Below are 218,115 nucleotides of genomic sequence, written 5' to 3' on the forward strand. Positions count from 1 at the left end.
TCATTATTTGCATATGATATGTTATCTACATAGAAAATTTAAGGGAAGCTACAATTATTACAACTAGGAAAAGGTTCAGAAGTTTGTTGAACATATGGTTAATAAATAGTGATCTATTAAAGTAATAAATTAGATAATGTTATCAGAAAAATCAATTTATCACAGCAATAAATTCCAAAGTATTAGCAATAAATTCCACTAGAAACAAATAAAAGATGTGTAATACCTTAAAGAAGAAAAATCATAAAATTTATCAATGGGCATAAAAGGACCTAGATAAATGGACATATGATAATTATATTCAAAACTTTAAAGATAAAAAATATTTCCAAATTAATCCATAAATACAATATAACTCCAATTATAATTCCCGCAGGACTCTGAGGAACTTTATAAACTGACTGAAAACCCTAAAGTAAGGCCCAGAACAGGCAAGATGAATCCCAAAAGAACATGAAGGAAAGTTATTAGAGCCATAACTTCCCCATTGGCCTGCCCTGAGTGTGACAGCGTGCAGCGCTCCAACCCCCTGATCCACCCTGCTCTGTGTGTGACAGGGGGCGGTGCCCCAACTCCCCTATCGGCCCTACTCTGTGAGTGATGGGGGGAAGCTCCTCAACCCCCTGATCGGCCCTGCTCTGTGCGTGACAGGGGGGAGCTCCCAAACCCCCTGATTGACCCTGCTCTGTGTGTGACAGGGTACGGAGCCCCAACCCCGATGGGTCCTGCTCTGTGAGTGACAGGGGCAGCGCCCCAACCCCCTGATCGACCCTGCTCTGTGAGTGACAGGGGGCAGCGCCCCAACCCCCTGATTGGCCCTGCTCTGTGTGTGACAGGGGGCAGCGCCCCAACCCCCTGATTGGCCCTGCTCTGTGAGTGACAGGGGGCAGTGCCCCAACCCCCTGATTCGCCTGCTCTGTGCGTGACGGGGTGGCGCCGCAACTGCCCCATTGACCCTGCCTTGAGTGTGATGGGGTGGTGCCCCAACCCCCCAATCGGCTGTACCCTGAGCGTGACTAGGGGTGGCATCGCAACCTCCGGATTCTTCCTGCTCTGTGCATGACAGGGGGCGGTGCCCCAACTCCCCAATTGGCCCTGCTCTGAGCCTGATCAGGGGCTTCACCTAGGGATTGGGCCTGCCCTCTGCCACCCGGGAGCAGGCCTAAGCCAGCAGGTTGTTATCTCCTGAGGGGTCCCAGACTGCGAGAGGGCACAGGCCGGGCTGGGGGATCCCCTCCTCCCCCCGAGTGCACAAATTTTTGTGTACCGGGCCTCTAGTATATATATATATGTATGTATGTATAAGCTGTAGCTGGTTTGCCTCAGTGGATAGAGTGTCAGTCTGTGGACCCATGGTTCCCAGGTTCGATTCCAGTTTAGGGCATGTACTTTGGTTGCAGGCTCCTCCTTGGCTGGTCTCTGGTCAGAGTGTGTTCAGGAGGCAACCAATCGGTAATGTTTCTCTCACATCAATATTTCTCTCTGTCTTTCCCTCTCTCTTTCACTTTCTCTAAAAATCAATGGAAAAATATCCTTGGGTGAGGATTTAAAAAATATATTTGGATCCCCAGGAGTAGGTGTTCAGGAGGCAGCCAATCCATGATTCTCTGTCATCATTGATGTTTCTATCTCTCTCTCACTCTCCCTTTCTCTCTTAAATCAATAAAAATATATTTTAAAAAATTAAATTAAATTTATTGCAGTGATATTGTTTAATGCCATTATATAAGTTTCAGGTGTACAATTCCGTAATTATCATCTGTATATTGCATAGTGTGCTGACCATCCAAAGTCTAATCTTTCACCACCATACTGAGTGGGGCAAAAGTAGGTTTACAGTTGTTAGTACGAGAAACAGTTTATTCTTGTATTATTTATTAATTACTGTATTATTTTTCAAAAAATAACTGTAAACCTACTTTTGCCCCACCCAGTATATTCGCCCCCCTTTGCCCTCTTCATTCTCTCCTCATGCCCCTTCCCTTCTAGTAACAACCACACTGTTGTCTGTGTCTATGAGTTTGTTTCTGACTTGACTCGGAACTCACTCAATGCCAATAGCTTTATCCTCAGGGAATTTATCAAAACCAATCAGTTGCAATTGTTTATTATTGCAGTGACTGTGGCAGCAATAAATGTTGGGGCAAGTAAAAGGCTGAATCAAAAACTTAAAAGGGAAATCTGGAAAATGAGATGTCCACGAAGAACTCAGAAAAGCATATTTTAGAAATCTTGAAGGCCTTGCATGTATGCAGAGTTGTGCATATGCCCAGAAGATACTGAGAAGGCCCTAATTCTGAGGCTCTACAGAACCAGATGTGAAGGCAGAGTTGAAAAACCCCTGCAAGAAAATTAAAGCCCCAGCACACACATACAGCTACTCAGCAAAGGCTAGGACACTTTTCTGTTGAAAGAATTAAGCAGTGGTTCTCAACCTTCTGGCCCTTTAAATACAGTTCCTCATGTTGTGACCCAACTATAAAATTATTTTCGTTGCTACTTTATAACTGTAATGTTGCTACTGTTATGAATCGTAATATAAATATCTGATATGCAGGATGGTCTTAGGCGACTCCTGTGAAAGGGTCGTTTGAATGCCAAAGGGGTCGCGACCCACAGGTTGAGAATCACTGAATTAAAGGATGCCTCTATCTAATATTTGCTTACTATTAAAGTAACTGGGTAGGTATTTTGGTGGCTACGCATGACAAAGAATTCAGATATTACAGAAATAGCACAGATGTCCTAGCTGGCTTGGCTCAGTGGATAGTGAAGGGTCCTGGATTCGATTCCAGTCAAGGGCACATACGGGTACCTTGGTTGCAGGCTGGATCTCAGGCCCTGGTCAGGGCATGTGCGGGAGGCAACCAATGATTGTATATCTCTCTCTCTGTTTCTCACCCTCCCGTCACTCTTTCTAAAATCAATGTAATATGAACTGCCAACCCTCGCTGGTTTGCTCAATGGTTGGAGTGTCAGCCTGCGGAACAAAGAGTTGCAGGTTCGATTCCCAGTCAAGGGCATGTGCCTCAGTTCCAATTTGATGCTTAGCTCTGGTCGGGGCATGTTTGGAAGGCAACCAACCTATGTGTCTCTCATCTCAATGTTTCTCTCTCGCTCTCCCTGCTCGTCCCTTCCTTCCACTCTCTAAAAATCAATGGAAAAAATATCCTCCGGTGAGGATTTAAAAAAATATGTACCGCCAAACCAAATTGATACTTCCAAAGTGATTGTGCCCTTTTATACTTGTATACTCATACTAGAGGCCCGGTGCACAAAAATTTGTGCACTCGGGGGCGGGGGGCCCCTCAGCCCGGCCTGTGCCCTCTCGCAGTCTGGGACCCCTCAGGAGATAACGACCTGCTGGCTTAGGCCTGCTCCCGGGTGGCAGAGGGCAGGCCCAATCCCTAGGTGCAGCCCCTGGTCGGGCTCAGAGCAAGGCCGATTGGGGAGTTGGGGCGCTGCCCCATCATGCACAGAGCAGGGCGGATTGGGAGGTTGCGATGCCACCCTCAGTCATGCTCAGGGTAGGGCCCATTGGGGGGTTGAGGCACCGCCCCCTGTCACACTCAAGGCAGGGTCGTTGGGGAGGTTGCAGCGCCACCCCCTGTCACGCACAGAGCAGGGCCGATCACGGCGTTGGGGCGCTGTCCCCTGTCACTCACAGAGCAGGGCTGATCAGGGGGTTGGGGCGCTGCCCCCTGTCACTCACAGAGCAGGGCCCATCAGGGGGGTTGGGGCTCCGTACCCTGTCACACACAGAGCAGGGTAGATCAGGGGGTTGGGGAGCTCCCCCCTGTCACTCACAGAGTAGGGCCGATAGGGGAGTTGGGGCACCGCCCCCTGTCACACACAGAGCAGGACGGATCAGGGGGTTGGGGCGCTGCACCCTGTCACAGTCAGGGCAGGGCCAATGGGGAGATTATGGCTCTACCCTGTCACACACAGAGCAAGGCCAGTGGAGAGGGGTTGGGTCGCCACCCTCTATCACCCACAGAGCAGGGCCGATCAGGGGGTTGGGGTGCCACCACTGTCACACTCACGGCAGGGCCGATGGAGAGGTTATGGCTCTACCCTGTCACACACAGAGCAGGGCCCGTGCGGGGGGGGAGGGGGGGGAGGGTCGGGGCGCTGCACCCTGTCACACACAGAGCAGGGCTGATCAGGGGGTTGGTGCGCTGCACCCTGTCACACACAGAGCTGCAGGGCAATCAGGGGGTTGGGGAGCTCCCCCCATCAGGCACAGAGCAGGGCTGATCAGGGGGTTGGGGCACCTTCCCCTGTCATGAACAGAGCAGGGCAGATAGGGAGGTTATGGCCCCGCCCCCTGTCACACACAGAGCCGCAGGGCGATCAGGGGGTTTAGGCGCTGCCCCCTGTCACGCTGATCCTGGTGCCGGGAGCCTCGCTGCTCCGCTGATCACGTTGCCAGGAGGCATATTACCCTTTTACTATATAGAATAGAGGCCTGGTGCATGGGTAGGGGCTGGATGGTTTGCCCTGAAAGGTGTCCTGGATCAGGGTGTAGGTCCCCACTGGGGTGCCTGGCCAGTCTGGGTGAGGGGCTGAAGGCTGTTTTCTGGAAGCGGGTGACTGAAGCTCCCAACCGCTCCTTTTTTTCTTTTTTTTTTTTTATTCTGGGCCAGCTTTAGCTCTGAGGCCTTGCTGCTGAAAACATCGATACAATGTTGCGGTCAGGCTGGCTGAAGCCTGGCTGAATGAAAGCCGGTTTCTGGGGTTTTGTTTAGCTTCTTATTTGCAACATAGTACCATAGTTGCTTAGAGTTGCAGCTGAGAGGCCGGCAGCGGCAGGCGGGGAACGTTGGAGTCTGCCATCACTGGAGCAAGCAAGCCTCCCTGCTTGCTTCAGTGCATGGCTGCCGGCCGCCATCTTGGCTGACAGTTAATTTGCATAAGGATTTGCTCATTAGCCAATGGGAAGGGTAGCAGTTGTACGCTAATTACCATGTTTCTCTTTTATTAGTGTAGATATATACCCTACTCTGTGTGTGTGTGTGTGTGTGTGTGTGTGTGTGTGTGTGTTAGATGCAATACATTCTTCTCAACACTAGATATTGTCTGCCTTTTTTGGGATGTGGAGTGGGGTGTCTGGCCTCTTTCACTTAGCAAAATGCATTTGTGATTCATCCATGACTTTGTGTTTATATATAGTTCATTACATTTTATACCTGAATAGTACTCTATTGTTTGGGTATACCGGTTTGTTTATTTTTTTTTATTTTTTTTAAAGTTTTATATTCTTTTTTTTAAAAAATATATTTTATTGATTTTTTACAGAGAGGAAGGGAGAGAGATAGAGAGTTAGAAACAACGATGAGAGAGAAACATCGACCAGCTGCCTCCTGCACATCTCCTACTGGGGATGTGCCCGCAACCCAGGTACATGCCCTTGACCGGAATCGAACCTGGGACCTTTCAGTCTGCAGGCCGACGCTCTATCCACTGAGCCAAACTGGTTTCGGCACCGGTTTGTTTATAGAGTTAAAGGACACATGCATTGTTCCCAGCTTTTTGCGATTATGAGTAAAGTTATTATAAACCTTTATATAATGGACATTGTATGGATATAAATTTTCACATCTCCTGGTAAATATTTAGGAACAGGATGCTGGGTTATATATTAGGTGTATGTTTGGCTTAATAAGACATTAATAAACGTTTCCACTGGGGCTGTAGCAGTTTGTAGCCAGTAATGTTTTTGAGGGTAATTTTTCACATTTCAGTAGCACTTGCTATTATTGGGATTTACATTTTAGCCATTCTAATGGATACCCAATGTAGTCTTTTTAATTTTGCACTGCATCCTTAGAGTGTACTGTTATCTTATTATGGTTTTAATTTGCATATCCTTGATGAGTAATGAGTTGAATGCCTTTTCATATATTTCTTGGCCTCTTGTGAAGTACAGTTGTCTTCTTTTGTCCATTTTTTATTCAATTTTTATCTTTTAATTGATTTGGAGGAGCTTGTTAAGTGTATGTGTTACGGCTTATCTTTTTATTTATTTTTTTAATTGGTTTGAGAGATAGAGAGAGAGAAACATCATTTGGCTGCCTCCCACACATGCCAGACCTGGGATCAAACTTGCAACCTGGGTACGTGCCCTGAGCAGGAATTGAACCAGCCACCTTTTGGAGTATGGGCCACTGTTCCAACCAATTGAGCCACACTGGCCAGGGTTCTTTTTACTTAGTGTCCTTTAATGAACAAAATGTTTTAATTTTAATAATGGCTATAGTAGGCTGAGTATTCTTCCTCCAAATATGTCCATGTCCTTATTCCTGGAAACCGTGAGTATATTACTTTACATGGCAAAAGGGACGTTGTAGATGTAATCAAGATAAGGATTTTGCGATGGGGAGATTATCCTGGGTTATCTAGGTGAAACCTATGCAATCATAGGGTCCTTATAAGAGGGAAGGATGATGGTCAGCGTCAGAGAAAAGGAGATGTGGTGATAGAAGCAGAGTCAGAGAGAGATTCGAGATGCCCTGCTGTTGACTTGAAGATGGAAGAAGGGATTCCTTGAACTAAGGAATGCACATAGGCTCTACAAGCTGAAGAAGGCAAGGAAATGCATTCTCCTTAGCACCTCCAGAGGGAACAAGGCCCTATCAGATAGGCTATCTGCACGTTAATTTTAGCCAACCAAAACTTCGGATTTCCAGATCTGTAAGCTAATAAATTAGTTTTGTCTTGTTGCTAAATTTGTTATCGTAGCAACAGGAAAAAATGAGTTATATTTTCATTTTATTAAAGAGCAATTTATCAATTTTTTCCTTTTTTTTTTGTTAGTACTTATTGTATTTTAGTGAAGAAACTTTTGTCTGCCCAAGCTTGTGAACTTACTGTATGCTTTCCTACAGAAACTTTATTGCTTTACATTTTATATTTAGACCTATGATATATCCTGAATAAATTTTAGGAGTATGGGGTGAGGTAGGTTCCATGTTCAAAGTTCTGCAGTTTCACAGCCTCCTCGGGAAATGTTTTCTTCTCTGGAATCACCCTGGGGCGCCCCCTTCCGGCGCTTTTAGGGAACTCCGCACTTCCCCTCCCCCCCCTCCCCGCCCCCAATGGCCCCCGTTCTCTTTTCCAAGGCTCTCTAGGACGCATGCGCTTTCGATGGGGAGGCTGTGGGAAACTACAATTCCCAGAAGGTCATGTCAAAGGGGAAAAAAAAAAATCCCGTGGTGGGGGAGGAGGAGGGGAAGGCTGAAGGCTCGCGAGAGAACGAGCTGGAGGCGTCGCGCGAAGTGGGTGGAGGGGGTGGAGACGGCAAGGAGGAAGCGGAGGAGGTGCAGTCCCACAATACTGGGCGGGAGGGCGGGCGGGCGAGCGGCTTGTATCCGGGCGGCGAGGTGCTCGGAGTCTCCGCGGACCCTGCCGCCTGTCTCTTTAACGCGAGAGGAAGCGATGCGGAGGGGTGGAAAATGGCAGAGCTGCAGATGTTACTAGAGGAGGAGATCCCGTCCGGCAAGAGGGCGCTGATAGAGAGTTACCAGAACCTGACCCGGGTGGCGGACTACTGTGAGAACAACTACATACAGGTGAGGCGCGGGCGGGCGGGCCGAGGACCCGCCGCCGCCGCCGGGCGCCCAGCCCACACTGGGCGGGGTGGGAAGCTGCCCCGACCTCCGCGGCCGCCGCGGTCCCCGCCGCAAGCCCCCGTCGGGGCGAGTGGCCGGGCTGAGGGAGTCGCGCTGCGATACAGGAAGTGGCTGAGGTGGTGGAAACCCCAGAGCAGGGGAGAGAGAAAATGGGCGAGGGCGTGGGGAACCCGCCGCGGCCCGGAGCCCCGCCGCGGGCTCGGCCCCCGGAGTCGCGCTGGCCCTCGGCAGGCAGCCTGCCCGTCTCGGGGCTCGTGGCCGGAGCCCCAGCTGCAGCCTCGTTGCCTCCGCTCGGAGCGGGGTCCCGGACGGCGTGAGCGGGGAGAGGAAAAGGCCGGGAGGAGGCGCGGGGAGGAGCAGCAGCAGCAGCAGCAGCGAGAGGAGAAGCGGGGTGTGTGTCGGGGGAGGGGAGGGTGCCGTGGGGGCGATTATGTCAGTGCCACCCAGAGGGTGTGTCTTTCATTTATTTATTAAAAAAAAAAAAATTGGTCATGAGTCACAATTACACAGACCTCCCCGCGGAGAGGAGGAAGCGAGTGGGAAACGAGGGAGGGCGTCTAGGAGAAGTTCATCTCAAAATTCCTTTAAATTGAAGGGTTGCGTCTCCGCCTGCCCGTCCGTCTTCACGGCGGGCTTCCCCCCTGGTTTTCACTTCCGCCCCCACCATCATGTGTGTCCAGAGGGTGTTAGGGCTCTTCGTTATTAGAAGACACAAGTGATCTTTGCGTGGAAAGTGTCTTAACTACTCCCTTCCCCAGAAGTTCTTGAACGCTTGGCTTCTTAAATAACTTAAAGTAGGAGGGTGTAGTCGCCGCTTGCTGATTTCCTGAAGGTTTCTCTCTTTCCAACTTAAGTCAATGTATATGATATGCCTCCAAATTGATTGCCGTACCTATGCGGTTTTAGAATCATAGGGTATTAGTTATTGTAGATTTATTAGGAAAAGTTGGAGGCCTTAACTGTGACAGATACTTGTTTTTATTTTAATGATTGAAAGTGAATTATGGTGTGGTAGATTGGTTTGTAGATCTTTTCATAAACCAACAGATTGTGGTTGAAGTAAAAAAAAAAAAAAAGGTAGCAGAATACTTTGTATCAATATAATGGCACCCAAAATTCGCTTGTTAGTGATAAGGCATGACCAAAATATGCTTTGAAAGATTAGGATTATTGCAGTTCAGAGCTAAAGTATTTATAGAAAGCCTCCCACGGGATGATCATTTTTAAGAACCAGTAGTTTCTATGTTGGCAAATGCTTTTCCTCCCCCTATTTTTAGAAGAAGATTCTGTTTTCAGAATATTTTGGATATTTCTCAGTTTCCATATTAGTAACATGGTATCTTCAGTAGCACTATTGGGAGTTTATCTCACAATTTTTTAAAAAAACTTTTACTTGAGGAATTTTACTGATAAACTTGTTGAGTGGCTGCCACATCTACTGTATTTCTTGTTTTTACAAACTTTATATTTAGCCCTTTTAAAATACTCTAAAATCTAGTAGAAGTGTGGATATAGTTTTCAAATAGAAAAGTGATCTTACAGTTTATTGATATTGCAATAACTTTTATTCAACTTGACATGAAAAGCCTTCAAATTGAGGTGAATCTCAGTTTGCTGCAGGTTTTCAGGATTTTGATGGAGTCAAAGGGAGAGGACAGGAAGTTAAATTGCCCTCATTCCAGAAGTAATCTCGTTATAGAAGTCAGAAGATAAGTACTTCACAAAGGTGGCTTTTTTTGTTTGTTTGTTTTGTTTTGCATGTTGGGAAATCTGACAAGTATATGGTGTGGCAACTACTAAGTATTGGCAAATGCAAGCATGTTTTAACCTGTCTGGTGACTATTCTTTCCCAGGTAGTTGTCTGCTGTAAAGCTTTTTCCTCCCCCCCTACCTGACCGCTTTCCTTTTCCCCTCCTGCTACCATCATGTAACTTGGAAGCACTTTTTGACTTATTGGTAATATCCCTAATTAAGATAAGCCATATTATTTCTCATGTAGCTTCTTTTAAACATGTTAGTACTCTTAGTACCATGGTACCAAGAGCCACCATCAGTGGCTCCAATTTTCTTTTCTGTGGTCCTAACCTTTACATCAGTGAGGTATTTTGATCTTACTGGGGGAAAGAGATGTGTTTATCTTAGTAGCCTTTAAACTTTGGACTGCATGATGCATTAGGTGCCATCCTGAGGCTCAGATAGGCTTAGAAGATGATGAAGACTTCATGGAAGTTAATGTGGTAGCTGATTTGTGAGCTCTTGTACTGCTAACTTTGGTGCTGAGTATCGGGAACTAAGAGAACTAAAAATACCCATTTGAAAGTCTTTTTTTGAGATCTTTCTGTATCCTTTGTATACCTGGTTGGGTTATAATCAACACCCTACATAAATATATCTCCTCTCAGGGCAAGTATGTGGTTCTTATGTTTTGAGGATTTTCTTAAGGTTAGTTAAATTATTGCCTAGGTGATTTTTATCCTGAGAATTCAGTTTTCATTTTGTTGTTTTCCTACAGTTTGGAAGTACTGTCCAGTTACACCAAAGTATTTATTTAAAAAAGTAGATTATTAATTTCAGAGAGGAAGGGAGAGAGAGATATATAGAAACATCAATGATGAGAGAGAATCATTGATCGGCTGCCTCTTGCATGCCCCCCACCGGGGATCGGGGATCGGGGATGGGGATCGAGCCCACAACCCAGGCATGTGCCCCTGACCGAAATAGAATCTGGGACCCTTCAGTTCGAATTCTGACGCTCCATCCACTGAGCCAAACCAGCTAAGGCTAGACTAAGGTGTTTAGTTGACAAGTTCTTTTGGCTCTAGTGTGGTTGAGTCCTTGAGTTCATTAGTTTTTTTGTTTCCTATTTTTAAAAAAAAATATATTTTATTGATTCTTTACAGAGAGGAAGGGAGAGAGACAGACAGTTAGAAACATCGATCAGCTGCCTCCTGCACATCTCCCACTGGGGACTCGCCCGAAACCCAGGCACATGCCCCTGACCGGAATCGAACCCGGGACCCCCCAGTCCGCAGGCCGACGCTCCATCCACTGAGCCAAACCGACTTCGGCTTTGTTTCCTATTGACTTTAATTATTAAATTGTATTATTAATAGCAAAACTTTTCCAAAAAGTACATTCTATCAAGCAGGACAGGATTTTTGAAATTGTTTCAGGGAAATAATATTTAAAATAGAAAGTGTTTTTTATACAGAGACAAAGAAAAATCTTTGCCTTTTTTCCATCTTTTGACCAGTTTGAATATTTTTTAGTAGATTATGTCAAGGATAGTTACTCTTCAACTTGAACATACTTATTTGCTCTACTTTAGGGTCTACACTGCCTTTATCATGGGAACTATTTTGGGGGAACAGGAAGTGAGCTAAGCTAAAACGAGTAGAGACTGCTTAAGAAAGGTTTCTCAGAATGCAAATTGCTATGTTGGGTAAAGACAGAAACATCTTAAGTTAATTTAAAATTTTGGCTAGGATTTCCTTCAATAAAAGAGTTTTATTTGGGTTAACAAGTATATCCTAAAGTTTGGGATTGTAAAAGGGATCTCATCAGTGAGCTACTTAGTAGTTTATTTCTTCCTCCTATGACACTAGTTTATGCTAATTTGCTCATTGTGCACACTTGATCTTGGAGGACAGGTATTTTTGAGCAGGAGCAGTTTGGGATAGGTAAAAGCTAAAATTTCTGGTACTGAGCAATTTATGCCAATTTATAAATGAAGTCAATTATTAAAATACTTATTTATCATGAGCAATTTAAGGTTCAGAGAAATTCAATACTTAGTCTAAAGTTCCATATCTCATAAGAGATAATGCCTGGAATTAAATCCAGATTTTCTGATTGTATATTCTAAGTTCTATTTAATGACTACTGAGTTAGGGTGCTTACTTCAGGATAGGGGATAAAAAAAAGATGGTAACAGAGAAGGGATGAGGATACTATACATACTTGCTTCTATTTATTGAGTACTTATTTTGTCATAGATGCTGCTGGTTGATTTGTATTATCTTTACTCCTTGTAAAACCTCTCTATGATAGGCAATATTCTCTTAAAGATCTGGAAATTAGGACTCAAAAAAGTTAAATGAATTTTGTTTGATCAGATAGTTAGTAATTGGCAGCCAGGATTTCTGCCCAACTCTGACAGGTTCCACAGGTTCCACAGCTGTGCTCTTTCTATATCACACTGCCTTCAGCTGTAAATGAGTCTAGAACTCAGACTATGTTTAGAAATGTCATGGAATAGACTCTTGTTGGGCATGTCTGGGAACCTGAAAACTATTTTACCATTGTTTCTTCTGAATTCCAAGTGGCAAATATAAGAACTGGTATGTGTGTAATTTGGGGATGGTTGCTTTGGTACTTGAAGTGTTGAATTATAGGAATCATAGGCTAATTTTTCCCTGAGCTCAGTGGATCCTTTTTCTTTCTGTGTATCCTTACCTGTTTTTTCTATTCTGATTCAGCTTTACTTTGATTAGAAAATTTGTAAAACAATTAGTAGAAGTTAACAAAACAAAATGTTTTGGAACATTTTGCTTTCTACACAAACTAGATTCAGGTAAAGATAGTCAAAGTGACTGAGGAGATTAGGACAGATTGGAAATGGTAGAATTTTTACATTTGCACTTTATTTAATTTTTTAATCCTCATCCGAGGATATTTTTCCATTGATTTTTAGAGAGAGTGGAAGAGAGAGGGAAAGACAGAATTATTGATGTGAAAGAAACACATTGGTTGCGGGCTGGAAAGGAACTGCAACCTAGGTACATGCCTTAACCCAATGGTTGGCAAACTCATTAGTCAGCAGAGCCAAATATCAACAGTACAACGATTGAAATTTCTTTTGAGAGCCAAATTTTTTAAACTTAAACTATATAGGTAGGTACATTGTTATTAACTTAATTAGGATACTCCTATGGCTTAGGGAGAGCCACACTCAAGGGGCCAAAGAGCCACATGTGGCTCGCGAGCTGCAGTTTGCCGACCACTGCCCTAACCTAAAGACTCCCTTGGAATCCTGTATATTTCCTCTGTAACACTTATTACACCTGTTTGACATTTGATGCTGGTCTCTAAGAAAGCAAGTCTAGGCTTTTCTTGTTTTTCTGTATCTCCAGTGCCTGACTAGCACATAAAGCTCTCAAAAGTTTACATGAACTGTATAAGCAGTCTGGAAACTTTTGGTTCTGTTCCTCATTCTATATTTTCACCAGCCTTTAACTGTATTTTATCCTCTATAAAAGGATGAGTTTGAATTAGATTATGTCCAAAGTGACAATTCTGATGATATTTAGTAGAGTTTGTTTCTCACTTCCAGCCCTGCAATTCCCATGTTTTCATTAGTTTATTTTTTAGTTCTTCAGTTTCCTCTGGAAAAAAAAAAAAAAAATCTCTGATTCTCTTCAACAAATGGTGTTGGGAAAATTTGACAGGCACATGCAAACAGATGAAACTAGACCGCCAACTTATACCATACACAAGAATAAACTCAAAATGGATAAAAGACTTGAGTGTAAGCTGTGAAACCATAAAAATCCGAGAAGACAACATAGGCAGCAAAATCTCAAGACATCGTGTGGAACAGAATTTTCGCTGATACATCTAGGGCAAGAGAAACAGGAAAAAATAAACAATTGGTATTGCATTGAACTAAAAAGCTTCTGCACAGCAAAAAAAAACCATCATCTAAATGAAAACGGGACCTGGCAGTGTTGCTCAGTGGTTAGAGTGCCAACCTGCGCATGAAGGGTCTGGGGTTCAATTCCCGTACAAGGGCACATATCTTGATTTCGGGTCGCTCCCTACCCCCCACCCCCATCGAGGTGCCTGGGTGAGGCAACCAGTTGATGTTCTCTGTGGGAACCATGCCAGTGTCCCCAGATAGTCAAGGCGAATGGGAGCATAGAGGCCTTGTTATCAATACACCAGAATGGCCAAGGCCACCCTGAGCCTGAGAATCATTATCAGACTCTGAGCCTGGGAACACTTATTAGCCTTTGATGCTGGTCTCTGGGAATCCTAACTGAATTGCACAGAAGTGCCTTTCTGTAGCAAACGGCTGATGGCAAAGTGCCTCTTTTGTTAGAGCTTGTTTGAGCATGTATATAAGCTGTCACTGACCAGGGGAGAGAGCAGCTGGGCAGAGAGCTCCAAGCAGAGACTTAAGCACAGAGAATGTAGCTCCTATGTGTGTGGGAGAGGGTAGAGAGCTCAGAAGGAGCTGAGAGCTGGTACTGCCATGATACAAGGCTGAGAACTCAGAGAGAGTTCAGATATAGCTGCTAGGTTAAGCAGCCAGTGTGCTGGGAGAGAGAAGCTCAGAGGTAGTTACTATGTGAGGCTACAGAGACCAGCCAGTGTGCTGGGCAGGGGAGACAGGAGAAGCTGCCGAGCTGGAGAGCTCAGGTACCGCTATGATGTAAGGTGGTGAGTCTAGGGGACAGTGTGCGGCTGCTCAGATAATAGCTGTGGGTACAGAGATTAATGCTACTTTTGTGGGGAAGATGTTAACCAGCTGGTGTCTGACTGCCTGCTTGTATGGACTTTGCTGTGGAGAATTGTTTTGTCTGACAGCTATATGGCCACTGACTTCTGCAATAGAGACTCATTCTTATACACCCACAACCTCTCATGGCTTCTCTGTCTGCCCCACTGCCGAGAATTAACCTGTTTTTGATACTTGTTGGACTAAGTTCCCAACAGTTAGTACAGTGGTCAGGGTTCGAGAAGGACCTGCCCTGGCGTAGTCGGGAAGAATTGAGAAGAATACATGGACTCAGAAAAACTCAGAGCAGCAGGGCTGAGCAGTGTTCCTGCGGTCTCTGACAGTTTCTCTCACATCAATTGTTTCTCTTTCTTTTTGCCCCCCCCCCCCGCCCCCCCCCCCCCCCCCCCAACGAAAAGAAATGGGAAAAACAGAAAAATATCCTCAGGTGAGGAATAACAACAACAACAACAAATGAAAAGTGGACCCTAGGAGAACATATTTTCCAATGATACATCTGATATAGGATTAACTTTCCAAAATATGTAAAGAACTCATACAACTAAAAGGAAGTCAATCCAATTAAAAATGGGCAAAGGACCTGAATAGATACTTCTCCAAAGAGGACATACAGATGACCAATAAACATATGAAAAAATGCTCAATGTCACTAATTGCCAGAGAGATGCAAATTAAAACTGCGATGAGGTATCACCTCACACTGGACAGAATGACTACCATCAGTAAATCAACAACAAGTGCTGGTAAGGATGTGGAGAAAAGGTACACTAGTATTCTACTGGTGGGAATGCAGACGGGTGCAGCCATTATGGAAAACAGTATGGAGTTTCCTCCCCCAAAATTTAAAATGCAACTGCCCTTTGACCCAGCAATCCCACTTCTAGGAATATATCCTAAGAACTCTGAAACACCAATCAGAAAGAATATATGCACCCCTATGTTCATAGCAGCACAAATTATAATAGCTAAGATCTGGAAACAGCCCAAGTGCCCATCAGTAGATGAGTGGATAAAAAAGCTGTGGTACATCTGTACCATGGAATTCTATGCAGCTATAATAGGTGTATCAGTTAATAATGCGGATTTTGTAATTAAATAAAACACGACAATTTCAAGAGAAACATCAAAAGTGCTTTATTCAAAGTAATGTCCATCGCTAGCTACACATATCCCCCATCTTTCAGGTAATTTGTGGATATTGTCCCAATAGAACTTTTCTTATTTTGAGGCAAACCATTCAGAGACCCAATTTTCCACTTTGTACGTTTTGAAGTGCTGCTCAGAAAGTGCGTGTACCATCAATCATAACAAGTGGTAATCTGAAGGAGCAAGGTCTTTGTGAATACGGCCGGTGGGTTAATACTTCCCAGGCAAGATCTTTTTTTTTTTTTTTTTAATTTATTGATTTCAGAGAAGAGGGGAGAGGTAGAGAGATCGAAAGAGGTAGAGAGAATCATTGATTAGCTGCCTCCTGCACGCCCCCTACTGGGGATCGAGCCCACAACCTGGGTATGTGCCCTTGGCCGGAATCGAACCTGGGACCCTTCAGTCGGCTGGCTGACGCTCTGTCCACTGAGCCAAACCTGGCTAGAGCCAGGCAAGATCTTTTTTTTTTTTTTTAATGTTTTTTTATTGATTTTTTACAGAGAGGAAGGGAGAGGGATAGAGAGTTAGAAACATTAATGAGAGAGAAACATTGATCAGCTGCCTCCTGCACGCCCCCTACTGGGTATGTGCCCACAACCAAGGTACATGCCCTTGACTGGAATCAAACCTGGGACCTTTGAGTCCGCAGGTTGATGCTCTATCCACTGAGCCAAACCGGTTAAGGCCAGGCAAGATCTTTTAACATGTCTTTAACTGGTTTTGAAGTGTGTGATGGTGTGTTATCATGAAGCAAAATTACTTTGCTGTGTCTTCTGGAACATTCTGGTTGTTTCACAATCAAAGTGTGGTTAAAATTGATTGTTTTCTGTAGCGATTAGTGTTAACCATTTCACCTGGTTTTAGAAACTCGTAATACACCACACCTTCCTGATCCCACCAAATGCAGAACATTGTCTTCCTTCCAAAGCGATTTGGTCTTTGCAGTCCATGTTGATGGTTGACCCGGATCAACCCATGATTTTGTGCATTTGGGATTCTCAAAATAAACCCACTTTTCATCTCCAGTCACCATTCGATGCAAAACAGACTTTCTTTCGTGCCGTTGAAGCAACATTTTACTAATGACTTTGCGGTTTTCCATTTGTCTTTCGTTCAGTTGATGTGGCACCCATTTTCCTTCCTTTAAAATCTTTCCCATTGATTGTAAACGATCGGAAATTGTTTGCTGAGCAACGTTTAATCATTCTGCAAGTTGTTTTTGAGTTTGGCACGCATCTTCATCCAATAATTGTTGGTCTTCAAACTATTTCGGTTGACCTGGATGTTCTTTGTCTTTCACATCGAAATCATCACTTTTAAAGCGTTTAAACCAGCATTCACAAGTATCTTGAGATGGAGCATGTTCACCATAAGCTTCCTGAAGTATACGATAACCTTTTCTTTAAAATAAAGTAATGAATTAAAACTTCCGCAAATGCTCTTTTTTTGGCACGAAATTTGACATTTTTAAGTGTAAAAATATCTATGATGTTTTTTTTTTATATTTTATTGATTTTTTACAGAGAGGAAGGGAGAGAGATAGAGAGCTAGAAACATTGATCAGCTGCCTCCTGCACATCTCCTACTGGGGATGTGCCCGCAACCCAGGTACATGCCCCTGACCGGAATCGAACCCGGGACCGTCCAGTCCGCAGGCCGATGCTCTATCCACTGAGCCAAACCGGTTTCGGAAAAATATCTATGATGTTAACACCTTCTGAAAATTTGACATATGAAGTTTTTAAAAACATATATATTTTATTGATTTTTTACAGAGAGGAAGGGAGAGGGATAGAGAGCTAGAAACATCGATGAGAGAGAAACATCGATCAGCTGCCTCCTGCACACTCCCCACTGGGGATGTGCCCGCAACCAAGGTACATGCCCTTGACTGGAATTGAACCTGGGGCCCTAGAGTCTGCAGGCCGACTCTCTATCCACTGAGCCAAACCAGTCAGGGCGACATATGAAGTTTTGAAGCTTGTTGTCAATACAACAAAATAGCATCCATATCAAATTGCATATATATATATCAACATATGTATAATTCCATCTATTGAAAAAAATCCGCATCATTAACTGGGACACCTAGTAAAAAAGAAGGATCTCTTACCCTTTTAAACAGCCTGGAGGAACCTGGAGAGTATTATGCTAAGCGAAATAAGCCAGTCAGGGAAAGACAAGTATCACATGATCTCACTCATATGTGGAATCTAATGAACAAAATAAACTGACCAACAAAAACGGGTGAGGTATGGAGGCATGGGGCAGATTGACAAATCTCAAGGGAGGGAGGAACAGGAAGAGATTAGTCAAAGAACTTACATACTTATGCATAGCCCATGGACACAGACAATAATGTGGTGAAGGCCTGAGGTGGGGCAGGGGATGGGGGGAGGCAAAGGGGGGGCATGTGGGGACCCTCTGTAATACTGTCAGCAATAAAAATGTATATATTTAAAAAACCTCTGATTTATACCTGTCTATTCCTTTTGTTGTAGTTATGAACTATGCTTCCTACTAAATATTCTTAAAATCTTTATATTAAAATCAATTTTTCTAAGTCTTATTGAAAAGAGAAGATATAGGTGGTGGTGTGTTAAATTAGAATGTCTGTCTTTATCCCTTGAGTAATCTACACTAATAAAAGAGAAACATGGTAATTAGCGTACGACCGCTACCCTTTTCATTGGCTAATCAGTGAGTATATGCAAATTAACTGTCAGCCAAGATGGCGGCCAGCAGCCAGGCAGCTGGAAGTGAGCATGACGCTTGCTTGCTTCAGTAACAGAGGACTCCAACATTCCCCGCCTGCCTTGCCGGCCTCTGAGTTGCAACTCTAAGCAACTATGTACTATGTTGCAAATAAGAAGCTAAACAAAACACCAGAAACCAGCTTTCATTCAGCCGGGCTTTAGCAACATTGTATCGATGTTTTCAGCAGTGAGGCCTCAGAGCTAAAGCTGGCACAGAATAAAAAAAAAAAGAAAACAAGGAGTGGTTGGAAGCTTCAGTCACTTGCTTCAGCCCTCAGCCCCTCACCCAGACTGGCCAGGCACCCCAGTGGAGACCTCCACCCTGATCCAGGACACCCTTCAGGGCAAACCAGCCAGCCCCCACCCATGCACCAGGCCTCTGTTCTATATAGTAAAAGGGTAATATGCCTCCTGGCACTGGGATCAGCGGAGCAGCGAGGCTCCCAGCACCAGGATCAGCGTGACGGGGCAGCGCCCAAACCCCCTGATTGCCCTGTGGCTCTGTGTGTGACAGGGGGAGGGGCCACAACCTCCCTATCTGCCCTGCTCTGTGCCTGATAGGGGGGAGCTCCCCAATCCCCTGATTGCCCTGCGGCTCTATGTTTGACAGGGTGCAGCGCACCAACCCCCTGATCGGCCCTGCTCTGTGTGTGACAGGGTGCGGCGCCCCAACCCGCCCCCCCCACGGGCCCTGCTCTGTGTGTGACAGGGTAGAGCCATAACCTCCCCATTGGCCCTGCCCTGAGTGTGACAGGGTGCAGCGCCCCAACCCCCTGATCGGCCCTGTTCTGTGTGTGACAGGGGGTGGCACCACAACCTCCCCATCGACCCTGCCTTGAGTGTGACAGGGGGCGGTGCCCCAACCCCCCAATCAGCCCTACCCTGAGTGTGACTGAGGGTGGCATCGCAACCTCCCGATCCGCCCTGCTCTGTGCATGATGGGGCAGCGCCCCAACTCCCCAATCGGCCGTGCTCTGAGCCTGACCAGGGGCTGCACTTAGGAATTGGGCCTGCCCTCTGCCACCCAGGAGCAGGCCTAAGCCAGCAGGTCGTTATCTCCCGAGGGGTCCCAGACTGCGAGAGGGCACAGGCCGGGCTGGGGGACCTCCCCCCCCAGTGCACAAATTTTTGTGCACCAGGCCTCTAGTTTTCTATAATATAGATCAACAGTACTGAAGCTTATGATCTCGGGACTCTTTTATTTATTTATTTTTTATTATTATTATTTTTTTACACTTGCAGCATTTGTTTGGTGGTGGTGTCGCGTTGGTTACAGTGTTAATAAAGTCATGAATTAAAAATCCACTAGATATTGGTAAGGAATGGCTCTAAATACTTTTTGTCTTCTGTTTTTATTAAATGTCTAAAAAATGCAGAATCTCGTCAGGACTCTTTTTTTTTTTTTTTTTTTGGGCATAGAAAGGGAGTGGACTGACTATTCTGGGGGTGCGGGAAGGGGTGTGGGGGGTGCGGGAAGAGACTGGACAAAAATTATACACCTATGGATGAGGACAGTGGGGGCGGGGGTAAGGGCAGAGGATGGGGTGGGAACTGGATGGAGGGGAGCTATGAGGGGAAAAAAGAGGAACAACTGTAATAATCTGAATAATAAAGACCTAAAAAAATAAATAAAAAACACACCAAAAATAAAAAGATTAAATGAAATAAAGTGCTCACACCAATGTCTGACACCTAAGTGTCCACAGATGTAAGTTGTTATTATGAAAATATCAATATGAATAAACCTCAAAAATAGTACTGATTGAAAACGGGAAATTGCATATTTGAATATTCATATCAGAACATGACAACAATTGAGTATACTTATTCAGAGATGTATTTATAAATTATTAATATATAAAAATTAACAGTGAATTTAGAAAATCCATTACTACTGGCTCTAACAGTAAAGTGCTCACACCAGTGTCTGGCACATAAAGATCCACAGATGTAAGTTATTATTATGAAAACCAGAAGCCTGGTGCATGAAATTCGTGCACTGGGGGGGGGGGGGGGGGGTGGTCCCTCAGCCAGGCCTGTGCCCTCTCACAGTCCAGGACCCTCAGGGGATGTCTGACTAATGGTTTAGGAGTGGGCCTGAGCTGGCAGTCGGACACCCTTAGCGCTGCTGTGGAGGTGGGAGAGGCTCCTGCCACCGCTGCTGCACTCGCCAGCTGTGAGCCCAGCTTCTGGCTGAGCGAGCGCAATTACCACCAGAGGGCAGCTCCTGCGTTGAGCGTCTGCCCCCTGGGGGTCAGTGTGCATCATAGCGACCGGTTGTTCTGCCAATCGGTCGATTTGCATAATAGCCTTTTATTATATAGGATATCAACATGAATAAACCTCAAAAACAAGACTGATTGAAAAAAGGAAATTAAATACTTGATTATTAATATTAGAACACAAAACAATAGAGTATATTTATTCAGAGATGTATTATCTATTATTAAAACAAAAATTCAGTGAATTCAGAAAATCCGTTATTGCTGGGGGGGGGAGGTGATTCAATAGGAAAAAAGATGTCCGGGCAGCTCTGTAATTTACTTCTTTCTTTATACATATATTTTTCATTGATTTTAGAGGAAGGGGAGGGGGAGGGGAAGGGGGGGGAGAGAGAGAGAAAGAGAGAGATATCAATGATGAGAGAGAATCACCGGCTGTTTCCTTCACGCCCCTACTGTGGATTGAGCCTGCAACCCCGGCATGTGCCCTGACCTCCTGGCTCACAGGTCGAGGCCGGGCTGTAATCTATTTCTTTAGATGGCTGAGTACCGAGATATTCCCTCTGGTTTGATATAATTCATTTTTTTAAAAAAAGTTTAAAGGCCTAGTTCCCCCTGAACGCAGCACTCCAAATTTCTTTATCTCAACGACCCTGAAAACTTTGGGGCCATTCTGCTCTCTCCGAGTACACGGGCGCTACGCACTTGGTGAACGAGGCCTGGGAAGCTGGCGCGTCTGGAGGACGCTGCCTCTCAGTTAAATGTGCCCGTGTTCGCGGGGTGCCCCGCCCGCGCCCTCCTCCGCACACCTTCCACCGGCCGGGGCCCAAGGCTGAAAGACAGCGGCCCGCCTCCATGAGGGGACCGCCGGACGGCGCCCTCAGCCCACCCAGAACGTCTCCCTTCGCGGCAGAAGCCAGGCCGCGGCCCGGTCCTCAGCACCCCCCATCTTTCCCTTCCCGGCGGAGCTCGAAACGAGCCCCTCCTCCCGGGCTCCCCTGCTCCCCTCCCGCTGGATTCCCCTCAGCAGACTCCCCGTTCTCACCCAAGGAGAATTTGTTTTTTTTCTTTCGCCCCACGCCCTGCCGCACGATCAGGATAAGCCCAGCGCTGCCACACCGCTCGCCCTCTCCGTCGGGTACTACTTCCGGGCGAGCCTTCGCCCCGCCTCTTCTGAGAAACGCCACTTCCTACCCGAAAACGGTTGGAGAAACCCTGAGCCCACGCGCCTCAACCGCCATGTTCAGGACTCTTTTATATGCTTCAAAAATATTGAGGATGCCAGAGAACTTTTCTTTTCCTTTTTTTTTTAAAACTATTTTTTAAAAATATATTTATTGATTTCAGAGAGGAAGAGGGGAGAGAGAGATAGAAACATGAATGATGAGAGAGAATCATTGATCGGCTGTCTCCTGCACCCCCCCCCACTGGGGATCTAGCCACAACCCAGGCATGTGCCCTTGGCCGGAATTGAACCTGGGACCCTTCAGTCTGCAGGCTGACCTCTATCCATTGAGCCAAGCCGGCTAGGGCCAGAGAACTTTTCTTTAGGTGGGTTATATCTATCAGTATTAACTATATCAAATATTAAAATGGAGAAGTTTAAAACATTTTTTAGTTCATTTAAAATAACATGTAGCATCTGGCTGGTATGGTTCAGTGGTTGCGCATTGACCCATGCACCAAGAGGTCACTAGTTCAGTTTCTAGTCAGGGCACATACCTGGGTTACGGGCTTAATCCCCATACAGCAGGCAGCCAATCAATGTTGTTTTTCTCTCATCGATGTTTTTATCTCTCCCTCTCCCTCTAAAAAATCAATAAAAACATATTAAAAAATAAAAACAAAACAAAAATAAAATACGTGTAGTCCTGGCCAGTTGGTTGGAACGTCCTCTGTGCACCTGAAGATTGCGGGTTTGATTCCTGGTCAGGGCACATTAATATATTTTTTGAGAAATAACCATAGATTTCCAAAACAAAAACAGTTGAATGAGAAGAATGGCATTGTTTTACATTATTGCAAATTTGTTTAGTGACTGGCTAATAGAAGAAAGCTAGATTCTCATATCTGCTTCTGCATTTAACCTGTTGTGATTTTTTATTTTGGATGAGAATCTTTGGCTTCATACAATTATATAGTTGGAAAGGAAAGTATTTTCCATAGCCTGTGCATTAAATTGTGAATAATTTTCTTTGATACTACAACACAACTTGTCAGATAGTAGTTTCTTAAAGATTGGTCGCAATGTGGACTTTTTTGAAACCATATCAATAAACATTCTGTACTGCAGTACATTAAAAGTTGTTGCATGGGTCATTCAGAAAATATTTGTTCACTGAGTGATGCAGATTTGAATATTGGCACATTTCATTATATGATACTAGAGGCCTGGTGCACAAAAATTGGTGTACTCGGGCGGCGGGTGTCCCTCAGCCCAGCCTGCGTCCTCTTGCAGTCCTGGACCTTTCGGGGGATGTCCATCTGCCAGCTTAGGCCCACTCCCCAGGGGATCAGGCCTAAGTTGGCAGTCAGACATCCCTCTGGCAGCCTGGGAGCCCTCGGGGGATATCCGGGGAGCGGGCCTAAGCTGCAGTTGGACATCCTTAGCGCTGCTGAGGAGGCAGGAGAGGCTCCCACCACCACTGCTGCGCTCACAGCCCTCAACTCGGCTTGTGTCTAAGCGGAGCTCCCCCTGTGGGAGTGCACCGACCACCAGGGGGCAGCTCCTGCGTTGAGCGTCTCCCCCCTGGTGGGTCAGTGCACATCATAGCAACTGGTCGTTCCCGGGCCCGTTAGGGTCAATTTGTATATTACCCTTTTATTATATAGGATGAAAAAAATCATATTTATTAATATCACCACAGATGTTATGAGTCATAATTGAACAGCTTCCCAAGCTCACCTTGATGGATACAAGTTTTCCAAAATTCAAATTTTTCTTGAAAGCTCGAATTGTACTCTTGGCAACAAATCTTTCCAATTATTTTCCTTCAAGTAATGGGCTCAATTAGTACATTTTTAGGAAAATGTTTGCCAAATATCCAATCTGAATAATCAGTTTGTCATTTCTTTTTTGAAGAATAATGAAGTCATTTTTTGGCATTCTATGGCTTGCTTATTTATTTTTATTAATCCTCAACTGAGGATATTTTTTCATTGATTTTTAGGGAGAGTAGAAGAGAGGGAAAGACAGAGAGAAACATTGATGTGAGAGAAACACATTGATTGGTTGCCTCCTGCACGAGCCCCGACCAGGGCCCAGGCCGGGGAGGAGCCCTGCAATCAAGGTATAATATGTGCCCTTGATGGGAATTAAACCCGGGACCCTTGAGCTCTATCCACTGAGCCAGATCAGCTCCAGTGGTTGGCAAACTGTGGCTTGCGAGCCACATGCGACTCTTTGGCCCCTTGAGTGTGGCTCTTCCACAAAATACCAACTTCTGCGCAAGGGCCACGAAATTTCAATCGCACTGTACATGTGCGCCCGCACGTGGTATTTTGTGGAAGAGCCACACTCAAGGAGCCAAAGAGCCACATGTGGCTCGCGAGCTGCAGTTTGCCAACCACTGAGCTAGGCCGTTCTATGGCTTATTTAGCTTGCAAATAAATTGTACAAGTGCTTTTCCCTAAAGGCAACCATCACACTTAGAATGCAGCAGAATTTCTTTGTGTAGACTTCCCATTATGTCACACAGAGCCTTAAAAGGCATCTTAAGGGTCAAGATTGAATAAGATTAGTACTTTTTTCTGCTTTAGTAAGAACATTTAAAAAATACGTTTTTATTGATTTTAGAGAGAGAGGGAGAAAGAGAGAGAAATGTATACGAGATAGAAATGTATTCAGGTCCAATGGTGAGTGAAAGCCCAGTGATTTTAAACATTAATAGACCTTCGTGCGTTAGAGTGTAGTGAACAAAGAAGGGAAGAGTCATTTGTGAGGCGTTAGATAGGAACTAGGTCAAAGAAGGCTTTATTACTATAAAGCAGTGGTTCTCAACCTTCCTAATGCCGCGACCCTTTAAAACAGTTCCTCATGTTGTGGTGACCCCCAATTTCATTGTTACAAATTGAACATAGTTAAAGCATAGTGATTAATCACAAAAACAATATGTAATTATATATGTTTTCCGATGGTCTTAGGCAACCCCTGTGAAAGGGTCGTTCGACCGCCAAAGGGGTCGAAATCCACAGGTTGAGAACCGCTGCTTTATAGGCTATGTTAAGGATGTTGGTCTCTTTTCTGAGGCTGATAAGAAAACATTGAAAGTTTTAAGCAACGTGTTTATTATTGGTGGAAGTGTCGATCTTGGCATGAAGTAAGGGAAAGAATTTTTATTTTTGTTAATCCTCACCTGAGGATATTTTTCCATTGATTTTTAGAGAGAGCTGGAAGGGAGGGGAAAAAAAGAGAGGAACATCTATGTATCTGATTGGTTTCCCCTCGCATGCGCCTTGACCAGGGCTGGGGATTGAGCTTGTAACCAAGTATGTGCTCTTAACCAGAATTGAACCCAGGACTTCCTAGTTTATAAGTCAGTGCTCAACCACTGAGCCATGTTGGTTGGGCTATTTGTTTATTTTGCTCACCAGAGTTTTGTAATATTTCTTAAATAGGTCTTGTACATACTTTGGTAGATGGTTTTCTTTTTAATGCTGTTGTATTCCTTTCAGTGGTTCTCAACCTTCCTAATGCCGCGACTCTTTAATACAGTTCCTCATGTTGTGGTGACCCCCAATTTCATTTTTACAAATTGAACATAATTAAAGCATAGTGATTAATCACAAAAACAATATGTAATTATATATGTGCTTTCCGATGGTCTTAGGCGACCCCTGTGAAAGGGTTGAGACCCACAAATTGAGAACTGCTGCTAACTGGTATTTAGATTTCTTCTTGGTTAAATTATTTGGTTTGGATTCAGTATGTGGTAATTTATTAATAAAGTATTTTCCCTCTTGTTTCTTTCTTTTTTTTTAAAAATATATTTTATTGATTTTTTTTAATTGATATTTTACAGAGAGGAAGGGAGAGAGATAGAGAGTTAGAAACATCGATGAGAGAGAAACATCGATCAGCTGCCTTCTGCACACCTATTGGAGATGTGCCCGCAACCAAAGTACATGCCCTTGACCGGAATCAAACCTGGGACCCTTCAGTCCGCAGGCCAACGCTCTATCCGCTGAGCCAAACTGGTTAGGGCCCTCTTGTTTCTTTCTACTTTATAACTATGTGTATGAACAGAATATCACTCTGTTCACATCTCAGATTTTTTAAAAATATATATTTTTATTGATTTTAGAGAGAAAGGGAGAAGGAGAGAGATTGAAACATTGGTGGTGAGAGAGAATCACCGATCTGCACGCCCCATACTGGGGATCGAGCCCACAACCCAGGCATGTGCCCCTGACTAGAATCAAACCCAGGGCCCTTCAGTCCCTAGGCCAGCAGTTCTCAACCTGTGGGTCACGACCCCGTTGGGGGTCGAATGACCCTTTCACAGGGGTCGCCTAAGAACATCGGAAAACACATATATAATTACATATTGTTTTTGTGATTAATCACTATGCTTTATTTATGTTCAATTTGTAACAATGAAATTGGGGGTCATCACAACATGAGGAACTGTGTTAAAGGGTCGTGGCATTAGGAAGGTTGAGAACCACTGCCCTTGGCCAATGCTCTATCCACTGAATCAAACCAGCTAGGGCTCAGGTGTTTTTTTTTTAAAGAGCTGTGAGAATGACTCTGCATCTTAGATTATTTTGGAATAGCTGTAATTTAGAATTTCAATAAAAATTTATTAATTGATTCTTATACTTTTGTGAGTCCTTTACTTTCATGTAACAGATTAAGAAATTAGGAAAATGTAGTTTATCAGAAAGTATCATACTGGCTCCAATTGTTTTGTTTGCAAAATATGGTTAATGAATCACTAGGATTGAGACAGCTAAGACTGATTTTGTGAGACTATATTGTAAGCTGTGTGAGGAAGTCAATGGTAGGACAAGATACTTTTGTTGGTATTTATAGGACTTTTTTTCTTTTTTTAGCAGAAGTACTTTGTTTTCCTCAAGTCAGTTAATTAAGGGTTATGCTCATTGTGAAAGTATTAATTACCACTTTACCTTGCAGTTTGTGAAACGAAGCATTATACTGCATTCCTTAAGTAATTTCCTGGCAAAGCACACTTATTTGGGTTTGAATTAAGGATGTGAGTTTGTTACTTTGGTGAGGAATACCATAAAAAAGTGTTACATATTTAAGTTTTGTTTTATTTATAGAATCTGTCCGTAGAGTATTAGTTGTTTTGTAGATCAAAAACATTCTTGTAGAGCATCTTCCCGATATGCCAAAATTTCGGGTTCAATTTCCAGTCAGGGCACATATGAGAATCAACCAATGAATGCATAAACAAATGGAACAACAAATTGATGTTTCTCTCTCTTCTCTCTCAAATCAATTAATACATTAAAAAAAAAGTAATTTACAGAAACATTCTCAGCTATCCTGAGAAAGCTGTCTCTATTGTCTTTCCCTTTTGGTTAATTGCAAATTCATGTGGTACATTTAACACACCTTACTAAATAACCCTTTTCTACCATGCAGTTCCTAGTTTCCTTGCCACAATTTACTACACAACTTAACTCCCCCTTTCTTTTGTCTAATCACTTCTCCCCAATTTGTTGCCCTTATGTTAAGATGGTGTTGAGTTACTCCAGTTTTCCCACATATATGCATGTTGTATATATAAATAAAACTTTTTTTCTGTTAAAAAAATTCATGTGATACACCAATTAGATAATGATGACTTGGAGTGGTTTATCTTAGGGAAAATACTTTAGTAGCTTCACTCTGACACATTAGAACTATACTTTGTTCACTCTTAGGATTATAGACTGGGATGAAGTGTGGCATGGTGGAAATACCATGCCTTTCTTTTGGGCAAGGTACTTGAGCTCACCATCCCCGCCCCCCCCACCCCCAGTGTTAAAGTGGGAATTTTTAACATAAAGTTGCCTTTCTTGTGTGTGGTACAGAGTACATATTAAAACAGAATTCCTGTCTCCATTCTTGTCTTCTCTGTATTTTCCAAACCACTTTATAAAACTGCAGCTGAAGTGATCTTTCTAGAGCCAAAAACTGGCCTTGTCTTATCTTCCTAAAAATGCTTCAGTGGTTCCCCTTTAGCCTCAGGAAGTCTAAATTCCCCAAGGGCCTATAGGATTTCTCTAGCCTTGTGTTGTATTTCCCTATTGGGCCTGCTGCCTACTTAAGCTTGTTCACCTCCAAGCTAATGTTCTTGTTCATTTCATTTTGCTTTTGCTCTTTGCCCTTCCCTTTACTGACACCCAAGCTGCTTCTGTTGTTAAGAACATTACTAGTAGGTGAAATAAAATTCCTATTGCTTAAGTGCATATGACAAGATTAAGAGCTTTGTAAAGATCATTGGACTAGGATTCAGATCTGGGTTCTAGTCCTAGCTTCTTTACTTACTAGTTAGAGTATTCTTGGACAAATTAGTATCTCTAAGCTTGATATGTGCCTTTATCTGTGAAACCAGGATGTTTGCTTAGTTTACTCTGTGAAAATATTTTGAGAACTAAATAGTTATATATAACAGTTAAAAGTATTACTGTCGCTGCAGCCAATTAAGCCGACCATGCTCTTTTCCCCATGGAGGCCTGGTGTGCAATGGCTGCAAACAGCAGCATCCTTGGTAGTGTACGCAACCTGTTGCTTAGTATGGGTTGCCTTAAGGGACCTTGGATACAGACCTTTCTGGTGGACACTCATGTCTGAACTCATCCTGTCCCCAATCTAGGCTCCAAACAGGTATACGGGGTGCCTTTGGAAAGCCCCAAGGCACAGTGGCCAGAGTCCACATTGGCCAAGTCATCATGTCCATCCACACCAAGCTGCAGAACAAGGAGCACGTGAGGATGAGTTTGAAGATATGGTGGCCGAGAAGCGCCTCATCCCAGATGGCTGTGGGGTCAAATACATCCCTAATCGTGGTCCCCTGGACAAATTGCGAGCCCTGCACTCGTGAGAGTCTCGGTGCTGCCCCCACCTTACACCCACCAATAAATCAATCTTTCAGCCCTAAGAAAAAAAAACAAAAAAAAGTATTACTGTCAAGCCCTGGCTGGTATTTCTCAGTGGTTAGAGTGTTGGCCCAACCACCCAAGGATTGCAGGTTTGATTCCTGGCCCAGGTGGGGGCATGTGCCTGAGGTAACCAGTCAGAGTGTCTCTCACATTGATGTTTCCCTCCCTCTCTCCCTTCCTCTTTTCCACACTCTATGAAAATCAATGGAAAGCCCTAATGGTTTGGCTCACTGGATAGAGCGTCACCTTATGGACTGAAGGGTCCCAGTTTCGATTCTGGTCAAGGGCACATGTCCAGGTTGCATGCTCTATCCCCAGTAGGGGGTGTGCAGGAGGCAGCCGATCAATGATTCTCTCTCATCATTGTTGTTTCTCTCTCTCCCTTCCTCTCTGAAATCAGTAAAAATATATTTTAAAGAAATCAATGGAAAAAATATCCTCCAGTGAGGATTAACAAAAACAATAACAAAAAAGTATTACTTTCAGTATTCTATTTTGGGTATTTATAAGAAGGGTGTATTTCTTAATGTTTGAGGAAAAATATTAAGCTGTAGATTGAATTATGCCTCCCGCTATTTATATGTTGAAACCCTAACTGCCCATGTTACTGTATTGGAGATAGGGCTTTTAAGGAGGTGATCAAGGGTTAACTAAAGTCATAGGGTAGAGCATCCCTTAGAACTGGTGCCCTTACAAAAGAAGACGAGACATCAGATATCAATTTTTGTTCGCAATGTGAGAGGACACAGCAAGCTAGAAAGAGATCTCTCATAAGAAACAATCCAAAAAAAAAAGAAACAATCCTAATGTTGAATTTTCTAGTTTCTAGAATTTCTGTTGTTTAAATCTCTGTCTGGTATTTTTGTTAATGCCAGTCTGAACAGACTAATATAGATTAAAATATAATTGCCATGTGGGAAGGGCAAACTAGACTGATTTCTCAGATAACATTTTAATGAGTAACACAGTCAGCTGTAAATTAATGGATTACTTTAGAAAATAGCCTTAATTATTTGAGTTACCCTAATAAATTTTTTTTGTCTATTTGACTAGGAGTATTACTACAGATTGTTACTTTTAAGTTTAATCAAGACTCTTTTTTTGAAACTTATTCTTTCTTTTCCTCATATAAAAGTTAAATTATTTAGAATGTATTTGTAGGTAATAAAACTCAATTGGATTTAAATATTAGAGAACATTATTTTCTATCACAAGAAACTCTAAAGTAGGATTGCCCAGGGTTGGCTAATTCTTTTTAGAAAAAAATATTTTTATTGATTTCAGAGAGGAAGGGAGAGGGAGAGAGAGATAGAAACATCAATGATGAGAGAGAATCATTAATTGGCTGCCTCCCGCACGCCCCCTACTGGGGATCAAGCCCACAACCCAGACGTGTGCCTTTGACTGAAATCAACCTGGGACCCTTCAGTCTACAGGCCAATGTTCTATCCACTGAGCCAAACTGGCTAATTCTTTAGCTCAGTGTCATCAAGGATTCTTTTGTTTTCCTCCTCATATTGGCAGGATGGTAGAGGGGTTTTATTAGCCTTATTCTTAATGTCTGCAAGATAGTTGCAGAAAAAATGTTACGTGTTTATCTGGAAATGTCACAAAATGAGAGCACAAATCATTTAAAATCCAACTATTAACATGCTGATTTATCTGGTGAGTTAGTTTGTATAGGTACTTAATTATACCAAAAAAAATTAGAATCTGCTGTATATACAGATATATATTCTGTTGGTTTTTTCTCCATTAAGATTATATGAAGAGAATTTGCTTAGTTAAAATCATTTTTTCTGATTATTGAAAAAACTCGATACAGAAAAACATAAATATTAAATCACCCATATTTGACCACCCAGAGATAACTACTAATATATTGATAAATTTTCTTTTAGATGTTTTTTGTTTGTGTGTACATTCTGCACATTTCTTTTTTAAAAAAAGCAGGTGTATAATTATTTTATAACCTCTTATTATTGAATATTTTATATACCTTGTGGTTCATACTCATGCTTCTTTTCTTCACTCTCAGCCCACACCTGTGGCCTTAAGAGGAGTTCCAGTTGACTGAGGCAGAAAAAACTTAATCCTAGTTTACAAATTGTTCTACATCATATGCTGGTACCATCTGAAGATGGATGTCTGTAGCACTGTCTCCATACGCAGTGGTGACTCAGAAGTGCAGTGTTGAAAGGACATTCTTCCAGTGGGTAGAACTTGGAGCAGTGTTTCTAGTTGTTCATTTTGCCTGGAAAGAGAGATAATTAGAGATGTAGATCCCTTCTGATTTGTGGCTGTAGCTAATTGTTTGGGTAATTCAGTATGGACTTGGAAGGAACATAATTGGAAGTATGTAGATACCTTTTTGAACTAACACTAATATTTGTATTTGGTGTGCATGCCCATCAAAGAGCAACCTCAGCAAAGAAGGACCTTAATAATCAGGTGGATGTCACCTCTGGATTTCATCCTCTCTCCTCATCTATCTCTATCCAGTGGGCTCATGAAAAAAGGACCTACCTCATGGTGGCAGGTATGGAGGTTGTACATATGCTCAGCAAAATGGACTTCCGCTCACCAACACCAACCTGGCTACCTTTACTGCTGAATGACCACTTTGCCAATAGCACAGAGCCAATTTTAACCCCCTGAGATTGCACCATTTTTCTAGGGACAAGCTAGATATCTGGTGGCGGGTGGCTTTTATTGAACTACCTTCATAATGGAAAGGACAACACTTTGTTCTCCCTGAAATAACTACCTACTCTGGGTATGGATTTGCCTTCCCTCCCTGCTCTGTTTCTGTCAAAACTATTTGTGACTTTCAGAATGCCTCAATTATGTCATGGTATTTCATATCACATTATTTCTGACCAGGCAGTTCATTTCGTAGCAAGTGGAATACGGCATTGGGCTCATGTTTGTGGAATCCTGTTCTTACCATGTTCCCCATTGCCACTTTTTGGTGCACAGGATGATCCTCCATCCAACTGAATCATAAAGGCCATGGCTCTGGGTTTTTTTTCCTGTTATAAACAAAGATGGTATGGCCATTCTTGAACATATAGTTTCTTTGATTAGGTCTTTTATTTCTTTGGAGTAAATTCCTAGAAGTGAAGACTATATCTATTTTAAAGAACTGTGATACATACTGTCTAATTGCACCCTTCAGCATTATGTGAAAGTGCTTGTCCAAGCTACACTCTTGATCATCATGGATCTTTCAGTTTAATTCTATTTTTTTTTATGAACTTTATTTCTTTTTATTTATTTTTTAAAAATTTCTTTATTGATTAAGCTATTACATATTAGTTTAATTCTTTTAAGATAATAAGGGAAGATAATTTATTAAATGGAAGTTAATGGGAGGAAGTGAATGCCTTGAACTGAGTATGAAATACTTAAGCTTGTAACTAATTTTGTGTTTAAATTTAGTTGCTCTTTCTAAAATTGGGTTTTTACAAGTTTTGCATTAAGCCTGTTTTTAAAATTATTAGTCTTGTAGTATGGTGCAGGATGGTAAAGAAGTTTGTCTGGGATAAGTGTCATTGACAAAGGTTATAATTATGATAAAACTTAAAATTTCAGAGTCTAATTATCTAGTTATTAGAGATGCCTTATGAATATAAATTGACTTGTAAAGGTTTAAAAACATTTTTATATTAGGGTTGAATTTGGAATTTTATATAATGGGTATATTAGCTATTGATTGTTTGTGTTCTTTAATTAAAGAAAAGACTGTGTTACAACTCCACTTCCTGTCCATTAAAGAAAAAACTGACACAGCCTTGGCCAGGTAGCTCAGTTGGTTAGAGCATTGTCCTGATATGCCAAGTTTGTAGATTCAATCCCCAGTCTCAGGGCACATACAATGAATGCATAAATAAGTGGAACAACACATAGATGTTTCTCTCCATTTCTGTCTCCCCTCTCCCCCCATCCCCTTTCTCTTTTAATAAAAAACAAACACAAAACTGTGACATAGAGAGTCGACCAAGATGGCGGCGTAGGTAAACACCGGAGACCGCTGCCGCAAACAACCATTTCAAAAATACAACTAAAAGACTGAACGGACATCACCCAGAACCACAGGAAGGCTGGCTGAAGAGAGACTCTACAACTAGAAGGAAAGAGAACAGCAAATCGAGGCTCAGAGGCGGCGCAGTGTGGAAAATACAAAGGTACCGAGGTGCGCGCGAAAGCGGGCTGGTGGCTGAGGGCGCGGTTGTCGTTTTCTGTAGGGAGTGAGTCTCAGACTCTGGGCTCCAGATCCGGGCGAGTCTCTAGGGACCCAGACTCAAACGGGAGAAGCGGGATTATCCGGCATCAGTTGGAACCTGAGGGCAGCTTTCTCTCCGAGGTTTGCAGCGGCTGCCGGGGTTCTGAGAAGCAGAGCCTCTGGGAACGGGACTGAGCGTGGCCATAACTGCTCCCTCCGCCCGCCCTGTTGATCCCGCCCCGCCCAAAGCCTGCAGCACAGCCATTTGCCGATCGCCTCAGGCAAAGGCTGGATTAGCGCCTCCCCAGAAGACAGACGTTTTCCGCACAGCTGATTCCTATAGCCAGTCGGCCTGAGGGTCAAATCCCCCTAGTGTTAACTACAACAATTAAGGCTTGGCTAGAACAAGACTGCGCACAGAGACCACAAGGGGGTGCACCAAGAAAGCATAAAAGATGCGGAGACAAAAAAACATGACAGAAATGGAGGATATGGAGCTAAGAATCGCAATTTTGAGGGCTTGCCATAAATTTGTGCAGAACCTCACGAAAACTAATGAGACCCTCGATGCTACGATAAAGAAATTAGAAAGTAAGCATACACGGACTGAAATAAAGAATATTATACCCAATAGCAGACCAGAGGAGTACAATAATCAAACCAAAGATTCGACAAAAAACACCCAATTGGAAAAGCAAAATGAAAAAAGAATCCGAAAGTGTGAAGATAGTGTAAGGAGCCTCTGGGACAGCTTTAAGCGGTCTAATATCAGAGTCATTGGAGTGCCAGAAGATGAGAGACAGCAAGATATTGAAAACCTATTTCAAGAAATAATGGCAGAAAACTTCCCCCACCTGGTGAAAGAAATGGACTTACAGGTCCAAGAAGCGCAGAGAACCCCAAACAAAAGGAATCCAAAGAGGACCACACCAAGACACATCATCATTAAAATGCCAAGAGCAAAAGACAAAGAGAAAATCTTAAAAGCAGCAAGAGAAAGAGGCTCAATTACCTACAAGGGAATACCCATACGACTGTCAGCTGATTTCTCAACAGAAACTTTGCAGGCCAGAAGGGAATGGCAAGAAATTTTCAAAGTGCTGAATACCAAGAACCTACAACCAAGATTACTTTATCCAGCAAAGCTATCATTCAGAATTGAAGGTCAGATAAAGAGCTTCACAGATAAGGAAAAGCTAAAGGAGTTCATCACCGCCAAACCAGTATTATATGAAATGATGAAAGGTATCCTTTAAGAAGAGGAAGAAGAAGAAAAAGGTAAAGATACAAATTATGAACAACAAACATGCATCTATCAACAAATGAATCTAAGAATCAAGTGAATAAATAACCTGATGTACAGAATGAACTGGTGATTATAATAGAATCAGGGACATAGAAAGGGAATAGACTGACTATTCTTGGGGGAAAAAGGGGTGTGGGAGATGCGGGAAGTGACTGGACAAAAATCATGCACCTATGGATGAACACAGTGGGTGGGGAGTGAGGGTGTAGGGTGGGGTGGGAGCTGGAAGGAGGGGAGTTATGGGGGGAAAAAAGAGGAACAAATGTAATAATCTGAACAATAAAGATTTAATTTAAAAAAAAAAAAAAAAAAAAAAAAAAAACTGTGACATAGCAGGCAGCAGAGACATCCCTTAGATTTTGTCTGAAATGAAAGGGTTCATGCTAAGTGGGAGGTGGTAAGGAGGAGCTGTGCTGAAGCTCACAATGACTAGGTTTCAACCTGAGTTGTTAAGAAAAAAAATAGTATTCTTTTTGCTGGATATTTGCCATAACCTGGTGGGGTTTCTTTTTATTTAGTTTTCACTTTTATTGGAATAGGAATTGTGTTGAAGAAAATTAAGTCATTTTAATATTAGCTATTACTAGAGGCCTGTTGCACGAAAAGATTCTTGCAGTAGGCCTTCCCTTCCCCTGTTTGCCTGCACCCATTTTCCTTTGTCACCAGGGACCCAGGCCTTCGCTCCGGCTGGAGCCGCCTTCAAAGCCTTCGCTCCACCAATTCGGCCTACATATGCAAATTAACCGCCATCTTTGTACTCTGATGGAGAGGAAATGTGGTTAAAGGTAGATACATGTATGAGAGAGATTGCTATTGCTTATGGCTAGTAATTTCCACTTTAGATAGTAAAAAGGAAGAGATTACTTTGCTTGTATAGTCAGTCACCTTGAGGGATAAGAAAAGGACTTACAGGAGTTGATATTACTTGAAAAGGTTCTTTACTCCAGCTAGCAGATCCTGACTCAGTGAAGCTTGGTTTCCACAGGTAGATAAGGGAGGAAGAACAGAGAGCTGGTTTTATGTATAGACTTTCATAAAATTCAATTATCTAAGGAATTTCCTGTTTAGTTGTCGGCAACATTGTTTATTTTGAGTTTAGTTCCTTTAAATAGTTAACATTTTCATTTAGAGCTAAATATATTTATTTCCATTGTAATCAAACTTCATCATTGGCATAAGAGGAGTGGCAAATGGATTTCATATCATGTTTAACCTCCTAGTGATTAGTTAAGAGTGTTTAGACTGCTATAATTGATTAACAATGTTTGTTTTAGCTGCTTGGAGAAATTCTGGCTAATTGTCTAGCTTGTAATCCACTTTGTATGATTCTTGGACCATACAAAGGCTGCTTGGTAGTTATACAGTAAAAGTATGAAAGAGTGAGGGAGACCAACTATTGGATACTAAACTTATAAACCTAAAATAAGTGATAACAACCATCCCTGTGCAGATTAACTTTTGACTTTTAGTAGAGGACATTAACTGTGACTATACTATACTCTCCAGTAAGGTAGTCACAATTCACATATGACTGTTGAGCATCCTATCTAATAAAGAGGCAATATGCAAATTAACCCTCACACCATCACAAGATGGCTGCCTATGACCAGGCCGTTAGGGGGGTTAGTGAGGGACAACCAAACAACTGATCAAGCAGGCTGCATGGGGTGACCAGGCCGGCAGGGGGCTTAGTGAGGGACGACCAAATGACTGAACAAGCAGGCTGCATGGGGAGACCAGGCCAGCAGGGGGGAGCAGTTGGGGGTGACCAGGCCGGCAGGGGGGGCAGTTAGGGGTGACTAGGCCAGGGGGGAGGAAGTTGGAGGTGACCAGGCTGGCAGAAGGGGATAGTTGGGGGCGACCAGGCCAGCAGGAAGGGCTGTAAGGGGTGACCAGGCCGGCGGAGGGGGGTGGGGAGTTAGGAGCAACCAGGCCAGGAGGGAAGGGGCAGTTGAGGGCGACCTAGTTGGCAGCGGGGGGCAGCAGTTAGGGGTGACAAGGCCAGCGGGGGGGGGGGGGGGGCAGTTAGGGGCTACCAGACTGGCACGCATAGGCAGTGTGGGGCTATCAGGTTGGCAGGGGGGAGGGCACTTAGGGGCGACCAGGCAGGCAGGCAGGCAGGTGAGCGATTAGGAGCCAGCGGTCCAGGATTGTGAGAGGAGGCCCGATCCCCGGATCGGATGTAAACCAGCAGTCGGATATCCCCCAAGGGGTCCCGGATTGGAGATGGTGCAGGCTGGGCTGAGGGGATCCCAACCCCCTTGCATGAATTTCGTGCACTGAGCCTCTAGTTTTACAGTATGCCTAGTTTGACTGAGAAAATGAACTTAAATTTTATTTAACTATATTTTAAATTTAAATGTGAAATAGAAGCAGTGTAAAATACTATTTTCTGTTAAACATAACTTTATTGTTTTTGTAGGACTACATTTTATATTAACTATTGCATCAGACATGCATGAGAGGTTTTTATTTCTAGGCCTGTAAGTATCACCCATTTCTGCTATCATCCCATTGAGAACACGTAGCAATTAGGGAAGCTGGGAATTAAAGAGTAAGTTTATGTTCTGGTGGAAGGGAGAATACATTTTAGTACAAAGCTAACAGGTTGTCCTCTACTCATGAAGAAAAAAAAATTGTGCAATGTGTAGCCAATACACTGAAAACAAGGAAACAGATAGGTGAAGCTCTAGAATACAATGAATAACTGAAAATACCCAAGTTTCACCCAAGATTAAAGATTACCAAGTCTAGATTGTTAAGCAAACTAATAATAGATATTACTTCCTTAGCCTCATGAAGGGCATGTGCAGAAAAACCTACATTTGATGTTTTAATGACAAAAGATTGAATGTATTCCCTCTAATGTTAGGAACAACTACTTCTATTTAACACTAGAGGTCCTGTGCACGAAATTCGTGCACTTGGGGAGGGGGAGGGGTTCCCCAGGCTGGCCTGTGCCCTCACAGTGTGGGAGCCCTGTGATTGATCTCCCCAAAGAGGTAGGCCCCGCCCAACCATCTGGGGCTCCTCGATGGATTACCCCAAAGAGGTAGGCTGGAGTCGCTGGGACCTGCCTCCGTGCCGCACATGCAGTGTCAAGTCCCTGCCCACCCATGTGCGCCCGCTGCTCATGCAACCTCCTGGTGATTGATTGTTACAGCATGAGGGCATCATGGCGTGAGGGCGTGATGCTCACATAGGATTTTATTAGTATAAATTGAACTGGAGTTTCTAGCCAGTGCAATAGACCAAGAAAAAGAAACCAGGTATACAGATTGGAAAGTAAGAGGTAAAATTGTGTTTATTTACAAGCAGCATGACTTTTTAGGGAAGACTGTTGTAATTGATTTAACTACTGATTGGTATCTACAAAAAGAAGCTACAGTTAATAAGGGAATTCAGCACTGTTGTAGGATTGAAAGATCAATATTCAAAAGTGAGTTGTATTTCTATATGTAATGAATAATTGGCAATTGAAATTATAAAAACAATCTTCATGATACAGTCAAAAATTGTGAAATATAACAAAATGTCTGCAACTGGTACATAAAAACTATAAAGCTTTGTTGAAAAATTTAAGAGACTAGAGTTATTAAATCTAGTAGTTTTAAATGTATGCAGCAGTGAAAAAGAAGAATCTCTTACCCTTTGAGACAGCATGGAGGGACCTGGAGAGTATCAGTCAGTCAGAGAAAGACAAGTATCACATGATCTCACTTGTGTGGAATCCAAGTAAAAAATTAATCTAATGAAAGGAGTGGATCCAGAGACATGGAAGCATGGAACAGAGTGCAGAATCTCAGAGGGAAGGTTGAGGGGGAGGGTGGGCAGGTGGGAGGTAATCAGCCAAAGACCTTTTTGCATATATGTATGGTCTGTGGACACAGACAATGGGGCATGGGGGGGTTGGGGGGGGCAGGCTTGGTCTATTGCACTGTGTAATGCTTTCAACAATAAAGAATTATTTAAGCCGAAACCGGTTTGGCTCAGTGGATAGAGCGTTGGCCTGCGGACTGAAAGGTCCCAGGTTCGATTCCGGTCAAGGGCATGTACCTGGGTTGCAGGCACATCCCCAGTAGGAGATGTGCAGGAGGCAGCTGATCGATGTTTCTCTCTCATCGATGTTTCTAACTCTCTATCTCTCTCCCTTCCTCTCTGTAAAAAATCAATAAAATATATTAAAAAAAAAAAAAAGAATTATTTAAAAAAGTAAAATAATCAGCTATTTCCATACTTTTCTAGGACTCAGAAATTTGATTAAAGGAACAGTATATCAATGTTTGTTTCTAATAACATTTATAAGTTAAAAAATAAATAAAGGATACATGAGTAATAGGAGAGGGTTACTTTGTTCATGGGTTGGAAGATTTAATATTGTTTTTTTTTTTTTTTTAAATTAAATCTTTATTGTTCAGATTATTACATTTGTTCCTCTTTTTTCCCCCCATAACTCCCCTCCTTCCAGCTCCCACCCCACCCTCCACCCTCACTCCCCACCCACTGTGTTCATCCATAGGTGCATGATTTTTGTCCAGTCACTTCCCGCATCTCCCACACCCCTTTTCCCCCCAAGAATAGTCAGTCTATTCCCTTTCTATGTCCCTGATTCTATTATAATCACCAGTTCATTCTGTACATCAGGTTATTTATTCACTTGATTCTTAGATTCATTTGTTGATAGATGCATGTTTGTTGTTCATAATTTGTATCTTTACCTTTTTCTTCTTCTTCCTCTTCTTAAAGGATACCTTTCAGCATTTCATATAATACTGGTTTGGCGGTGATGAACTCCTTTAGCTTTTCCTTATCTGTGAAGCTCTTTATCTGACCTTCAATTCTGAATGATAGCTTTGCTGGATAAAGTAATCTTGGTTGTAGGTTCTTGGTATTCAGCACTTTGAATATTTCTTGCCATTCCCTTCTGGCCTGCAAAGTTTCTGTTGAGAAATCAGCTGACAGTCGTATGGGTATTCCCTTGTAGGTAATTGAGCCTCTTTCTCTTGCTGCTTTTAAGATTTTCTCTTTGTCTTTTGCTCTTGGCATTTTAATGATGATGTGTCTTGGTGTGGTCCTCTTTGGATTCCTTTTGTTTGGGGTTCTCTGCGCTTCTTGGACCTGTAAGTCCATTTCTTTCTCCAGATGGGGGAAGTTTTCTGCCATTATTTCTTGAAATAGGTTTTCAATATCTTGCTGTCTCTCATCTTCTGGCACTCCAATAATTCTGATATTAGACCGCTTAAAGCTGTCCCAGAGGCTCCTTACACTATCTTCACACTTTTGGATTCTTTTTTCATTTTGCTTTTCCAATTGGGTGTTTTTTGTCGAATCTTTGGTTTGATTATTGTACTCCTCTGGTCTGCTATTGGGTATAATATTCTTTATTTCAGTCCGTGTATGCTTACTTTCTAATTTCTTTATCGTAGCATCGAGGGTCTCATTAGTTTTCGTGAGGCTCTGCACAAATTTATGGCAAGCCCTCAAAATTGCGATTCTTAGCTCCATATCCTCCATTTCTGTCATGTTTTTTTGTCTCCGCATCTTTTATGCTTTCTTGGTGCACCCCCTTGTGGTCTCTGTGCGCAGTCTTGTTCTAGCCAAGCCTTAATTGTTGTAGTTAACACTAGAGGGATTTGACCCCCAGGCCGACTGGCTATAGGAATCAGCTGTATGGAAAACGTCTGCCTTCTGGGGAGGCGCTAATCCAGCCTTTGCCTGAGGCGATCGGCAAATGGCTGTGCGCAGGGTTTGGGCGGGGCGGGATCAACAGGGCGGGCGGAGGGAGCAGTTATGGCCACGCTCAGTCCCGTTCCCAGAGGCTCTGCTTCTCAGAACCCCGGCAGCCGCTGCAAACCTCGGAGAGAAAGCTGCCCTCAGGTTCCAACTGATGCCGGATAATCCCGCTTCTCCCGTTTGTGTCTGGGTCCCTAGAGACTCGCCCGGATCTGGAGCCCAGAGTCTGAGACTCACTCCCGACAGAAAACGACAACCGCGCCCTCAGCCACCAGCCCGCTTTGCGCGCGCACCTCGGTACCTTTGTATTTTCCACACTGCGCCGCCTCTGAGCCTCGATTTGCTGTTCTCTTTCCTTCTAGTTGTAGAGTCTCTCTTCAGCCAGCCTTCCTGTGGTTCTGGGTGATGTCCGTTCAGTCTTTTAGTTGTATTTTTGAAATGGTTGTTTGCGGCAGCGGTCTCTGGTGTTTACCTACGCCGCCATCTTGGTCTCCCCATTATGCTGTTTTGAAGTCCTTTTCTGCTAAATCCAACATCTTAGCCCCCTCAGAGAGCATTTCGATCAGCAAGTGTTTTTTCCCCGGTGTATACATGCACACTTATAAGGCACACTTTCCTATTTCTTTGCCTTCGCAAACTCATTCCTCCGCGCCGTGAGGATGTTCACGGCTCGTGCTTCCCTTTTCTCCACAGGCCACGAGCCCTTTCGATTTAATATTGTTAAGATGAAAGTTTTCCTTCCTCAAGTTGATATATAGGTTCAATACAGTCTCAGTCAAAATTTCATCGGGCTCCTTTGTGGAAATTGACAAGCTGATTATAAAGTTTATCCAGAGCAATCTTGAAAAAGAAAAACAAATCTGGGGAACTGACTTAAAGAATTACGAAAGCTGTAGTAATCAATACAGTGTAGTGCTGTATGAGACTTAGCAGATATATCAATGGAACCCAAAAGTGCTCCAAAATAGACCCACACCCATGCAGCCAATTGATTTCCCAGTGAAGAGATAGTTCATTGAAGAAAAGATAATCTTTTCAACAAATGATGGCAGAACACTTGAGTATTTATATGCAAGGAAAGAATTTTGACCATCATCCTAACTTATACCTTATGCAATAAATTAATATGAAATACATCATAGATAAAAGTGCAAGAGCAAAAATTATAAAACTTCTAGGAGAAAGCATGACAGAAAGATTTTAGTGACCTTGATTGAATTTGGAAAATAATTTTTAAAGTAGGACACAAAAATTATAAAATATAAAAGAAAAAAAATGATAAATTAGACGTCATCAACAGAAAAACATTTTCTTTTCAAAAGACTACAGACTGAGAAATATTTGCAAAACCTGACAAAAGATTTGCATAAGGAACTCAATAGGAAGGCAAACAACTTAGTTAAAAAATGGGCAAAAGATTTGAACAGAAACTTTATCAAAGAAGAATTGGATGGTACAAAGGTTTTGAAAAGATACTCAACATTATGATTTGAAGGAGAAATGGAAATGAAAACCAAAATGAGATATCATTATGTACCTACTAGAATGGTTAAAATTAAAAAGACTGACCATAGCAAATGTTGCCAAGGATGTGGAGAAACTAGAACTTACATACATTGCTGGTGGGAATGCCAAATGGGACCACTATCTGGGAAAATAGTTTGGCAGTTTCTTACAATGTTAATTTAAACATGTACAATATTTAACTTACTATGGACTTAGCAGTTCTACTTCTAGATATTTACCTAGGTATCGCCCAAGAGAAATGAAAACATGTCCACAGAAAACTTGAACTCAAATATTCATAGCAGCTTTATTCAGAGTAGCCCCAAACTGGAAGCAGCCCACATGTTTATCAGCTGATGAGTGTATAAGCAAATTGTGCTAAACACATACAATGGAATATTACTTAGTAATAATAAGGATGAATTTTGAGAGCAATATGCTAAGTGAAAGAAGCCAAGCACAGAGCACTATATACTTTTGATTCCATTTATATGATACTCTAGAATAGGCAAAACTGTAGTGTAGAAAGTAAATTAGTGGTTTTCCAAGGTCCACAGGATGGGGAATTGATTGTAAAGGACATGAGGGAAAAGTTCTTTATCATGCTTATGCTGGCGGTTACACTACTGTATGTATTTGTTAAAACACATCGAATTGAATACTTAAATTTTCTTTTTAAGTATTAAGTATATATTTTCTTTAAATATATCCCCTACCTCAGTAGTACATATGGATGAAGTTATTTTCTCTCAAGTAATTGATACTTCATACCCGTGTTTAGTACTTGTAAATAAATATGTAGACACTTACTATAGAGATGATTTTATGTGCAAATAATGTATAGACATTCTATCCATTTGATTTTCCAAAAACAATTACCTTTTTAAAAGAAAAGCACACCACGGGTTTTAAAAGGCTTTGGATTCCTCTGCTTCTACATTGTTGAGCTGGAAAAATAAAGCTTGTTTTACTAGGAAACTCAAGTTAGAATTTTCTCCAAAGTGGAAATGATAGAGCATAGTGCCATTTTAGAAACAGACTGTTCAGCTTTCACCCCAGCATCCACAATTGCCAGGTTAAAATAGTCAAACCAGGTCAAAATAATCCAAGAGAATTGGGCTTCAATGTATGAGGCCACTATGTTCCTTCTAAGATGTTAATAAACCAAAACATGAAATACTGAAATCAAAACAAAGGATATGAGTACTTAAGGCTAATTATCATACTGATTGTTAGTTCCTTGTTATATCCCTCATTCTATAATGTTAGTAAAGGGAATATTTTGACTGCAAAGAAAATTTTATTTATATATCACTAGCCATAAATTTTTGTCATTAGTTATTACATAAATGCTGCCTAGTGCCATTATCCAAGTGGCATAATACTTTTATGTCCATAATTTACTTCTGTATATACAGAATTTTCATGATTTACATAAGTACATCTATCAGTGAAGGTTTAATATTGAAATACAATCTAGCATCTGTAATATCTGATATTTTGCAGATAGCAATGTAGGAGATGTATTTTTTTAAGTGTTAAATACTCTTTATTTGGTATTTATACATAAGCCACTAAAATGCCTTTCATTCAGTAAAAGGCAACAGTTTAGATGCAGGGAATTTTAATTAAATTGGTATTGTTGGGACCAAAGAGATAAAATGGTCACTGCCAGCTTATGTGCAGCCCTTGCCTTTTAACAGGCTAATGAACACAGCTTGAAACAAGCGAGTCTTGCAGGTCTAAGAGACAGTGAAGGGACATCCTTAGAATTTAAACATATTAATACAAGTTATATAAATCTATAAACCAATCTCCTATAGGTTTTGAGATGGCACTCACCACCTCTATGAAAAGTTGAACAGTACCAGTCAAGTCCAATCATATTTTTAGAAGGAGAACCAAATACCATCAAAGCTTAAAAAGCTGACCATATTCATTTTTTAAAAATATATATATTTTATTGATTTTTTACAGAGAGGAAGGGAGAGGGATAGAGAGTTAGAAACATCAATGAGAGAGAAACATCGATCAGCTGCCTCCTGCACGCTCCCTACTGGGGATGTGCCCACAACCAAGGTACATGCCCTTGACCGGAATCGAACCTGGGACCCTTGAGTCTGCAGGCTGACGCTCTGTCCACTGAGCCAAACTGGTTAGGGCCTGACCATATTCATTTAACCACAAGCCAAACTTGTTTAAATCAGGACTGCCCCGAAGAAATGCTCTATCAGTCATTCATGATGTGAATTCTGGTGTATGAGGTTAGTTTAAATATGGTACACATAAAGAAAGTCATGAGACATTTGTAGTAAACAAGGCAGTGGCCAACATTTACTCATTGGTAGCTTTTTTTGAGATAAGCTATAAAGTCTACCCTTTCTGAAGTCTTCTTTTTTAAATTTTATTTATTTATTGTTAATCCTCACCTGAGGATATTTTCCATTGATTATTTTAGAGAGTGGAAGGAAGGAGGAGAGACAGAGAGAAACATCTATGTGAGAGAGACACATTGATCGGTTGCCTCCTGCTCATGTCCCAGCTGGGGCTGAGGATTGAGCCTGCAACTGATGCATTTGCCCTTGACTGTAATCAAACCCAGGACCCTTCAGTCTGTGGGCCAGCACTCTATCCACTGAGCCAAACCAGCTAGGGCTCTGCACTCTTCATAGTGCTAGTGAAGATCATTTTTGTTTCAGGGAAGTACTTCTTGGGATTCTCCAAATATTCCATCAGTGTAACATCTCCCCAGGTAGTACCTTTGTTCTTGTTGGCATCTGTGTAAGAAAATCTAGGGGCCTGAACTGTCTTTCGCCCAAATAGACTGTGGAGATTGCCCAGTCTTGTGCTTGCCTCCCTTTTCCACAGTATGCCACTGGGTACACTTCTGAACAAAAATCTTGGCCTTCTCAAGCTCACCCATTTTTAAATTGCTCTTTGGTCGCACGCAAGGAGACTCGCAACATCCTGCTCTCTTGGAGTTGTATTTTTTAAAAAAATATTTTTATTGATTTCAGAGAGGAAGGGAAAGAGAGAGAGAGTGATAGAAACATCAGTGATGAGAGAGAACTGTTGATTGGCTGCCTCCTGCACACCTCCTATTGGGGATCGAGCCTGCAATCCCGGGCATGTGCCCTTGACTAGAATTGAATCCGGGACCCTTCAGTCCGCAGGCCGATGCTCTATCCACTGAGCCAAACCAGCTAGGGCCTTGGAGTTGTATTTTTAACCATTTTTCCATTTGAGTCATCTTAGGTAAAAATAAATAATTTAGACTTCCTAAGTTTCTAAAGGAGATTTCCCAGCGTGCTTATAGATTTGGTTAGACAGTAAGATTGTCAGAAACAACTTCCATGTCCACATCCTCTTGTAATTTCTGTAACATTTTATCTTCCAGCTGCTTTCCTTTGCATGCAAAGGGGGCCCGGATGAGATCAGTGTTTTGCTTGCTTCTTTGATGTCCTGAACTTTCTGTAGTTCTTTATTTTTCTCCAACATGTTCATTATACATTTAGTTTGGCGTTTCTTTTTGATCTCTTCGACTCTTCATTGCATCAGCCGTTTCATTCCACAGCTTTCACTGGTATTTGACAGGTTCATTTCTACATTTTTCAAATTCAAATTAATTATTCACTGTAAGCTCTTTACCAGCTGTTTTCTGGAATGCTTCAGTCCACCTGACCTTGTGAGGGTTGAGTTTCTTTGTACAATTTTTATGACACTTGGATTTACAAAAACTGAACACCTTGCAATTTTTTCGGAAAATATCATGCTGTGGCAGGGGCATATGGGCCCCAAACAGAAAATAATACTTCTTGATATACATGTTGAACTCGCGTAGATACCCATCACTCAAATACCAAATTTGAAAGGAATCCATACTTAATTGTTTTGTATTGTATGTATTTCATACTTTAATAAGATGGTTCCTAGCATCCTCTAAAACTGACCAATGACTTTTTGTTTTTTTAAATTTTCTAATATTGCTACAAACTCTTAGAAATACTTTATGTATAATTCCGTTATCGTTATCCTCATTGATGTTTACTAATACATTGTCCCATCTTTGGCTCCATAGCAGCTTATTCCAGTTGATTCCTGAGTCCCTAGGGTCTACATGACCCTAGAGTAGTCCTTGGTTCTTCTACATTCTTTGTGATATACATGTTCCAAGTGCGTATTGTACATTTCTTGTCCTGGACCTGAAGCCATCTAGGAGTTTTGGTTCCTTGCTTTGGAGAGTGATATGAGACAATTTGAATAATAAGTGGTGCTTGCGTGGCTGCTAGATAGTTATTGTTTTTAGGCCTTTTTTTTTTCTCTCCTCCCCTCCAGCTTTACTGAGGTATAATTAACCAATAAAATTGTAAGATATTTAAAGTCTATGTCATGATCATTTGATATAGACATACATTATGGAAGGATTTCTCCAATCTGGTTAATTAACACATCACCTCACATATTTATATTTTTTTTTGTGTGAAAACAATTAAGTTCCATTCAGTAAATTTCAGTGATGTAGTATTATCAACTATAGTTATCATGTTTTATACATTTAGGCCTTTTCATTGGATAGAGCTAGGGTATTGATACATGATACAATATGATAAAATACAAATTGGTTTCAAACTAATACTTTCAGTTTAAATCCAGAACTACAGATTTTTTCCTTAACTTTGTCTGACATCAGAATTTCTTTTGAACCATGCCAGAAATCTCAGTTCTCAATGAGAAACATAATTAATGACTTCCTTTATGCCACATTACACAAACAACAGTCTCAGAATAATAATTTCAGAACTACCGTCAGCAGTAAAGTGATTGAAAACCGTTTCAGTTTTTTTTTTCTCATTCATTATTTTTATCCTAAGGATAAATCCCATTAAGAGAATATAATCAGCCTTGGCCAATGGTTCTCAGTGGTTAGAGTGTCGGCCGGAAAACCGAAGGGTCTTGGGTTGGTTCTCAGTCAAGAGCATGTACCTGGGTTGCAGGCTGGATCCTGCACTCCACCATGTGCAGGAGGCAACCAGTCATTCTCTCTCGCTCTCGCTCTCTTGCCCTTGCTCTCTTTCTCCCCCTCCCTCCCACTCTCTAAAAATAAATGGAGCCCTGGCTGGTTTGGCTCAGTGGATAAAGCATCAGCCTGCAGACTGAAGGGTCCCCAGTTCGATTCCTGTCAAGGGCACATGCCAAGGTTGTGGGCTTGATCCCCATTAGGGGGTGTGCGGGAGGTAGCCGATCAGTGATTCTCTCTCATCATTAATGTTTCTATCTCTCCCTCTCCCTTCCTCTCTGAAATTTAAAAAAAAAATTATACACACACACGCACACACACACACTAAAAATAAATGGAAAAAATATTCTCAGGTGCGGATTAACAACAAAAAAGATATACAATTTCAATTTCAATTACTACAAATAAATAATAATAAAAAAGAACATACAATCAGCCTTGGCAGGTGTGGTTCAGGTGGTTGGGCATCGTCCAGTGCACCAAAAGGTTGCTGGTTGGATTCCAGGTCAGGGCACATGCTCAGCTCTGGTAGGGGGCATGCAGGAGGCAGTTGATCAATGTTATGCTCTCACATCAGTCTCTTCCCCTCTCTCTAAAAAACATATACAATCAAATGAATGTGCTTTAAAGTAACTTTTAGAATGTTTCCTTTCTGGTTAAGTCACTAGTTTGAATTACATGAGGCTCCTTGATTAATTTTACATTTAATTTTGGTGAATTTCTTTTTTAAAATTTAATTTTATTTCATCATTGTGTAAATTATTACATAATTTCTAAAACAAATCTACAAATCAAAGTAATGTTTAAAGAATTTTATCCATGTTTCTTTCAACTAACCCACTCAACCATCCTATATAATAAAAGCATAGTATGCAAATTGTCCCCTCAACTGGGAGTTGTCTGGGAGTTTGATCAGGGGGTGGGGTTGGCGGAGAAGGGGGGGGCGGGTGGAAAGGGAGGAAGGCCCTGGCTGCAGCAGCGGCAGGTGGCCAGGGGAAGGGAGGGAGTACCTGGGCAGCAGCTGGCAGCCACTAGGGCCTCTAGTATGTAATAAAAAGTGTTGCCTTGGCTAGTGTGTCTCAGTGGTTACAGTGCTGGCGTGTGCACTGAAGGTTCCATTCCTAGTCAAGGGCACATACCTTAGTTGTGGGTTTGCTTCCTACCCCCGTTCTGGGAGTGCAAAAGGCAACCAATTAGTGTGTCTCTCACATCAATGTCTCTCTCCCTTTCTCTCCTCTCTGCCTCCTTCTCACTGTTTTCTCCCTCCCCCCTCTTTTCTACTCTCTCTGAAAAGCAATGGAAAAAAATGTCCTTGGATGAGGATTAACAACAAAAAACAAACAAATGTTATGATTTACTCAAGCATATATTTTTCTAACTTCCGTTCTAGTGAAATAATAGCATTCTATAAACATATTTTTCCATCTCGTTTTTTTCACCTTAGCAGTATTCTTGGGATCATGGTGTAGTGGTAATAAAGATATTCCTTAACATTACTTATTATAGTAGTCACTACAGGAAATACTCTCCAAGACCCCCTCAGATGATATCCGAAACTGGGGATAGTACCAAATCATTTATTTTTATATATATATATATATATATATATATATATATATATATATATAAATAAAATAGTTTTTCCTATATTTCATATCTATGATAAAGTTTAATTTAGAAAATAGTTATAGCAAGATATTAACAACAATAACTAATAAAATAGAACAATTTAACAATACACTATAATAAAAGTTATGGCAACATGGTCTCTATTCATGTCTTCCATGCAAAATTTAATGCCTTTTCCATCTTAACATAGTACATCATGTACTGTGGCTATAAATTTTATAGTTTGAGGTGCTATAGCAAAACTAACATGAATTTCATTTTCCTTAACAATTTCACGGATGAAAATTCATTCTTACTAGATTTTAGCAGCCTCAGTATACAATTGTTTATTAAGTCAAGAACTTTTACCTTTTCACTTAAAGGAAGCACTTTATGGCTTCTCTTTGGTATATCTGAATTGCGAACATCATTATTGCTCTTTGGGACCATTAAGTAAAATAAGGGTTACTTGAACACAAGTAACTGTTTGTAAACTGTTTGTTAGACTTCTGTTCCATTTTTTTTCTATTGATTCTTGACCTTTCTTCATTTTTAGATGATATAAATTAATGCTATCTAACCCTTTGTGATATAGTAGTAAGTTGCTACCTCCCACCCCCTTCCCCAAAGACAAGTTTATTACTCATCTTTAAACTTCACTCTGAGCTTTGCTTTGAACTTTGCATACCACCTTACTCTGAGGTATAGGAGTTTGGGAAGAACTGGCGGGTAGAGAATTGGGTAATAAGAGTCACAGTAGTTTTTATGGAGATCAGAGACTTGATCATAATGGATAACAGGGAGGTTGGATTTCCAGTGGTAATTAATGTAAACAGGAATATAAGGTGGAATGGATTTAGTCCATATCATTGTTAATGGGTGTTGGTGATTTTTTTTTGGTTACAATTTGTTAAGTGGAACCTCAGGATGTCATCAGATGGTGAGCCAAGGTTCAATAAAAGACTGAAGGGGAAGTGAAATAGAGAAGTTTATTACTGACAGGTCCCGGAGGAGGTACACAGTATTCCTCGAGGATACACATGGAGAAGCCAATGCAGGGGTGCACAGAGAGTGAGCAGCAGGACCTGGGCAGATGCCTTTATTAGAGTCTGTGGGTGGAGTGCTTTGGGGTTCCTAGGCTAAGGCTGGATTGGTCAGTTCAAACCAAAAAGAGTGGGTTTTTTATAATCTCTAATGGGGATGGGGTCTTATCTAAGGGGAACTAAAGAGGAGGGAGCTGGGAGGCAGGGGATACTTTATCATGAAGGGTTTTGGGGGAGTCGTATCAATCACATGTATATATTTACTTGTGATTCTTGAGGGCTATTATCTAGGGCATGTACTTGCTAGAGGAGCTATACTGTCAGTTCAAGAGCCCTTCGGGCCAGTTACCAAGGCAGCAATATTATGGAATAGTTTAAATTCTCAACAAGGGTTGGTGAGCTTGGGCAGACTTAAGGTTCTAAAGATGTAATGTGATAAATTTGTGGTTCAGGAGCTTTAAGCAACTTAGCACCACCTGTTACAGTGTGCCTCTGATGTCAATTGCTTGGTGGCTCCTTTAGTGGACCTCGGTGGATGGGCTACTCAGGAGGGAGTAGTTCACATCGGGCTGATAGAGATTTCTGCTATGGCTTTACAAGTGTCAGACTATCATCAGAATGGCCCATTTTTTTTTTAAATATATTTTATTGATTTTTCACAGAGAGGAAGGGAAAGGGATATAGAGTTAGAAACATCGATCAGCTGCCTCCTGCACATCCCCCACCGGGGATGTGCCCGCAACCCAGGCACATGCCCTTGACCGGAATTGAACCTGGGACCCTACAGTCCGCAGGCCGACGCTCTATCCACTGAGCCAAACCGGTTTCGGCTGGCCCTTTTTTTTTTTTTTATTCAATTGGGTTTTTCTATTACAAAGAACTATAACTCTGCCTTTCTATAGAATATGTGTTTAATGAATGTTAACATAAGTATTGGTTGTTTTTGTTCTTATTTCAGGCTACAGACAAGAGAAAAGCTTTAGAAGAGACCAAAGCCTATACAACCCAATCCCTAGCTAGTGTTGCTTATCAAATAAATGCATTGGCCAACAATGTACTCCAGTTGCTGGACATCCAAGCCTCTCAGCTTCGGAGAATGGAGTCTTCCATCAATCATATCTCACAGGTAACATCTTATAAATAGTTTTAAGCAACCGGCAGCATATGTCAAAGGAGTAGATAGCCTGGATATATGGATTCCTTACTCATTTTCTTACCGACTAACTATAGTTATTATCACTTTCAGTTTTAGCTTTGAGGTCACTAAACCAACTCTTCTTTTTTAAAAGTTTTTGTTTGTGTGGTAAAATATACACAACATAAGATTTATCATTTCAACCATTTTTAAGTGTATAGTTCATTAGCATTAGGTATATTTACATTGTTGGGCAACCGTCACCACTTACCCTATTTCTCTTATAAGATCTTTCTTGAAGTAAAATAAATTGCACACAATTAAAGCATAGTTTTATAAAATTTGATACATACATTATCCATGAGACCATCAGTACATTCAAGATAATGAACATCCTCCCCAAATTTCTTCATACTCCTTTGTTATCCCTCTTCATTTTCTATACCCTGTCCTCACGCTTTCTGTCACTATGGATTAGTTTACATTTTCTGAAATTTTATATAAATGAAATCAAATATTATATACTATTTGTTTGTCAGGCTACTTTCAATCAGCATAATTATTTTGAGATTCATTCATGTTGTATATAAAAATAGTTCACTCCTTTGTACTGCTGAGTATGATTCCATTGTTCCACATTTTGTTTATCCATTTATGGTTCTTTTTTATTTTGGAATATATATTTTATTTTATTTATTTTTTAAAAAAAATATATTTTATTGATTTTTTACAGAGAGGAAGGGAGAGAGATAGAGAGTTAGAAACATCGATGAGAGAGAAACATCGACCAGCTGCCTCCTGCACATCTCCCACTGGGGATATGCCCGCAACCAAGGTACATGCCCCCTGGAATATATATTTTATTTTTATTTTTTAAAAATTTGTGCTTGTGCCATGCACTTTTTTTCTCTCTCTTTCAAATCATTTTAATAATGCGGCAGTCAAAATACGAAAAGCAGACTCAAACTTGTTTTTTTTTAAGGGGGGGTGCTACCATGATTGCTTCACACAAGCATGATCTAAGGTAATGATGACACCGATTCCAAAGAGCAAGAGTGGTAAGAAGGCCTCAAGGCTCACAGACTGAAAAGCTTGGTTTCGGAAAAGTCTCAGAGGGGTCGCAGGTGGCAGGAGAGACATGAAATTTAAGGGACCTTCACAGTACAGGGCGCGGTTGCTGGGTCATCAGTACCTTGAAACGTTTCCTGATTGGTGTCGAGAGTATTTGTCGTCTGGGGAGAACCAAGCAGGATGGGCCGAGCAGGTCTGTTGTCCAATAGGATCAAACTTCTTCAGGGTATAAACCCGGTCTCCCTGTTCATTGAGTTAGTACTGGAGAAGCATGATCTCGCTGAAGCAGGAGGTCCCAATTCCGTCTGCATTTCTTGGTCTCCTGAGGGCCTCACGTGGTCGCCTGCCATGCACTTTTTAAAAAATATATATTTTTATTGTGTCGAACTTAGGACCTTGAATCGAACCTAGGACCCTTCAGTCCGCAGGCTGAAGCTCTATCCACTGAGCCAAACTGGCTAGGGCCGGAATATATTTTTATTGACTTCAGCGAGGAAGGGAAAGGGAGAGATAGAAACATCAATAATGAGAGAAAATCATAGATTGGCTGCCTCCTACAAGCCCCCTACTGCTAGGGATGGCCCACCACTGGGGCCTGTGCCCTGATTGGGAATTGAACAATGACCTCCTGGTTCATAGGTCGATGCTTAACCACTGAGCAACCCAGGCCGCGCTATCTGTTTACATGTTGATGGACATCTGGATTGTTTTCAGGTTTTGCCTATTACAAATAAAACTGTGAATATGTGTATAAGTCTTTATATGGTCATGTGTTTTTATTTCTCTTGGGTAAATTAGCTTCTTCTGAGTGGAATGGCTAGGTCACATGGTAGATGCCTGTTTAACATTATAACCAGATTTATAGCCAAATTGTTTTCCAAAATGATTATACCATTTTACCTTCCCATCAACACTAATGAGAGTTTTAATTGCTTCACATTCTCACCAGTGCTTGCTGTGGTCAATTTTTAAAATTTTAGCCATTCCAATAGTTATGTAGTAGTGTCTTATTGTAGTTTTAATCTCCCTTTCCCTAGTGATTAATGATGTCGAATATCTTTTCATGTGGTTTCTGTAGATTTCAATATTTAAGCCTTGCATTTCTTTTGTCAGATATATTCCAAAGTATATCATATTTGTCACGCTATTTGGTATTTATTTTAAATCTTAACTTGATTTTTTTCTTGCTTATATATACAGAAATACAGTTGATATTGATAAACTTTGTGTGCTTGTTAAAGTCACTTAATAGTTATAGTATTTATTATATAGATTCCATTGGATTTTCTACATAGAATATCATGTTTATAAATAAAAAGTTTTACTTTTTTCCATTTTCTATTTTTCTCGCTTTTTACTTTTATTTATTTTTGTCTTACTGCACTAGTTTGAAGCTTCAAGACCATGTTGAATAGGAGTAGTGAAAGTGGTCATTTTAGTAGAAATGTTGTTGCTATTTTAGTAGAAAGCAGTCTTTTACTATGAGTATGATTGTAGTCTATATGTTTTTCAGAAATACGCTGTATGAAGTTGTTTTCTAGTGCTAGTTTGCTGAGAGTTCTTGTCAAAAATGGGTAATGGATTTTATAAAAAACTTTTTATTTGTCTGTTGAAATGATCATGTATATATTTTTTGGTCTGTTAATATGGTGAATTACATTTTTTTTCTTTTAAATGTTAAATTGCCCTTGCTTTCCTGGGATAAACTACTTGATTGTGATGTATTATCCATTTTATAGATTTTTAGACTTATATTGCTAAAATTTTGTTTCTATGCTCCTGAGAGTTTGTAGTTTTCTTGTAATATCTGGTTTTGGTGTCAGTATAAATGTGGTCTTACAGAATATATTGGACAATATTCCCTTATCTTCAATTTTATGGAAAAAAAAAAAGTGTAGAATTGATATTTGTTCTTCTTTAAACGTTTGGCAGAATTTACCAGTGAAGCCTTCTGGAGCTGGAGTTTCCTTGGCAGGGAGGTTTTTAACTATATATTTAATTACTTTAATAGTTATAAGGCTCTTCTGTTTATCTGTTTCATATTGATTGATCTTTGTATTTTTCCAAGATTATTTGGCCATTTCCCCTAAGTTGTCATTTATTTGCAAAAAGCTGTTAATAATATTCTCTTCTCCTTTTAAAAACTGTGGAAGCTGTAGTGATGTTACAAGACTAATTATAAAAAAAATTTTTTTTAATCCTCACCCGAAGATATTTTTCCGTTGATTTCTTGGAGTGGAAGAGAAAGGGAAAGACAGAGAAATACTGATGTGAGAGAAACACATTGATTAATTGCCTCTTGCGCGTGCCCTGTCAGGGCCAGGCTGGGGAGGATCCTGCAGCTGAAGTATGTACCCTTGACTGGAATTGAACCTGGGACCTTTTGACCTGCAGGCCAACCCTCTATCCACTGAGCCAAACTGGCTAGGGCTCATTACTAATTTTTGATCTTGGTAATTGGTGTCCTCTCTCTCTCTCTTTGTTCTTTAATCTTTACTTGTGGATATTTTTCCCATTGGTTTTCAGAGAGAGTAGAAGGGAGGGAAGGTTGGGGTGGAAGAGAGAAAGCAATTGACAGATTGGTTCTTGTCATCTTTATGATATGGATTAAAATTGTATTTTTAAAGAATATTATAAAGTTGTATAATATTCTTTTTTATTGAATTTATTGGGGGTGACATTGGTTAATGCAATTATATAGGTTTCAGGTATACAATTATATAATACATTAGCTGTATATTGTATTATATGTTTACCACCCAAGTCAAGTCTCCTTCCATTACCATTTATCCCCCCTTTATTCTCTTTGTATAACAATCTTAAAATCATAGGGAGAATGTAAAAATATGAGTTTCCTGCCAAAATCCTATTATGGAATGGTATTTCTTACCTTCAACCTTGCTATGTTAAGACTGATATGCCACCTAAATAGTTGCTAACTTTTCTCTATTTTTCTTGTGAATATGAAGGCCCTCTAAATCAAATGATTTAAGGCAAATTTCCTTTCCTCCTTTAATGAAGCCTTTTGCTTTCATTATAGTTATTAAAAAGGTAAGTTATTGCCCTAACCCAGTGGTCGGCAAACTGCAGCTCGCGAGCCATATGCGGCTCTTTGGCCCCTCGAGTGTGGCTCTTCCACAAAATACCACATGCGGGCGCGCATGTACAGTGCGATTGAAACTTTGTGGCCCATGCGCAGAAGTTGGTATTTTGTGGAAGAGCCACACTCAAGGGGCCAAAGAGCCACATGTGGCTCGCAAGCTGCAGTTTGCCGACCAGTGCCCTAACTGGTTTGGCTCAGTGGATAGAGCGTCGGCCTGCGGACTGAAGGGTCCCAGATTTGATTCTGGTCAAGGGCATGTACCTGGGTTGCGGGCACATCCCCAGTAGGGCGTGTGCAGGAGGCAGCTGAATCGATGTTACTCTCTCATCGATGTTTCTCACTATCCCTCTCTCTTCCTCTCTGTAAAAAAATAAAAAATATATATATTTTTAAAAAGATAAGTTATAGAGGAACAAGCTATAATAAGGTGTACTAATAGAGAATACTAGAGGCCTGGTGAACAAATTCATGCATGGGTGTGGTCCGGTGGGCCTGCCCAGATTGGGGTTGGGGTTGATCAGGGAAGGGGCTGGGGACAGTTGGCCGGCCGGCCCTGCCCCCGATCAGGGTGGGATGGGGCCGATTGGGGGCAGAGCTGGCCAGTGGGAGGGGTTGCAGGCCTTTGGCCAGCTGGTCTCGCCCCCTGGTTGAACTCCTGGTCGAGGGAACAATTTTCATATTAGCCTTTTCTTAAATAGGACAGATTTTTTTCTGAATGTAAATTCATACTACAGAGCATATAAGTGTTTATTTGGGGAAGTTAAGGGGCTAAACATTGTCTTGGCACCAAGCCATATCTTGTTATTATCTAAAATATAATTCTTTTACTGTATGGATAAACATTTGTTTCAAAATTAGTTATTCTTCCAGGGCCTCATAGCACCAGGACTCATAGCACCTACCACAATGCCTGGTGCTTTCAGGTTACATGAGGGAATTTTGAATTTTAATATGTTTTAAACATCTGAAAATTTTGAACTTAGGAAAAAATACTCTAAAGTATAGCTTTGATCCTCTCCTTCTTTTTCCTTCCCATTATTAAAATATACATATATTAACTAACATGATTTATATTATTAAAATATCTATGTATATATATTTACTTTAAATTCAATTTTAAAAATGTATTAATCTTGCCTCTAAGGCTATTATTTATTTGTATGGTCATGCCATCAGATGACTTACATATTTTATGTTTATTTGAATAATTAATCTAGTGCAGGGACCAATAAACTGATTCCTGTGGGCTAAATCCAGCCCCCACTTTTTTTTTTTTTGCAAAATAAAGTTTTATTGGATTATGGCACCATTCCTTTGTTTACATAGTGCTATTGCTGCTTTTACCACTACAGTGATATAGTTTAGTTATGACAGAGACCATATGGCCTGCAAAGCCTAAAATGTTTACCCTTTGGCTCTGTGCAAAACAAGTTTGCCAACCCCTCATGTAGTGTTATACAAACATTTATTTAAAAAAAAATTAAGTGTTCTTGGGATTTGATACCAACTTCTCCAACTACTTTTAGTAAGTGACTTTTTTTCTTTTGAGATAATTTTTCTGGAAGTTGATTTGCTGACATTTCTGAAGAAGCCAGCAATTGTGAGGAATGGGCTTGTACAGATTACATAATGATACAAATTCTGCAAGTTTATGGCTTCATTCCTTCTATATATTCAGCAGGTAGAGGTTAGTTCAGCCGTGGGCAAACTACGGCCCGCGGGCCGGATCCGGCCCGTTTGAAATGAATAAAACTAAAAAAAAAAAAAAAAAGACCGTACCCTTTTATGTAATGATGTTTACTTTGAATTTATATTAGTTCACACAAACACTCCATCCATGCTTTTGTTCCGGCCCTCTGGTCCAGTTTAAGAACCCATTGTGGTCCTCGAGTCAAAAAGTTTGCCCACCCCTGGGTTAGCTTGTGTAAGAAATGATGGCAGAAGCACCCCTAGAGGTTTTGGTATTTTGACACTAGCTGGTATACTGCAGTACTATTCTGACACTAACCACCTGGAATCAAGACTGCCTTCATGCCCTAACCGGTTTGGCTGAGTGGATAGAGCATTGGCCTGTGGACTGGAAGGGTCCCAGGTTCGATTCCGGTCAAGGGCATGTACCTTGGTTGCGGGTACATCCCCGGTGGGGGGTGTGCAGGAGGCAGCTGATCGATGTTTCTCTCTCATCGATGTTTCTAACTCTCTATCCCTCTCCCTTCCTCTCTGTAAAAAATCAATAAAATATATTAAAAATAAATAAATAAAATGCACTTAAAAAAAAAAAAAGACTGCCCTCACCTTAGATGCCAGTGGCGAAGTGGATTGTGAATGTTCCCCGTGTCCCGCGTGGTTCAGGGTTCAGGATCTGGAGGAGGGGCCGCACGAAAATGAAAGAGACAAGACAAGAAATAATAATTTGGAAATATTGGGGGCCAGGCGGGCAAGCCCAATGCAAGAGAAAGGACTTCCACTGGTGCCCAGGCCTCGCCAGCCTTTTATTCAATATTGGATACACATCTAGCTCTTAGGCAGGTAATTGCGGTAACAGACAGACTATCTTAAAGGTCAGTAAATATTAGAAAGATTTACTCTGAGACTGTTTGATCAGGAAATAACTTGAGCCACCATTGTCTGGACTAGAGAATCGGTGCATAACTCTGGCCCTTGCCACGGTTCAAGGTTTACCAGCGTTCCGGGATCCTTGTTTGCTCTTCTCTGATAGTGAAGACAATGAGTGGCTTCCTGCAGTGGATCCTCAATTCTACCCACAGTTTTGACCTTCTGGCCACTAATCCCACACTCCCTCAAGTTTGATAATTTACTAGGATGATTCACAGAATTCAAGAAAACACTGTCCTTATGATTACAGTTTCATTTTAAAGGATACAGATCAGGACCAACCAAATGAAGAAACACATAGGGTGAAGTCTGGGATGGTCCTGAACAGAGGTTTTGTCCTTCTTTCTGTGAAATCAGAGTACATCAACCCCCCCCCCCCCCCCCCCCCCCCCCAAACACACACACAGCACATCATTGTGTTCACCAACCGGGAAGCTCACTACACTTTGGTGTCCAGAGTTTTTATCTGATGTAGTCATTTTTGATCAATTCATTGGCCACATTATTCGACTCAGTCTTGCCTGGCTGGATAGCTCAATTGGTTGTAGTGTGTTCCCAATATGCCAAGGTTGTGGGTTCCATCCCTGGTCAGGGCACATACAAAAATCAACCGATGAATGCATCAGTAAGTGAAACAACAAATCCCCATTTCTCTCTCTCTTTCTCCCTTCCTCTCTCTCTAAAATCAATACTACTACTACTACTACTACTACTGCTAATAAACTCAATCTCTAGTCCTCTCCCACCCAGAGGTTGGGCTGACTCAAAGCCTGGACCCTCTCATTACATGGTTGGTCTTTCTGGTGACCAGTCCCCATCCTGACCTATCTTGTTAGCATATAAGACACCCTTATCACTGGGGAAATTCTAAGGATTAAAAGCTCCCTCCTAGGAACCAGGGACAAAGTCCAGGCAATTTTTTAAAATATACAATAGATACCAAATTTTGAGGTTTTATGACCTGAAATAATAAGAACCGAGGGATAATAATGTATTGGTTTAGTGATTGAGTCTGTGATTTAATTCTGTTCATATTGAAGTTTGTATAAAAGTCATACTGGAGGATTGCTTTGTCAATTTGTTTTATAAACAGTTTTGCTGTCATAGAACATTAGGTCAAAGATGTAGTTTGTTTTTCAAAACAGCTTTTCATATGCTGATACTTGAAGTGCTGTGTATTTGTATAAGTATATTTCTCAAATTGATAATTTTATAGAAGAATATTTAATTTAGATAACTAAAATTTGCTTTTGAAAAATTGTTTATTGATTTGAGAGAGAGAGAGAGAGAGAGAAGCATCAATTGTTGTTCCACTTATTTATTGGTTGCTTCTTGTATGTGCCCTGACTAGATATCAAACCCACAACCTTGGCATATTGGACAGTGCTCTAACCAAGTGAACTACCTGGCCAGGGCCTGAAATATCCTATTTTAATCATATTAATAGAAATCTTCCTAACATATGTGCCTTTTAAAAATATTTACAATTAGGCTATTTTATAATAAAATTTAGAAAGTTTTATTATTTAAATATGTTTTTATAGATTTCAGAAAAAGGGAGGGAGGGAGGGAGAGGGAGAGATAGAAACATCAGGTAGTCCCACTTCCCCACTTCTCCCTGCCCCCCCCCCCCCCCCATGATAGAATTTACAGTTTTTCTAATCATAAAAAAATATCTGGGAAGTGCAGATTTGAGTTAGTAATGAAATGATTAACGAACCTGATTTTGAGGTGAATAACCTCAAAACTTGTTTTCTTCTCATGGTTCTATTCTTTCTTCCTTCCTTTCCTTCCTTTTCTTCCTTTCCTTCCTTTTCTTCCTTCCCTTTCTTCTCTTCCTTCCCTTCTTTCCCTTCCTTCCCTCCTTCCTTCCTTCTTTCCTTACCTACCTACTTACTTGAGGCCCGGTGCACAGATTTGTGCACCAGTGGTGTCCCTCGGCCTGGCCCACACCCTCTCGCAGTCTGGGACCCCTTGGGGGATGTCGGACTGCTGGTTTCAACCCGATTCCCTCAGGCCAGGCCAAGGGACCCCACCAGTGCACGAATATGTGCACCTGGCTTCTAGTATGCATATAAGATCTTTGGTTAATCTCTTCCCGCTCTCCTCAATCCCACCTTCCCTCTGAGATTAATCAGTCTGTTCCATGTTTCCATGCCTGTGCATTGAGCATCTGCCTCCTGGTGGTCAGTGCATGTCATAGGTACTGGTCAAACAGTCAGCCGGTGGCTTAAGCTTTTATATATATAGATTATTTTTGTTAATCCTTACCTGAGGATATTTTTCCATTGATTTTTAGAGACAGTGGGAAGGAGAGAGACACAGAGAGGGAAACGTTGATGTGAGACAGACACATCCATTGGTTGCCTCCTGCACATGTCCATACTAGGGCCAGGAATCGAGCTTGCAACTGAGGTACATATCCTTGATCAGAATCAAACCCGGGACCCTTCAGTCTACTCACCGATAGTCTATCCACTGAACCAAACTGGCTAGGGCCTAGTCTCACTTTTTAGGGCTGATCACATTGGGGTCTGCAGTAATAAGATTGATTTGGGAAAGATGGGTATGAAATCTTTTAAGTTTTTACATTTTCTTTTCCTTCCTGTCTGCACCACAGATATCCCAGAATATTCTTTGTTGATTATTTGTGTCTCGTTGCATTTCCGAGATCAGTACTGTTTTCTCACAATGATTTCTGGTTTGTGAAGAAAGAAAAGGAAGGTAAATCAAGAGTTCATGAATATTATAAGTTGGTGAAATGTCAAGTAGGTTTATATTGAGTCTAAGATTTTTCTTTTATTTATTTATTTATTTAAAATATATTTTATTGATTTTTTATAGAGAGGAAGAGAGAGGGATAGAGAGTTAGAAACATTGATGAGAGAGAAACATCGATCATCTGCCTCCTGCACACCCTCTACTGGGGATTTGCCCGCAACCAAGGTACATGCCCTTGACCGGAATCGAACCTGGGACCCTTGAGTCCGCAGGCCGATGCTCTATCCACTGATCCAAACTGGTCAGGGCTCTTTTTATTTTTTAAATGACAGTTGATGGTAGTATTTTTGTTTGTTAAATTTTGTTACTGGCCAATAAAATTGTTAACAGTAATTTTTCTTCCTCCCTCCCTGTCTTTTTATCTTTCAGTTTCTTCTCTCTTTTCATCTCTTTTTAAGCATTTAATGACCTGTGAAATTCAGTTACAGTAACTCAAGCTGTTCCATATCTGTCATCTTTTTTCGAACAGATGCATACATGCCAATCCACCATCCCATCTCTGAATGAACAAAGAATGAAAGAGACTTGTATCATCCAGCTTAGAGGACCCACCCATGCATGAATTCATGCACCGGGCCTCTAGTGTAATATAAAGTTACTAGAGTTTTCTTATATTCCTTGTGCTGTACATTAATATCTCCATGACTTATTTATTGTATAACTGGAAGTTTGTACCTCATAAACCCCTTCATCTATTTTGTGACACCTCCCCCCCCCACACACAATGTTTTTATTTTAAGAATAATTGTCTGACAGTCTGCAGGTGTTTTGTGTTTTAGATTCTATTCTGATTAGTTAATATCCCCAAATATGATCATTTCTTGTAAGAAGAATTATAGGACAAAAAAATACTCCTATGATGAATGTGAAAGAAATGAGCTTCAGAAAGGGCTATTATTGAGTATAGTCCAAATCCTATCAAAGTGTTGGACATGATTTTTTTCCTGATAATATTGATTTGCACCCCTTGTTACATGCTAATAAAGCTATGAAATCTTAAATGAACGAAGTAACAACTCTTAATTTCTAAGATTGCTTATATGAGGTGTATTTATTATCCACTATAAGCTTTAACTGGTTTAGTGTCATTTAGTAAACTCAGACTTAAGCACTGGAATGCAGATTGGGGAACAGAGAATCCTATATAAAAAAAGGCTAATATGCAAATCGACCGAACAGCAGAACGACTGGTCGCTATGATGTGCACTGACCACCAGGGGGCAGATGCTCAATGCAGGAGCTGCTCCCTGGTGGTCAGTGCGCTCCCACAGGGGGAGCGCTGCTCAGCCAGAAGCCAGGCTCATGGCTGGCAGGCTCAGTGGCGGTGGTGGGAACCTTTCCTGCCTCCGTGGCAGCACTAAGGATGTCCAGCTGCTGGCTTAGATGAGGAGCAGGTCTAAGCCGGCAGTCAGACATACCCTGAGGGCTCCCGAACTGTGAGAGGTCGTAGGCCAGGCTGAGGGACCCCTCCCAAATGCACAAATTTCATGCACCTGACCTCTAGTCTATTTATAGAAAAGGCTAATATGCTAAGTTTCTGACAGTCTGGGTAATGATGTCAAGAAGCAACACCTGGCTTCCTCTCCCTAGCGACTACTAGCCTCAGGTGGAAACACTTTACACTGTAACCAAATGTTTGTGAAGCGTTTTCCCGTGCCTTACCTCATTTGATCCTCAGACATCTGGAGTAGGTAGATAGGAGACGCGATGGAATCCTATTTTCTTTTCATTAGCCAGAAAATGGAGATTTAGAAGGCTTAGAAACTTGACTCAAATGAAAAGAAGTAAGAAATGGTGGACCTTGAACATGACTTCAGGTTTTCTCACTGTGCAGAACAAAGTCAAACACTGCTGCAGTTAAATATTTTACCCTTTGTTCTCCCTGTGTGATTTATAATAATGTGCTTTGTGTTGATTTTTCTGCTATGTTGCTGACAATTACCTGAAAGAGAAGTTGGGGTGCTTCACTGGACTGGAAAAAGTTTAGCTACATCAGAAAGCAGGTCTAATTAAGCAAGTTTGTTCTATATCTATAAAAGGCTAAGTTGACTTGCGCATGCACAATACTTTTAAAGCTCTCACTGGCGCCAATCTCACGCATGTGTTTCCATCTGTCATTGTCGATCGTGAATTTGGTTGTTTTGTTGACATTCTGAAGCTGAAAGAAAGTGGCAGCGTTGCACGGAAGTAACAATGTTGATTAAATATGATCATAATAGTGATTCGGGTAGATATAATTATCCCTGTGTAACCAAAGTTGCCGTCATATTCAGAAACAAAGATGGAGGACCTCCTTTTGAAAGGGACTTGCTCATTCATTGTAAACCAGACCCTAATAATCCGACTGCCACTAAAATGAAACACATCAGCCCTAGCCGGTTTGGCTCAGTGGATCAGCCTGTGGACTCGAGGGGTCCCAGGTTCGATTCCGGTCAAGGGCATGTACCTTGGTTGCGGGCACAATCCCCATTGGGGGGTGTGCAGGAGGCAGCTGATCGATGTTTCTCTCTCATCGATGTTTCTAACTCTCCATCCTCTCCCTTTCTGTAAAAAAATCAATAAAATATATTTAAAAAAATAAAATGAAACACATCAGTATCCTGTTTCCTACATTAGATGCAATGATGTATCCTATTCTTTTCCCACATGCTGAGAAAGGCTGGGGAACGGATATTGCATTAAGACTCAGAGACAACAGTGTAATTGACAATAATACTAGATTCAACATGATGCCGAAAAAGAAAATTTTTCCACCGAATTTCTTAAAAGTATTGCTCCTTTGGGAATGCCAGGTCACAAATTAGAATTGAAAGTAGGTGCAATCATCATGCGACTGAGAAATCTTAATAGTAAATGGGATCTTTGTAATGGTACTAGATTTATTATCAAAAGATAGCGTCCTAACATAATCGAAGCTGAAGTATTAACAGAATCTGCGGAGGAGAGGTTGTTCTGATTCCAAGAACTGATTTGTCCCCATCTGACACTGACCTCAGTGTTGCAATAAGTTTAATCAATTTATCAGTCATTGTTTTGATCAATATTGTTTTTATCTCATCTTTTTGTTGTTTTGATGTTTTTGTTGTTTTTATGTAATGTCTTGTTATATCATGTTATTATTTATTAATTAATTTATATATTATTTTCATGTACATTTTACTAATTTTCTCTTATCTCTAACACATCTATTATAGAGAAAGGGTGAATAGCGTTATTAAGATATTTCTTCAAATTAATTTCCTTTCAATAGGCACAAATTCATGCACCAGGCCACTAGCAATATAATAAAAGCTATTATTTCGTTTTGTTTTTCTGCATGCAAGACACTTAAAAAGCCTTTATACATATTAACTCATTTAATCCTCATAATAACATTGTGAAGTTGATTTAATGTTTTGTTTGTTTTAAAATCTCATCTGTTTTGTAATAAAAATTAGGGCATAGAGTGGTTTAAGTAACTTGCCTAAGGTCATACAGCTAGTAAATGGTAGGTAGTCTTTTAAATCTCTGCAATCTGGTTCCTGAGCCATTATAATACCTGACATTTTTACAGAATTTAAAATATAGTATCTTTTTTTATTTAAAAATGTTTTAAATTATTTTTAGTAGAGGGAGGAAGGGAGAGAGAGAGAGAGAGAGAGAGAAACATTGATTGGCTGCCTCCTGCATACTCCCTATTTGGGATCCGGGCCGGTGCCCTGACTGGGAATTGAACCGTAACCTTGTGGCTCATAGGTTGACACTCAGCCATGAGCTACACTGGTCAGGCTATACTATCTACACTAATAAAAGAGAAACATGGTAATTAGCATACGACCGCTACCCTTCCCATTGGCTAATCAGCATATCCTTATGCAAATTAACTGTCAGCCAAGATGGCGGCCGGCAGCCAGGCAGCTGGAAGCGAACATGAGGCTTGCTTGCTCCAGTGACTGCGGACTCCAAAGTTCCCCGCCTGACTTGCCGGCCTCTGAGCTGCAACTCTAAGAAACTTTGTAACAAATATAGAAGCTAAACAAAACCCCAGAAACCAGCTTTCATCCGGCTGGGATCTCAGAGCTGGAGTTATACATTGTTTCGATTATAGAACGGCAAACAAACCAGATACCTGCTTTCAGCAGCGGAAGCCTCAGAGCTAGAGCCAGAGCTAAAGCTGGCCCAGGATTAAAAAAAAGTAAAAGAAAAAAGGAGCGGTTGGGAGCTTCAGTCAACTGCCAGACTGAAAGCAGCCCTCAGCTCCTCACCCAGACTGGCCAGGCACCCCACTGGGGACCCCCACCCTGAAGGGTGTGTGACCAGCTGCAAACAGCCATCATCACCTCATCCAGGTTGGCCAGGCACCCCAGTGGGGACCCCCACCATGATCCAGGACACCCTTCAGGGCAAACCAGCCGGCCCCCAGGCCTCTATCCTATATAGTAAAAGGGTAATATGCCTCCCAGCACCGGGATCAGCGGAACCGTGAGGCCTACTGGCAGAGGATCAGCGTGACAGGGGGCAGCGCCCAAACCCCCTGATCGCCCTGCGGCTCTGTGTGTGACGGGGCGGGGCCACAACCTCCCTATCCGCCCTGCTCTGTTCGTGACAGGGTGCGACGCCCCAACACCCCCCCCCCCCCCCCTCACAGGCCCTGCTCTGTTTGTAACAGGGTAGAGCCATAACCTCCCCATCAGCCCTGCCCTGAGTGTGACAGTGGCGGTGCCCCAACCCCCTGATCGGCCCTGCTGTGTGTGTGACAGGGGGCGGTGCCCTAACTCCCCTATCGGCCCTACTCTGTGAGTGACGGGGGAGCTCCTCAACCCCCTGATCGGCCCTGCTCTGTGCATGACGGGGGAGCTCCCCAACCCCCTGATGGGCCCTGCTCTGTGCGTGACAGGGGGGAGCTCCTCAACCCCCTGATCGGCCCTGCTCTGTGCATGACGGGGGAGCTCCCCAACCCCCTGATTGGCCCTGCTCTGTGCGTGATAGGGTACAGAGCCCCAATCCCCCTGATGGGCCCTGCTCTGTGCGTGACAGGGGGCAGCGCCCCAACCCCCGGATTGGCCCTGCTCTGTGCGTGACAGGGCCCCAACCCCCTGATTGGCCCTGCTCTGTGCGTGACGGGGTGGTGCTGCAACCTCCCAATTCGCCCTGCTCTGTGCATGACAGGGGGCGGCACCCCAACTCCCCAATCAGCCCTGCTCTGAGCCTGACCAGGGGCTGCACCTAGGGATTGGGCCTGCCCTCTGCCACCCAGGAGCAGGCCTAAGCCAGCAGGTCGTTATCTCCTGAGGGGTCCCAGACTGTGAGAGGGCACAGGCCGGGCTGAGGGATCCCCCCTTACCCCCCGAGTGCACAAATTTTTGTGCACCGGGCCTCTAGTCCTATATAATAAAAGAGAAACATGCAAATTAAGCCATGCCCACCGGCCAATGAGGAGTGGCATGCAAATTAACTCACCAAAGATGGGTTAATTTGCATACACAGGTACTGGGCAGCCTGGGGCGGGGCAGGTATTTCCCAGCATTGCCATAGCACAATGGCAATTTGTGTGCACATGGGCACCGGGGAGCCAGGTGTGGGGCTGGAGCTCGCAGGCGCTGGGAAAACTCCCGCTGGGCTGGCATGTTCGCACAGGCGCCAGGAGCAGGGGTTAGGGCCGCGCGCATGGACACCGAGGGGTGGGGCGGCGCACACCGACACCGGGGAAGCTCCTGCCTGGTTGGCGTGTATAGGCACCGGGGACCCTGGGTTGGGCCGCGCTGACCGTGGAAGCCAGCGGCGGAGCCTGGAGCTTCCTCCGAGTCGCCATGGTGATGCAGGGGAAGCTCCTGCCCTACTGGAGTGTGTGTGCAGGCGCTGGTGGAGGTTCTCGCTCTGTGGCCACTTGCGCGGCGCGCCGGCACCAAAAGGCCTGTGTCCCTGGGACAGGCGTCTTCGGGAGTCAGGCCACCCTGAGCCTGTAGGTCTGTGCCTAGGCCCGGAGCGGCTGGGGTCCCGGAACGTGACAGAGGGTGCATGTCAGGCTGAGGGGACTCTCCTCCCTTCTCCCCCCCTCCCCCGCATGAATTTCATGCACCGGGTCCCTAGTCTTTTTAATAAGAGAGAGACACTCATGAAATATTAAAACAAAAATTATTCTTAGAAAGGAATAGTAGGTTGGGGAATAAGTACAATTCATGACCTGATATTTAAAAGATAAATTGTGATTTAATGTTCTCTTAAAACTTCATATTTACCTTAGATCCTACTTTGGATAAAAAATGGTTATACATAAATTAAGCACAAATTTTTTTTTTCTTTGAGATGTATGTATAGTTATCATCTGGAGTATTCTTATATTCTTAAGAGGTGACAGAAAAGTGTCTTTGGATGGTACTAAAAAATTTCATATGGGTCAAAGTGTTGGTGACAGATCCAATTTTTCCCAGTATTAAATATATATTTCAGAATATATATACACTGATGCCAGTGTTTTATATTATGTTTTCCACCAAAGTCTTATTTTGTAGCTCATCTTTTCTAAATAGAACTATTTTGTAGTGTTTATATAGGTCATTCTGAATCAAGTTAACTTCACAGTTGATTGGGACCTTGTTTCAAGCTTATTGAACAAAGCTCTGTAACTCCACATTTTGGGCATAGGGCCATTTCCAGAGCCTGATCCAAATACGCAGTAACAGACAAAGATTGTCTCTTTCTTGGCTAAAGGCTTTCTCTGTTTGGCTTGTCTCAGGACTCTTACACTTTTTCTACTTGTTTCATACTCCTCTCCTTTTTCTATTCAGATCAGAAGTGTTTCAGTTTTTATTCTGTAGTTCTTATTTTAGCAAACATTTATTGTGCTTTTAAACTCATATAAGGTTCTTTGCTGGAAACCTATAATTCCCGCTCTGAATTGGTAGAGGCATTTGTGAGGCTAGTCAGCCTTCCAATATGATATAGAAAATATGTGCAATATTAAATAGTTTTGCTGTGTCATACTTCTTTCTTGCCTGCTTTTTTTGTCTTTTGATAATTAAGAAAGGATTTTTCTGGAGGATTTTTAAAAGAAGAATGTCCCCTCTGCCCACCCCCAGATTGATAAGGGAAAAGTAAGAGAGCATAATTAAAATAACATTTTTGTACAATAGTTTTAAATAACCATATTTTAAAAGATAACTTGAAAATATTATTTCTTTATGAGATTTAACTTTTTATTTTAACATTTGTTTTAAGAACATATATTTCTTTTTTAAAAAAATATATATTTTATTGATTTTTTACAGAGAGGAAGGGAGAGGGATAGAGAGTTAGAAACATCAATCAGCTGCCTCCTGCACACCTCCCACCGGGGATGCGCCCTCAACCAAGGTACATGCTTCTGGCCGGAATTGAACCCGGAACCGTTCAGTCCTTAGGCCGATGGTCTATCCACCGAGCCAAACTGGTTAGGGCGGAACAGATATTTCTTAATAGAATAACTTGGAATATTTTAATTATTCCTTTAGAACCATATTCCGTTTCTAATTTCATATTGAAAATGGCTGCTCTGTCCTTAAAAAGAAATTGTGAGTTTGGTTTTCAATTTTCTTAGTCTTTCTTTAATAACTCTTTTATTGATTTTTTTAAAAAAGTCATGTGTGGCCGAAACCGATTTGGCTCAGTGGATAGAGCGTTGGCCTGCGGACTGAAGGGTCCCGGGTTCGATTTCAGTCAGGGGCATGTACCTGGGTTGTGGGCACATCCCCAGTAGGAGATGTGCAGGGGGCAGCTAATCGATGTTTTTCTCTCATCGATGTTTCTTACTCTATCTCTCTCCCTTCCTCTCTGTAAAAAATCAATAAAAAAAAAAAAAAGTCATGTGTGATACTGCCAGTCTTTTTTTTTTTTTAAATATATTTCTTTATTGATTTCAGAGAGGATGGGAGAGGGGAGAGAAACATCAATGATGAGAGAGAATCATTGATCGGCTGCCTCCTGCACGCCCCCTACTGGGGATTGAGCCCGCAGCCCAGGCCTGTGCCCTTGGCTGGAATCGAACCTGGGACCCTTCGCTCCGCAGGCTGACGCTCTATCCACTGAGCCAAGCTGGCTAGGGCTCTTTTATTGATTTTTATCTTGCCTGTATACCATAGACAGAGGGGGAGAAAGAGAGAGAGAGAGAGAGAGAGGAGAGAATGGAAAAAACATTAATTTGTTGCTTCACTTATTTATGCATTCATTGGTTGCTTCTTAGAGAGAGAGAGAGAGAGAGAGAGAGAGGGAAAGAAAAAGAGAAAGAGGGAGGGAGAGAGAGGAGAGAATGGAAAAAACATTAATTTGTTGCTTCACTTATTTATGCATTCATTGGTTGCTTCTTGTATGTGGCCTGACTGGGGATCGATCCTGTAACCTTGGCATATCAGGATGCTGTAACCAATTGAGCTTTCTGGCCAGGGTTGTCTTTAATAACTTCTTTAAAAAAATCTTAATTGTTCAGAGTATTACAGATGTCCCCCCCCCCCCCCCATTGTCCCCCTCCACTGGTTCCCGCTCCTCCCCAGGACTTCACCACCCTATTGTCTGTGTCCATAGGTAATGCATATATACATGTAAATTCTTTGTTTACCCCCCTCCCCCCCCATTGAGAGGCATTGTAGATCAGTTTGGGAAGACTTGGCACCAGTAATACTACATTGGATGGGAGTGGGGCAATGAGAGAGATGTATGGTTGTGAGTAGGTAGCGGTGTGTTGTACCTGGCTATGAAAGCCACACAATTTTTTATTTAGGCTAATCTTTCAGATTCCCATTTCATTTTTGTTTTTCCAATTTCTTCCCTTATTTATTATTGGATGGGGGAAGAATTTCATTTTATTGTCATTTGATGTTTGGGCTCTAAACAGAAACACTGTCCTATATTAAGCCGAGTTTTTGGATTTTGTGAGCTTTGAAATATGTATAAGGTCTTCAGGAACATACCTGCGCCATAAAAGGTGATTCCCCCTAAACATGTTCATTTTATCCATTACTTCCAGATCTATCTCATATACATTCTCGTTTGACTTTATCACTTCTCCTTTAGTTGCTGCTGAATCAGCAAGCATGATCTTCATTGATCAGATTTTGCCTTTGGGTTTCTATCTTTTCTTTAGTTTGTCTTACCTTGGAATTATTGAGTTTCAAGCTTCTAGAACCTTAATGCTCAGTAGATTGGCTCTGAGGAGACCTCCAAAATGCTATTATTGCTAGTGGCAAAAACGGAGATTTAAACATAATGCACATTTTTTAAAAATTTATTTTTAAAAATAAAAATTATATATACTAAAGATGTACAGTATCATGATTTAATATACATTACATAGTGAAATAACTACTGTAAAACTAATTAACATATCTTCTTATATAGTTAACTTTTTGGTGATGAGACCACCTGCAATTTACTCTCTCAGCAAATTTTTGCTATATTAAATACTGTCATCATGCTGTACATTAGATCTCTAGACTTATTCATCCTCCATAACTGCAACTTTGTAGCCTTTGCCCAACTCTGGTAACCACCTTCTACTCTGCTTCTGTGTGTTTGAACTTCTTTAGATTTTCCATTTCTCCCAGCTCTGCACCCCTGGTAACCACCTTTTATTTTCCTTCTGTGTTTTCTACTTTTTTAGATTCCACATATAAGTGAGATCATCCAATGTATGTTTTCTTTCTGTGTCTGGCTTAGTTCACTTAATATAATATCCTCCAGATTCCACATTCATATATTTCTAATACACAATGTGATATGTCTGTTTTTGTATTAACATTGAGAAATACTTTACCTTAATTGCCGGTTTGAGATTGGATAGTTTGAAATAAGATTCATAATTGGTTAATTTTTTTAGTGTTTTCGTATTAAGCAATATTATAGATTCTAATAGTACCCTATCCCCATGTTATATAAGCAAAATGGAATCTTAGTGAACTTAAAAACTTGTATAAAATTTCAGAACTAGTAAGTCAAAGAGCCTAGATTTTCTGATTGCATGTTTGTGTGTTGTTTTTTACACCAGTGGTTTTCTGCTGTGCTTCATAGGTCCAGGGATTGCTACAGGATGATCACCTGGGCTTTCTAGTCCCTCTCAACTAGGGTAACTCTTAAGTTTTATCTCCAGTATATTAGAATTGAAAATAAATTTTCTTTATATTGATCTGCTTCTTTTGCTCTCTATAGGTGAAGCAAAAGTGTGAAAGTAAGGGCATTCAAGTATGTGAAGGAATGATCTTCCTGAAAAAGCTAACTTTGTCTTGGTGAACAAAGTTTGTATGCATGCTGTTGTTATATAAATGTTCCAGTCCTGTTCCCCTCCTCCTATCTACTTTATTCACTTGCTCTGCCATATGGAGGGTTGTGTGTTGCCTGATGGATTGTGATTTGGATTTTCATGATTGATTCCTAATTGGGAGACCAGAGAGGGTGTAGACTCGGGTAAATTTTTCAAGTAATTTTTTTTCCTTTTTATTTTTTAAAATGTGTTTTATTGATTTTAGAGAGAGGAAGGGAGAGAAAGAAACATTGATGCAAGAGAGAAACATCAATTTGCCTCCTACTGAGGATAGAGTCCATAGCCAGCAATCTGGGCATGTGCCCTGACTGGAAATCGAACCAGTGACCTCTTGGTGCATGGGACAATGCTCAACCAACTGACCCAACACTGGCCAGGGTTCTTTTTATTCAATTTATTGGTGTGACACTGGTTAACAAAACTATACAGGTTTCAGATGCACAATTCTACAACATACCATCTATACAATGTATTGAGTGTTCACCGCCCCAAGTCTCTGTACATCACCATTTATACCCCATATACCCTCCTCTACTCCTCTCCCTCACCTCCCTCTGGCAATCATCACACTGTTGTACATATCCGTCAGTGTCTGTCTGTCTGTCTGTCTCTCTCTCTTTCTCCTCTATTCTTCCACCCTCCTACCCAGTCAAGTAATTTGAAATAGTGTCCGGAATAGTTCTACAATGATTGAAGTAAATAGGAAGGCCGAACACATGATTTTAAGGAGAATTATGGACAAAACGATGTATGAGAAAAATGTGGAACAAACTTGAGCCATTTTGAATTTTTTTCCCCATGAAGATAGGAACCATGTGGGATGTTCTTTTAATAGGTTTTAAGCCAGTAAGAGATCTTTAAAATTTTTCATTTTGTTTTCTCAAATTTACTGGTATTTGTTTTTTTAAAAGAAAATTAAATGTATTGGGGTAACATTGGTTAATCAGATTACATAGGGTTCAAGTGTACAAATCCATGATACTTCATTTGTATATTACATTATCTGCCCACCAGTCGAAGTCAAACCCTATTTTGTCAGTATATATTTGACCTCCTTTACCTTTTACTACTCCCTCACCCCCTTTCCTTCTGGTAACCACCATACTGTTTTTTTGTGTCTATGAGATTTTGTTTGCTTTTCTTATTTGTTCATTTGTTGCTTTCAGTTTTATATTCCACATATGAATGAAATCACATGGTTCTTAACTTTTTCTGTCTGATTTATTTTGCTTAGAATTATATTTTCAGGGTCTATCCATGTTGTCACAAGTGGCAGTATTTTACCTTTTCTTATGGCTGGGTAGTATTCCACTATATATATGTACCACATCTTGTTTATCTAATCATCTATTGGAGGAAATTTTGGTTGTTTTCATGTCTTGGCCACATGAATAATTCTGCAGTGAACATAGGGGTGCATATATCTTTGCAAACTGTTTTTATAAAGATCACTATGCTTATATCATGGAGAACAGATTGGAAAGAGGCTAGATTGGATGCAAATGATCACTTAGAATGCTACTGTAGTAGCTAGGTTGAGCAATGATAGTAAATTGACTGGGATTAAAGTGTTGGAAGCAGAAGGAAACAAATTTCTATTTTGTATGTATATGTTTTCTCTTAAAAAATAGAGATATAACAATAGACAACACTGTTAATTTCAGGTATACAACATAATCTAATAATAAAAGCATAATATGCTAATTAGACCAGATGTCCTTCCGGATAACCTTCCAGTCGAAGCCGGGGTGGCAGGGGCTGAGGCAGAGGTGGCAGAGGCCCCCTGCCACAGCGGCAGGCGGAGGCTGAGCCCCTTGCATCAATTTTGTGCATCGGACCTCTAGTGATCCAATATTTGTATATAGTGTTAAGTGATCACCACAAAAAGTCTAGTCAACATCTGTCCCCATTCATAATTATAAAATTTCTTTTTCTTGTGATGAGAACTCTTAAAATTTACTCTCTTAGCAATATTCAAATATGCAATATAGACATTTATTTTATAACTGGAAGTTTGTACCTTTTGAACCCTTAGCCCTCCCTTCTGGCAACCACCAACCTGTTCTGTTTGTGAGCTTATTTTTGTTCTTATTAGTTTGTTTTTCAGATTCCACATATAAGTGGCATCATACAGTATTTGTCACAGTATTTGTCTTTCTTTGTTTGACTTACTTCACTTAGCTTAATGCCCTCAAGGTCCATTCTTATTTTGAGCATAGTGGCTGCAATTTTTCTCCTTTCACAGCCAATGTACCGTATTTTAACGTGTATAAGGCACTATTTTTTTCTAAAATCGTTAGACTGAAAATCAAGGGGCGTCTTATACATAGAAGTCAGCCGAGGACGGAGCCCATGGGTGTGTAGCTGCCCATACCTTGTCAAATAGGCTTCCTCCAATCACGAGCCTTATTGTTACTGATGTCAGCTGATGCTGTAATTGGAGGTGGAGGTGGAGAATGCTCAGATGCAACAGGGACCAGAGCATTCTGAGCCCTTAAAGATGTCAAAAAATAAAAAAGATAAATACCAGTAAGCGATTGTCTTACTCTGCAAAATTCAAAGTGAATGTAATCAGCTATGCAGAAGAACATGGAAATAGAGCTGCAGAGAGACAGTTTGAACCTCCTCCCACTGAGTGTATGATCAGACAGTGGAGAAATCAGGAAGAACAACTCCTTGAGAAGCCAAAAAAGAAGAAGGCCTTAAGAGGGAAACCAGCAAAATGTTTAAAATATTGATTTCTTAATTTTGGGTTGGAAAATTGGAGGGCGTCTTATACATGGGGGCATGTTATACATGGAAAAAATACAGTAGTTACCTTTCTCTATGGGGGATAGAACCTTATGTGTTTCTCCCTCTCTCCAACAGACAAATCTTAGTACTAGTTGTTCACAGGGCAGACCTGCTGAGGCTGATTGTCAACTTGATAGAGGGTTGAAGTAAGTGGGGCTACTCTCTTTGAACCTACTACTTACTGGTCCTTAGCCTGAAACTGCCTCCTCAATCCAGCCTCATTAACAGGCAGTGAATTAGAAGACCATTCATTGCTTGGTTGACCATACAAATTTGGTCACCATGTTGACTCACAATTCCCATGGACTTCTCTCAATTCCTATTAACTAGCCTCTCATTCTATTTCTAAAATGATTTTTCTCCGTCAGATTCCATTGTCATTGCCAAAATTATCAAACCTTGTGAAGGGTTTGAGATTTCACTCTTCATGCAAGCTAACCAGTTAGCCTGCCACTGTATCATGGACACTATTAAAGGACACGAGAGTCTTGGATTACAAAAAGGATGTCATAATTCATGGCAGCAGCATTAGCCAGATTGTCAGCATTGGTGCCAGATAACCAGCCCCAGTTTTCATAGAATTCTATAAAGAGAGCTAATTGATGCCTGCCCTCTGAATTAGGTGTATTAAAACAAAGGAACTCTCAGCTTAGGGGACCAGATATTTTATAATGGGCAATAAGCCTTCCTTACCTTTGCTGTGTGTATGTAGACACTGTATCTTCTAAGGCATTTACTATATAAGCTAGAGGCCCAGTGCATGACATTCATGCACAGGTATAGGCACGGGTAGGGTCTCTAGCTGCTGCCGGCCACTGGCTGGGGCCTCCTTCCTCGGCTGTGGGCTGCCGGCCGGGGACTCCCTTCTCCAGCTGTGAGCTGCTGGCCGGGGCCTTCCTTCCTTCCGTGCTGCCCCGTGGTGTTCAGCGCATGTCGTAGCAAGCGATTGAACTCCCGGTTGGTCAAACTCCTGAGGGGACACTTTGCATATTAGACTTTTCTATATATAGACTAGAGGCCCGGTGTACAAAATTTGTGCACTCGGGGGGGTCCCTCAGCCCGGCCTATGCCCTCTTGCAGTCTGGGACCCCTCGGAGGATGTCCACCTGCTGGCTTAGGCCCGCTCCCTGGGGGATCGGGCCCAAGCTGGCAGTCAGACATCCCTCTGGCAGCCCGGCAGCCCTTGGGGGATGTCCACTTGCCAGCGGGGAGCAGGCCTAAGCTGAATTCGGACATCCTTGGTGCTGCTGAGGAGGCGGGAGAGGCTCCCACCATGACCACTGTACTGGCAGCCATCAGCCTGGCTTGTGGCTGAGCAGAGCTCCCCCTGTGGGAGCACACTGACCACCAGGGGGCAGCTCCTGCATTGGCATCTGCCCCCTGGTGGTCAGTGTGTGTCATAGTGACCATTCATTCCCAGTAGTTCTGCTATTAGGGTCAGTTTGCATATTACCCTTTTATTATATAGGATAGAGGCCTGGTGCACGGGTGGGGGCCGGCTGGTTTGCCCTGAAGGGTGTCCCGGATCAGGGTGGGGGTCCTGCTGGGGTGCCTGGCCAGCCTAGGTGAGGGGCTGATGGCTGTTTACAGGCTGGTCAACCCCCCGCCCCCCGTGGCGACCCTCACCCTATGGAGATTTGGCCAGCCTGGGTTAGGGGCTAATGGCTGTTTTCAGGCTGGTCACACCCCCTTTACAGTGGGGGGTCCCCACTGGGGTGCGTGGCCAGTCTGGGTGAGGGGCTGAGGGCTGTTTTCAGGCTGGCCAAGCCCCTGGTGACAGAAGCTCCCAGCCTCTCCTTTTTTTCTTCTTTTTCTGGGATTTATTTACCTTCTATAATTGAAACTTTGTAGCCTTGAGAGGAGCTCAGAGCCGGCCAGGGCGGGCAGGAGGGAAGCCTCCTGCTCACTCCAGCTCCATGGCCACGGCCAGCTGAAAGCAGGTATCTGGGGTTTATTTATCTTCTATAATTGAAACTTTGTTACTTTGAGTGGAGCTCAGAGCCGGCTGCGGCAGCTGAGAAGCTTGTCTTCCTGCATCATTGGGGCAACCAAGCCTCCTGCTTGCTCCAGCTCCGTGGCTGCTGGCCGCCATCTTGGTTGGGTTAATTTGCATATAATTGCTCTGATTGGCTGGTGGGCGTGGCTTAAGGCGTAGTGAAGGTACAGTCAATTTGCATGTTTGTCTTTTATTAGTTTAGATATCCAGAGCAAAGGCACTCGGGTGTCTTTCCTTGTAAGATGTGCAAAAGTGCTGGACACCCAAGGGGAGTTGTCTCCATGTACCTTATTTTGGAGTTGTGAAAACGTTTTTGATAGAGGTTTTTTCCCATTCCATTAAAAAAATTATGGTAAAGCCCTCGCTGGTTTGGCTCACTGGGTAGAGTGTCGGCCTGTAGACTGAAGAGTCCAAGGTTTAATTCCAGTTCAATGCCTGGTTTGCAGGGTTGGTCTCCAGTGGGGGGCATACAGAAGGCAGCTGATCAATGATTATCATCATTGATGTTTCTATCTCTCCCTCTCCCTTCCTCTCTGAAATCAATTTAAAAAGAAAGAAAAGAAATATATCTCAAAAAATTATGGTGAAATGAAATCTTAAATGAACATTAATATTAAACTTGTGGGGTTTTTTCCTAACCATACCCCCATCCCTTTTTTTTTTTTTCAGTTCAGTTTGTGTCCTTGCTTTTTCTTACCTAGATTACCATAATTGCCTAACTGGTCTCACTAGTCAGTAGTCTTCTTCTGTCTGTCATCAATACCTGTGCCAGAGGGATCTTTTAAAATGCAGATCTGATGATGTTACTCAATTTAAATTTTATTGGTTTCTTATTACTATTAGGACAAATTTAAATTGTTGAGCAGTTGTGCAATTTTTCTTATGCTAACTACTATCCAGTTTTTAAGTGTTGACAAGTAAACTTAAAAATAATTTTAAGGCCATAAAAGCCAATATTAGCTAGGCTGTGACATCTGCTCTTAGTTTCTCTTATACTATTGTCTGCAATATGCAGTTCTTTCTGCCTTGAATAATTTCCATTTTGCCTATTCATCCTGAAAAACCTACCTCCTCTATAAAGCCTTTAAGTCAGTGGTTCTCCACCTTCCTAATGTCGCGACCCTTTATTACAGTTCCTCATGTTGTGGTGACCCCCAACCATAAAATTATTTTCGTTGCTACTTCATAACTGTAATTTTGCTACTGTTATGAATCGTAATGTAAATATCTGATATGCAGGATGTATTTTCATTGTTACAAATTGAACATAATTCAAGCATAGTGATTAATCACAAAAACAATATGTAATTATATATGTGTTTTCCGATGGTCTTAGGTGACCCCTGTGAAAGGGTCGTTCGACCCCCAAAGGGGTTGCGACCCACAGGTTGAGAACCGCTACTTTAAGTGAACCCATCTCAATTTAGTTTGGTACCTTGCTCTGAACACCTTTAATTTTTTTCTTTTGTTAATCCTCAGCTGAGGATATTTTTTTTCCATTGCTTTTCAGAGAGAGGGAGGGAAGGCAAGAAAGAGAAAGAGAAACATTGATGTGAGAGAGACACATCTATTGGATGCCTCCCACTTGTGCTGGACCTGGGGGTGGGCAGTGAACCAGCAACTCGGATACATACTCTTGGCTAAGAATCAATCCTGCTACCCCTTGCTGTGCTGGCTGAGACTCTAACCACGGACCTACACCAGCCAGGGCTGAACACCTTTAATTTCTAATAAACTGCATGTGTCACTACTGCACTTATCTCATTGTGTTCTAATTATTGATTTACTTTTTTTTTGCATCCTCACTACATAAAGTGTAAGCTACTTTGAGTATGACTCCAGTCCTTTCACACAAGCACCAAATCTTCAGGAAAGAAAATTGCTTTGGAATCAAATCCATTAAATTCATTTTTTAAATTACTTTTAAGCTATTCCCTGTTTTGAACCTTGAGGATATTAATTTGCTTAATTTTGAAGGGAAAAATATAGTATTCACTGGAAAATAGATGTGATACAGTTATATGGTCCAACCTGTTTATGATCCAAGATATATGGGCGTATTTATTATTTACTATACTATGCCTAATAATAATCTCTTGCATTGTTTATATTAAAATACAGACGGTGGACATTCATAAAGAGAAAGTGGCTCGAAGGGAGATTGGTATTTTGACAACAAATAAGAATACATCAAGAACTCATAAAATAATAGCACCTGCAAATATGGAGCGCCCTGTAAGGTATATTCGGAAACCTATTGACTATACAGTTCTGGATGATGTGGGCCATGGTGTCAAGGTAAGCATTTTTATTGCATTAACTTAAAATAACTTATTTACCCAGTAAATATTTTGGATAGCAAAATGCTGATAAAGATTATTTTCTTGAAGAATTAGTAGACTGTCTTAGTAACTAGCATTACAATTTTCATCGAACACTTATTTAATATTAGCCAGGTATTATACCAAAATGGGGCAGAATTTTGGGATAGGCTATATTCAAGAAGCTGTTAAAACTTGAAGTGGCTATTCATTCATTGAGGTATTTTAATCTTAGACTATATTATAAACTAGCAGCCTGGTGCATGAAATTCGTAGACGGTGAGGGGTGGGGGGTGGTCCCTCAGCCCGGCCTGCACCATCTCCAATCCGGGACCCCTCGGGTGATATCCGACTGCTGGTTTGACAAAAATTCAAATATTTTGTCAAAAACTGGCAGTTGGACGTCCCTCTCGCAATCCGGGACTGCTGGCTCCTAACCGCTCGCCTGTCTGCCTGTCTAATCGCCCCTAACCGCCTCTGCCTGCCAGCCTCATGCCCCTAACTGCTCCCTGCCAGCCTGATCGCCCCTAACTGCCCTTCCCTGCTGACCTGATCGCCCCTAACTGCCTTCCCCTGCCAGCTTGATTGCCTCTAACCACCACTGCCCTGCTGTGTGGGTCCTGGGTATGGGTATCAGGCTCCCTCCTCCCTCCTGTCAGAGTCTGGAGCGTGCCGTGGGATCCAGAGTCCAGTCCCTGCCCACCCGAGTGCGCCTCAAAATCCCGTGAGACCCAGACCAGGCTGGCCCCACCCCCATTGGGTGAGACCCAGACCCGGCTGACCCCACCCCCGTCAAGCCCCACCGGCATGTCAAAGTCCCCGGCCGGCGCTGGGAGGAGACGCAGCGTCAGTCATGTTCTCGGTCAGCATCAGGCAGGGACGCAGGCTCCTGCTGATCAGTCATTACAGCGTGAGGGCATGACGTCCATTTGCATATTAGCATTTTATCATTATAGATTTGTTGTGAATACCATATCTTGTTTTCTCTCTGTTTTTTAAAAAAATATATTTTTATTGATTTCAGAGAGGAAGGGAGAGGGAGAAGGAGAGAGAGAGAGAGAAACATTAATGATGAGAGAGAACCATTGATAGGCTGCCTTCTGCACCCCTCTACTGGAGATCGAGCGTGCAATCCGGGCGTGTGTCCTTGACTGGAAGCGAACCTGGGATCTTTCAGTCCACAGGGTGATGCTCTATCCACTGAGCCAAACTAGCTAGGGCTTGTTTTCTCTTTTTTTAAAATATATTTTTACTGATTTCAGAGAGTAAGGGAGAGGGAGAGAATGATAGAAACATCGATGGGAGAGAACATCAGTTGGTTGCCTCCTACATGTCCTTCACCAGGGATTGAGCCTACAACCCAGGCATGTGCTCAGACCGAGAATCTAACCAGTAACCTCTCGGTGCAGGGGTCGATGCTCAACCATTGGGCCACACCTGCTGGTTTAAATTCAGTTATTTTAGACTAGATTTTTAAGATATTTTTAGACTAGATTGATCTATAGGATTTGGATTTTGAGAGGCTGGAAGAAGTTTTTTGTATTATTTAACTTGTCTTTGGATTAAAATTTATATATATCTTACACATGTATATGTGCAAGTGCACACACACACTCACTCATTTATTCACTCACTTGTTCCGCTTTTGCCCAATCTTGATTTTTCTTCCTACCAAAGCAGTATACACTCATGAATAAAGTTTTATCATCCTCTTAGAATATCTTCTATTGTCCCTTCAGTAATAATTGTTTAATACACAATACTTAGCAGAGTATAAGATGAAACCACATTTTACAAGGAATGGGTGAGAATATTCAACTATTTTATATATGTATAAATGGGAAGTGTAAACACAGCATGATCTATACTGAAAGTATACAGATGTGAGTTTTGGCAGTCTACTTTTTTGTAATACAGGTATTTTAGACTCGGGGGTTTTTTAAACTTTAAAAATATTATGGTAAAATATAATCACATAAAATTTACCACTTGAAGTGTACAGTTCTGTGGCATTAAGCACATTCATATTGTTATGCAGACTTTTTAAAAATGTATTTTTTTCTTTTTAAATTACAGTTTACATACCACATAATATTAGTTTTAGTTATACATCTCAATGATTATATAACTTACTAAGTGATCATCCGGATAAATCTCATACTCATCTGACACCATGTATAGTTATTAGATTATTATTGATTGTATTTCCTATGCCCTACTTTACATCTCCGTGACTAATTGTTACTACCAATTTGTACTTCTTAATCCCTTCACCTTTTTCACCCATCTCCCCAACCCTCCTCCTATCTGGCAACCCTCAAAATGTTTTCTGAGTCTGTTCTGCTTGTTTGTTTAATTTATTTTTAGATTAAATTGTTGATAGGTATGTATTTGTTGTCATTTTATTCTTCATATTTTTTATATTTTTCCCCCTTCTTAAATAAGACCCTCTAATATTTCATGTAATAATGGCTTGGTGGTGATGAGCCCCTTTAGCTTTGTCTTGTCTGGAAAGCTCTTTATCTGTCCTTTCATTCTAATTGATACCTTTGCTGGGTAGAGCAATCATGGTTGTAGGTCCTTGTTTTTCATTACTTTGAATATATTTTGCGAATACCTTCTGGCCTGTCGTTTCTGTTGGGAAATCAGCTGACAGTCTTTTGGGAGCTCCCTTGTTGGTAACTAACTGCTTTTCTCTTATTGCTTTTTGTTGTTGTTAATCCTCACCAAAGGATATTTTTTCCATTGATTTTTATTTAGAAAGAGTGGAAGAGAGGAGGGGAAAGAGTGAGAGGAAAAAACATCAGTGTGAGAGAGACACATTGATTGGTTGCTTCCTGTACATGTCCTGACCTGGGTTGGGGATCAAACCTGAAATCCAGTTACTGCAAACCAGGTAAGGGCCTTTGAATGGGAATTGAATCCGTAACCCATAGGTGTATGGGCCAGTGTTCAAACTACTGAGCACACCAACTAGGGCTCTCTTGCTTTTTTTTTTTTTTTTGTTAATTCTCATCTGAGGCTGTTTTTCACTGATTTTTATTTTTTAAGAGAGAGTGGAAGGGAGAGGGTCGGGGGAGAGAAACATCAATGTGAGAGAGACACATTGATGGGTCTCCTCCCACACACACCCCAGTCAGGGCCAGGGATTGAACCTGCAACCCAGGTACATGCCCTTGACTGGGAATCAAACCTACAATCCTTCTGTGTATGGGCCAAAGCTTTAACCACTGAGTTACACTCGCCAGGGCTCTTGATACTTTTAAAATTCTCTCTTTGTCTTTAACCTTTTGCATTTTAATTATGATGAATCTTGGTATAAGTGTCTTTGGGTTCATCTTGTTTGGGATTCTCTGTGCTTCCTGGAGTTGTATGTCTATTTCCTTCACCATGTTAGGGAAGTTTTCTGTCATTTTTTCAAATAGGTTTTCAATTCCTTGCTCTTTCTCTTCTCCTTTTAGCACCCCCATGATAAGAATGTTGATATGCTTAAAGTTATCCCAGAGGCTCCTTAGATTATCCTTATATTTTTGGATTCTTTTTTTTTCTCTTCTGATTGGGTGTTTTTCGCTTCCTTCTATTCCAAATTGCTGTTTTGATTCTTAGCTTCATCTACTCTACTGTTGATTTCCTGTAAATTATTCTTCATTTTCGTTAGTGTATCCTTCATTTCTGCCTGGTTCTTTTTTTTTTTTTTTAATATATTTTATTGGTTTTTTTTTACAGAGAGGAAGGGAGAGAGATAGAGAGTTAGAAACATCGATGAGAGAGAAACATCGATCAGCTGCTTCCTGCACACCCCCTACTGGGGATATGCCCGCAACCAAGGTACATGCCCCTGACCGGAATCGAACCCGGGACCTTTTAGTCCGCAGGCCGACGCTCTATCCACTGAGCCAAACCGGTTTCGGCTGCCTGGTTCTTTTCTATGGTTTCCATGTATGTTTTTTTTTTTTTTTTTTTTAAAATATATTTTATTGATTTTTTACAGAGAGGAAGGGAGAGAGATAGAGAGTCAGAAACATCGATGAGAGAGAAACATCGACCAGCTGCCTCCTGCACATCTCCCACTGGGGATGTGCCCGCAACCCAGGTACGTGCCCTTGACCGGAATCGAACCTGGGACCTTTCAGTCCGCAGGCCGACGCTCTATCCACTGAGCCAAACCGGTTTCGGCTGCCTGGTTCTTTTCTATGGTTTCCATGTATGTTTTTATGCTGATGAAGTCCTCTCTAAGTTTATCTACTCTTCCCCTAGGTTCTTTGACATCCTTATGAGTAATGTTTTGAACTCTGCATCTAGTAGATTGCTTGAATCCATTTTGTTTAGTTCTTTTTCTGGAATTTTGTTCTGTTCTTCCATATGGGACATATTTCTTTGTCTCCTAATTTTTGCAGCCTCCAGTCTAATGTAGCAGGTATTCTGTAGGGTCCAGTGGCACAGCCTCCCTGTTTAGCTGAGCTGGGCACTCTAGGAGTGCCCCTTATGTGGGCTTTGGTATACCCTCCTGTTGTTGTTGAGTCTTAATTGCTGTTGACACATCAAGGGGAAGGATTTATTCCAAGGTTGATCGGTTGCAAGGACTGGTTGCAAGGACTGGCTGCATCGCGGAGTATCAGCTATGCAGGGTCCCACCCCACAGAGCAGGATTTCATCAGGTCTTTGGTGTCTGCTGAGTCCACCTCTTGTGTGTGTGGCTCGTGGAGGTGATTGGGTGGTGCTTCAACCTGGTCTGAAGCTGTCCAGTGGGTGTGCTTGTTCTGGGGACTACCTGGAGGTATAGGACAAGGTCAGTCACTATTTGTGTTTTGCCTAGGGCAGCGGTTCTCAACCTGTATGTTGCGACCCCTTTGGGGGTCGAATGACCCTTTCACATGGGTTGCCTAAGACCATTGGAAAACACATATATAATTACATATTGTTTTTGTGATTAATCACTATGCTTGAATTATGTTCAATTTGTAACAATGAAAATACATCCTGCATATCAGATATTTACATTACGATTCATAACAGTAGCAAAATTACAGTTATGAAGTAGCAACGAAAATAATTTTATGGTTGGGGGTCACCACAACATGAGGAACTGTAATAAAGGGTCGCAGCATTAGGAAGGTTGAGAACCACTGGCCTAGGGCCATCCAAAATAAGCTACAAAGCAATCTGCAGATGGCTGGTATTTATGCTGAGCTTTGAGGTGAGATGCCCAGGAGAGACCAAGCTATGATCCAAGCCGGGTGCCACTATTGCTGCGCCTGGTACTACTTAGTGAGAGGTGCAGGGCATGCAGAGGCCAGATGCTGCTTGTTTGAGGGATTATTGGAAAGTCTGACACAGGAGCCAAGACTGGCTATTGCTATGTAAAAGCCAGGGAAACAGCTTGGGTGGGCCTGCAAGTTGGGTGGGGTGGGGTGGGGTCTTAGGGCAGGGCATACCCTTTTAGACAGTTGGATGGAGACTTGGATATGTCATTTGTTGGCTCATCAATGGCCTCTGCCAGCACTCCTGTCAGGGAGAAAGCTGCCCCTCCAGCTCTCGCCCTGATGCCATACAGTTCAGTTCCTCTCCATATGTCCCTGATACATTTCAGGCTGCTGTCCCAATGCTGGAACTCAGAGTCCAAGTAAGTCTGTGTGTTCCTTTTTAAGAGGAACATCTGGGTCTCCAGTAGCCCTCTATTTCAGCCACAGTGCTTGCTGTTTGTTTGTTTTTAAAGAGAGAGGAAGGGAGAGGGAGAGAGGGAGAGAGGGAGAGAGGGAGAGAGGGAGAGAGGGAGAGAGAGAGAGAGAGAGAGAGAGAGAGGGAGAGACACATTGATGTGAGAGCAGAACTTCAAGAAGCTGCCTTATGCATGCCCACCACCAGGAATTGAGCCCACCACCAAGGCATGTGCCCTGACTGAGAATTGAACCAGCAACTTTTTGGTGCATGGTCAATGTCCAACCAGCTGAGCCACACCAGCCAGGGCTACTCCCAATTTTTAACCACCACATGTGGTTGTGATACCAGCCTATTCTGAGTATTCACCCCTCCTACCAGTCTCGAAAGTGGTTTCTTCTTTATATCATTAGTTGTAGGACTTCCCTTCAGCTAGATTTTAGGCGGGTCTGAATGATGATTGTTCTGTAGTTTAGATGTAATTTTGATGTGGATATGGGAAGATTCAAGTACCACATTTATCTACTCTGCCATCTTGACAGGAATCCTTAAAATCTATTTTTGACTGGGGTAGGAGGATGAGTGGTCTGTCAGAATAGTGTATCTTAGAAGCTTTTATGTGGCATATTTGTTCATATTTTGTTTGTGTGTTATACAAATGCAAACATTTATTTTTTTCACTAATAGTGTATTGCTGATTTTTTTTATTTCTCCACTTTTCTGATTTTTTAAAAAAGATCATTGTGCCCTGGACAGTTTGCTTAGTGGTTAGAGCATCAGCCTGTGGACCGAAGGGTCTCGGGTTTGATTCCTGGTCATGGGCACATAGCAGGCTTGCAGGTTCAATCCCTGGCTTTCAGTCAGGGTGCATGCAGGAGGCAACCAATCAATGTGTCTCTCTCACATCATTGTTTCTCTATCTCCCTCCCCTACTCTTTCCCTCTCTCCTTCCCTCCAACTTTCCCTTCCACTCTCTAAAAATCAATGGAAAAAATATCCTCAGGTGAGGATTAGAAAAAAAAAAGTCGTTGCTTACTTAATTATTTCTAACACAAGAGGCCCGGTGCACAAAAATTTGTGCACTGGTGGGAGGGGGGTGTACCTCAGCCCCACTTGTGCCCTCTCATTGTCTGGGACCCCGCGGGAGATAACGACCTGCTGGCTTAGGCCCGCTCCCGGGTGGCAGAGGGCAGGCCCAATCCCTAGGTGCAGCCCCTGGTTGGGTTCAGAGCAGGGCCGATTGGGGAGTTGGGGCGCCGCCCCCTGTCATGCACAGAGCAGGGCGGATCGGGAGGTTGCGATGCCACCCCCAGTCACGCTCAGGGTAGGACCGATTGGAGGGTTGGGGCGCCGCCCCCTGTCACATTCAAGGCAGGGTCGATGGGGAGGTTGCGGCGCCACCCCCTGTCACGCACAGAGCAGGGCCCATCAGGGAGGTTGGGGCTCCGTACCCTGTCACACACAGAGCAGGGCCGATCAGGGGGTTGGGGAGCTTCCCCCTGTCATGCACAGAGTAGGGCCGATAGGGGAGTTGGGGCACCTCCCCCTGTCACACACAGAGCAGGGCGGATCAGGGGGTTGGGGCGCCGCCCCCTGTCACCCACAGAGCAGGGCCGATCAGGGGGTTGGGGCACTCCCACCTGTCACACTCAGGGCAGGGCCGATTGGGAAGTTGTGGCTCCACCCTGTCACACACAGAGCAGGGCCCATGGGGGGGTTGGGGCGCCGCACCCTGTCACACACAGAGCAGGACCAATCAGGGGGTTGGGGAGCTCCCTCCTATCAGGCACAGAGCAGGGCCGATCAGGGGGTTGGGGCGCCTTTCCCTGTCACGAACAGAGCAGGGCGGATAGGGAGGTTGTGGCCCCGCCCCCTGTCACACACAGAGCCACAGGGCGATCAGGGGGTTTGGGTGCTGCCCCCTGTCACGCTGCTCCAGGGGCCAGGAGGCCTTGTGCCTCCGCTGATCCCAGTGCTGGGAGGCCTCGTGGCTCTGTTTGACACAGGCAGTGAGTCCTTGCTGCTCCGCTGATCCCGGTGCTGGGAGACCTCGCGGCTCCGCCTCACACTGGGGCAGTGAGGCCTCGCTGCTCTGCTGATCCCAGTGCCAGGAGGCCTCGCTACTCCGCTGATCCCGGTGCCGGGAGGCATATTACCCTTTTACTATATAGGATAGAGGCCTGGTGCACGGTTGGGGGCTGGCTGGTTTGCCCTGAAGTGTGTCCTGGATCAGGGTGGGGGTCCCGCTTGGGTCCCTGGCCAGCCTGGATGAGGGCCGTTTTCAGGCTGGTGGGTGACTGAAGCTCCCAACCTCTCCTTTTTTTTTTTTTTTTTTTTATTCTGGGCTTTATTTACCTTCTATGGCTGTCACTGGAACTGAGAGCCGGCTTTAGCTCTTAGGCTCGGCTCCAGCTCTGAGACCTCGGCTGCTGAAAGCAGGTATCTGGTTTGTTTGGCTTCTATAATTGAAACACTGTTGCAACTCCAGCTCGGCCTGCTGGCTGAAAGCATGGGGTTTGTTTAGCGTCTATAATTGCAACATTGTTTCTTAGAGTGCAAGCTCAGAGCCCAGCAGCGACAGGCGGGGAACCTTGGCTTCCTCCTTCACTGGAGCAAGCAAGCCTCCTGTTCACTTCAGCTGCCTGGCTGCTGGCCGCCATCTTGGTTGGCAGTTAATTTGCATATCGCCCTGATTAGCCAATGGGAAGCGTGTCAGAGGTACGGTTAATTACAATGTTTGTCTATTATTAGATAGGATATCTTATATCCAAGGATAATGTTATTCAGCTTTAATTTCTAAATCCAGGTGTATGTACTGGCTAGGTAGAATTCCAGACATTGTTTTCAGAGAAAAATGAGCAATATCATTCTAAAGACGGGTACATTCCTTTTTAGGATAATATCCTTAATGTTGTCTTTAGGATCACCTAAAAAATGTTAGATATATATTTAGAACAGCACATATTATGGAAAGACCTTGAAACCCCTAAAATCTATAAAAAGTTAGATTCTACAACATGACAGTGTTCTTAAGTGGCATAGCACTTATAGTGATGCCTTAGGACTGTACACATTATTTCATACTAGAGGCCTAATGCACGAAATTTGTGCAAGGGGCTTGGCCCTCGCAGCCGAGGTGGCTTGCCTTGGCCCTCTCCGTCTTGTCTTCCTCTGGAAGGTCGTTCAGCTGTCTGATGTAATTATCCTATTATGCTTTTATTATTATAGATTATTCATATATGTACATGTGTTCATATTAATACATATGTATGTGTTATTTGATATATAGACTAGATGCCCAGTGCACGAAATTTGTGCAAGAGTAGGCTAGCCTTCCCCTGGCTGCCAGCACCGGCTTCACTCTGGCACCTGGGACCTGGGCTTCACTTGCAGCCCCAGCTTCATCCTGAAGGTCGTATGAAAGGACGTCTGGAAGGATGTCCGGTCTAATTAGCATATTACGCTTTTATTATTATAGACTAGTCATGTTTCATAGAAGTAGCCTTTAAGATCAAAGCAGCTTCGCACAGCCTGTGTAGCTCAGTGGTTGAGTGTCGATCTATTAACTCATGGTTTGATTCCCTGTCAGAGCACATGCCTGGGTTGTGGGCTTTTGTGGGATGTGAGGAGGCAGCTGATCTATGATTCTCTCATTATTGATGCTTCTATGTCTTTCTCCCTCTCTCTTCCTCTCTGAAATAAATAAAAATATATTAAAAAAATAAAGTTAAAAAAAGATCAAAGCAGCTTTTCTTCAGTTTTGAATTCGGGCTAAACTGGTTCAGAAGGTATTGGCCTGCTTAAATTTGGATCCATCAAGTTACAAACAGGAGGGTTTCCAGACTCTATTTCGTAGTTAAAATCTGGCTAAGGTATTAACCTGCATAGTGATTTTGTTTTTAGACTTGGAGGTGTTTCGTCATTTTTCTGAATTTGAAGCAACCTGTTATTTTGAATTGTAATATTTTCAGTTTACCACTTTAAAAAATACTATACTATACTACTTTTCAAATAATGAATACTCATATTTATGCATTTGTTATCCAGTAAAGTCTTAGGTCTTGTACACTGATGTATTAAAATAGCCTTACATATTATGTGTTATGGTATTTGTTTTCAAATCGAAGTTTATCATCTGTGATTTATTTGGAATAGTTCCATAGGATAAAATACAGAACTAAGAAATTATTGGGTCTGTATGAGATTGGCATAAATAAGTGGTAGTTTCCTTATGTGAATATATTCTTCTTTTGAAAAATATGTGATACACATTAATATTTCCCAGCTGCTAATGGATATCTTTTTCTTTACAAAATATTTGAAGTAATGGCTGGGTAAAAACTTATTAACAGGAAATGAATAACTGTAAACATAAACCTGTCCTATTAGGTATAACATATTTAGAATTAATTTCTACTTTTTCCCCCCCTTTTTTGCCAACGTAAAGTGGCTAAAAGCCAAGGTAAGAGATATTATTTATCATTTGATACACAGTTTTACCTCTATATTGATAGAGGCTGCAGAGCCACTAAAATTTGAAAACTCTTCCTTCATCTGCCTGCTTTTTCCCCATAGGATTTATATAGATTAAATATACTCAAACTCAATACAAGTAGCTACATTTAGCTTGGATGTGTTAATATATCAAAGATATATTGACATCTGCGTTTATATAGGAACATTAATTTTGCTAACATGAATTGCTCTGCTTATTTTTTGATAGTTGCCTTGCTTTTATTGAAGGTTTCCCAGACATCATATATGACTTTGTTTCTTAGTTTTTAGGATAAAGATGATTTTTTAGATGAATATTTTAGCAAATTGACACTGAGATCTATAGCTTAAACTCATGCACACATTTTTAAAAATTTTAGGAAACTACATATTTGAATGCAGATAAGTTTGATCTCGGTGAACATGTTTAACAATAAAATAATATATAAAATCCAATAATTTCACCTGTATTTTGCCATAGATTGGTATGAATAATAGAAAAAGCCAAGTGCAATTGGTTTCTTGACTTTTTAAAATGTAGAAACAAAGTCTGTTGTTAAAACTGTCTGGGAATCCTTACTTCACATTCTGATATTAAAAAGAATAACTTCGTATCAAAACACCAAGAGAACAATTTGATATAAAAATAAAAGCTTTTTTCCTGCATTATAGCATGGAAATAACCAGCCTGCAAGAACTGGCACACTGTCGAGAACAAATCCTCCTACTCAGAAACCACCAAGTCCTCCCATGTCAGGCCGGGGAACGTTGGGGTAAGAATCCAAGTAAATTTTACTAGAAAATTCATATAGTAAAGGAAAAGATGATTCTGTGACTTAAGTAAATGTAGGGGTTCTTGCTATGGACCCCTCTCAGTGTGACACTACCTTTTACAAATTCATTTTGGTGCTTATTTCCATGAGCAGAATCCAAAATGAATCTACTTGTTTTATAATATTCTCTTCTATGGAAGTCTGTACTAGACAAGTTCTTTTGTATATGTAGAAATGTGCATTATTTATTTATCTTTTTAATTCCTTTAAAAAAAGAGAGAGAGCAATTTGACTTAAGTTTATTTCAAATGAAATGAGCAGTGTATTCATTCTATGTGATGCTTTCGCAAGTATTTACAATATTTATATTACAGAACTTTGAATAAGTGGTCTATTTTGTATAGTTTGGCTTCGTGACCTGCAGCTTTTCTGTTTCCTCTATTACTTTCTACCTAAGATTTAGAGGCTCTTTACCTGGAATATTTCTAACGGTGCTTGTGCTAGGTAATCTTAGGGCCCTTCATATTTTTTATTTTATATATTTTTTTAATCGTTATTGTTGAAAGTATTACATAGATCCTCTTTTTCCCCCCGTTAACCTCTTCCAGCCGGCTCCCATCCCTTGCCAGGCCCTCACCACACCATTGTCTGTGTCCACAGATTTTGCATACTTCATACTTGAGTAGCTTTGTGAGAAGGCCAGTTGAGGAGCAAAAAAGATAACCATTGGTGGTGTCTTCCTTCTCAGTTCTTTGTGCAATAACATTTGTGAATATTTGGTAGGACACTTCTGAAAGATTGTTCACCTTAACATAGAAAATAATATATTAGAGCTCTTTTTTTTTTTTAGTGGAGGGCTGGGAAATAATTATTTCATAGTAATAGGGATCAACAATCAGCCTTTTTTAAATAGACTCTTGGTTTTTATTTTCATTCTGTAAACTCCTTACCCCTGCAAAAAATACATGAAGTTATTAAATAGAAAAGTTAAAATCATTTATTGAAAAATGAATGGTATTACATCTAGAATCAGAATGTGCTATACTTGTCCATTGTCTATAAATTTCCATAATGAGGTAGGAATAAATTGCAGAGGAGATATTTAGTTTTCATAATGTACAAGGACAGTGGCTTATGGATGACTGAACTGGGAATAATGTATATGTCAAAGTTTGATATTATTGAGCATTTCAAAAATTATAACCATTATATTTAGAAGTAGGATTAATACTTTTAAATTACCCTTTCCTATGTTTTTCCTAAAAAAGGTAACACAGTTTTTGTGAAAAGTAACAAAAATTCATTTACTTCAATTAAGAATTTTTTAAAATAACCTTTATTATTAAAAATGTTTTTAAAACTTGTTTTCTAATTCTGGCTGAGTTGCTCACTCAGTTGGTTTGAACGTTGTCCCAATACGCCCAAGTTATGGGTTTGACCTGCCAGGGCATATACAAGAGGCAAGCAATGCATAAATAACAGGTTGACTTTTTTTCTTTTTCTCTCATCAATAAATTAAAAAAAAAAAAAACACAATAAAACACTTGTCTTCTACTTGGTTACAAAGGGACAATCACATTTGGGGGGAAATGCCATTTTATCTTATTCATTATCCCTTTCTTTGACACTTCTTTAGACGGAATACGCCTTACAAAACCCTGGAACCTGTTAAACCTCCAACAGTTCCTAATGACTACATGACCAGTCCGGCTAGGCTTGGAAGTCAGCATAGCCCAGGCAGGACAGCTTCTTTAAACCAGAGACCGAGGACACACAGGTAATCCTTCAGGTTGAGCCTTTGACCATTTGCAAGTTGGGATTATTAACTGGTCAAAAACCCTATACAGTTGCTGAGTAAAGTATTATACTGTTAACACAGAGTATAAAAGTTGAGGTAATAATCCTATATAATAAAAGGGTAATATGCAAATTGACCCTATCGGCAGAACGACTAGGAATGACTGGTCGCTATGACGTGCACTGACCACCAGTGGGCAGACGCTCAATGCAGGAGCTGCCCCCTGTTGGTCAGTGCGCTTCCACAGAGGAAGTGCCGCTCAGCCAGAAGCTGGCTTATGGCTGGCCAGTGCAGCGGTGGTGGCGGGAGCCTTTCCCGCCTCCGTGGCAGTGCTAAGGATGTCCGACTAACGGCTTAGGCCTGCTTCCCAGAGGGATGTCTGACTGCCAACTTAGGCCTGATCCCCCAGGGAGCCGGCCTAAGTCATTAGTCGGACATCCCTCGAGGGGTTCCGGACTGTGAGGGGGCGCAGGCTGGGCTGAGGGACCCCCCCTCTCCTGCCCCCCCCCAGTGCATGAATTTTCATGCACCGGGCCTCTAGTATTGTATAAGTTTCTGTTATAACTTCTGTGTTTTTTTTAGACTTTTAAATATATATTTACTAGAGGCCCGGTGCACAAATATTTGTGCACTGGGGGGCCGGGGGGGAGGGGAGTCCCCCAGCCCGGCCTGTGCCCTCTCGAAGTCTGGGACCCCTCGGGAGATAACGACCTGCTGGCTTAGGCCTGCTCCCGGGTGGCAGAGGGCAGGCCCAATCCCTAAGTACAGCCCCTGGTCAGGCTCAGTGCAGGGCCAATTGGGGAGTTGGGGCGCCGCCCCGTCATGCACAGAGCAGGGCTGATCGGGAGGTTGCGATGCCACCCTCAGTCACGCTTAGGGTAGGGCCGATTGGGGGGTTGAGGCACCGCCCCCTGTCACACTCAAGGCAGGGTCGATGGGGAGGTTGCGGCGCCACCCCCTGTCACGCACAGAGCAGGGCCGATAAGGGAGTTGGGGCACCGCCCCCTGTCACACACAGAGCAGGGAGGATCAGGGGGTTGGGGCAATGCACCCTGTCACACTCAGGGCAGGGCCAATGGGGAGGTTATGGCTCTACCCTGTCACACATAGAGCAAGGCCCGTGGAGGGGGGTTGGGGCGCCACCCTCTATCACCCACAGAGCAGGGCCGATCTCGGGGTTGGGGCGCCACCACTGTCACACTCAGGGCAGGGCTGATGGAGAGGTTATGGCTCTACCCTGTCACACACAGAGCAGGTCCCGTGGTGGGGGGGGCGGTTGGGGTGCCGCACCCTGTCACACACAGGATTGGGGAGCTCCCCCCTATCGGGCACAGAGCAGGGCCCGTGGTGGGTGGTTGGGGCGCCGCACCCTGTCACACACAGAGCCGCAGGGCGATCAGGGGGTTGGGGAGCTCCCCCCTATCAGGCACAGAGCAGGGCTGATCAGGGGGTTGCGGTGCCTTCCCCTGTCACGAACAGAGCAGGGAGGATAGGGAGGTTGTGGCCCCGCCCCCTGTCACACACAGAGCCACAGGGCGATCAGGGGTTTGGGCGCAGCCCCTGTCACGCTGATCCCGGTGCCGGGAGGCATATTACCCTTTTACTATATAGGATAGAGGCCTGGTGCATCGGTAGGGGGCCAGCTGGTTTGCCCTGAAGGGTGTCCTGGATCAGGGTTGGGGTCCCCACTGGGGTTCTTGGCCAGTCTCGGTGAGGGGCTGAGGGCTGTTTTCCAGCTGGCGAGTGACTAAAGCTTCCAACCACTCCTTGTTCTCTTTACTTTCTTTTTTTTTTTATTCTGGGCCAGCTTTAGCTCTGAGGCCTCGCTGCTGAAAACATCGATACAAAGTTTCAGTTCGGCTGGCTTTCAGTCCAGCTGGTTTCTGGGGGTTTGTTTAGCTTCTTATTTGCAACATAGTACATAGTTGCTTAGAGTTGTAGCTGAGAGGCCGGCAAGTGAGGTGGGGAACGTTGGAGTCTGCAGCAAGCAAGCCTCATGCTCACTGCAGTGCCTGGCTGCCGGCCGCCATCTTGGCTGACAGTTAATTTGCATATACTCACTGATTAGCCAATGAAAAGGGTAGCGGTCGTACGCTAATTACCATGTTTCTCTTTTATTAGTGTAGATACTATAAGCAGATTGCTACTATTTCTTCCTTTTGACAGAGGTACAGATATGTATTTGGACGTAAGCTAACAAATGTTTTTTAAAACAGTCTTTTAAAAAAGGTTAAGGTAACTACTCTTAAATATAGGGTGTCCCAAAACAATGAAAATGTATACAAACTGAACAGCTGATAGCTCCATTGATTTTTATTTCTTTTCAGATTTAACCTATTGGAATTAATATTATTCAAAATGTGTGTACATTTTTCGAGGGCATTCTATATTTTGGGATAATAGGTTAAATATCAGGAATTATACAATGTGATTTAAGCTTTAAGAGGTTGGAAAAAGGAAGACCTAGCTTAGATCCAAGAAAGAATTAATAGAGTTGGTATACTCTAGAGCAGCGGTTGCCAACCAATGGTCCGTGAAGTCCGAAAGGTTGGTGACTGCTGTTTTAAGGAAACCTTTGGAGCAGGTTGGCGACCGCTGCTCTAGAATATGTTATTGTATGTACTGTTTTTTAAAATTTCTAGAAATCAACTGCCCAGTGGGTTTTTAAAAACTTGGTTTGGGAACATAACATAAATTTAGAAAAGTATTATTAAGTATGTAACTTAATGGGTTAAGACAATTTGAACACATTGGTGTAACCATCACCCAAGTCAGAAAATGAAACATTACCAACAATCCAAAAGTCCCCCTTAGACCCTTTCCTAACTATCACCTCTACCTTCTCCCCCCAGAAGTAGCCACTCCATTTTTGGGCACTTTATAAAGCCAGACAGATACATTGTATAGTTTAGTTTATTTCATTCTTTAATTTTACCTCCCACTTAACTTGGGGAAGAACCTCTCCTTACCTTGACTTTTGGGTTGGTGTATTAGAGGTAAAACTTAGCAGAATTGCCCAGCCAGCATGGCTCAGTGGTTGAGCATTGACCTATGAACCAGGAGATTGCGGTTCGATTCCTGTTTGGGGCACATCCCTGGGTTGGGGGTTCAGTTCCCATTGTGGGGCGTGCGGGAGGCAGCCAATCAATAGTTCTCTCTCGTCATTGATGTTTCTGTCTCTCTCCCTCTCCCTTCCTCTCTGAAATCAGTAATAATAATATAAAAAACTTAGCAGAATCATTTTTTGGGTTTCAACTAAAGAGGGTATCTGGCTCTTAGATTCTATGTAATTGACATTTGTTGTTATTGCTGCTGTTAGTAAATAAACGCTTACATTGGTATATGAAGTTACTATATCAGGTCAAGTTCAGTGAGTACCACAAGTGTTCTTTTTTATGTTTGTTAGTGAATTTATATTAAAACATGGTTTTTCTCTATCGTTTAGTTATATTCAGCAACCAGTTATTAAGAGTTACTTCATTAGATGCGAGGGATATACCAATATGATATAGTTCTTTTTTTCAGAGGCGCATTCTGTTAAAACAGGGATCAACAAACTTTTATAAAGGGCCAGATTGTCAATATTTCTGGGATTTGTCTCCATTACAGTTACATAGCTCCCCATTGTAGTATGAATGCAGTCATGGACAGCATGTAAATGTTCGAGTGAGCATGCATTCCAATAATATTTCATATATTTTAGTGAAATCTGCCTTTCATGTAATTTTAATGTGTTATAAATATTCGTCTTTTGATTTTTTTTTCAGCTACTGAAAAATGTAAAAAACGTTCTTAGCTCATAGGTCATAAAAATCAGATCATGAGTCAGGTTTGGCTTATATGCTGTAATTTGCCAACCCCCATGTTAGAAAAAAGCCAGTAATTGTAGAAGAGAATAATTAGTGGGGAAATATTCATGTCTGTGATGTATTGGTGTTACAAAGCAGTGTACCTGGCTTGGAGTTAAGGGAGTTCTTCACATTGAAGCTATTTTTGTAATAGAAATAGCTTTCTTTGTTTTTCTTTCATTAACATGTACTGATATAATTATAGAATGATCACATTGGAGAAAAACATTTTTTATCTAGGCTGTACAAGTCTGCCCTGTTGATTTTTTGGGGGGCCTATTAGGCGAATGATGTTGGTTTTAAAGTATAATACGGAGCCTAAGACTACAAATGCACATATGTACATTTGCATACATGTACATACACACATTACTTACTAAAAGTGATTATATAGTGTGAGGTCTTATACCTAAAGGGATAGTAAATCTATAGGAATTCGAAAAGTAGGGAGTTGGTTAAAGTTGAACAGTAATGACTATTCTAGAATGCCTCACACTGAAATCTCACTGCTGCCTTTTTTGTTGTTTTGCTCATTTTCCAGAAAATACTCTAGTTTAGCACCATTTTTTGAGATGAGAGGTTTTTATACTATTTCCAGACTAAAATTGGTTAAACTTTTAATTTCCATAGCATCTGTACATTTTTAAAAAAAGAATAGTTTATTGATTTCTTTTTTAGAAAGAGAGGGAGAGGGAGGTGTAATATCAATCAGCTGCCTCCTGCACACCGCCTACTGGGGATTGAGCCTGAAACCCAGGCATGTGCCCTGACCCAGAATCCAACTGGCAACCCTTTGGTGTACAGGATGACACCCAGCCAACTGAGCTATATTGGCCAGAACAGCATCTTGTTCATTTTCTTTTGTGGCATCTGTCACACTGTTTGTTTATTTTTAAATTGATTTCAGGGAGAGGAAGAGAGAGATAGAAACATCAATGATGAGAGAGATACATTGATTGGCTGCTTCCTACACGCTCCCTACCAGAGATTGAGCCCACAACCTGGGCATTTGCGCTGACCGGGAATCAGAATTTGAGCCCCTGGTTCATAGGTCGATGCTCAACCACTGAACCAAATCAGCCAGGCTTTCACACTGTTTTTTAATGTCTATTTTTTCATTCTTAACTGTGAGCTCCATGACACCATGGTTCATGTCTGCCTTATTTACTACTATTCATAGCAGGCTTTAAATAAATCCTCGTTGGCTTATTGTATATAAGACTTTCATTTCTCAATACGATGATCTCTTCTGATAGTTCTGAGTACTATATTAAGGTTATATTGGTTTCCAATAGATTGAGTAGAGTGAAACACAAGAATCACAGTGGTTAGGATGTCAGTCCACATAGTGAAGGGTCTTGGGTTCGCTTTCCAGTCAAGGGCATGTACCTGGGTTGCAGGCTCAATTCCAGGCCCTATTCAAGGCGAGTGTGGGAGGCAACCAGCCGTTATCTCTTTCACATCTCTCTCTCTCTCTCTCTCTCTCTCTCTCTCTCTCTCTCTCGCCCCGCCCCTCCCCCCCTCCCCTTTCTTTCCTTCCCCTTTTCCCTCCCTCCTCTTTCTCCTCTCTCCCTCCCTCTCTTCTACTCTTTATAAAAGTCAGTGGAAAGTATATCCTTGGGTGAGGATTAACAACAAAATTTTGTATTGAACAGTTTCTAAAATTTTTTTTTACATATCTAAGCAACCATTACGACTGAATGACCGGAACAGCCGGATGATGAGTCGCTATGACATGCACTGGCTGCCCCCTGGTGGTCAGTGCGCTCCCATAGCCAACCACCCGTGGTACCCTCCCCCTGGCTAGCCAACCTCCTGCAGTACCTCCCGTCCTCCCTCCCTCCCCCACCAGCTGGCCCCCATCGGCTCCTGGTGCTAAACCATTCCTAAACTACCTGCTTCTGGGTCAGGGTTTCATACATAGCAGAACAGCTCCCTCACTGCAATCTATTGAAAGTCAACCCTCGACACAAGGGTTTGTCTCACTCCCATCCTCTCCCTTCCTTGGGGGCCGCCGGCCTGCTATGGTGGTGGTGTGGCGGCAAGGGGGCCAGTCAGGGAACCGTGCGGTGGCGGGGTGCCGATGATGGTGGCATCGGCGGCATCCATTCCTTCTGCACCTGGCTTGGCAACTATTGTCTCCTCTCCCTTTAGGCCCTGGACTGGGATGGGGAACTAGGGGTGGGTGGTGGTGGGCACGGCCCCTTTCCCAGGGGCGCCCAGGGCTGGCTCCCACCTTGGGGCCAGTGGCCAGCCTCCTGTGGTGCCTCCCCTGGCAGGCCCTGATCCACCTGGCCCCAATCGGCACAGTCCCTATCGGCCCTGATTGCCGGTCAGGCCTAGGGACCTTAGCCGTGCATGAATTTGTGCACCGGGCCTCTAGTATATCATAAAAGGGAGTAATTAGTGGCTTTGAGTTGATTATTATTATTTTGGGCGGTTAAATCACTAGAATTCCTTTTTTCACAATTTTTTCTTTTCTTTCCAGTGGAAGTAGTGGGGGAAGTGGAAGTCGAGAGAACAGTGGAAGCAGCAGTATTGGCATTCCCATTGCCGTGCCTACACCTTCACCACCCACTATTGGATCAGGTATATTATTTATTAATCTATTTTAATATGTGGTAGTACTTATGAGCTTGGTTATGGAAGCCTGAAATAATTTAGTTATATTAGATCAAATTATTTATTTGTGTGATTGTTGCTAGAACATAAACACAACAATCTGTGTAGTTTTTACACAATCTTAAGTGTGTTTTTTTGTCTGTTTTACCAGCTCTTTCTTCTTACATATAAAGCATATTGGACAGCTTTATTAAATAACTTTTTGGCCATTCTGCTTTAAAAAGAGTTGCCGTGGGCATAGTCAAGAAAGTTTATTATTTGAAGAACAAGCTAATATTCTTGTTTCTCCAACCAAAGGATTAGTGACTATATTGTGAATTATGTATCAGTAAGTTTTGATGTTGCCTTTTAGGCTAGTATCTCAACTTGTGTTAATTTATTTTGTGACTTTACTATATTTATGTATGATATTCAACATATTTATTTCAGTAAAATACCATGAGTAATAAATGGGATTAAAAAAGGAAAAGTTCTTTTACTTTTTAGATTACATAAATGTTTAAGAAATTATTGCAAAGCATTAAATTAGTCCCTTGATTTTTTAGTCAATGCAATGAAGACTTTGTAGGAAAATTCTTATTTATTTGAATATGCTTTACATATGGGGGTGTGTGTCTCTCTTTTTTTCTTCTTACCCAAACATTTTACTTTCTTACTGTTTCAGAATGTTTAGTTCTCTTTCTTGTACTCTGACCTGCATTATAAACTATCTTATTAGAAAACGTTTCTGTCCCTCCTCCTCCTGGAGCTCCAGCCCACCTCTTCTCCCAGTGAGCACTGTGCTAGGTGAGACTGCACAGCCATTGGAGCGATTTAACTTAACTCTGCATAATTCATAACAAACTCCTCTGTTAGACTACTAGCCTTTAAAGTTATTAGGTTATAAGTGGTAATGCAAAGGTTAAAGTGTTAAATCTAATTTGCACTAATTTCTTCTGGTGAGAGGCCTCTGAAGTTACATACAAAACAAATATAAAATAACTCTCTGTAATATAAAATGTTTCTATGCTTAGCTTATATCCAATTTAATGTGGTTTGTATTTGTTGTTTGTTTAGATTTTTCTAGAGAAATTATAGCAGTGATTGTTCAAAACCATTTTTTAAATTAGTAATGTAATCTTTTAAAAAATGAAACTTTATTTGGAACTCCCTGGTATATACAACAGTCAAAGTACTAGAGTGAAGGTGGAGGACAGGAGGAAGAAAAATGAAAAAAAAATAGATGTATGGGATAGGGTGCTCGAGACTTTCCTGTGAATCACAATTTGAAAAATACTGATATAGTTCAGTACTTAAGGCATCTGAGGATGCCATGAAACATTTTTTTTTTCCAGTAAAATACATTTAAATTGTTCCCAAGTTGAGGGTGACTAGATAGAGCATATAAGGAATTCCAAATATAGACTCCATATAAAACCAATAGGCCTAGAAATACACATTATCAGTAATCTGGGTAGAAATGTATAATGACGTGTTTCAGATAATGAGAGCTATGTTTCATATTGTGAAATAAAGCCATCTAGTAGCATCTTTCAAAACATTTGCACTTGTACTCAAAGGAAAAGGGGCAACAGGAGATAATATGAAGATCCCAATAGAAACTGTTTACAGAAAGTTTGTATGAAAAAAAAACTCCCTCAACCTGATTGATAATCAAGAAAATGAAAATTAAAACCACAGTGACATACTGTTTCTTATCTACCAGGTAGTTAAAAATGAATAAGTCCCCTAGTACCAAATGTTGGTGAGGATGTGCAGTAACAAGAAAAAGTACATTGCTGGTCAGAATTTATTAGTTGATACACTCACTGGGGAAAGTAGTTTGTTAGCTAGTCAAGTTGAACGGGTTTTTACCTTAGATTTATCAATTTCATTTCATATTTACCCTAGAGTATTGGTTCTCAAAATATGATTATGGAACTTGTGAGAATTGCCAAGATTCTTTCATGGAGTTTTTGAGGTCAGAACTATATTCATAAGATTTATTTGCCCTTTTCATTCTCATTCTGGTACTGTGGACTTTTCCAGAGGCTAGATAACATATGATAAAATCATTACTTTGACAGCTAACGGAATGTGTATTTGTGTATTCATGTGTTTAAAAACATATCAGTTTTAATTTCTATTACTTTTATTATAACCCATCTCAACCAAGCTTTTTGAGGTTCTTTAATTTTAAAGAATGAAGCCTAAGACCATGAAGTTTAAAACCACTGTCCTAGAGCAGTGGCTTTCAGAGTGTGACACCCAGAATAACAGCATCATCACTGGGGAAATTTGTTAGAAATGTGAATTTTCAGGTCCCATGTAGACTTACTTAGTCAGAAACTCTGAGGACTGGAGCCCAGCAATCTGTATTATAACAAGCTTTCAGGGTGCATTTCTGATCAGTGCTCAAGTTTGAGAACTACTGTTCTAGAAAAATTCAAGAACCGTATTTAGGAATGCTCATAGTAGCGATATTAAGAATAGCAAAACTCTGGATGTAACCAAAATGTCTAGTAATAGAATGGATAAATTGTGGGATGTTTACATGCAAATGTAGCTATAAGAATTAATATATTGATATACTTATCAACATGGGTGAATTTTAAAAAATATCAAAGGAAAAGAGCGAGCCAACAGAATACATAATTATTTTATTATAAGTATTTATAAATTTGCAAAATATCTGTATATTGTTTAAGATTCTATATCTGAAAATTTTTTTAAGCTATATATAGTAAAGAAATAGAATGTTTAACACATACCTTTTGGAGTTGTGGATCCAGAGGGGGCATACAGGAAACTCCAGTGATACTAGTAATATTCTATTTCTTGAAGCAGGGTATTTATCTTATTTTATTAAAAAAATTATATATGTATTTATAAAATAGTTATATATAATCATTACAAATATTATATAACATATTAGCATATAACCATTTGCATTTTTGTATATGTATAATTTATATAACAAAGCTATATATATATGTATGTATATATGTATACACACACACACACACCCTTTGGTATTATGGTTTATTTTATAATAAAATATTAAAATAGATTTTAAAATAGGCATAGTTTGGAACTGCTGAATAAGTTGGTTTTGGGTTTTAAATCACCAAGAAAAACAACTTGGATTTCATACATTTTTATACAGGTAGAGGAATATAAAAATCATTATAGTGAGAATTGTATTAAAAGTAGCTTTAGGCTTACTTCTTAGCTTTCTAGAAAACCTAGCTGTCCAGGGTTACTCATGAAAAGCTTTTAAATCGACTATTATTTTAAAAATGTGTTTCTATTTTGAAAATGACCATGTGGATGATTCAAATAATTAGTGACTGCCTATGGCTTGGGAGTTCCAAAATGTTAAATATTAGCACTTTTAATGAACAACCTCTGCTGAACAGTTTTATCTAATTTTATCACCTCTAGGGGAGGTTAAATTAGACAACTGAATGAAAATAAACTAGGATGCTGTTTTTTTTACATAGTCATGGTTAGATGTTTAGGTCAGGCAAAAAAATAATACTGTTAATCCCAAAGTCACCTTTGGAAAGTATAGTTAACTTTAGAGGCTTTGAACTTTATTAACCTTTTAAGTATTAAACTTTTGAAATGTTGGTCAAGATGACTGAATAAAATATTAAGCATTATTAATACTTTAGTAAGTTTAGATATGCATGATAATTTTATACAAAAGATTGATTTGAGTATAGTATGGAGAAAAAGACCTCCAAGTATGGAGAAAGAGAATGGATTTCTATAAGAGCTTTGAAACCAGAAGTTGTACTTCTCTTAAAAATGATTTTACTATAATATGTGTTGATAACTGCTGATACAATAAACATTCAAATTTTAGTACAATCTGTGGAAAATATGCTGAACTCTTTAAATTTTATAATTAAACCTGGATTTGGCTGGATAGAATCTTATACAGTTTTTTTGAAGATTTGGCAATGGAAAGGAAGAAGTTTGTAAATCAAATATTAATGTATTCACATTTAAAAGCTGACGCTTTCCACTTCAGACTATCCTTTGGTACTTATTTTGTTAGAGAGACACAATTTACATATAAAATCTGTGTGTTCTAAAATAATACAGTAAAAATTTATACATAATATTAGCAGAATATTTGGGATTATGCTAAATTAAATGGCTTAAGAATGTAACTTTATTTACTTTTGCAGCTTCCCCACTATCTGTTTTTCCTTCTTCAGAGATGGAGCTATTTGTGTTTTATCTTTACTTTTCTCTTTATTTTTGCTGTGGGCCTTAAAACTAATAAATACTTCTTACTGTGAGTCTCCCTCTCTTTGTTCTGCTATTGGAGGTGTTATGCAGTGCTCAAATTCTTTGTTGGTTGCCTTTGACTAATGCTTTTCAGCTGCCCCGGGCTCAGCTCCTGGTTCCCAGTATGGCACAATGACCAGGCAGATTTCTCGACACAACTCTACCACTTCCTCGACATCTTCTGGTGGATACAGACGAACTCCCTCTGTGACTGCTCAATTTTCTGCTCAGCCTCATGTTAATGGAGGTCCACTTTATTCTCAGAATTCAAGTAAGCTTGTGCTTTGCAGGCGCACAGCACCATTGAGCTCCTTTAGAGGGAAATTATTTGAAATTGTTATTTTGCTAGTGATAGACAACAATTGAAACCATGCCACTTTATATTTATTTAGTTGTTTCTTCAATCATACTATTTAAAAAATAATTTACCACTTTCGCTCAAATAATTCAGGCTTACTGTACTTTATACTAAAATTTAACTGATGCTTTAAAATGATATTTTTATTACTATAAATAGAACTAGAGAAGAAAAATTGAAATTAATTAAATTGAATTTATTTTTATTGGCATATTTGAGGCTGTTCAATAAGAGAATTTAAAACATTGTGAATATTTTTCTTTAAAATAACATAAAATTGCTGGCTATCACTTTTAAGCTTCCTAAACTATACTGAAATGAATTCAGAACCATTAAAAAAAGTTAGTGATGTTTGCTTATTATGTCTCTGAATAAGGTAACAGTGGGGAGGATTTTTAAAAAGTTTCTTCTTTTTCACCTTGAATTGCACATCTCAGCACTAACTGCAGTCAATGTTTAAAAGCTGATAAGATTAGAAAACCGTTTGGGCATATAATGTCAGGAAGTTTGAATTGCTTGTGGTGGTTATTAATTTCACTTTCCATATCAAGATGCTTAATCCAAAAAGGAAAAACAGATCTGAAATGAGCCAATTGTCCAGTATTTGTTATTGGCTCGAAGGGTGATCACTGGGACTAGACTGAAACACACTTTCCCTGTAAGCTTTTGTAACTACTTTCTAGAACTGCATGTTTTATTGTTGACTTGGAAAACACTGAGTAAAATCGGTAGTTACAGAATAGTCATGGGGGGATGTGAAGCAGATAGAGAATATAGTCAATAATATTGTAATAACTATATATGGTGTTAGATGGGTACTAGATTTATTGGGGTGATAACTTCATAAGTTATATAAATATCTAATGTGGTTGTAAACCTAAAACTCATTTAATATTGTATGTCAACTGTAATAGAATAAAAAAGTATTAAAAGAAAATTTAAAAACACCGAATATTCCATGTTAACATAGGAAGTTGGTTTAAGTTCTTTTTATTTATAGTGCATGTTCTGAACATGTTTTTAAAAAAAATATTTTTTATTGATTTCAGAGAGGAAGGAGAGGGAGAGGGAGATAGAAACCTCAATAATGAGAGAGAATCATTGATCAGCTGCATCCTGCACACCCCGTAATGGGGATCGAGCCTGCAACCCAGGCATGTGCCCTTGACCGGAATCAAACCCGGGACCCTTCAGTCCACAGGCAACACTATCCATGGAGCCAAACCAGCTAGGGCCTGAACATGTATTTTAAAGCAGAGCTGGGGAAAGTTACATTATTGGGGGGTTTTTTTTGTTTGTTTAATTTTTAGAGTTAAAGATTAATTGTATTATAGCAAAAAAAAAAATCTCATATGAATTGAAAACCACTTTAGCAAAAATGTCAGAATTCATAGGTAATCCTAAAATTTATAGTTTTTTTTCTAGACTAACATTTTCATCTAAACGCTAAAAAACATTATCAGTTAGAATTTTACCTTATAGTTTCCCTGGTCTCCTTTGGTAGTGAAAGGTACCTAGCATCTGAATATTCCACAGATTATCTGATTATTAACCTCACTAGTTTTATAAACTTCTTTCATTTTACACTGCACTTTTAGATCCTATCTTTATGTTTATTTTTTTCTTTTCCTCAGTTGGACATTTAAATTTACTCTGCAAATAGAGTTTTTGTTGACTTCACATAATACACGTTTGTGTAGTTTTATTTAACAGTACTTGGGTGGGTTATTTGCAGACAAGACATTTTTATTACTGAATGTCTATCTTTTGGATATTGTAAAGTAAGTTTAGCTTCAAATTTTAAAGATATTATTATGTCTTGTCAAATTAATCATCCTTTAGTCTGAATTACTGTTGGTGTTGTAATAGTAGATGTGAATGTTTTTAGTGTTTTGATGTGCATATTTCCTCTTTTTTCTAAATGTGATGGTAATTATTAGTATCTTCACAGCAAAGCTTTTCTTTTTCTTGACATACTAACCAGCATGGCTAGTTACTAAGGGTTGTTTCTAGAAAAAAGTAAAACACCTGAAAAATATGTGGGAGTTTTTAAAAATAAAAAACTATAACATTTTATTCATTGAAGAGCCTCTATATACAAAGTATCAGATGGAACAAGGCCAAGTCAGTGAATTAAATGCTAGTTTAGCCACACAATGAATATTAATTGCTTTAAATTACTGCTTCTTTAAACACTGAACCTCTCAAATTTTTACACTTACCAACAAAATTTTTAACTTGAATTAATTGAAGTAACTTTTTGATTACGTGATCTTTGGGAACCAATGAATTGTTTTTCTCTGTCAATTTAGTGTCACTTGTTGTGACTACCAGTAAACTGAGTTTTGTTATCCACTCCTATTGACTTTTTTGAGCAATCTTTGGCAATTACTGTCTTGTTATGAGACAAAATGGTAAAAGTATGTATATTTCCTTTTAGTTTGCTAATTTTTAATACATTTGCTGCCCACGTGAACATTTGGTATTTATTTCTTGTAAATTATGTCCTCTCTAGAAAGAAGTTGGAATATTTTTCCAGCTGCTAATGATTTGTTAGAAATTACCTAAATGCAAATAATTGCCTATTTTAAAGTATTGTTAGACCAGGTTTTCTTTGTCAGAACAGTGATAAAAAGAAAGAAGGTCACTTTTGAGAGATATTTTATTCTTTGAAACTCAGCAAACAGTTAGCATGGGATATAGTAAATTTAGGAGTAATGTCTTTAAAAATGTCAACTTAAAGGGTAATATAACCTTATTTTACAAACAAGGGTTTTTCCTGGAGAGCTATGTGTAAATTTATATATAAAATAAGAATTTTTTAAAGGAAAACTGTGATTGATATAGTTACTTATATATGATCTAAACAGCTGTTTCATAGCACATTTGGTTTCTAATATACAACATTCCCCTAAAACTAGAACAGCCTGTTAGGTTATAGAAATATGGCAAAGATGCAATATCCTAGAAACTGCTATCAGTATTTCACTGTTAACTGTTTTTTTAGTCTTTTTAAAAATATATATTTTTTATTGATTTCAGATAGGAAGGGAGAGGGAGAGAGAGAAACAATGATGAGAATCATTGATTGGCTGCCTCCTGCATGCCCCCTACTGGGGATCGAGCCGGGCATGTGCCCTCAATTGGAATCGATCCAGGGACCCTTCAGTCCGCAGGCCGATGCTCTATCCACTGAGCAAAACCGGCTAGGGCTAAAGTCTTTTCTTAGAATTTGAGGTTTTCATTGCATGAAAGTGAATGTGAGGGTAAATTTAAATCTCTCCCAAACAATATAATTAGGATTAAGTTAGAAGTATTTTTTTTCAATAAAATTAACCAATTGGCTAAACACAACTCAGCTTTAGATTTTCTAGTGTGTAATCAACTTGAAGGTTCTGCAGGTTTTTGTTTTGTTTTTGTTTTGTTTTGTTTCATTTGCAAACTGTTCTTTGCATACTTATGTTTGTGGTCCTTGTAACTGACTTCTGCTTTTTGTTTCCTTTTCTTTCCTTTACCTGTTTTACTTCCCCCATACTGTGTTGTTGCTATCAGTTTCTATTGCTCCACCCCCTCCCCCTATGCCTCAGTTGACTCCACAGATACCTCTCACAGGCTTCGTGGCCAGGGTGCAGGAAAACAGTAAGTTTGGAAAAACTGAGCTGTCAAAGGGTAGAGGCTGTCTCCTTATAGCATGCATGGCTGATGAGTCATCATTTTCCTTACTTTTACTGAGAAGCTAATCTTATCTGAAAATAGGTGCAGCTATGTTATTGAAACTGAAGAGCACGATCTTTAGTTTTTTCTCTTGTGTGCATGATTACTGACCTATATAAATTTCAAAATTGCAACTTTCTTATGTATTCATATGATCTAAAACATGAAATCTGATCTTTGCAGATTCTTAAGGAAAGTATAATCAAACACAAAGGAAACTACTAGCTTCCAATAATTACTAGAAGAATTAGTTAGAAAACATTTGGTATTCAAATTCATCTATAGATTGTTTTGTGAGATTTTGTTTATTACATAATTGGGACAGGTCTGTTGTTTTTTTCTTTAGTTACAAAAAATATTTTGGAGAAGACTTGTAGCTTTCCTTAGATTTTGATACATGAGTAATTTTTAATCTATATAAAGATTCATTGTTAGAATAAGAATGAATATGCAAGAATAAGTAAATTACATTCACAATATGTATTCATCTGAGTGATTGTCATTATAGAGCCCTCTTCATGTTTTGGCTAGCTACATGCAGGCCCATGAGGATTATTTATGAATATACAAATCTGTCATCTTTTTTTTTAGGGCTTCTTTGAAGGAAGGTCAGGGAGTTTTGAAAATTCTTTTAAATATATGGATTTAATTAGGGTAGATAGTTTATATTGCTGTCTGATTATTTTAAGGTTTTGGAAGATGTGTAATCATAGTCACATGATCATAGTGAATGTTACTTGACAAAATGAAGAATACCACTATCACAAATTTTATTAGGCCAAAATAGCTATTGAGATTAAGATGGTAAGGTGGTCAAGTAGTAATTTACTTTATTTGGGACCATCACCATCCAAATAAATCTCAGAATGTTGTGAACAAATGTGTAACCCATTTGATCAACCAGTCTTCTAAGATAATACATTGTGGCAAATTTCATTGTTCAGCTTGTGCTGACTCTTTTGTGTTATTCTACCTATTTCCTCCATTCCTCCAGTGAAATATTTGTGAATTTAGTGTTATGTGTTAGTCTTTGGGAAGAATACAAATAGTTTAAGACACAGTCCTTACCTGTAAGAAATGTATGATTTAATGGATATTTTATAAAACATTGTAGTTTCAAAATATTGAAATTTCTGAGTGCAAACCAACTTTGAAATCTGTGTTTAAATATATATAAATAAGTGAATCTTATTTTTAATAATAAGTGAATAAGAGTAAATTGCTGGTCTTTAATGCTGTAAGAGTTTAAAAATGAAGCCAGTTAAACTTTTTGAACTGCCTTACAGCCAAGAATTTTTAGAAACTATTTAAAAATAACCATAATGAACTTCCATTTAGTGTGACCGAAGCTCTTTGGAAACTTTAAATAGAAATTCAGAATTAATGTGCATTATTCTAGGTATGCCTGGCCTTTGCTAAAGAGGCCCATGGTACTAGTTTAGTTCTTTCACCAAACAGATGAACTTGAGTCAGTCATTGTCCTTGTGCAGCAGAATGCCCAACTTTATTTGCCATCTGTTTTCTTTCAAAGCATGCTAGGAAGATTGGTGAGAAACTGTATCATCAGTATCTTAAATTTATTTATTTGTTTGTTTATTTAAATTCAGTCCTCACCTGAGGATATTTTTTCCATTGATCGTTAGAGAGAGAGTGGAATGGAAGGGGGAGGAGAAGGGGAGAGAGAGAGAAAGGAAACATCTATGGAAGAGAGACACATTGATTGGTTGCCTCCCACAATAGTAATAGAAAGATTTAAGGGTTATTTGTGGGCAAAAGTAAAATAGATCCAAGCATTCAGTGGAAAAATAAGTTATAAACATAACAGAATGAGCGTTATCGCACAAGGCTTATTTTCTAGTAGCCTTTTTCATTCCTCAACAGGATAAAATAGAAATTCACAGCATTGAAGTGGAAATAGGGCTATTCAATCTGCAAATGTTTTAAATCTTGAGCCCTTGTTATATTCTCAGCACTTTATTCCAAATAGGGTGGAGTAAACTTTAAAACCTGTATTAAGATAGATTATGACTTTTTTGATCATATAAAAATAGCCTTAGAAATTGGCATTTAAGTTAGTATATTGGTATTCTGAATTTCTTCCCTGTAGCTATTATATAATTCCTGTGTTAATTTGTATCAAAACATTTTCATATGTCTTTAACTTTTAAAGAAATGTGTGCATAAGAAATTTAAATTAAGAATTAGTTGTGTTCCAGTTTTGAGTTCCTTAATGTTGGGAGCATTTGTTACCTGGTGTCATAATAGTTCAGTGAACACAGTTCTAGCCTCTACATTTTACCATTTATACTTTTGATTATTTAAATTACACGCACATACTACAACCATCTAGAATTGGAGGTGTGAGTTGGTTTTATTGTTTTGCATGATATAAGTTACTTTCTGTGTATTTTTTAAAAATTATTACCACAAAACTTTACTTTTAAAATCTTTGTTTGGATGTATTCTTAGAATAGATCTTTAAGATCTTGTCCTCCCCTCATCTATGTTATGTTTTACTAGCAATAAGGCAAAAATCTCAGCTTGCTTTCTACATTTAAAAAGTTGATTATGAGTACAAACATGTTAAAAAATACTCTAAGACATTTTCTACTAGTTGGGGATTTTTTAATTTATTTTTTTCTTGTTAAAATTTACATGAAAGAATAGGAAACCTATACATAGAAGCATACCTAATACCACCGACTTTTCTTTCTCCCTTAAAACAAACAAAATAAATATCTATCCACTGGAAACTTATTTCTGGGCAACTAAAGATATTTAATCTAAAATCAGAGACATGAATATTCACAATGAATAGCTATCAAACCATTAATGTAATATTATTCATAATGTTTACTGTAGTCCAAATGATAAAGGTGACATAAGGCTTATTTAAGGACTTAAATTAATTAAAGAGTGACAGTTGTTTAGACCTGAGCCTTGGAATTAAGGAAACTTCTTTACTCCTATAATCTTTATATAAAGAGATAGTCTCCTAACCTGCATCCATTAATTTGTAGTACTTCCTAATACCTTTATTTTTAGCTCATTTTATTATAGCAAAATTATTCGTGAATAGTGGAAGCTTTAACATACCAAGCTTTTATTTCTAATCTTGCATGTTTTATTATAGTGCATGCTTTATATGAATTAGAGCTTTCTTAAGTTCTTTTAATTTATGAATTTCCATTTAGTCTCTTTTTTTATTCAAATTAATTATCTGAATTTTTTCTAGTTGCTGATAGTCCAACTCCTCCACCACCACCTCCACCAGATGACATTCCCATGTTTGATGACTCTCCACCTCCGCCGCCACCACCTCCAGTGGATTATGAAGATGAGGAGGCTGCAGTAGTTCAGTATAATGACCCATATGCAGATGGGGATCCTGCATGGGCCCCTAAGAATTATATTGAGAAAGGTAAGGTACAATCATCTATTAGAGTAAAGGAAAATAATGTAATTATAGAATTTAGAGCTATGAAGAACATTTAATCCAGTGTTTCACAATCTTTTGAATAACTTTACCAGTCAAGATGATATAGTTAAACCTTATTTCCTATACATTTCCAATTTGAAGAGAGGATTCTTTATATTTTAAATTAAAAATATGTTATAATGTTAGCTGTACATTTTCAAATGACGTAGTGCTTCTAGCTGGAGGTTAACTTGTCTGTCTGCATTTTATAGATGAAGCAACTAAGACACACACAAAAAAGGAGTGAAATGATTTACTAGTACTAGTCATATAATTAGTAATATTTAAAACCAAATTTCTAAGCACTTCTCATAAAAATAGAAATCTTTTATCTCTAAACACTTTAAAATCTATTGGGATTATTATGAGAACAAGCTTTCAATTAAGGTTTTCATTAGTTGATCTTACAAAAGAGAAGATAATCACTAGAATTTTATATCATGAAATAATGTGTAACTCCAACGTCCAAATTTACCTATTTTACCTGACAGTCACCTTAATGATCTTTTCAGAAACAGTATGTAGGAAAGAAAAAGTTCTATTTTTAGAGAGTTTGCTTTTTTAAAATCCAATTATGTGCTATTTAAAAATCTGTATTTGTATAGTGTTCTGAAAAATACTTGTAATTTAGTTGATCACATTTGATTACATTTGAAATGTATTCCCTTCCATTCCCTGGATTAACTGATCTTAAGTAAGTAGCTGTAGCTCTTGAGACCTGTTCCATTCTCCCCTGCCCAAGTTTTAAATACATAGCTAAAAGTAAATTTCCTATTTTCCTTTTTTATAGTTTTTAAGAGTAAATATTCTGCATATAGTTCAGGAAGTCTTGAATATTCTACTTTCTATTAAGATTTTTATGTACCTTCAAGTAGAAATAAGTTGTGGTTATTATGAGGGTGATAAACTTGAATAGTCTTGAATTGTGTTTTTACTCATATTTCTGGCTTGGGAAGCAAATTTAACTTTAAGTATTTATGAAATTGGAACTATTATATTTGAAGAAGTTGAAAAATTGGGAATGATAGAACAGTGAATAACCTAGCACAATTAAAAAGTATCTTCACAAGTTGAAATGATGAGTCTTAAATCAAGGTTATTACATATTTTTTTGTAAAAGACCAAATAAACATTTTTAACTTATTTTATTTATTAAATTTTTAAATATATTTTTACTAGTAGCCCTGCGCATGAATTCATGCGCCAGTAGTTCTCTGTGGGGCCTCACCGCTCCGTGCATGCTGCCCAGGGTGACGACCAAGCGTTCCGTGCCCTGGCCTGGCCAGAGGCCCATCTGCAGCCGGGCACCGAACACTTGTCTCGTTGTGGTGGCGACGAAGCAAGCATTCTGCCGGGTCACTCACGCTGCCTGCTCTCAGCAGCCGCCTCGCCGGGACTGGGGATCTCCGGCTAGGCTGAGAGGACTTTGCTGTGGGTCCTGCCATCTTTGTGGTGGAGTGACAGTTAATTTGCATATTACCCTTTTATTATATAGGATTGATTTCAGAGAGGAGAGGGAGAGAGAGATAGAAACGTCAACGGTGAGAGAGAATCACTGATGGGCTGCCTTCTTCATGCCTCCTACTGGGGATCGAGCCCGCAACTCCAGACATGTGCCCTTGACCGGAATTGAACCTGGGACCCTTCAGTTCGCAGGCTGACGCACTATCCACTGAGCAAAAGCAGCTAGGGCAATAATTTTGTTTTTTTAACCCTTTGTGGTCTAATTTTATTTTTGGAATTCAAACAGTCTGGTCCAAATTAATTGACGGGATTGACTGTTGAACTTACTGACAATGCATATAATCACAGCGGTTTGTGGGGTCGACCTCAGCTCCATGTCGGACCTGCTCCTAGTGCCTGGTTTGTTGAGTCAGCCTGGATGTTGGACCGAAAAGGGTTAAATCTTTATTGTTCAGATTATTACAGATGTTCCTCTTTTTTCCCCCCATAGTTCCCATCCACCTAGTTCTCACCCCCCGCCTCCCAGGTTCTTGCCCCTCCCCACTATCCTTGTTTATCGGTGTAAGCTCTTTGTCCAATTTCTTCCCACACCCCCCACACCCTCTTCCCATCGAGACTTGTCAGCCCGCTCTCTTTCTATGCCCCTGATTCTATTACATTTACCAGTTTGTTCTGTTCATCAGATTTTTTTATTCATTTGATTTTTAGATTCACTTGTTGATAGATATGTATTTGTTGTCACTTTGTTGTTCATAATTTTTTATCTTTACCTTTTTCTTCTTCTTCGTCTTCTTAAATACCTTTCAGCATTTCATACAATACTGGTTTGGTGGTGATGAACTCCTTTAGCTTTTTCTTGTCTGTGAAGCTCTTTATCTGACCTTCAATTCTAAATGATAGCTTTGCTGGGTAGAGGAATCTTGGTTGTAGGTTCTTGCTATTCATCACTTTGTGTATTTCTTGCCACGCCCTTCTGGCCTGCATAGTTTCTGTTGAGAATTCAGCTGACAGTCGTATGGGTACTCCCTTGTAGGTATCTAATTGTTTTTCTCTTGCTGCTTTTAAGATTCTCTCTTTGTCTTTTGCCCTTGGCATTTTAATTATGATGTGTCTTGGTGTGGTCCTCTTTGGATTCCTCTTGTTTGGGGTTCTCTGCGCTTCCTGGACTTGTAAGTCTATTTCTTTCACCAGGTAGGGGAAGTTTTCTGTCATCATTTCTTCAAATAGGTTTTCAATATCTTGCCCTCTCTCTTCTTCTGTCATCCCCATAATTCGGATGTTGATACGCTTGAAGTTGTCCCCGAGGCTCCTTACACTATCTTCGTATTTTTGGATTCTTTTTTCTTTTTGCTCTTCCAGTTGGGTGTATTTTGCTTCCTTGTATTTCAAATCTTTGACTTAATTCTTGGGATCCTCTAGTCTACTCTTGAATCCTGTATGTCATTCTTTATTTCAGTCAGTGTATGCTTAATTTCTGACTGGTCCTTTTCCATTTTTTTGGGCATTCTCACTAAGATCCTTGAAGGTCTCAGTAAGTTCCTCAGAGGTTTCTAGAAGATTCTTGAGTAACCTTATAACTGTGGTTTTGAACTCTATATCCAGTATTTTGCTTTCATCTATTTCTTTCATTTGTCACATGTTTCTTTGTTTCTGCATTTTGGCTGCTTCCCTGTGTTTGTTTCTATGTATTGGGTAGCTGCTGAGTCTCCTTGAGTTGATAGAGTGGCCTTGTGTGGTAGGTGTCCTCTAGGGCCCAGTGGCTCAGTCTCCCCTGTCACCTTAGGTGGACACTTGTGGTGCACCCCTTTGTGGGCTGTTTGCACAGTCTTGTTATAGTTAAGTCTGATTGCTGTTGGTATCACTGGGAGGAATTGATCTCCAGGCCAATTGGCTGTGAGGACCAGCTGTGTCTACAATGGAAGAGCTGCTGGTCTGGAGACACCCTTGTGGGGCAGGGCTTGCTTCAGTGGGGCTTTGGTTCTCACTGAGTCTGCCCCTTGAGTGTGTCGCTTATGGATGTGAAGAGTTGTATTCTGGTATGGTCTCACACTGACCACTGGGTACACTGGCTCTTGGATCTCCAAGGAGGTGCAAAGTCAGCCATTGCCTGGGACCGCCCAGCAGGAGCTACAGAGAGATCTGCAGATTCCTCTTCTTTGTATGGGGTTTGGAAGTTCCCAGACAAGGCCCAGCTGTGTAGCAAGGCAGGCTGCTGCTGCTGGATTGATTGCTTTGGGGCTACCTGACCCAGCTGCTGCCTGTTTGACAGGTTTTAGGCTGAGAAAGGACAGGCCATTCATATGCAAAAGCCGCTGGGCACAGCTTTGTTGGGGTTGTAAATTGGGTGGGGCGGGTTCTCAGGGAATCACCATGGCAGAGCAAACAGCAATGGCTGCCAGTCAGCCCTGCACCAGAGAGGTCCCAGGGTAGGAACATTGGCTGCTGTGAGCATCTCCATTTGAAAGAAAGCCGCCCTCGTGTTCCTGTCCTGATTTCCAGATAGTCCAGTTTCTCCCCATATGTGTCTGGGTCTCCCAGAGTCTTGCCTGGAACTGGAGTTCAGAACAAGCAGGAGCTTGTATCTCCCTTCCAATTAAAAAAGCAGCACACATGGATGCCAGCCTGTTCTGCGCCTCCGCACAGCCTACCAGTCTCAATGCACTTTCTTCTTACCTCTCTAGTTGTAGAACTTCCACTCAGCCAGCTTTCCCGTGGTTCTGGATGATAGTTCTGTCTTTATAATTTGGATGTGGTTGTGAGAGGTAGCAAGTATAGGTCTTTACTTATCTAGGGCAATATTTTTAACTTTTTTAAAAAATTGAGGTTAAATTGACATAACATTATATTAGTTTCAGGTATACAGTGTAGTGATTCATTATTTGTATATATTGCAAAATGAAATATTTAAATCTCTGTTAGCCACTGTTATAGCACAAAACAGCCATAGATGTTGCAATTTTTAAAAATATATATATTTTTATTGATTTCAAAGAGGAAGAGAGAGAGAGGGAGAGAGAGAGAAAAAAAAAAAAACTTCAGTGATGAGAGAGAATCATTGATCGGCTGCTTCCTCTATGCCCCACACCGGGCATCAAGCCCCAACCTGGCCATGTGTCCTGACCAGAAATCGAACTGTGATCTCCAGGTTCATGGGTTGATGCTCAACCACTAAGGCTGGGTGAGAGGAAACATTTTTATTCTGCCAAATGACTTTGAGAATGTCGGGCCTTTGTCATGATTAGCTTAAAAGTCTATAGCATTCAAAATTTAATTCATTATCAATCTGAATACAAAGAAATTAATGTTATCAAAGATAAACCATAAAAAATAAATATTAACTGACTAATTAATAGTTTACTTTTAAATTATTACATTATTTTCTTTACTGTATCTAACAGTCACTCAATTCTTTTGGGTGGCTTCTTAGATAAAAATAATACCAGGATAATAATTTAATATTATTTATTCTTTATGTTTGGGGGTTTTTAAAGACAACTTTATATGCCAGTGAGCTTGTAATCACAATACTATGATTCTGCTGCAGGATTAAAATGGACTTGTTGAGTTTACTTAATACAGTGTTTCGGAAAGGGGAGAGAAGATTGCCTGTTTTAATTTAGCAAATAATATCGATTAGTACTTCAAGCCTCTTATAATTCCCCAGTTCAGAATAATTGTGGGGACTAACCATCTTTTTTGGTGGAAAAGTAAGTTCCAGAACATCTTAAACGTCTTAAGAACTCTGTATTTTAAGAAAAACTACACGAGGCAAATCAATGAAAAAAATCCATATCGCATACCATTTCACATTTACTAGAAAAGTACATATAATTTGAGCATCATTATGCTATGAAGGCAGAATGAAGGAATAATTAAACTTATCAACCAGTAGTTTAGAAAACTAGAATAATTTTTATGCCTTTTTTTCTATGACACTGTGCAAACAAAGTGAATATTTTGAACTCAAAATAATCACTGATACTACAGAATTGCAAATAGTTCTCTCAGTCTTAATTAATGCATCTTTACTCAGTTATTTCCCCTTAAAAAATCCTGTTGATCATTAAAGTGCTCTGTAAAAATATTCTAAATATAGCCCCATAAGTTACATGAATATTTTCCTTGGATGAGATTTATCTCCAGGTATGTATACTTTCAAATTAGATAGTTGGTTTACTGATTGGTTATGCATCTTTGCTGCCCAGTTATTTTGAAAAATTGTTTTGCATACTGTTGGCACTTAGTAGATATTTGAACAAATGAATTGAAATGACTAATCAGCCCTTAAAATTCAGAGATCTTCCCTAAATAGATTGGTAGAAACTATTGTTTTCTCTAGTCTAATCAATTAGTCAGTTTGGCCCCAAGACCAAGTTATTAATTTAGGTACATGGTTAGCCACTGGTCTACCTATATTTATAGATGTAAGAATTACGAATATTCATAAAATAGTTGGTTTTGCTATACTATAGATTTAATTGGCATTACATTTAAAAATTCACATTATGTTGGATATAGTGCACTCACTTGTTATTTCAACTCTTTCTTCCATAGTTGTGGCAATATATGATTATACAAAAGACAAGGATGATGAGCTGTCATTTATGGAGGGTGCAATCATTTATGTAATAAAGAAGAATGATGATGGCTGGTATGAAGGAGTCTGCAATCGAGTGACTGGTTTGTTCCCTGGGAACTATGTTGAATCAATCATGCACTATACTGATTAAAATTTTTGCTTTTAAAGTAGGTTCTTATTATTACTCAGTCATACTGTGGGACTATTAATGGTTAACAAAATTGTCTTAAAATGTGCCCATATTTTCAGGACATGCTGTTTTATTGGTATAATTGAACGTCTACCTTGTAAGCATAAATCTTTGAGGCAGTTTGTGTATTGCTCAACAGCAATTTATACAAGAGGCTGTCTATAACTGATTATGCTTATATACTTACTTACACAATGTTAACTTTATGACCAGCTTAAATATTCTGGGGATCTGGGGTATAATATTTAACAAATCATGATTCAGATTGTACCATTAATGTTTCAGTGCAGCATGGTTACTAATGCTATGTCAGACTAATATTAAAATCAGAAACTTAAATGCTGGTGCTGGTCATACCTTTTGTTTAGACTCTCTCATTCTTGAACTATAACTATTTGTTTAAAGCATGCATACAAATTAATTATTGAAATATACTTCTTAAAAATCCAGGATGCTTCCAATTTGTGTGATATTTTCTTGGAGTACTCGTACTTAGGTCTCTTGAAATGAATTGAGTCTCTAAGGTTTCCATGTGAAATAAAAAAAAACAAAAAAGGGTTATCTATAATGTTGTAATTTGTAACTAAGTTTTTTAATGAGTGAATTTGCATTATAAATTTTTTCCACTCACAAATACTTAAGTGAACCAAAGGTTTTTGTCCTTTCCTTCACTGATTTGTTTTTAAAAAAATAAATAAAAGATACTGATTTATTGCAGAATTATTGTTCTATTTTCTCAGCATATGAACTTCAGCCTTATATCAACCTGTCCCAAAATCAAATGTGACTGATTTTTGAAGATTTAAAATCTGAAAGTTATTTACAAGTCAATCTATTTAGTTGCTTTTCTAAAGTAATTTTTTTTTTCAGAGCTAAGAAAATGTGTAAAATTATTCACTTCTGTGGGTAAAATTCTTAAGGATTGCTGTTATTAGTGCTCCAGTTTTCCAGTGGACTGTTGTTCAGTGAAAGGAAATTATAAGTATCTTTTACATACTGTTTTGTAGAAGTGGATGCAATTGATTTTTGAATAGGCACTATTTAATTCATTAACTGGTACTAGCAACATAAAGAGATTTTTAAAGTAATTAGGGAAAAACTGGGTCATATATCAATCAGTGAACAGGGACATACCTGACCAATAGATTTGTTTTGTCTTTTTGACATAATTGAAATGCAACACATGCACTTTGTGTGTCTCCTCTTAATTTAAGGGAGGTTTAGAAGGATGTTTTATCTTGTGTACAATTCTGTATTGCCTAGGATATTAAAATAGAGCGCTCAAATGTGGGTTTCTGTGTATTGAGGAATTGTCTGGATTTCAAATTGCAGTTTATGTACTGGGCATTACAGACTGTAATAGAATAGTAAATGGTAAGACTAGTGCAAAACATTTATTTCTGAGAGTTAAAGACCATTGCTACCAAATCAATGTGACTGTTGAATATGCATTTTGCCTTGATAATTTTAAACATGATTTCAGTATCACTAGTGATAAGCTACTACATTTTACATTTCATTTTTTCCAAGTGGAATGTTGTCTTAATTTTGTATATAACTCATCTAAATTTTATGTGCAGTCTTTTATAATAAACCATTCTCTTATATGAAATTTTGGATGCTGTTAAAATCTAATGCTGATTGAAATGTAGACTTCACAGTTCTCTGACATTTACTCCTATGGTGAAACAAGATAAACCATTTTAATTTTAACATTGATTATTTATTTGTTTAATGGCTTTACATGTGACTATTAACAGTGTAAACAATACCACATATAACCATCAAGATGCCTCGATTAGAATTTACAGGGCTAAAATAACAGTTTCAGATGATTTAATTATTTTAAAACTTTTCTGAAAAACTTTGCTAATAAAATAATTGCCCATCATTAAGGTGGAAATGATTTTTTAAAATGATTTTTGGTTATGTGCACATGAAGCAAAGTATATTCCATAAAATTCTTTAGGCACAGTCTGGTAAAATAGCTGCCAGGAATAACAGAAAGACTTTGTCATTTATCTCTTGTGAGTACAGTTTCTGAGAGTTGTATGAGGGCATCTCTTTCTGGGGATGGTCGAAGTTTACTGATCTCTCTTACTGCTTCATGGCAGTACCGCTGGGCGAGGTAGGTTGTTTGCTGCACACCATCACTCTATGAAATACAGAAAGAAACAGAACAGATGTGTGTTACCTACTAGATTGGCTCTTAAGTTCATTATAATGAATTAAAAACTATTTTGAGATTAGATTAGTTAATAGCCAAACTATGTTTCTAACATTCTTTCTTGAACTTACAGTTCCAGCTTCCCCTGCCTAGTTCTTTTAGGCCCTTTTCTGTGATTAAAGCAAATTGTTACTCTATTAGCGTACAAAGTAATTAACTCATTAATATCAAGTAGTCATCTATTTTTTTTCATTTTTAAATATATTTTTATTGTTGATAGTACTACAGATTATCTCCCATTCCCACCCTCTTCCTACCAGCCTCTTAGCCATCTATTTTTAAGTACTAGAACTTTTTAAAAAGTTGTTATAAAATATCTATACAATAAATTTTTAAATGAAAAAATCTTAAGTGGAAGTTTAAAAAACATGTACATAATAAAAATACATAAGAGCCAATGATGAAAATGTACACAAGAGCTGAGTTCTCTTCTTCTAAAGGCACCAGCTTTTTTATCCATTGGTTTTTTAAATTTAATTATCAGCATTAGTTATTATCTATTGCCTGTCTGCTAAGAAAGATGAGGATTTAACCTACACATCCTATGACCCAAATTTGATTATACACGATGAGGCAAAAGTAGTTTTTCAGTAGTGAGTACATGAAAGTTTGTTTTATTTATTAATTATTGTATTGTTTTTCATAAAAGCAACTATAAAACTACATTTGCCTCCGCCTTGTATTGCTGTCTTTAGTTCTTCTGTTGTTACTTTTGCCATCTTTTTTTAAATTTATTTTTTTATTTTTAAAAATATATTTTATTGATTTTTTACAGAGAGGAAAGGAGAGGGTTAGCGAGTTAGAAACATTGATGAGAGAGAAACATTGATCAGCTGCCTCCTGCATACTCCCTACTGGGGATGTGCCTGCAACCAAGGTACATGCCCTTGACCGGAATCGAATCTGGGACCTTTGAGTCAGCAGGCTGATGCTCTATCCATTGAGCCAAACCGGTTAGGGCGATTACTTTTGCCATCTTTATCATGTGTGACTTGATCTTGTGTAGATGAGGAAACCAGTGCTCCCATTCTTTCCATTCTTTCAGAGATGAAGGGAGAGGGAGAGTAGAAACATCAGTGATGAGAAAGAATCACTGATCAGCTGCCTCCTGCACACCCCCCATTGGGGATGGAGCCCACAACTCAGGCATGTGCTCTGACCAGGAATCAAACCCTGGTTCATAGGTCAACGCTCAATCAGTGAACCACACTGGCCAGGCCCATTCTTTCCACTTTTAACTGTACTTTAACACTACATACAGGTTTGCATTCTATTTTGTAACTATGTATGTTTGTTTTTTTCTAAAAGCTGAACATTTACATTATCGAAAGCTTACATTTCTGTAATATAAAAATGGGTACTGTATGATCAAGTCAGCAATTTTATTTCCTTCTCCATGGTTCCAAGTTCATGATGCCTCTATCATTGAGTAGAATATTCCTCACATGTTGAAAGGCCTCTGATTTTCTATACTCTACCAACTGACACAAACTGACACATTTTAGTTGGCTATGCCTTACTGTACTACAGAACACACTTTTACATGTAATTGCCTCCTTTTCTTCCTTTTTGGGACAGGAGCTCAAATTCCTAATATTTTTAATTCCTTAATCATTCTATTTGTTACATATATACTAACATATATTTATTAGCTTTTGTACAATTACCATTGCAGGATGACTTTTTATTGAACTCTTGGGTTCATTCCACTGGTTTTAGTATTCATGTCTTCCTCTTGGGGTTTTCACTTTTGCTAAAATACACCCACAAATAACTTACCCAGAAAATGGGTATTGGAAGCCGGTTGTTTAGTCCTTAAGTGTGATAATGACTTGCATTCAGAATTACTGGACTAGATACAGAATTGTAGGTTTAAAATGTTTCATCACCATTTGTTTGGAAGGCCATGTTCACTGCCTGCTAGTACTTATTAGAGGATTGTGCTGATGCTCTTAGGAGCTTTTCTCATTTTCTTCCCTTGCTGTTTTACATCTTGGAAGATTTTCTCAATTCCATGTTCCTACTTTTCTTAGGAGTTAGTTTCCAGTCATTTAAAATTTCTCAGAGCTCATTCTCTTTCATTGTTTAAAGACAATATTCTGTTCTTGTTTTATGAGTGCAGTTATTTTTTGAATCCCCTTAATTATATTTTTCTTCTTTGTTTATCTTAGTCTATTTCATTCAGCAAACTTTAATCAGTTATTTAGTAATCCTACTAAATACTAGTTGTCCATTCATATTTAATGAGGGAATAGTGATTAGCAGCTCTGGGTGGAAAGGGAGCTAGAAGTGGAGAATTTGTTCTGTGGATTTTTTTTTCAGGTGCTTTGATGCATAGGCTTGCTATACAGTGTTTTACAATAAGAACTACAATTAATTTGTCGTCAGTGCCACTTCTCCTGAGCCTTCAGTAATACCGTCATTTCTGAAGCCAGAACCTTTCCCGGCACAGCAACTTTTTTGTCAGCTACAGCCCCCTCTCATATTGAATTTTTACTAGTACTGACAAACTACCCTCCAAAAGGGTGGTAACCCATAGCAAATTATGATGCTTAACAGTATGGAGAGTTAAAAGAGAAACATATCCTTTGGAGGAGTTTTGCTTTTTGGAAATTAAAAAAAATCTAAAAGGTAATTATTTGGAATTCTTCCAAGTGTTGTACTAATCATAGCTCTCGGACCCTATTTGCTTACTAAAAACTGTTTGCTCTCTTATCTCATTAACTAGATCTATTGGGTCCAAGTGACGTTAGATTTAGATATTAGAAAGAGCTCATTCTTAAAATAGTCATCAAAACTTAAAATATACAGAAAGATCTAGCTTAAACAGAAAAGCACTGAGGATATGTGGCAATATATTTGAAATAAACTTATAGCTCCGAAGGTTAAATAGTTCAGTTTGCCTATGTTGGTTTAATTTTTTAAGTTAACATATCTTAAACCATACATTTATGGCAGTTATATAGGATAGAGTAGGAAAAAGCCAATTTTGAGCAGATTGCTATAATATTCTATCCATGTGAGTGCCTGGACTAGGTTGGAGGCAAGTCTGGTGACTGGCAGTATCTTCATGCTGCTGATGGATGTGGGGAGACTGGTTCCAAACCAATGGATCTCAACACATTAGAAACACTTGGGTAGCTTTCAAAAACTGTTAACGTCCAATCCCTTCCCAAGGCCAATTAAATTAGCATCACTGGAAAGAATTCTGGAAGAAAAATGAACTATACAAGTTTTTCCTTCTGAAGAGTTTTTGTCAAATCAAGAATGGACTAAACTTGGTCCTGTTTCTAGAATGTAATGTTATTGTTACTTTGGTTAAAAGAACTTTCCCACATTGTATCTGCTGATACTTTTTTTTTTTTTTTTTAGAATAATCTTACCTGTAGTACATATTGTCGAGCTCTGTCCACATCTCCTGGCAGACTGAACCGTCTCATTATCAAAGCATTCATTTCTGGGAACTAACCATAAAGAAAGAAAAATCTATTTATTGCTCCTGGCAGAATCAAATGTTCTAATATTAGTTTGTAACAATAGGAAACAGTAGGGAAAAACAAAAAGGTGATTTGTTCATGTAGGGGAGCAGTAAATTGTAGCAATTAAAGAAGCAGAACTAAGAAAGATACCCATTTTCCACGCCCAGGGACAGGGCGGGTGCATAGTACTCATTCTGATGTTCTGTTCTATCCATGGCCCACTGCTAAGTAGCAAAATCTCCTAACTTATTTTATGGTTCTCGAACTTTTGATTGCACCAGAATCACCCCAAGTTTTTAATTCAGTAGAGATGGGTGGAGCATGCATTTCTCATAGATTCTAGTGTCTGCTGACTTTTTCAGAATTACTGGGTTAGGATGAGGGTGGGAATTAGGCATTCTACTTTTAGTATTAAATTGAGTGACATTTGGCCCGACTGGTGGTGTTCAGTGGTTTAGTGTCTAACCATGAACCAAGAGGTCACCAGTTCGATTCCTGGTGGAGGCACATGCCCCAGTTGCAGGCTTGGTCCCCAGTAGGTGGCAGGCAGGAAGCAGCCAATTGATGTTACTCTCTCATTGATGTTTCCATCTATCCTTTTTCCTTCCATGCTCGCTCTCTCTTAAAAAAAAAATCAATAGAGTGACACTTAAGCTACTGGGGTTTCTGAGCAGCGGGTATGCAGAGCTCTGCCTTAGCAGCTTGTGGAGTGGACTGGATCAGTGCAGCGGTTCTCACTGCTGACTGCACACTGGAATCACTTGGGGGATTAGAATACTCTTGCCTGGATCTGCTGCCAAAGACTGATTATATTGGCTTGGGTCTGGCCCTGGCATCAGGATTTTAAAGACTCTCCAGGTGTTTTTCTGTGCAGCCAAGGTTGAAAAACCATTGACGTAGAGGAGAGAGAGGTAGAAACCTGGTAAGTCAGGTTACTGTAGTATATTATAAAGACCTGTGTTAAGCTGATGGTAATAAGAGGAAAAGAGAAAATAGGCACAAAAGGCTTTGAAAAAGAAAAACCTATCTTTTATGATACTTAGAACAATTTAGGAGAATTGTCACCATTAATAGAATTAGGAAGCCAGGGCACCGTTTTCCAGATCCAGGCTCTTGTGTTGGTGCTGCCACAGCTAAGTGAGTTCCTCAGTGTCTTGGGTCCTAGCCTCCTCATCTATGTCATGGAGGAGCTGAACTACATGGTCCGAAATCCAGTAGCTCTAACAGCTACGGTTCCACAAAGTAAGAAGTCAAATGGTGTTTGGACTTGGATATGTCAGTGCTTAAAAACCAATTGCCATAGTTTTCCCCTGGCAGTGAGCCTGAAAGGTGAAATAAGTTGTTATACTGAAACCACCACCATGTTGTTAGTAATCCTAGAAACAAAAATAGGACACACAGAAAACCTCAAACAGATGATGGCAGATGAGGCATTAAGAATGTTCCTTTCAGAGCAAAGTATGTGTCAGAACGAGGTTCCAAACAGGTATAGGCTGCTAACTTACTCATAATATTTAAAGAGCCAGCAACTGGTTCTTAAATGAAAACCAGTAATCTGCTTTAGTTACTGGTCTTTTAAGAATAAAATAATTTAAGCTTCACATGAAACAGACTGACTATTTTAGTGGTTAAAATTTTAACCACAGAATTTAGCAGTTAAAAGGCATTTTAAAAAACATTTTTACTGATTTCAGAGAGGACGGGAGAGGGAGAGAGAACATCGATACAGATGCATCGATTGGCTGCCCCCTGCTGGGGATTGAACTGGTGACTTCTTGGGGCATGGGTCAACACACTCAACCACTGAGCCATACCAGCCAGGCTAAAAGGCATTAAAAAAAAATTATTTTGTGTTCATCGGTTATGCATGTATTCATATAAATTCATTGGTTAACCTCTTCTTACTCACCCTCCCCTGCCTTCCATCTGAGATTCCAGTTTGTTCCATGCTTCTATGCCCCTGGATCTATTTTGTTCATCAGCTTATTTTGTTCTTTAGATTCCACATATGAGTGATATAATGTGATACTTGTCTTTCTCTGACTGGTTTATTTCACTTAGCAAAATATTCTCCAGGTCCCTCCATGCTGTCTCAAAGGGTAAGAGATCCCTCTTGTTTGCTGCATAGTATTCCATGGTATAAAAGCATTTTAAAAATTAATACCACATTCCAAAATTGGCTTTCTAGAAGCTTATATTCTCAAAGCTGATGCAGTACTGTCCTGGGCATCTGCTAAAATCACATTGTTTTTGGTTATGAGTTTTTTCTGCAATACCAACAAGTGTGGTAAAATGTGCTGACTACATGGCTTTTTAATTCCTTTTACTATAAAAAGCACTGATAAAGCAAAATTTGAAAAAAATATTTGCATTAAATGTATGTCCTTCCTTTGAAACATGTACTGTGTGCAGTTTTACTATGCAAATGTCAAACTCTTCCCGAGACACTCCTCTGTGCCCTTCATGTGTATTGGAGAAGAAATGAGAAACATAACGGGAAGAACAGTTGCCTGCCTGCAGATTTACTGAGAAATAAAAGTTTTGTTGGCTCGGTCTCTGTTTTTAAGAGTAGGAAAACCGCATTCTAACTCTGTGAAATCTAAGCTATACCATAAACTAAACTACAAAGGATCAATTAACTGGAGTGCACTTAAACAAAACTTAGGTCACTCTTTAAGGCACCAACTAGTCACGATAGCAGAAGCCTGTGCAGCTGGTGCAGGGGCTGGTGATGGTGATGGCAGCTGGAAGTACAGCTACGGTCTGACATTTAGGTTTGGAGACTTAGTAAATAAGAAGCAGAGGAAGAAAGGAAAAGGTCTCTTAAAGGATATTTGAGAACTCACTAATGTAGTCTCACTCACACATATACACACACACACACACCCCACTTCCATTTTGTTTCTGAAGATTTCAGAATCTGAGACCTATATCTTCTTTAAAGATTTAACACAAGGCCCTACCCAGTTTGGCTCAGTGGACAGAGCATTGGCCTGTGGATGGATTTGATTCTGGTTAAGGGCATGTACCTCGGTTTCAGGCTCCTCCTCAGCCTGAGCCCTAGTCGGGGTGTGTGCAGGAGGCAGCCAATTGATGTGTGCCTCTCACATTGATATTTCTCTCTGCCCTTTCCCTCTATCTTCCACTCTCTCTAAAAATCAATGGAAAAATATCCTTGTGTGAGGATAAAAAACGAAACAAAACAAAACACACACACACACAAAAGATTTAACCTGAGGTTTTTGTTCTTACAGAAAGTATGTACATACATACTCATGGAAGGACACTGTCATCACTGGGACCTCTCTAGAAATCTCCAACCTTTTCTTAAATCCCTTGAATCAAATGTTATCAAGAAACCCCTTCAGAGACTGTGGAATCTTAGAGGGAAGGCAGGGAAGGTTGGGTGGGAAGAGATCAACCAAAGAACTTGCATGAATATATGCATAACCCATGGACACAGATAATAGGGTGGTGAAGGTTGGGCTGGGGAGTGGGAGTGGGCTAGAAGATGTCAATGGAGGGAAAAGCGGGACATACGTAATGCTTTCAAAAATAAAGATTAAAAAAAAAATCCCTTCAGAGAGACGTCAAAAATAATGAATTCCAGAGAGAAAGTTTCTATCAAGTTGCTGGATCCAACAAATGCCAAGTTCCCCCTGCTAAGTTAAAAAGGAAAAGCCACTTCCCAAGGTTCATTTTCTTGGTCCAGTGAGACTCAGTGTCACAAATGGAAAAGTTCAAACATGGATTTTTCTAATATACAAACAAAGCTCACCTGCCTATGGACAAAGAGTACAAACAGCTTACAACTAACTTCACTAAATGGGTAGGTTAATCACAAACCATGAAAGCTGACACACAGGCTCTTCTGTGAGTGTTGTCAGTGCATTTTCAGAGCCTTGCCTATTCTGTGGGGAGACCTACTGGAGACCAGCTCACCAGGCCCTAGCTTTTACAGCAGTGGCAGCAATGCTATACTGTGTAATAACATGAACAGTGGTCTTAGAAGACTTGGAGCGTTTAACTGCCTGCTGTGCTCTTTACTTAATGTTTAATTTTGGCCAAGTTTGAGCATCACTTTCTTATTTGTAGGATGAATACAATACCACAAAAGAGGATTTGTTAGATTAGAGATTATGTCTAAAGAATCCTTTGCAAACTATGAAAACAATGTATTTTCATTAAATGGAGATACTGCACATTCTGTTATTTTTTGGGACTTGTTTTACCCCAAAGTTCTGGCCAAAAATCCTTTTCTTTGACAGTGTAATCTTTAGTAGAGCATACACTTGATTTGAAAACAATTTATGAATGCACAAGAGGCCCAGTGCACAGATTTGTGCACCAGTGGATTCCCTCAGCATGGCCTGTAGGGATCTGGGGAGGAGCTGCTCCCACTCATCCCTGTCAGTTGAGCGGCGCTCCCACTGGGGGAGCGCATTGACCACCAGGGGGCAGCTCTCGTATTGAGTGTCTGCCTCCTGGTGGTCAGTGCACATCATAGTGAACAGTCAAATGGTCATTCGGTCACTTAGGCTTTTATATATACTAGTGGTCCAGTGCATGAAATTCATGCATAAGTGGGGGGTTCCCCTTGACCCAGCCTGCACTCTCTCCAATTAGGGAACTCTTGGGGGATGTCCGACTATAGGGATCGGGCCTACACCGGCAGTCGGACATCTCTCTCGAAATCTGGGACCGCTGGCTCCTAACCGCTCACCTGCCTGCCTGCCTGCCTGATCGCCCGTAACTGCCTCTGCCTGCCTGCCTGATTGCCCCCAACTGCCCTCCCCTGCCAGCCTGGTCTCACCCCCAATGGCCCTCCCCTGCAGGCCTGATCTCGCCCCCAACTGCCCTCCCCTGCCGGCCAATTTGGTTCTGATTGGTCAATTTCTATGCCAGTTAGCATCAAAAGCTCCACCTCTTAGGCAGCCATTGGCTCCTCACAGTTCACCCAGATTCGGTTCTGATTGGTCGGTTTCTATGCCAGTCAGCATCTCTGGGCCTGTCAACGGGGCCTGATCAGAGAGGCGAGGCTGTTCGGCAGCCCCCATGGAGGCCCGGAGAGAAACAGGCACGGCTGCTAGCAAAGCCCGGGGAGAAAGAGAGAGGCAATGGCTGATCAACAGCTGCCATGGAGGCTGTGGATCAGACCATGCCTCTCTCCGGGCCTGATCCACAGCCCCCTAAGCAGTCAGTGCTGGGTCGCCACGGCAACCCAGCACTGACCTCAGGACTGACTTCTGGTGTTCGGTCCAGCCTTCGGTTGGTCGTATGGACTCTAGGTTTTTATATTTTAGGGTAGACTAGAGGCCTGGTGCATGAAATTTGTGCACAGGTGGGGTCCCTAGGCCTGGCTGGCAATCAAGGCCTATTGGAGCCTTCTCGCCCAGTCATGATCAGGGCCAGGCCAGCTGGGGCCTGCCAGCCGGCGGGGAGGGACCACAGGAGGTTGGCTGGCCGTGGGAGCACACTGACCACCAGGGGGCAGCTCAACAGGAAAGTGGTCTTGTCCAGAGTTACTTCCTGCTGAGCCTCAGTCTGTGTTCAGTTTTCTGATACTTCAATGTGCCTTTTAACTCCTCCCACTGCGTGATGGGCAGATGGGAAAAGTGCTGTCTGGTGAGGGTGAGTGTGCGCCTTGTTATACTGGATTTTCCAGTGAAGCACATAGAAAAATGTGGTTTGGGGCACTCTGAGATTTGTTCTTTTTCCTAGTTTTTTTTTTTTTTTAGGTTTTTTTTTTTTTTTTTAAACTCGCATTATTGCCGAAACCGGTTTGGCTCAGTGGATAGAGTGTCGGCCTGCGGACTGAAAGGTCCCAGGTTCGATTCCGGTCAAGGGCATGTACCTGGGTTGCGGGCACATCCCCAGTAGGAGATGTGCAGGAGGCAGCTGGTCGATGTTTCTCTCTCATCGATGTTTCTAACTCTCTATCTCTCTCCCTTCCTCGCTGTAAAAATTCAATAAAATATATTTAAACTCGCATTATTGATCTCTTTTAGATTACTGACAAGTCAGTTATGTAGGAGTGGTTCATTTTCCTCCTGACTTTGCCCCACTATATCTGAAGGCAGAATTAGTCATCACTACCATGTAGAAGAAAGCATATTAGTCCCTTTTGAAATATGCCCATAATAAAACAGAATCAGAAAAGGCATCCATTCTCAATCACCTTATGGTTTAAGTAGGACTCAACTATTCATACTGTGGAGCTCATGACGATTATTTACAATTAAGACTGCTTTTTAGTAGACTGTGAGGTGCTTCAGGGAGAGGCCTGTCCCTTAGTCTTCTAGATAACCTCAGAGCATAGCTAAAGGGATACTAACCAAGTAGGTTGAATCTTGGTGCAATCAGTCCATCTTATTCTTCTTTATTCACATTTACTCCCAGGTTCTAAAGAGTAGATTGATTTTTTTAAATTGTGTAGATGGTAACCAGTGACCGATCTTTCTAATGTCAGGCATACCTTCACATGGCTCATGAATCCTCTGTTTTTGTGGCTTAATGGTAAAGAAAACGTTCCTCACTCATGCTTTAAGGTATATAAGGGGATTTTGTAAATTTTTGTCAGAACTTGACAATGTATTAACATTCTTTTTTTAAAATATATTTTATTGATTTTTACAGAGAGGAAGGGAGAGGGATAGAGAGTTAGAAACATCGATGAGAGAGAAACATCGACCAGCTGCCTCCTGCACACCCCCTACTGGGGATGTGCCCGCAACCAAGGTACATGCCCTTGACCGGAATTGAACCTGGGACCCTTGAGTCCGCAGGCTGATGCTCTATCCACTGAGCCAAAATGGTTAGGGCGTATTAACATTCTTGAGTTTTGGGCTGGTGAGTTAGTCTCAATAGGAGAAAAGACCCTTTTATAGCACACCTTTCACTTCTCATCTCTGCCTCAAAATTCTGAGAGGATGGAGCCCAGTACTGAGGACAGATGCTTCCCCAAAGTGCTCCCACATTGCACAGCCCTCATTCCTCAACTGCCTGTTGTCCACTAGTGTGTTACCCAAGGTAACCTGGCCCAGCCCCCCAAGCCATCAACCTCTTCTAAGAAGTGTCCTGTTTTGGCTCTACTAGATTGTGGGGAAAAGATAATTTTTCCTTTTTTTGGTCAGAAGCAGATCAAAAGCAAAGTCTCTGGTTTCTATAATATTCAAATAAAACCACTGAGTTCTATGGAAGGCATGATTTATCTTTGTAAATTTTGGGAAAGTATAGAGGCAAAATCTCTAAAAGACTAAGTTACTAAAATTTCAGACCAAAGAGCTAATTTTTAATTTCATGGCATAGTGGTGAACATCTTACTGCTTTGCAAAATAATGTATTAAATACTACTAAGATGAAATCTATTAAAAGGATGTCCAAATATAAGCCAATGTCCCACTTCTTCCAAACGACATTTGGCACGGCGACAACGTCCAGAGCAGGCCCTGGGACTGTCTGCCCTGCAAGTCACTGCAGGATCTTTAAAGCCTCCTAAGCTCTTCATCTATATTAAGAATATGAAGGCAGCTTTATTTACTTCCTTAATTGACAGCCCCTCACTCTGGAGGAAGAAGGAACTATGTGGTTCTAGCAGTGCATTCCACTGACTTCTTGACATTTTGAGGCAGTGCCCGAGGCTCTCTGAGAGCAGCAAACAGTCCCATTAAACTTCTGGAACTGGAGAATTTCTCAGAATTTCTTAAGCTTGGAGGCCCTTCCTGTGCCTTTGTAAGGGGTTCTGAGGCACACCCAAAGTCCAGCCCTATAATCAAGATGTGGAAACCGCCTTGTCAGTGCTCCAAATACATGGAAATAATCATAATGCTATCTTAAATGCATATAGCACTTAATTTACAAAGTATCTCCATGAATATTATCTGTTAATCCTCACAATTCTAGCATGAAGGTTGTAATCTCAGTTTTATAGAAAAGGAAACAGATAAAGCTTAGATGTGCAATGACTGACCCCAACATCTCAGTCCCAGAGCCAGGATCAAATCCAGATAGAGGTCTCTGACCTAAATGCTTTCCTATATATTCATGATCTAAATTTCCCATTAGCTGTGCCTGGAGGATACTGGTTCTGTAGGGCTGCACAGCAGTGTGTCCAAGGGACTTGTATAAAACCTACCTGCTGACAAGCAAATAAGACAGGGCCAGTGGCTAACCCGAGCTTCAGATCAGCTGATGTTGGCTTGCCCATCTGCTCAGAACATGAGGTGAAGTCCAGTACATCATCTATTAGCTAGTGAAAGGACAAAAGGAATGTCATAAGCACCACCATCCCAACATCACGGCCATGCTTCCCACTGTACTAATAGGACAGTCTTACAAAGCGGACCAACCTGAAAGGCTATTCCCACATTTTTTCCATATTGATAGGCAATCTCATGCACCACTGGGTCAGGGCATCCTAGGACAGAGACCTGGAACAGAATAAGAATTCCGAGATAAGTGGCTGGCAGGCAGGAGCGAGGCAGCCAAACATGCACGGCAGGAGTCAGACATCTGTTCCCTTAAGTAAGAGGCAGTGAGGCTCGATGGTGTACAACAGGGAAATATTGCTATCGGGAGACCAAACACGTGCAAGTACAGCTGACCCTTGAACAATGTGGAGTTATGGGCGCTGACCCCCAGGCAGTAAAAAATCCACATATAACTTTTGTGTTTTTGTTGCTGTTGTTCAATTAATACTCACCCGAGGATATTTTTTCTATTGACTTTTAAAGAGTGGAAGGGAGGGAGCAAAGGGAGAAGGGAAAAGAGAGAGAAACATCGATTGATTGCCTCCTGCACGCAACCCAACTGGGCTGGGCATTGAACCTGCAACCCAGGTACGTGCCCTTAACCAGGAATCATACCTGTGACCTTTTTGTTGCATGGCTCGACTCTCTAACCACTGAACACACTGGCCAGGTTTTAACTCCCCCAAAACTTACCTACTAATAGTCTACTGTTGACTGAAGCCTTAGAAGTAACAGTCAATACATATTTTGCATGTTATGAATATTGTATGTATTGTATTCTTACAATAAAGTTAGAGAAAAGTGTGAAGAAAATCATAAGGAAAATACAGTTAGAACAGCGGTTCTCAGCCTATGGGTCGCAACCCCTTTGGGGGGTCGAACGACCCTTTCACAGGGGTCGCCTAAGACCATAGGAAAGCACATATATAATTACATATTATTTTTGTGATTAATCACTATGCTTTAATTATGTTCAATTTGTAACAATGAAAATACATCCTGCATATCAGATATCTACATTACGATTCAAAACAGTAGCAATATTACAGTTATGAAGTAGCAACGAAAAGAATTTTATGGTTGGGGGTCATCACAACACGAGGAACTGTATTAAAGGGTCTTGGCTTTAGGAAGGTTGAGAACCACTGAGAGTATTTACTGGACAAAATCTGCATGTAAGTGAACTCGCACAGTCTAAACCTGTGTTATTTAAGGGTCAGCTATACCTGTGTTCTTTTTTTTTTTTTTTTTTCCAGAGAGGAAGGGAGAGGGATAGAGAGTTAGAAACATCAATGAGAGAGAAACATCGATCAGCTGCTTCCTGCACACTCCCTACTGGGGATGTGCCCGCAACCAAGGTACACGCCCTTGACTGGAATCGAACCTGGAACCCTTGAGTCCGCAGGCCGACGCTGTATCCACTGAGCCAAACCAGTTAGGGCTATACCTGTGTTCTTAATGAAAGGATTTTAGTCTCTGATAACTTCCTTAAATTCTAAGAAATTTTTTACAATAAGTTTTTAGTGATTCCACTTATTTCTGAAATGTGTGTAATTGCCTAAAGCCTCATGCTTCAGACATAGGTATTGTTCTTTCATTATCAAAGGATCTTCCCTGGTCCTGCGGTCTCCTCCGTATTTGTTTTCCTTTCCAGTGGGGAGAAGTAAGACTTTTAGCTAAATCTTTCTTAAAACTCCAAAAAAACTAGCTGGCACCAGCTACTGAGTGTAGTTCCTACTGCTCTGCTGAGCATGCTGAGCAGGCCGAGGCCCAGTTTTAGGGAACAAATACAGTAAAAACCAAAATGGGGGAAGGGGAGAGGCATCTACTTTACCGGAGAGGGAACATCTACATTGATCCACAAGAAAGCCAGACAGAGCTCCCAGAAACAAAGGTAGTGCTGAAAGAATCATATCCCATTGTGTGGACATACAATGGTTTCCTCAGCCACTCAGGCATTTAGGTTTCCAATAGTTCACAATTACAAATACTAGGGATATGTTCATCGACACAGGAGCGAGGTTAAAGGGCCTTCCCCACTGGTTAAATTTGGGGCAATTGGGCATTAAAATAAATAAGAATAAAGGATTATAATCCAAATAATAAAATAAGAAACCAAGAGTCCATAGACAAAAATCTTCCTTAACATAGCTCTGGTTGGTTTGGCTCAGTAATTAGAACATGGGTCCATAGGTTTGATTCCAGGTCAAGAGCACATACCTGGGTTCAGGCTCGATCCCCAGCCCCTCAGTCAGGGTGCATGTGGGAGGCAACCAATCAATGTGTCTCACATTGATGTTTTTTTTTTTCTCTCTCTCTCTCTCTCAGAATATTTCTATCCATCTATTTCTACATATAGAAACTTTTATTCAGAGAGCCCACTCTGATTTTGTTTTATTATTCTAATAGTGCTGGAATTTAGGAATAAATCCCATGAAAGTGGGTAGTTCTCTCCCTCTTCCCTACTCTCCACTCTCTCTCTCTAAAAAAAAGAAAAATCCATGGAAAAAATGTTCTCATGAACGATTAAAACAAACTTCCTTAGAATAAAATACCAACTCAATGTAAAAATGTGAAGTAGAGGAATAATGGAATTATTCATTTGGCAACCAGCATAGTAATAACTGTCTCAGAAAAGGATTATAAATAGATGCTAAAACCAGAGCCTGGGAGTTTTAACTTGAAAGTGAAGAAACCTGGCAGGCACCACCCTAATCAGGTGATCAAGTGAACCTCACTAGTAGTAAGATAAGAGCTGTTCCAGAACAAAAGAGACTACAGATGCACAACAATTAAATGCAACATGAGAGCGTGGATTGGATCTTGAACCAGAAAAAAATTGTTTCCATTTGTTATAACAGTATTAGGACAATTGGTAAAATCTGAATAAGGTCTATCTGTAGATTAGATAATAATAACATAACCAAAAAACAGTATTCTATAAATAGACCCACATAAAGTTCTGTGGTGGCACTCTGTATCATTGAAAACTAAATAACAGAAAGACAGCTTATTGATTCCAGCCACAAGTATCCACACAAATTCAGAAAACTGAATGTAGGAATACCACATCCTGTTCGTGGTTCAAATCCCAGCTCAGCCACTGTCAGTCGGACTGAATAACACTGGGTGGCAACCAGACCTCTCAGGTCTCATTCCCATCAGATTTTCTGGAGAACAAGTCATACCTTCACTGGAAAGCTACAGGATGTACTCGGCATGACTATGTATATAAATAAATAGCCAATCATTTAAGATTACTTCTACTTTCATTTCAACCAGTGCCACAAAACAACCCTAGACAGCCCTCTCTTAGATTTTATTACTATTTCCACTAAAATACTGTGAGTGGTTAAAAACAGGGTGAAGTAATGGTGTCCTTAGTAGAATGAATAATAAGCTGCTAAATTTCCTTCAAGTTCTATAACATTATGGAATTCCATTAGTTCTCAATAATCCTGATGTTTAAATTCTCTTTATCCCCTCTTTTTGGCATCTGTAATTTGCTTTGCATGCATTCTTTTGGAGTCCACATATAAAAATAGCAATTTTGAAAACAACACCTTTGGAATATATCTACCCATGTGCACTTACATATAGAAACTTTTATCCAAGGAGCCCACACTGATTTTGCTTTGTTATTCTAATAGGCTGGAATTTAGGAATACATCCCATGGAAGTGGGTAGTTCTGGGATGATGCCAGCATGCCTCCTAGTGGACAGAATAACACATTTCATATTTAATAGGGTGAGCCATGTTAACATTCGCATCCACTGTTCACTTGCTAATCTGAAGAACAAGGTGCTCTTTATAAACCAATACATGTGCTATAATGTCTTGGCTTCCTAAGCAGAGGTCTGTGACCACAATTAAGCCTTTCTGGGATGAGTTGGGCCCGTGTCCTTGGCTGCTTCATAGGATTCAATCACTGAGGGCATTCGTTCCTGGGCTGGCTCCACGTGGTGCTGCTGCCACGTGCCTGTGGGATGTCCGCTTTGTATGGACAATGATTCTCAGTGTTTCTAGTTCCAACAGTCCCTCTACCTGCTAGTGCTTCTAACTTCAGGCTCAAGTTGCTGAAACCATCAGCAAGCTTCACTGAACACACCAGGAGCCTTGTAAGGATGGATCTTGATCTTCACAGAAACTTTGGTGATCGAGAGTATGATCAATTAATGGAACAGCTTTATGGCACCCTTTTAAATAGGTCATTCTTTTAGTTGGCATTTGTGTCTGTCATTTTTTCATCAATCTCTCTCTTTTTTAATCCTTAGGATATTTTTCCCATTGATTTTTTTTGGGGAGTGGAGAGGAGGAAAGCGGGGGGTGGGGAGAGAGAGAGGAGAGAAACATTGATGCAAGAGAGACACATCCAATGATTGACTCCCACACGCATCCCGACCAGGGCCCGGGATCAAGCCTGCAACCAGGTATATGCCCTGGACCAGGAATCGAATCCAAGACCCTTTGGTCCATGGGCCAGTGCTCTAACCACTGAGCAAACAGGCCAGGGCACATCTGTCTCTCTTTTTTAAAAAACTTTCAATTCTTCGGAATAAAAATAGCCCCTTTAATACAGGCAAAAGTGGCTGAAATCATGGCCAGCATGTCCTACATAATTTACATTCCTTTGGGTTTCAATTAGGTCTTTTTTAGGAAGAAAATGTTGTCCTTGTTCTTTTCTGGCTCACAATTATCCATTTCTTGACACTTTTCAAAATAGAGACACTGCTGGCAGGGGACTTTTTTACCCAAGAAGCTCGAGGAAAAACTCTTTAACTGTAATTATGTTAAGAGTTTATCATGACAGCAATTGACATTTTCCGCTTACTGGTTTTCTTTCTTGTTGCTTTAATTACAAGGGACTATTACTTGCCCAGGATTCATCTCTATTACATCTGTTAGGCTGGGACATATAACAGGGATAATTCTATGGAGAGAACTCTCACTTTTTATGGGCTAGCAATGGACACCACATGTTTTTAGTCTATATATTAAGGACAATGCTAACTGAGTGGACAGTGGAGGGAAGGCCAGGGAGAATGCTAACTAAAGAAAATGTTATGGCTCACAATTTATATTCTGAAGAAAAATGGCTTGTTTATATTTCACATAAATATAATGGGAGAATCTACTACTCATAAAAAAACACAAAACACTAAAACAATCTAGTACTATAGTTAGACTTTTTTTCCTGGGTAACACAGCACTTCATAACTTTTTAAAGGTACACTATGGGACAGCAATCATGAAAAGAATTACTCATAAGCTGTCCAAAAGATAACATAGTTTGGAAATTAGATTTAGTGACTAAAGCTTATTTGGATTAAACACTTGGGGGGGGGGCGGCGAGATAAAAAGTGAATGCCTGGAGAGAAACCAAGATGGCGGCATAGGTCAACACTGGAAATTGCTGCCTCGCACAACCACTTCAAAAATACAACTAAAAGACAAAATGGACATCATCCAGAACCACAGTAAGCCCGGCTGAGTGGAAATTCTACAACTAGAAGGAAATAGAAAAGCACACTGAGACTCAGAGGAGGTACAGAAGTAAAGTGCAGAGGTACGGAGGCACACGTGGAAAGGGCTGGCAACTGAGGACGTGGTTGTCTTTTTCAATCGGGAGGGAGTCTCAAGCTCCCGACTGCTCTGAACTCCAGTTCTGGGCAAGTCTCTGGGGACCCAGACTCATACAGAGAGAAACTGGACTGTCTGGCATCGGGCGGAACTCGAGGACGGCCTTCTCTCAGAGGTGTTTGCAGCGATTACTGTGGGACACTGAGACCCGGGGCCTCTTAGGGCAGGGCTGAGGATCAGCCATAGCAGTTTGCTCCGCCCTGTTGATTCCCCGAGACCCCGCCCCACCCAAGCTGTGCACAGAGGCTTTTGCATATGAAAGGCCTGGCCCTTTGCAATCTAAAATTACCTAACAAACTGCAGCTGGGTCAGACAGACCCAGAACATCCAAAAGAAGGCCCAAGGCCCCAAAGCAGCTTGCATTGCTTCACAGCTGGGCCTCATCTGGGCACCTCCAAACCCCAAACAAAGAAGAGGAATCTGCAGATCTCTCTGTAGCTCCTGCTGGGTAGCCTCGGGCAGAGGCTAAATTAGCACCTCCTTAGAGATCCAAGTGTACCCAGTGGTCAGAGTGGGACCATCCAGATTACAACTCCTCAGATCCATAAGGGACACACTCAGGGGGCAGACTCAGTGAGCACCAAAGCCCCACTGAAGCAAGTCTTGCCCCATAAAGGTGTCTCCAGGACAGAAGTTCTCCCACTGTAGACACAGCTGATTCTCACAGCCAATTGGCCTGGAGGTCAATTCCTCCCAGTGATACCTACAACAATCAAGGCTTAACTACAACAAGACTGTGCACAAAGCCCACAAAGGGGTGCACCAAGAGTGTCCACCTCAGGTAATTGGGGAGGCTGAGCCACTTGGCCCTATAGGACACCTAGCACACAAAGCCACTCTTATAAACACAGGGAAGCAGCCAAAATGCGGAGGCAAAGAAACAGGTCACAAATGACAGAAATGGAGGAAAGCAAACTACTGGATATAGAGTTCAAAACCATGGTTATAAGGTTTTTCAAGAATTTTCTAGAAACCGCCGATAAATTTAGTGATATTCCTCAAGAAATCTAGTGAGACCCTCGAGGATATGAAAAAGGACCAACTAGAAATTAAGCATACACTGACTGAAATAAAGAATATTATACAGAGCCTTAACGGTTTGGCTCAGTGGATGGAGCGTCTGCCTGCAAACTGAAAGGTCCCAGGTTCGATTCAGGTCAAGGGCATGTACCGTGGTTGCGGGCACATCCTCAGTGGCGGGTGTGCAGGAGGCAGCTGATCGATGTTTCTCTCTCATCGATGTTTCTGACTCTGTCCCTCTCCCTTCCTCTCTGTAAAAAATCAATAAAATATATGAAAAAAAAAAAAAAAGAAACGGCCCCAGTGAGGTCGGGACAGCCCCGGCGAGGTCGGGATGGCCCCGGTGAGGCCGTGACTGCCCCAGCAAGGTCGAGATGGCCCCAGTGAGGTTGGGACGGCCCAGTGAGGCCGAAACAACCCCGGTGAGGTCGGAATGGCCCCAGTGAGGTCGAGGCAGCCCCGGTGAGATTGGGACGGCCCCGGTGAGGTCGGGACGGCCCCGGTGAGGTTGGGATGGCCCTGGCGAGGTCGGGACGGCCCCGATGAGGCCAAAACAGCCCCGGTGAGGTCGGGACGGCCCCGGTGAGGTTGAAACGGCCCTGGTCAGGTCGAAACGGCCCTGGTCAGGTCGAGATTGCTCCGGTGAGGCCGAAACGGCCCCGGTGAGGTCGGGACGGCCCCGGTGAGGTTAAGATGGCCCTGGTGAGGTTGAAACAGCCCCGGTGAGGTCGGGACAGCCCCGGTGAGGTTAAAACGGATAATAAAGACCAATATAAACTGATGAACAAATAATAGATGCAGAGGGAGAGCAGCATTGAACAGACTGTCAAACTACAGTGGGAAGCCTTGGGAGGGTTTCGCGGGGGGCGTTAAGAGATCAACAGGAGGACTTATGTGCATGCATATAAGAATAACCAATGGACACAAGACACTGGGGGGTAGGGGAGGCCGGGGGAATGTCAAGTGGGGGAAAAAAGGAGACATATGTAATACTCTGTAATACTTTAAGAAATAAAAATTATTTAAATAAAAGAAAAAATAAAATAAAGTAACAAAAAAAAAAAATATTATACAGAGATCCAACAGCAGACTAGAGAATCACAAGAATCAAGTCAAAGATTTGAAATGCGAAGAAGCAAAAAACACCCAACTGGAAAAACAAAAAGAAAAAAGAATCCAAAAATATGAAGATAGTGTAAGGAGCCTCTGGGACAACTTCAAACGTACCAACATCCGAATTATCAGGGTGCCAGAAGAAGAGAGAGAGCAAGATACTGAAAGCCTATTTGAAGAAATAATGACTGAAAACTTCCCCTACCTGGTGAAAGAAATACACTTACAAGTCCAGGAAGCGCAGAGAACCCCAAACAAAAGGAATCCAAAGAGGACCACACCAAGACACATCATAATTAAAATGCCAAGAGCAAAAGACAAAGAGAGAATCTTAAAAGCAGCAAGAGAAAAACAGTTCGTTACCTACAACGGAGTACCCATACGACTGTCAGCTGATTTCTCAACAGAAACTATGCAGCCCAGAAGGGAGTGGCAAGAAATATTCAAGGTGATGAATACCAAGAACCTACAACCAAGATTACTTTACCCAGCAAAGTTATCATTCAGAATTGAAGGTCAGATAAAGAGCTTCACAGACAAGAAAAAGCTAAAGGAGTTCATCACCACCAAATCAGTATTGTATGAAATGCTGAAAGGTATTCTTTAAGAAAAGGAAGAAGGAGAAAAAGGTAAAGATAAAAATTATGAATAACAAATACAAATCTATCAACAAGTGAAAATAAAAATCAAGTGAATAAACAATCTGATGAACAGAATAAAATGGTGAATATAATCAGGGGCATAGAAAGGGAGTGGACTGACACTGGGGGTGCGGGAAGAGACGGGAAAAAAATCATACACCTATGGATGAGGACAGTGGGGGGCGGGTAAGGGCAGAGGGTGGGGTGGGAACCGGGTGGAGGGGAGCTATGGAGGGAAAAAAGAGGAACAACTGTAATAATCTGAACAATAAAGATTCAATTAAAAAAAATATATAAAAATAATTTTTTTTTTTTTTTTAAAAAGTGAATGTCTGCCTAGCAAAAGAAGACAAATATGAAAACCGCAGCAGAAGTTCTCCACTGTTTGGGGTTAATTCTTTTCTCAATGACCTCTTGGGGTTTATGGTACTATTTTAAGGTTCTCCAGTGAATTTTTTTCTAGGAGAATTAGCTCCCAAGAAAGAGCTATGAGGCTTTTTTTTTTTTTTTTTAACTTGAAAAAAGACAGAACGTACATACTGCTTTACAACTGTTGGCTATCAGACTTGCAGTCTTCTTGAAGGTCTTTTCAAGGTAGTGTGCAAATCTTTCATTCTCATTCTCTTTTGACCCTAGCTGAAGAAATTCACCTAAAAAGAAGGAAAGGGGTTATTTGAGACATGGTTTTATTGCCCAGCTACATACTAAGAAAGAATAAAAAATAAAAAAATAAAAGTTAGAATTAACCTACCACGCACCAGATCTTCAATAACTTGGGTTAAAATAGATATAACAGTTGTATTTCCAATTCGTGCCAGAGCTATAGATGCTGCAGAAAGAATTAAATCTCCAGCAAGAACAGCCTAGAAAAGAAAAAACCTTTCAGAGAAAAGTGTCAGAGCAAGGGTGCCAACAATGCAGCTGACTTCTCACAAGATAAAAACAGAATGAGAGGAAGGGGTCATCTTAGATTAAGTTTTCCCCTTCCTCTTGCTCAACGGATTTTGTGAAAACAGTTCCAGGTTTGGGACATTGTTTGGACTGGATTGGCTCTCAGAGCTTACCCAGTCTAGCTCTCCACTTCTGAGCTGAAGACATGATGCCAGGACATGGCAAGGATCTTACCCTCCAGCTTCATCCCCTGGCCCCTCCAAGAGCAGCTGCTTTCAGTTTAGTTATGCTGGACCACTCGCTCAAACGACCTTGTTGTGCCTTTGCACTTACTGCTTCTTCTGCCCCCAAGTCCTTCCCCTTCTTCATCTAGCACGCATCTGTGTAATTAGCTCAGATGGCACCTCCAGAAGTCTACTCAGATCCCACTCAGCCTGATCAGATGTCTCTGTTCTGAGGGAGCAGAGCACCCCTCGCACAATGCGTACACAATGCATATGGCGCGCTTTTCCTCAATCGGTGATTCCCTATTTACTAAACTGCTTGAGGGTTCAGACTAATAATTATCCTAGCTAGAACTTAGCCTACCCCAGCACAGGGCACAATACAAAACACACATTTCTCAATGAAAACTAAACCAAGGCACCTGGGCTCCAAGTTCAATACTCTCTGCACTATATTACACTGCCCCTCATTTCGACACAAAATAGTTTTTTCACTGAATATTAGTTAATCAATATTTTTCCAATTTTCTTTAATTGTGAGATGTCCATACAGTATATGCAACTAACCATAAATTAGACATAATTGAATTATATGCTATAATCAAATACAGTAACTTTCATACCAAAAGATATGCCTAAGTGTTATGTTATAGAGTAACTAGTTATAAATGCTAGAGTTCATAGAAATTTTAATTTATAGAATTTTCAACAAACCACATTTTAAGGTTTTATTTATTTTTATTTTTTATTTTTTTTAAGTATATTTTATTGATTTTTTACAGAGAGGAAGGGAGAGGGATAAAGAGTTAGAAACATCGATGAGAGAGAAACACCAATCAGCTGCCTCCTGCACAACCCCCACTGGGGATATGCCCGCAACCAAGGTACATGCCCTTGACCGGAATCGAACCTGGGACCCTTTAGTCCACAGGCTGATGCTCTATCCACTGAGCCAAACCAGTTAGAGCCACATTTTAAGGTTTTATTGTCTACTGCTTCTCTAGTATCTAAAATTAATGATGTTCACTATGTTTATCAATGAATTGTCCTTTTATATAACATATCTTGATATAACTATACACGTATGAAGCCATTTTATAATTATGATATATACGTGTACATATAGATCCGTTCATCTATGCTACATCATTAGCAAATCTCTAAGCTTTTACCTCTTTCCTCTGGCCCTAGGGTTCCTGGAAGCAAAAGTTCTAGCATATGGAACTGAAGCTGCTAGATGGGGCTCCCTGGAGTGAGGGGTTAAAGGAAGGCATATCTGGGAACTCAGGCAGGGAAATGGAGGCTCATAGAGGTGGCACCGTGTGACTTTTTAAATTTTATTTTATCACTATCATAGTAGTGTCGATTGAGGGACAGAAAAGGGGAGATTGGCAGGTGGCTTTGTGAAGGGCAGACCAGTCTCACAGCTCAAGGGAACCACCTTCCTTCACCCACACTCAGAAAGAGGCCCCCAACAATGGAGGCTGTTATAGAGGGGACTGGTCAAGGAGAAGACCTTCATTTGTTCTCTTAATCTTTTTCCCTGACCAAGAGCCCAAATTAGGCTTTAAGAATAGGCCCTGAACACCGACAGCTGACCACCGGGACACATCATAGAGTTACCCACAACCCTTTCAAAACAAAACTCGACCCTCTCTTTACCAATGTTCTGATGAATGGAATTCGGCCAATGAGACACAAAACCTTTAATCTACAATTTAAAATAAAAACCTCACAGCCCTAGCCAGTTTGGCTCAGTGGATAGAGAGTCTGACTACGGACTCAAGGGTCCCAGGTTCTGATAAAAAAAATAAAAAACAAATAGATAAGACATGAATACTATTCTGAAAGTTGGTAGACCACATTTGAAGAAGTGTAATTTTTTAATGAGACAAAAATGAAAAATAAATGTAATCCAAAGAACATTAAAAAACAAATAAAAAACTGTACCTTCTTTTCACCCCAGATCTTATTAACTGTGTGCTTTCCTCTCCGAGAACTGGCATCATCAATGACATCGTCGTGAACGAGACTAGCAGTGTGGATCATCTCTGCAATTAAGGCTATGGAGCGCTGGCTGGCTTGCACATCTCTAGTTAACAGAAAGTAATGCTTTTTAACAGATACCGCCTATAACCTTCTCAGCATTCATCTTGTGAACTCTGGACATCAAATCTAGGACAAAGAATTTTATTTCTCTAAGAGAAACTGTAGAAAACTTTTGGCTTTCCTACAGAGACATTTCTACTACTTGGAGAACATTTGTTTTACGCCAAGATTATGTTTTACTAGAGGCCCAGTGCATGAAATTCATGCATGGGTAAGGTTCCTAGGCCTGGCTGTCGATCAGGATCCATCAGGACCTTCCAGGTGCTGGCCAGGGACTCCCTTCCCCGGCTGCCAGCTGGGGCCTTCCTTTGTTCTGCGCCGCCCCCTGGTGGTCAGTGCATGTCATAGCGAGCGATAGAACTCCTGGTCAAACTCCCACGGGAACACTTTGCATATTAGGCTTTTATATATATACTAGTGGCCCGGAGCACAAAATTTGTGCACGGGGGAGGGTGTGTTCCTCAGCCTGGCCTGCACCCTCTCCAATTTGGGACCCCTCAAAGGATGTCCTACTGCCAGTTTACAGGGATTGGGCCTAAACCAGCAGTCGGACATCCCTCTCGCAATCCGGGACTGCTGGCTCCAAACTGCTCACCGGCCTGCCTGCCTGCCTGATTGCCTCTAACCACTCTGCCTGCCAGCCTGCTTGCCTCCAACTGCCCCCCCCCCCCCCGCTGCCGACCTGCTTGCCCCCAAATGCCCCCCCCGCCAGCCTGATCACCCCAAACTGCCCCTCCAGCTGGCCTGCTCGCCCCTACTTTCCCTCCCCACTGGCCTGCTCATCCCCAACTGTCCCCCTGCTGGCCTGCTCACTCCAAACTGCCCCCCCCCCCCCCCGCTGTCCTGATCACCTCCAACTGACCCCCACTGATGGTCTGCTTGCTCCCAACTGGACCCCTGCTGGTCCGCTTACCCCCAACAGCCCCGCCCCCACCAGCCTGATCACCCACAACTGCCCTCCCCTCTTGGCCTCTAACCGCCTCTACCTCAGCCCCGCCACCATGGCTTTGTCCAGAAGAACATCTGGAAGGTCTCCTGGAAGGTCTCCCAGTCTAATTAGCATATTACTCTTTTATTAATATAGATATATAGATGGACACTGCATTAAGAAGTAGAATTTGTATGATTAACAAAAAGAGGATAAACATTGCAGAAATCTTGCCATCAGGCTGAAGAATCATCTGTCTGTCTTATATTGTGGTCTTGGTCAGCTGATCAAGTTTACAATTAGGTTACAATTAAATTTCAGAGGTGGAGGGGGGAGATAGGTGAGAAGAGTTCTAAAAGAGTGTATTAGAGAACCAACAGTCAAGATGTTCACAGCTTTTAATACTGTCTTAAATGCTTAGTAAGACTATCAATAACCAAAATAGAGTTATTGTAAAAATGTTCTTTCAATTTATATTTAAACTTTACATTAGAAATTTCTACTTTTGTTTCCCAGATTTAACACAAACTACAGGATAAACACTCTCAAGAAGATACACAGATGTTGAGTTTTATAGTTAAAAGAGACTGCACCCCAGTTTCTTTTTAATCATCATTATCACCATCACCATCTATGAGAATTTTTAAAAACTGAATTTAAAGAAAATCAGACTGAGGAAATAGTCAACTGAATTTTCAGAACCTAAAACATATGCCTGACTTAAGCACATGTTTACCAAATGTTTCACTTATCGCAATAGCTTACGTTTCAAATATTATCAGGTTATCTCTTAGGGGAGAGAAAAGTGAGAGGGATACTAAAATATGACTTTTTCTTGAAAACCCTAATCTTGAACATCTGTAAAAGATAGTGCTCATTCTGATTCCTCAAACCTGGCAGAAAAACAATGAAAAATGAAATGTACTTACATTAAAGATGCTGGAATTTAACTACAGACACTAAATCAGCAAGAGGATATCTCTTGATTTTGCTTTAAATACAATTTTATAATGTGATACCTCACTGGCTCCTCTGACCTAAGATGTTAGAACTAAACCTCAGAACCTGCCTTTAGCACTGAAATCCATTGTAAAGTGCTGCTCATTATCTACACTAATAAAAAACAAACATGCAATTTGACCGTACCTTCGCTATGCCATAAGCCACACCCACCAGCCAATCAGAGCGACTATATGCAAATTAACACAACCAAGATGGCGGCTGGCAGCCACAGAGCTGGAGCAAGCAGGAGGCTTGGTTGCCCCAATGATGGAGGAAGCCAAGCTTCCCAACTGCCACGGCTGGCTCTGAGTTCCACTCAAAGCAACAAAGTTTCAATTATAGAACGTAAATAAACCCAGATACCTGCTTTAAGCCAGCCATGGCCACAGAACTGGAACGAGCAGAAGGCTTGCATTGCCCCTGGCGATGGAGGAAGCCAAGCTTCCCTCCTGCCCGCCCTGGCCAGCTCTGAGCTCTTCTCAAGGCTACAAAGTTTCAATTATAGAAGGTAAATAAATCCCAGAATTAAAAAAGAAAAAGAAAAAAAGGAGAGGCTGGGAGCTTCCGTCGCTGGGGGGCTTGGCCAGACTGCAAACAGCCAGCAGCTCCTCACCCAGGCTGGCTAGGCACCCCAGTGGGGACCCCAACCCTGAAGGGGGTGTGACCAGCCTGCAAACACCCATCAGCCCCTCACCCAGGCTGGCCAGGCACCCAGCGGGACCCTCACCCTGATCTGGGACACCCTTCAGGGCAAACCAGCCAGCCCCCACCCATGCACCAGGCCTCTATCCTATATAATAAAAGGGTAATATGCAAACTGACCCTAACAGCAGAACGACTGGGAATGACTGGTCACTATGACACACACTGACCACCAGGGGGCAGATGCTCAATGCAGGAGCTGCCCCCTGGTGGTGAGTGTGCTCCCACATGGGGGAGCTCTGCTCAGCCACAAGCCAGGCTGACGACTGCCAGTACAGCGGTGGTGGTGGGAGCTTCTCCTGCCTCCTTGGCAGCGCTAAGGATGTCCGACTGCAGCTTAGGCCTGCTCCCTGCTGGCATGTGGACATCCCCCGAGGGCTCCTGGGCTGCCAGAGGGATGTCTGATTGCCATCTTAGGCCCAATCCCCCGGGGAGTGGGCCTAAGCCAGCAGGTGGTCATCCCCCGAGGGGTCCCAGACCGAGAGAGGGCACAGGCCGGGCTGAGGGACCCCCTACCCCTGAGTGCACAAATTTTTGTGCACCGGGCCTCCGGTTTATTAATATGTCACAATCAGAACAGTTCTAAATATTCCAGATCACAACACATTCTTTCAAGAGGGAAAAAGTAAAGCAACAGAGAACAGGGACAAGTCATCCTATAAAACCACTTTCTTAAAATATGAACATGGAGGTTCAGATGGCTCCTACAAGCTGTTCTTATTCCCGCAGTGAGACACTCACAGAGGCCACAGTAGGAAGCTTGGACCTTATGTATTCTTCAGGTAAATTTATTGAGCCCTATCTTATTTGAGTTTAATGCATAGAAAATATGTAGAGTTTTACAGTTTTTTTTCATATAAAAAAATACAAAAGGCTAGATTTTAGAATATTTTCTCAGCTGGATTTCTAATACAATATACACTTCCTATTGGTTAGTAGTGGAACTACCTCAAAAAAACTGTTAAGGCCTCTCTCTAGCCTTTCTCATGCATTCATGAGTCGGGTACCACTTTTGTTCCCATAAACCAGCTGTGGGTAAACTACGGCCCGCGGGCCGAATCCGGCCCCTTTGAAATGAATAAAACTAAAAAAAAAAAAAAAAAAAGACCGTACCCTTTTATGTAATGATGTTTACTTTGAATTTATATTAGTTCACACAAACACTCCATCCATGCTTTTGTTCAGGCCCTCCAGTCCAGTTTAAGAACCCATTGTGGCCCTTGAGTCAAAAAGTTTGCCCACCCCTGCCATAAACCATGCCAACAGACAGGGGTTCCTCCTGGGAACCTGCACTACAATGGCAGTGCTCACTGACACTAGAGTTTTTGTGAAGATATTAAAACAATAAAGATTTCTTAAAATATTTTTAAATTTCATAGACGCTATGAGTATGAAAATGGCATTTTGCATGGCTAAATTCTCAACAGATGAAATCAAGATTCTTGCTTAGTATGTTATTTGGCATAGAACAAACACTACATTTTAGATGCTTTATAATTTTATCTAATGCACCTTTCCCTATACAATTAGGTTTTAATGTGTGTCAGCTTCTATCTGGAAAATATTGCCACTGCTTATGCATAGCACAGCATAATGGTGGGGCAGATACCCAAAATTTACAGGATATAGGAAAGTCTCACACTATCTTTAAGATGAAATTTCCAAAGTGCCACACAGCAATGCCTTCAAAAAGCTGGGCACCATGTCTACTTCCTGCGGTGAAACAGCTGCCACACCCTCCCACCCTTTTGGAGAAGAGCTAAGAAAGCCAGACAGGCGAGACAGCATGAGCAGAGGAGGCCCGAGTCTTGAAAGCTGGCTATGTCCTCTGTACATCACACCTGCAAGACTGTGTATGATTCATACCTTCAGGACACTTGTTTTTCCTTCATTAAAATTGAAACAAAAATTTTATAATGAATAATTTTAAGCACAGACAAAAATAGATATCCTATATAATAAAACCCTAATATGCAAATCGACTGAACAGCAGAAAGACTGCCCGTTATGACACACACTGACCACCAGGGGGCAGACGCTCAATGCGGAGCTGCCCCTTGGTGGTCAGTGTGCTCCCACAGGGGGAGTGCCGCTCAGCCAGAAGCTGGGCTGGCTGCTCCTCAGCGCTGCCTCAGAGGCGGAGAGGCTCCCACCACTGCTGCTGCGCTCACCAGCGGAGAGCACCACTCAGCCAGAAGTTGGGCTCATGGCTGGTGAGCACAGCGGAGGTAAGGAACGAGGAGTCCCGGACTGCGAGAGCCCCAGACTGTGAGAGGGATGTCTGAAGACTGGCTTAGGGGGGGATTGGGTCTAAGCTGGCAGGCTGACGTCCCCCAAGGGGTCCCAGACTGTGAGAGGGTGCAAGGGGTCCCAGACTGTGAGAGGGTGCAGGCCAGGCTGAGGAGCCCCGAGTGCATGAATTTCATGCATCAGGCCTCTGGTAATAATGACCTCCCACACACACTCCATCCAGCTTCCTTGTGATCTAAAAAAACTGTTTTCCTCTATTCATACTAATATATAATGTGAAGTCTGAAACAAATTACAAGTAAACCCCCAATGAGGAAAAATTGTCTATAAAAAGAAATATCAAACCTTGGCAATGTATTATGTTGGTTTGGAGCAAAGTAGGGAAGCAAATAAATTAAAGTAGTAAATCTGGTTTCACTTTAACAATAGAGACCTAGAGAGCTGCTATTTCCAAATCTAGAGGCTGTACACAGAGTTCTCAAGTGGCATACAAAAGGCTCTAGTTCTGTTTGAAAATGTTCTTCTCTTTGTCTCTCCTGACAATTCTAAAAATTGGTGTTTCACTTGGCTTGTTAGAACTTTGACAAGCTCACTGTTTCTTAAATATCTATCTCTGGTCCACCATTTGGGAATCAATACTCTTTAAAATGCAGGCAGAGGCCTTAGACACTGAATCACAATCTCTCATGGTGAGGCACAGGAACTGCATTTTTAAAAAGCATGTCAGGAGATTCTGATGCACAAAGTTTGGGGAACACAGGTCTGTCTAGTGCAGCGGTTCTCAACCTGTGGGGTGCGACCCCTTTGGGGGTTGAACGACCCTTTCACAGGGGTCGCCATTGGAAAACACATATAATTACATATTGTTTTTGTGATTAATCACTATGCTTTAATTATGTTCAATTTGTAACAATGAAATTGGGGGTCACCACAACATGAGGAACTGTATTAAAGGGTTGCGGCATTAGGAAGGTTGAGAACCACTGGTCTAGTGGGAGTAATAATTTAATTTTCTGTAAGCCAAATGGAAGCTTTTCTTAAAGGTTTTGGTAGAGGCTCAACCTTTGCTGACCCACTGCAGCACCACCTATAAATTGTGGGAAAGTGGGATGAGAGTCTGTCCTATCCCTATGGGTGACCTGAACCTTGGGGCATCAGTTCAGAGGTCCTGTGCTAAGGACTTCCCAAGTCTCTTCACAGCTCAAGAGCAGAGAGGCTCCTGCTCTGAAAAACAATCATGGGAGGGAGACCCTTCTTTCTTCTCATCCTCTGCGTCACTAGGAGTTTTAAAGATATAATTAGAATCTCATCAGTTTGGTTCTGAACAAACTCACTATTTAAAATGCAAATGAAGTCTCTGTCTTTACACAACTCTCAGGATGTGAACTGCATTTCCTAAATCCTTGATAAAGACACATGTGTTCAAGTTTTCAGTATGCTAATCATATATCCATACAGACTACCTTTATCTGCTACTGAATTGACTTGCTCCAAGTCTGGGTCCTTGAACTACTGAGACTGTGGAACGTGTTCTTTTCCTTCTGGTCCGCTCTGTCAGATCCATCTTTCTCAGCAAGCAAAAGCACACCAGGCCCAGCTCTCCAGTTCTCCCCAAACCCCTCTCTGCTTTAAGTGTCATGGAACTAACAGCTAGATATTGAGCTCAGTAAGAGCCTCATCTACAAGAGTCTTTGGGGGGGGGGGGGGACGACTTTAGGAAGGGTCCTTATTCTCAAGTATTTGGGGCTTGGAAAATAATGTAGCTGGGATACTGTACTATCCAAATGCACGCCTCCCTCATGGCTCACAGCCTAGCGCCAGACGTGGGCCTCTGCCCCGTGCCTTCGGCAAGCCCTGCTCTGATCACCTAAGGGGAGAATGACACTGCAGCTAAGACGTTCCTGGAGAGGGCAGTCTTGAACTTACTTTTTAAACTAGCAATGCCTTCTGTTATGTTCTCCCATGTTTCCTGCAACCAACAGTTTATATAGTTTAGTAAAGGAAGCTGAGAAAACTTTCACCTGCGGGGATAACAGCTGACAGGAGGTAGAGCAGTGCAGACTATTTTCCTGTTCATGTTCTCTCTGAGGGTAATGAACTGTATTGAGTATTAATCTGAGAAATAAAAAATATAAACACACATTTCCCTAGATGAGTTGTTCTCAACCAGGGACGGTTTTGTTCCCCAGGGAACATGTGGCAATGTCTGGAGACACTGTGGGCTGTCCTCAGCTCGGGGGAGGGGCACACTGGCACCTGTGAGTAGAGACCAGGGGTGCCACTGTGTGCTACACCTTAGGTCCATGCACATTGACAACCCCTCCCTCTACAAATAAGGTGGCCCAAAACCCCAGCTGGGCCAATGCTGAGAAACCTGCTCTAGAGTCTAGACCAGGGGTGGGCAAACTTTTTGACTCGAGGGCCACAATGGGTTCTTAAACTGGACCGGAGGGCCGGAACAAAAGCATGGATGGAGTGTTTGTGTGAACTAATATAAATTCAAAGTAAACATCATTACATAAAAGGGTACGGTCTTTTTTTTTAGTTTTATTCATTTCAAACGGGCCGGATCCGGCCCGCGGGCCGTAGTTTGCCCATGGCTGGTCTAGACCACACGCAATGCACTTCGAGTCTGGCTCGGAGGGAGCACTGCTGCGGCTCTGCCTTCTAAATGAATTGGAAATGGGCGGATGATGGTTAAAAGGTCACTGCCAGAGATTTCACTGCTTGTTCAAACCATCCTGGGGGCTCGCCGAAAGTCTCAGGGTGACTGGGAGGCACCCCTGAGCACTGTGCGCTGTGTTGGAGCTGCAAGGGTGCAGCAGCAGGGCACCAAAGCTGTGGTGGGCAGAGGGGAGCACCTGCTAAGAAGCAACATCTGATGCTGACTCTTACAGCATCCTTAAATTTAGTGCTGACAAAGGCATTCTTTAAAATGTATGTTGAACCAATGAACTTGTATGCATACAGGCATAACTTGTGGACACAGACAATGGGGTGGTAAGGGCCTGGGGAGGGAGGATGTGAGCGGGCTGGAAGAGGTTAAGTTAATGGGGGGGAAAAGGAGGATCTATGAAATATTTTCAACATTAAAGATTTTAAAAAATAAAATATAAAAAAGAGAAGGCTGATCCTGGCAACTCACTAACATTAGATACCCCCGCCCCCCCCAACACACACATCCTATATAAGAGCTTGTTTGCAATGAAATGTCAAGAGTGGCATTTTCAGAGTTTTACATCTGCCGTTCTCTCAGATTGCCACCTACCTGATTAATAAATGCACTATAAATATTCAAACAAATAAAAAACAGTTGAAGATGGTAAATTTTACAATGTATGTATTTTACCACAATAAAAAATGTGAAAAAAATCAGAAAAAATACTGTGTTGAGGAAAGGGACTATACTACAAATGTTTGACCCTAGGGAAATGTAGAAGTACATTATGGTCTACTGGAATTTACATCAATAGAATACATGATGTAAAAATAACAACTAAGAAAACACTCCGGCACCATGATGAAGACTTTAAAAAAAGATTGGTAAGGAAACAAAGCAGAACCCAAAATTATTTGCATACTGTGGGACTTACAGGAAGAGGGCGGGCAGAGGGAATGATAAAGACTGCTGCATTTGGTAATATGGGTACATCCTCTTTCCTTTTAATACTAAATGTTGCTGTTGTTTTCATATTTTAAAATCTTAAATATATTCGAAACACGAAAGCTAAGGATCCACAGTCAAAATGCCTTTTTTAAGCCCCAGACAGGCAGGCGCTGCAGGGGGTGTGGTGCCCAGAATCTTGGCAAAGCTTATCACTTCATACCCATCAACCTTTGGACTAACTGGCCCGTGTGGACAATGATTACATGTATGCATACATCCTGGTAGTCTCTACTTCTGAAAAAAGAAAACTAAATTTGAGTTTTAGGCTTCTTCTAAAATGCTTATTTACAGCTGAAGTCGTTCTTCCATGGACATGAAAAAGGTGGAAAAGGAAGGTGCCCAGGCCAGATTCCAGAGTGACTTAGTGGCTCCTAGTCAGAATCGAGTCATCATCAAGTGGATTCTTAGATGCACGGTACACCTTAAACAGGAAGCTAAACGGTGACCTTGGGAAGGAAGACCTGCCAAATATAAGAGGACAGAGCAGCAGAAGTAAAGACTCACCGGGAGTTGTTATAATGGCTATTACACGCTCGGGCCATTAGCACCACGATAACTGGTCGAAAGGCTTTTCCTTTTCCATCGAAGTAGTACTCAGACATCTCCTTAAGTTCTATTGGAGATATGAGCAGTTCCTGAAATAAAGAGTCTGTGTGTCAATATGGCATCATAACTGCATAGAAAGTCAACAGGATTTCTTTTACAAAACTTGGATTTGACTTCTGTGTATTCATCTTAATTGAGAAATTCAACACTCAGTTGGAAAAGGTTCCTCAATGGTATGGCCAAAACCCTGGCTGCCCTGTGACTGGGCAACAAGCAATGCCTGGCTTGACTCCAAGTGGCATAAGTGCGAGAGCAGGCGTTGCTTCCAGTGACTCTGAGAGGCAGCAGGAAGGGGAGGAAAGCTCTGAGTGACCCAGCCCAGCCCAGTGACAGCTGGAGAAGGGGGCAGGGGCTGGCTAGCAGTGTGGAAGAGGGAGAGGAGGGGACAAAGTCAGGGAGTTTGGGAGCCAGTGGCTGTGGGGAGCCATGAAGCAGGTCAGGGCTGTCCTGGGAGGGAGAAGCTGTGCATCGGGCAGAAGGTAAGATGGTGGCCGGGGAGAAGCAGCAGCGGTAAATTCAAAAGGGAAGTGTAAGACGTGGTTTGTCTGATGAGAGGAGCTTACAAATGAGTTGGGGAGACAAAACTTTTTTTTTCTTTTTTAAAACTGATCTTGGAGAGAGAGAACAACATTGATTCATTGTTCCACTTACTTACGCATTCATTGGTTGATTCTTGTATGTGCCCTGACCTGGGATGGAACCCGCAACCTTGGCATATCAGGACATTCTAACCAACTGTTTTTTGTTGTTTGTTTTTGTTAACCCTCACCTGAGTATATTTTTCCATTGAGTGGAAAGGAGGGGGAGAGTCAGAGAGAGAGAAATATCAATGTGAGAGAGACACATCGATTGGTTGCTTCCTGAATGCGCCCCATGCTCAACAACCTGCTGGGAATTGAGACTGCAACCGAGGTACATGCCCTTGACCAGAATTGAACCCATGACCCTTCTCCACGGTCAATGCTCTAACCACTGAGCACCGGCTAGGGCTAACCAACTATTTTAAAAGAGAAATATTCAGTAAATAATGCGGTCATATCTTGAATAATGCTGTACATTAAATACATTATAAGTTCAAAGTAGGAGAGAGCAGTGTAGGCTAAAAAAAACTAAACATTTCCTGGAGGAGATCAGCTTTGACCTGGGATTAAGGATAAGTAGGTCTTTGATTTGTGAAGAGGAGAGCTCCTTCCAAGTGATGGAGGTGTTTGTGTTTTACCTGCTGTGCAAGGGCTTGCTGGAATTAATCACAGCTGATCCCCCAGAGGCAGTGGGAGCTAAAAATGGACCCAGAGTCCTGGCCGGTGTGGTTAAGTGGTTAGAGTGTTGGCTTGTGCACCCAAGGGTTGCAGGTTTGACTCAGGGTCAAGTGCATGTACCTCAGTTGTAGATTCCATCCCTAGTCAAGGCAAGTGTAGGAGGCAACCAATGTGCCTCACATCAATGTTTCCCTTCTTCTTTCCCTCCCATCTACTCTCTCTAAAAATCAATGGAAAAGATATCCTCAGGTGAGGATTAACAAAAACAAAGCAAGCCAGACAGACACACACACACACACACACACACACACACACAAAGGAATGGACCCTCCTAGGCACAGGAGAAACCATACAGCAGGTTAGTCATTAACTCACTAAATTATAGACTGAGTGCCAAGAATGGTAATAAATGTAGAGGTTACAAAGATAAATAAGACAGCCCCTTGCCTATAGGAGCTCAGAGTCTAGATGGGGAGAATAAAACAGTAACTGCAATAAAACACAATAACAGGATGGGTGCTGTCCCTGAGGTAGCAGTTACCCTGGGATCACATAGGAGGCACCTCTGGCCATTATTACACGCTTGGGCCATTAATTAGCATGATGATCATTGTTCAAAAGGCTTTTCCTTTTCCATCAAAGTAATATTCATACATTTCCTTAAATTCTGCTGGAGATATGAGTTCAGGTGGAAATAGGAGTAGATGGAGATATTTAGCAGGCTCTGAGTGAAAGAGGGAGGGGGACAGCAAGGATGATAGCAACAGATGGGGGTGCCTAACCTAAGGCAGTGGGACTGAAGGCAAGAGACAGACCAGGGCAAGCATGTCAAACTCTCGGCCCGCGGGCCACATGTGGTCCACAGTGAATATTTCTGCGGCCCAGTCAATATAATGGGATGTAAGAAATGGTTTACAAAAAAATTCATAACTTTATTTTTACAGTATCCTGCTATACACAATTATTATAACGAACTACAATGTTTGCTAATGACTGGTTACTATAATTGTGTTGCATTCATTTCCCTTTCGCACCTTACACGCAGGCTCACCATTTCTCTCCACTAATACTAGCAGCAAGTATTTTAGCAGCTGATTGCCACATCATTAGTCTGGTACTGACTTGTTTGGTGTGCGCAACAGGAAATATTTCACTTTTGGAGAACAAGAAAAATAGGTTTCTTTGCGTTACGCTTATTAATTTGTGCAGTTATTCAGTGTCTGGTAAGTTAATGTTCAAAAAAAAATATTAATTTTTATTAAAATGTTTTATTGTTTTATGTTAACGATTACTCATTTATTTAAGCCCTTTGTATTCAGCATGTCTCTATCGAAATAAACCTATGTTTCTATGAAAAATGAAGCTTTTGTTTTCTTGCAGCCCACATAAAATTAAACCTTATTTGGCCCGTGTTAGCCTTTGAGTTTGACAGGCTTGGACCAGGGGATGTGGAGGGGGAAAGAGATGGATGAGTGGAGGATCGTTCTGGGGATCCTGGGAAAAACAGGAGAAAAGACAGGAGGGAAAAGTAGAGATTCACATATGTTAAATTTGAGATAGTCATGGACACTACATGGAGCTGCCAGTGAGCAGTTAGATGTTAGATGTACGGGTTTCAAACCAATGATTCAATCTGGAATAGAGGTATTTCTTGGGAGTCGTAAGCAATGGGAACAGGTAGACTGAGGACACAGAGGAGGGGCCAACAGAGGAGGAAGCAGGCTGAAGAATGGTCTAAGAATCAGAACAAGGCCAGGGGAAAAGTGTCATGGAGTGGGAGTGGTCCACAGTGATCAATGTTCAAAAAAGTCAAGGATGATAAAAACGGAAGTGTCCACTGGGTTTATTAGAAGGAAGCGACTGAAGACCCAGGCAAAGGCAGGTTCTGAGAAGAGGCTGGAAAGAAAGCCCTAGTGTGATGGTGGGGTGAATGTGAAGGGGCAAAATAGAGACAGAGGAAGAGCATTCTGTGATGGAAGGGAAGAGCTAGGTCACCGGGTCAAGGAATGGTCCTTTAAAAGACAAACATGAGCCCTAGCTGCTCATCATGGATGTTTCTATCTCTCCCTCACCATCCTTCCTCTCTGAAATCAATAAAAATGTTAAAAACAAAACAAAAAGACAGCCCTAGCTGGTTTGGCTCGGTGGATAGAACGCAGACCTGTTGACTGTAAGGTCCCCAGTTCGATTCCGTTCAAGGGCCACGCCCAGGTTGCGGGCTCAATCCCCTGTAGGGGGCGTGCAGGAGACAGCTGATCAATGATTCTCTCATTGATGTTTCTATCTTTCTTTCCCACTCCCTTCCTCTCTGAAAAAAAAAGAAAAAAAAAAAAAAAAAGACGAACTCGAACAAATTGGAGCCCCTAAAAGGCATAGGAAAGAGACACAAAGAGCGAGAGTCTGCAGGTCAAGGAGAACAGGCTACTGTGGGAGCAGTGCCCCAGGTGCTGGGGATGAAGCTTAACTAGAGGTAAGGGGACTATCCTGGAAAGGAAGGGATGTTCCCGTCAGTCGACGGCACAAAAGAGCTTGTACGGTGACAGAGCAGGCACTGAGGGAGAGCCTCCTTCAGGGGCTCTGCGTGGCCTGTCACGTAGGAAGTGGTGTTGCTGTGAAAACTGCCGAGTGGGGTGGAGCTCGAGGAGGATCGAGAGGGGAAGGAAGCTGACGAGCGGCATGTGGACATTTCTGGCAGCGTTTGGGATACAGTGAGGCTGGGCACCACTGAAACTGTTGGGAGGAGAGCACTTAATGATGAAAGCAGTCCGGCACTGACATTCAGGACCAGATAAGGGAGACGACAGCAGCCACTGAGGCTTCAGTGCTTCAACAGGGGTGGAATAGGGGATAGAATTGGAGAGAAAATGTCAGACAGCCCACTGGACAGGTAGGTGCTACCTGTACCATTTTCTTCAGGTACCAAACTCTGCAACAACCTCTTTCTGGAGGTAATGTGTTCGGTCCTCCATATTGTCCCATGGCTGTTGCTCAAGAAACTTCTGAAACCTGACTTATGAAGTCTGCAATGGCTCTGTACGTATCTGAAACCTGTGTCCTGTTTTCATAATTCTAAAAGCTCAACATACTTCACAGCATCATCAGAACTGTCTTACCTTCCTAATGTCCTCATACAGACCTTTCAAATATCTCCTACCAAGCTGAAACGGATCGGTGTATTTCTCACCGCTCCGAGGTTTACTGTAACAGAACACAGCCGATGTTGTGTGATGGAGCCTGGGACAAGCACAAATGCACAAAATGTAAGTTTGAGTGTTATTTTATAAGAATTATACACACATTTGCATATGCATATATATATAATATTCAGATGATAGAAAACTTAAGCCCAGATACTTGCTAGAAATTAAGCATTAATCTAAAAGGGTCATTGTAATTTAGAAAAACATACAGAATTCTGTTCTTGCTAAACAATAGTACTGTTTATGTTTATTTTTATAACCAGGACCTGGAGAACCCACAAAATCAAAGAAAGACTAAACCATGTTTCTTGTGTTCTGAGTTGAGTTTAAGTTTTATTATATTCCCATTTTTTTTTGAAAAGGGAGAGATCACACAGGGCAGATAGATATTATAGCAGTTATCCAAACAACAAATTCAATTTGTTGGACTAGACCACCAAATTTAGAACAGAAATTTACTAGTAATATGGCTAATAATTTTGGTAGTTGCAATACAAATGATAAACTTACCGTGATATACTGTACATATTTAGACAGGCAGATGTTAAACTCTTCACAAGATAAAAACAGGACATCTGTAAAATAAAAATATGAAGAAACTTGTAAGAATATTCATGAAAAACTTGTTTATTACGCTAGACAAAAATTCTCACAGGACAGACTGATGGTTGTCAGAGGGGCATGGGGTTGGGGAACTGGGTGAAAAAGGTGAAAGGCTTGAGAAGTACAAATTGGTAGTTACAAAATAATCACAGGGATGAAAAGTACATTTGATCTTAGCCAAAAGACTGAGAAGTGATGGGGGATGTAAAATATAGCAAAGAAATATAGTCAATAATCTATACTAATAAAAGGGTAATATGCTAATTAGGCCAGGAGACCTTCCGGACATCCTTCTGGACAAAGCCATGGTGGTGGGGCCGAGGGAGAGGAGGTTAGGGGCAATCAGGCCAGGAGGGGAGGGCAGTTGGGGGTGATCAGGCCGCTGGGGGGGGGGGGGCAGTTGGGGGCGAGCAGGTCAGCAGGGGGGGCCAGTTGGGGGCGATCAATCAGGCCAGAAGGGGGGGCAGTTGGAGGTGAGCAGGCCGGCAGGGTGGGGGCAGTTGGGAGCGAGCAGGCTGGCGGGTGGGAGGCAGTTGGAGGCAATTAGGCCGGCAGAGGGGACACTTGGGGCGATCAGGACGGCAGGGGAGGGCTGTTGGGGGCTATGAGGCTGGCAAGGGGGGACAGTTGGGGGCGAGCAGGCCAGCAGGCAGAGTGGTTAGGGGTGATTAGGCAAGCAGGCGAGCGGTTAGGAGCCAGCGGTCCCGAATTGCGAGAGGGAGTTGGACATCCCCCGAGAGGTCCCAGATCGGAGAGGGTGCAGGCCAGGCTGAGGGACAACTCCCGCCCCCGCGCACAAATTTTGTGCACCGGGCCACTAGTGTTGTAATAACTATGTATGCTGCCAGGTGGGTACTGGAAATATGGGGAGGAACACTTTGTAAAGTATATGATTGTCTAACCACAATGCTGTACACCTGAAACTAATATAAAATAATACTGAATGTAAACTGTAATTGAAAAATAAAAATTTAAGGAGCAAAAAAGAATAAAGAAACTCCCACAATTCATGATAAACATAATCTTTTGTTGTTGTTGTTAATCCTCATCTGAGGATATTTTTCCATTAATTTTTTAGAAACAGTGGAAGGGAGGGAGAGAGACAGAGAGAGAAACATCAATGTGAGAGAGACACATTGACTAGTTGCCTCCAACATGCACCCTGACAAGGGCCGGGATCCAGCCTGCAACAGAGGTACGTGCCCTTGACTGGAATCGAACCCGGACCCTTCAGTCCGTGGGCTAAACCTCTATCCGCTGAGCCAAACCCCCTAGGGCAGTGGTTGGCAAACTGCAGCTCGCGAGCCACATGCAGCTCTTTGGCCCCTTGAGTGTGGTTCTTCCGCAAAATACCAACTTCTGCGCATGGGCCACGAAGATTCAATCACCCTGTACGTGCACGCCCCACATGTGGTATTTTGTGGAAGAGCCACACTCAAGGGGCCAAAGAGCCGCATGTGGCTCGTGAGTCGCAGTGTGCTGACCATAGCACTAGGGCAATATAATCTTTAAAGTTGTCTGTTTATAGGTAGATTGCAAACTTTAGAAAAATTATCATAGACATTTCTCTTCCTTATTACAAAAGCAATATTAGTCATTATAGAAATTACAAATAAGAAAAAACCAGAAAATAAAAGCAGCTATAATCTATCCCTTCCTACAAAGAAAGCTACAGTTTCCATATTCTTATCTATCTTTCCAGATCTGAAAAGTAGTTTTAAAACAATTTCCTTCCATTTAACTAAGATTGGTCAGAGAATAGTAAAGATTAGTATTATTTACATTCTTTTAAATTCTTACACTGATTTAAAACAAAAATAATCAAGATGCCAAAAACATCAGCCCACATGGTGAAAAGGAAAAAAGATTTCAGTGTTAAGGAGGTAATTTACATTTTCACAAACACTGCCTATTTTAAGTTATTGTTCCTAAACATACTTGGAAATGGTACTTTAAAAAAAAAGTTTTTATTGATTTTAGAAAGGAAGAGAGAGGAAGAGAAACATCGATGTGAGAGAGAATCATTAATTAGTTGCCTCCCACACACACTACACCAAAACCTGCAACCTGGGCACGGGAATCAAACTGGTGACCTTTAAGTAAATGGGACTGAGCCACCCCAGCCAGGGTGGTACTTCTTGATATGGCATAAAAACAAACAGCTCAGCAGCACATTCTGATAATCTATAATAATAAAAGGGTAATATGTTAATTAGACCAGACGTCATTCTGGATGAAGCCGGCAGCCAGAGCGAAGCCCGGGTTCGGGTGCCTGCTGGCAGCTGGAGGGAAGGTAGTCCGGGTCCCAGTGCCAGAAGGAAGCCGGTGCCAGCAGCCAGGGGAAGGAAAGCGCACTCTTGCACGAATTTTCATGCATTGGGCCTCTAGTATTAACATAATCAGAGATCAAGAACAACAGAACTTCCAGAAGATTCAGGGGTGGTGATGATGCATATTAGTTACAATAGTTATTGAGCATAATTATGGGAGGAATTGTGGCAGACACTGGGGACCTAAATATACAGACTGCCAATCTCGATGAATTCAGGGACACAGGCATTTCAAAACTTATTAATCTAATATAGTAAGGGTTCTTACAGAGTATTTGAGGATTAAATTTTTTTAAATTTATTTTGAGAGAGAGACAGACAGACAGACAGAAACATTGATTTGTTGTTCCACTTATTTATGCATTCATTGGTTGCTTCTTGTATGTGCCCTGACCGGATCAAACCCACACCTTGGTGTATTGGGACAATGCTCTTTCTGGCCAGGGGTGAAGAAAGCATTTTGACAAAAAGGATAAATTTAGCACAAGAATCACTATATTAGTAATAACATCTTACAGTGTGCTTTTATACCATTTGATCCTCATAACTACTTGCTTTATGGAGAACTTGCAGTTAAGCAAAGTCAAGTCTAAAAACTGGTATATAGATGCTCTTGGACTTACGATAAGGTTACATCTCAATAAACTCATATGAGTTAAAAATATTGTAAGTTGCCAAAACCGGTTTTGCTCAGTGGATAGAGCGTCGCCCTGCGGACTGAAGGGTCCCAGGTTCGATTCCGGTCAAGGGCATGTACCTGGGGTTGCGGGCACATCCCCAGTAGGAGATGTGCAGGAGGCAGCTGATCGATGTTTCTCTCATCGATGTTTCTAACTCTCTATCTCTCTCCCTTCCTCTCTGTAAAAAAAAAAATCAATAAAATATATTAAAAAAAAAATATTGTAAGTTGAAAGGCATTTAATATACCTAACCTACTGAGCCGCATAGCTTAGCTGGTTTCTAGTGAATATGCATGGCTTTGCACCATTGTAAAGTTAAAAAATCTTAAGTCGAACCATTGTAATTCAGGCACCACCTATACAGATGTTTGCAATTCAGTATGGTCATGTGCTGCACATTTTGATCTATGATGGGCTGCATATCTGATGGTGGTCCCCTAAGATTATAATGGAGCTGAAAAATTCCTGTTGTCTACCGTCAACGTAGCACAACATATTACTCACGTTTGTGATGCTGCTGGTATAAACAAACCTCTCTGCTGTCAGTCACATATAAAAACAACAACAACATAGCACCGTAGGCTATACTATCTAGGTCTGTCTAAGTATATTCTGTGATGTTCATACAACATCATCTAACAATGCATTTCTAAGAGTACATCCCCATGGCACATGCCTGCATATTGAAGGGAAGCAGAGTTTGCCAGCCCAAAATATGCCTCTTTGGGGTATTAATTCTTTTTAAGAATCAAAGACTCTAAAACAGGGGTGAGCAAACTTTTTGACTTGAGGGCCACAATGGGCTCTTAAACTGGACCGGAGAGCCAGAACAAAAGCATGGATGGAGTGTTTGTGTGAACTAATATAAATTCAAAGTAAACATCATTACATAAAAGGGTATGGTCTTTTTTTTTTAGTTTTATTCATTTCAAATGGGCTGTAGTTTGCCCACGGCTGCTCTAGAATAACCTTTGACCTTCCCTTAACTGCATAAAAGAGTTTAAACAGAGGACCTGCTCCAGGAAGGGTGCTATCATCACAGATAACTATGATTTAATACAAACTTTATGGTTTATCAAGAACTAGGTGTGATAGACAGAGGGGCACTTAGCAAGACCCATTTGATCAAAGTCCTCTCTGTGTTTCATTGTTAAAGATGGCCAGCAGCCCTAACTGGTTTGGCTCAGTGGATAGAGCGTCGGCCTGCAGACTGAAGGGTCCCAGGTTCGATTCCGGTCAAGGGCATATGCCTTGGTTGCAGGCACCTCCCCTGTGGGGAGTGTGCGGGAGGCAGCTGATCAATGTTTCTCTCTCATCGATGTTTCTAACTCTCTAACCCTCTCCCTTCCTCTCTGTAAAAAATCAATGAAATATATATTAAAAAAAAAAAAAAGAAAGAAACATCGATGAGAGAGAAACATCGATCAGCTGCCTCCTGCACACCCCCTCCCTCCCGCACACTCCCCACAGGGGAGGTGCCTGCAACCAAGGCATATGCCCTTGACCGGAATCGAACCTGGGACCCTTGAGTCCGCAGGCCAATGCTCTATCCACTGAGCCAAACCGGTTAGGGCTCATCAATGTTTCTAACTCTCTATCTCTCTCCCTTCCTCTCTGTAAAAAAATAAAAATCAATAATAAAAAAAAAAGATGGCCAGCAAACATTTGTCAAATAGTTGCTTTTCCATCTCCATAAGAATTGCATTCATCCCCTCTGAAGCTGCAAACCACTACCCTCCCTTTTTTCCTTAGGTCTTCTGGCCCCTTATTCTTATGGAACCCCGTATGTATATATGTAATTGGTTATTTTCTCCTCTTCATATGTTTTATGTCATTTTAATTATTTGATCAGCCAAAAGAACTAGGAAGGGAAATATCAAAAGTAAAAAGCCCCTACAGAACTGTGTACATTATGTGATCCCACTAAAAATTTACACACACACACACACACACACACACACACACACATACACTGCACAGGAGATAGGGTTTGAAAGCATATAAACCAGGGTATTAAAAATAGTTATTTTAGAATTAAGATTGGTTTTTATGGGGGGTGGGGTGGGGGGCATTAATTCCTTATTTGTTTACTAGAGACCTGACTTGCACAAAATTCGTTTAAGAGTAGGCCTTCCTTCCCCCTGCTGCCGGCACCAGGCTTCCCTCTGGCCACTGGCAGCCCCGGCTTTACCCGGAAGGTCAGCAGGTCGAATTAGCATTTTACACTTTTATTATTATAGATACTTTGTGATTTTTCTCTAATGAATATATTTTTCTTTAGACATAGAAAAAAGACAATAAGCCCTGGCCGGTGTGGCGCAGTTGGTTGGAAGGTTGTTCAGTACATCAGAAGGTGGCAGGTTCAATTCCCAGTCAGGGCACATACTCAGGTTGTGGTGTGATCCCTAGTTGGGGTGTGTTTGGGAGGCAACTGATCGACGTTTCTTTCTCACTTCCTCTCTCTAAAATCAATTAAAAAAGAAAAAGACAATAAAGTTTGACTTTTCCAGGAAGGCAGGGCAGAGGAAGATGGTCTAAGTTCTTTCCACCATAGCATTACACATTCACTAAGCCAATAAGAACATTTATGATGTCCCAGGCAATTAAAATATCCCAAGAAAACAAAGTGATAATTTTTTTTGATTTTACCATTATATAACACTTAACCTACTTTTGTCAGTCTTTATACCCAATCAATTCCCATCAATTCAGTATCCTATATAATAAAAAGATAATATGCAAATTGACCACCGCACCCTCACACAAGATGGCTGTCCCTATGTGGTCACAAGATGGCCGGCAGGGGAGGGCAGTTATGGGCGACCAGGCCAGCAGGGAGGGCAGTTGGGGGCGACCGGGCCGGCAGGGGAGGGTAGTTGGGGGCGACTGGGCTGGCAAAGGAGGGTAGTTAGGGATGACCAGGCCAGCAGGAGTTGGGCAGTTGGGGGGACCAGGCCTGCAGAGGAGGACAATTAGGGGTGACCAGGCTAGCAGGGGAGGGCAGTTAGGGGCAATCGGGCCAGCAGTGGAGCAGTTAGGCGTCCGTCAATCAGGCTGGCAGAGGAGTGGTTAGGGGGTGATCAGGCTGGCAGGCAGAAACAGTTAGGGGCAATCAGGCAGGCGAGCGGTTGGGAGCCAGCAGTCCTGGATTGTGAGAGGGATGTCCGACTGCCAGTTCAGGCCCGATCCTTGTGGAACATCCCCCAGGGGGTCCCAGATTGGTGAGGGTGCTGGCTGGGCTGAGGGACACCCCCCCGCTCCCCATGCATGAATTTCGTGCACCAGGCCTCTAGTCTTTATATATAAAACCCTAATATGCAAATAGACCAAACAGTAGAACAACAAAACTACCGATCGCTATGATGTATGCTGACCACGAGGGGGCGCGTGTGGAACATGGCAGGCGTTGGCAGCAGGTGGCAGAGTGCATAACATGGCGGGCATTGGCCGCGGTGGGATGGTGGAGCAGGTGAACGGGGACACCAGACCAAGGCAGGGAGCTGGTCGCTATCATCGGGGTGAGCCTCTGGTGGTTACTGAAAATTCTTTGTTCCTGAGCGCCACGGTTCTACCGAGTGCTTGAACCCACTGCTGGCCCCGATCGCCCCTGAGGGCTTCTCCACCTCCCCCTGCTCCTAAGGGGCGATTGGGGCAACAGCCTGCTGCCAGTGCTGGCCCCTCTCACACTCGCTGCTGGCGCTATCTCCAATAGCTCCGTGCCGTCAGCATGTGGGAGTGGCGGCAGGAGCGGGGCTGCCAGAAGACAGGGGACCGGGGGCCGTGGTGGGAGGGGCTGAGCGGGGGTGCAGAGGATGGGCTGAGACCCACCTCTATGCCCACCGCAGCCTCGGGGCCCACAGTTTCTTTCAAGGTGCACAAATTCGTGCACTGGGTCCCTAGTTTCATTATAATATTTATTCAGTATGAGACCGAACCTTTAACTTGGGGTGAAGAGTTAAAATGACATAGCTAATACAGAGTGCTCTTAACCCCTAGGCAGTGTGACAGTTGTTAAAAGCATGGTCTTTGGAAGATGGATCTTGGTTCAAAATTTAGAGAGTAAAGCTCTGAGTTATTACACTGTATACATCTAATATAGTACCTATTCTATCAAGCTTTTTCTGCTTTAAGACTATCTTAGGGCAATGTTCCAAAGTAGGATTAGAGACATTCAGAAGAGCATTATAGTAGCCCTCCTTATCTGCGGGGGATACATCCTAGACCCCTAGTGGGTACCTGAAATCACAGATATGTCATATTTTTCATTTAAATATATGTATGTGTATGTATGTATATATATATATATATACATATATATATATTTTTTTTTACATGAAAGAAGCACTTTACAGCTTCTCTTTGGCATATCTGAATTGCCAGCATCACTACTCTTATATGTAGGGAACATTTTTAAGTAAAATAAGGGTTACTTGAACACAATCACTGTGATACCATGACAGTCTGATAACTGAGAGGTCTACCCAGTGACAAAGGGGTAGGGTAGTGTATATAGCCTGGAGACATTGCACAAAGGGATGGTTCACATCTGGGTAGGAAAAAAGCAGTACTGGGTAAGAATTCATCAAACTGCTCAGAACAGTGTGCAATTTAAAACTTAGGAATTATTTATTTCTGGAATTTCCTATTTAATATTTTTGGACCACGGTTGACCACAGGTAACTGAAACTGGAACGCAAAACCATGGATAAGGGCGACTACTGTAAAGTATTGAAAGGGAGTGGTGAAACTAGAACTGTGTCACTTAGGTGTACTAATACTAGCACTAGCAACAATCAATTGTCCAATTCTGGTTTTGTTCCCTGATTCCATCACATACTCTCCCTGAAAGTCAACCGTGCCTTCTATAAACTTACTTTTTTTAAAAAGAGAAAACGCTGAGTAAGAATCAAAGACATATTAACAAGTGGTTTGGCTTCATCTAATGCACACTGGCTTTATCTGATTACAAGACTTGTTCACACTATCAACGGAGAAGTCGGGAGAATGTACAGACACCAGGAAGTAGCAGAGCTGTGGTGGAGAGCTAGAGGTGGTTTTATTATTGTTGCTCTTTGTCCCCAAGGACTATCAGGCCCTAAGAGACTTGAGCTTACCAAACACAAGCTTGAGGCAGACACCAAAAGCTAATGTATTAATTAACAGTGAAACACACCATGGACACACAAATCAGAAATACAGGGCATTAGCTTTCTCAGTGCAGTCCCTCCTTGTGATCACTATCTCCTCTCCAGGAAAGCACCCTTTCCATTGCTAAGAAAGTTGCTGGGGGAGGGGAGGAATTAAAAAAAAAAAAAGGGAGCATCAAAGAAAATAAGTATCTATTCAGTGGCATAGATAGGTGTATCCATCTCTCCAAATGATGTCCTCATCTGTTATACCAGAAACATCTGAAGCCTGGCCAGGACAGTACTAAAATGGATGCCAGCAAGGCCCCGAAGCTCTTTTCCCATACTCTCCCTTTACTGTGGACTAGAGGCCTGGTGCATGAAATTCGTGCATGCAAGGGAGGGGGTGTCCTCAGCCCGGCCTGCACCCTCTCCAATCCGGAACCACTCAGGGGATGTCTGACTGCCGGTTTAGGCCTGATCCCACAGGCCTAATTGCTCTCGCAATCCAGGACTGCTGGCTCCTAACTGCTCACCTGCCTGCCAGCCCGATCTCCCTAACTGCTCTCCCCTGCCGGTCCGATCTCCCTAACTCAGTGGTTCTCAACCTTCTGGCCCTTTAAATACAGTTCCTCATGTTGTGACCCAACCATAAAATTATTTTCATTGCTACTTCATAACTGTAACGTTGCTACTGTTATGAATCGTAATGTAAATATCTGTTATTCAGGATGGTCTTAGGTGACCCCTATGAAAGGGTTGTTCGACTGCCAAAGGGATCACGACCCACAGGTTGAGAATCGCTGCCCTAACTGCTCTACCCTGCTGGCCTGATTGCCCCTAAACTCCTCTTCCTCGGCCTACCACCATGGCTTTGTCTGGAAGGACATCTGGGAGATGTCTGGTCTAATTGGCATATTACCCTTTTATTAGTATAGATAATATCTACTAGCCCGCTGCCATTCTCTCACCAAATGTCCCATTTTGGATAAGACGCCATATGTACCCACTTTAACACTATTTCATATTGGTAAATGGTGTTTGATGGGTACATGGGAATATGAAATGTACCAAATTGACTGAAACAGAAAAGTCCTAAATTCAAATATACACACAAAAAGCGCCTCAAGGAGTGAGAGGTGAACACATGCAACTACTATGTGACTACAGAGCCTGTAAAAAGGAGAGCGAACCCATAGATTCTGGGCAGTTATGCTAAATAACATGGGCCTACAGCAGGTTGAAAATTAATCACTAAAAAGTGCAGAAAGGACTCAGAGCCATTGAAACGTGTCAAATTACAAGAGCTACACTGACTGAAAAGGGAGGAAAATGAGACTGGGTCTACAGGCAGTAGGGAAAGAGTCAAAACCATGATTAGTGCTGAGACTGACTCTACTTCAAGAAGTCATAGGTCAAATTAAAGATGACCCCAAGGTTTCTCTACTTGACATCCTCGGGACTTTTCTCCTTGCACCCGGTCCAGGTAAGCTCTCCCCTGGAAGCAGCTACGTACGGCTAAAATCCAGTCCACCCTTAGCATGAGACCTGCATCCTCCACAAGACCTTTTCGGCCTACCGAGGCCACCTGGATCCTCCGTACCTCGGAGGGTTCGGAGTGCCTTTTGCTCTAACATCCCGGTTCAGATCTGCTCTCCCGAAGCCCTGGCTGTGTACCTCAGAAGGAAACTGCTGTAGACAGTCTCCAGCCTTGACTTAGACCGTGCCCTAGGAGACTATATGACCACTCCTCCGGCCTTTCCCCCCGGGGGACCGGGCCCCTCACTGCTCCCTCACCAATCCGCAAATTCTCTGTCCCGGGAAGTCGCTCTGCGATTCCGCGCGGCACGTCCCTGCTTTAGGCAGACAGACGCTGGGAGCCCACCTCCGCGCCCCACCCTGCGGCCCGGCCCAGGGGGCACCCCAGCGCAGCCCCAGCGCGGCGCACGTGCGGCTCGCGCCCATTCATTCCTGCGCGCCGCTGTCATTGGGATGTGACCTCTGCGCCCGCCCGGCGCGCTCCACAGCCTCACCTGCGCACGGACGGCGGCGGCGGGGTGCGGCCCGGGAGGGCCCGTGCGGCCAAGGGAGCCGGGCCCGGGGGTCCGCGCCGCCGGCCTCCAGGAGCAGCCGTGTCTCCACCGCCACCAGCTCGAGGCCATGGTTCGAGTCTGAAAGTCGCGGCGGGCGGCGGCTCCGCCCTCGGGCCGAGGGTCCTCCTCCGGGACCCGGAGCCGGAAACCCGGCACAGGAAGAGCTTCAGCCCCGCTCGGGGCGCCTCCTCTTCCTCCCCTTCCCTTTTCCCCCCCTCTCCTGCCCCACCCGGCGGCGCCGCTAGCGCCTCCCAGCGGCGGCCGCGCACGGCCTCGGGCGCCTTTCTGCGTCTGAGCCACCGGGACCGCTCGGCCTTCGGGGGCGGCAGCAGGAGAAGGGTGCGCGGCGGCTGGGCCCCTTCGCCCCCTGCCGATCGAGGGTCCGGGAAGAGCTAGTCGTGACCCTCTCCCTGGCCAGCCGTCTTTCCCGAACGCTCCCTGGGGTTCACGGGGAGTCAGCAGCTCCCACAGAGCAAACAGTACCTTGGAGTGACCGGCTGTTAGCAGAAATGCCGCCGTGCGCCAGACTTCCAGTCACTAACTTCTGTTCTGCATATTCAGACGGAAAAATGACTCCAAGAATCGGGTTCCCGTTTTGCTGCTTAAGCCGGAGGCTACAGATTCCGCGGCTGCTTCTCGTGTGTGTGACCTGCCACGCCACTGCCATCGGCGCCTTATTGCAACCTGGCCTGGAAGGAAATGCCCGCCTTTTGCAACTTCTCAGTAACAGGTCAAACCAGGAGCAGGGCTATTGTGAAGCAGAAGCTAGATTAGCTTCGTCTCTCGACTTTTGGACTCTCTCCTCTGAAAACCTCATAGGTATACGGTGGCACAGTTGAGCCGTCTTGCTCGCGTCTGGATGTGTGAGCGCTATGTGTGGATGTACTGAGCTGTGGGAGATTGTATCTAGCAATGTTGAACCTACTTGTAGCCAGCTCAGGGGATATGGAGAATGTGCAGGATTAGTACCCGAAATGGGTTAGAATAGTGATTTTCATCCGGTGTGCCACAAGGATTTTTAAAACATTCGATTCCTGCCTATTTAGTCAGAAGCACTCACCTCTTTTCCCTTAGATTGTCAAATAAAAAAAAAAATGGCAACAGCCAACCAAATAGCCAAATCAAAATTATGTCTTATTTTTTGTCAGACCGGAAATATATATATTACATATGCCGCAGAATTAGTTTAAGTGTGCTATGAGCTGAAAAAGTTTGAAAATCTGGGTTAGAAAGACCTTTCCTTAATCCCATTGCCAGATCCTTTCTCGTGGTCATGAGAGCATGTATTTATAACAGAAATCCATGATAGAATTAATCATTCAACACATACATACAAACACAAAGAGCCAGTGAGAGAAAGTGTAAGGTTTAGGGAAGAAACTTAGTCTGTCCTCAAAAAATTCACTCTGAGGAAATAGACCAGCCTAGAGGCAACTGTAATTCTCTGATATTTTCCCTTGTTCTGAACCAGGTTTTTTGCATCACAGTGTAAGTGTCTGTGTAGCTGGGCACATATTTATCTTGAAATATATTGTTTTTTACTGAATAAAATTATAGAATAGAGAAATTTCTCAATCCAGTTTTATGAGCCCCTCCCCCAATCGTGAAGAATATTATTTTTAAAAAAGGTCTCTGATGCTTTACAAATGAAGGTTGTTAATACACACCTGTGGCTTACTAGTATCTTCATAAAGCTTTATATATTAAATATCCAACAGGTAGAATTTGCCAAAGTAAGTATAGCAATAAACACTTGTACTTGCAACAATTTTATTATTTAGATACCATCATTTGCCCTTCTTTACAGGAAACTGAGACAGAGGAATTGAGTGTCTTACACAAGCTCACATAGTTGACAGATAGAGCACAACACAATTCTGTCAGGTCATTTTTATTTAGAAATGGTTTCCCCAGATTAAAACAAAATACCTGGTTCTTAAAAAGATGTAATACGACAAGGGTAACTAGGGAGGGCAGATGAAATCCTTGAAGGCTTCTAACACCATAGTGTAACTAAACTGATGAACAATAACCCACCAATAAAAGAAAAATAACCCACCAATAGGACATGTAAAATACCAACTAATAGTTCTTTTGACCCAATTGGGCCAAGCATGAGTCTAGGAAGTTAAAAGCATAGTCTGAGCTGTGCAAGTAACTGCCAAACAACTGTCCTTTGCATAAGCTCAAAATGACCTTTCTGACTGCACTTATACAAATGAAACAACCAGTACTGACTGATAAAAATGGAATAAGTATAAGTTAAAGCATTTTCAAAGTTATTTCTATGTTGGGGACTTGGCTACACATTGAGAAATTTTCTTTCTGTGATGATGATACTGTTCAAAACATGGTAGGACCAGGTTTTACAGATGATATACATAATATTATATACTTATTAACCATGTCTTGGTTCATAGTACTGCATAAAAGTACATCATCCTGAGGATATAGGAAATGCTCAATTAATTATCAAGGTAACTGTTAAAAGAACATTTATTGAGAGGAGAGATTTCAAACAGTTGCACAAAAAGGCTAGCAGCTTTAGGGGATTTCATATTCTTAGGCAAAATTGAATTCTAAAGAATTTTGGAATTACTGATTACTCTGAAATGTTAAAAAAAAAGGTTAACATTGGAATTTTTGCTGGTATTTTTAGTCTATGACTGATTAGTTGGTTAAACTGTAACAAGGGTGAGGGTTGGGTCTGCTGAAGCAGTTAGCCTTTTTTGTCCCATGGCCAATGACCACAAGGTAGTCAGTGATCAGCTACCTTGCCAAAATGTGAATCAGTGCAAAATCGTAAGTACTAATGGAAATTATATACTGCCCATGCTCTACGAAAATGTCATTTATTTAACAATCTATTTCCACACAGAGGCTTTCCTAAAAGAGAAGAAAACATACTGTTGAGTTTTCCCATTGATTTTTAGAAAGAGTGGAAGGGAGGGAAGGAGAGAAAGAGATACATCAATCTGAGACATATCAGTTGGTTACTTCCCGAAAGCGCCCTTCGGTGCGCGGGCTGACACCAACACAGCCCAGGACTATTAAATAATTTATGACATTGACATGTTGACAACATAACTTCTAATCAGTGACATAGGCTTTTGTGTTCCTTTGTCTTATAGTTTTAGTAATACACCTACCTTTTCTATTTTTTAAATTGCTTTGGATTAGGGAACGATTAGAATTAAGATTTATAATTAAGTTTTTTTAAGAATTTTACTTAAAAGTAAGTATGTTCAGTAGATCTAAAGCCTGTGCAAAGCTCTCTCCTCTACAGTTTTTTAAATAACGCATATGTGCTTTAGTGTCTGGACTGTATGAAGCATACTTTATCTCAAAGGCAATTTAAACTTCCAGCCTTGGGAACAGGTATGTTATCAAAAGTTTTGAATTTTCTGGTGGAATTGGAAGTGGTTTTGTACCTTTAGTAAAGTATCCACATATTTTAATTGATTTTTTCTGAAAGGCAAAAAGAATGTGATTAAATGCCTAATATGTTTTGATCAGATGCCATTGAATTGCCTAATACTATAATTCTAATACTGTAATGATCTCACCTCCACTTTATTTATATATTTTTATTTGTAAATATTGCACATCTTATTGATTTACCATGAGTGAAAATCTTTGAAGACAGGTATATGTCTTGTTTTAAACTTTTTTTCATCTCCTATCTTCTTGGACAGTTCCACATACTATTGTACTATATGAATTTTGGGTAGATAATAGTTGAAAATTATAAAATAACCTGTAAGTAATAAAGTATAAAGAAAATAGTGTTTTAAGTTGATTTTCTTGAAGACCATAGCCTTTTTAAGGAATATTAATATTGTAAATGCAACAAAAGAGAACATTAAGAAGGTTTTGTTTTGTTTTGTTTTATCAGCTGTGTTGCCAGTTGATCCTGTTAAAGAAAATTATGTTCGTAAAGTGAAAAACTGTGTTTTTTCCATTGCTTTCCCTACTCCTTTTAAATCAAGAGTACACCTTGTGGCAGTTTCAAAGGTTAGGTTTTATTTTTTCATAATACAAATATTTAACTCACTACAACTTTTGTCTAAAAATATATTAATATTTTTTCAGAGTTAAATTGTTAGTCTTTGTGTTTAAAATTCAGACACTTGGAGAATGTCGTTCTTAGAAATCAGTTTTTGATACTTATTCCTAGAGCCTCGTACTCAGGTTCATCTTCAAATTATCTTACAAGGTACAGGTAAATGAGTTAAGTTCTTAGAAATGGGTCCTAATAACAAATTCTAAATTGTTCTCGCATGATATAAATGAATTTTGGATAAAAATAGGACATTTAGCTTTTCTAGTTTCTTTAAAAAATACGTGCTAGAAAAATATTATTTATACATCATAAGAAATATATAAAACTTTTAGAACTATAATAGAATACATTTTCCCAAATAATCAGAACATATGGTACAACTCTTATGAAAAAGTATTAATGTATTTTTGGAAGAGATTTAGTCTTTTAATTTTCTTTCTTCCATTAAGTCTCTTTCCTTAAAAATTATTAAAGGATTATTAAAGGATTTTGTAAGGAGTTTTTTGTTTTTTTTCCATTCCTTAGGAAGTTCTAGAAGATATTTTGGACCTTGATTTATCTGTCTCAGAAACAGATGATTTTATCCAGCTTGTAAGTGGCAAAAAGATCGTATTTGGATCCATTCCATTGGCTCACAGATATGGTGGCCATCAGGTAAGAGTAGCATCAGATGCATTGCTTTCCTTATGCAAACATAAACAGTTGGTGGAAATGTTGTATTTTTAAAGAAGTTATTTTGCATTAATTTCTCCAATTGAGAAGGTTAATTCCAATGTAACCCTGATATGGGGGGTGGGGAGGGGGGGAAGCTAGCAATCTGAATCTGTGCCAGCAAACCCAGTGTACAGCCTTGATATCCTATAATTAAGGCATTGCCTCTTTCCCAGAAACTGGTCCTGCAGAACCTGTTATATAAATACTCACATTTCACAGAGGCCATAAACTGTGAACAGTGCACAGCCCTGGAGCGGGGGTTATTAGTGCTGGGGCCAGGCCAGACCATTAGATATGACCTGGAGACCCCCAACACCTGGGGCCTTCTTGCAAAAGCCCACGAAAAGGACCAGAAGCATAATCCATATTTGAGGGACAAGGACACCAGAAAAGATATCAAAGAGAAGCCCCCTGCATGTTACTTTGCTCAGACTTGGGAAGTTATTCCTCTGAGTCAACTGGTGTAAAATAAACAGTGTAACTCCTTTTCTCTAATGCATTGCTTGGTTTTTCTCTGGACTGCAACACACTAATAGCATATTAACAAAATGTATCTAAAAGAATTGTCACCGTAAGATATTTATAGATTAACTACTGTGATTTCTTGCTGTGATAAAGCTAGAGCCTAAATTTCTTTTTTTAAAATTAAATCTTTATTGTTCAGATTATTACAGTTGTTCCTCTTCCCCCCCCACCCCCCAAAGATCCCCTCCACCTGGTTCCCACCCCACCCTCTGCCCTTACCCCTCCCCCCACATCCAAAGGTGTACGATTTTTTCCAGTCTCTTGCCGCACCCCCACACCCTTCTCCCCTCCCCGAGAATTGTCAGTCCACACCCTATCTATGGCCCTGATTCTATTATATTCACCAGTTTATTCTGTTCATCAGATTATTTATTCACTTGATTTTTAGATTCAATTGTTGATAGATATGTATTTGTTGTTCATAATTTGTATCTTTACCTTTTTCTTCTTCTTCTTCCTCTTCTTAAAGGATACCTTTCAGCATTTCATATAATACTGGTTTAGTGGTGATGAACTCCTTTAGCTTTTTCTTATCTGTGAAGCTCTTTATCTGACCTTCAATTCTGAATGATAGCTTTGCTGGATAAAGTAATCTTGGTTGTAGGTTCTTGCTATTCATCACTTTGAATATTTCTTGCCACTCCCTTCTGGGCTGCATAGTTTCTGTTGAGAAATCAGCTGACAGTCGTATGGGTACTCTTTTGTAGGTAACTGACCTTTTTTCTCTTGCTACTTTTAAGATTCTCTCTTTGTCTTTTGCTGTTGGCATTTTAATTATGATGTGTCTTGGTGTGGTCCTCTTTGGATTCCTTTTGTTTGGGGTTCTCTGCGCTTCCTGGACTTATAAGTCTATTTCTTTCACCAGGTAGGGGAAGTTTTCTGTCATTATTTCTTCAAATAGGTTTTCAATATCTTGCTCTCTCTCTTCTTCTGGCACCCCCATAATTCGGATGTTGGTACGCTTGAAGTTGTCCCAGAGGCTCCTTACACTATCATCATATTTTTGGATTCTTTTTTCTTTTTGCTCTTCTGGTTGGGTGTTTTTTGCTTCTTCGTATTTCAAATCTTTGACTTGATTCTTGCGATCCTCTAGTCTGCTGTTGGATCTCTGTATAATATTCTTTATTTCAGTCAGTGTATGCTTAATTTCTAGTTGGTCCTTTTTCATATACTTGAGAGACTGACTAAATTTATCGGCTGTTTCTAGACAATTCTTGAAAAACGTTTTAACTGTAGTTTGCTTTCCTCCATTTCTGTCATTTGTGACCTGTTTCTTTGTCTCCGCATTTTGGCTGCTTCTCTGTGTTGATAGAATGGCTTTGTGTGCTAGGTGTCCTATAGGGCCCAGTGGCTCAGCCTCTCCAATTACCTGAGGTGGACACTCTTGGTGCACCCCTTTGTGGGCTTTGTGCACAGTCTTGTTGTAGTTAAGCCTTGATTGTTGTAGGTATCACTGGGAGGAATTGACCTCCAGGCCAATTGTCTGTGAGAATCAGCTGTGTCTATGGTGGGAGAACTTCTGTGCTGGAGACACCCTTATGGGGCAAGACTTGCTTCAGTGGGGCTTTGGTGCTCACTGAGTCTGCCCCCTGAGTATGTCCCTTATGGATATGAGGAGTTGTAATCTGGATGGTCCCACGCTGACCACTGGGTACACTGGCTCTTGGATCTCCAGGGAGGTGCTAATTTAGCCTCTGCCTGAGGCTACCCAGCAGGAGCTACAGAGAGATCTGCAGATTCCTCTTCTTTGTTTGGGGTTTGGAGGTGCCCAGATGAGGCCCAGCTGTGAAGCAATGCAAGCAGCTGTAGGGCCTTGGGCCTTCTTTTGGATGTTCTGGGTCTGTCTGACCCAGCTGCAGTTTGTTAGGTAATTTCAGATTGCAAAGGGCCAGGCCATTCACATGCAAAAGCCTCTGGGCACAGCTTGGGTGGGGCGGGGTCTTGGGGAATCAACAGGGCGGAGCAAACAGCTATGGCTGATCCTCAGCCCTGCCCTAAGAGGCCCCGGGTCTCAGTGTCCCACAGTAATCTCTGCAAGCACCTCTGAGAGAAAGCCGCCCTCGAGTTCTGCCCGCTGCCACACAGTCCAGTTTCTCCCTGAGTGAGTCTGGGTCCCCAGAGACTCGCCCGGAACTGGAGTTCAGAGCAGTCGGTAGCTTGTGTCTCCCTCCTGATTAAAAAAGACAACCGTGTTCTCAGTTGCCAGCCCTTGCTGCGTGCGCATGCCTCCGTACCTCTGCACTTCCGCACCTCCTCTGAGTCTCAGTGTGCTTTTCTCTTTCCTTTTAGTTGTAGAATTTCCACTCAGCCAGGTTTACTGTGGTTCTGGATGATGTCCATTTTGTCTTTTAGTTGTATTTTTGAAGTGGTTGTGCAAGGCAGCAATTTCAGGTGTTTATGCCGCTATCTTGGTTTCTCGAGCCTAAATTTCTTTAATGGAATTGAGAAAACTGGGCCAGCACAAGTATAGAATTTCTGTGAATTATTGCTACAGGACTCATTTAGTGAAGATATTTAGGCAAAGTCAGGTAGCACAGTTTATCAATATAAAAGCCTTAGAAGGACAAATAGATTTTAACTTTGCTGAGATAGCTGTAGATCAAAGTTTTAGAATTGCTAGAAATTATATCAGGATTAATTGGGGATGTTATAGATGCTGAAACAATTAGGAAGGCACCTTCTAGAAATGAAGCAAGTTCAGGTATGGTCTCTAATAATTTTTTTTAAAAGAAGAAGGAGCCCAGCCAGTGTGGCTCAGTGGTTGAGAGTCAACCCATGAACTAGGAGGTCACAGTTCCATTTCCAGTCAAGACACATGCCTGGGTTGCAGGATCGATCCCCAGTGAGGGGTGTGCAGGAGGCAGCCGATCAATGATTCTCTCTCATTGATGTTTCTATCCCTGTCTCCCTCTCCCTTCCTCTCTCTGAAATCAATAAAAACACATTAAAAAAAGAAAGGAGAAGGAACACAGAACCAATTGTTGAAATTGCTGTGGCTTTCCTTTAAGCTAGAGAAGATTAATTTAACACTGGTTTTTTTGGTGGCTGGTTTACTCAGGAATAGTTTTTAGGACAAATAGCAAAGTATAATAGAGTTGGAGTAAAAATTAAGTTAGGAAATATATGAAAAGGGCTTTCACGATAACTATTTTTATAATTAGTATCAAGCTCTGTTTGTTGTGGTAGTTAATTCCTTTAAGATTTTTATTGCTTCCATTTTTCTACTACCTAAGAAGGAAAATTAACAGAGAAGCTAAGAAGCAAAGTGGCATGACCATTAGAATTGAAAAGGACTCAATGGGTCATCTAGAACAAACATGAACCTCAGTGTCCTGATCAGTAATGTGCCAGGGTTGACCAAGATCCTTGCAGCAGTTGTGAGAAGTGCCATGGGAAAGAAATCTGCTTAATTTTATTTGACTCACCCATTTTCCAAACATATTTGACTGCAGGAGTCTATGATTGCTTTGTTTTTAAGAAATAACTCTCAACATTTTGCTGAACTATGTTTCTCAGTTTAGAATCCTCTGGACTAGATGATCCTTACAGTTTTTCCCATGGTCCAAAAGTCATTTCCATATAGGGTAAATTTATCAGCATTTATACCAGTACTCACATGTGCTGTTAAAGTACAAATGCAAACCTTAAGCCCTGCAGAGTGTTGTTAAGCTATACTTTTTTTGTACTGTTTTGGGTAGTAAATTAGACTATACTTTTATCAATTTCATATTTCTCCTCTTGCTACTCTTCCCTGATTTGAAATTATAAATATTTGTTTATAAGTATGGCTTTGCCATTTTGAACTTAAAATCCAGTAAATGCTTTCTCTCTTTTTTAAAAACGTATTTTTATTGATTTTGAGAGAGAGAGAGAGAGAGAGAGAGAGAGAAGCATCAATGTGAGAATGAAGTATCAATCAGCTGCCTCTTGCATGCCCCCCACTGGGGATCAAGCCTGAAACCCTGGCATGTACCCTGACCTGGAATCGAACGCAGCAACTTTTCTGTGCATGTGATGGCGTCCAACCCACTGAGCTATGTCAGCCAGGGCAATGCTTTCTCTTTTATTAATGGAGAACTACCTTCCTGTTTCCCGATTTCACTCCCAGCTTTGGGTTCACCATTCTTTGTGCTTACCTTTCATGGTGTGGGATATACCTAACATATTGGCAACTTTAGAACTTTCCAGAATATGCTGAGAGCACCTCTCAGACCTGTGCTTTTAGACATATTCCACAGCTAAAATTAATTAATGGTGGCCCAGTCCTAGTTAAGATAAAAAATTAAATTACTGGACACATTTTTTCTTGTCAATTTCATGTTTTTCTTCCACAACTGTAAATATTGTTTAAATATTCCACAGCTGTTTATATAACTCCTTTTAAATGCCAGGAGCTATGATGGTGAATAAGACTTGTCCCCTTTGCTCAAATTGCTAATACTTTAGGGGAAGGGATAGAAAACTAAACAAATTCCAATAACATTAAGTTGTGATATGGGTAAGCATATAATTAGTATCAAGCTCTGTTTGTTGTGGTAGTTAATTCCTTTAAGATTTTTATTGCTTCCATTTTTCTACTACCTAAGAAGGAAAATTAACAGAGAAGCTAAGAAGCAAAGTGGCAATTTATAGGACCTCCCTCCGAGTCCCAGAAATTTAGAAAAAGTTTTCTGGTGGAAGTAACTTCTATGTGGAGGATGGACTGACATCTGAATTAGCAATAATTGTTGGCAATAATAATTAGCATCTTTTGAACACTTGAAAATGTAGGACTTAGTACGTAGCATTTTGCATATACAGAAATGGGTAAAAGTTTACAATTGTATGTGAAACGGAGTTTATTCTTTTTTTGTTTTGTTTTTATTTATTTTTAAATTTTATTTATTGATTAAGGTATTACATATGTGTCCTTATCCCCCCATCCCCCCACAGAGTTTATTCTTGTATTATTATTTATTAATTGTTGTATTATTTTCCATACAAACAATTGTAAACCTACTTTTGCCCATCCCTGTATTAGTGATAATTCTTACAAGGGTTATCCCATTTTACAGAAATGAAAGGTTAGTCTCAGTGAGATTAAGTAACAAACAAATTCTACAACTAGTGGCATAGCTAGGAGTTGAACAACCACGAACAAATTTTAGCAGAAGAGTTTGGAAACAGCTCATCATGCAAGTTCAAAAGCAATTTTTCAGGTACAAGTGTGTTCCTGATTTTATATTGCAAATGTACAGTATAGGAAATTTTTCTGCTAAGAAATTGTTCCTAGTTCATATTATGGAATTAAATAGATCAGTTCTAAGTTTTCTACACCTAACAAATGTAAACTCAGCTCTAAGATGAAAAGAAATTGATTATATGTCATAAGTTTATATTTTTAAAATAAATTTCACTTATGTTTTATTGATCGAATTTTAGTTTCACTTTTATTAGAGTTGTTGACTATTGTAATCTCGAAAATGCAATACCTCATTCTCAAAAAAAATTTTTTTTATTTAACAAAGTTTTATTTTTCAAAATGTACAGCCAGTGAGACCTATTGCTCATGCATCTTCTACAGCAGCTGGGGCATCCCCACCTCTGGTGTTTCTGGTGTAAATTACCTGAGCTCTGTGCCTTGAGGCTGGTTTAATAAGTCCTTTACTAAGGAGCTTCTGAAGGACTGCCCTGGTCAAAGAGCCTCGAATCTTCAGTCTCTCCGAGACCACAGCTGGGGTAATGAGCTTGTCATTGGGAACTTCCTTACAGAGTTTGTCAAACAAGACCAGGTTATTGAGCTTGTCCCAAACTTTGCCTTTGGACCATTTCTTCTATTTGGCCTGCCCCACCCCCTTCATCCCCCCCCCCCCCCCCCCCACACACACACATGGTCTTTGTCTTTCTTGGCTGACTTTCCGGCATCTTTCTTCTTCTTGCCGTCCTTGGGTGGCATTGCGAGACTCGGAGGGCAGGGCACCGCTGCTGCCTCACCAAGATGTCGGCCCGAGAGCTCACTCTCAATTTTGATGAAATAGCCTTGGCTATAAAATTACTATAAAAGCTCATAGGGATTAATAAACACGACTGATTTTCCTTTTTCCCTTTTAGTTTGGAATATGGGCAGATCAGCTTGGGGATGGAAGAGCCCATCTTATTGGAATTTACATGAACAGGTACCATATGTTTTCTTGAATAGCTTTTCTGCTAAATATTTACAGGAATTTTCTAATACTTACATATTTTTTGAAGGCTGGGTGAAAAGTGGGAACTTCAGTTAAAAGGCTCAGGAAAGACCCCATACTCCCGGTACAGTTTTTTTCATTTGTTTGGTTTTTTTTTACTTAACTAAATTAAAATGATGTTGTCTTTATCATTGAAAATCTTTTAATCTTATTTCCTGTAGAAATGGTGATGGCAGAGCTGTACTTCGTTCCTCAGTGAGAGAATTTTTGTGTAGTGAGGCTATGTACTATCTTGGAATCCCAACCAGCAGAGCTGCAAGGTAACTCCTCTTTCCTTGGAGCTAACTTTCAGGACTGGATCATGTTATTTCCAGAAACATTGGTAAATGGAGCAGATAAGTTTCTGCTTATAGTTTCTTATAGTTTTAGGTGTTGTTATTTTTTGTTAATCCTCACCCGAGGATATTTTCCCCATTGATTTTTAGAGAGAGGGGAAAGGAAGGAGGAAGGGGAGAGAAAGAGAGAGAGAGAAAAACAGAGAAACATCGATGTGAGAGAGACACGTGCCTCCTGAACGTGCCCTGATGGGGTGGGGATCAAACCTGAAACCGAGGTACATTCCCTTGACTCAAAATCAAACCCTAGACCAGGGGTGGGCAACCTTTTTGTGAGTGCATGCCAAAACCAGCAAAATCTCTGACTCAAAATTCTTCTGCGTGCCAACCCTAATTTTTTGAGAACATGTTATGCCTACTTGATATCTCTTAAGGTGTACATATGTGAAGAACCTTGAAGAAATAATAAAATTCATTCAAGCGACAAAAACACAGTATATGATGATGAAAAATAGATTTATTTTTTAATGTATACATGTACACTGATAGTCCGACAGAAAACTTTATGACTCCGTTTGATATTATCAGTGGGACTTTTGCTGCTGCATCACTGATGACAGAGATCTTACATCAGGTTTATATTTTGTAACCTTCAGAGATATGCACGAGCTACTACTTTTATCCGTCAGGCTACTCCTATTATGAGACTTAACAAAATTCATCACTGAGAACAAAGATTCACAACTGTAAATGGAAGATTATAAGAGAGGGTTTCACGTGCCAGCAAAAGTTACTGGCGTGCCAGGGGTTGCCCACCCCTGCCCTAGACCCTTTGGTGTGTGGGCTGAGAAACACCAGCCAGGGCAGTTTTAGGTGCTTCTTTGTTTGTTTGTTTGTTTGTTTGTTGTTAATCCTCACTTGAGGATATTTTTTTCCCATTGATTTTTTTCAATTTATGTATTTTATTTATTTATTTATATTTAAAATCTTTACTGTTGAAGGTATTACATAGGTCCTCCTTATTCCCCCATTAATCTCTTCCAGCCTGCCCCCCCTCCCCCAGACCCTCACCACCCCCTTGTCTGTGTCCCCTGGTTATGCATATATGCATACAAGTTCATTGGTTGATCTCTTCCCACCCACCCTCCTCTTCCTTCCTTCTGAGGTTCAACAGTCTGTTCATGCTTCTATGTCTCTGGGGCTATTTTTTTTTAAACAACTACAGCTTTTAAAAAATATATATATTTTATTGATTTTTCACAGAGAGGAAGGGAGAGGGACAGAGAGCTAGAAATATCGATGAGAGAGAAACATTGATCAGCTGCCTCCTGCACACTCCCCACTGAGGATGTGCCCGCAACCAAGGTACATGCCCCTGACCGGAATCGAACCGGGGACCCTTCAGTCCGCAGGCTGTTGCTCTATCCACTGAGCCAAACCGGTTAGGGCTCTGGGGTTATTTTTGATCATCAGTTTATTTGATTCATTAGAGTCCACATATGAGTGAGATCATGTGATACTTACCTTTCTCTGGCTTATTTCGCTTAGCATAATACTCTCCAGGTCCATCCATGCTGTTGCAAATGGTAAGAGTTCTTTCTTTTTTATTGCCGCATAGTATTCCATGGTGTAAATGTACCACAGCTTTATTTTTACCACAGCTTTTTAAAAATATATATATTTTTATTGATTTCAGAGAGGAAGGTAGAGAGATAGAGAGAAACATCAATGATGAGAGAGAATCATTGATTGGCTGCCTCCTGCACAACCCCTACTGGGGATCAAGCCCACAACCTGGGTATGTGCCCTTGATCGGAATCAAACCCGGGATCCTTCAATCCGCAGTCCGATGCTCTATCCACTGAGCCAAACCAGCTAGGGCATACCACAGCTTTTTTTTTTTTTTAATGCTTTCTCTGCATCTGTTGGTATTATCATATGATTTTTATCCTTCATTTTATTTATTTTTATACCACAGCTTTTTAATCCACTCATCTACTGATGGGCACTTAGGCTGTTTCCAAATCTTAGCTATTGTAAATTGCACTGCTATGAACCTAGGGGTGCATATATTCTTTCTGATGAGTGTTTTGGGTTTCCTAGGGTATAATCCTAGAAGTGGGATTACTGGGTCAATGGGAGTTCCATTTTTAATTTTTTGAGGAAACTCCATTCTGTTTTACATAGTGGCTGCATCAGTCTGCATTGCCAGCAGTGCACAAGTGTTCCTTTTTCTCCACAACCTCACCAATATTTGTCGTTTGTTGATTTGTTGATGCTAGCCATTCTGACCGGTGTGAGGTGATATCTCATTGTCTTTTTGATTTGTATTTCTCGGATGATTAGTGACTTTGAGCATTTTTTTATATGTTTCTTGGCTTTCTGTATGTCCACTTTGGGTAAGGGTCTATTTAGATCCTTTGCCCATTTTTTAATTGGATTGTTTGTCTTCCTTTTGTTAAGTTATATGAGTTCCCTATATATTTTGGAGATTAACCTCTTATCCGATGTATCATTGGCAGATATGTTCTCCCATGTAGTGGGTTTTCTTGTTGTTTTGTTGATGGTTCCTTATGCAGTGCAGAAGCTTTTTATTTTGATGTAGTCCCATTTGTTTATTTTCTCCTTAGTTTCCATTGTCCTAGCACCGTGGTTGGCAAACCTCGGCTCGCGAGCCACATGCGGCTCTTTGGCCCCTTGAGTGTGGGTCTTCCACAAAATACCGCCACACTCAAGGGGCCAAAGAGCCGCATGTGGCTCGCGAGCTGCGGTTTGCCGAGCCGCAAGTTTGCCGACCACTGTCCTAGGAGATGTATCAGTAAACATATTGCAATGAGAGATGTCTGAGATTTTGGTGCCTATGGTTTCTTCTAGGGCTTTTATGGTCTCATGACTTACATTTAAGTCCTTTATCCATTTTGAGTTTATTTTTGTGTATGGTGTAAGTTGGTGGTCTAGTTTCATTTTTTTTGCATGTACCTGTCCAATTTTCCCAGTACCATTTATTGAAGAGACTGTCTTGACTCAATTGTGTGCTCTTGCCTCCTTTGTCAAATATTAATTGAGCATAGTGGTTTGGGTAAATTTCTGGGTTCTCTTTTCTGTTCCATTGATTTATCTGCCTGTTCTTGTGCCAGTATCCATTGATTTTTAGAGAGAGTGGAAGGGAGGGGGAGAGACAGAGAGAGAGAAACAGATGTGAGAGAGACACATCGACTAGTTGCCTCCTGCATATGCCCTGACCAGGGCCGGGGATTGAGCCATGGAGCTTGCAACTGAGGTATGTGCCCTTGCCTACAATAGAACCCGTAGCCCTTCAGTCTATGACTGATGCTCTAACCATTGAACAGAACCAGCTAGGGCTTTAGGTGCTTCTTGATAACTTGCTTGCAGTTAAAGTGTAACTTTAATTGTTTGATTCTCTTATGTTCCAGTCTAGTTGTAAGTGATGATGAAGTATGGAGAGATCAGTTCTACAATGGGAACATTGTGAAAGAACGAGGTAATACCAGTTTTTAGATTACTTGTATAAAATTCGACTAAGTTTTTTTTAAACTTTTTTATTGACTTTTGTGCGTGACATTGATTAATAAAATTGTATAGGTTTCAGGTGTACAGTTCTATAATACATCATCTGTATGTTGTAGTGTGTGTTCATTACCAAAAGTCAAGTCTCCTTCCATCACTATTTATCCTCTCTTTACTCTTTTCTACCTCCCCCACCCCTTTACCCCCCTGTTGTCTGCGTCTATGAGTTTTGTTTTTTTCTTAATCCTTTCACCTTTTTAGCCCCACAACCTCCGTTCCCTCTGACAGCTGTCAGTCTGTTTTCTATCTGTTTCTATTTTGTTTGTTAGTTTATTTTGTTCATTAGATTCCACCTATAAGTGAAATCATATGATATTTGTCTTTCTCTGACTGGCTTATTTCACTTGACATAATACTCTCCAGGTCCATCCATGGTGTTGCAAAGGGTAAGATTTCATTCTTTTATACAGCTGAGTAGTATTCCATATGTAAATGTACCACAGCTTTTTTACCCACTCATCTACTGATTGTGCTTGGGCTGCTTCCAGATCTTGGCTATTGTAAATTGCACTGCAGTGAAGAGGGGTACAAGACTAAGTTCTTTAAAAACAATAGATATTGGACATCTTTTCAGTCTTCTTAAAGAATGACCTGTGGTTCTTCCAGATATTTCAGCATTATCTTACCTAATAATAGACAAACATGCAAATTGACCGTACTTTCGCTATGCCTTAAGCCATGCCCACCAGCCAAATCAGAGCGACTATATGCAAATTAACCCAACCAAGATGGCGGCCAGCAGCCACGGAGCTGTAGCAAGCAGGAGGCTTGGTTGCCCCAATAATGGAGGAAGCCAAGCTTCCCGGCCAGCTGCTGCCTCCTCTCAAGGCAACAAAGTTTCAATTATAGAAGGTAAATAAACCTCAGATACCTGCTTCCAGCCGCCATGTCCACAGAACTGGAGCGAGCAGGAGGCTTGGTTGTCCCAATGAGGGAGGAAGCCAAGCTTCCCGGCCGGCTCTGAGCTCCACTCAAAGCAACAAAGTTCCAATTATAGAAGATAAATAAACCCCAGATACCTGCTTCCAGCTGGCTGTGAGCAGGAGGCTTGGTTGCCCTGGTGATGGAAGAAGCCAAGCTTCCTGGCAAGCTGCTGCCTCCTTTCAAGGCAACAAAGTTTCAATTATAGAAGGTAAATAAACCCCAGATACCTGCTTCCAGTTGCCATGGCCACAGAGATGGAGTGAATTAAAAATAAAAACACAAAAAAAGGAAAGGCTGGGAGCTTTGGTTGCCCGGGGGCTTGGTCAGTCTGAAAACAGCCATCAGCCCCTCACCCAGGCTGGCCAGGCACCCCAGTGGGGACCCCCACCCTGAAGGGCATATGGGCAGCCTGAAAACGGCCCTCAGCCCCTCACCCAGGCTGGCCAGGCACCCCAGTGGGGACCCCTACCCTGAAGGGGCTGTGGCCAGCCTGAAACCAGCCAACATCCCCTCACCCAGGCTGGCCAAACCCCCATGGGGTGAGGGTCCCCACTGGGGGGCTTGACCAGCCTGCAAACAGCCATCAGCCTCTCACCCAGGCTGGACAGGCACCCCAGCGGGACCCCACCCTGATCCAGGACACCCTTCAGGGCAAACCAGCTGGCTCCCACCCATGCACCAGGCCTCTATCCTATATAATAAAAGGGTAATATGCAAACTGACCCTAACAGCAGAATGACTGGGAATGACTGGTCACTATGACACACACTGACCACCAGGGGGCAGATGCTCAATGCAGGAGCTGCCCCCTGGTGGTCAGTGTGCTCCCACAGGGGAACTCTGCTGAGCCACAAGCCAGGCTGATGGCTGCCAGCACAGCGGTGGTGGTGGGAGCCTCTCCCGCCTCCTCAGCAGCACTAAGGATGTCCGACTGCAGCTTAGGTCTGCTCCCTGCTTGTAAGTGGACATCCCCTGAGGACTGCTGGGCTGCCAGAGGGATATCTGACTGCCAGCTTGGGCCCGATCCCCCAGGGAGTGGGCCTAAGCCAGCAGGTGGACATCCTCTGAGGGGTCCCAGACTGCAAAAGGACATAGGCCGGGCTGAGGGACCCCCCCAAGTGCACAAATTTTTGTGCACCGGGCCTCTAGTGATATTATAATAGCATTTCCTTTCCCACATTCTTACATCACTAATCCATCCATTTCAAACAGCAAACATCTGGGAAGTGGACAAAAATGTTTATGGACAGTTGACAAAATGTTACAAAGCTAGTACATGAAAGTTCACACACTTTCCTTCTAGGAGAGTGCTCAGACCTTTCCTTAGAGCCTGGCTGCTCTTACTTCATGTTTACTTCCAATAAGTTCTATTAACTTTTCCTCAACCTTAGTAGGTTAGAAAAAAAAATTATAAAGGGGATAAGAAAGTGTGCTGTAGAACAGCAAAAAGGGAGAGAGTAAGAAATTTGACTCTGAATCTTTGGGGAGAAAGGGGACCTAAAAATTGATAATAAACATATTTAACTGCTTAAAAGGCAGAGCTACCAAGCCCTGCTGACAGCCTTCCATGCTTTATTGAGTCACTGCATCACAGGGCAGCATTTTTATTGAGGTTCATAGTGATTCACCAAAGCACATTTAAAAAAAAAAAAAAAAAATATATATAGAAGGTAAATAAACCTCAAAATATATATATAAACCTCAAAAAATATATATAAAAAAAATATATATTTTTTTGATTTCAGAGAGAAAGGGAGAGAGAGTGAAAGATAGAAACACCAATGATGAGAGGGAATCATTGATTGGCTGCCTCCTGCACACCCCACACTGGGGATCGAGCCTGCAACCTGGGCATGTGCCTTTGACTGGATTCGAGCCTGGGACCCTTCAGTCCACAGGCCGACTCTCTATCCACTGAGCAAAACTGACTAGGGCACCAGAGCACATTTTATGTTCTTTATACTTAGTGTATAATATGTTTTGATAGGATTTTCATTAAAAAAAAATCCCCCAAAGTATTTATGCTTAAATGAATTAAGGGTTATATATATATTTAAATATTTTTATTGATTTGAGGGGGGGTGGGAGGGGGATAGAGAGATAAACATCCCTGAGACAGAAACATCTATGTGCTGCCCCTTGCACACCCCCTACTGGGGATCAAACCTGAAGCATGGGCATGTACCCTGACCAGATTTGAACTGGTGACCTCTTGGTTCATGGGCGAATACTCAACCACTGAGCCACACTGACTGGGCAAAGCTTATGTGTTTTTATGGTATCTCTCCCCTTTAATTTCATCTGGATAAAATGGACATTACTGCACACAAGCCTATAACAACTATGCAGGTCTTTTTGTTAATGGTGATTGGAAATGAGAGTCCAACCACAGACTGTTCATATGATGGAAAAAACACTGCTTACTTCTGTGGCTGTGACTTATATATATTGTTAATGTGAATTCCAAACCACAATCTTAATGGTTTCAAATAGTTCCCCATATTTCTCCTTTTTAGGCCATTACTAGAATTTCTATATCTACATGTTCACATATATACAGATATTTCGATTGTGCTTTTATGCTATTTGCCCAGCAGCCACTGTGGTATATTGAGAAAAGTGCTGGACAGAATATGTGACCAGCTCTGTGGGAACTGATTTGTCACTTGGAGCAAGTTACATTCTGGCCCTGTTTCTCTATCTAAAATAAGGCTGTTAGATTAGATGATACATTTTGTGTCTTTTAGTGCTAACATTCAGTGATTCAATGCCTACTCATTAAATAGACATTAGAATAATTTATTGAGCTCTTATGTTTTCTAAGTGACTACATTTTTATTGCTCAAAAAACCCCCACATGAAAATAGATGTCTAGATTAATATTGTGAATACATCCTGACTATATGGTAATTCAGTCAATCCAGAAAATACTTATTGACCCTTTTACTGTCCCTGCCATTGGACTAAACTCTAGGGTGTCCAGGAATAGTGAGTATATATCATAGTCCTTAGTCTCCATAGACAAAAGACTTAGATACATGGAACAGATGAACAATAAAAGATCTGAAGTCAGTAACAGGGGAACATTTTCGCTTTATGGAGGAAGTGGGAATTATCTTTTAAAATATATTTTTTAAATTTATTAATTTTTAGAGAGAGAAACATGGATTTGTTGTTCTACTTATTTATGCATCCATTGGTTGATTCTTGTATGTACCCTGACTGGAGATCAAAACCGCAACCTTGGTGTATCAGATGATGCTCTAACCAACTGGCTACCCGCCCAGGGTTGGGAATTGATCTTGAGTATAAGATTAGGAAAGATTTCAGGATGGGGTGAAGAGGGTGTGAGGCAGGTATAGCCGGGGAGACCAGCACAAAGGCCCAGAGGTAGCAGGAAGTCTACTGAAGAACAGCACCAACAAAGCAGGAGCCCCTCGGATAGACTTCACCTTGATATCTAAACACATGTAAGTACAGCATTTACTAAAAGCAAGAAACATGAATTCTATTTATATTACTAACGTCTATAATCAAAACAGAAGGCAGTTATACAGAATTACAAACAGACCCAAATACAAAATGCATAGATTCACTTTATTTCTTCAGTGTATTCATAGTTAGAACATATGCAAACATTTATTTATTGAAGTTAACTTTCAGTTAGTTACACAAATGAAAGGAACTTGCAGGGACTATGCCATAGGAATCTATACTTATAATAGGACTAGAGGCCCGGTGCACAAAAATTTGTGCACTCGGGGGAGAGGGGGTCCCTCAGCCCATCCTGTGCCCTCTCGCAGTCTGGGACCCCTCGGGAGATAACGACCTGCTGGCTTAGGCCTGCTCCCGGGTGGCAGAGGGCAGGCCCAATCCCTAGGTGTAGCCCCTGGTCGGGCTAAGAGCAGGGCCGATTGGGGAGTTGGGGCGCCGCCCCATCATGCACAGAGCAGGGCGGATTGGGAGGTTGCGATGCCACCCTCAGTCATGCTCAGGGTAGGGCCGATTGGGGGGTTGGGGCACCGCCCCCTGACACACTCAAGGCAGGGTCGATGGGGAGGTTGCGGCGCCACCCTCTGTCACGCACAAAGCAGGGCCAATCAGGGGGTTGGGGCGCTGCCCCCTGTCACTCACAGAGCAGGGCGAATCAGGGGGTTGGGGCGCTGCCCCCTGTCACACACAGAGCAGGGCGGATCAGGGGGTTGGGGTGCCGCACCCTGTCACACACAGAGCAGGGCCGATCAGGGGGTTGGGGCACCGCACCCTGTCACACACAGAGCCGCAGGGCGATCAGGGGGTTGGGGAGCTCCCCCCTATCAGGCACAGAGCAGGGCCGACCAGGGGGTTGGGGCGCCTTCCCCTGTCATGAACAGAGCAGGGCGGATAGGGAGGTTGTGGCCCCGCCCCCTGTCACACACAGAGCCGCAGGGAGATCAGGGGGTTTGGGCGCTGCCCCCTGTCCGCTGATCCCGGTGCTGGGAGGCATATTACCCTTTTACTATATAGGATAGAGGCCTGGTGCATGGGTGGGGGCCCACTGGTTTGCCCTGAAGGGTGTCCCAGGTCAGGGTGGGGGTCCCCACTGGGGCGCCTGGCCAGTCTGGGTGAGGGGCTGAGGGCTGTTTTCAGGCTGGTGGGTGACTGAAGCTCCCAACCACTCCTTTTTTTCTTTTTCTTTTTATTCTGGGCCAGCTTTAGCTCTGAGGCTTGGCTCCAGCTCTTAGGCCTCGGCTGCTGAAAGCAGGTATCTGGTTTGTTTGGGTTCTATAATCGAAACACTGTTTCAACTCTAGCTCTGAGATCCCAGCTGGCTGAAAGGAGGTGTCTGGGGTTTTGTTTAGCTTCTATATTTGTAACAATGTTTCAAACTGCAAGCTCAGAGGCCGGCAGTGGCAGGCGGGGAACGTTGGCTTCCTCCGTCACTGAAGCAAGCAAGCCTCCTGTTAGCTTCAAGCTGCCTGGCTGCCGGCTGCCATCTTGGCTGGCAGTTAATTTGCATATCACCCTGATTAGCCAATGGGAAGGGTAGCGGAGGTACGGCTAATTACCATGTTTCTCTATTATTAGATAGGATACTATGCAAATTGGTCGGGAAGCTGTCACTTAACGACCAATCAGCAGGCTGCGTCCTCACCCCCTGCACTGGCCTGGAGACATGAGGCTCACGTCCCCGACCCCGGCAACACCCCTGGGATGTGAGGCTCGCGTCCCTGACCCCGGCAACAGCCCCAGGATGTGAGGCTCGTGTCCCTGTCCCCGCACTGGCCTGGGGACTTGAGGCTTGTGTCCCCGACCCCGACAACGGGTCCCGGGACGTGAGGCTCGCGTCCCCATCCCCCTGTGCCAGCCCAGGGATGTGAGGCTTGTGTCTCTGCACCCTCTAATTAATTGCCTTTTAATGTGCACGCACCGGGCCACTAGTAACTCAATAATTCACCAACTCACAATTGAGGAGATAATGGGATTTCGATGTTTGGAACCTAATGATTTAACTGAGCGGTCTTTAGCTAGGTCAGAGCCTCGGTATTTCTGAAAGTGTTGTGGCTCCTAACATTCTAACTGATTCAGGCTTAAAGAAATGTAGAAAAAAATCCTTGATCCTTCCGAGGGTATAAGTTAGTTGTTTTTCCAATACAGATACTGAATTCTTTTCCAGTCAGGGTACAAACAAGAATCAACCAATGGATGCATAAATAAGTAGAACAACAAATCAATTTTTCTCAATCTAAAAATTAATAAATTTAAAAAATATATTTTAAATAATATATTTTAAATAAAATTTTAAATAAAATTCTTAATTTTATTTTTTAAGAAAAGCATTTAGATCAGCAGTTCTCAACCTGTGGGTCGCGACCATCGGAAAGCACATATAGCATATCAGATATTTACATTACGATTCATAACAGTAGCAAAAGTATAGTTATGAAGTAACAATGAAAATAATTTTATGGTTGGGGGTCACCACAACATGAGGAACTGTATTAAAGGGTCACGGCATTAGGAAGGTTGAGAACCACTGATTTAGGTTATGTTTGCATAGTTTGAAATAGTTTATGCTGAAATGTTTCTTTTGCAGGTGCAATAGTGCTTCGCGTTGCAAAATCATGGTTTAGAATCGGATCATTAGAAATTTTGACTCATTATGGTGAACTGGATTTACTAAGGTTAGAAAATGACATTTTTTAAGTGGTAGAAGACAATTGAAAAATGCTTATTTATGTGTTGGGAAGTTAACTTGTGTGTGTGGGCCGGGGGCAGTGCGGGGGAGAGAAAAGCAAGCAAGAATTTATTGACTGCAGCAAAAATATACTTAGGACAATGAAAGAAGGAAGGGCACAGGAGAAGCAACAGGAGAGCCTAGGTTGGGGTGCTTTAGCTCACGGGGAAGTCAGAGAAAAGGGGGCCTTGGAGACAGGTTCAGGGGGTTAGCCCAGATGGAGCTGCTGCTGTCCATTGCTCCCCTGATTGCAAGTCTCATGGGGTCCCTTAGAGGTTAGGGGGTACTTGCCTTTGAGGAAAGGAGAGGGGGAAGGGAATGGCATGGGCATGCTCCCTGGAGGGAGAGCACCAAGTTAAATATTTTTGGTTTTCAATAAATAAATATACTTATTTTATTTATTTATTTATTTAATCCTCATTGGAGGATATGTTTTTATTGATTTTAAAGGTGGGGGGGACAGAGAGAGAGAGAGAGGAGAGAGAGAGAGAGAGAAACATTCATTGGTTGCCTGAGAGAGAGAGAGAGAGAGAGAGAGAGACATCAGTTGGCTGCCTTCAGTGTGCTCCCCGACTGGGGATCAAACCTGAAACCCAGGTATGTGGCCTGACCGGGAATTGAACCAGTAGCCCTTTGGTGCATGGGACAGTACTCAACCAACTGAGCCTCTCTGGCGGGGCTGTTCTGTTATTTTTATACTTCGTATATATTTCCATTATTGCATGCATTGTGCTGTAATGTCATTATTTTTTATATGTTATCCTCTAATCAACTATATGCTTTTTGAGGGCTGGGTCTGAGTCTTATCCTTCTTCTTCCTATCACTTGCACAGGGCTTGTAGATATTCCATGGATGTTTATTGAGTTAATCTGAATTTGTAACATAATAAGATGGAATCTAATATGATGTTAGAAACATAGTTTCAATTTTGATTAATATTGAGGAAATATTTCTCTATTGCTGTTTTGGGGGTACAGTCTTATTTTAATTTTTAAAAATTTTAAGTGTGAGCCCTAGCTGGTTTGGCTCAGTGGGTAGAGTGTCGGCCTGCAGACCAAAGGCTCCCAGGTTCCATTCCAGTGAAGAGCATGTACCTTGGTTACAGGCTCCTCCCTGGCCTGGGCCCTGGTCAGGGCTCATGCAGGAGGCTACCAATCAATGTGTTTCTCTCAAATCGATGTTTCTCTCTGTCTTTCTCTCTCTCTTCTATTCTCCTTAAAAATCAATGGAAAAATATCCTCAGGTGAGGATTAACAAAAAAATTTAAAATAAAATTTTAAGTGTGGAATCTAATGAATTAATGAATTGCAAGGGTGGATTTAGGTGATTGGATATTCAATACTGTATTCTGAGGAACACTGATGCTATCTCCTTTTAATTTCCAGGACATTATTAGATTTCATCATACAGGAACATTTCCCCTCAGTAGATATCAAAGAACCTAATAGATATGTGGTAAGTTTTAATTTATTTTTTTAAATATATTTTTTATTGATTTCAGAGAAGAAGGAAGAGGAAAAGAGAGATAGAAGCATCAATGAGGAGAGAATCATTGATCGGCTATCTCCTGCACACCCCCCACTGGGGATCAAGGCCACAACCTAGGCATGTGCCCTGACCAGGAATCAAACCGTGACCTCTTGGTTCATCGGTCAATGCTCAACCCCTGAGCAGCACAGTCTGGGCTGTGGTACGTTTTTAAAGAGAAAGAGCAATACTTTTGCTTTCTCTCATTGGCCTGCCAACATTAGTGGTTACACCTTAGGACTGAAAAAAATTCAGTTAGGCAAGGAAATATAGAGCATTATGAACATTTTAGAGGAACATAAGATGAACCACTTCATAAACAAGGCATAGATAAGAAAGTTGTTCCCTTTGAAAGTTATCTAGAAGAAGAAGAAAAGGATACAACCAAAGTTCGTGCCCTTGATCAGAATCAAACCCAGGACCCTTTGGTCCGCAGGCTGATGCTCTATCCACAGAGCCAAACTGGCTAGGGCTGTATACATTATTTTTTGAGAAGCATTTATAAGTTGATCACATATATTCTTTTCTCACCCATTATATTTCTAAAATAGTAGTTCTAAAGTAAATACAATAGGAAAATGTGATTTTCTATTTTTGTGAAAAAATTTTTATTCTTTTAAGAGTCACAGAGAAGAGAATCCATTATTTTTCTTGGTGACTCATTTTAAAGTTTATTAGTTCACTTCACTTACATTTAACTCCCTTGTGCTGAATTCTGATGCTTTTTCCTTTTTTTGTTAATCCTCACCCAAGGATATTTTTCCTGTTGATCACTAGAGAGAGTGGGGAAGAGAGGAAGGGGAAAAGACAGGGGGGGGGGGGGGAACAATCAATGTAAAAGACATCCATCGGTTGCCTCCTACACCATGGCTGGGGATTGAACCTGCAACCCAAGTACATGCACTTGACTGGGAATTGAACCTGAGACCCTCTGGTGTATGAGCCAGGCTCTAACCACTTAGAAACACCAGCCAGGGCACTTTTTCCTTTTTTTTTCTTGGACATGGAGAAAGCCTGGTCATCATGCTGTTTATGAGCCTTTTATATATTATTTCTAATTGAATAATTTTATATTCTTCCATCTATAATTTCTATTTATTTAGTCATCTGTTGGCTAGCCTTTATAAAATCTGAAATTTTCTTTAGGAATTTTTTTCCATTGTGGTATCTGAGACGGCACAACTGATTGCTCTGTGGATGTCTGTTGGTTTTGCTCATGGTAAGTTATCTATTAATGTTTCACTCTCTGATGAAAAAGTATAATGAATCTGTAGAGGCAGAAGACTTCTTTTTTATGTATTTCAAAATATTCCTGCTGATGGACTTTTTAACATTTATAACATACTAGAGGCCCAGTGCACAAAATTAATGCATGGGGGGTGTGGGGGGCTCCCCTCAGCCTGGCCTGTGCCCTCTCGCAATCCGGGACCCCTCGGGGGATATCAGGCCTAAACCGGCAGTCAGACATGCCTCTTGCAATCCGGAACACTGCATGCACTAGTGACCAGACTTTTCATACAAGTGAAAGGAATCTTGCTGTTGTATAGGCAGCTACATTTTTTTGCCCTGATTATAAAAAGTAGTACATAACATAATCCTATTGAGGCAGTAATACCATTTTCCTCCATCTTATGGGTGGAAAAACTGAAGCAGAGAGAAGTTAGGTAATTGGCTTTGTCACACAGTTACAAGTGTCAGAATCAGGGCTGACCACAAAATGCGCAAGCCAGAGTCCATGCATGTCATCGCTGCATCATCCTCTTTTTTCAGTGTTAAAATAGCCTTGCCAGGTTTTAATTTTTAAATTTTAAGAGACTGTTCCCAATATATAGGGTATGGTCCCTAGGCTTGGTCGGCGATCAGGGCCATCTGTGGGGTGACTGGCAGGCAGGGTGTGGGGGAGGCATTGAGTGTCTGACCCCTGGTGATCAGTGCACATCATAGTGACCGGTTGTTCTGCTGTTCGGTCAATTTGCATACTAGGGTTTTATTATATAGGATGAGTTTGTTTTTAACAACAGAGAAACAATTTTCTCATGTTTAAAGTGGTTTTGAATTAAATAGTGTACATAAAATAGAATAAGAATGACCTTATGAGTATATATTTAGATTTCCTTAAAGGTATTTTTTAAAGTCTTAATTATAAAGTACTAGAGGCCCAGTGCATGAATTTGTGCACCAGTGGGGTCCCTTGGCCTGGCCTGCCTGCAGGATCGGGCCGAAACCTGCTCTCCGACATCCCCCAAAGGGTCCCAGATTGTGAGAGGGCGCAGGCCAGGCCAAGGGACCCCACCGGTGCATGATCAGGCCCAGGGAGGTATGCGGGAAGTTGGCTAGCTGGGGAGGGACCTCAAGAGGGCTCCAGGGCATGTCTGGCCTGTCTCGTTCAGACCTGATCGGCCGGACCCCAGTAGCAAGCTAACCTACCAGTCAGAATGTCTGCTGCCTGGTGGTCAGTGCATGTCATAGCGAGCGGTTGAGCAGTCTTAGCATATCATTAGCATATTATGCTTTGATTGGTTGAATGGATGACTGGATGACCGGATATTTAACATGTTAGGTCTTTATTATATAGGATTACCTGCTTATGGTAAAGAATTTAAAATATAGGTCATTTTAAGTTCCATTCTCTAGGATAATCATTAACAATTTCATATCAAGTTTTCTAGACTATGCTGATGATATTCATATGTCTCCTACAAAAACAGCAAGGTAGCATTGCAAGGAATATCTGCCTGAACTATGAATAACTGAAAAGCAAGTTCTGTATATACTAAGGTCTCTAGATAAATACCAAAGGAGGACTCCACATTGCAGAACTTCTTGAAGTTGGCTTGCAAAATTTCTTGAAACTGGCTTTAATTTTCTCCCACGCTCTGTACCTCTCTTAGGGCTGGATGGGAAACAGGGCAGGTGTTTCAGAGTTTTTGCTATTATGAACTGTGTTGCAGTGACCACCATGAAACTACATATTTGTATTCTCAAAGATGAGTTTTTAAAAAAATTTTAATACATTTTTGTTGATTTCAGAGAGGAAGGGAGAGGGACAAAGAGATAAAAACATCAATGATGAGAGGGAATCATTGGCTGCCCCTCACTAGGGATCAAGCCCACAACCGAGTCATGTGCCCTGATCGGGATTGAATTGTGATCTCCTGGTTTGACGCTCAACGACTGAGTCTCTGAGTCCAGGCTCGAAGATTAGTTTTCTAAGTAAACCCCTAAAAGTGGAATTGCTGGGTTAGAGAGTCTGTACATTTAACATTTTGACAAACAGAACCATCTTCCTCTGAAAAAGGTTGAAACCCTCTCTATTGAATACTGTGCCACCATGCCCAAGAACCTATATTAGGCTGGTGTGTCCATGGCTTCCTCCGAACCCACACTCAGCCCCCGTTCATGAGCCCTGCACCTAAGTGGTCTTTCTCGCTCCACCTCCCACACTGCTTGTGGTCTGCAACTCAGTACTGTTAATGTGGGTAGGTATCCACATTTTCATCTTTTCCCCTTCTCACAGCCTTTGAAAATTTATTCCTTTACTAGTCTCAGTTCCATTCCAAATAACACATATTTTAAACAACTGCTAGAAATTGAGAATAAATAAGAGGAAGTTTTATTTCTTGGGACTAAAGTATTGAAAATCTTTGAGGACAGAGGAGTATAAAACAAAAGGCTACATTTATTTTTAAAATATAGTTGTAATATAGAACTATTTGTCTTCTTTAATTAAACTTTTCAATTGATAATTAAATTTTGCTTCATTTCTAAAAAAAAAAATGCATTTCCATGACCTTTTCCATTCTGGAAAATTTTATACAGTTAAAAAATGCTTTGTTATTTTATCATGTTTTTGGAAATTTTTGTTGTTTTAGGTGTTTGTAATACTGATAACTTCAGTTTGTTATCCATTACAATTGACTATGGTCCATTTGGTTTTATGGAAGCCTATAATCCAGGTATGTATGATTTGTATGTATATATAGATACCTTATTTCACAAGTTTATTTTAGATAAACTGTTATAGCTAATACAATGATGGGGTAGTAAAAGAATTGAGATCATTTGTAGAATGGTAGTTTTGTGTTGTACTCAATCTTCTAGGTGCTATAGGGATACAAAAATGAATTCTTTGTAACTTCTGCCCTTAAAGAATTACACGTTAGTGAAGATGACCTGAAGGACAGTAGGGAATATGTTGTCAGACAGACGTGAGTTTGGTTTCGGGCATCTGACCCTTAAAGGCTCTGTGCCCTTGCACAAGTTAACTTAACCTCTCACTTACTAACCTATAAAATGGAGGTAACACTAATATAATACTTGACAGTGGAAGGATGAGAGAGGGCTTTGTGGACAACATACTACCTGAGTTGGAGTTTGAAGTCTGTATTTGATGACCTGGAAATTCTTGTAGGTTAGAAATGTATTCATCTATTAGGCACATATTCACATTATAAAATATTTTCATGTGTATGGACGTTAAATATTTATATTACTTTTGAGTTAAATGTTTAATGTTAGAAAAAGTTTTACCTAATAAATAGAAATTTATTAAGTTTAAATATAAATTAAAAAATGGAGGAAACAGCTCTTTGTTGTAATTATCCTTACTATATACAGATAGTATTTTTGTGTTAAACAGATTTTGTGCCAAACACATCTGATGATGAAAGAAGATATAAAATAGGAAATCAGGCCAATATTGGGATGTTTAATTTGAATAAGTTGTTACAAGCTCTAAACCCATTACTGGATCCAGGGCAAAAGCAGCTGTGAGTAAATCCTAAACCTACTAATTAAATCTGTGTGAAAATATATTTGTAAAATGATCATTTTTTATTTTTATTGACTTCAGAAAAGAAGGGAGGGGGGAGAGAGATAGAAACATCAATGATGAGAGAGAATCATTGTGTGGCTGCCTCCTGCATGCCCCCTACTGGGGAAAAAATGATCATTTTTGAAAAACAAGAAAGTGACATTTTGAAAACCAGCTTATTATTTAGTCTTTAATAATGACAGCATTTCAAACTCTATATTTTTCTCTAGTTCAGTTTTGGCTTTTCTCCATAGTTACCAGGATAAGTTGTTTTCATATTTATTGCTTTTTAGATATGAAATTTTAATTTATTTCTTCTTTGATCTAAGAGTTACTTATCACTGTTTCTTAATTTCTAAGTAGTTGGACTTAATATGTCCATATTTTTGTGATCAAAGAATGTGTTTGGTAAAATCTGCCATTCAAAATGTGTTAAGGATTCTTTATGGCATAGCCTTGCTTTACCTTAAGAGTGAGGGCCTAAAAAAAAAAAGAGTGAGGGCCTGAAGCAGCCACCGGGTCCCAGATTATGTTAGGATTTTGTTGATCTACCATTGGACATTGCATTTCTTGAGGGGCAGGGACCACATTTTATTCATTTCTGTGTCTCCAATGTATTTGCCAGAAGATAATACATATTTTGTTTTACACTCTCCTCTCTACCTCCAATCAAAAATTTACAGCACAAGATCCCAAGTGGAAGACAAGGCATATAGTTATTTTATTAATCCCAGGTAGCAAAAAATTACTACAATAAAGATTTTTAAAAGTTTATATCCATACATGATTTTCTTAATTAATTAACTAATTAATTAATTAATAACTATATTGGTAATACAGTCACATAATTAAAAATCAAAGTGATATAAAATGATATTCATTAAGCAGCCTTTATCCCACCCTAGTCTCTATTAATTTTATTTCTCTTTAGTTCTACAGAGTTCATTCAGTCATTCAACAAATATTTATTGAGGTGCTCAGTATGTGCCAGACACTGTTGTAAGTGCTAAGGGGATAGCAATGAATAAAACAGACAACAATTGTGCCCTGATAGTGCTTACTTTTGGTGGGAGAGACAGTCAATAAACAGTGTAAATAAGTTATATAGCATGTTAGAAGGAGTTAAATGCTATAGAGAAAAATAAAGCATTAGGTAGAGAGTATAGGGAGGGAAAGAAAGTTTGCAGTTTTAAAGGATGGTCAGCAAAGAACTTGAGTAAAGGCTCAAAGGAGTAACAGGAGCAAACTATGCAGGTATCTACAGGCTAGGGAGTAGCCTGTGAAAGGCCCTGAGGTGGGAGTGTGTGTGTGGGGGGGTGAGATTGGGGGGGATGGTGTTTAAGGAACAGCAAGATGATTGCAGTAGAATGAGCAAGGGGAAGAGCTGTAGATGAGATCAGGAAGGTAAATCAAGCAGAGCTTCAGAATGTGTTGAGTTTTTGTGTAACTGAAAATGCATTTGAGAATGTTAAGACATAGAAACTATTTGTTTAAAGATGGGCTTAAGGTTAAAAACTCTAATTTATATATATATATTGATTTCAGAGAGGAAGGGAGGAGAGAGAGATAGAAACATCAATGATGAGAATTATTGATTGGCTGCCTCCTATACACCCACTACTGGGGATCGAGCCTGCAACCCAGGCATGTGCCCTTGGCCGGAATCGAACCTGGGACCCATCGGTCCGCAGTCTGATGCTCTATCCACTGAGCCAAGCCGGCTAGGGCATCTAATTTTTATATTTTTATGAAAGATTTCACTATATGTTCATACTTTCAGACAAGTAAAACATTGTGTTGGGTGAGTTACTGCTAATGAGTTATTTTTGGTCTAAGATGATTTAAAAAATATACCAAACACACACATTTATATCAACATTTATCCTGTAATATAATTATATAAAGTAGTATTTCAGGAATGATATGGTATGATTTGTACTGTATCCAAATCTTTCAGACAATAAATTTGTATTGATAATTTTCTCTGTGATCTATAATAATAAAAGTGTAATTAGACTGACAGCCAAACCTTCTGGACATCATTCCTGATGAAGCCGTAGTGGCGGGGGCTAAGGCAGAGGCAGTTAGGGGTGATCAAGCAGGCAGGCAAGCAGTTAGGGGCGATCGGGCAGGCAGGCAAGCAGTTACGGGCATCAGGCAGGCAGGCAGAGGTGGTTAGGGGTGATCAGGCAGGCAAGCAGAATGGTTAGGGGTGATAAGACAGGCAGACAAGCAGTTAGGGGCATCAGGCAGGCAGGAAGAGTGGTTAGGGGCAATCAGGCAGACAGACGAGTGGTTAGGGGTCATCAGGCAGGCAGATGAGTACTTAGGGGCGATCAGGCAGGCAGAATGGTTAGGGGTGATCAGGCAAGCAGGCAGGCGAGCAGTTAGGAGCCGAGGTCCCAGATTGCGAGAGGATGCAGGCTGAGCTGAGGGCCCCCCCACCCTCCTCTAATATGATATATAATTAAATCACTAAACAAGAAATCAGCACATAATCTAATGTTATTTAATACTTGAGAAGGTTCGCTTTGTTCTTGTAAAATGTAATTCAGGAATGCTAATTTTAGCCCTGGCTGCTTTGGCTCAGTGGATAGAGCCTCGGCCTGTCGACTATAAGGGTCCTGGGTTTGATTCCAGTCAAGGGCACATCCCCAATGGGGGGCATGCAGGAGGCAGCCAATCAGTGATTCTCTCTCATCATTGATGTTTCAATCTCTCTCTCCCTCTCCTTTCCTCTCTGAAATCAATAGAAAACATATTTTAAAAAAGGTTTAACTGTTCTTTTTTTCTTCCTATAGTGCCGCTCAGATTCTTGAGGGGTATCCTGATCTCTATTACACAAGGTTTGTCCTTTTTGAATGCAGATGTTAAAGCATCCTGGTTGGTTTGAGGACAAGTCTTAAAATAGTGAGAATTTTAATAACATATTAAATTGACATTTCTTCTTTTAGATTTAGAGAATTGTTCAAAGCCAAATTGGGACTACTTGGAGAAAGGAAGGGTGATGATGATTTAATTGCATTTCTCTTACATGTGAGTTTATCATTTAATCCCTTTTTCTGATTAACATTTGAATTATTAATTAGCATCTTCTCAAAGAACTGAGATTGATAAATATACTTATTTTCATTAGCTCATGGAAAACACAGAAGCTGATTTTACAATGACATTTCGGCAGCTCAGTGAGATTACTCAAAGCCAGTTACAGGAGCTCAACATTCCTCAGGTATTCATTAGTGACATTTGGCTTTTTTAACTGGGTTATTGAGGTATAATTTATATTCCATAAAATTTCACTCACCTTAAGTATACAATTCAGTGATTTTTAACTAATTTACACATTTGTGAAGTTATCACAATGCAATTTTGGAACAATTCCAACACACCTGGGTCCTTTGTGCCCTTTTGCACTCAGTCTCTGCTTCTACGCCCAGCTCCCAGCAACTACTGATTGATTTTCTATGTCTCAGGGTTTTCATTTTCTAGACATTTCCTATAAATGGAATCATGCAATATGTGGTCTTTTGCATCTGGCTTCTTCACTTTGCATATTTTGAGGCTCATTCATGTTGTAACCTGTATCAGTAGTTCTTGCCTCTTTATTTCGTTGTATAGACATACCACATTTTACTGATCCATTAGGGTCATTTCCATCTTTGGATATTGTGAATAAACACTGTTCTGAACATTTGTGTACAAGTTTTTGTGTGAACACATGTTTCATTTCCCTCATGTATATTCTAGGAGTGGAATTGCTGGATGGTTCAGTAAATTTGTTTAAATTTTAAATTTTAAACTGTTTCCAAAGTGGCTGCACTTAATTCACTTTTAAAAATATATGTTGCCGCCCTAGCCGGTTTGGGTCAATAAATAGAGCTTTGGCCGGCGGACTGAAGGGTCCTTGGTTTGATTCCAGTCAAGGGCATGTACTTGGTTGGGGCACATGTGGGAGGCAACCAATTGATGTGTCTCTCCACTCTCTAAAAAAAAAAAAAAAACAATGGAAAAATATCAAGTGAGGATTAACAAAAGCGTATATGTTGCCTTTTCATTTCAATTATAATATATTGAATATATTGTTTATGGAATAATATGGGTATTGCCAGAAGATTTCTATTTACTATATATTTTTAGAAACATAGATCTATTTTTAAGGTCTCAGTCGTATATATTGCAGTTATTGTTTTTATCATTGTTGAGATTAAAACCTAGTCTTATTTTTTTCAATTTTAATTTCTTCATCATCTTTCATGACATTCTCTATAATGTTATCTTTTTATAATTCAGAAGATATTGAGCCTCATTTATGCACTCATGCAACACGTACTTATTGAGAACTCCCTGTTGTTGACAGTTTATTCTGGGATAGACATTATAGTAAATGTTTTACAAAATAATAAAAATTTATTAATAATATAGTGACAGTAATAGCTAACATTTGAGTCCTTATTATGTTTTAGACACTATTCTAACCATTTTATATATAAAATCTGTGACATAACATTTAAGGTAATACCATTGTGATATCTATTTTACTGATAAAGAAATGGAGGCATAGAGAGATTAGGTAACTAGCGCCAGGTCACACAGCTAGTGAAAGGCTGGCTGGATTCAAACACAGGCAGCTTTCCCCAGAGTTCATGCTCCTAGTAATTCCCAAGCTCTTTCTCATTTAAAAAAAGGATGGGCCAGCTCTTTCCTCAGTCCTTGATCCAGGCAGTCACCAAAGGAAAGGTATCTTGGGCTAAGTCATAAGGCTTGGAATTAGAGTCCTGTGGAGTTTGTGGAGTTTCCACAGTCGTTTTCATGCGTATGTTTAGGGGGAAGTGTTCTGTGGTGACTGGAGAGAGCTGGCCCTGGCAGCAGATTAGGTGCTTCAAATCCGGGGTTCCCTTTTGACAGGCTGTGTGAGCTTGTACACATTACTGTTTCTCTAACCCTCACTTGTTTCATCTGTAAGATAGAATTAGTAATAATGCCTACCTCATTGGTGCTCAATAATGTTGTCTAGCAGTAGAGATTTCAGACTTCTGTTTTTTCAGCGTGATCTCCACATGGAGTTTAAAGGGAAGGGTGCCATGATCGAAACTATACTACCAGAGGCTTCATTCAGCTCTTACCACTTATTTACAACTATTTTCAAACAAAAATAGCCGTCAGTGTCGGAAATGAGAGTTAAACTAGTGTTCTTTGAAAAAGAAGCATAGTACGTGTTATTGTAAAGATAGGTATGGACCATAGTAATTATAAGAAAAAATATTTTTCTCATGGGCATGGACAGCCTTAAATTACATTTCAGGGAATGATTTCAATTAAAAAATGTCTACCTATTCAGTGGGAAATATAGAAAAATGTTAACCAATAAGAATCTTTGATATAATTGAAAAAATTATTAATGATGAATCTATCAGAACTAATTATCATTTAATGTGTAGAAAACTGAGACAAAGTAATGTTAAAGTGACTTCTTCAAGTCTTTGACAGATATCAATAGTTAAATTACTAAGAGTTGGGAAAATTTAATTGTGAAGAGCTCATTACACTTTTAATCATTTAAATAGTTAATTTCTGTCTTTTGAATATGAAACCTTCTCAACCCCCTGACTTTTAGGTAGAGCTAATTGCTCATTCTTTTGTGTTCCCTTATCCTTTATATATATCCACTAGAGGCCCGGTGCACAAAATTTATGCACAGGAAGGGGGGGGTGTCCCTCAGCCCAGCCTGCACCCTCTCTAATCCGGGATCCCTCTTGAAATCCAGGACCGCTGGCTTGTAACTGCTCGCCTGCCTGCCGGCCTGATCGCCCTAACTGCTCTCCCCTGCCGGCCTGATTTCCCTAACTGCTCTCCTCTGCCGGTCTGAATGCCCTAACTGCTCTCCCCTGTTGGCCCCTAACTGCCTCTGCCTTGGCCCCGCCACCATGGCTTTGTGTGGAAGGATGTCTGATCTAATTAGCATATTACCCTTTCATTAGTATAGATAGAGGCCTGGTGCATGGGTGGGGGCCGGCTGGTCTGCCCTGAAGGGGGTCCAGGATCAGGGTGGGGTCCCCTTGGGGGTTGGGGCTGGCCTGGGCGAGGGGCCTGGGGCAGTTTTCAGGCCGGCCATGCCCCCATCAGGGTGGGAGTCCCCACTGGGGGCAGTGCCGACCTGAGCGAGGGGCTGGGACCGTTTGCAGGCCGGCCATGCTCCCATCGGGCTGGGGGGTTCTTTGTTGGGGGTGGGGCCAGCCTGAGCAAGGGGCTGAAGGTCGTTTGCAGGCCATCTATGCCTCCATCGGGGTAGGGGTTCCTGCTGGGATGGGGCCGGCCTGGGTGAGGGGCCTGGGGTGGTTTGCAGGCCAGCCAAGCCCCCGGCTTTGTCCGGAAGGTCTCCCGGTCTAATTAGCATATTACTCTTTTATTAGTATAGGTACTAGAGGCCCGGTGAACAAAATTTGTGCACGGGTAGGGTTCCTAGGCCTGGCTGATGATCAGGGCTGATTGGGGCCTTTCGGTTGCTGGCCGGGGCCTCCCTTCCCTGGCTGCTGGCTGTCAGCCAGGGCCTTCCTTAGTTCCGCACCGCCTCCTGGTGGTCATTGCACATCATAGTAAGCGATCAGTCTCCTGGTCGAACTCGCGGGGACAATTTGCATATTAAGCTTTTATATGTATAGATTTCTATAGCACTCATCCTATATAATAAAGAGGTAATATGCAAATTGACCATCACTCCAACACACAGGATAGCCGCCCCCATGTGGTCAGAGATGGCCGCCCCATGTGGACGCAAGATGGCCGGCAGGGGAGGGCAGTTGTGGGTGATCAGGCCAGCAGGGGAGGGTAGTTGTGGGTGATCAAGCCTGCAGGGGAGGGCAATTGGGGGGGACCCAGGCCTGCAGGGGAGGGCAGTTAGGGGCAATCGGGCCAGCAGGGGAGCAGTTAGGCTTTGATCAGGCTGGCAGGGGAGTGGTTAGGGGGTGATCAGGCTGGCAGGCAGAAGCGGTTAGGGACAGACAGGCAGGCAGGCAAGCAGTTGGGAGCCAGCAGTCCTGGATTGTGAGAGGGATGTCCCAGATTGGAGAGGGTGCAGACTGGGCTGAGGGACACCCCCCCCCCCCCATGCACGAATTTCATGCACCAGGCCTCTAGTATATACTTATAAATATGTATATTTCTAAAATGGAATTGAATATTTCTTTACACACTTTCCTTAAATACAGGGACCATGTCTTTTGTTTTTGTTAATCTTTGCCAGAGGATATTTTTTCCATTGCTTTTTAGAGAGTGGAAGGGAGGGAGAGAAGGAATGGAGAGAAAGAGAGAGAGAGAGAAGAGAGAGACACAGAGACAGAGAAAGACCTCAATGTGAGAGACACATTGACTGGTTGCCTCCCGCAACCACCTCAACCAAGGGCAGGGAGCAAACCTGCAACCCAGGTGCATGCCCTTGACCAAGAACAAACCTTTGTTTCGCGGGCTGATGCTCTAATCACTGAGCTACACTGGCCAGGGTGGGACATGTCTTATTAATTTTTATATCCTTCCCACCTAATAAAATTCCTAACAATAGTTGATGTTGTATAAGTATTTGTTAAATGAATTAATAGATGACTAAATAAAATGCAGTTGCAGATTCAGTTATTGAAAGTAATTTTAAGGGAGTTCCATATTTAAAGGAAAACTTGGTAATACAAGTATTCATGTGTATATAATCTCTACCGGTAAGAACTTTGTATATTTTTCATTTCTCTTAAACCATGCCATTACATGGATGTCTATGAAATATTATTCCTTTTTAGTACTACTTCTACTTGAAATAGTATACTTGAAAAAATATGGATAGTATGAGAATGTAATTAAAAGAAACACAGTTAAAATAAACTGAACAAACATTAATAGATTAAGCAGTCTATTACTATATTTTCATTTAGCAATTTTGGGCACTGAAGATGATTTCAAAACATGAACTCTTTCCTGCCTGGGTGTCCCAGTACCTTTTGAGACTGAAGAGGTAAGTTAATCTAATTTACAAAAAAGCATGTGACCTATTACTTTAGCATAGTCAATCCATCGGATCCCTCCCTTTCCGTTTTTTACCATTTCCTTTTTACTTCTGGGTACTTTGCACTGGTTGAGGCGTCTGTAATAGCACTTCACCCATGGGGAGCGCACTTATCTGTTCACCTCAGCTCTCTAATACACAGCTCCCCAGGCTTCCCAAGCCCTGTAGCAGGAGAGCTCCTTGGGCTTTTATCCAGTGTTTACTTATTGGTACATCTTGTACACTTGTAAGAAGTTATTTGTTTTGTAACTCAAATGAATTAGAAGCAACAAACAGGAAAGAGTAAAAGAGTATAGGTAGAGGCAACTGAAGGAAAACCACAGGACACACAGGAGCAAATAGCCCGTCACAGTTTAATGGCCACTGAGAGCTGTTTATAAAGATTACCCTGAGTAATCAAGAAAAAGGTAAAATATTTTCAGAAAACTGTTTAAGGTAAGAAAAAGTTTCAGTCAATTTTTACACAAAAATATTTTTAACTTGTAAAAGTAAAAGGTTTGATATTATCTAAAATAACTAAACAAGGTAGTATTTTACATATTTAATCAACTCAGTATTTTCTGTATTCCTTTTAGATACTGATTCAATGTGATTAAATTTTTTTTTTCGATGTTTGTCTTATGAAATAATTCCTACCCTTTTGGGAAAAAAGATATAGTTTGGGAAGATGGTAGATAATTTTGTCTTTTGTTTTATTTATTTTTAGTAACATGAATGATTCGGATATTGAAAGAAGAAAAAGAATGATGAGTAAGTAATCATTTTGATGTTTTAAAAACTTTAAATAATCACATAAAAGCAACATTTTAAAAACCAGAAGTAATTACGTGAGGGAACTGAGTTTGTTTTTTTTAAAACTAGAAGAATTCTAGATGAGTAAATTTTAGTTGAGTTGAAGTATCATATATGAACTTTCTAATTCTAGTGGGTGATTTTGAAAAAAAAAATATTTTTGCTGATTTTTTACAGAGAGGAAGGGAAAGGGATAGAGAGTTAGAAACATCGATGAGAGAGAAACATTGATCAGCTGCCTCCTGCACACCCCCTACTGGGGATCAAGCCTGCAACTCAGGTATGTGCCCTGACTGGGAATCGAACCTGGGACTTTTCAGTCCATGGCCCGACGCTCTGTTCACTGAGCCAAACCGGTCAGGGCTCTAGTGTATAATTTTTAACTCAGAGGATGAAAGCTCTGTTTTTAGTAAGTGTGCATACTGGTCTTAAAGTAATATAGTCTTAAAAGATGGTGGAGAGATAGGAAAATGGCTTGAGTTATGGTGGAAAGAACATGAGTTTTGGAATCTGGCAGATAAATCACATCTTGCCACTTAAAAAAAATCTTTATTGTTGAGAGTATTACAGATATCCCCCTTTTGTCTCCCCATTGCCCCCCTCTACCAGGTTCCCACCCTGCCCTAGGCCTTCACCACCCTATTGTCTGTGTCTCTAGGTAATGCATTTATGCATATAAATTCTTTGGTTAATCTCTTTCCAACCCCCTCCCCCTCTTCCCTCTGAAATTCTTCAGTCTGTTCTTTCCATGCCTCTGGTTCTGTTTTATTCATTAGTTTATTTTGTTCCTTAGATTCCTTATTTGATTGTTTGATTTTTAGATTCAGTTTTTGATAGATACGCATTTATTGTCATTATATTGTTCATATTTTTTATCTTTTTCTTCTTCACTGCTTTTCTCTTGCTGCTTTTAAGATTCTCTCTTTGTTTAACTTTGGCATTTTAATTATGATGTGTCTTGGTGTGGGCCTCCTTGGGTTCTTCTTGTTTGGGACTCCCTGTGTTTCCTAGACTTGTAAGTCTATTTCTTTCACTACATAGGGGAAGTTTTCTGTCATTATTTATTCAAATAGATTTTCAATATCTTGCTCTCTCTCTTCTCCTCTTGGCACCCCATAATGCAAATAATGGTATGCTTAAAGCTGTCCCAGAGGCTCCTTACACTATCTTTGTACTTTGGGATTCTGCATGTTTTATCCTCCCATCCCCCATGACATGGGCTTTATTTGGGGACTGTTGGGGGAAGAGAGAGAGGAGCTGGGACTGGTGGATATGGGGAAAGGGGGCTTTCAACTTGCTTTTTACTTTAGTGCAGGTTGCCTGGAGGCTGGGATGAGTGAGAATGCTGTAGAGGTGAGAGAGGAGGAAAAGGGAAGGTCATGGAATGGACACATTCTTAGGGAAAAAAGCCAGGCCAGGACATTGGGACCATGGGTGGGGAGGGAAGGCACTCTTCATATACTGAGACTCAACCAAGGTCACTGCTCGATGCCAACTTCCCCAGGCCCTCTGCCCCATGCCGGCTCCTGACCCAAATGCCTGCCCTGGGAGCTTCCTCAATTTCCTGTGGAGAGGAGGAGGATGAAGATGTGGGGAATGGTGGAACCTCTGCCTCTGGGTCCCTTTCCTAGGAGAATTGCTCCTAGGCAAGTTCTATTTATAGCTGCAATTCCCAATGTATTTTAACAGTATTTTGTTGGCGGGTTTCTAACAAATGACAAATATGTCAAACTTTTAACTGGATGACTCCACTCTCCCTCTGCCTAGGCTGAGTGCTTCCACAATTTTTATTGCATGTAGTTTTCTTTTTGTTTAAAGATGGCCTATCTATATTTTGTGTACAGGGGTTTTTATTTTAAAGTAGTTGTCTAAGAACTCTTTAAAATTTGAAAAATGCCGACTTGTAAAAAGAATAAAAAAGATCCCTGTATTCCCAAAGATAATTACTATTTACTTTAAAAAAATTTATATAGCCCTAGCTGGTTTGGCTCAGTGGATAGAATGCCTGCCTGCAGACTGAAGGGTCTCAAGTTTGATTCTGGTCAAGGGCACATGCCTCATTGCAGGCTCGATCCACAGTAGGGGGCATGCAGTAGGCAGCTGATCAATGATTCTCTCTCATCATTGATGTTTCTATCTCTCCCTCTCCCTTCCTCTCTGAAATCAATAAAAATATATTTAAAAAATACATATATGTTTTTTTATGGATAAATTAACTCCATAGAAAATTTCTCTTTTATTCTACTCTACTAGAATGGTAATTTCTGCAGGCCTCTAGAACTTCCCTTATATCACCCAGTTGATGAATTATTTTGGAAAGGACTCATCTCAAATAAAGACAGTTTCTGGAATTTTTCTGCATGTACCATTGTTATAATGCATTTTAATATTTTAAAATGCATGGTTATTATAAAAAAAATCAATGTATAAAGAATTTTGCCTGCCGGTAACCCTTTCTGTATGCTCTTGGCAGCATCAGCACTAAGCAGTCCTCCTGAGTCAGACCTTAATTCTGTGATTGAAGATGTTAAAAGCAGCAACTTTCCCCCTCTCCATGTAGAATAAAGGGCCTAATTCAGGTGAACTCACTACTTTCTCCATGCTTTATGAAATGCTTAGCAAACTGAACATAGTGAAGTAGGCAACTTAATGCTGAAACACTGGAAAGAAAACATGTTGCTCATAATGCTCAGAAAGTCTTTTCTGTACCATTAGGTAAAAAATATTGCACATCGACACGAATAAAAGACAAAGATGCTAATTGATTGTACCTTCACTATGCTTATCAGCCAATCAGAAGAGTATGCAAATTAACCCAACAAAGATGGCCATTAAATTTGCATACTGCAGGCAGATTCCGCTGCACCGCCCGCCCCAGTGCAGGATCCGGGCCTGCCATGTGTGGCCCGGGGGAGACGGGGCAGGCACCTCGGGATCAGGCGTGCCATCTGCCACCAGGGGAGCGGGCCTAAGCCAGCAGGTGGTTATCTCCCGAGGGGTCCCAGACTGAGAGAGGGCACAGGTTGGTCTGAGAGACCCCCCCTCCGCCAGTACACAAATTTTTGTGCACCGGGCTTCTAGTCCTATATAATAAAAGGGTAATATGCAAATCGACCGAAAGGCAGAATGACCGGTCGCTATGACATGTACTGACCACCAGGGGGCAGATGCTCAACACAGGAGCTGCCCCCAGCCCCCAGGCCCTGATCCCGATTGCCTGATCGGGGCCTGCCGACCAACCTCTCAGTCCCTTCCCCCGGCCGGGCAGGCTCTGATAGTTTGATGGGGAATGGGGAGCCAGGGGTGGGTGGTGGTGGACGTGGGCAGCACCAGGCCAAGGCCCCCGCCCCGCCAGTCACCCCACAAACAGAGGGCAACCGGTGGCAGGGGATGGGGCCAGCAAGTGGGCAGGAACGGCCAACCTCCTGGCTTTCCCCCCTGGCCAGCAGGCTCTGATTGCCCGATGGTGAACAGGGAACCTGGGGTGGGTGGCGACAAACATGGGTGGTGCTAGGCCAAGGCCCCCGCCCCACCGATCACCCCACATATGGCGTCTGGTGGCGGGGGACGGGGCCACCAAGCAGGTGGGAACGGCCAACCTCTTGGTTCCTTCCCCTAGCCGGCAGGCTCCAATTGCCCGATGATGAATGGGAAACTAGGGGTGGGTGGTGGCAGGGGGCAGGGCTGGCTGCCAGCAACTGGGGAAGATGGCCCTGATTGCAGGCCAGGCCTAGGGACCGTACCTGTGCACGAATTTCATGCACTGGGCCTCTAGTTATTTATAAACAGCCAAAATTGACTAATGCTGGTAATTTTTCTCATTAGAGTCTTCCAGCAAAGTTATTGAATATTATCTAATTTCAGCTGTAATTTCATACAATCTGTGTTGACCTAGTAATTTATGGTTCCAATAAGTGCTTTCCCCTTTTGTTTAAGCTATTAATCCTAGATACGTGCTGAAGAACTGGATGGCAGAGTCTGCAGTGCAAAAAGCAGAAAGGAATGATTTTTCAGAGGTAAGGTGGTTGACTTTTCTGCATATATTTTTATTAATTTTAACTATGTCACATTTAAATTTTTTATTGTTGACAATATTACAGATATCTCCCATTCCTCTGCCCCCCACACCCCTTTAATCTCCCTCTGCCCAGGCCCTGCCTACCACCCAGGTCTTCATCACCCTATTGTTTGTGTCCATGAGCTATGCATATAAGTATGTAAGTTCTTTGGTTTATCTCTCTTCATTGCCCCACCCCCACATGGAGGTATGTCAGTCTGTTCCATGCCTACATGCTTCGAGTTTTATTTTGTTGGTCAATTAGTTATATTCATTAGATTCCACAAATAAGTGAGATCATGTGATATTTGTTATTCTCAGATTAGCTATTTCACCTAGCATAATAGTCTCCAGGTTCATCCATGCTTTTGCAAGAGGCAAGAGATCCATCTTTTCATTGTGGGCCAGCAAGTGGGCAGGAACGGCCAACCTCTTGGTTTTTCGCCCTGGCGGGCAGGCTCTGATTGCCCGATGGCGAACAGGGAACCTGGGGTGGGTGGCGACAAACACGGGTGGTGCTAGGCCAAGGCCCCCGACCGCCGGTCACCCCACACATGGCATCTGGTGGCGGGGGACGGGGCCAGCAAGCAGGTGGTAATGGCCAATATTTTATTGTGTAAATGCCCCACAGCTTTTTTATCCACTCATCTACTGATGGGCACTTGGGCTGTTTTCAAATATTAGCTACTAGTGGCCTGGTGCACAAAATTTGTGCACTTGGGAGGGGGGTCCCTCAGCCCAGCCTTTGCCCTCTTGCAGTCTGGGAGCCCTCAGGGGATGTCCGACTGATGGCTTAGGCCCACTCCCCACGGGCTGTCAGTTGGACATCCTAAGTGCTGCCATGGAGGCGGGAGAGGCTCAGAGCTTCTGGCTGAGCGGCATTCCCCCAATGGGAGTGCTTTGACCACCAGGGAGCAGCTCCTGCATTGAGTATCTGCCCCCTGGTGGCCAGTGTGCATCATAGTGACCAGTTGTTCTGCTCTTCAATTAATTTGCATATTAGCCTTTTATTATATAGGATCTTTTATTTCTAGAAGTTCCACTTTGCTCTTTTCTTTTTTTAAATTTTATATATATTTTATTTATTTCAGAGAGAAAGGGAGAGGGAAAGAGAGATAGAAGCATCAATGATGAGAGAGAACCATTGATTGGCTGCCTCCTGAATGCCCCCCACTAGGGATCAAGCCAGCAACCCAGGCATATGCCTTTGACTGGAATTGAACCTGGGACCCTTCAGTCCATGGGCCAACACTCTATCCACTGAGCCAAACCAGCTAGGGCACACTTTGCTCTTTTCTATATCTTCTATTTATCTCCTTATTATGTTCATGCTTTTCTTTAAGTTCCTCAACATATTTATAATAGCTGTCTAAAATTCTTGTCTGCTTTAGATCATTATTTTTTTTTAGTCTATTTATATTTCCTGATTTTGATTCCCACTTTCCTGCTTCTTCCCAGTAATTGCTAAGTGTCTAAATTTTTTGTTCTTCTTTTAAAGAGCAGCTTTACTTGGAAGACAGTTAAATTGCCTGCAGCTTAGCTTTCAAGACTTGAATTTAAGCTCTGTTGGTATGGACTTTTGGTAGCCTTTAATCTAGGGCTATTTAGCTTTAATATCGTGGGGTGACCAGGCCAGCAGGGGGATTAGTAAGAGCTGACCAAACGACCGAACAGCAGGCTGCATGGGGTGACCAGGCCTGCTGGGGGGCAGTTGGGGATGACCAGGTTGGCATGGGGGGCAGTAAGGGGCGACCAGGCTGGTGGGGGGGGGGGGCAGTTAGGGGTGACCAGGCCGGTGGGAGGTGCAGTTGGGAGCGATCAGGCCAGTGGGGGGGCAGTTAGGGGTGACTAGGCCAGCAGGGGGCAGGGCCATTGGGAGTGACTAGGTGAGCGGGGTGGGGGGAAGTTAGGGGCAATCAGGCAGTAAGGCAGGTGAGCAGTTAGGAGCCAGTGGTCCTGGATTGTGAGAGGGATGTCCGACTGCCGGTTTAGGCCTGATTCCCAGGGATCAAGCCTAAACCGGCAGTCAGACATCCTCCAAGGGGTCCTGGATTGGAGAGGGTGCAGCAGGCTGGGCTGAGGGGACCTCCCCCCGTGCACGAATTTTGTGCACCAGGTCTCTAGTTGTAAATAATGCTGCAATGAACATAGGGGTGCAATATTCTTTCAAATTAGTATTTCTGTTTTCTTCATATATATTCGCAGAGTGGAATCAGTGGGTCATAATACAGTTCCATTTTGAATTTTTTGAGGAAACTCCACACTGCTTTCTCCAGTGTCTGTACCAATTTTCATTCCCAGCAATGGTACACAAGGGTTCCCTTTTCTCTACCTTCGTGCAGCACTTTGATGATAGCAAAGATTTGAAGAAGCCCAAGTGTCTATCAATAGATGAGTGGATAAAAAATAGCTGTGGTACATTTACACAATGGAATATTACTCGGCTGTAAAAACGAAGGAAATGTTACCCTTTGCAACAGCATGGATGGACCTGGAGAGTATTATGCCAAGTGAAACAAGCCAGTCAGAGAAAGATAAGTACCATATTATTTCACTTGTATGTAGAATCTAATGAACTAAATAAACAAAATAGAAACAAACTCATAGATATAGAGAACAGACTAACAGCTGTCAGAGGGAAGGGAGTAGGGTGCTGGGTGATAAGGGTGAAGGGATTAAGCAAAAAACAAACAAACAACTCATAGACGCAGACAAAGTATGGTGATCACCAGAGGGAAAGGGGGTTGGGGGAGGTAGAAAAAGGTAAAGGGGGGATAAAAGGTGATGGAAGAAGAATTGACTTTGAGTGACAATGACACAATACAATATACAGATGATAAGTTATAGAATTGTACATTTGAAACATAATTTTGTGAACCAGTGTCACCCCAATAAATTCAATAAAAATAAAAAAATAAAAAATCAATATCTCTTGTCAGGACCATAGGTGTAGTTTCCAGTGTCCCCACAGGAGACCTGCCTTGAGAGTCACCACACTAAAGAAAGCCCTAGGGATTCTATGGGGGATTTACAGTTCTCCCAAGCCAGAAGCTATTTCTCAGTCAAAAGCAATGTTGTATGGTGATACAGTTGACGTACCACCTCACCTCATCAGGTTGCCAGGGAACAGACCTAGAATGTTAACTAAAGTTTACATTCTCATGCAGGAAAGGAAAAAAAAAGTTTATTTTTTATAAACCTTTTACATGAAATCCTTTACATATACAACTTGTGTTTACCTTCTTGCTTCAAACATTTCTTGAGAATCCACTCTATGTGAGGTGCTGTGGAGAAGTATAAAAATTGATTCAAGGAGCTTTCAAACTAGTAGGTGAGATCAGATAGATTTAAGACTGACTTTAATAAAAGAATGTGTATAGAAAGTACCTGGGGAGAGTTGAAGAAGGGCTGTAACATTGATGACGATGCAGTCTTTCTATTTAAAATATTGGTAGGATAGTAGTATACTCTATTTGATCTCTTGGCTTTACTTTCTTATTATAATCATCCACTGTTTTCTATCAGAACTATGCATCTTCTTAATGCAAGAAAGTGATAAAACCACTGGAAAAATAGTTTAAATTGAGATATAGTTAACATATAATGCTATATTAGCTTCAGGTGTACAACATAATGATTCTATATTTGTACATATTGCAAAATGGTCACCACAATAAGTCTAGTTAATATCAATCACAATACGTGGTTACAAAAATCTTTCTTTTTCCTTGGGATGAAGACTTTTAAAATTTACTCTCAGCAGCTTTCAAATATGCAATATAGTATTAAATATAGCCACCATACTGTACATTACATCTCCATGATTTAATTATTTTATAACTGGATGAAAATATATATTTCCCCTAGAATTATTGTTTAAAGAAGTGTGTTCTTTGATGCCTCAGTTTATAACCATGGGGCAAAATTGTAATATTTGTTACTTAAAATTTCTATTTTTCCACAGAAAATTTCTTAGTACTTGGGGCAAAATGAGGAAGCAGTCTAAGTAGGAATCAGGCCCTTGATTTGTAATGATTGAAAATTGTTGACATTGTTTTATTTTTTCAATATTCCAGAAAATTATAATCCTCTAACTGCTGTGAATTTTAATATTCAGGATATATATGTAGTCTTTATGACACTGTACATATTCACTCTCCTGTTTTAACATAAAACTAGTACTTAAGGAACTTTCTGTGGAACAATAGAAATTTTAAGTAACAACTATAATTGAAGTTTTAATAAAATGTAAAATGTTTAGACATTTTCAAACAAATTTAAAATGTCCCTTGTTAGAAATTTAGAAAACTAATAAGGATCCTAATTGAGAAAATCTATATTTATCTATTTAAATTGTTTACCAGGTCTATCTTCTGCAGCAAGTTCTTCAGCATCCTTTTCAGAAGCATTCTGCAGCTGAGAAAGCAGGCTACTCCTCACCTACTCCTGCTTGGGCTAGAGATCTCAGAGTTAGCTGCTCATCTTGATTTGGAAAAAAGAAATTAAAGAATACTTCTGTCATTGAACTTAACATAGAATAATTAATTTGATAAATTCTTATCTACATTTTGATGAAAATCCTGAATTTCATAATGATTATATATAAAAATATTCTTAACTAGATAAACTGGACCTAATTTTTGTAACATCTTTGTGATCATTCCCCCTCTCCCCCAAAGCTGCTTTATTATATACTTGAGTTACAGGAAGTTACATCAATCTGGGAGGGCCTTTGACATCATGAGATCCATCCCCTTAACACTGGGCGGGAGAGTCAAACTGGGTGGCGTCCAGTCTTTGACTGGCCCCGCCTCCAGGGCGGGGCTTTTGCCCTCACACTGAATCCAGCTGATGTAAATTAAGCCAAGTGTATTCTACTGGCCCTTAACTCCTCCCCCTTTTAAAAAATATTTTTGCAGCTAAAATCAAAAGCAAAACCTTACATCAAGAACAAGGCTTTGACTAAAAACTAATAACAAATTGATATCAATGCAAACACAATAATAATAGAGAAATCAAACTACAGCTACGTCAATATTCTTGCTACTGATTGAAAAGTCTCTTTTGCTGCTGGTGTATATTTACTCAGAGTCCTTAGAGTTGATTGTGCAATGTCTTATAGAAGACTGGCAGCTAACCAATGTCAGCATGGCCAGAAACATGGTTGAGATAGTAAATTCTGCCTTCTGTCGGCTTTAGTAGTTAACTTCATCTGCATCACTGTCATCAGGGCAACTCTCAGTCCCTTGAACGATGGGGCAAGCAGCTTCTCTGGGTCCATCATGGCGACGCACGTAACGCTCTGGCATCCAGATTGGCTGTGCTGTTCCTTCTGGAAAGATAAAAAACACAACCTCTTCCCGACATTATTATTGCATCTGATAAAATTTTTGTCTGGTTTTTGCCTTCTTCAACCAGGCTAACTTGGTGGAGGCTATTGTACAGGAGGCCTGATGCATTTTGGCTGCTGTACACCCCTCTGCATTGCAATTCAAAAAATTTTAAAATATAAAGCAAAAAATTTTTAAGTATAAAATCATGACTGAGTTTGCATTTGAGGTGAGACATAACATCTGTCTCCCCCTTTTTGTTTTAATAATTGCATCTTAATAGTATGGTTGGCTTACTTCAAAATAGCTTGAGAATTAATAAGTGATATTAGTTTTATGATAAATTTGATATTGCTGACAAAAATACTGAAAACAGAATTAGCATACATGAATCCATTGTCTGTTTTTAGCTTTAAGGGAGGTCCTAGTACCGTAAAGGCAATAATTAATTATGTGCTAGGCACTCTTCCCTGTTACTTTTCCTTAATACATCTCGATAAGTGAAAGCTTCTTGAAGGGTTTGAGTCCTTTTAAGACTCTTTAATCCACATTTGCAGATGTACAGCAGATTACTGCTAACATGGAAAGAAGGATGTTCTCAGGTGTTCCTGGGCTCCTGGTCACTTCTGGGCTCCTTGCTGTGCACTTCATCCTCTTCCCACTTCTTATCTTCAGTGGGATGCTTGGGATCAGTGCTATCTGTGGGCCGGGCAATTGATTATCTGCAGCTGTAAGGCATGTCTCCAGGTGTGGACTCCTCTTTAAGTTGGCCAGTTCCTCTCTCGGGTCCATGTTGAAGTTAATATTTCTTGTGGGAATCCACACAAGGTTTAAGAAATTTTCTTTTTTTTTTCCTTTAAAAAATTTTTTTTATTAAATCATTATTCTTCAGATTATTACATTTGTTCCTCTTTTTTCCCCCTATAACTCCCCTCCTTTCAGCTCCCACCCCACCCTCCGCCCTCACTCCCCACCCACTGTCCTCATCCATAGGTGCACGATTTTTGTCCAGTCTCTTCCCGCATCTCCCACACCCCTTTTCCCCCCAAGAATAGTCAGTCCATTCCCTTTCTATGTCCCTGATTCTATTATAATCAACAGTTCATTCTGTACATCAGGTTATTTATTCACTTGATTCTTAGATTCATTTGTTGATAGATGCATATTTGTTGTTCATAATTTGTATCTTTACCCTTTTCTTCTTCTTCCTCTTCTTAAAGGATACCTTTCAGCATTTCATATAATACTGGTTTAGTGGTGATGAACTCCTTTAGCTTTTCCTTATCTGTGAAGCTCTTTATCTGACCTTCAATTCTGAATGATAGCTTTGCTGGATAAAGTAATCTTGGTTGTAGGTTCTTGCTATTCATCACTTTGAATATTTCTTGCCACTCCCTTCTGACCTGCAAAGTTTCTGTTGAGAAATCAGCTGACAGTCGTATGGGTATTCCCTTGTAGGTAACTGAGTTTCTTTCTCTTGCTGCTTTTAAGATTCTCTCTTTGTCTTTTGCTCTTGGCATTTTAATTATGATGTGTCTTGGTGTGGTCCTCTTTGGATTCCTTTTGTTTGGGGTTCTCTGCGCTTCCTGGACCTGTAAGTCTATTTCTTTCACCAGGTGGGGGAAGTTTTCTGTCATTATTTCTTCAAATAGGTTTTCAATATCTTGCTCTCTCTCATCTTCTGGTACCCCTATAATTCTGATGTTGGTACATTTGAAGCTATCCCAGAGGCTCCTTACACTATCTTCGTATTTTTGGGTTCTTTTTTCATTTTGCTTTTCCGGTTGGGTGTTTTTTGCTTCCTCGCATTTCAAATCTTTGACTTGATTCTTGCGCTCCTCTGGTCTGCTGTTGGGAGTCTGTATAATATTCTTTATTTCAGTCAGTGTATGCTTACTTTCTAGATGGTCCTTTATCACACCATCGAGGGTCTCATTAGATTTCCTGTACATCTCATCAAGTTTATCGACAGACTCTAGAAGCCTCTTGAGAGACCTCAAAAGTGTGGTTCTGAACTCAATATCCTCCCTTGATAGTTTTGTCCTGTTTCTTTGTCTCCGCATTTTTTACACTTTCTTGGTACACCCCCTAGTGGTCTTTGTGTGTAGTCTTGTTGTAGTTAAGCCTTGATTGTTATAGTTAATACTAGAGGGATTTGACCTCCAGGCCGACTGGCTGTGATAATCAGCTGTGTCTGCAGTGGAAGAACTTGTGTCCTCTAGGGAGGTGCTAATCTAGCCTTTGCCTGTGGCTATCCGGCAAATGCCTCTGTGCAGGGCTTGGGCGGGGCAGGTCCCACGGGATCAACAGGGCGGAGGAGGGAGCAGTTATGGCTGCTCTCAGTCCATCCCCAGGGGCTCTGCCTCTCTGTCCCAGCAACAGCTGCAAACCTCGGAGGGACCGTAGCCAGACAGTCCTGCTTCTCCCATTTGAGTCTGGGTCCCTAGAGACTCGCCCGGATCTGGAGCTCTGAGTCTGAGGCTCCCTCCGGATTGAAACAGACAACCACGCCCTCAGCCACCAGCCCGCGCCGCGCGCACTCCGCACCTTAGTATTTTACTTCAGCACTGCGCCTCCTCTGATTCTCAGTTCCTCCTAGTTGTAGAACTTCCGTTCAGCCATTCTTGTGGTTCTGGATAATGTCCGTTCCGTCTTTTAATTGTATTTTTGAAGTGGTTGTTCGAGGCAGCAAACTCCGGCGTTAACCTATGCCGCCATCTTGGTTTCTCCCATTTGAGAAATTTTCTTTTCCGTTCTGTGGCGGCCACAATACTCTGGGGCGATCCCTAAAGAAATGCCTAACCTCCTTGCTTTGCCCCCCCGCTGAGCCCCATGTTGGGTGCCAGAATATACCAAGCAGTTTCCTGGGCTGTCTTCTTCCCTCGTCCCGCACGGAGAAGGAGACTTGAACCGGTTTGTGCAATCTAGGAGGCGCTTTCGGGATTGAAGAAATAATGAAAGACAGACATAAAATAGATTAAAAGCTTGGGCTGGGTGTGGTGCCTGCCCTCCGGAGGGACAGGCAAAGAGAGCCTACCGTCTGGAGGAACAGAGCACACAGAGCCATTTTTGTTTTAATTACTAACTTTAGTGGAATAATGAAGTGTTTTTGGTAAATCACGAGTTATCCTCAATAACTGAGAAATCTTGATAATATTTTAATTTGTAAGTATTCATCTAATACTATATAGCCAGTACTTTGGGACACATCTAATAAGTATAATAATTTCACTGTACTCTAGAGCTTTGTTTTGTCTATTATGGTCATTCTCAAACATTAACTAAAGAAAAGAGCATAGTTTAATGAATCTCATTTACCATTCATCCAGCTTATCAATCATCAATGCATGACCAATCTTGCTTCATCTACACCCCTACACACTTCCCTCAAGTTCCTAGTTACTATTTCAATTGAGGTATAATTTATGTATCTCCAAGTATTTTAAAGCCCTGCTGGTTTTTCTCAGTGATTAGAGCATCAGCCCACAGACTGAAGAGTGGTGGGTTTGATTCCAGTCAAGGGCACGTACCTTAGGTGCAGGCCTGATCCTCGGCCCCCATGAGGGCACATGTGGGAGGCAACTAATCGATGGGTCTCACATGGATGATTCGCTTTCTAAAAATCAATGAAAAAAAAAATCCCCAGGTAAGGATTAACACACACACACACACACACACACACACACACACGAATTTCCCAGCCCTGACTTGTTTGGCTCAGTGGATAGAGCGTCAGTCTGCAGACTGAAGGGTCCCAGGTTCGATTCCGGTCAAGGGCATGTACCTTGGTTGTGGGCACATCCCCAGTAGGGGGTGTGCAGGAGGCAGCTGATCGATGTTTCTCTCTCATTGATGTTTCTAACTATCCTCTCCCTTCCTCTCTGTAAAAAATCAATAAAATATATTTTAAAAAAAGAATTTCCCAGACATTGTTTCATTTAGTTTATAGATATTTCTGTATGCATCTCCAAACATTAATTTAAACACATACCCATGATACCATTATCATCTTAAGAGAATTAACAACTAACTCCCTAATGCATGAAACCAAATAGCCAATTTTCAAATTTTTCCCATTATTTTATGTTATCGGCATTATCTTTATATATAAAAGGCTAATAATGCTAAGTGTCCATCTGGGTAATGACATCATGTAGCAACACCCACTTCCTCTCCCTAGCGACTAGCCTCCTTGGAGTTTCTTTAGCCCAACTTGCTTTATAGCCAGGTGGAAACATTTTGAATTTTAAACAAATGTCTGAAGTGTTTTCCCATGCCTCATCTCATTTGATCCTCACAGAAGTCCTGGAGTAGGTAGATAGAAGACTTGGTGGAATACTATTTTCTTTTCATTAGCCGGAAAAATGGAGATTTAGAAAACTTAGAAACTTGACCCGACTGAAAAGAAGTAAGAAATGGTGGACCTTGAAAATGACTTCAGGTTTTCTCACTGCGCAAAATATAGTCAAACACTGCTACAGTTAAATATTTTACCCTTTGTTCTCCCTGTGTGATCTACAATAATAATATGCTTCATGTTGATATTTATTGCTGTGTTGCTGACAATTACCTGAAAGAGAAGTTGGGGTGCTTCACTGGGCTGGAAAAAGTTTAGCTAAATCAGAAAGCAGGTCTAATCAAGTTTATTCTATATCTATAAAAGGCTAAGTTGACTCACGCATACGTGATACATATAAAGCTCTCACTGGCACAAATTGCACATGTGTGTTTTCATCTGTCATTGTTGACCATGAATTTGGTTGACACTTCTATAGAGAAAGGGCAAATAGTGATATTAAAATATTTCTTTTAATCACTTTCCTTTCAATGTGCACGAATTTGCGCACCAGGCCACTAGTTATTTTGTAATTGTTTATTTGAATTGGGATACACATAGGGACTGCACATTAAAATTAGATAATAAAACTTCTTAAGTTTATTTTAAATTTTTAAATTGATTTTAGAGAGAAAGAGGAAGGGAGAGAGAAGGAGAGACAGAAAGAAACATTGATTTGTTGTTCCATTTATTTGTGCATTCATTGATGATTCTTTTACATGCCCTGACTGGGGTTCAGAGCTGCAGCCTTAGCTTTTCAGGACAATGCTCTAATCAACTGAGCTACCCAGATAAGTACTCCTAAGTTTTTTTGTGTGTGTTTTTAAAATCTGGCCATATCTTTTTTTCTTGCAATTTTTTGTTTAGTTTTCAAGAAACCAGATAATTTATTCTGTAGTGTTTCCCAGTCTGTATTTTGCTGATTGCATCTCTGTGGTATTAACATGTTGCTGTGTCCTTTATCTATATATATAAAACCCTAATATGCAAATAGACCAAATGGTGGAACAACCAAATAACTGGTTCGCTATGATGTGTGCTGACCACCAGGGGACACATGTGGAATATGGCGGGCGTCAGCTGTGGCAGGATGGTGGAGCAGGTGAGTGGGGGCACCAGACCAAGGTGGGGTGCTGATTGCTGTCATCTGGGTGAGCCTCTAGTGGTTACTGAAAATTCTTTGCTCCCGAACGCCATGGTTCCGCCCGGCGCTCATAGCTGCTGCCAGTGCCAGCCCCGCTCACACCCTCTGCTGGTGCCTGGTGCCGGCCCTGATCACTTGGCACCATCAGCGAGTGCGAGTGGCAGCTGCTGGCCCCAATTGCCCCTGAGGGCTTCTCCACCTCCCCCTGCTCCTGAGGGGTGATTGGAGCACCAGCTGCTGCTCACACCCACTGACAGTGCTGGCTCCACTCATTCCCCGCTGCTGATGCCGGCCCCAATCACTCCACACCGTCAGTGTCTGGGAGCAGTGGCAGCAGTGGGAGCAGGGCTGCTGGCAGAGAGGGGACCAGGGGCCACGGTGGGATCGGCCAGGTGGGGGCACGGAGGATGGGTCGAGACCCACCCCTGTACCCACTACAGCCTAGCAACCCACAATTCCTTTCAAGGTGCACGAATTTGTGCACTGGGCCCCTAGTATTTCTATAAATCTAGAGCTTGATTCAGATTCTTATTTGATAGAAATACTTGCTATCAGGAAGCAAAATGTTATGTACTTCCACCAGGTCTCTTTTTGTAATATCAGTACCATTGACAATTAATCACCTTGACCCACTGATTCAATAAGGTTGTTGATGATAACAATCTAATCCTATCACTCATTTATTAGGAATCCTTCTAAAAAGGAAAACTTTCTATCATTAGTTATTTGGTTATCCTGAGATACAGAAAGGCAAACTAATGAGTGGGTTCCCAAGCATGTTAGTGTCAGTATCAACTCTTGAATTTAAGCATATTTTATGTTTTATACAATTGCATTTATTATCTTTACTGGTGTAGAAAGTTTCCCATGTTTGGTCAGTGAGATTTTATTCATATTGGCTCCTTTGGACATAATCCTAAAAGTTTTTGATAACTTCCTTGTTTTCTGCTGTGTACAATGTTTCAGGTTCATCCTTTATATTTCTTACCTTATCCCTGAAATAAATTACTAGCAATGTAAAGAAAGAAGTATAATTCATGTGCTAAAAAAGTAAAGAAAATAGAATCATATAAAATGCTTAGCTCTTTGGCAGGTAATGTCAGGAATGGCAGTATGAGATCCTCTTGGCCTCTCACCTTGAAGTTTTAACAATTTGAACAGTTATAACTCAACAAAGGATTACCCTGCTCAGCACAAAAATACACTGGAGAGAGCCACACATTGAAACATCTAAAGGTGGGTAAATGGAGCAAAACGGGAAGGCCAAAAAGAAGAGTGGATGATACAGCCAAGGATGCAGCCTGGCAGCTGGGAGCTCACAGCAGGTGCCACA

General features: G+C 41.5%; 3 protein-coding genes, 1 non-coding gene and 2 pseudogenes across 15 annotated transcripts; 3 read left to right on the top strand and 3 right to left on the bottom strand.

Moving 5' to 3' along the window:
• Positions 1-7,341: 7,341 nt before the first annotated feature.
• Positions 7,342-114,610, top strand: ABI1 (abl interactor 1). Of its 7 annotated transcripts, XM_070433089.1 has the most exons (11): positions 7,342-7,571; positions 49,784-49,951; positions 76,709-76,885; positions 87,014-87,028; positions 87,733-87,833; positions 89,470-89,610; positions 95,968-96,068; positions 100,477-100,653; positions 104,293-104,379; positions 107,690-107,875; positions 113,951-114,610. In XM_070433089.1, the coding sequence occupies exons 1-11, from the start codon at positions 7,455-7,457 to the stop codon at positions 114,124-114,126; spliced, it is 1,446 nt and encodes a 481-aa protein (XP_070289190.1). In that variant the 5' UTR covers positions 7,342-7,454; the 3' UTR covers positions 114,127-114,610. The 7 variants fall into 7 exon arrangements, with proteins under 7 accessions (XP_070289190.1, XP_070289215.1, XP_070289196.1 ...); XM_070433114.1 differs by lacking the exon at positions 100,477-100,653; XM_070433095.1 differs by lacking the exon at positions 87,014-87,028.
• On the top strand, positions 27,919-28,054 carry LOC139000721 (small nucleolar RNA SNORA70). Its single transcript, XR_011469690.1, has one exon. It is a non-coding gene; the product is annotated as a small nucleolar RNA SNORA70 (small nucleolar RNA).
• LOC139006016 (H/ACA ribonucleoprotein complex subunit 3 pseudogene) lies at positions 51,117-51,304 on the bottom strand (annotated as a pseudogene).
• A 962-nt stretch (positions 114,611-115,572) lies between the features above and the next one.
• Positions 115,573-164,773, bottom strand: PDSS1 (decaprenyl diphosphate synthase subunit 1). 3 transcript variants are annotated; one of them, XM_070433152.1, is made up of 11 exons: positions 164,146-164,303; positions 153,884-153,948; positions 153,287-153,407; positions 148,813-148,943; positions 139,601-139,742; positions 137,287-137,398; positions 137,076-137,185; positions 128,220-128,300; positions 128,006-128,119; positions 119,776-119,856; positions 115,573-116,320 (listed from the first exon to the last, which is right to left on the bottom strand). In XM_070433152.1, exons 1-11 carry the CDS (start codon positions 164,272-164,274, stop codon positions 116,180-116,182), a joined length of 1,227 nt encoding a protein of 408 aa, XP_070289253.1. In that variant the 5' UTR covers positions 164,275-164,303; the 3' UTR covers positions 115,573-116,179. The 3 variants fall into 3 exon arrangements, with proteins under 3 accessions (XP_070289253.1, XP_070289262.1, XP_070289271.1); XM_070433161.1 differs by lacking the exon at positions 164,146-164,303 and adding an exon at positions 164,689-164,773 and having other exon boundaries at positions 115,575-116,320; XM_070433170.1 differs by lacking the exons at positions 115,573-116,320; positions 119,776-119,856 and adding an exon at positions 124,875-126,273.
• LOC139022044 (protein adenylyltransferase SelO-like) lies at positions 164,519-210,606 on the top strand. 4 transcript variants are annotated; one of them, XM_070433052.1, is made up of 20 exons: positions 164,519-165,024; positions 168,101-168,219; positions 168,794-168,922; positions 175,598-175,662; positions 175,739-175,795; positions 175,893-175,991; positions 179,441-179,508; positions 186,595-186,682; positions 188,122-188,191; positions 189,410-189,482; positions 192,136-192,219; positions 192,903-193,032; positions 195,878-195,922; positions 196,031-196,112; positions 196,213-196,305; positions 200,993-201,072; positions 201,830-201,873; positions 205,852-205,931; positions 206,067-206,132; positions 210,337-210,606. In XM_070433052.1, exons 1-20 carry the CDS (start codon positions 164,715-164,717, stop codon positions 210,457-210,459), a joined length of 1,905 nt encoding a protein of 634 aa, XP_070289153.1. In that variant the 5' UTR covers positions 164,519-164,714; the 3' UTR covers positions 210,460-210,606. The 4 variants fall into 4 exon arrangements, with proteins under 4 accessions (XP_070289153.1, XP_070289161.1, XP_070289171.1 ...); XM_070433060.1 differs by lacking the exon at positions 206,067-206,132; XM_070433070.1 differs by lacking the exons at positions 206,067-206,132; positions 210,337-210,606 and adding an exon at positions 208,315-210,321.
• On the bottom strand, positions 175,054-175,442 carry LOC139006020 (small ribosomal subunit protein eS25-like; annotated as a pseudogene).
• Positions 210,607-218,115: the final 7,509 nt, after the last annotated feature.

Source organism: Myotis yumanensis, unplaced genomic scaffold (genome assembly GCF_028538775.1).
Source record: "Myotis yumanensis isolate MYYU_CA2020_CCGP unplaced genomic scaffold, mMyoYum1.0.hap1 SCAF_1, whole genome shotgun sequence".
Taxonomy (NCBI): Eukaryota; Metazoa; Chordata; class Mammalia; order Chiroptera; family Vespertilionidae; genus Myotis; species Myotis yumanensis.

Excerpts from the sequence above, each read along its gene's own strand:
- LOC139022044 (XM_070433052.1), top strand. The coding sequence starts at position 164,715 with ATGCCGCCGTGCGCCAGACTTCCAGTCACTAACTTCTGTTCTGCATAT. Across the intron at positions 189,483-192,135 it reads GTCTGTTGGTTTTGCTCATG|GTGTTTGTAATACTGATAAC; the intron begins GTAAGTTATCTA and ends TTGTTGTTTTAG. Across the intron at positions 206,133-210,336 it reads TGAGCTATGCATATAAGTAT|GTCTATCTTCTGCAGCAAGT; the intron begins GTAAGTTCTTTG and ends ATTGTTTACCAG.
- PDSS1 (XM_070433152.1), bottom strand. The coding sequence starts at position 164,274 with ATGGCCTCGAGCTGGTGGCGGTGGAGACACGGCTGCTCCTGGAGGCCG. Across the intron at positions 148,944-153,286 it reads TGTATGAGGACATTAGGAAG|GAACTGCTCATATCTCCAAT; the intron begins GTAAGACAGTTC and ends TCTTTATTTCAG. Across the intron at positions 119,857-128,005 it reads TCTTATTTGCTTGTCAGCAG|TTCCCAGAAATGAATGCTTT; the intron begins GTAGGTTTTATA and ends CTTTATGGTTAG.
- ABI1 (XM_070433089.1), top strand. The coding sequence starts at position 7,455 with ATGGCAGAGCTGCAGATGTTACTAGAGGAGGAGATCCCGTCCGGCAAG. Across the intron at positions 49,952-76,708 it reads CCATCAATCATATCTCACAG|ACGGTGGACATTCATAAAGA; the intron begins GTAACATCTTAT and ends ATTAAAATACAG. Across the intron at positions 104,380-107,689 it reads GGCCAGGGTGCAGGAAAACA|TTGCTGATAGTCCAACTCCT; the intron begins GTAAGTTTGGAA and ends AATTTTTTCTAG.